General features: G+C 40.9%; 1 protein-coding gene across 9 annotated transcripts; it reads left to right on the forward strand.

The window, feature by feature from the left end:
- The first annotated feature begins 19030 nt into the window (after positions 1 to 19030).
- LOC124790314 (nucleolar transcription factor 1-A-like) lies at positions 19031 to 229063 on the forward strand. Of its 9 annotated transcripts, none has more exons than XM_047257773.1 (17): positions 19031 to 19159; positions 20590 to 20682; positions 57565 to 57766; positions 83521 to 83798; positions 118579 to 118697; positions 118802 to 118957; positions 119046 to 119147; positions 119235 to 119356; positions 137756 to 137867; positions 143072 to 143227; positions 163484 to 163578; positions 169151 to 169328; positions 188086 to 188214; positions 198897 to 198970; positions 205266 to 205449; positions 225569 to 225697; positions 226619 to 229063. In XM_047257773.1, the coding sequence occupies exons 3-17, from the start codon at positions 57762 to 57764 to the stop codon at positions 226760 to 226762; spliced, it is 1983 nt and encodes a 660-aa protein (XP_047113729.1). In that variant the 5' UTR covers positions 19031 to 19159; positions 20590 to 20682; positions 57565 to 57761; the 3' UTR covers positions 226763 to 229063. The 9 variants fall into 9 exon arrangements, with proteins under 9 accessions (XP_047113729.1, XP_047113732.1, XP_047113738.1 ...); XM_047257774.1 differs by lacking the exon at positions 19031 to 19159 and adding an exon at positions 19507 to 19629; XM_047257775.1 differs by lacking the exon at positions 19031 to 19159 and adding an exon at positions 19970 to 20420.
- The last annotated feature ends 59295 nt before the right edge of the window (positions 229064 to 288358 follow it).

Consider the following 288358-nt stretch of genomic DNA (forward strand, 5'->3'; position numbering starts at 1 on the left):
TGTACGGCCAGTGTAGGAGATCGCTCCCCACACCATGATGCCGGGTGTTGGCCCTGTGTGCCTCGGTCGTATGCAGTCCTGATTGTGGCGCTCACCTGCACGGCGCCAAACACGCATACGACCGTCTTTGGCACCAAGGCAGAAGCAACTCTCATCGCTGAAGACGACACGTCTCCATTCGTCCCTCCATTCACGCCTGTCGCGACACCACTGGAGGCGGGCTGCACGATGTTGGGGCGTGAGCGGAAGACGGCCTAACGGTGTGCGGGACCATAGCCCAGCTTCATGGAGACGGTTGTGAATGGTCCTCGCCGGTACCCCAGGAGCAACAGTGTCCCTAATTTGCTGGGAAGTGGCGGTGCGGTCCCCTACGGCACTGCGTAGGATCCTACGGTCTTGGCGTGCATCCGTGCGTCGCTGCGGTCCGGTCCCAGGTCGACGGGCACGTGCACCTTCCGCCGACCACTGGCGACAACATCGATGTACTGTGGAGACCTCGCGCCCCACGTGTTGAGCAATTCGGCGGTACGTCCACCCGGCCTCCCGCATGCCCACTATACGCCCTCGCTCAAAGTCCGTCAACTGCACATACAGTTCACGTCCATGCTGTCGCGGCATGCTACCAGTGTTAAAGACTGCGATGGAGCTCCGTATGCCACGGCAAACTGGCTGACACTGACGGCGGCGGTGCACAAATGCTGCGCAGCTAGCGCCATTCGACGGCCAACACCGCAGTTCCTGGTGTGTCCACTGTGCCGTGCGTGTGATCATTGCTTGTACAGCCCTCTCGCAGTGTCCGGAGCAAGTATGGTGGGTCTGACACACCGGTGTCCATGTGTTCTTTTTTCCATTTCCAGGAGTGTATATTTCACTCGATGGAATGAAAAAAAGGACAATTAAACGAGATACTTTAACTTTGATTCTCCAAAAACGTTACGAGAATTAGGCCTATAAACAAATGTATATAGGCAAGTTTCTGATATAAAGTTACGCTGTTTTTCTGAAATCTGTATTAAAACAATGAAGTTATACGCTATTTACGGTAGTTTACTTATTTGTTACCGAGAAAGTAGTTAAATTACCGTGAAACAAGAAACAAACACGTTTACAAAATTTAAGCTTAAGCGCGACTTCGCGAAGTTACGATCTTTTCGTGTTTTCTGAAAAAATACGCAAAGAAAAGTCAAACCTATAACGGCAAGACTAAACGATACACTAATGCACGTATTTAATTTGTTGTCGGCGTTAAACTAAATTATATTCCTGTCTAAATCACTTAACTTTCTGGAAATGGTTTCTGGCGTTACTTACTCGGCGGCCATCTTGGAACAGCTAGCCAGGTAATGATATCTTTTAAATCTACATGCCGCCCCACCCAGTGTCGACTGCTCTCCCCTCAACTGCTAGAGACCAACTCTACTCTCACACTGGGCGCCGCCTACGTCCTCCCAGATGGCTTTAAGACTTTGGCGTTGACACTATTTCCAGCTTGGCATCCACCTCATGCTCTACACTACCTGCGGGGAGGGGGGGGGGGGGGAGGACGCCTCTGTGGTGAGTGTCGACCACGTAAAGTATAATCGCTGGTTTTGTATTCTCGTCTATGCTGACTTCTTTGACTTGTCTATCTTCTCTGTCATTTTTCGCGCCATGCTTTGTAAAGTTTCGTGTTGTATTTTGTTTTCATATTGAATAAATCTACTCAAACCATTATGTGGTTGACTGTTACCAGTGTAGTCTACATTACTACCATTTGTAATATCTACAAGTAAAGCTAGTGTCCTACCCATTGTCCATTAGGATAGGTTGCATCCCTATCACATCTCTCTCCATCGAGAATTGCACTGAAATGATTACTAGAATCGCGTTAACTTTTGTACTTGGGCATTAAGAGAGGATACTCAAGATGTATCATATATTTTGTTTAGCGATGAAGCCACATTTACCAATCACAGACAGGTAAATAGCCGAAACATGCACTATTGGCCTTCTGACAATCCTTGTTGGCTTCATTAGTTGGAATGTCAGCGTTTGTGGTGTAGGATAGTGAAGCATCAACTCATAGGCCCATTTTTCATAGACAGAATACTGAATGAGCAGCTTCGAAAAAGATCATCTTCCACAGACGCTAGATGATGCTTGGAAGAATGTGTGGTACCAGCAAGATGGCTGTCCAGACTATAGCACACAAAGTACTACAACTGGTCTTCGCTAGTTGTTCCCTGGACTTCACGCCGGTAGTCTATTTTCTGTGGGGACTGCTCGGACAATGTTGCTGAAATGTTTGTACATGTGCAACAGTCGTTCATACCAGACCAGAAATGTGTATTGCTGCTGCCAGTTGTCATTTTGACCACAACCTATGATGGTCAGCTGCCTTGTTAAAGATCAGAATCCACATAACTAACATATGCACTTTTGTTGTTCTTTAGTGTATGTTATCACAAATATTGTACAAGTGTCAACGTGGGACCTTTTCAAAATACGATATCTCGTAAACGACTCGCACTAGAATCCTACATCAAATACCTCTGACATTCTAATTTACCTTACATTTAGTCTATTAATGTCAACAGACATTGTTCCATTTAAAGAAACTGCATGTTTGAACGAAAAATAAGCTTTCTAAGTCTTATTACAATCTGTTGATTGGCTAACAATACGAGTCCCTTACTACCAATCCATTCTGTGAAAACCATATGTGAATAGCACTTTCCATTTCCACAATATTTGCGGTGAAACTTTTAGGTGATTCATCATATATATATATATATATATATATATATATATATATATATATATATATATATATATATATATATATGTGTGTGTGTGTGTGTGTGTGTGTGTGTGTGTGTGTGTGTGTGTGTGTAAGAATGTTTGCTGGACCTCCTCCTAAATGCCTGGATCAATTTCAACCAAATCGGGCACACAAACAGCAAGCTTCATGAGTATCAGCAGTCTGAGATTTATATCTTAGCTCCAATAGGAGTGGAGACATGGGAAAGATGCGTTTTTCAGCCTCTGCTCTGCATCACATCTGTGTTGTATTGGCCTGCATTATCGCTTTGCTTTTTGGGGCAGCCTATATGTCACAAGAAAGAAACAGTTTTCCAACCCTCGACATGGAGGCTGCTTTGCATGAAAGGTGTGTTGTGTTAGAGCAGTACTAGCTTTCTTTGTCGACCTGCCTTGCAGAAACTACACATACAGATAGGCATGGTCAAACAAAGAGTTGGGGACAGAGATGTACAGTGAGAGAGAGAGGGAAGAGTGATGTGGGCAGAGAAAGGGGTAAGGAGGAGACTGACTGAGAGGGGAGATGAGGTAAGAGACAGAGGGAGGGGATGAAGGTGGGTGTAATGCAGGTAGTATTGGATGCCTTGCAGGGGCTACATCTGTATATGTGCATGGCTGAGCAGAGAGCTAGGGGAGGTAGGAGATAGATTGTGGGAGAGGGAGAGGGTGGAGATGAATAGTGAGAGAAGGGAGATTGATTTGAGCAGAGAAAGAGGGAGGAGGAAGTGGACATAGAGGCTATAGGATGTGATGCGTGCTCACAAGGGAGGAGCAGATGTACGGAGAGAAGATGGAGGAGAGGATGGGCAGAGAGAGGGGATGTGGAAATGTACAGAGAAAGGGTGGAGGGTACATGCAGGTGTAAGGTGTAGATGGGTAGTGTGCAAAGGTGGTCAAGGAAGAGGGGGAGGAGGCGATTGAGAGACATATGAGGACACGGACTAATGGAGGAGCAAGGTATGGTTGGAGAGGGTGCAGATGACATGGAGAAAGAGAGTGGGGGAGGAGGGTGTGGAGAGAGAGAGAGAGAGAGTGGGAAGGAATTTGACAGACAGAGGTGGGAGGACATAGGGACAGACAGAGGGGGAGAAAGAAGTTGACAAAAAAGGGGCTGAGGAAAAGAGAGGCAGAGAGAGGGTCAGAGACAATTGTGTGGAGAAGATGGTCAGACATGGGATGAGGAGGAGATGAACAGAGAGGGAGGACGAGGAGGAAATGAAAAGTGTCATGGAGAAGATGGTCAATAAGATGGAAGAAGAAACAGATGGGAAGAGAGATGGAGGAGGAGGTGATCAGAAGAGAGAAGGGCAGGATGAGATAGGCAAGTTGGGGTTAGGAGGTGGACCAAGAGGGAGTGAGAGAGATGTATGTGCAATATACATGTTGAACAAATATATGATGTAGCATGTGAAAGTTGCTGGATTTGGACGGGTTACTCCTGTAACTGAAATATCAGATCTGAAGATGGTTCTGAATGAACTGAAACCGGTGATATGAATAAAAAATTTGCAATCAAGACGGATTTTGATTAACATTATAAAATCACTGATTGCTGTTATCTCGTAAGACATTATGTCTGTTTTGCAAAGTATTTTTGTGTGGTGAACACATGGCTTGGTAAGTATGAGATGGAGAGAAGAGGAGGAAATGGGCAGAGATGGGAAGATGAGAAGGAGATAAGCAGAAATAGGAGCAATGGATATAAGAAGAAGGAGAGGAGAACATTCGTTGTAGAGGGGCAGATGGGTAGCGGAATGGACAGAGGGAGGCGAAGGAAGGTATTGTCAGAGAAGGGGGAGAGGGAATAAAGAGGATGGAGAGGAGCAAATGAAGACAGACAGGGGCAGAGAAGGAGATGTGTGCAATATATGACAAATGGTTACACAAGTGAAGCCACGAGAAAAAGCCTAATATAAAGTTTAGCTTAGGTATGTATATATAAGAACTGCTCCCAGGCCCATGCAACAAAGTGGGGAAAATTTGACACACAAACTCCTTGCACCAGGAAGATCAACATAGGTGTGTTTCTAATGTCCTAGCACTAATGTTTATAGAGACACAGACATGCATGTTTCTCAAGCCACAGCAATATAAGTTGCCTTGACGTCGTGTGTTGTGTGGGAATAATATCGAGGTGCCTTACTGAACTGCTTCACAAGGCAGCCTATATCTCAGGGAAAATAAATAGTTTTCCAGTCCATGGTGTGTAGCCGAGCCCAACACGCATGTTGTGTTGGAGTAGTACCAGCCTGTGTTATCAGCCATAACAGAAAAAAATGATTTCACCCCCCCCCCCCCTCAAAAAGAAAATATAGGCTGTGCTGCACACGAGAGAGGGGGAAGGAGTAGTTAGAGAGGGGAGGTAGGAGGGGATATAGAGAGGAGGAGGGGAGGGAGAGATGGTCAGAGATAGAGGTATAGACAGAGGGGGATGAGATGGACAAAGAGGAGAGGAGGAGATGGACAGCAAGGGGGAGGGAGAGAGAGAGAGAGAGAGAGAGAGAGAGAGAGAGAAAGAGTGGGGGTTGGAGGAGATGTAAAGACAAAGAGGGATGGTGAAGAGTAGATTGGACAGAGAGGTAGGATAGGGGATGAGATGGACATAGAGAGAGGAGGGGGTCGACAGAGAGGTGGTATGATGAGAGGGACAGATAATGAGAAGGAGAGGTGATGGGCACAGAGAGAGTGGTGGAGAAGATTGGCCAAGAGATGTGCACATTATACATGACATATCTGTATGCAGGTGATGCTGTGGGGAAAAGTATGTGATGTTAAAGAATGTGTGTATGTATATATGTATGTATGTGCAGGGTCTCCTCCCAAAACTCTGGGTAGATTTCAACCAAATTTGGCACACAAATAACAAACTTAATGAGTAGCTCCTAGCCCCTATAGGAAAAGATACAAAGCAAAAACGTATTTTTTCAGCCCCTGCCACATAGGCGACCGTGCAAGGCAAGTTTATTATGTGCAGATATCATTGACTTGTATTATGGACCCCTTCTTGCAGGGCAGCCTACATGTCAGAGGCAATAAATGTTTTCAAACCCCTGACATGCAGGCTGCCCTTCACAACAGACATGTAATGGAAGTAGTAACAGTCTGCTGTATCGACTTGTGCAGGGGCTACACATGCAGATGGGTGGGTTAAGGCCGAGATGGATAGGAAAGGAAATCGACAGAGAGAGGGGAGGCAGGAGGGGGTGGACAGAAAGGAGGGCGAGATTGAGACGGATAGAGAGAGAGAAGGAGAAGAGGAGGTAGACAGAGAGATTAGTAAGTAAGCGAGGAGATGTGGAAGGCAAATGGAATGTGTAAAGGGGTACTAGGCAGATGGAAAAGGAAGAGGGGTAGGAGGAAATGGATGGAGAGAGTGGGAAGAGAAGACTGAGAGGTGCTGGAGAATTCATGAGACAATGTCGAGCTTTTTGGAACAGCATGTGTAGTCATATGTCCAACATCTCCACCCAAATGCCTTTATCGATTTCAACCAAATACAGTACAGAAACAGAAAACTTCACAAGTATTGCTATTATGGGTGTGAGAACCTACCAGCTCCCTTAGTAGCGGAGATATGGAGAAAAACTTTATCTGTCCCTGTCATGGAGGCTGGCCTATACAACAGTTTGTTGTGTGGGTATGGTACTGAGCCGCCTTATTGACTTGCTTTGCAGGGTAGCCCATACATCCGAGTCAATAAACTTTTTCCAGCCCTCAACATGTAGACAGCCCTGCATAACAGGCATATTGTGAGACTAGTGTAGGCCTTTTTTTGTTTACCTGTTTTTCAGGGACTATACATTTTTTGTTGACCTGTTTTGCAGGGACTATACATGTGGTTGGGCACAGCTGTGGGAAGATTGTGATTGATAGAGTAGGGGATGGACAGAGAGAGAAGGCAGGGGGATGGACAGAAGTAGCTGGGGTGGAAGAGTTGGTGAGTGTGTGTGTGGTGGGGAGGGGGGGGGGGGGTAGAAGGATACAGAAAGAGTAATGGGGTAGGAGGAGACTGACAGAGTGTAAGGGGGAGCAGGGGACAAATAGAGGTAGATAGGGAGATGGAATGAAAGGTTTGAATGCAGAGAGGGGGAGCAGGAAATCTGTAAAACATGTGAGTCGAAATTGTGTGCAAGTGAAGCGGTGGGGAAAACTATGTGTGTGTATGTCCAACATCTCCTCCCAAACCCATTTATTGTTTTCAACCAAATTAGGCAAACAAACAGTACACTTCATGAGTATCAACACTGTTGGTGTTAGAGTCTACTAGATGCTAAAGGAGCATAGATGTGGGCGAAAATGAATTTTCAGACCCTGACATTTTAGCTGCCCTGCAAGACCCCCTTCTTGTGTGGGCCTTTGTTATCGATGTCCTTTGTGTAGCAGCCTACATCTCGGGGACAGAGAACTGATTCCAATACTTGATATGTATGCTGCCCTGTGTAATTTGTTGGTGTAGTATTGGCCTCCATTATCGACCTATTTTTCAGGGGTCAGACATGTGGATGATAGAGAAGGGAGTAGACAGAGAGATGGGGCAGGAGGTGATGGATGGGTAGAGTTGGGCAGAAGAGGATGGACATAGGGAGAGGGATGGAAACACAGTGTGTGGGTATTGTCAACATCTCTTGTAGGAGCGACATTTGCATGTATGGGCACAGCTGAGCGGTGAGAAGTGATGGATAATGAGAGATGGGGAGGACGAAGTGGACAAGACAGAGATGGGGATGGAGGGAATGGACAGAAAAAAGGGGAGGGTGTGATGGACACGGAGAATGTACAAATTAGGAGATGGACAGGAAGAGAGGGAAGAAGGCGACAGAAAGAGAGACTATAGAGGAGAATGAAATGGACAGGGAGAGTGTGGATGAGAATGAGATGAACAGAGAGAGAGAGAGAGAGAGAGAGAGATGGAGGAGGTGGATAGAGAGAGGGGATGGAGGAGATGGACAGAGGGAGAGTCAGCTAAGGGACAGTCAGAAAGGGGCAAGGAGGTGATGGACAGAGGGAGGAAGGAGAAGGTGGAGAGACAGAGTGAGTTTGGAGGAGGGGATGTACTGAGAGTGGGGGGGGGGGGGAGATGTGGATATGGGGGGGCAGGAGGAGATTTTATATTATATGTGTCAAACTTGTGCAAGAGAGAAGCTGTGGGGAAAAGCCTAGTAATCTAATAATTTTTGTGTACATCGGTCTAGTAATCAAATATCTGTCTTTAGACATTTTTGTGAACATCGGTCTTTACTGTCTTTTGCAGTTTAAATCCAATTATAATTATTATTTTCCTGTTTTACTAGTACTGAATATTCAAAAATAATTGCCATACTGCTTAACCGATCATATACTGTAGCTAACCACAATAATTTTACCATGACAAATAGCACTATCTTTTGCGGTACTTTTTTTTGGGAGATTTCAGCTACATTATTTGAGTAAAAGCTCATTCTGCAAATTTTTTGTTCATGCTGATAGCTGTGTTTGTGACAGTGGAGAGCAGAAAACTGACTTTCGCTTTTTTTAACTGATCTAGTTAAGAATTGTGATCAGACTCTTCAGCAACATCGACTACTGTACCAGTAAAACATACAGACACACAGTTAAGAATTGAGGCAATGGATATTGCCACCCAAGTGTTAATAGCATCACATGTTTATTTCCACCCTGTGTGCATCCTGGGCCATAGAATAGGGTTCGTTATATTCAGTAATTCAGAAATAATGATGGAGAAACTAAACTGTTTTGTGTATTCAGAAACTATCGGTATTGCATAGACTATATACGATGAGATTTTAAAAAAATCCTTCGAGAAACGATAATTATAAAATTATGAAAATGTGATGTCTCGCTTAATTTCTTGCTTCAGTTTTAACAGAAAACTTGTAAACGGCAATGTCACGAATTCAGAGTCCTTCAGAGTCCCATCAGAACCAAGATGTCAGGGCACTTAAAACATCAAACAGATTGTTTCCTTACACTGATCATGAATTTACAGATTTCACACCCTCTGCCTGCTGACACTGACCTGAGCCAAGAGATTTACTATTATTGCAACTTTCTAGTGATAATCAATGTAAGTCTTTAGTCCTCATTATTTGCGACTGATAAGCGTAAGGGGATGTTATTACACACACCACTGGCCACAGAACCAGAGCAGGATGTGAACCAGACACTCAGAAAAAAAGGACATGAATATGTTGCCATCTTACATCCTAGGGGCCTCTCATTTCTTTTGTGAGTGTGTGCTTGACCACCATTTGTCCTGCTTGAATTTGGTTTATTATCCTGAACACTCGTTTTCTTTCCTCTTCCGGCACATTATACAGCTTTTCGTTTTTCACTACATCGTCCACATTGTTGGTTTTGACCTACCATTCCTCTTCCAAAACTAACGTAAGTGCAGATCATGTGGGGAAGGTCACTAAGTGTGGTGTACATTCAGCCTTTTCTGCCTTTCTGCCTTCATACCCTTCCTTTCCACTAAAAGCAATGTACCCAAAACCCAACACGGTAGCCACCCCATTGTGGTGGAGAGGGAGGGGACTTGGCACTGTGGTAGCCCCCTGACCATGCAGGGATTTCACTATTGGTGCCTGAGCTGATATCTCTCCACCTACGCCAAGTATTATGTGTTCATTGTGGATGGGACACAGGGACTCTGGTCAACAGCTGACTGACCAGGATGCTGTTGCCACAGCTGGCTGGCACCCATGGGGGAAACACTGTTTGGAGTGGGTGACACAAAGGTAGATTTCTCACAAGTGAAGTGGCTCAAACTTTCTTCTGCTGGTGGCTGCACAGCCCCAGCAATTTATTCTGAAGGAAAGAGTTACTACAATGTGGTGAGATATGACCCTGCTTCCCTGGCTACATCATGAAGGGAACATAGGGATAAGAGACAAGAGGGGAAATACTTCTCATTATACTTAGCTTGCTCTAGAACTGATAGGGATTCCTTTTTAGCCACAAAGCCATTTCTCTTTATCTGGCGGCTTGAGGGCAGGTCTGAGGAAGTAGCAGTGATTTGCAAGATGAAAAATGGTTGATTTCTGTTTAAAATAGTATCCCAGCTCACCTGCGGGTCCTGCTTACCTGTGACAGGCTAGGTGATATTCCTTTGACTATCATCCTCCATAATAGTCTTAGTATAGTACAAGGTATCATCTTCCACTGTGCCCTCCTTTTACAGACAGGTCACAAGTTACATGCCAGTTTGGAGCGATGGGTGCACATTTTATCCATGGAGTCCATTGTGGACCAAATGATAGTAGGTTTGATACTGGGACCTTCATCTTGGCCTGTCCCTCCCTTAGCATCACTTGCCTGGATGTCCACCTGGATGGGCTCTCAACAATGCTGACTAGGATCCTTTTGCCTCTACCATCGCCCTTAGCGCCCTGCCACATGGAGATATTGATGTGGCTGTCCAGAGCACAACCACAGTTTTTCTATGGGCAGACTTAACATTCCCCAATTCCTCATGATACCTCCATCAGCATACAGCATCTTGGTGGACTTCAGAAATCTCCGTTGCCATTAGAGATCACTGACAGACTCTCAATGCCATAAGTGTCATCCATCAATGGAGCACCTCATTGCTTTAAAATGGCTCCATGCCCGGGTCTGCCAACAAATAAAAAGTCAGAAACAAGAGTGCTGGGAATGGTGTGTTACTACCATTGGACTGCGTACCTCTCCTTCACAGGTTTGGGCAAACGTTCTACACCTCTATGGATACCAGTCTCTCACAGTGTACCTGGCATCTCCCTGAATGATGTTGCCCACAATGACATGATGATGTCGCTGAACATTTCGCTCTGCATTACACTTGAGTCTTTGCCTCTGAAACCATCAGCCTGCATTCTGTGTCTTCATAACATATCGCCTAGAGCAATATAATGCTCCGTTCAGTGAGTGGGAACTCTTCAGTCCCGTAGCTCTTTGCCCTGACATGGCTCCAGTGCCAGACTGCATCCACAGCCAATGCTCAAACACCTATCGATGAACTGCCACCATCATGTCCCTGCCATTTTAACTGTATCTAGAGAGAGGGTGAGTTCCCATCTCAATGGCGAAAAAGTTCGATCGTTCCAGTACTGAAACTGGGTGAACACCCACTTTAGATGGACACCTATTGCCCAATTAGTTTCATTAATGTTTTCTGCAAGCTGCTCGAACTAGTGGTGAGCCTGCAGCTGTGTTGGTACCTTGAGTCATGGGATCTTTTGACTCCATCCCAGGTCAGTTTTTCTCATGGCCATTTTACCACTAACAATTTTGTTTCCCTGGAGTCTGCTATCTGCTCACCTTTTACCCAGCTTCAACACTTTATCACTGTCTTCTTCGACTTGCAAAGGCTTATGACACCACATGGCATCATCACATACTCCTTATCCTACATGGATGGGGTCCCTGGGACCCACTCCCTATTTTTGTCCAGAACTTCTTGTCGCACTGTACCTTCTGGGTTTAAATTGGTGCTTCCCACAGTACCCTGCATATACAAGAGAATGGGGTCCCACAGGACTCTGTATTGAGTTACTGAGCGTGTCCTCTTTTGAGTGGCTATAAATGGCCTAGCTGAAGCTGTGGGGTCTACAGTGCCACCCTCCCAAGACAATGACGATTTCTGCAATTATTATTGCTCCTCCACTGTGGGTGTTGCTGTACACCAGCTGCAGGGTGTGATAGAAAAGGTGCATTCTTGGGCTGTCACTCATGGCTTCCAGTTTTCTGCTCCCAAGGTATTCATCATGCACTTCTGTCACTGGTGTACTGTCCATTCACACCAGAACTCTACCTCAACGACCAGCTGCTCAATGTGGTGTAGTCTTATCAAAATTTGGCAGTGATGCCCAGTTGACGTGGTTTCTCTAACCTTCATATTCTTCATTGCCTCTGTATCACCTGCTGGGATGCAGAACACTCTATACTTCTGTGGCTATATAAAGCTCTGATACTATCCCATATTGCACAGCATCACCGTCAGTGTTGCAATGTTGGGTCTGGTAAACCATTGTGGGATTTAACTTGTGACAAGTGCCTTTTGGACCAGCCCCATGAACAACCTATTTGCAGAGGCTGGAGTCCATCCACTACAGCTCAGGTGCGAACAATTGCTGCTGAAGTATGCTACACACATTCACTGCTCCTCTGAAGATCTGAACTGCTGTATCCTTTTTCGTGGGAGGGAGATCACCTCCCACAACACCGACCCAAGACTGGAGTCACAGTCGCAGTTATCTTACCAGTGTCTGTGCTCTAAACTCCAACTTCCCTCAGAAACGCCTCTTGTCAGGAAGCAACAACATACTACCTGATGATATGTATCCCATCTTCAAATCTGTCTCGATCTATCTTTTCGACCGTAAGGCTCTTTTGGCCCTATGGTTTTTCGCCATTATTCGTCGCTGTTCTTCATGCAGTTCCAGGTTTTGATGTGGTATGCACTGACAACTGTATGGTCGACAGTCAAATCAGTTTTCCCCTCACACATAAGCAAGATGCAGTGAACTATACCTGCCAAACAGATGCATTGTATTTATAGCAGAATTCGTGGCCATCACTCAGGCTCTATGTCACTTTCGGTCTTGCAAAAGCGAGACGTTCTTAATTGGGAGTGATTCCCTGCATTGTCTTCAGGTTATCAAGCAGTGCTAACTTCGACACTCATTGTTGTGACTATCCAGGATCTCTTTCCTGAATTCCATCAAGCTGGACAGTCGATCATCTTTGTCTGGATACCAGGTCATCTTGGGATTCCAGGGCCAAGTTGGCTACAAGGACACTCGCTTTGGAGAAGGGGATACTGGAATGGGACCTTTGGTCAACTCTATACCATCAATTGTTGGTGTCTTGGAACGTGATTTTGATGTACCCTGCTTTCCCTGAACGAATTTTGAGGAATAAAGGTGACCACAATCATGTGACAGTCTTCCCTTAATGTTCCTCATCTACATCTACATCTACGTGATTATTCTGCTATTCACAATAAAGTGCCTGGCAGAGGGTTCAATGAACCACCTTCATGCTGTCTCTCTGTCATTCCACTCTCAAACATCACGCGGGAAAAACGAGCTCTTATTTTTTTCCGTGCGAGCCCTGATTTCTCTTATTTTATCATGATGATCATTTCTCCCTATGTAGGTGTGTGCCAAGAGAATGTTTTAGCAATCGGAGGATAAAACTGGTGATTGAAATTTCATGAGAAGATTCCGTCGCAACGAAAAACGCCTTTGTTTTAATGATTGCCACTCCAATTCACGTATCATGTCTGTGACACTATCTCCCCTATTTCGCGATAATACAAAACGAGCTGCCCTTCTTTGTACTTTTTCGATGTCATCCGTCAGTCCCACCTGATGCGGATCCCACACCGCACAGCAGTACTCCGGTGTAGGGCGGACAAGCGTAGTGTAAGCAGTCTCTTTCGTAGATCTGTTGCACCTTCTAAGTGTGCTGCCAATGAAAGGCAGTCTTTGGTTTGCTCTACCCACAATATTATCTATGTGATTGTTCCAATTTAGGTTATTTGTAATTGTAATCCGTAAGTATTTAGTTGAATTTACAGCCCTCAGATTTGAGTGACTTATCGCGTAATCGAAATTTAGCTGATTTCTTTTAGTACTCATCTGAATAACTTCGCACTTTTCTTTATTCAGGGTCAATTGCCACTTTTCTCACCATACAGATATCTTATCTAAATCATTTTGCAAGTCATTTTGATCATCTGATGACTTTACGAGACAGTAAATGACAGCATCATCTGCAAACAATCTAAGACGGCTACTCAGATTGTCTCCAATGTCGTTAATATAGATCAGAAATAATAGAGGGCCTATAACACTTCCTTGGGGAACGCCGGATATTACTTCTGTTTTACTCGATGACTTTCCGTCTATTACTACGAACTGTGACCTTTCAGGCAGGATATTACGAATCCAGTCGCACAACTGAAGCGATCCTCCGTAGACATGCAGTTTGATTAGAAGACGCTTGTGAGGAATGGTGTTGAAAGCCTTCTGGAAATCTAAAAATATGGAATCAATTTGACATCCCCTGTCGACACTTTATTTCATGAGTATAAAGAGCTAGTTGTGTTTCACAAGAACGATATTTTTCCGAATCCGTGCTGACTATATGTCAATAAATCGTTTTCTTCGAGGTACTTCATAATATTCGAATACAGTATATGTTCTAAAACCCTACTGAAAATCCTCATAGGGAATGTTCAGTTCTCTTCACATTGACCACACTTGGTTGACTCATGGCCACATCCTACAACATGAGGCTCCATCCCACTGTCAGTGTGGTGCCCATCTAACAGTGGCCCACGCCCTACTGGACTCCCCCAATTTGGCCACTTTACAGTGAAACCTTAAACTTGCAGTCACACTGCCCCTGGTGCTAGCAGATGACGCCAAAATGGCTGATCCAGTTTTAAATATTACCCATGAAGGTGGTTTCTCCTTCTCCCTGTGAGGTAGGGCACATTGGCCTCATCAACTACTTCAGGGATTGGAGGGATGCCCCTTCACCTGTTCCGATACAGGGTGCCCATGACAGCCCTTGCTCAGCTGTCTTGCTTGCCTCTTGCTCTTCCCACCTTTTAAATTCTTCTTATTCCTGTACATCTGTTGTTGGTTTACTGTCTTGACATCGTTGTTCTGTTTCTTGAGATTTTATCAGCTTGTCCATGTTGCTTTTTGTAAACAAATATAGCTGGAAAACAGTGACACACAAGTTGAACAAGAAATGTGAAAGTGATTCGTCTAAACAGGAAGACAAAAATGAATTTCTTGCAACTGGCGACTCCATATTGAAAAATGTAGTAGTTGCGAACTGTGACATCATGTTCGCCCTGGCATTCGACCACAACAAATTAATAAGCATTTTAAAAATATTATGAACACTGAAACAGACTAACTTTAGGAATAGTAGGGATACGACGACAAACTTCAGAGGTGTGATAATCCATGTTGGGACGAACTCTATTCGTAGCAGCAGCGAACAAGAAATCATAAACGATACAAGAAATGTAATTCATTCGGTGAAAAAATTGTTTACAAGATCTAGAATCGTAATCATTGGAATCTTACATAGAAGAGCGGTGAGTAACACTTATATAAACAATAGAAACTACACCGTCAGGGAACAGCACGAAGAACTGGGTACGATTTTCGTCGACCCTAACAAATTTCTGAGTGACAAATGTCAAATTCCAACAGCTAGAAGTCGAGCTGGAGACTATAAACTATATAAATAATTTTTGCAGCAGTATAGGTACAAAATTACAGCAAAAAGTCCCTCAGATCATACTGCTAAACAAAAATGTACCACATTCAATGGTACTACTGCCCACAACAAAGGAAGAAGTCTACAAAGTAGTTTGCAAACTGAAAAATAAAAATTCAGCTGGTTTAGATGAAGTTCCAATTTTTCTAATTAAAGACTGTATAGAGAGCCTGTTATCACCATTAGTTAATATTATAAACCAATCATTCAAGCAGGATTACTTTACTGACTACTCAAAATATGCTAAAGTACAGCCTCTCTTCAAAAAAGGAGACACAGGAAATATAGAAAATTGTAGGTCACACTCACTGCTCTCGTGCTTTGCAAAAATAATAGAAACTATTGTGAAAGATAGACTTATGAGCTACTTAAATAAACACAACCTCCTAACCAAAGAGTAGATTGGTTTCTGAAAAGGGAAAGGCACAGAAGCAGCAACAACATATCTCACTAAATATATTTTAGAAGCACTCGATAAGCTAGATGAACTGGGAATTAGGGGGATTGAAAAAAAATGGTTTCAATCATATCTAGAAAATAGAATACAGATGACTGAAATAACACATTTATTATCTAACTCCAACTGTATTGAAAAACATATTTCTGACACCAAACATAAATATAGGTGTACCACAGGGTAGTGTCCTAGGTCCAGTACTATTTTTAATTTATATTAATGATTTTCCACAAAGTATAAAGCATGGGCATACAATATTGTTTGCAGATGACTCTAATGTGCTAATAAATAACACATCACATGTAGATCCAAGAGAGAAAGCTGAAGAAACACTAAAAAGTGTATATGAGTGGGCAGCTAACAACAAAGTCACGCTTAATATTAAAAAAAAGTGCTATGAACCTTTACATAAACGAAAAACCATATTATAATAACCTGAAGTTAGGTAATGAAACCATGCAATGGGTGGAAAGCACAAAATTTCCTGGCGTGCAAGTTGATAGTCAGTTGAATTGGGAGACCATGTAAAAATACTTCGTAACAGAATCTCTACAGCATGCTATGCCCTCAGAGTTCTTACTTCAGCATGTGATATTTCATGTGTTAGATCAGTATACTTTGCGTATATCCATTCTGTTATTAGTTATGGGATAATATTTTGGGGAGTGAACAGGAAAAATATCGAAGCTATATTCAAATCACAGAAAAGAGCAGTGCGTAAAATGACCAAGAGTGGCAGCATGGCCCACTGCCTTGAACTTTTTAAAATGGTAGAAATCTTAACTGTCCCATGTGAATATATTTTTCAGAAAATATTGGACACTATGCTAACAATGGTTCTGTAGATGGTTACGAAACTAAGAACTGCAATAATTTGCATCTGGATAGAAAAAATAAAGTTAAAACACAACAGAGAGTATTGTACAATGTCATCAAATTATATAATAAATTACCGCTAACCATAAAAGACATAGAGACAGTCTCCTCCTTCAAAGGAAAACTAAAAAAAATTTATCGAAATAAAATTTACTATACAATAATGAATTACTTGAATTAAAAAAGGTTACTTAAAATCTGAAAGTTCTGTATTAAACTATATGGAGAAATAATAATTATATAAGACTGAGAAATGTAAATTAGATTATAAGAAAGTTTCACTGTCAACTATTGTGTAAGAAACAAATTTAAACTGTTAAATTGAATAATATTCAATGACGAAATCCATACAATGTAAATTGTTTCACGGATTAATAAAGAAATCAAATCAATCAGCTCGAATCTAGTTTTCTTGTCGTAATGGAGAGTGAGGACACACCAGTTGGATGCAGAGGGTGCATCTGCCGTTATATAACGTGCCTCCAGCTGGTATCTGTGCAGAGCAACTCATTCGCCTTTACCCTCTTACCGCTATCTCACTTCCACTTGCTTCTGTTCATTGGCTTTATTGACAATCGGCTACAATCAGATCCATCAGGAATTTATCATCTGTGCTCTCCCTCTCTGAGGACTGTTCCTGGCTTAATGCATGTAGGTTGGAGGGGCTGATGATCTCGTAGTTTCATACCTTTAACCCTATCAGTCCAATCCACTCATAAATACAGAATACATAGGCTGCAGCTTATTACCAGTTTCTCGCTCTGTGACAGTGGAAAAAAAACAACTGAACTGAAGTGCTGGAAGTTCAAGCTATTCAATCAAAATATTGTCTTGAGCTCCATTATTTCAACATTGATGTTTGTAGAAAGCTCATCATACATGAAACTTACTGGCAGATTAACACTGTGTGTCCGGACCGAGACTCGAGCTCGGGACCTTTGCCTTTCGCGGGCAAGTGCTGTACCAACTGAGCTACCCAAGCACGACTCACGCCCCGTCCTCACAGCTTTAATTCCGCCAGTACCTCGTCTCCTACCTTCATCGTACATGTGTGGGCATTTGTGACATGCATACACAGTAGATACTAGGTGCATTTTCTAGATGCATACCATTGCTGTTTATGGGTTTGGTGTTAAAACTGACTGAGAAACTAAGCAAAACGTCACATTTTCATAATTTTATAATTATCGTTTTTCGAACTATTATTTCTTTTCAAAATCACTACATCACATATAGCCTATGTAATACCTAGTGTTATTGAGTACACAAAACAGTTTAGTTTCTCCATGATTATGGCTGAGAATGTGATAAGAGTGGTATTATCCATGTGACCCTATTGCCTCTCGAGTGGCAGTATCCACGATTGTAAGATAGCTTACATGTCTAGGTTGCTGTGTAATTGTAAGTTATTGTCATCTTTTTCCTCATGGGACGCCGGCCGTTGTGACCGAGCGGTTCTAGGCGCTTGAGTCTGGAACCGCACGACCACTACGGTCGCAGGTTCGAATCCTGCCTCGGGCATGGATGTGTGTGATGTCTTTAGGTTAGTTAAGTTTAAGTAGTTCTAAGTTCTAGGGGACTGATGATCTTAAATGTTAAGTCCCATAGTGCTCAGAGCCATTTGAACCATTTCCTCATGGGAAATCTTTACTATGTAGAATGTTCTTTGAGTAAATGTGCTGTTAGATAGTTGCGTTCTTTGTGCACAACTTTACTAGTCCCAGATAGGGTACCATATCTTAGTTTAAATCAAAATTATTTGACCTCCAAGAAACGAGCATTTTGCATCCAGCTGCTACTTGTGTAGCCTGTCGAGGTTGTGGCACCTTTAAAGAAACTTGCAAATGTTCCCATTTAAGGTCTGAGCAGCGTGCCTGCATAGAGCCACCGACTGATGGAAAGCAAAGTTTGTTCAGTATTAAAATATTACAGCCCTTAGTCACTACTTAACTACACGAGCTTAGCAGCAGCAGCAGTAGTGGTAGTAGTAGTACTCATTTGTAGATCACTTTTACAAGATATTGGACATGTTGCGGTATTAGAATTTAAGAACAACAAAATTAACTTAAGTCATATGACAAACATTTACAAATTTACAGGTCTAGTTTGTCAAGTATTTTGTGAATGAAAGTATCGTATTTTAAACTAATGCGGAAAATGAAAACTGTTGGAATCCGTTGCTACCCTTGTTGCTGATTATGATGGTTCTATTTTTCAAATTACTAACATTTTCTTTCGCATTATGTGTGAAACTAGAACAAGTAGCTCATACTGAATGATTTACCGTTATTTAATTACTGATAGGCTCTTTGAGAAATTTTATTTATCATACTATACATCAAATGCTTGTTATGTTGGTTACACACTGTGCTTGTAATACCTTTAAATGTTGTTCAATATAGTTAGAAACAAGGTTTTTATGTGAAAATAACCTTTGACATTTTGGTTTTCTGTGGGCAGGGACAAATCAGAGATAACCCATTACAAATGTTTGCGATTATGTTCGCGATGTTCGCATATGTAGTTGTTTGAATGGACTCTAACCTCCTTGGTTGTTGTATATGTTGTCATGGTGATACCTCTGCTGCGAAGCCACCTGGTGTCAGATAGTGATACTACCAGTAGGAACGAGTGGAGAAAGAGCTGTTTGTTGTAAACATTGAGGTGTAAACATAAATACCAACGAAGCGATTTGGTTGATATAGTGTTCATTTTCATATTTAATTTTGATATTGTAATTAGGTAATTTACATTATTTTGTATTTCCTTCACTGTTTCCGGATTATCACAGCGCAATTAATATTTTTAAATTGTGCTTTTTGTGTTCTGAAAATCAATATCATTGTGAATTTGTTTAAAATTTTAGCACTGAATCTTTACTCATTGGGAATGTGTAGTTTATTAACGTGTGGCCGATGTTCAGTAATGTCGTTACCTACTTTCGATGAAGAGCAGGAATTAAATATAACTTAATTTTATCCTAGAGCATTGTCATGGTAATTTTTATCGACAATAGTTTCTACAGCATGAGCGCTTTTCTTAAGTGACGATCTTGCCGCATAACTTTACTGCGTGTAGTGCAGAACGGGAAAGTGAGGTTGCGGGCGAGGGCGGGTGGAGATCCCGGCCAGTGACGGGGGTCTGGCCGCCATGTCCTGCGTTGTCGTACTCGGACTCAACTGCAGCTGGAAACAGTGACGAAATACAGTAAGGTAGATGTGTACAGGCCTTGTAATTGCTAATTTTTCACTGTACATGATGTAGGTTATCATAATATTTCGCAAATAGATGAATGTACGTCACAGAGGAGACAGAGAACTGAAGGCTACTGTTTAGGGTCGATTAATGTGATCTTCGCCTCCAAAGTTTGCAAGGCAAACTCCAAGAATTTTGCACTTAATTTGGTTTTCTGTCGCGAGAAGTTACAATTTTCGGTGTTACAACAGCTTGTTCCTTGTTACTGAGCGATTAACGAGGCACGACGTGTCATGTAGAAGCTGGTGACGGGGTCATTGAGTAGCGGGCGAGGCCGGGGACGGATCCCGGGAAGCGCTGGGGGTCTGGCCGCCATATCCTTGCGGTGACTGCCCGTGATATTTCGGCAGTGTATTATTTGTCTTACAGGCTTCAAATGTGTGCGAATTTTGGTTCTATGGAATTTCTTAAAATTCTGTGTTTCTGTTACAATCAGGAGATAATTGATGGGCCGTTCGACTGCTCAGTAAATTTATCCAGAATGTAACTTAGGTGTTTGAGTGTGACAGCCAACACATTACATTTATTGTAAATGAAGTTAGCATTAATGAGGAAAATCTCCAGCTGAAGGGAAAATACGAACGAATTATTTGAAAATTTTGCATTGCGTTACGGACCTCGTAATGGGAATTCGTTTCAAATCAAGAGGCCTTTTTATAGTTATGATGGACTAATTGAGATTGTTTATCAACGCCCTGGCCCGATGACAGCGATCATTGTGCGTGTTTTGATGACAGTTGAATATTGTGTAAGGGATACAGCTTAGTAATACCGGCATTAAATGCTTGCATTCGTTCTGTCAGAGTTTAGTACACTTATAATTTGTTATTCAACATTTTGCTTTGCGTTTTCTGAAAACTGAAGTCGAACATGATTAGTGAGGTTTTCTAAAAGAGTGTTTCTTGTTCTGCTTACAGTGTTTTGCACAGAAATAAAATGCAAGTTTTCCTTCCAAGTGAACGGTGTATATTCCATTTTTTCAAGTATTAAGTGTGCTTCAGGAAAGAACCGTAAGTAGCATGTGCCCAGCACTAATACTGTAAAATAATTTTTTCCCGAAAGATGGGAGTTTAACTTGTTTAACTGTCGTTGCTGTTAACCTATTGATAAATGAACTTCAAATACTAGTTACTCAGGTTTCGAAATCGTTGCGTTAAATGTGTGATGTGATATTTAACACAATTTTGCATTCATAATGATTCATTGTGTCAAATGTTCAAAAATTGTACGTGTATTAACTAGTGGCAGAGTGAAAAATTCAGCTGGAAACAATAGGTGTGTGTGTGTGTGTGTGTGTGTGTGTAACTGCTTCTCAATGTATTTTAGTATATACCGCTGTTTTCCTTTTTTTCATATATTTCGATATTGCTGTATTTGGTTGTTTATTTTGCCAGTGTTTATTGCATTATATTTTCGTTTTCTAATTCCATGCTGTATTGATTTATTTTCCCAGTGCTTGTAATAGCCTATATGAATGAACATGTTATACGCAAAAATTCTGGAACTATTTTTCTTTTTCAGTTTGTCAAATGGTGTAATGCTATGATGAACTGTGAGCAGTCTTCATCCTGTTAGACATTTGAATTTAATTTCTTTTCTTTTTTTTTTTTCTTCTTCATGGTAGAACTACTGTTTTTATCTATTTGCGATTTCCTTAAGACACCAGAGAAGTTTCCAACGTTTGATGTGCAAGATGAGATTTTTTTTTCACCTCCCTTACTACCTTCGCTCAGCCACAGATTCTGGTTAGTGTATGGTTGTGATCGCTGTTGAAATCTTGGTTATGTCAGACTGATCAGTGCCATAGGCTGAGGTCGGTGTAAGGTTGACAGTTGATAATTTGGTTCTAAGGACCATGTTTAATAGGCTACTCTTTTCATTTAGAAATGGCAAACTGTAACATAAATCAGAGAAGCCAACTTTCATAATGGACAGATTTCTGACTAGTAAATGTGTATACAAAATTACGCGAATAAAAAGGAAATACTTAGGCTGCTTTCACACAAGTAATATGTGTTTGATCAGAAGTAATAGTCATGTTCGTAAGGTCAGGTTTTGTTTTTACAACCATCATTTTCTTCCTGGTGTTTAATTTCATAATAGGTTCAGAATCTATCATTTTCTTGAGATTTTCAACGTAACATCTACTGGCTGTACCTCATATTCTTGCTCCTTGCTATTTTGTTGTAGAACATGGCCTATCATTTTTGTTTTCCGTTGCTCCAGTACTTTGAGGGGTTGTTTTTTTTTTCATCTGCTGGTTTAAGAACTTCATTTCTTTTATGTCAGTTACTTCCCTCCATATCTACATTTCATTGGTCTCTTGTGACCTTTGTCTTTCCTGTGTATTATACAGCTTTCACATTCATATAGGATATTGCCCAGCAAAAACTTGTGTAAGAAGTATGCTTGCAACATAAGATTTGGTGAAACTCTTCCTTATTTTGGTATTCATGTGATATCTTGTTAACAACTTTGATTCATGAGGATGCATAGCAAGTGTTACTATTTTGATAGCTTTCTGAGCTATCAAACTTTTACATCCGTAGTAGCTGTTTGATGACTCTTGTTTACTATTAAACTCTCCAAACAACTGTTGTAAGTACGTTTTAAGATAAAAGATGTATGTACAGTACATACTGATTATAAAATAAAATACTGATAATGACAAATATGTATATCAATTCACATGGAGTAAAATAACAAGTGATGTATAATTCCATAAGGTGACCATGTAGTTGGCATTACTGTACTGCTCAAGGATGGATGTCCAGTCCTTTCAGCCAGGCAGTAGCTTCTCCCTTAAGCAAATGAAGGTCCTGGAAGGTGCCTTGGAATTTCCTGAAAGGGCATTCAGTGACGATGTGCTGTAGTGTCTGTTAGTTGTGTCCACAGTTACAGTCAGGTGTATCAACCATGCCCCATTTATGCCTCCAGTAGTGACAATTTCCATACCCTTTTTGGAACCGGTTGAGTGATGTCCAAGATCTCCTTGGTAGCTCAAATCTGACAGGGTGTTGGCTTGGATCTTTGATTAGATTATTTGGGTCTGGGCTGGAGGAAGACCATTCTCAGCACTAAGCATCATTGGTGTTAAAATTGTCTCTTACTAAACCCTCTCCCACCTTCCATGATGGTTTATGAGACCTTAGTCAAGATTAGGAGATGAGGTCTTGATGGATAGGAAGTTGACGATTGTCTAGGCATTTTTGCCACTCTTTTTTTCAGTGCTAACTGTCTTAGGAAGTGTGGAGTATGGATGTTGGGCGGAACAGAGTGTCACTGGGTTGGTGTTGACTTGATGGCTCCTGATATCAGCCTCATAGTATTATTAAGTTGAGTATCTACTGCTCGTGTATGGGTGCTATTTAACCATGTAGAGCTGCAGTATTCTGCTGTTGAATAGACAAGAGCAAGGGCCAATGTCCTGAGGGTTATCACATTCGTTCCCAAGCCATTTCCTGTCAGTTTTTGAATTATGTTATTTCTAGTTTTTATTTTGCAGGCTGTCTGCTCCAGGTGGGCTTTGAAGGTGAAACTGCGGTCAAATGTTACTCCCAGGTATTTTGGTTGAGGGTTGTATCTCACCATTTGGTTTCTGAAAGCGATTCTGGGTGCATAGTGTGCTTGCTTGTTGTTTAGGTGAAATTAGGTTGTCTCTGTCTTCATAGCGTTGGGTTTGCCATACTTGGAAATATTCATCCATCTTTTTCAGGTCATTTTCAAGAGTAATTTCTGATGTCTCGAAGTCAACAAATTGGCTAATTAAACGTATGTTGGCGGCGTAAATAAACATTTTAGAGTAGGTGTTTGGTAGGTCAGATATGTATATATTGAAGAGCAGAGGCAAAAGTACTGATCGCTGGGGAAGACCGTCATTGAGTTGGTAGTTACAGCTTTTCTTGTCATTAAGGTGTACTTCAATGTGTCTATTTGTCACCATGTTGTTAAGGAGTGTGGCCAGTTTTTTACAAGGTATGATGCACAAAAATTCAGCAGTATTCTTTGTCCTGTACTGTGTCATACGCAGATGATAGATCAATATATACAGCTGTGGATTTTTTTTTTCTTTTCTTCATAGCCCTTTTCAATATGTGTGGTTACTGCTAGTACCCAGTCGCTGCAGCTCCTTTTAGGTCTAAAGCCAGCCTGTTCCACTGGTATCTTCTCCTCAACAGTGGATTTTATTCTGTTAAGAATGAGTCTCTTGAGCAATTTATAGCAGACACTCAGGAGAGCTATGGGTGTGTAGTCTTCAGGGTGCTTTCCCGATTTTAGGATTGCTGTGATTTTGGTTCTCTTAAAAAGGGCTGGCAGCCTTCCCATTTGTAAAATGTTGTTGAAGAATTCTGTCATCCATCATAGAGCAATGGGGCCGCAATGCTTCAAAAATTCTAGGTATATGCTGTTGATGCCTGTGGCATTCCCTGTTTTTGTGTCCTTAATGGCCTTGGAGGTCTCGTATGTCTCAAAATTCTTTGAGACATCAGTTTCACGTGTTCTTCTTTTGATGCTGTTCAGTTCTGCTCTGATTTCACTGGTTTTCTTTTTGTCTACCTCTGGTGTTCTACGTGTAAGTTTCAAAATTCTGTTGGCAACATCATTGGGATTTATGTAATCACTGTTGTGTACTGTTTTAATTGAAGTTGCACCCTCTTGACAGTAAGTGCCATGCCTTTCTACTGAAATGTTCGAAACTCATTTCATTCATTAATGTGTGCCATTTTTTTCGGCGAGCTGAATCCAAACATTGCAAAAGCTCGTCAAGGTTGTCATTCTCTTGGTATTCGTTATAGAGGTCAGTGCATTCCCGGCCCCATCCAGGAATGTATATTTTTCCAATAGCGTCTGGGGGCATGCTTTGTGGCAATAGATAATAGCAGGCCCACAAATCGCCCATAATTTTCTGCTTTTGGAAGAATCCATTGAATGTTAAACTCTAGCTGAGAAGTATAGTTCTCCCAGTTAGATTTAGCAAAATTCCATCAGGGTTTAGTAATCAGTCTGATGATAGGAATGTGTGTCCCCATGTTGAGCAGAACAGGCCTATGTTGACTGCAAGTGAAATCTTAGAGGACTTTCTTGTTGCAATAAGGTGTAATTTGCACATCTTTTGTGATGAAGCACAAATCTGGACAGTAGTCTCTACCCCATTTAGCAGAATGGAATGTGCCCCTGTCTTTGGGGTCATACATTATAAACATATTCTGTCTCTCTGCCCATTTGGATTCTTGTTCGCAGTCTTGGTTGGTGTAGTTATATCCCCCATTGAGTGTTGTGACAGTTGAAGTCTCCCATTATGACTGCAGAGTGTTGGACATCTCAGATTATATTGTCATTCCAAGCTTGGTCTGGAGGCATATAGAGGTTTATAATTTCAATATTAGAAATTTTAATGCGTGTAACATCCATGTTTCCTTCTGTAGTGAATACCACGTTATTCATTCTCTCGATGTTATTCCTGACATAGGTGGCAGTGCCATACATTGTATGGTATGTGGCAACAGCTAGGGTGAAACTAGGTACTTTGCATCTGTTTCTTAGTTGTGTCTCATCAGAACAGTGTGTTTCCTGAAGTAAAACTACATCGACAGAGTGACTTCTATTTTCAGCTGTGATATTTTCAGAATATCTCCAGTATCCCTCGTCGGCTGGTTCTGATAAGAGCTTTAGGTTTTAGCATTTGATTTGGCATTCATTAGGATGTATTTCTAGAAAGCTGGGAAATCCACTTTAGGTCTAGCAGCGGGTATTGTAGACTATTTAGCCATGGCCTGGGATGAGCCATGTGGAGGCTAGTCTACTTTACACCCTATTAGGTAACTGAAAATTAAGAAGCATTATATTACAAAACATGAGTGTTGTCTAAGCTAATGACCATGAATTTCAACTTCACAAAAGAATTTACAGTTATATCTTTTATTGTAGACTATCACCAAACACTCGTTGTCTTTCAAGGGTTACACATGGAAAAAAGCTAGTTTATTTGTACTTCCGTAGGTGCTGTTATGCGATTTATGTACCCTACTATCATCTCAGGAAAACTCTGTAGGTGTCTGCAGATTGCTTCAGGTTCTCCATTGTAGAATATTTGTTGAAGTTTTGTAAATTTGTAATCATCTTTTTATGTATGTCTAGGTGTTCACCAAATTCAACAAATTAGGAAAAGGTAGATAGCTATTTATTGTAAAAAAGACATGTTAAGCTGCAGATAGGCACAATTAAAAGACACTTACATAGAGCTTTTGGCCACAGTCTTCATTGGCCAAAGAGGAATCATTCTGTTTTGTGTGTGTGTGTGTGCGTCTGTGCGCGCACGCGCGCGCACGTGTTTTGTGTCTGACTGTCTTTCTTTACTGACAGAGGCTGCAGCCAAAAGCTCTATGTAAGTGTCTTTCAATTGTGCCTGTCTGCAGCTTAACATGTCTTCTTTGCAGTAAGTAGCAATCTATCTTTTCCTACATTGTTGGTATTCTTACGTGGAGTTTCCACTGGTTAATTCATCAGATTCAATGTTACTTAACATTCTGACATTAGGTGACTGTCCATTAAAAAATATGTAAGAGCTTAAATGAGGGACAGTGCCATTACTAGCATGTTTTGCAGAGCATTGTTGTCAGCACTGGTTGTGAAGTGTGATGGTGACACAAAGATATCTGTTGACATCTACTGGTACTTCTAAATACACAAATGAGGTGTCAGCAGACAGGTTGTGTGTATTTTGTAGCAATAAAATGAAATGCCAAATCTTGACATGAATGTAACTGCAGAATGCTTAACATGTTCAGAAGAACAGTGGCTGTAGCCCCACAAATTTGAAAGAAATTTGCCATAACATAAAAGTACTTTCACAGTTCATGATATAGAGCGAAAATAGGTACTTGAACTGTGCAATAACAGAAAATAATATTTTTTTCTTTTCCCATTTTGCAAATTGTAGCAGATCTTCCTCCTGTGCATCACACTGACTCCCAGCCAAACTATCTCACTCCTGTCTGTGCTAATTAGTACAGTCAGTGAAGCAAATACAGTGTTAGAAGGGAGTACTAGAGCAACATACTAAAAATCCTGACTGGTAAGGTGTGTATGTGACAGTGGTGGGCCATTTAAAGGTCACTTTATAATGTTTTTTCTTGATTAACTCAAGAAATGCAGCTTCCAGAGGAAATGTTTCCTAGTACAAAATTAAACTACGTTAAATTTTTTCCAAAATGATCTTCACCTGACTCCATCAACCTCCTGACCCCACCGACACCCCGCACCCCTACCTTGTACCTTCTTCCTAAAATCCACAAACCCAATCATCCCGGCCGCCCCATTGTAGCTGGTTACCAAGCCCCCACAGAACGTATCTCTGCCTACGTAGATCAACACCTTCAACCCATTACATGCAGTCTCCCATTCTTCATCAAAGACACCAACCACTTTCTCAAATGCCTGGAATCCTCACCCAATGTGTTACACCCAGAAACCATCCTTGTAACCATTGATACCACTTCCTTATACACAAATATTCCGCACGTACAGGGCCTCGCTGCGATGGAGCATTTCCTTTCACGCCGATCACCTGCCACCCTACCTAAAACCTCTTTCCTCATCACCTTCCAGCTTCATCCTGACCCACAACTTCTTCACTTTTGAAGGCCAGACATACCAACAATTAAAGGGAACAGCCATGGATACCAGGATGGCGCCCTCGTACGCCAACCTATTCATGGGTCGCTTAGAGGAAGCCTTCTTGGTTACCCAGGCCTGCCAACCCAAAGTTTGGTACAGATTTATTGATGACATCTTAATGATCTGGACTCACAGTGAAGAAGAACTCCAGAATTTCCTCTCCAACCTCAACTCCTTTGGTTCCATCAGATTCACCTGGTCCTACTCCAAATCCCATGCCACTTTCCTTGACGTTGACCTCCACCTGTCCAATGGCCAGCTTCACACGTCCGTCCACATCAAACCCACCAACAAGCAACAGTACCTCCATTATGACAGCTGCCACCCATTCCACATCAAACGGTCCCTTCCCTAGAGCCTAGGTCTTCGTGGCAAACGAATCTGCTCCAGTCCGGAATCCCTGAACCATTACACCAACAACCTGACAACAGCTTTCGCATCCCGCAACTACCCTCCCGACCTGGTACAGAAGCAAATAACCAGAGCCACTTCCTCATCCCCTCTAACCCAGAATCCCCCACAGAAGAACCACAAAAGTGCCCCACTTGTGACAGGATACTTTCCGGGACTGGACCAGACTCTGAATGTGGCTCTCCAGCAGGGATACGACTTCCTCAAATCCTGCCCTGAAATGAGATCCATCCTTTATGAAATCCTCCCCACTCCACCAAGAGTGTCTTTCCGCCGTCCACCTAACCTTCATAACCTGTTAGTTCATCCCTATGAAATCCCCAAACCACCTTCCCTACTCTCTGGCTCCTATCCTTGTAACTGCCCCCGGTGTAAAACCTGTCCCATGCACCCTCCCACCACCACCTACTCCAGTCCTGTAACCCGGAAGGTGTACACGATCAAAGGCAGAGCCACATGTGAAAGCACCCACGTGATTTACCAACTGATCTGCCTACACTGTGATGCATTCTATGTGGGAATGACCAGCAACAAACTGTCCATTCGCATGAATGGACACAGGCAGACAGTGTTTGTTGGTAATGAGGATCACCCTGTGGCTAAACATGCCTTGGTGCACGGCCAGCACATCTTGGCACAGTGTTACACCATCCGGGTTATCTGGATACTTCCCACCAACACCAACCTATCCGAACTCCGGAGATGGGAACTTGCTCTTCAATATATCTTCTCTTCCCGTTACCCACCAGGCCTCAATCTCTGCTAATTTCAAGTTGCCGCCACTCATACCTCACCTGTCATTCAACATCATCTTTGCCTCTGCACTTCCGCCTCGACTGACATCTCTGCCCAAACTCTTTGTCTTTAAATATGTCTGCTTGTGTCTGTATATGTGTGGATGGATATGTGTGTGTGTGCGAGTGTATACCCGTCCTTTTTTCCCCCTGAGGTAAGTTTTTCCGCTCCCGGGATTGGAATGACTCCTTACCCTCTCCCTTAAAACCCAAATCCTTTCGTCTTCCCCTCTCCTTCCCTCTTTCCTGACGAGGCAACCGTTGGTTGCGAAAGCTAGAATTTTGTGTGTATGTATGTGTCTGTTTGTGTTTCTATTGACCTGCCAGCGCTTTCGTAGGGTAAGTCACATCATCTTTGTTTTTAAATATATTATTCATTTTTTCTGTAGGACTATCAGTTTCCAGGTTGCAGAGAATGGAAAAATTGTGCAAATTATTAAAAACTGTTTTAATGGTATAAAATGACTGCTTACTGTTAAATGAAGTGAGTGAAGAACAAGTATTAGATGTTTGTACCACATCTAAATGCAATGGAACCATATCAAGGGATAAATTGTGTTTTGGATGTGTAAAAAGATAGGTGGGATGAAGTGTTGAAGGGGCTGTAGGTATCAGCTGTCTACCACTCAGAAGAGCCTGCCCTAAGTGTAATATGCTGACAACGTGTTCAACACATGGATTTCGTTGCCTCAACTGTCAGACCCTAGACTCTGCTCTCCCAACACTTAAAATGGCACAGAGGCTTAAGTGTCTCCCTCTGCAACAGAAGTAGGTCATCTAGGTGTTACGGAACTTCAGTTATTTCAGGATAAATCAACCTATGTATTACAGCAGATTGATGTTCTAGACTTGTGCATGATCAGATCTGTTCCATCAGACATATTCACACCCGTCATGCAAGATGTACTAGGAAAGTGTAGTATGAGGGTTGTCCCATAAGTACTCGATCCAACAAAGAAAACACAAAAATTTTTAAGAAAAGTATTTATTTTTCAATGTTATCTCCTTTCAGCTCTATACACTTTTCCCATTGATGTTCAATAAGTTAGATACCCTTTTTGTAATGAGAAGTGTGTAACTCTTCAAAATAGCCATTAACTGCTGGCATCACGTCTTTATTTGTTGAAAATCTTCGACCACTGAGCCATTTTTTCAAGTTTGGGAACAGAAAATAATCTGACAGGGCTAAACCTGTCAAATAGGGTGTGTGAGGTAGCAAGTCAAACTTAAATTCATTAATTTTGGCCATTGCAATAACGGACTTGTGAACTGGTGCATTATCCTGAAGAAAAAACACTTTCTTCTTGACCAAATGCAGCCTATTTGCTTGATTTTTTTTGCCCAAATGTTGCAATAAGTTCACATAATACTTGCTGGTGATAGTTTTTCCTTTTTCTAGCTAGTCAGTGAAAATTATCCCACACACATCCCAAAAAACCTATGCCATGACCTTGCCTGCAGATGAAATGGTCTTTGCCTTCTTTGGAGTCAGTTCTCCAATTAGTGTCCATTGTTTTGACTGTTCTTTTGTCTTGGGATTGAAGTGGTGGACCCATGTTTCATCCATGGTTATGAAACAGCACACAAAAAAATCAGCTTTATTGCTGCAAAAATTCGCTAAACACTCGATTGAAACATCTTCACGACACTGTTTTTGCTTGAGCAAACGTGGCACAAACCTTGCCCTCGGTTCACTCGTGCAAATTTTCAGATAATATGTGATGTATTGCACTTAGTACCGCTTTGTGGATTTTCTTCGCCATTTCTGGAGTCGTCACCTCATTTGGCCGACCACTGCGATGCTCATTTTGGCAGCTTGTACAGCTTCATTTAAACTCAGCTACCCAGTATTTTACTGGTGTCAACGAAGAAGCAGACCCTCCCAAAGTAGAATCTAGCTCAGATTTAATATTGGTTGCACTGAGACCTTTCAGGAAAAAAAAAAAAAAAAAAAATTGTATTACATAACGATGACCAGTTTTCTCCACTTTCACAAGTTCACTCCCAACATTCACTAGTGATGGCTGCCAAACAAATACTAAACAATGTGACATCTTCAAATGTGAAATATATGCTTCAGAGATCGTATGCTTTGTAATCCAGAGATATTTTTCAACAATGACTGCCATCTCTCGGTCAAGCCTGGTGCTTACGGGACCACTCTCGTAAGCGGCTGCTCTCAGAGTAGCCAACTCTACAAGTGCCAGCAATCTCTGAATGGAAGAGGCTTATGCACACTACCAGCAATACAAGGCCAAGAGAAGTGCAGTAACTCTCTGGTCATTCATTACTTCTCCATCAAGTGATATAGCTTTACAGTATTCTGTCAACAATAGACAACAGCAGGATCCCACATTTACTAACTCAGTACCTTTCCGTCCAGCACTACAATGGTCACAGACAACATCACACAAATGGAAACACTTTGTACCATTGTGTATAGGATTGTATTATACATAAAAGCTTATTTAACTATTGCAGACATGTTCTCAATAAACTGAAAATGACTGCACAGGCCCAATGAAGTTATTTTGTCTACATACAAAGACATGTGAACGGGAAATGCTGGGAAGTATAGTCTGCGTGTAAACTGAAAAGTGAGCATCACTCATGGTGGGGGGAAGTCACCTTTCCCAGAAGGATGCTATCACCACCTTATAGAATGTCTCACACTCAGTTTCTCCTCTAGCAGAATAGAAGAATGTACAGTGATTTACATAGAATCTGCCCATATGTTTTTCTTGTGTTAGTGTTATTAGTAACTCATATCTGAACTCCATATACTGCTACTGAACTTTCTGGTATACAAATAACCCCCAGGTATGTTGATGCACTTCATTACCTATGATTCACTTTGTGAAATTCCCTGTAGTTGCTTCTTGTAATGTAGTGTGATAGAGAGGGGGGGGGGGGGGCGATGCACGTGCTCACTCATCAATTTGCGGACCTATGAAGAATGGAAGTGCATGACGACGATCTAGTGACCTATCTACCCTCGTGTCTCCACACTATCCCCTCTCCCTCTTTGGAACACAATTTACCCCTTCATGCGACTCGACTGCATGTAGATGTGATGCACATATTAAATGTTTGTTCTTAACCCACTTCATTTAACAATACACTAATCTTGTATTGAAACATTGTTTTTAAAAATGTAAGACTTTCCATCCTGTGCAATGTGGAAACTATTAGTCCTAGAGAAAAAATTAATAGGAACTTTTTTGTAAGAGGTTTAATGTAGTTTAATTTCATACTGGGAAACATTTTCTCCAGGTGCTGCAGTTTTCTAGATATTCAAGAAAAACTTAAAAACTTGACATTTAAATGCTCCACACACTCATGACCAACACCGACTCAAAGGACGTCACGTCAGCTAGGCACGGCGAACGCCAGGTCTGTTGCAAGCATACTCATAATGGTGGTGTCTCCCTCTCTGACACAGGAAAATGTGAAACTATTGGCGGTAGTTGACCAACACACATTGTTCTAAGAGATTTCTGCAATCAATTAATTGTGAAATTCATTACACTTCTTAACAATTAGTGTACTCCTGAACTTAAATTTCCAACTGTTTTAAGGATTGTCATACAAAAACAACTTCATGGTCCAGCAGCAACAGAATTCGTGCTTCTTTACCTTATTTGTAAATCTGAGGAAGTTACGTTTGTACTGGGTTGCTTTTACAAGAAACTGTGAATGTATTGGTGCTCTTCTTTAGGTATCTTGGGTGACTATGGGGTGAGGAGCACTGAATGTTAATGAAATATCTTGCGATTGTACGCGTTGGGGGGGGGGGGACAGAAGAATAGGCAAAAGAGAGAGACTTGTTTTATCAAATAAAATTTTTTTATCTTATAAAGTTTCTCCTTTCAGTTGCAAGAGGGGAATATTTATCTTTTCTAATGTGCATGTTTAAAAAAGTTTAAGCTCAGCAGTATTTTCGATGTATGAAGCTATTTTGTTTCCTGTTTAGAATTCCTTTTGTTGAAAATGACTATAACCTAATGACTGGCAACAGTTGGACATTTACACATGTAAATTAGTTCACATTTCCAGTGACGATGTCAAGCGAAAATAAATAAATAAAAGAAAGTAGTTCATTGTAAGGGAGTTGGGGTTAAGTTTTGATAACAAAGTGGATCAAATAAATATAGTTACTTGAATGTAAAATTTTAGAAGCTTGCCATGGGGCAAACCATCTGCTCATATTGATCTACGTTTGTTTCGACAGTATTCATTAATACAGAACTATGATCTTCATTTGTAGCTTCATGATAGTAAGAAAATCTTTCATCTAAATAAAACTGCAGAATCCAAAACAATACCAAACATTTTGTCCAAAAATAAGAGATTTATAGTGATAAGCACACCCAGACGTTTCTGCCTGCAACAGACCTGGCGTTCGCCATACCTAGCTGACATGACGTCACGAACAAGCACCGAGGCCTTCCTTTGAGTCGGTGTTGCTCATGACCGACTGGCATGTTGCTCATGGCTCTCCTTCTTACCACTGTACAAAAATTTGCGACTGTATGAATTTTTTCCCCTAGTCAACCATTTTTGGCCTTCGTTGACTGTGCTGAAGAACATAATGCTGCACAGATTAAATCTGTCACCATAGCAGTCACTCCATAAAATAGCTTCTTGTGGTGTCACATTTGTTGATTTTTGTCAATGCAAAATAAAACTCTCTCTTTCCTTTCTAACCAGGGCCTCGAGTTACGCTACAGACCAGCCTATTGTCACACCCTTCATTACAAAGAATAATAGAAAAGGAGTGTGATATCCATTTTGGCAGCAACTTATGACAACTTATGTCCAGAGTCTATGAAGGAGATTGCTTATAAAATATTTGTGCAAACCATTCCAGGCTATTGCACAAGTGTGTGGGACTCTACCACAAGGGACTAGCAGAAGACACTGAATATATGCGAATGGTTGCAAATTTGTTTTCTCCAAGAGAGAGCATCACTGAGATGCTGAAAAACCTGAACTGACAGAGATGTAATGGTAGACAGCAACTGTCCTGCAAGTGCATACTTACAAATTTTCAGGAAACAGTATTGAGTCAGAGATATAGAAATATCGTACAACCCCATATATATCTTTTGTGTCGTTTCGTTGTCACTGTAGTCTTGTACCATGGGAAGTAAGGAGAAGTTGTTGTTTGGTGGCCGGTATCCTCTTTCTATAACACAAACTGCACGTATGTATTAACAGGGTTCTTTATTCATAAAAACAAGAAGTTACTTAAGTTAAGATAGTCCATGTGTTGTGGTAAAAGCTCTTCTGTAATAGTCTACGTTAGCCTCACTGCTGGTTATTTATTTATTTAGCTTATGGCATGAGAAACTACATTGAAAACAGCATAAAAGAGAATATTCATTGTTAAAATATAGGGGGTAAACATAATAAAATAATGTAAATTGAACAGTGACACATAACAATAAATGTATAACTACATTACAAGACAAAAAGATTGCATAAAGTTCAGATTCCAGTATTTTCAGCAATCACAGTTCCACACTTAGATTCTGTTGCCACTCCACAGCTTGTGGTGTTGCACTCTGGAAGTCGTCGTCAGTGCCAGTGAACGCCCTCAGTGGACACTCGCTGGTGGATGGTTTGTTCTTTGACACCACAGTCACACCCTGGGTCAGGTCTCAAGTTCCATCTGTACATCGAGGATCTGCATCGGCCATGACCTGTCCTTATTCTGTTTAGTGTTACCCAGGTTTTCCTTGGGAGATGAAAGCCCAGTAGATGATTGTGAGTTTCACATAAAGTATGCCATTGTGGATTGGCTCTGTTTCTCCAGTCCGTCCGCCAGGTTTCAGCGCCATAGTAGTTTTGGCTCAGAAGTTGCTGTGGAGTCTTCACAGGAGGATTTCTGGATTTGAGTCTTCTAAATACAGTAAGGTCCTGGTGGATTACTGGAGATCTTTTTGAACTCTCTTATGAGTATGTTGCATCAGCGTATATAAGGCAGTTCGGTGTTACTGAGGACTATTAGCCAGTAGAGTGGAGTGGTTTTAATAGCTCCAGCAATTATTCTCATCATCTGATTTGGCACCACATCTACTTTTCCCATGTCCACGCTCTTTAGCTGCATTGATGTGCAGTATTCAGCTGTTGAGTAGACCAAGCTTAGAGCGGTGGTACGGAGTGTCTCTGCACCAGCTCCCCAGGTCGTTCCCACTAATTTGTGGAGGATGTTGTTTCGGCATTTCAGTTTTGGAACCAGGTTTGGGTGTTTTTTGTGAGAGAGAGTGCAATCCAAAGTTATGCCTAGATATTTTGGATGGGAATTGTAAGGAACACAGTACCATTCAGAGATATCTGTAGAGGTGTTCCAGCCAGCCTATTATTTAGGTGGAAGCATGAGATCTCTGTTTTAAGTGTGCTTGGGATTAGTCGCCATTTACTGAAGTATTCAGCCATCAATTCCAGATCTTGGGTAAGAGTCTGTTCAAGAGCAGTCATATTAGTATGTTGGCATGCAAGAGTGATGTCATCTGCGTAAATAAATTTTCTGGATGTGGTAGTTGGTAGGTCAGCTACATAGAGATTGAACAGCAGAGGTGCAAGCACTGATCCTTAGGGAAAACCATTACTCAGGAGTTTTGATATGCTGAAAGAGCCACCCATTGAGATTTGCAAGACTATTTGACAACATATTCTCTTAAAGAGACATCATCGTTTTACATAAAGTAGCTTTTAGGAACTTATATGTTAGACCCTCTTTCCAGACAGTATCATATGCTGCTGTCAGATCGACGAAACCGCACTAGTTTTCAGGCGTTGTTCATAGGCCCAATCAGTGAACATTGTTAATGCAGTTTCGAAGCCGTCTGAAGCCGGCTTGGTCGATAGGCAGAGATTACAGTATGATTGGATTTAATCTGTTGCGAAGGAGACGCTCAAGCAGTTTATATGCTACACTTAAGAGAGCGATGGGTCTATAGCTTTCTGGTTTATAATCTGGCTTTCCTAGTTTGATGATGGCAATGATCTTTGCCCCTTGAATTCTTTTGGCAAAACTTTTTTTTTTTTTTTTTTTTTTTTTTTTTTTTTTTTTTTTTTTTTTTTTTTTTTTTTTTCCACAGTGTGTTAGAACTCTGGGTGTATGTTGTCAAGACCAGGGGCCTTGCCATTTCTTATGTCTTGTAGGGCCTGTAGCATTTCTGTGACAGTAAATGTTTTTTTCAAGTCTTGTTGTTCACGACTGTTTTTCTTTAATGTGTTTAGTTCTTCCTTTGTTTTATGTGAGTGTTCTTTATCAACAGGTGCTCTAGATGTTTTGACTATATTGTTGGCAATTTGGTCTGGTGTAATACTTGGTTTAGTTTTGTGGTATATGTGAATTAGCTCCTAGTTTCTTCAGAAGGCTCCATGCTTTTCTGCTAGAGCATCTAAAATCCAGTTTTTCAATGGTGTTCCTCCATGTGACCCTCCTAGCTTTGTCCAGGCTATGCAGAAGGTCATCTGCGACTTCAGATCTTCTGCTCTTCTTGTAGTCCTCGTCAGCCGTTCACAAGCTTCACTCCATCCTGGTATATACTGCTTTCTAATACCCCCAGGAATGTGTTTTCAGCGGTCTTTAAAACAGTGTCAGTAAATTTTTGATAATGCTGAGGATGAGGGGGTATGAATTGTACGCTAGAGTCCAGGTCTCTAGAAAAGCCAGACCAGTCAGCTTTGGAGAAATTACACTGGGGCAGTGGAGGCATAAGGATCATGGAGATCTCTATGCCCACCTCAAGGAAGATTGTTCTCTGCTGACTGTGCAGAAGTGTTTAACGGTGTGACAGTTAACAGGGATTGGCTTAGCTCTCGGGTCGGTGGAAACAAAACATAGGTTGGGGTTTGTCTCCGATCCCCGTTTGGCTGATTTGAAGGTTGCCATGTCTTTATGGGTATAAATTAGGTGCATTTTCTGCATCTCAGCCCATTCCAGAATCCTGAGCCCGTTTGTGTTGCTTTCCCTGTACTTCCATTCAGTATGCTGGCTGTAAAAATCACCTGCAATTAGGGCAGGATGGCCGACGAGTGGAGGCTGATTTGCTGGCCAGGAAATAACGGGGGGTTTTAGGTGTTAAAGATAGTTAAATCTCCCACTTTTATAGTGGTGTTACGGATATTATCGCTGTCAGCTGTAGAGACAAGCTTCTTATTATCAATATTTGTCTATGCGTAGGTATCGGTGGCATAGTTTGGGTGGTACGTTGCGCCAATCAATCTGTACCCTGAGATTTTTCCTCTCCACTGGAGCTGTGCTGCATGTGTAGTGTGTGTTTCTTGTATTAAAATGATGTCAATGTCATTGTCTAAAGGAAGCTTTGATAAGCATTCACTCTTTGGTCTGCGTATGTTTTCCATATTAATCTGGCAGACGCGCAATATTGGTCCCACGGTCTTTGTCCTAGGGCCTTGGGAAAGGCCATTAGGGTGTTTCGCTTGCCTTGTGTCTGGTTATCCCGAAGGTCGTAAGACAGTCCGGATTACCTAGGTTTCTAACTCTTTAGCCGCTTGACAGCATTGCCCGGGGTGTACCACATGAAGGTGAGTTAGATATTACACCCCTCACTGCTGGTGATGTACACCAGTCATCAGTCGCAGCCCAGTGAGAGTCGAAGTTAGCTCAGCCTCTAGCTGTACCTAGCAACCAAAGTAGTGTCAATGCGGGACGTGTACTTCGTGGCTGGTAATCGAGAGGGTGTTGGCAGCACGTTGCCTACGAGTCTGTTTTCGGCCTCTCCCCAGATAGGCGCGTTGCTTGTGCCTACTATTGATCTCCTCGCAACCGGTAGGAGCTGCATGACATTTTTCCATTGGGTCTACTGTGTAGATTCCAAAGACCACCAGTAAAGCATTGCTTGGCATGGTGCCAAAGTCTCCTGTGAACCTAAGGAGAACATTCCTTTGCGCATATCACAAATTTGCCTGTTCCTCATGCCTGTGTGCTCAGACCCTTGCTGCATAGCCTGTGATGGAAGTGAAAATAGCATCATGACAGCTTCTCACTACATGCAGTGGTAGCTTGTAGTTAGCTGTTGACACACAGGCAGTTTTGTGCATACTGTTGCTTGCTTTGTTTACAGTTGTCTGTATGTGTTGTGTGCAGTTGTGCTTTTCATCCATTTGGACTTGAACATAACGTGTGATTGGTTGTCTGAGGATAGAGATGCTTTCTAATTTAACTGTAGAATTTCTACATGATGAAAATTGTTGTTTAAGGCGTATGCTTGTGGGTTTCTGTGTTGCTATGGTTAATTTATTGTTTATGGCCATCACAACATCCAGGGAAGAACACCATTCACCATTTCCTCCAACTCAGCACTTCAGTTTCCCAATACCACAGCCTAGACATCACAGGCATACACCACTACCCCACTACCCTATCAACACGGTTATCTTCTTCCCTGTTAGTTCTTTTTATTACTTTTTCTGTGCTGGCTGAACATCCTACACCTCTATCACTACAGTTATCTATAAAGCTGTAGTATAGACACTGGGGGACCCGTAGTTCACACATCCAGCTAAACAACACAGGCCACCATAAATGATCAAATGCTCCTGCGATGCCAGTTAATATTGCTATTGCATATTTTTGTTGTATAAGTCTGCTGTTTCTATTGCCTTAGTAGATGCATCTTCAATACATTTCCCTTTTCTTAAACAAAATGGGCATTGATTAAATCCATTAACCTCCCTGCGCGAATGTACCATGACCTAGAGAAATCTTTCCTCAGTCTTTGCAAGTATGTCAGACAGACAGATCGGTCTGTAGCTTTTGGGATTAGCTGGATTTTCAGCCTTGGACTTTTTCATTATTACAGCTTCTTCTAATTTCTTGCTGGCAAGTACCCTACCCAGTGTTAAGGAATCATTTAGTAGTCTGGTTGGTAATGGCATAATTTTTACTTCTATTTGTGTAGGGGGCTTGACATGAAAATCATCTGGTCCTGGAGCTTCTCAGTTTTTCAGTTTTGTTATGGCTTGGGCTGCTTCACTGGACAGCGCAATTATTAAAGTATTGATGTATTTATTGTTTAGGGCATATCTAAGTTGTCTGAGGAATTGGTTGTCATGTTGATCATCATCTGGGAGGAGATTTCCAAAAATGTATTCTGCTTGGCAGTCTCCATCCATGGTTCACTGATCAGTCTTCAGTTTACATTGTGAATAAAGTTTGTTTTCTCTGTAAATATTTTATACAGTTTGCACCACACATCAGTCTTCAGCTGCTTAACTTGGTTAGCTTTCTGATTTTACCTGTTGGTGCTGATCAAGCAGTTCTTGGTGTTGGGACTTAAGACTTCTGTATTGCACCAATTGGACTATGATGATCTTCACTAGCTCACCTTGTGTACCATCTAATATCCATCAGTTTAGGTGACCATTCCATCTTCCTTAATGATTTGACAGCACATCCAGGCACACATTTGAGTTGCGCATTTTGTAATATTTCATGCAATGCGTGACCCTTTAGATTTACACTGCCTTACAGTCTATTGACACTGTATACTATTTCAGATAGCTTGTTTAAGTTTGCTTGCTTAAGGTTAAACCTTTCTGCCATAATTAAGTTTATTATTTCTATTGTTAACTGTGAATGTAATTATATCGAAATCACTACTGATTACTCCAGAGTGAACTGTTGTTGCTGTTATTATGGTCTTCAAGTCCAGAGACTGGTTTGATGCATCTCTCCTTGCTACTCTATCCTGTGCAAGCTTCTTCATCTCCCAGTACTTACTGCTACCTACATCCTTCTGAATCTGCTTAGTGTATTCATCTCTTGGTCACCCTCTGTGATTTTTACCCACCACACTGCCCTGCAATACTGAATTGGTGATCCCTTGATTCCTCAGAACATGTCCTACGAGCCAATCCCTTCTTCTAGTCATTTGTGCCACAGATTTCTCTTCTCCCCAATTCTGTTCAGTACCTCCTTGTTAGATACTTGATCTACCCATCTATTTTTCAGCATTCTTCTGTAGCACCGCATTTCGGAAGCATCTATTCCCTTCTTGTCTAAACTATTTATCGCCCATGTTTCACATCCATACACGGCTACACTCCATACAAATAAGTTCAGAAAAGACTTCCTGACACTTAAATCTATACTTGATATTAACAAATTGCTCTTTTTCAGAAACACTTTTCTTGACATGGCCAGTCTACATTTTATATCCTCTCTACTTCGACCATCATCAGTTATTTTGCTCCCCAAATAGCAAAACTCCTTCACTACTTTAAGTGTCTCATTTCCTAATCTAATTCCCTCAGCATCACCTGATTTAATTTGACTATGTTCCATTATCCTCGTTTTGGTTTTGTTGATGTTCATATTATATCCTCCTTTCAAGACATTGTCCATTCTGTTCAACTGCTCTTCCGTTCTCCATGGATTTTAATTTCTACTCCAAATTTTTCTTCTGTTTCCTTTACTGCTTACTCTATATACAGATTGAGTAAAATTGGGGAGAGGCTACAACCCTCTCTCACTCCCTTATCAATCACTGCTTCCCTTTCATTCCTCTTGACTCTTATAACTGCCATCTGATTTCTGTACAAAATGTAAATAGTCTTTCGCTCCCTGTATTTTACCTCTGCCACCTTCAGAATTTGAAAGAGAGATTCTAGTCAACATTGTCAAAAGCTTTCTCTAAGTATACAAATGCTAGAAATGTAGATTTTCCTTTCTTTAATCTATCTTCTAAGATAAGTTGTAGGGTCAGTATTACCTCACATGTGCTGACATTTGTACGGAATCTCAACTGATCTCCCAGACGGTTGGCTACTACCAGGGTTTCCATTCATCTATATATAAATTAATCAGTATTGTGCAGCTGTGACTTATTAAGCTGATAGTTCAGTAATTTTCAAACCTGTCAACACCTGCTTTCTTTGGGATTGAAATTGTTATATTCTTTTTGAATTCTGAGGGTATTTCGCCTGTCTCGTATGTCTTGCTCACCAGATGGTGCAAGTACATCACTCTTGTATAGACCCTTTGTATACTCCAGCCACCTTTCTGCTTTGTGTTCTTTACTTAGGATTGGTTTTCGTCTGAGCTCTTGATATTCATATAAGTGGTTCTCTTTTCTCTAAAGGTCTCTTTAATTTTCCTGTAGCCAGTGATATATGCCTGTACATCCTTACATTTGTCCTCTAGCCATCCCTGCTTAGCCATTTTGCACTTCCTGTTGATCTCATTTTTGAGACGTTTGTTTTCCTTTTTGTGTGCTTCATTAACTGCATTTTTATATTTTCTCCTTTCATCAGATAAATTCAATATCTCCTCTGTTACGTAAGGATTTCTACCAGTCCTTGCCTTTTTACCTACTTGATCCTGTGCTGCCTTCATTATTTCATCTCTCAAGCTTACCACTCTTCTTGTACTGTATTTTGTTCCCCTGTTCCTGTCAGTCGTTCCATAATGCTCTCTCTGAAAATGTCTACACCCTCTGGTTCGTTCAGTTTATCCAGGTCCCATCTCGCTAAAAATTCCCACCTTTTAGCAGTTTTCTCAGTTTTAATCTACAGTTCATAACCAATAGATTGTGGTCAAGGTCCACATCTGCCCTTGCAAATGTATTATAATTTAAAACTTGGTCCCTAAATCTCTGTCTTACCATTATATAATCTTATTTGAAACCTTCCAATGTCTCCAGGCCTCTTCCACGTATACAACCTTCTTTCATGACTCTTAAACCAAGTGTTAGCTATTATTAAGTTATGCTCTGTGCAAAAATCTACCAGGCGGCTTCCTCTTTCATTCTGCCCCTATTTCATATTCACTTTTCCTACTATTGAGTTCCAGTCTCCCATGACTATCAAATTTTTGCCTCCCTTAACTATCTGAATAATTTCTTTTATCTCATCATATATTTCTTCGGTCTCTTTGCCATGTGCAGAGCTAGTTGGCATATAAACTTGTTATACTTTGGTAGGCGTGGGCTTCGTGTCTGTCTTGGGTACAATAATGTGTTCACTATGCTATTCGTAGTAGCTGATGCGCATTCCTATTTTTTTTATTCACTATTAAACCTACTCCTGCATTACCTTTATTTGATTTTTTTTATTTATATCCTGTATTCACCTGTCCAGAAGTCTTGTTCATGCTGCCACCAAACTTCACTGATTCCCACTATATCTAACTTTAACCTATCCATTTCCCCTTTTTAAATTTTCTAACCTATCTGCCCGATTAAGGGATCTTACATTCCACTCCCCGATCCGTAGAATGCCAGTTTTGTTTCTCCTGATAACGATGTTCTCCTGAGTAGTCCCCACCTGGAGATCCTAATAGGGGACTATTTTACCTTTGGAATATTTTACCCAAGAGGACGCCATTGTCATTTAACCATACAGCGAAGCTGCATGCCCTCGGGAAAAATTATGACTGTAGTTTCCCCCTTGCTTTCAGCCATTCGCAGTACCAGCACAGCAATGCCGTTTTGGTTAATGTTACAGTGCCAGATCAGTTGCCCCTGCAACTGCTGAAGAGGCTGCTGCTCCTCTTCAGGAACCACACGTTTGTCTGCTCTCTCAACAGATACCCCTCCGTTGTGGTTGCACGTACGGTACGGCTATCTGTATCACCGAGGCATGCGAGCCTCCCCACCAACGGCAAGATCATGGGGGGCCTGTGCACTTTTAAATTTTTTTTACAACTCTGCTGCTTGTTAGTGTAATGTCTGTGTAAGCGCCTGTGCTTGCTCTGTTTTTGTATGTCTCAGGTTGTCCCAGGTGATTCGCCACTAGCAGTTCAAGTTCTTGAATGATATCTAAAACCTTCTGGGATCTTTGATGTGTGTGTCTGCTGAACCAGAGGGCATTTTTCACATTAATATAAGTGGCATTCAAATGAAACCTGGTCACTAGTGTAAAGCAACTGATTTTATTAACTCAAAAATGTAGTTTTACATGGTATACTCAGAAATGGTCACCAAAACTGTTGGCACATTTATCCCATTGTGACACTAGCCAGTCGATTCCATCCTTGAAGAGGCTACTAGGCTGCTGTCAAATCCAGGCTTGAACCCAGTCACACACTTTGTCATCCGTTGCGAATTGATGTCTGCAAAAAGCTTGTTTTAGAGCTCCAAACTCATGAAAGTCACATGGTGAAAGGTCGAGACAGTATGTTGGAAGTTCCAGCGTTTCCCACTGAAACTGCTGCAATGTTGTCTTCATGGCATTGGCCGTGTGTGGGTGGGCATTATCGTGCAGTGGATAACGCCATTGGACAACATGCATTGGCGTTTCAACTTGATGGCTTGTCTAAGGTTCTGTAAAGTGGCTTGATAACGCTGGGTATTGATGGTGGTTCCCTATTCCAGGAACTCGACAAGCAGTGGGCCCTTGTGGTCAAAAAAGTAGGACATCAAGACCTTACCAGAAACGGTGTGCACGGCCTTTGATTTCTGTGGAGGTGGTGAAGTTGCACTGCTTGCTCTGACGCTTGCTTTCCAGTTCAAAATGGTGACACCATGTTTTGTCACCTGTGACAATGCGTGACAGAAAGCCATATTCATCTTCATGATAACATTGCAGATGATTCGAAGACAGCCCCATTCGAGTATTGCACTGTTCGGCAGTCTGTTGGTGGGGTACCCACTGCACGCAGATTTTTCGAAAGTTCAAGTGTTGATGTATTATGGCGCGGGCGGTGCCCACGCTGATACCCAGTAACCTATGGATCTTGTCCATGGTGATTCTGTGGTTGTCCAAAACTAAAGCATTCACTTCCACAGACATTACCGGTGTGATGACACGATGCTCCTGTCCAGGACGAACATCATCTCCAGTGACTCGCGCCTCTCAAGGAATCACTTGCGCCATTCCACAACAGTTGAAAGACTCAGACTGTACTCGCCGTACACAGCCTTCATCCGTCGATACATTTTGAGGCCTCCAACTCCCTCCGCCGCCAAAAATCGAATCACTCGTCGTTGTTCTTGCTTACTCCCTTGCATGTTTGGTAGTGGACGAAAACTCGTGTGATCACCTTCTCTTCAGCATGGAACCACACTGGCTGTGTGCAACATCAAACGGTGCACATGCATCAGTCTCTCTACTAATAGATGGTACCACAACACTTGCAGTTACGTGGTGCCACCTTACATGTCAGGCAAAGGTAGACACGCTGAGCAGGTTTCATTTGAATTAACCTCATATTGGATGTTAACAGTAAATTTTTAACAGTAAATTTTTACCGTTGTTGTTGTAGTCACTTCCTTGGCTTTTTCAGTATATGATTCTATGTGATGAGAGTATTGTACATAAATATTTGAGAGAATCCATTCATTATTTTGGTATCGAAATGCAATAGAAGCCAAATGTTTATTACACATCTCTGAAGTTTTGTTGATCACTATACCTTTGTTTCTAAGTACGGTAACTGCTTTTGCATTTGATGATTCAAGAATGTAACTGATATCTGGGGAATATGTGAGAGTTTATTTTTCAGATACACAACAGATCAGCTCCCATTTCTTTGTCCCTTTTTCTGAGTTCAACCATTACAAAAGAACTTCTCATTGCATTAATCTGTAGAAGTAGAATTTTTCAAGCCATTATGGAAAGTATGTTTGAATGTAGCACAAACCTAAAAAAGCCGGGGTAGCCATTGCTGCATATGAGAAGGCTGGTCTTGCAATCGGCACAGTAAATTTTTCATTTTAAGGTATCATCCTGTCATTTTTCTCTCCAGGCAGTTAGATTTTGGTCCCAGGGGGCTGGTATTGTCTTTATATCAAATCCTGCATCTGGTTTCCAAGTTTTTTGGTGGGCATCGTAAATTTGCCCTTTGACTCGCACCCGTTGATACCTCCACATATTTGACTTGCCTTTGCTCTCTTCCAGGGGATTAGATGTTTTTGACCAGCAAGTAGAAGTGAAATGCAGAATTCCGGCAAAAATCACAAGTCTGTTGACATATTAAGCCTAGTGAACTTTGAAGTCCGATTTCCAGTATAGCATTCAGATTCTAAGTCCAGAGCACAGCCGAATCAGCATCAAACACCAGGATCCTGGCATAGTACTTCTGTATTGTGGATGAGAACTGGGTTGTAGATGTATGGAGCGTCATTAAATAAGGCTCCATAGTTAATGGAGCTGGCCAACTGGGTTCCCTGTATACAGGGTGATTCAAAAAGAATACCACAACTTTAAAAATGTGTATTTAATGAAAGAAACATAATATAACCTTCTGTTATACATCATTACAAAGAGTATTTAAAAAGGTTTTTTTTCACTCAAAAACAAGTTCAGAGATGTTCAATATGGCCCCCTCCAGACACACGAGCAATATCAACCCGATACTCCAACTCGTTCCACACTCTTTGTAGCATATCAGGCGTAACAGTTTGGATAGCTGCTGTTATTTCTCGTTTCAAATCATCAATGGTGGCTGGGAGAGGTGGCCGAAACACCATATCCTTAACATACCCCCATAAGAAAAAATCGCAGGGGGTAAGATCAGGGCTTCTTGGAGACCAGTGATGAAGTGCTCTGTCACGGGCTGCCTGGCGGCCGATCCATCGCCTCGGGTAGTTGACGTTCAGGTAGTTACGGACAGGTAAGTGCCAATGTGGTGGCGCTCCATCCTGCTGAAATATGAATTGTTGTGCTTCTTGTTCGAGCTGAGGGAACAGCCAATTCTGTTGAGCAGTCACCATCTTAGCATCAACTGACGCTGACGCCTAGTCAACAGTGCCTCAAGCGAACAAATGTACAACTAAATGAAACTTTATAGCTCCCTTAATTCGCCGACAGATAGTGCTTAGCTCTGCCTTTTGTCGTTGCAGAGTTTTAAATTCCTAAAGTTGTGGTATTCTTTTTGAATCACCCTGTATTTTGGGCGGCCAATGACTGAGTGTTATGGGTGGCCAGTCACTGTGTTTTGAAGTGCACCCATGCAGAGGTGGCCTGTGATGTTAGCAGTGGGCTGCACACGGAGAAGTGCAACCAACGATGCATTTCTCGATTGCACGTAAAGGAGCGCGCAGATACTCTGTGCGGGGATTTAATAGTGGTGGATACAACACTCCTTCCCCCTTGGGGAAGCGGAGAAGCATCTGCTGCGAATGAATGCCACATCTTTGGGGGTCCTCCTCCAAGTCCTCAGCAGCGTTGGTGAATCGGGGCCAGGTGAATACAGATGAAAACGCCCTGGCCAGGGCCGAAGGTTGTATGATGTGGACATCGGCAGCAGAGCTGGTGGAGCAGGAGGAGCCAGCGGCGTGTGTTCGTCTTGTTGAGGAATTACTCGTGGTTGGTGACTTTCTCCATCTGAATTTTGAAAGTGCGGACCATACTCTTGGCTTTTTGATTTGATTGTGAATGGAAGGCTGGCATTGGAATGTGGTGAATGCAATGCTGGGCATAGAAACCACAAAACTCCTCGCTACAGAATTGTGGACAGTTGTCTGTTGTGACCACTTCCGGCAGACTTCAATCACAAAATTTTTTTGTAAAGCTGTTTTGGTGTTGATGGTTGATGTGGCATTGCATTGGAAAATATACGGAAATTGGGATAGTGCATCATCCACTATCAAGAACATGGCTTTAAAAATTTGCCTGGCAAAATCAATGTGCACCCACTCCCAAGGGCGAGCACACAGTGGACAAGAAGCAGATGAATTTCATGGGGCTGACTGTGGCAGGATAGACATGTTTGGGTGAGTAGTTCAGTATCCAGGTTAATGCCCGGCCAGTAAGTGAATGTGTGAGCCAGGAGTTTAGTTTGGGATACACCCCAGTGACCTTGGTGCAATAGTTGCAGGACGTGCTGACATAAAGAATAAGGAATGACTACCTGTGGGTGTCCCTCATCAGAAATGAGTAGATTACTCCATCCGTCAACATGAGCTGCGGACGGTCATTAAAAAAGTGATGGAATGCTGCGGAAGCCTTGGGAGGTTCGTCGTTCAGACCGTCCATGAAATATGTGACTCCAGACTTAGTTGCTACTGGTTGTATCTGCGACCTGGGAGATGATAATGGGAAAAGAATCTACGGTGGCTTCTGCTTCTTCATCGATGTGAAAAAACAAAATTTATTTTTTGTTGAACTCGGGATCAGATTCCCTAAAGAAGGTGTGAGAGGGCATCAACATTGGCATGCTCAGTCTTATTGTGGAAGTGAATCTCTTACTGGTAGTGTGCCAAAAATAAAGTCCAGTGCTGGAGGCAGTGAGCAGTCCTGCCTGGAATCTTCGCTGCTGACTTGAATAGAGAGATCAGCAGTTTGTGGTCTGTGATGAGGCAAAACTTTGTGCCATAAACAAAAACATGGAATTTCTTTAATGCAAAGATAATAGCCAGTGCTACTTTTTCTAATTGAGAGTACCTGCATTGAGTGTCAATCAATGTTTTCAATGCAAAGGCCAAAGGGTGCTCAGAGTCATTCACCTCCCTGTTTGCTAGGGCTGCTCAATCACCTATATCAGATGCGTCCATTGCGATAACTATCTGCTTTGTTGGATAAAAATATGTGAGGCCTGGAGCCATCAACAGCTGGGATTTCAGCCTGAGGAAGTTGTGCTCACAAGTTAGTGTCCAATGGAAAGGCACCCCTTTTCTGCATAACTGGGACCAGGGAGTGGTTTCTGTTGCTGCTGTGCGTAAGAACTTTCGGTGATACGATTTCTTCATCAGAAAGGAACGAAGTTGCTCAAGCATTGCTGGTCAGGGAAGTTTGATTATGGCTTCAACATGTTTATCCAGAGGACGAATGCCTGAGCTGGAAATGATGTGGCCGAGGTATTCAATCTCAGGCTGGAAAAAACAACTTTTCTTTTCTGCATTCTAGACCAGCCTCCCTTAAGATGCTGAATAAAGATTTCAGGTTGCGAAGGTGTACCTCCATGGTTCTCCCTGTTAACAATGATGCCATCTAAGTTGTTAATCCACTTTGAGAACTAATTGTTCCAAAGACCATTGAAAAATGGCAGGGGCACTTGCTATAACAAACACTAGGCATTTCAAATGATAAAGCTCGTGCAGCATGTTAAGTGTAAGAATCCGTTGAGATTCTGCATTAATGGGAAGTTGGAGATCTGCATCTGCTAGGTCTATGTCAGAGAAGATGTTTCCACCTTTTAATTTTGACAGTAACTCTTCTGGTTTTGGAGTAGGATGTATTTCAGTCTCTGATTGGGCATTGACAGTTACTTCAGAATTGTCACACAGGCGGATCTTCCCCAAAGGCTTTTGTGCCATGACAAATGAGGCAGCCCATAGACTAGAAGGAATACGTTTTAGAACTTAGTTGGAGTTAGGTGATCAAATTCTTCCTTTATTTGATCTCTGAGAGCTAAAGGAATGGTGTGGGCTCAAAAGTACAGAGGCCATGCATTGCATTTCAGTGTGATGTGTGCCTCAAATCCTTTGTGGTGTTGATTTCTGGGGTGAACATTTGATGACGTTCCCTGCTTTATCTCTTCGTTTATTGTCCTCGGTGTCGACGTACTGGCTGAAAAATGGGGTGTGGAAGTGCAGTATTGTCTACTTTCACTTTTCACAACCCCCCATATAAGCATTTATATGGCCAGTGCACTATTGTTTAACTTTTGATAAGCCTCATTAATAGGTTGCAGGCGAACATCCACATACAGCTACCATAGGTTACTATTGAACATCTACTAGCAGTACATACCTGATCACAAAGTTCACAGTTCTTGAATAGAAAGGTACATATGGAGCAGACACTGGCATTGTTTTTAACACACGGCCTAATTGTGTAACACTTATTTCACAGTTAAATTTAAGCATTGTTGTTGTTCTAATCAGCACATGTTTCTTATCTGAAACTCAGCTGTGAACTGACTGTCTCGTGACCAAAAATCGGGCCCTTATATATTCTCACAGTAATAGGTACTGAAACTACACATTGTTCGAAGTTAAATTTACAGAAATTATAATTAAAACTTAACTCATTAAATTAACTGAATACATCGAAAACTTGGTTCTTTTTAACAGTTTCTTCTACTACAAGGGTGAAGCCAAATTATTTGTTTAAATCATGAAATTAACATATATATAGTTATGCAAACAACACTTTTGAAAAACTGTTAAAGGTCCCGAGTTTGAGTCTCGGTCCGGCATACAGTTTTAATCTGCCAGGAATTTTCATATCAGCGCACACTCTGCTGCAGAGTGAAAATCTCATTCTGGAAACTGTTAATTACTTTGGAATTAATTAAGAGCTGGCTTTGCTAACCTGTTTTCAAATAGAGCCAAATAGATCCTTTAAGTATACAATTAGTTGTTCCTCCAAATGTTTATAATTATTATAGAATTTATATTTGTTTATAATTCAACAATAGAATTTAAGTTATGAAACAGTTACTGATTTCGCCCTTTCATGAAAGTATTAATTAGGAATAGTTGAAATAAATTAGAAAATAAATTACATACATAAAATTAAGCACAAAATTAGATCTGGTGTTATATTATTTAAAACTGAGGGCCAATATTTCTCTTTCATGAAAATGTAAATTGTACTCATGTATGTCAATAGTAGTTAGTCAAAAATGAAAAAACAAATTTAATGAGACACATGTCAAAACAAGAGGGGAGTTAAAAATATCCCAGCTTGCTTTGTCACAATCAGGTCCTGGTGAAGTGTCTCGAGGTCCAAGTATGGAGCATCTTCGGATACCAAATTCAGAGAATCATTTATTGAAAATCCAAATTTCTGGAAAGAGTAAAGTCCAAACAAGTTCTCAGCAGAATCAGTGTTAATGACTAAGAAGATAATGTGGTGGGTGACATTATGAATTGTTGTCAGCAGTTCGGCTTGACCACTTACTGGGATGATATGTTTATTAGATGGCGTTAGACATCTCTTTGTTTCTTACAAGGGAGGAGCTCCAAGTTTCAAATAGGTATCAAAATTGAGAATGCTCATGGGAATGCTGGTGTCTACGTGTAATTGAACTGGCTTCTCTGCTATTTGCTCTTCTACGAAAAGTTTATTGGAGGTCTCTTTATGGTGTGTAGTGGCTACCAGATTAACATCCATCTGTTGGGCAGGAAGCTGTCTTACCTGACAGGACTTACGTCATACAGAAACTAAATGGCCATTGGTAGAATAGTTTTGGCAATAGGCTGATCTGTCAGGACAGCCTTCACACAGATGTTTTTTGAAACAATCCGGACATGATGACAATCGTTTCGGTACCCAAGACCTATTTGATCGGCTCGAGCGGGGTGGGGGACATTGTTGACTAATGGTACGGTGTCTCGTTCGTACAGTTGCTACGTCCAAATTGCCTCTAGTGTGGCTATTGGCGGCTGGCTTGGATGTGTTTACATTAACGGCTACCATGTTGATTCATGACGTCCTTTGAAACTTTGTGCTCAGTCCAAAACTTTGTCTAACAACGGGTCTTTGAGTTGAAGTGTCTCGTGCTGGAAATCCCTGTTTGTAGTACCCCGAATGATCACTTTCCTGATCATATCTTCTACATATGACTCCTTACTTTTAGGGGTAACAAAATGACATTTTCGTCCTATTACTTGTGACTCTGCAGGCCATTCTCTATGAGTTTAGTTTGGCTGTTTCTTGCACTGTTAAAATGCTACCCAAGAGGAAATAACATGGATATGCTGCTGGTAATATTTAAGCTCTGAAGGCTTAGATAATGGGGCCAACTTGCACAGTAGCCAGTAAATCTCAGGTTTTGACCATGACAAAAACAAAGATTTCATGAGGCTGGAGTCAGTTACCTTGAATGCGTGGAAATGCTCCAGTAATCTTGATTCGTAGGCTCCCCAATGCTCTAAAGCCTCATCAAAGGAAGGAAAGTCTGGCACTTTCCGTGTTACTTGCACCTGCAGTAAGCTTTGAAGAAGTGGTTGGAGGGTATTCAGTAGCAACTTTTGGTTTTCATCCTGCTGATGAATAAGTTACTTCCAATTTAGATGGTTACTGGCTCATCGCCATTTTATTGTGTTATATCTAGGAATAACACAGTACAATTTATTGACACAATACTGATAACAATAATTCTGTTACCAAGTGCCAAGTTGTAGATGAACACTTTATGGGAAATTATATAAATTGATGGTGGTTATATTGATGTCCAGGAATTGCAAGTGATATGCAGAATTCCGGCGGAAGTCACAAGTCCATTGACATACTAAGCCTAGTGAATGTTGAAGTACAAGTTACAGCATAGCATTCGGGTTCTAAGTCCAGAACATGGCTGAATCAACATTGAATAGAGGTCCACTGCAGCGTAGTACTTCTGAGTTGTGGAGTAGAAACAAAGCATGATGAGAACTGGCTTGTAGATGTCGGGAGTTGTGTGAAATAAGGCTCCATAGTTAATGGAGCTGGCAGCTGGGGTCACTGTACTCGTATACTCTGGCCAGCCAATTGCTGAGTTTTATGGGTGGCTAATCACTGTGTTTTGAAGCGGGCATGCACAAAGGTGGCCTGTGGTGTCAGCAGTGGTCGGTGCACGAAGAAGTGAGCCAATGATGCATTTCTTCGCCCCACTTAATGGAGGATGCCGCTGCTCGGTGTGGAGATTTAATAGCCGTGGACCCCACAGTTCCCTTTGTTTTACTTATGTTGACGTTGATCTTATCACCCCTATCCAAGACACTATCCATTTCATTCAACTGCTCATCCAAGTCCTTTGCCATCTCCAACAGAATTACAGTATCATCATCAAATCGTAAAGTTTTTGTTTCCTCTCCCTGTACTTCAATTACTTTTTAAAAATGTCATGATTTCTTGATATTTTTTTCCTTTATTTCTTGGGAACACAATTTGCTCTCCCCGAGGTCAGTTGCTACCAGTTATTCCATTGTTCTCGACATACTTTTTGTTTGAATTTTGCAAACGTAACACGTTAAATTGATTTGATCAGTAATACTCAACCTGCCTTCTTTGGTGGTGGGATTACGGAATTTTTATTAGAGTCCTAGGGTATTTCACTACGTTAACTGAAGCTTTTGATATTTCTTCGCCAACTCTTAACCAGACTATAACCTTTCAACCTAACCTATGCCTCAGGCTATGCTACAGATCAATATTTCATAACAACTAAGATTTCACATTCACATTTGGTGGTTCGCCAACTCACAACCAAATTGTCACCTTTCAACCTAACTGTACCTCAGGCTACGGTCTACCACTGCAACTTCTGTTTAACAAATAATGTAAATGAAAGAAAAGAAACATTGTCAGTATTCTGCTCTTTACCTTTTTTGCACATGGATTACGTCACAGGACATTGTATAAGGGGCGCTCAAAAATTAAAGAGGCGGAGGCACAATTACAGAAACCAGTACCTGTATGTTAGAAGTACTGACCCTGGCTGATGAGACCCTTCTCCCACTGTGACACAAGCAGTGAATGGTTCTCTCATAAAATTCCTGGGGCTGCAATGTTAACCAGTTCCACACCTACATCTGGACGTCATCATCCGAGTTGAATTGTTTGTCCCTTCAGAGCCTTTTTAAGGGGGCCAAAAATGGCGTAGTCACAGGGAAGGAGGTCTGGACTATATAGAGGGGGCTAAGAACCTCCCATTTGAATTTCTGCAGGAGTGCTGCGACTGTGTTGGCCATATGAGGCTTTTCATTGCCATAAAGTAGAATGAACCCATGGGTGAGATTGCCTGTTTGTTTTGATTTGGTCTCTTGGCGAAGGGTGGTCAAGGTTTATGAGTAATGGTGGATATTCACTCTTGTCTCGTGCTGCAGGAAGTGAATCAGCAGGGGGCCATCTTGGTCAAAGAAGATCATACCTTTCCTGCACTTGTGTGAATGGCCTTGGCTTTTTTAGGTGGTGGTGACTCTGGATGCTGCCACTGGAGTCTTTGTCATTTTGATTCTGGTTTGAAGTGATGACACCGTGACTTATCTCCAGCCACCACTCGTGCCAGGAACGCATTCCCTTCCTGAGCATAGTGCAGCAGATGAGGAAGACAGTGGGCCATTCGACATGCTTCCTGTTGTGGTGCACCCATTGGGCATACACTTTGTGCATGTGCAGTTGTTCCTTCATGATGGTGTGAACACTTCCGATGCTCAGTCCGACCACAGCGGCTATGGTTTTCACTGTTCACTCAGGAGTCCTGAGTAATGAGTGCATCCACCTGCTGGATGATGTCATTGGTAATGCAGTGCGCTGCTCCAGACTGTGCATCATCGGCTAACGGCACCCGTCCTTCCCTGAAGCACTTGTGCCAGGCCTTGACCAATGCAAGGGATATGCAGTGTTTCCCGTACACTTGTGACATTCGTCGATGAATGTCCGTTCCTCCTACCCCTTTCGCTGTCAGAAAACAAACAACACCTCTTTGCTCTTCTGTTGATGCCTTCATGTCACCGTTTGCAATGTGACTGGCAGCATTGAACGATTGGTGCTTGCCGCTGCTAGCTCTTTATACTCATGTGACATGGACACGTGCCCTCTAGCGACGGGCTGTGAACTTCCACACTCTGGTCGGAACCACACCTCGTCACACATGCCATGATATTATCCTCCTGTCATTGGTTTGCACATTCCAGACTCCAGCTCGTTTCTTTTTGAACACCCCTTATAGTACAAAGCTGACATCTTGTATCTAGTTCCAGCTGACCCATTTTGCCTGGCTGATATATCTTGCACAGCAGATAGAATAATATTGTCATGGTTGGGTCTACTAAGGACATTAATTATTCTGATGGAATGTCATCTACCTTAGGTGCTTTGTTTCATCTTACTAGGGAATGGTCCAGTCTGACAAGTCGAAACCTACCGTGAAATTTTTCGTGCAGGTAGAATACACCAAAAGCAATGCACTTGCAAAAATTTAACTACTAAGGCTGACTGCATGTAGTTTTTTAAAGAAATGTTGAAGTTAATATTTTTTTCCGCACGAAGAACCACTTACAATAGTGGTTTGTATAGACCTCTCTGCCTAGTGCTCAAATCAGCGAATAAGCAGATGCAGCCGTAACAAGTTGACATATTGCCACACTGCATGAAGTCCAAAGTGAACACATATTTATTTTTAACACTTCAATCACACCAAAAATGCGTCAATTCATTACTTTTTTGAATAATTTGCAGTTCACATCAACAACTAAACTGTTCCAGATATAATTGTTACACAAGCAACTATCAGAGGAAAGAAAATCAAGACAGTGTCTGCTGTTACATTACAAATGACTTCCACCAGGCTGGACTTTAATTTGTTGACATTAAATATTTTTAACAATTCCTGTAGCACCATTCTTATGATGGTTGTTGAATAATGTATATTTTGCTAACAATGCAACAGTTCATTGTTTATTAGAAATGTTTATACCATGTTTGTTGTTGTTGTTACAAAAATGCAAAGGTCTATTGGGTGATGAAAACAAACATTTTCCTTACACCCAGGCATTCCCAATAAAAGAAAAGTTAATGCATTCAGGCACTTCACAGTAATTACTAGTTTTATTTAAACAGAACTGGAATGGAGTAAGAAATGGTTGTGGTCATTGTTCTGCATATTATACTGTGTACCAGGCATCCTTTAACAAATTCATAAAATGTGGTGATGCAAACTGACAATGCAGGAATGACTGAGGTCTAAGAATATTGTTCTGCTGATAAATCTGAAATTACAAAAAAACTATCAAAAATCTGAAAAATGCTTTACACTGTTGAAAATTTTTTTTATCGAGAGACTGAATTACACTATTACTTCTGGGTGAATCTGAATTATATTAACAGCTTTTTGTGGTCTGTGAAATATGGAGTTATTTTCACAACCAGGCCAAGACTACAGCGAAGCAATGAATTATTCTCTGCAGATGGTAAGAAGTAGTTTTCATTTTCCAAACTTTTGCTGGTAAACAGTCCTCTGTTTTTAATTTTTGGTCCCAGTTTGTCTTGATGTTGGTGAAAACAGAGAGAAAGTTGCGGAAACAGTAATTACCGATAATTATCACTGGCATTGTTGTATACAAATGTGTCATAGCATTTATTGACTGCACAAGTGACTCTTGTCTTTTTTTGTTTAAAATGATAAAGTGTGGTTGAATGAGGCCTGACTGACTGGCTGTGTGTGCAGCTTTTAGGGGATAACAATAAGCTTCCTCTTCATGTCAGTGACGAGTTTCTCTATAGTATGTATTACCTATTAATGATATCTTCTCTAAAAATTTACTTGAAGTAAACTTCCTCATTTTGTGATTTCCATTTCCTGAATCTGTTTAACCAGGTCGAAGAAGCCTGGAAATCAGTAACATTCATCTCACTTGCAGTTCAGAGTGCCAAGTCTCATAGATCTTGGTAACAGTGCATTGACTCTCACGAGCAGTTCTAAATCTTCCAAATTGTTTTTCTTTCATTCTTTTGCAAGTTCCGTTTTAGCGCATTTTTGAAACCAGCTTTGCAGACAACTGAAGTTGAAGTGTTTTCCCTTTCTTTTGTTTAACCAAAAAAGTTACAGCCCTTTTTGTGTCACTGAAGGCTATTATGAAACATGTTTTCTTTGGGCTCTGAAGGTGCTCTATTTTTGTTGTTGGCCTTTGTAATGCAACAATTATCATTCAAATCACAATTCATGGAATTGCCAGAGTTATTTCATGTGTCTTCTATGTTTCCATAGTTTCTAACTAAATGTTGATATCATTGGAATGAACGTCCAAGAAATTAACTAATAAATAACACACATGTAAGTCCTCTGAAGAAGCAGATGGCTACATTTGCATACCACATTATTGGTATTTTATCTTTGCAAAGTTGGAAATATTTATTGGATTCCACATTATTGTGAAACTCTTGAACCTGGACATAGACAGATGCTATTAGCAAGTGTATGCCATGAAATCACAAAGAAATTTAATTCAGTTTTATCTCTATTGTTAACACACAGTGTAATCACAAAGGTAACTGCTCATTATTATGGATATTAAATGGGTTGCAAATTTAAGTGAATAGTAACTGTGAACAATTATGTCAGAGAAACTATGAACAGAAACTTAAATCTGCTTTACAAGTTAAGATTGTGTCATGCCATATTATCTATTTACTTCTGTACCATCAGTCGAGGATATGTGCCCGATGTGTTGTGCATGTGCTGTCTGCTACAGCTACAGCATTAGTGTAAAAATTCTCCAACTGTTGATGAGTTAGGAATTCGGCCAATATCAACAGTTTTTTGACCCTTTCTGACATGAATTTTTTCTGGAGATGAACAATTTTAATTATGATTTAATGGTCTTAGTTGATTGTTTAAAATGATTTTCGAAGGAAGATTTACAGAAATATATTCATCCATTTTCAAAATAAACATTGTACATTCAGGTTCATTTTATTGACAAAAATAATTAATTTTGAAATATTCACTGCCGTAAAAAAAAAAAAAAAAAAAAAAAATTCCATGCAAAAAACAATAATATCATTCAGTTATACAGTGGAATGTAATTGAGAAACAAGCTCTGTCTATTCTGGCTGTCACAAGCAACAGCACACTGCTACATTCACATGTTGATAATTTTATAGTGGTATTGGGCAGGGGCAGCCTTGCACATGATGAAAAGATTGAACAGCCACAAATGTGTACATAAGGTTTCCATTGTGTAAAAAAAGTTTCTGTTGCAGCTAAGAGACGGTAAAAATTGTTGCCAGTGGATCTGAAAGGGTTAAAAAATACTTGCAGTGTGTCTCAGCAACAAGAATTTTGTTATTGGGTTTCTTTCAGTGTGTTCTTTCTGTATAAAAGAATTCAAGGCAGGTTTCAAAATGTCGAATTGGACGATTCCCATATTAGGTCTTTCAGTGCACTGCAAAATTTTTCTTACAGGTGTGCATTCCCTACATCATCTCCATTCACTCCCTCTCCTTTATGTAATATTGTCTTCAAATTTGTCATATATGTAGTGATTCTGTGTGCTCCTTCCATCTTTGAACCTCTTCTCCTTTGCTTAGAGCTGGCTTGCCATGTGAGCTCTTTTATGTTCATAAAAACGCTTCTTTTTTCCAAAGTCTTACTTAATTTGCCTATAAATGGGATCTGTCTTATCCCTGAGTTTGGCATGCATCTACAGCTTTGCATTTCTGTGTTAGCCGTTCCTGCTATTGACATGTTGTACTTGCTATCAGTCTAATTTTTTAATTGGATAGATAAAAAATCTAATCACCATGCGACTTCAGAACACACACATAAAAGAAGGATATAATTAGGCAAGTTTTTGGAGCCAGTGGCTCTTCCTTCAGGCAGAATAGCTAAAAGGGGAAGGAAGAAGGGTGAAGGAAGAGAATTGCAGAGGTTTAGGAAAAGGGGTAGATTCCAGAAAAGTCATCCAGAAATCTATTCCTTTTCCTAGACCTCTGCAGTCCTTTTCCTTCACCCCTCTTCATTTCCCTTTAACGCTTCTGCCTGAAGAAGGAGCCACTGGCTCCGAAAGCTCACCTTATTATAACCTTCGTTTATGTATGCCTTCTGCCGCCATGTGGTGAGTATATTTTTTATCTATTCAATTACATCATATTCTGAAAAATGGATTGTTTTCATTGTTGTAATTTTTTTTAATGTGTGTATTCCCTATGCCTGTTTCATTTACTCCTCTTTACTTTTCTGCATATGTATTATGTCACGCACCACAACATTAGTAGATTTTGATACGAAGCCAACATTTTGTGTCAGTTTGATGACAAAAAGAGAATTCTAGATTTTCTTCAAAAAGTATAATGTATAGGACATACATATAGTGCTTGGTTTTCAGAGTGGAGTACAGTAAATAATTGCAATACCTATAGGCAGTGATGAGAGAACACCAGATCACATAAGAATGTCAAACTGCTGACCTTGTCCAAATCTTAATCAAACATCTCATCGCTGTCTTTCTCTGAAATACGTGTTGTGGCCAGTCCCAGTTATTTCCACCTTTTCAGACACAGTTGTATTTGTGGTTAAGACATTTGCAACTGTATCGGACACTGATATAATTGAACTCTCAGTTAATGGGTTTTGAGTTCAAAAGGTCACTTGGTTTGCAGGTTGGTTTATTATATTTGTCACAATAGTAACTGCTTTGCTGGGAAAACAACAAATAGCTATCAAGTGACAGCTATATACACGTCCATCATGCTGCCCTTATCTGTATGCCAGCAAAATGTCAGATTACCAGATGTATTCAACCGATGATTACAGAGACATTAGTGTACTTCGAAAGTGACTCTAGCAATACTCAGCAATGAGGTATGTAGCTATTTTGATCTAGTACTGTTGTTGGTTATTTGAAACTATCAGTTAATTACTTCCTAGCTAATGATAGTATTTTATGGTTGTATATTCGAACAAAAAATATTGATTCTGACTCTGAAAAAATTAATAGAGCATCAGAGAATGCTCGTTAAAGATAAAAAGCATGGCCTGAAGAATTAATTATACTTATGTGTGATAGTCATAGCCAGTAATGTACATTATATGTACTGTGTATATGATGTGGTGGATAACATAAAAAGCTCCATGAAGCTCTTCAGAAATGATGCTATTACATGTAGGACTTTTGCAATGCCAGAAAACTCTAGTAAGATCCAAGAAGATCTACAGAGGATTAACACAGGAATAGACAGTTGGCGGTCAACATAAATATATTCATCACCATATCAAAAGCAAGTTATCATCATCTGCTGAACACAATCCTCTTCTGCTCTGCTACTGAACACAATCCTCATCTGCACTTCTGTGTATATTACAATCTTCATCTACTTGCATCCAAGTTTGTCTAGCCTGTTTCTTTATGCTGTCACTCCATCATCTGTTAGATCTCCCATTGCTTGTTTCTTATCATAAGGAGTTCAACACAGCATCTCCTTACTCCATCTCCCATTATTTTCTCTCTCTATGCCCAGCCTGTCTACATTTGTCACTATCACATTGTCCAACTTATACAGGAACTGACATACATTATATGGTCAGCCGTTCTTCTCCAACACACCATACAATAGAAGAGACTATTAGCATTCTTAATGAATGAATATCGCCTGATATATGTATACAGATGTGGTTATGTTTGTAGTCATCCTGTATCACCTGGTGTGTGAAGTATTATGAAAACACAGAACTATTGACAATGAAAGCCACCCTCTCTCTGAAAAAAATGTACACCTTTAATGTGTACTGCTTTAAGCACCATGCAGTTTCAGCCAAACTGTTGGCTGCGATATGTGAGTAACACAATAGTTTTTTGGTTACATCCAAAATTGTAAGTTCCATCATTATATTAACATTCTGCATAAGAACCACATCTTCAAGAATTTTCATATACACTAAAACAACTGACGGCACAGTTTGTTGCAGGTTGTGGAGGTCCACAGAACTGCCAGTGGCAACCTAGGACACACCAACCCGTACCTACATGTCAAATCACACAATCATTCAACTCAAAAGTGTTCTGTTCTGCACACTGGCCACCTGAGGCCATCACATCAGCAATGCAAACAGTATTAAGCATGTTCTGAGCTGATAGATATGCCAGAAAAAGAAAAACAAGAAGAACTGCAAAGTTCAACATGAAGCTAAACAAACAAAATTGAGAAATGTCAAAGGGATCAGTAATCAAATAGGCAAGGTGTTTCACTGAAGAGGCTTCAAACCAGTTTTCCGAAGGGGCTGCAGAATTTTATAGATGCCATTAAGGTTGAAGTAAAAAACCCTCTAACAGCAAATGTTTACTGGATACATTGTGAGTCAGTGCTATATACAGGGCTATTACAAATGATTGAAGCGATTTCATAAATTCACTGTAGCTCCATTCATTGACTTATGGTCACGACACACTACAGATACGTAGAAAAACTCATAAAGTTTTGTTCGGCGGAAGCCGCACTTCAGGTTTCTGCCACCAGAGCGCTCGAGAGTGCAGTGAGACAAAATGGCGACAGGAGCGAGAAAGCGTATGTCGTGCTTGAAATGCACTCACATCAGTCAGTCATAACAGTGCAACGACACTTCAGGACGAAGTTCAACAAAGATCCACCAACTGCTAACTCCATTCGGCGATGGTATGTGCAGTTTAAAGCTTCTGGATGCCTCTGTAAGGGGAAACAACGGGTCGGCCTGCAGTGAGCAAAGAAATGGTTGAACGCGTGCGGCCAAGTTTCACGCGTAACCCGCGGAAGTCGACGAATAAAGCAAGCAGGGAGCTAAACGTACCACAGCCGACGGTTTGGAAAATCTTACGGAAAAGGCTAAAGCAGAAGCCTTACCGTTTACAATTGCTACAAGCCCTGACACCCGATGACAAAGTCAAATGCTTTGAATTTTCGGTGCGGTTTCAACAGCTCATGGAAGAGTATGCATTCAGTGCGAAACTTGTTTTCAGTGATGAAGCAACATTTTTTCTTAATGGTGAAGTGAACAGACACAATGTGCGAATCTGGGCGGTAGAGAATCCTCACGCATTTGTGCAGCAAATTCGCAATTCACCAAAAGTTAACGTGTTTTGTGCAATCTCACGGTTTAAAGTTTACGGCCCCTTTTTCTTCTGCAAAAAAAATGTTACAGGACACGTGTATCTGGACATGCTGGAAAATTGGCTCATGCCACAACTGGGGACCGACAGCGCCGACTTCATCTTTCAACAGGATGGTGCTCCACCGCACTTCCATCATGATGTTCGGCATTTCTTAAACAGGAGATTGGAAAACCGATGGATCGGTCATGGTGGAGATCATGATCAGCAATTCATGTCATGGCCTCCACACTCTCCCGACTTAACCCCATGCGATTTCTTTCTGTGGGATTATGTGAAAGATTCAGTGTTTAAACCTCCTCTACCAAGAAACATGCCAGAACTGCAAGCTCGCATCAACGATGCTTTCGAACTCATTGATGGGGACATGCTGCGCCGAGTGTGGGAGGAACTTGATTATCGGCTTGATGTCTGCCGAATCACTAAAGGGGCACATATCGAACATTTGTGAATGCCTAAAAAAACTTTTTGAGTTTTTGTATGTGTGTGCAAAGCATTGTGAAAATATCTCAAATAATAAAGTTATTGTAGAGCTGTGAAATTGCTTCAGTCATTTGTAATAACCCTGTACATTGGGAAAACTGGAAGGCCCACATAGCAAAACATAAGCATTCTGTTCATTTTGGGCAACATGATCGATCAACGTTGCAGAATTAAATTGGGATTTTGAGTGGCCTATAGTTTCCTGAAGTCAGAAATTGAGAGACAGCCATTTGTGTGCTTGCACAAATTAAGATAGGCACTTGAAATACCAGTGCAGCTTAACAATCCCTACCGAGAGAACAGCTGCTGATTTCCAACCATCCTTTTACCATGTTCATTGTGCAATTGTATGTCAGTGGCTTCACTGACACTGTCGTGACCAACTAAATGGACAGCACATGCTGAACTGGTTTTGGTTTTCTGTATGTAAAAGCAGGAAAACAGGCCCCACAAGCTTGTCATTGATTTGCGGTGACTGCCAATTACCAGTAAGCCACCTGCCTCACAAATGGATTGCTGTCTTTCCTAACACCAACCACTAGTATTTTATGGCCAATAAAGTCTAAGAAATTTGATGGTTGTGGTCTTATGACATAGTTAGAAAAGAAATGTATTGAAGTATCCACTCCCCAGCTAAGCCATTCTATTCCTGAGAAGGACTGCTGCAACACAACAAAGTCTTCTGATGTTTTGGTATTTTAGCATCTTAAATACTTTATAAAATGACTTATGCTTTGGTATTTTAGCATTTTAAATACTTTATAAAATGACTTAGCAGAAGAATTTTAATCACAGTTGCTATAACATACTCAAATCCTGTTATTTCTCTTATCTTTTCTTTGTATGTATCCAACAAGCATCTTTCCATTGTTCGATGAGCAGCCCTAAATTTTTGAACTGTTTTTGCATGTTTCGTTTCCATAACCTAGTACTGGTTGAATGAACCTCAAACCACTTTTATCCAACTGTCTTTTTCTTTTTTTAAAGTCTCTGTCCATTTGTTATTTCCTCCCTCTAGTAGTGAAATTCTGGATCCATAGCAAACAAAATAATGTCATCTGCAAGTTGAGGGTGGTTCCGATAAGTTTGTTTTTGCATTTTGTCCTTTCTTCCAGTTTAAAATTCAAAGAACTGTTCCAAGGCTATGGAAAATACGAGTCACCTTGGCTAACTTCATTCTCAGTTGTGAACACCCCCCCCCCCCCCCTTGAGTGGAAGTTACAGCTTTGTTGTACATATTTTTCTACAAATTGACGTTGATATAGTCTATTTCATGATTCTTGAATATTGCCAGCACGTGTTTTATTATGATAATGAAACACTTTGCCATATTCTGTAATTTCCAAAGAAAATAGTAACAAACAATTATTGTTCCTTTGTTGAGGACCTGTAGGTGGGCCATTGTGCTATACCCACTTCAAAAGCCATCTTATACATTTCTCCTTGTAAATTCTAGAGGATTAGTAATGATTTTTGGAAAAATCTTCTGTACCACTGACAAAAAGCAAATGGGCTCAACATCCTCAAACCTTCCCTGCTCTCTTTCATGTGGATTGCAAGTACAACATCGTTCCCACCGTGTGCTATACTTTGTATAACTTTGCTAGTTTTGTTTTCACCATCTCTCTCCCTACTTTAATTATTGTTACTGTTAACCCATGACCCCCAACGGCTTTCCTTCTTTTCATTTGTTTCCCTCCTTCTTCTAGTAAAACTTTTGGAATGCACCCGTTCTCACAGCTTGTTGTCAACGTGTCCATTTTCTTAGGTGCGCTAAAACGATTTTTGAAGAAATCCTGAAATACCTCTAATGTGGTCTTCCAGTTTGCCATCGCAACACATTCTAACCAATATAAAACATTGGAAAATTCAGGATGGAATGTATCAGTGTTATGAAAAGGATAGCTGCTACTTACCACATAATGGAGATGCTGAGTCGCAGATGGACACAACAAACAGACTGTAAGAACTGTGGTTTTGTGTGTGTGTGTGTGTGTGTGTGTGTGTGTGTGTGTGTGTGTGTGTGTGTGTGTGTGTGTGTGTGTTTCCGACGACACAGGGTGAGTAGCAACTATCCTTTTCATAATATTGTTAAATTCCATCCTAACTAATATAATATGATGTCTACCCAGTGTGTTAGTTTTGTTTTCTTCATATTTGAGCTATTCTCAGCTGTCTCCTTATTATCTTCTCATTGTACAGTGACATCATCTCATAAACAGTGCTCTTAGTTTATTCTATCTGACTTGTGCTGTAATTTAATTTTACTTCTTTTCTCTCCTTCTTCAATATTCTTGTGGCTTCTCAAATTTTGTTTGGTTTCCCGTCTTCACTTCAGCAACATGTGTTTTTTTTTCCAGTATATTATTTATTAAAGTGTTATTTCTCGTACATAAGTCTCTTCATTCTTGAACACTGCAAGCTTTTCTGTTAGTTTTAACTGGTAGTCTTGTTACATGATTTTTTTTGTAATTAAACTGGCTTTGCACTTAACAATTTTATTATTATTATTATTATTATTACCTTTGGTGAATGATGCAACCAGCTGGTCATTAACAAACTTCCAGCATGCTGGAGTAGCCTGGGCCAGCAGCTTCTGTTAATCAGTAGAACAAAAAACCAGTCCAAGTTGCAAATTTTTACTTTTTATTCATTCAATGACTAGTTTTGAATGAAGACCCATTTTCAGATCATCTTAACAAAGCCGAAAATGGCATTTCCAAAGGTATAGAAAATGGGCAATGAACACTTACAGTGCTCTGTTATATGAGTGCATTGCACTTTTTCGAAATCTTTGGAAATGCAATTTTCGACAATTTTGAAAATGGGTCTCGGCCCAAAATTAGTCACTGAATGAATAAAAAGTGAAAATTTACATTGTGGACTGGTTTTTCTCACTAACTATCATTAACGGCTGTGGTATTCACAAGATCCAACATGGATAAAATATTAATAATAGTAATAATAATAATAATAATAATTGCTTCAACTTCTTACGTGGAGCAAAGGGCTGCAACAAAGGATCACCCTCTTGTTCTGTCTTCTGCTAGTATTTTCACTTCTTTCCATCCTATTCCCCGCTGTTGACGTTCCTATTCAGCTGATCGTCTCCGTGTCATTCTGGGCCTGCCTTGTCTCCGTCATCCCTGTGGGATCCAATAAAGTACTTCCTTTGCAATATGTTCATTTGGTCTCTGGAGTGTATGTCCTAGCCATCGCCACTTCCTGCTACTTATGCAGCTCAGTTGGCTTCTGGTTGGTTCTTCCCAGAGTGTTTAGTTAGAGATGACGTTTGGCCACTGTACCTCCAGGATGGTCTGCAGACATCTGTTGTTGAATGTCTGCTGCTTATGTAGTAGCTGCTTTATCACTTTCCGTGTTTCACATCCACGTAGAATCACAGATTTTACATTTTTCAAATATCCACAATTTGTTCCTCAATGTTATTTCCTTTGATCACCAGATGGAGCGGAGAGTTGTAAAAGTGCCTTTGGCTTTGTTGATGCGGTTATTAATTTCCTCTGATGCACCACCATATGGTGTAATTATGCTTCCAAGGTAGCAAAACTTATCCACCCTTTCGATTACCTGGCTCCCAAACCTAAGCTCTGTGATGTTGTTATCATTTGCCAGCATGTCTTTTGTTTTCGTGGGCATTAATTTTCAAACTGACATCTTTTGCTGAAGACTTCATATCTTTTGGTTTCTCTTTCATATTGTTGAGGCAGTGGGATAGCAGGCAAAAGTCAACTGCAAAATCTAGGTTTTCTGTGTGTGTTCCATTGCTCCATTTTATTCCTCTCACTTTATCCATTGCTTGCATCATTATGACATTCAGTACCATGTTAAATAGGGTCAGTGAGAGTATATGGCTGTGCTTAAACTCCTGGTTTCACTGTCATTGGATTTGAAAGCGTACGTTGATTTTGAACCTGACACGTGTAATTTTCAAACAAGCCCTTGACAAGAGCATTTATTTTCCTGGGAATTCCAGATTTTGCAGCAAGCCCCATATTTTTGTTCTAATTATACTGTTGAAGGGCTTTTCAAAGTCTACAAACAGCATGTGAAGTGAAGTGGTGATTGGTATTCATATGAATGATCTGCTATTATTCTCAAGGTGTTTATCTGGTCAGTGCAAGTGACATTCCCTAAATCCTGCTTGTTCTCTTCTTATTTTCTTGTCTACACACGCTTTTATCCTATTTGGGATTATTCATGAGAGGATCTTGCTTGAGATTGACAGCAGGGTGATGCCTCTACGATTATCACAAAACGATAGGTCTCCTTTCATGGGGAGCTTGATGATCATGCCTCTGTTCCAATCATTTGATACTTTTTTATTCTCCCATATGCCTGTCAGGAGCAGACGTAAAATTTTTGCTGTTATAGAGGAATTTACTTTCAGTAACTCTGGAGTGGAGATGTCCAGCCCTGAGTTTTTCCATGTTTTATTTGTTGGGCTGCTTTAGTGATATCTTCTTCAGATAATGATTCTACATAGTTGACATATCTTGTGGGAGTCCTTCCCCATCCACATTCTGCAGAGTTACAGTGTCATCTGTAGTTTAACAGTTCACAACTTTCTCACGATAATGTTTTCACCTCTGCACTTGGTCTTATTGATTTGTAAGTAGTTTTCCTTGCTTCTGTTTGATTGGCATATCACCCCAAAATTTCCTATTCGACAGTTTTCTTGGGATGTTGTAAAGGGTCTTGCTATCACCTCTGTTAGCTGCTACCTCCGCCTTAGCTGTGAGATTATTGATGAAAGTTCTCTTATATTTTCTGAAGCCCTTCTTCGCCATCCTATTTAGTGCGCATGGTTCCTGTTGGATTTCTTCTTTTACTTCCCTTGCTTGTGCACAATTTAGCCAGAGTTTTGCCTTCCTCCTCTGCTGTATTGCATCCCAAGTATGGTCAGAGAACCATCTTGGCTGCCGTGGCCCTTTGTTCCAAGAATTTCCTCAGCATTCTGTGTGTAGGTCATTTTCACTGCATCCCATTGACCATCAATGTCATTCTCTTCGATTCCTCTGCTAAGTACTTCAAAACGATTTCTCGGTTGGGTCAAGGACTCCTCTTGGGCTTGCGTATTGTCCAATTGTCCAACTTTCCAAAATTAAATCTGATCCCCTTCTGCCTACAATGTCCGTGTGTGCAGTTATTTTTAGACGGACTTGTTACAAACATCTGCTCTTCTTTTGTTCCTCACATCTAGAAGCGATCTTCGCCAGGTCCTGCTAATTGCAAAGTGGTCTATCTGGTTCTCTGTTTTGCCATTTGGTGAAACTCACAACACTTTGTGACACTGTTTATGGGGGTAAATGGAACCTCCAGTGATCAGGTTAGACATTGTGCACAAGTCTGTGAGACGTTCTCCATTGTCATTTCGGATGCCCAACCCATGTTGCCCAATAATCTGCTCTACCCCACAGTCATCATTCCCAATTTTTGCCTTAAGATAACCCATCAGCAGGAGGATATATCTTTTCCAACACTTTTGTAGCATTTCTTGGAGATTGCTGTAAAACTTGTCTTTCTCGTCGTCCTCAGACATTTCTGTTGGTGAATAATACTGTACACTGGTCACTGGTCTTACCTTCATTGCAAAGCGAGTGACTATGATTATCTCTGTAATGGGGTACCACTCTATTGAAGACTGCTTTGCTCTCCAGTCTAGTATTAATGCCCCTCCTTCACTATGGACTTCATCTTTTCTTCTAGAATAAAGGAGGATGCTCCTTTCTTTTATTCTTCTTTCTCTAAATCCAGTTATTCTTGTTTCACTTAATCGTAAAATTTCTGATCTGTGTCATTCCATTTCTTGTACCACTTCCATTTGTTTTCATGTTTGCCACATTGTTCTCAAGTTCCTGAATCCTGATCATGTCACCTTTTTCATTGCCAAGATTGTTATCTTTAAATATGGCTGATAATTGGTATTCTCTGCTGCAGTTTCTATTATATACTGGTTTCAGATTTAAATTTAATTCCAATTAATTTAGTGCCCAGTTTAATTTTGTTTCTTATTAACCTGTGGTTACCTGATATCCTGATCTGCTTTTTGACTGCCACATTGTTTACAGTTTATTTTCAGCAGATAATTGGTCTTAATTTCTAGTTATGTTAGCAATTCCTGTGTTCATTTCTGCTGTTTTTCTTGAAAGATGTGTTTAGGACGTACACTAGATTCCAGAAGAAGTCCTACTTTATCATCCATGATATTGAATTCAGAAAACTATCCTGTAATGCGAATTATTTTTGTTTAACAGTGCTTATTTCTCCTCATAAAAATTCCTAACTCTGGCAGAGTATGAAAGTATGAAATGTGTCAATAAAGAAACGGGACTGGTTGTTGTGTGCATTTCTGGCTTTGTGTGACAAAGTGAAGAAGGAGGGGAATAACCTTGAGACTCTCACTGACATGCGTGCAAAATTTCACGCCGCTGCTGTGGTTAGTCTGGCTGTGAGCCTTCTTAGGAAACGAGTCATGCGTCTGAGTTACGTCGGAATTATGCTATACTCTATAGTGGAACAACATGTTAACATCAAATTCCTCAGAAAACTTAGAAAATCTGCCACAGAAATGATTTGTTGAAACAAGTTTATGGTGATCAGTGTCTATCTTGTATGCAAGTTTTTGAGTGGGTTGAGAGGTTCAAGGATGGTAGGGTAGACCTCACCAAAATCAGGCTGTCCCTTCAGTTCAAAAACTGAAGAGAATGTGGAGAAGGTCAGTAGAATCGTTCGAGAAGACCGCCGCGTGAGCATTCAAGCAATTGCACAACTTGCCTGCATCCATAAGAGAACCATTAGACAGATTTTGCACAATAATCTGGACATGACAAAGCTTTATGCTAAAGTGGTACCAAGAATCCTCACAAACGAGCAAAAGCAACATTGAGTGGACTGCTATGCTGACACTCTTGAAAACATTGAAAATGACCCTGATTACATTGGTAAAATAATTGTGTGTGCTGAAACATCCATGTTCCAGTACAGTTAAGAGACTAAGTGACCCCTCAGTCCCCTAGGAAGAAGAAAGTGTCCATGAGAAAATCAAAATTCGAAGTAATGATGATTGCTTTCTTTGATATATGAGGGGTTACCTACATTGATACGTTGCCTGAAGGTCAGACTGTCAGTCAAGCTTATTATGTAACTGTTCTGAAGACCCGTTGTGAGCTCTGTGGAAGAATCGCTCATGGATTCCTCATCAGAACAGTGCATCTGCTGGCCTAGTTTGTGGAGAAAAACAACATTCCAGTGATGGAGCATCCACCATATTAACCTGATGTAGCACTTTGTGACTTCTTTCTCTTCCCAAAACTGAAGTCTGCGCTCAGAGGAACCAGGTTTGATTCTGTGGATGCAGTGAAGGAAAAAGCAATGAGCCTCTTCAACAGCATAACAGAAAAAGAAGTGTAACACAGCTTTTTTAATAAAGAGTTAGAGAATGAGTCTGGATTCTTTATTGCCACACCTAGTAATGAGGAGTAGCAGAAATTAGATTAACAGTACCCTTAACATCAAAGGTAGGGATCATGAAGTTGATGAAGTCAAGGAATTCTGCTGCATTGGAAACAAAATAACACACAATGGAATAAAAGAGGAGGATGTAATAAGAAAACTAGCACATACAATGAACTGTGGGGAAACAGGAAAAAAGGAGAGAATCAAAGCATGTGAGATGTAGTGCTACAGAAAGATATTGAAACTTAGGTGGAGTGAAAAGATAAGGAATGAGGAGGTTTCTGCAGAATCAATGAAGAAAGCAACATATAGAAAACACTGACAAGAAGAATGGATAAAGTGATAGGACACGTGTTGAAATGTCAGTGAACAACTCCCATGGTACTAGAAAGGAACTGTGTATAGTAAAAACTGTAGAGGACCACAGAGATTGGAATACATCCAACAAATATTTGAGGATATCACTGTAAGTGTTAAAATAAAAAAAGATGTATATTGGTACACAGCCCAACAAAGAGGGTCAAAGAGCATTTGAGCATTTTTCTATGAGAATGGGAGATCTATAGCAACAAGACACAGCTGTGACAAAATATATTCGTGGTTTCAAAAAGAGAAGAGGTAATATTGATATAATAAATATGGGAGAGAGTTATGAGTGTCATGAAATCTGTGGAGGGATATCAGTCTGGTAAATTTGTGATAAAAAATGCCACAGCTGAACAAGTGGCCAACTTATGAAGTTTAAAACAGTTTGTGTTTCTTTTATCTTTTATTGTTACTGAATGACAGTGTGTGGCTGTCTCGTGCAAGACTGTAGCTGTGGTGCAGAAAGATTTGGATTAAGAATTAGTTTCTAAAATGGAAAATACTGAGTGTATATGGAAATAACACAGCTGAATCTATTTTGCTATTCAGTTTCAATTTAAACTGGATCCATTGTGATGTTATGAGTGCAAAAATTTTTGCCATACTACATTCAAATATTGAAGTTGTGATGATTGCAGAAAATATGACTGGGTAGAACTCAGATCAGGAATAGATGGTTAACTGTATGGTTGGGAGCAGAGTGTATACAGTCTGAGGAGAAGAAATTTCCATAAATAAATGTCACAGCGCATATACAACTTGCTGAAGTTAAGATCTTTAAATCCACGCAGCTTGCCAACATTTATAACATGTTTTGCTTCAGTCATGCAATAGCATCAGTGAAAGTTTACCTTACACCCCCCCCCCCCCCCCCCACCTCCCACCCTCCACACACACACACACACACACACACACACACACACACACACACACACACACACACACACACACACGGACACGGACACACACTGTAGGAAGTATTATGACTATACTTTAAAAAGGAATGGGGGAAGGGGCTGTAGTAGCAATTTCACATCCACAGCTGGATAAAGGCATCATCAGGACTATTACATTCATTACGTTCTTTAGTTGTTCTCATCTATGTTGTTCCTGTATGTTCGCTAATCCTCTACCCCATTCCATTAGATCATCTTCCTAATCTTTACATATCTCCTGGAATGCAACCAAGTTCTACCTTGGTCCATCACATCATTCATTGATTTGACTATATGTCTTGTTCATGTCGGTTTTAGTCTCACTACTCTAATTGTTGCATCTTCCTGTCCTGTTTCTTTTTTTCCCCTTCTATCTTTCAGGAATCCCTATTGCATAACTTTTCATTTCTTCCAGAACAAACTGTGCATAAAAAGTCAGTGTATGGTAATATACATTCACTGTAAACTTTCCTTTCCAGACTCATCAGATACTTGGGTTTAAATACACTATCTAATTTACCAAAAGCACTACAAATAATTTTTACTCTGCTGTTCATTACTTTTGATGTCCATACAGTCACTGTTTTCAATTGCCTTGGCATAAAAACTCATCAATGTGATTTTGTTGTTAATTTGTATTAGTTTCTCTTTGCTGTATTTATTATACATTATGCTTTATTGGAATTGATTTTGAAGGCGTACTTCGTGAAGTTTGTACAGATGTTGTAGTTTACCTACACTAGATACAAACCGTATAATGTCATGGGCAAAATGAAAATGGTTCCAGTATGTTTAAATAAATTATTTTAAAAATATTGCTCTGGGACTACTGAAAGTAGTAGGCTGCAAGTTGAGGCTACAGTGTGAAGAAAAATTTGGGAGCTAAGATACTGATACATAATAAAAAGAAACTGGGCTAGCGGAGAAATTTTTAAGCTGTGTGTAGTTCATTTACAGTTTGTATGTTTACTTCTATGAGTAAAATGCAAAAAGATGAAAATTTTGCTTAAACAAAAAATGTGCCAAGCAAAACAGCTCCACTCTTGGAAGGATACGTGTATCAGGATATCCAGCTGGGTTGGCCAGTTCCTTTTTCATGCATAATGTTTCAACAATTGACCTTCTAGTCTTTGTCAGATGCAGCATACAATGGTCTGAAATGTGTTTGGTTCGTAGACTGAATATGTAGCAGCCCTTATCAACTGTACTTCACAAACTGGTAGGAGTTGAGTATCAAACCCATGTTGAACAGTTGCTTCCAGTTTTTGATGGAGACTGCTAGGACTATCACTGTGCATAAACATTTAATCATTTACAGCTCTCCATGCAAGTCTACCCTGTGCAAGTCTCTGCATCTCTGAATGAGTGTGGTAACCTACTTCATTTTTGAACTTGTTTACTGCCTGTCTTAAGAGGCAGCTAAAAGGAGTCTCACACTTTCCGGCCCTATGAGTTCATGTCCCATTCTATGGTTTGACCTGCCACTTTCAAAATTCTACAACAGGGCAGGCCATATGGGCAAGGATGCCTTATGTGGTGCACATGCCCTTAGATTCGATTCCTGAATCTCTTGTCACGGCTTTGCATCTCCACCTGCGATTCAACTATTTGGGCGAGGACACCTGCCGGGGTATGTTATCTTCTTCCATTGTCTCCTGTCCTCTTTTGCCCCCATGACAATATTGGATTTCTCTGCACCCAATATCCAGCACAGTAGCCAGTCTGTTGTGGTGGGGTGGTCATGTACCCATTTGGTGGTAGCCCCCTGTCAACACAGGGATCGCACTGCTGATGCCTGAGCTGTAAACTCCCCACATATGCCAAGGAGTAGATGCCTGTCTTCCTGGGGCATCAGGACTCCCGGTAATGGCCATCACGCCAATTGGCCTTTGCTGTGGCTGGGTGGCGCCCGTAGGGAGAGCCCCTGATCAGAGTGGGTGGCATCTGGGCGGATGATGCGCAATAAAGCGGACTAAGTCACCTCTTGCTGGTGACCGTATGGCACCGGCATTCTCATAAGAAGGGCAAGATAGAATACAATGCCGACAGGTATGACCCTAAATTGTTTCCCTCCCTTGCTGCACCATGGGAGGAATGTAGAGCTACAGAACGGAGAGAGCCATACTCGCTTCAGTTTTTAGTCTGTAGCAGAACTGATACGAATTCTTTTCTACTGTCGAAGCCTCAAGTTTTCATCGAACACCTTGAGGATAAGTTTGGAGAAGTGACAGCACTGTCCAAGATGCAAAACAGTGCAGTCTTGATTCAGACAGTATCTCCAGCCCAATCCTGAGTGTTACTCACTTGTGACAAGCTGGGTAATATTCCTGTTTCCATCACTCCCCATAAAAGCCTCAACATGGTCCAGGGGATCATTTTCCATCGTGACCTCCTCTTGCAGTCTGACAATGACCTCCGCACCAATTTAGAACAGCAGGGTGTTCATTTCATCCGACGCATTTACAGGGGACCCAAAGACAACAGGGTTTCTACTGGTGCCTTCATCTTGGCCTTTGAGGGCAATTCATTGCCTGAAAAGGTCAAGGTGATGGTTTACCACTATGATGTTAAACCAAACATCCCTCCCCCTATGTGTTGTTTTAAGTGCTGGAAGTTCAGGCGCATGTCTTCCCGCTGCACTTCCAGCACCACATGTCGAGACTGCGGACGTCCACTGCATCCAGATACTCCATGTGTGCCACCTCCCACTTGCGTCAGCTGTGGAGAGCACCACTCCCTCTGCTCGCCAGACTCCCCATTACTCCAAAAGGAGCAGAAAATTATGGAGTACAAGACCCTGCACCAGTTGACTTATACAGAGGCTAAATGTAAATTCGAAAGATTACATCCCATACGATTGACGACGACATATGCTGCAGCTACATCACCATCGCCGTCCCAAGTACCAGTGGTTCCTTATTTTGTGCCATGAACAGTGGGCCCTCTGGGCAACCAGAATACATGTGCCCCCTTGGTGGTAGGGGGCAAATTTTCCTCCATTGCACTCAAAGCACTTACTTAGGAAGCAAGGTCCCTCCAAACACAGGGGCCATTGGTCCCCTCCCCCCTGCCGGAGAAGCAACAGCCTCCTCTGACTCCTCTCATGTGGAAGGGGTCTCTTGGGGCCCTCTCTTCCAAGGTCTCCACTAATGCCATGGTGGACACTTGCCATTGGCTCAAGGAGCCAAAAGCTGCTGGACAATGAGCTTCATGATCCTCGTCCATGACTGAGCTGCTTCGGAGAAATCTTCCCAGCAAGCCCCTAAAGAGAAGTGAGAGAGCACACAAACTAAGTAGTAGTCTGCTAACAACAGGACCCTCTGGTGGGCCCAACACCACCACTCCCTATCAGTTCAGCATCTGAGGATGCAGTGGAGAGCTTAGCGTCCCCTGGGAACATGGATCTCACTGATGCCTCAGCCGCCATAGAAATGGCTACAAATAGTCAGAGGCAGCAGGTGACCCTGAGGCATAACCTGCCTCCTTGCACTGCTGAATCTCCCCACACGGTAACATCGATGTGGTGGTTGACCAGATAACTACAACAATCGTTTCTTTAGTGGAAAACACGATCCCTTGTTCCATAGGGTGCCAATGGCGAAAGATAGTCCCTTGATGGTCCCCGGAAGTTGCTGAGGCAATTATGGAGTGTTGGTGAACTCTACAGCAGCATAAGCAGCGCCCTTCCCTGGAGCACCTCGCAGCCTTTAAACTGCTCTGTGCCTGCATTCAACAGCTTATCAGAAGGCAGAAACAGGAGTGTTTGGAGAGGTATGTGTCAATCATTGGGTGTCATTCATCACCTTCCCAAGTCTGGGCAAAGATCAAACGAGTTTTTGGATACCAGACCCCAACAGGTGTTGCTGGTGTAACATAAATGGCGTATTATCTACTGACACAAAAGCGATTGCCGAGCACTTTCCTGAGCACTATGCTCGCGCCTCTGCATCAGAGAATTACCCCCCCAGCCTTTCGCACACTCAGATGGTGGATGGAAGAGAAAGTCCTCTCGTTCACTACACGCCATAGTGAACCCTATAATGCCCCATTTACAGAGTGCGAGCTCCTCGGTGCCCTTGCCATTGCCCCGACACAGCTCCTGGGCCCGATCGGATCCACAGTCAGGTGATGAAACATCTCGTCTGACTACAAACAACATCTCCTCGTGATCTTCTATCGGATTTGGTGCGATGGTGTCTTTCCATTTCACTGAAAGGGGAGCACCATCTTACCAGTGCTCAAACCCAGCACAAACTCGCTTGATGGGATAGCTATTGGTCCATCAGCCTCACCAATATTCTTTGTAAGCTGCTGGAACATATGGTGTGTCAGCGGTTGGGTTGGGTCCTGGCGTCACGTGACCTACTGGCTCCATGCCAGGGCAACTTCCACCTGGGTCGCTCTACCACTGATAATCTTGAGTCCCTTGAGTCTGCCATCTGAACAGCCTTTTCCAAACGCTATCTTGTTGCCATCATTTTTGATTTACGAAAAGCATATGATACCACCTGGTGACAACATATCCTTGGCATGTTATGCAAGTGGGGTATCCGAGGCCCGCTCCCGATTTTTATCCAGAATTTCCTGTTGCTTCATACTTTCCATGTCCAATTTTGTGCCTCCTATAGCGCCCCCCCCCCCCCCCCCCCCGTATCTAGGAGAATGGGGTCCCACAGGGCTCTGTATTGAGTGTATCTTTATTATTAGTGGCCATTAATGGTCTAGGAGCAGTTGTAGCGCTGTCCGTCTCTGTATGCAGACGACTTCTGCATTTCATACTGCTCCAACAGTACTGGTGTTGCTGAGTGGCGCCTACAGGGAGCTGTCCACAAGGCGCTGTCATGGGCTCTAGCCCACGGTTTCCAGTTTTTGGCTACAAAGTTGTGTTTTATGCACTTCTGTCGGTGTTGTACCGTTCATCCGGAACCAGAACTTTACCTCAATGACAAATCCACTCAGAGTAGTTGAGACATATCGATTCTTAGGCCTGGTTGTTGACGCCCAATTGGCTTGGCTTCCTCACCTCAGTCAGCTTAAGCGGAAGTGCTGGCAGCACCTCAATGACCTCCGCCGCCTGAGCAACACCAACTGAGGTGCAGATCGTTCTACGCTGCTGCAGCTCTACTGAGCACTTGTTCAAATCCCCCCCCTCCCCGTGGTTCATCTCCCACATCGGCGGCCCTGGTCAGGGCTTACAATTGCAATTCTCGTCCGGTCCCTTCTATCTGAACTGTAGTCCCTGCTTTTACCACCTGTACTTGAGGTCCAGTCGTGTACACCTCCATGGTGTACACTTAGGCCGCGGATTCGCCTGGTCCTTTCACTTGGCCCAAAGAACTCAGTTCAACCCGTGGCTCTCCACTGTCACTTCATCTTGATTCTTGACATGTACCGAGGCCATGAAGTGATTTACACCAATGGCTCAATGGTTGATTGTCACGTTGGCTTTGCCTATGTCCATGGAGGACATATTGAACAGCATTCCTTGCCCGATAGCTATAGTGTTTTCACTGCAGAGCTGGTGGCTATATCTCATGCTCTTGAGCACATCCTTTCATGCCCTGGGGAGTCGTTTCTTCTATGTACTGACTCCTTGAGCAGCCTACAAGCTATTGACCAGTGTACCCTCATCATCCTTCAGTAGCTACCATCCAGGAGTCCATATATGCCCTGGAACGGTCCAGTCATTCAGTGGTGTTTGGTTGGACCCCAGGGCACATCAGAATCCCAGGCAACGAACAGGCTGGCCAAACTGGACTCGCAGAAACCTCTTATGGAGATCAGCATTCCAATAACTGACCTGCGTTAATTTTTACGTCGCCAGTTTTTTCGGCTTTGGGAGACAGAATGGCATAGTCACAGTACGCACAACAACCTATGTGTGAATAAGGAGACTACAAATGTGTGGCAGTCCTCCATGCGTGCCTCTCGCAGTGTCTCTGTGGTTCTATGCTGGCTCTGAATTGGCCACACTTTTGCGACCCATGGCTACGTTCTGCGTCTGAAGATCCGCCTCAGTGTTGATGCATCACCAGGTTGACAGTGGCCCATATTCTGTTACACTGTCCGACTATGACGGCCCTACTACGAAATCTTTAGTTACCGGACTCGTTGCTGCTAATTTTATCTGACAATGCCTCATTGACTGGTTTAGTTTTATGTTTTATTCGTGAGGGTGGGTTTTATCATTTGATCTAAATTTTAGCACACCCTTTATCCCTCTGTGTCCTCCACCCTAGTGCTTTTAGGGTGGAGGTTTTAATGTGTTGCAGAGTGGTTGGCTTCTCTTCTCATGGTCAGTCAGCTATGGTAATCTGTTTTGTTGTTTTAATCTCTTCTACCTGTTTCTTACGTTTCTGTGGTTTTCTTCTCCCCCTTTTTTCCATTTAAGTGTTTGTTGTCCTTCTGTCGTTCATGTGGTTTTTCCTTTCCCTCCATTTTGTGTTGTCAGTCTTGCTTGTTTTATTCTCACTCTTGTGGCATTGTTTTATTTGGAATAAGGGACCGATGACCTAGCTATTTCGTCCCCTTCCCCCTCTTTTAAACCAGTCAACCAACTGTGGCAAACCTTTGGCTTTCCTCTACCATTTTCATTTCACTCAGTTACCAAATTAACTACTCCTTCATACACCAGGAGTTATCCTATCAAGCTATACCTTCCTGTAGTCATTTGCACCTTAAATGCCTTTTCTGCCTGATTCGGTTCAGTATCTATACATTAGTTACCCTATCTATCCATTTAACCTTCAATGTCATATAACATTACATATCAAAAGCTTCTATTTTCTTCTTGTCTGTATCGTTAACTGTCTGTGTTCCACTTACATATAAGACTATACTCCATACAGCTACCTCCAGGAGAGACTTCATAGGTCTTAATTTTTTTATATTGGGTTTTAACATATTTCTCATTATAAGAAACACAGTTCTTGCTATTGTCAGTCTGCATTACATATTCTCTTTAGTATGAAAAGGAAAGTTGCGAATAACCATATAATAGAGATGCTGTGTCACAGATAGGCACAACAAAACGATTGTCACAAATAAACCTTTCTCGGCCAACACACATGACTACAGTCTCAGGCACTGCTGAAGCAGTGTGGTTGTAGTTGCCTGAGACTGCAGTCATGTGCGAGTCATGTTTGCGTGAGAAAGAGAGAGAGAGAGAGAGAGAGAGAGAGTGTGTGTGTGTGTGTGTGTGTGTGTGTGTGTGTGTGTGTGTGTGTCATCTATTTTGACAGAGGCCTTACTGGCTGAAAGCTTCATTTGTGACAGTCTCTTTGTTGTACCTATCTGTAACTCAGCATCTCCACTGTATGGGAGTAGCAACTTTCCTTTTCATAATATTGTTACATTCCATCCTGCTCACTTCCTGTTCAAAATGTTTTGAAGTTTGTAAGTGCTTCAGTTCCTGTTGGTTCAACAGGAACGCATCACTCTATATCAAAGGAAGATACTGAAGCATTGGAACACATTTTTTAGTTCATTGACTGGCTAATTTCAGTACAAAACAGAGTGCTTAGAAGTTGTATAAATTGAAATCTTTAAGTCTTTGGACTTTTCACGTACATCTTGGAACGATTGAAAATGCTTGAAAACTGAATCTCTTTTTCATACTTCAAAACCAAAATTATATTAAATAACGCTAGGTTTTGATTTTTATGAGCCTGTTATGTGATAATGTGGTAATAAAACAGGTTTTATGTATGGCAAAAATTTCAATTGTTTATAAAACCTGTTCAACCTACAAGTGGAAGCTCTCCTTTTCAGGGAAAGTAGAACTATATGGTACTAATAAATAAATAAATAAATAAATAATAATAATAAATAAATAATTAAATAAATAAAAAAAGGTTTGGTATTTTTGAAAAAAAAAATTCTCTAAATTATAAAAAAAAGTTCAGAACACTATAGGAAAAGAATTTTGACAGATAAGTCCAAATGGAGGATTTCTTTGTAATCATAAAGCAGTTATCATTCATATTAAAAAAAAAACCTACAAAATATCTAGAACTGCTCCCAAAATACAGCATTTTAAAATTTTTTCCAAAATTCCTATCTTCAAAATGGTATGCGCAGTGTCATCTTTGGAGGGCTGTATCTCAGAGCAGAAATTTTTTTTGTAGAAAACAAAAAAATACTTGTTCCTTACCTAGTCCTTCATTTTAACATATGCTAAATTCAATAACATCAGAGACTATGAAGGAAAGATTTTTTTCCTAGCCTGCCTGAATTGATATGAACTATGCCTCATCTTTTAATTTCTTTTTAGAACACTGCCTATTTTGTTCTAGCAATTTTCAGGTTCCTCTGCAATCCTCACAGAATTAAAATCTCATCAGTAAACGTTAAAGTTTTTATTTCTTCTCCGTGGACATTAATTACTTTTCAAGATGTCTCCTTAGTTTCCTTCACTGCTTGCTGCACGCACAGATTGAATAATGGCTTCAACCTTGGCTCTCTTTCATATCATTGTACTCTTATAACTGCTGTCTGATTTCTGTACAATTTGTAGATAACCTATCACTCCATGCCTTTCATCCCTATTATTTTCAGAATTTCTAGATGTGTTGGAGCTGTCAGAAATTTTCTGTAAATCTACAAATACTGTGAACATAGTTTTTCTTTGGTGCTTAGCTACCACGGGGCCCCAGTCTTTGCAGCATTTTTTCCCTTCCATGCTGCATGTATACCCTCTTGCTATTCTTTTTCCCCTCACTTGGCAGGGAACATGTCTGGGGTGTTACTGGGAATGTTCTGCGTTGTCTGTCGATGACGTAAGAACAGTCTCACCATTGTTTTTGCTTCCTTTTCCTTTCATTGTTTCCTTTCTCCTCTCGTTCCCCCACTTCGGTGTTTGAGGTTCCTCTTTTTCTTCTTCCTCCCTGTTCACTCCTGAAGGCTAGCCCATGCGTCTGACGCTTAACAGGTGAGTGGGTAATGCGTAATTCTCAGCCTCGGGTCGACAGGTAGGGTTTGCATGTACCCCCTGGTACAGGTCAGGCCCAGGGAGGGGTGATTGCCCGAGCTGCAACCTTCCCAAATTGCTGATTGGTGCCTCTGTCAGGTATTTGGGAGGTGTGACCTGAAGCATGAACAATCACCCATGCGGGTGCACCCCCTTGTGAAGGGGTCGTCCCCCCCCCCCCCCCCCCCCCCCCCAGTTGGAAGAGGAGCGTGCCAGTGGAGACACTGGCAATCATTGGGCATTTTCTCACAATGAGTCAATCATCTTCACAATCAACATCTACGAAAAGTAAACATAATGAGGCTAACAATTCAAAGACTCTTCCCACTGCATGACAGTTACTCATGGTCTCACGTACTGAAGACGGTCAGTCTTTGACCATGGTAAGTCCGTTTATTATTCAGAAAGGTGTTGCTGCAATTGCCGGCCCTGTGAAATTCTGCTCTTGTTTACGGACTGGCACTTTGTGTTTGGAGACTACTTCCGATTCTGAAGCATAACAACTGCTTGCTGCCTCGCTTCTCCACCGCTACCCTGTTCGTGTTGAGGCCCATAGAACTTTGAATTCTTCCCATGGTGTTATTTACACTAGACTGCTCAGCGATCTAACTGAGCCTGAAACTCAATTTTATCTCTCTGATCAGGGTGTCATTGCCATCCATCGGGTAATGAAAAAGGTAGATTCCTCCTTAGTGCCCACCCGCGTTCTTTTTCTCACCTTTGATAGAATGGTGCTTCCATCCAAGATCAAAGCAGGCTATGAAATTATCACAGTCCAGCTGTACATTCCGAGCTGAATGCGCTGCTAGCAGTGTCATTGTTTCAACCACACTAGAATGTCTTGTTGACACCCAGCCAAATGTGTAACCATTGGTAGGGATGCACTCGAGGGCGATTGTCTGCTTCCTTCTCCCTGCTGCATCAACTGCAGTGGTGGCCTCCTCTCAGGATTGTCCCTCGTATCTGGAAGAGTGGGCTGTGCAAGAGATCCGGGTAAAGGAAAAAGTGCCTTACCCAGTCACTCACAAGTTATTGGCTAGTTGCAAACCCTGCGTTCTCCTGTCTGGCACATATAGTTCTGTTCTTGTTACCCCTCGCTCCATGGAGGACATGGCAAGGCCACACAGATATGCAACCTCTCAATTCAGCTCTGAGGTTGTTAAGTACTTCCATGAAGACTTTCTACGTTCCTCCAGCGAACCAACATCTGAGTCTTCCTCTAACCGAAAAGGCTCGTAGAAGTTCACCAAAGGCAAATGGTCTTCTCCTTCACCGACTCAAAGATCCTCTTCGACAGTGTTGCCACGTGACACCTTAGCCAAGCCAGCCTCCATGTCAACGGTGCACACCACCAACTGTTTTCCAGCGTTGGACTCCACAGACCAACAGTACAAGCAAGCCGATGCTTCTGTGGACCCAATGGAGCAGGATCCTCCTGCTTCTGTGCCCTGTGGTAGTGACTCTTCACAGGCTTTTACTTGGCAGCCGCTGAGGTGACACCTCTACATCTCTTCTTCAGGACTCTCCTCCGAAGGAATGTTCACAGCATTTGCCCCCAAAGAGGATTTATGGCTGCTTTTAGCATCACTGTATCCCCTTGTACTCTGCCTTCAGGAAACGAAGTTGTGCCCTCATGACCGCATTGAGCTTTCACATTTCTTCCCCCTTCATTTTCACCTTCACCCTGAGGTCGGCATCCCATCTCATGGGGGCATCATGCTGCTCGTACAGGATGATGTTCATAGTCAACCCATCTCCCTGACTACCCAATGCCAAGCTGTTGCAGTTCGCCTTTTCCTTCCCCACCTGACTTTTTCCCTCTGTGCCATTTATGTCCCTTCATCATTCGATGTCACCAGAGCAGACTTCCTTCAGGTCATTGGGCAGATACCCCTCCCCCCCCCCCCTCCCCACTCCCATTTTTGCTACTCAGTGACTTTAATGCCCATCATCTCCTTTGGGGTTCTCCCACGACCTGTCAGAGGTACCCTCTTGGCTGATCTTCTTAACCACCATAAGCTCTTCTGCCTTAAGACTGGAGCACCCACTTTCCTTTCCGACTTCTCGCACACCTATTCCCAGTTGGACCTATCCTTCTGCACTGCCCAGCTTGCCCATCATCTTGAGTGGTCCCTTCTTTCTGATTCCTACTTGAGTGACCATTCCCCCGTGTGCTATTCGTTGCTGACTCCTACCCCACCTGCATACACACCTACACTTTCCTGGTGGGTGTGAACCCTTCACCAACTTGGCTTTGTGAAGCGATTCATGTTAACCTTGGCCTTCCTTCGCTTCCTAAGGCTACTACTCCAGCCTTGCTCTATCGCCTTAAGTTTCACGACCTTCCCATGGAACTTTGCGATAGTACCTGTGTCTACACTGAAGGCTCTCGGACTGACAGTGGGATTGGTTGTGCCTTTGTCATTGGCACCCATGTCTTTCAATATCAGCTTCTGGCACACTGCTCGTATTTATAGCTGAACTCTTCCCCTGTATTGGTCCACTGAGTACATCCGGTGACACAGACTTTTCAGTTGTGTCCTCTGCTCAGACTCACTCGGCGCTCTTCAAAGTCTGTATGTGCTGTAGGTTGCCCATCCCCTAGTGCAACGGGTCCAGGAAAACTGTCACCTGCTCACTCTTGGTGGAGCCACTGTGATGATTATGTGGGTTCCTGGTCATGTCGGTCTGCCAGGAAACGAGGCAGCTGATGCTGCTGCCATGCTGCAGTCCTCATACCTCAGCCTGCTAGTAACTATATTCCCTCCAGTGATCTCTGTGTTGCCATCTGTCAGGAGGTGGTGTCCCTTTGGCATCACCAATATGGTCCTCTCTTTACAGGAATAAGCTCTGGCTTATTAGGCCTCTACCAGAGGCTTGGACGACCTCCTCTCGGCTGTCCCATCGGGACGAGGTAATTTTAACTAGGCTGCATATTGGGCACTGCCTTTTTAGCCATCGTCATTTGATAAGCGGCACTACCCCACCACTTTGTACACATTGCGCCCAAGTTTTAACTGCCCATCACTTCCTGATGGAATGCCCATTTTTTTAACTGTTTACGTTCCCACTTGGGTGTGCCGTCTGAGTTATTGGCCATTTTAGCAAATGACGTGTTTTACTTTTTATCTGCCAAAGCAATATGGCGAAGACCATTTAGTTTTTGGACCTCTGTTTCTCTACGGTGTCTTTTTTAGCCCTTTCTCCATGTGCCTATTTTTAGCTGTTTTTTCTTGTGTCAGTGGGGACTGATGTTTAGTTGTCTTTTAACTCTTCTCTGTCTTCGTGTTCTATAGTTTTTGACTTGGGTGTGTATGACCACAGTTGCTTTTTGCACCCTAAAACAAAACAAAATCAAACCAAACCTTCTTTGTCCCATCTTCTAAGATACGCCATTTGGACATCATTGCCCTGGGTGTTCCTCTCTCCAGAATGCAGATTGATCTTCCTGAGGTCAGATTCTTTCCATTCTTCTGTAAATGATATGTAGTAGTGTTTAGCAACCAGTGACTTTTTATCAGAATTCTTACTATTCGTTGCTCAGGAGGTGAGCCATTATATTTAAAAACATTCAATTTGATTGACAATAAGGCCATCTGATTACAGTCTTGGTCTAACGGAAGATAACTTATACCCAGCTTACACGCAGAGGCAGTGGGCTAATTTGTAGTGAAGACATATTCTGGATAAACAAGGGTATATTATTTTGTTGTTTGCACAATTGTTTGCTAAATCTGTGATTGTTGATACCTGTGAAATCACAGAGCCATTATGCAGAGATCATCCAGAAGCGACAATGCCAATTGGTACACACATGAAGCACTAGATGCAGCAAGTTTTCATGTATTGTCACAAAAAAAAGCTAAACTCCTCCCTTTTATTGGCAAGACACATGTTGAATTTAGACTAGACAGAGTATTTTTTATTCCAGATTACATTTCTAAGATTACTTTCTTGATATTTTAAACAAGATTCCCGATTTTAAAGTTATGTATGCTCATGTTCCTGAACAAGAACACCCTTACCTCAAACAATGTTTTTCCCAACATTCCCGCCATGAATCACCTCTTCAGTGATGCTGTAGTGTTCAACGCTTAGTTTTTTGATATGCTAGGAGCACTGTAGCAAATGATCAGGTATTGAAATTTTTAGTCTCCTCTTAATTCCCTGAGTGCTATGTCCACCATACAGCACTTCTTCATAGTGGGTAAACAGTCCACGATATCAAAGATGCCCTCCTTCATCTGAAATCCCAGAAGAGAGGTGTTGTTCTCCCATGTACCAAGCCATGCGAGAATCTGTGGTAATTAGCAAATATTATAGTCAAAGATACTTGTGGGTTACCCAGTATGACTCAATGAAATTTCCCTGGGAATGCTGTAAGTTAATTGTTGTGGACTGTCATGTGTCTGTGGGAAGAAGAGTGACTCAGGATTTCAAATAATGAGGTGTTTGTTGATAAAATGGACTGTACCACTGTGACGTGACTTCTAGCTGCTGAGATATAGTCAAGTCCTCCTCACCCACCATTGAGTAGGGCACTGTTCTAACACACAGCTTCTCCATTACACAACATTACCATGTATCCTATCTTACAGGTGGAACTCATTTTAATGTTTTTGCAGCCTAACATTGCACCTAAATTGTTAAGTAGGAGATTTCTGTGTGTTTTCGGAGGGTGGCATTCTCATTCATTTTTGTACGTGTTCAGTTAGCATTAGTGTACTTATTTTTAACTGTATAATGTTACTAATTACTAATCTTGTGTACCTGAGAGCAAGTCAGTGTGTGGATCTGTCTGCAGCTGCAAGTGAATGAGTGCCATTTTAATTAAGATTTTATGTTATCAATGTCTGAATTTGAAAATTTAAGTCACATTTGTCACAACATTTTAGTTAGAGCACTGATAACTGTGTTGTTAAGTTTCATGTTGTAACCGCAACCATCATTACCAAATTGTCAAAGCTTCTATGTGTTACAGGAATGTGCAAAATCATATAAAGAATTTGGTATGATTATTAATTGCTTTTTTATCAGGGACAATTCTTTTTATAAACTTACATGAATGTCACATGTGTGGACAAATTAGTTCCAGTTTCTCCAACTTTCAAATGTGTGTGTGTGTGTGTGTGTGTGTGTGTGTGTGTGTGTGTGTGTTAGAGAGAGAGAGAGAGAGAGAGAGAGAGAGAGAGAGAGAGAGAGAGAGACCAATCTTGACACTTCTAATTTTATTTTTTATGTACTTCAGTGAGCATTGCAGTATGGTTGCAAAAAAGAAGAGAGCTCAAACGGAAATTGATAATACCTCCACTTCAGAAATAACAGTAAGAAAAAGGGTACGGTCTAATGAAAATGCTGGGAGTAGTGCAGTTGTGCCAAAAACTAAAGAGTCGTCAAAAACTGTTACCAAATCTAAAAAAGGCACAGTGTCTAAAGATAAGGTGGAAGATCTAATTGAAAGGGCTGAGGAGGAGTACGTTGATGATGTACGGACTCACAACAACAACTCAGTTTTAGCTGATGATGGTAAGTAATGCTACTTTGCATAACAGTCTGCATACTTTCTTTCTAAAGACATGTAATTGCCTTTTCCAGTGTTGATTTGTTTGCCAGTTATACACTGATCGGCCAGAACATTATGACCACTTATCTAATAGCCAGTATGTCCACCTTTGGCATGGATAACAGCTGCAACGCATTGTGGCATGGAAGCAGTGAGGCATTGGCAGATCACTGGAGCCACCACATCTGTGCTCACAAGTTACCTAATTCCTGTGAATTCCAGGGAGGGGGCCAATTAGCTCTGATGCCATGTTCAATCAAATCTCAGATGCGTTCAATCAGGTTCAAACCTGGCAAGTTGGCTGGCCAGCACATAAATTGGAACTCACCACTGTGTTCCTCAACCTACTCCATCACACTGCTGGCCTTGTGACATGGTGCATTATCTTGAAAAATGCCACTGCTATCTGGAAAAATGATCTTCATGAAGGGGCTTACGTGGCCTGCAACCAGTGTATGATACTCCTTGGCTGTCATGGTGCTTTGCACAAGCTCCACTAGACCTATGGATGCCCACATGAATGTTCCCCAGAGCATAATGGAGCCACCACCATGTCCCACAGCACAGGTGTCAAGGAACGGTTCTCCTGGAAGATAACAAATTTGCATTGGCATGATGAAGAAGGTATCAGGATTCATCAGATCATGCAATGCTCTGCCACTGCACCAACGTCCAGTGCCGATGGTCACATGCCCATCTCAGTCATAGTTGCTGATGTCATGGTGTTAACATTGGAACATGCATAGGTCATCGACTTGGAGGCACATTGTTTGGAGTGTTCAGGAAACTGTGTGTTCAGACACATTTTCACTCCGCCCAGCATTAAAGTCTGATGTTAGTTTCGCCACAGTTTTCTGCCTGCTTTGTTTTACCAGTCTGCCCTGCCTACAGTGTCTGACATCTGTAATGAGGGGTGCTCACCCAGTCCCATGAAATCTGGGCATGGTCTCACCTGGGTTTCGCCAAGTGTTGAAGACACACACCACAGCACTCCTTGAACAGCCAACAAGTTGTACAGTTTCTGAAATGCTTATGCTGAGCCTCCAGGCCATCACGAACTGCCCTTGGTCAAACTCGGATAGATCGCATGCCTTCCCCTTTCTACACATAGACAGCACACTCTCTGATACTACGTGCATTGTGCATGTGTCTGAATAGCAGTCATTCCTTGCCAGGTGATGCTGCTATCGCTTGGACAGGTTCATGTTGATAGGAGGTCGGTGACCATAATGTTCTGGCTGATCAGTGTATTTCTCCCATTATTATTTATGTATTATTTTGATTAATATAATGCTATCAACATTATAGGCTCAGCACGACAACTCAAAAAAATCTTAATTTATGTGAAATGAAATTGGTAAATTGAACTTCAGAAATCCTAATTAAAATGTTACAAAACTGTGAAATATGGATATAATAGCTATTTTTAATGAAACAGTATCTCATTAAAACAGTAATATAAAGAAAAAGTGGCAACTTAACCATCAGTTAAGAGTGGGCAAGTTCACCTGTTCCATTGACATTACATTTTGTCTTTAATTTGTGTGTCTAGCATTATTGTACATTTTGTTCAAGATGCATTTCTGTTTTTTTGTATCTGATCTGTCCCTTTTTTCCCCCTGCAGACAAAATGGATGGCTCTGGATCCTTGTTGTAAATATTGGTGGTGCTATGGGCAATTTACACCATTTTGTCTTGATAAGAATTGCCTTGTTACTATCATAAAATGTTTAAACTTACTACAATTTTTTTTCAACTTCACATAAGAAAGGATGTAATATGGCCAGATCAACAATCATACTCTTATTAAGTTGTTCGCAGTGCAGCATTTTTCATAAGACAAATGAGTTGTATCTATGTGGGGGCTTTCAATAAGTAATGCAACATTATTTTTTCCTCAGAAAACTTTGGTTGAAAAAACTGTAATTTTGTTTGTGATGTCCTTGAACATTTGCACATTATCAAATATTTCCAGTAATTCCCAGATGATGATAGCTCTACAACTAGTCTTGAAAGTGGCATCTGCAAATGAGGTACGTTCCAAGCAAAGTGTCATAACCCGACGTAGGTCTCAACATATTTACTCGGATCACCATTAGATCAGAGGATTGTAGGTCATTTGTTGGTACATGAGTGGCTTCGTACAGGGGTGAAACAGCAACGGATTCAAGCTGAGGTCTCTGTGATTAGAGACGGTACAGAATGACTTGCATGTTAAGCTAAGGAAGTAGATATGGTGGTGATAAGGAAATGAGACTGTGTTGTGGTTTGGCTTACTGGTGTGCTTTTTATATTTTCTTCATGTATTTGCAGTGAACATGCATGAAAGCAATGACACTAGTTTATAAATTCAGTAAGTGCAGAACATAATAGTCTTACTAGTGTTTCCACACATTAACCAGAACAAATGGCCACCATGACTTATAACTTGCTTAAGCTTCGCATATACACAGTAGCATATGCTACTGCTGGCCATGAACCATGGAAGTGCCAGATTATGTTGTTCTGAATGAACCCTTAGGTTCAAGTGCTCGTCAAAATGAGAGTGACATACAGACAGTTACATGTCGACAACTGTATGAAGGAAACCAATAACCGTAGTACAGAGGTACATAAAAGGAAGCTGTGCAAGTCATTCTTAGTGTAAAAGCTTAACAGAGTTTAATCTCTCTCACATAGTATCTGCTGCAGACTTGTTTATCAAAGACTGTCCCCCCGCCCCCCATGGGTCCGGGGTTTAGAATGGGCCTGAGGTATTCCTGCCTGTCGTAAGAGGCAACTAAAAGGAGTCTCACATGTTTTGGCCTTTATGTGATGGTTCCTTGTAGGGTTTGATCTCCATTTTTCAAAATGTTCCCAAAGAGCGATCCAATTGGTGAAGGGTGCATTAAATGGTGCATAGTGTTCATTATACAGTGAGACATCTCACATTCTTCATCGACATGGCTCTGCACTTCCGCTCATTCTCCAGCTGTTGAGCGAGGTCGCGCTCCTGGGTGCGATTTCCTCCAACCTCTGTGCAGTATACCTTTCTGCACTGTCGATGATAATGGACTTCTTAGCTCGTTTGTGCCTGATATCCAGGACGGTAGCCAGTCCGTTGTGGTGGGGCCGCCATGTACCCTGTTGGTAGTAGCCCCCTGACCACACAGGGACCGCTCTGCTGATGCCTGCACCGTTAACTCCCCACGTATGCCAAGGATGCCCGTCACTCTGGGGCATCAGGACTCCCAGCAATGGCCATCCTGCCAGGTGACACCCATGGGGAAAGCCCCTGGTCGTAGTGGGTGGCATCAGGGCAGATGACACGCCATGAAGTGTAGTACGTCATCTCTTGTGGGTGGTCAAACACCAGCAGTCTCCAAGTGGTCAACGTCTAACTTCAATGCTAAGAAATATGACCCCAAATCGTTTGTGTCCCCTCTCCCCCCCCCCCCCACCCCTACCCCCACCCCTCCCGGCCACACCATGGGAGGAACGCCAGGCTATGGTTAGCAGCAAAGCTTATTCACCCTTGTACATTATATGTACGAGAGTTGATGGGGTCTTTCTTGTCGATGAAGCCTCAGTTTTTTGTGGAGCATTTAGAGGACAGGTTTGGGGAGATGGAGGGCTTGTCCAAAATGTCAGGGTTGGTCTTGGTCAAAACAGCATCCTCTGCCCAGTCATAGGCACTACTCGCATGTGACAAGCTGGGGGATGCTTCTGTTTCCATCACACCCCATAAGAGCTCAAATATGGTCCAGGATATCATATTTCATAGAGACCTTCTTTTGCAGTCTGATGATGAGGTGTACGCCAGTTTAGAGTGGTGGGGTGTCCATTTCATCCGGCACATCCACCGGGGTCTGAGGGATAATCAGGTTACCACCGATGTCTTCATCTTGGCCTTTGAGTGTGACACATTACCAAAGAAGGTCAAGGTGATGGTTTACGACTGTGATGTAAAGCCATATATCCCTTCCCCGATGCGGTGCTTTAAGTGCTGGAAGTTCAGCCATATGTATTCCCACCGTACTTCCAGTGTCACCTTTCAGGATTGTGGACATCCTTCACATCCCAAAACTCCCTGTGCCCGCCTCTGGTCTGTGTCAACTGCGGAGAGCACCATTTGCCTTGCTCACCAGACTGCAGGATTCTCCAGAAAGAAAGAAATTTAATGGAATATGAGACCCGGGACCGACTGACCTACACTGATGCTAAGAGAAAATATGAGAGGCTACATCCTGTGCATATGACGTCAACATACGCCACCACTTTGACAACGGTTCTACCATCTTCCTATCCGCCGCGTACAGTTGGCTCTCAGAGCTGTCAGACTCCATCTGCCCGCTTGATGGTGTGGGGCACTTCCCTCCCTGTTGCTCCTGCGCAACCTACTTCAGGAGCAACACCCCCTGAACCATTGGGCACGTCAGTCCCCACTTCTCAGCCAGAGAAGCGTAAGTCTTCTTCGGCTCCTCTCACCAGGAACGGATCCCTTGGGTCACTCCCTTCCCAGGTTCCTACCAGTGGCAAATTTGACACCCGCCAGTGGCTGAAGCAACCACAGGTAGCTGGTTGTAGAGCTTCACGGTCCTCATTAGTCCCTGAGACTAAATCAGTGAAGCCCTCTCAGCCGGACAAACCCAAGAAGCGTCTAAAAAGAAAAAGGCCCCCAAGAACCAAGGGAATGCGGTGGCACCCACACCACCACTACCTACAAGCTCTGTGTCTGAGGATGAGGTGGAGGCCCTCAGACACAATGGCTGTCATCCATACATGTACTCATCGGGTGGCAGCAGTTGACCCTGAGGTGTTGACTGCCTCATTGAGTGTTTCATGCCTTCCCAGTCTCACGATCACGTAATCCTCCTTTGGAATTGTGGCAGTTTTTTCCACCACCTGGCTGAGCTACGGCAACTGTTTAGCTTTACACCTGCTTTCTGAATTCCCCTCCAGGAAAACTGGTTCCCGGCAATGTGGACTCCTGCCCTTCATGACTATAAGGGATATTACAGGAACCATAGTGACTATAATAGTGTGTCAAGTGGAGTTTGCGTCTATGTCCTGAACTCGGTATGTAGTGAACCTGTGCCCCTTAAAGCCCCTCTTGAAGCTGTGGATGTCAGGATAAGGAATACACAGGAAATAACTGTCTGCAATGTATATCTTCCTCCAGATGGTGCAGTACCCCTGAACGTATTGGCTGCACTGTTTGATCAATTCCCTAAACCTTTCCTACTTTTGGGAGATTTTAACGTGCATAACCCCTTGTGGGGTGGCACCGTGCTTACTGGACAAGGTAAGGAGGTCGAAAATTTACTATCACAACTCGACCACTGCCTCTTAAATACAGGTGTCCCCACACATTTCAGTGCGGCACATATTCGGCCATTGATCTATAAGTTTGCAGTCCTGGCCTTCTCCCATCTATCCACTGGAGAGCACATGATGACTTGTGTGGCAGTGACCACTTCCCTATCTTCCTGTCACTCCCCAGGCATCATGCCCATGGATGCCTACCCAGGTGGGATTTAAACAAGGCAGACTGGGAAGCCTTCATCTCTGCTGTCACCGCTGAATCTTCCCCACATGGTGCCATCAATGTTATCATTGAGCAAGTCACTACAATGATCGTTTCTGCGATAGAAAACACGATCGCCGCTCATTCTTTATGGTGCCCGCGGCGAAAGAAAGTCCCTTGGTGGTTGCTGGAAGTCGCTGAGGCAATTAAAGAGTGTTGGTGAGCTCTATAGCGGCATAAAAGGCACCCTGCCCTAGAGCACCTAATAGCCTTTAAACGGCTTCGTGCCCGCATTCGCCAGCTTATAAAGTGACGGAAAATGTTGGGGGAGGTACGTGTCGACCATTGGCTGCCATACGTCACCTTCCCAAGTGTGGATGAAGATCAGACATCTTTTTGGGTACCAGACCCCAACAGGTGTCCCTGGAATTAACATCAGTGGTGTGTTATCTACCAACGCAAAAGCGATTGCCGAGCACTTTGCTGAGTACTGTGCTTGAGCCTCTGCGGTGGATAACTATCCCCCAACCTTCGCGCTCTCAAATGGCGAATGGAAGAGGAAGTCCTTTTGTTCACTACGAGCCACAGTCAACCCTACAATACCCCATTTACAGAGTGAGAGCTCCTCAGCGCCCTTGCACAATTCCCCGCACAGCTCCTGGCCAGATTGGATCCACAGTCAGATGATTAAACATCTCTTGTCTGACTAAAAGCGGCATCTCCTCATCATCTTCGATCAGATCTGGTGCAATGTCGTTTTTCCATTGTATGGTGGGAGCGCACCATCATTTCGGTGCCCAAACCCAGTCAAAACCTGCTTGATGTGGGTAGCTACCAGCCCATCAGCCTTACCAACTTTCTTTGTAAGCTGCCAGAACGTATGGTGTGTCGGCAGTTGGGTTGGGTCCTAGAGTCACGTGGCCTACTGGCTCCATGTCAGAGCAGTTTCCATCAGGTTCACTCTACCACTGATAATCTTGTCCACCTCAAGTCTGCCATCCAAACAGCCTTTTCCAGATGCTAACATCTGGTTGCAGTCTTTTTTGACTTACGTAAAGCAAACAACATGACCTGGCAACATCATATCTTTGCCACATTGTATGATTGGGGTCTCCAGCCCCCCGTCCGATTTTTATCCAAAACTTCCTGTCGCTCCGTACTTTCCATGTCCAAGTCGGTGCCTCCCATAGTTCCCCTGTATTCAGGAGAAGGACGTTCTGCAGGGCTCTGTATTGAGTGTGTGTCTATTTTTAGTGGCTATTAACGGTCTAGTAGCAGCTGTAGGGCCATCGGTCTCACTTCTGTATGCAAATGACTTCTACATTTCATACTGCTCCTCCAGTACTGGTGTTACTGAGCAGCGCCTACAGGGAGCCATTCACAAGGTGCAGTCATGGCTTCCAGTTTTCAGCTGCGAAGTCGTGTGTCATGCATTTCTGTCGGCATTGCACCGTTCCTCCAGAACTGGAACTTTACCTTAATGACAACCCACTCACTGTTGTGGAGACATATTGATTTTTAGGACTTGGCTACTTCACCTTCGTCAGCTTAAGCGGAAGTGCTCAGTGTCCTGGTGGAGGCCAGAGTGCCTCCATTGAAGATTAAGTGTGCCCAACTGCTCACCAGTTATGTTGCACACCTTGGTAGTTCTCCTGTGCATCCGAATTACCATCTCCTTCTCCCACTCACAGCGTTTCATCTCCCGCATCGGCAGCCCAGGTCAGGGCTTACACATGCGGTTCGTGTCCGGTCCCTTCTGTCTGAACTGGAGTCTTTCCCATTTACCGCCTCTCCTCGAGGTCCATTCACATACACCTCCTTGGTGTACACCTAAGCTGCAGATTCTTCTGGATCTTTCACATGGCCCTAAGGACTCTGTTAACCCTGTGGCTCTCCACTATCACTTCCTCTCGATTCTCGTCATGTACCAGGGCCATGAAGTGGTTTACACCAGTGGCTCGATGGCTGATGGTGATATAGGCTTTGCATATGTTCATGGAGGACATATTGAACAGCACTCCTTGCCATATGGCTGCAGTGTTTTCACTGCAGAGCTGGTGGCCATATCTCGTGCTCTTGAGCACATCCGCTCATGCTCTAGCAAGTCATTTCTTCTGTGTACTGACTCCTTAAGCAGCCTGCAAGCTATCGACCAGTGCTACCCTTGCCATCCTTTGGTAGCGTCCATTCAGGAATCCATCTATCCCCTGGAACGGTCCCGTCATTCAGTGATGTTTCTGTGGACCCCAGGACACGTCTGAATCACAGGCAATGAATTTTCCAACAGGCTGGCCAAACAGGGTACGTGGAAACCGCTTCTTGAGACTGGCATCTCCGAAACTGACCTGTGTTCTGTATTATGCTGCAGGGTTTTTTGGCTTTGGGGGTCGGAATGGCATAACAGTACGCACAACAAACTGTGTGTTCTTAAGGAGACTACGAATGTGTGGAAGTCTTCCATGTGATACTCTCGCAGGGAATCAGTTGTCCTTTGCTGGCTTTGAATTGGCCATACGTGGCTAACGCATGGTTACCTACTGTGCCATGAGGACCCACCTCAGTGTTGCTGTAGCTCACAAATGATGGTCGCCCACCTCTTGCTGAACTGCCCACTTTTAGCCACTCTGCGGCGGATTTTTAACTTTCCCAGCACCCTACCTGTGGTTTTGGGCAGCAATGCCTCAACAGCAGCTTTAGTTTTATGTTTTATTCATGAGGGTGGCTCTTATCATTTGATCTAAGTTTTAGCACATGTCCTTTTTCCCTCTGTGTCCTCCACCCTAGTGCTTTTAGGGTGGAGGTTTTAATGTGTTGCAGAGTGGCTGGCTTCTCCTTTTTGTTGTCAGGGTCAGCCAGCCATGGTAATCTGCTCTCTTGTTTTGATGTCTTCTACAAGTTTCTTGCATGTCTCTGTAGTTTTCTTGTCTGATTTTGCCCATTTTAGTGTTTGTTGCCCTTCTGTCATTCTTGTGGTTTTCTCCTTTCTTCCAGGTGTGTTTTGTAAGTTTCAATTATTTTGCTTCCACCTTTGTGGAGTTATTTTAATCGGAACGAGGGACCGATGATCTAGCAGTTTGGCCCCTCCCCTCCTCTTAAACCAACCAACCAAGACTGGCAGGAATTCTTCTGCTCACTGGAACTCTTCTGCTTGCTGGAACCCTTTGGCTTGCAGGAAGTCTCCCTTGCTTGACATTTAAGGGCTTCTACTTATGGCATTTTGGGCTGTTTGGTTACAGCTGATAGATTCCTGTGTCAGTTTTTTTACCTACATCTCGCAGTCAGTTATTTTGCCAAAGCATTTGAGCTCTTAATAAACTGACGAAAGCAGTTTGCACTTTATGTCTCTATCAAAGTTACAGTGCTTGCAGCGAATATTCATACTTAATTTTTTTGGTGTGTGTGTGAGTGTGTGTGTGTGTGTGTGGGGGGGGGGGGGGGGGGTCTGCCTTCAGCATTTGATCATTATGAAAAAACTTTTATTGAATGACCGTCGCAAATATTCACTGTTGTTGGCAGAATGTCTACAGACACCAGGTAGTGGATAAAAGCACAGTAAGTCACTGGCTGAAGCATCTGTCATCCACAGAAAAATGACGAGGAAATTTGTCTGATCTTCCATGTGTGGGGAGGCTGCACACAACTCCGATGCTTGCAATGTTGCAGTGCGTGGACATTCTTTATTTGAGGCGATCGATGAATAACAATCAAGCAACACGGTGCTTAACTTGACATCTCTATTGGTTCTGTAGTCACTTGGTACAGCAGTTAGTGTATGCAAAGGATTGCGTTTCCTTGAACCCTGACTGAAGAGCACAAACAGGAAAGAAGGAACAAATATATCATATTGCTTGCTCATTATAAGGCTGATGATGATGTTTTCTTGTCGAACCTTTTTCCGGAGTGCCATCACACGATGTCACCTTCGAAGAAGTAATGCAAAACTATACCTTAATCTGGTCAAGACATGGCTACAGTAAAAGGACTCATAATAAAATGAGCAACTCTGAAGTCTGTTGTGAGATTCTTAGGAAAGTGGAGGAAAATTACTGCATGGTCTTGGGCACAAAAATGTGACACACTTCTCCATCTCTACAATATCACAAGGACACAAACAAGTCTGTGCACCCAAGAGGAGATCACACAAATTCGGTGAACTGTTCTTCCTCATCTGTCCTACAGTCTAGATGTCGCATCTTTGGATTTCTATCTCTTTGAACTACTGAAGGATGGACTCTTTGGGAAGTACTAGAACAATTATGCAGCAAAAAGTTGGCTAAGATACAGACCAGTAGAGTGGTACCCTGATGATGCACAGACTCGCACATTATGGTGGCATAAAGCCATGGAATGCATTGGAAAATAAGGTTTAATAGTCAAAGAATGGGGGAACAGTCTTGTGCAGTGGTTCCCCACCTTTCTTAGACCATTAGCTAGTACACTCACTGCCCTACATCCCCCTCCCCACCCCCTTTCCCCCACACTATTACCAACTTTAGCACCTAACTAAGCTGTAGAATGAAAGACTTTTCCTGTAAAACTTTTATTTTTAATACAATGAAAGATGAATGGCATTTAGCTGTGTGTGTGTGTGTGTGTGTGTGTGTGTGTGTGTGTGTGTGTGTGTGTGTGTGCGTGTGCGTGCGCGTGCGTGCGTGCGTGCGTGCGTGTGTGTGTGCGCGCGCGGGGGGGGGGGGGGTTGACATTTGTTACATAATGTACTTCCCCTGCATTACTACTTTCCATTGCAGCATTTTCTTGGCCTGCACATTGCAATGCCATTTAAAATCAAGCACGTTAAAACCTGCGCACTATACTTACTGTTTATAAATCGCTTGATTGCTGCACTCGTTATTTCTGAACTGCAAGACTTCAGACTGTTGATGCTTTGTGTGGTCAGCAGCAACAACAATAATAATAATAATAATAATAATACTGTATACAGCATCCTTATGTAGTTATTGCTGTGTTGTGCTGTCAATTAATTCATTTATCTGTTTCAAAATGAGTAATGAAGCAATTTCTGGACTACTGCAGGTACTAACTACAACATAGAGAAGACATTTGCTTGAGATATTTAGCATTTGTTACATATATGTATTAGAGTCTTACGAATTGCGATAACAATAATAATTTAGTGTAACCCTTGGGGGGGAGGCGGCGGAGGGGTAATTACCCCAGGTTGGGAACCACTGGTATAGTGTATATAAATCACGAATAAAACCATACTGCTTTGAGAAAGTGTCATATTACTTATTGAAGGATCCTCATAGATAATGAAAACAAATGAGAAACCAATTTTGAAATATCTAAAGTAGAAATAACTCTTACAAATACATTGATTATCCATAAGAAATGTGGGTAAGGTGACAGAGTTTGAGCTTAACAATAGCAGAAGTAATTCTCTCCAATAGAAAATGATGCACTGTGAAGGAATTATGCGAATGGGACAAAAATTGGTAGATGTGATGTACAGACAAACAAATGAACACAATTTAAGAAAAGTGGATGATTTATTTAAGAGAAAGGGCTTCACAATTTGAGCAAGTCAGTGACTCATTGGTCCACCTCTGGCCCTTATGCAAGCAGTTATTCGGCTTGACATTGATTGATAGAGCTGTTGGATGTCCTCCAAAGGAATACTGTGCCAAATTCTGTCCATTGAAAGCGTTAGATGGTCAAAATCCTGAGCTGGTTGGATGCTCCAAATGTTCTCAACCGGGGAGAGATCTGGTGACCTTGCTGCCAAAGATAAGATGTGGCAAACACAAAGACTAGCAGTAAAAACTCTCGCCATGTGCGGGCAGGCATTATCTTGCTGAAATATAGGCCCAGAATCCGTTACCGTGAAGGGCAACAAAACAGAGCATGGAAAATCGTCAACACACTTCTGTGCTGTAAGGGTGTCATAGATTGACAATCAAAGGGTTCCTGCTATGAAAAGAAATGGCACCCCATCACTCCTGTTTTTCAGGCCTTACAGTGGGTGATGTTCATATTAGTATCCCACCACTGGTTAGGCCATCACCAGACACCTCTTCGGCCTGAAATCTCTGTGACTGGTGTAGAATTGTCTTCAGTGACATGTTCTGCTTTGAACTGAGCCCCAGTGACCGGCAAAGACTTGTCTGGAGACACCTCTGACAAGCAGTGGGATACCAACCTAAACGTCACTCGCCCTATGGCCTGACAACCAGGAGTGATAGTCTGGGGTTCCATTTATTTTCGTAGCAGACCCACTTGTTGTCATCTGCACCACCCTTACAGCGCAGTGATACATCAACTATATTCTACGCCCCATTTTGTTGCCCTTTATGGCAAGGCATTCTTGGCTTACATTTCAGCAAGATAATATTCACCTGCACATGGTGAAAGTTTCTACTGCTTGTCTTTGTGTTTTCCAAACCCTACCTTGACCAGCAAGGTCATGGATCTTTCCCCAGTTGAGAATGGTTGAAGCATTATGGGCAGGGCCCTCAAACTATCTCAAGATTTGGACAATCTAACATACCAATTGGACAGAATTTGGCACAATATCCCTCAGGAGGACACACAATAACTCTGTCAGTCAATACCAAGCCAAATAACTGCTTGCATAAGGGCCAGAGGTGGACCAATGCATTTTTGACTTGCTCAATTTGTGAAGCTCTTTTTCTTGTATAAATCATCCAATTTTCCTGAAATTGTAATCATTTGTTTGTCTGTACATGTACATCACATCTACCAATTTCTGTCCCATTCAGGTAATTACTTCATAGTACATCGCTTGTGTTGTTGTTGTTGCTACTATTTCTGTAGCACAATTGAAGCATTATGATTATGTCTGCTTGTTCTTCGTGTGGTGAAGATATGTTGTATTATAACATGGGGAAGGCACCTTTTCCTTGACAGCTTCATCATGGGGAAGGCACCTTTTCCTTGACAGCTTCATTCCCGTTTCATTCTTAGTCTGCTCACACTTTTCCAGTTTCTTTTTTTATATGTTCTAATTCTGTGAGTTAGTCTGGTGCGGTCTCCCTTCACAGTCAAGCAGTCACCAATGTCTGATTACTATATGTAACATCTGCTCTTGAGCCTCTGTACCACTAAGGATTTATTATGAGGCAGAAATAATGTTCTCAAAATGCACAGTAAGTTTTTGATTGCTGTCATGTAAGTGAAAACATGTGACATCTCTTTTTGGTTTGCTATAGTGAAGCTTGTAACAGTATTATGCAAGCGTGCTATAAATGCTACAATAATAGGACACACAAAATCTCATCAGTCTTTTGATAGGTTCGTTGCAGCCTACCATGAATTCTTCTATTGTGCCAAACTCTGCAATTCAGAGTAGCACTTGCACCATATGTTCTCAATTATTTGTTGGATATGTTCCAATCTCTGTCATCTCTTACAGTTTTTACTCCCTGAAGCTTGCCCTAGTATCACTGAAATTATTGCCTGATGTCTTAACAAATGTTCTGTCATCTTGTCTCTTCTTCTTGTCAATGTTTTCTGTGTGTTCGTATCTTTGCCTATTGTATGAAGAACCTCTGTATTCTCTATCTTTTCATTCCACTTAAGTTTAAACACCTTTCTATAGCAGTAAATCTCAAATGTTTTGATTCACTCTTTTTTCCCTATTTTCCCACCTCTGTAAATCTCAAATGTTTCGATTCTCTCTTTTTCCCTATTTTCCCACCACCCATGATTCACTACCGTCCAATGCTGTGCTCCAAATGTGTATTCTCAGAAACTTCTTCCTCAAATTAAACCTGACATCAGATACCAGCAGACTCCTCTTTACCAGTGTGCCCTCTTTTCTTGTGCTAGTCTGCCTTTTATGTTATATTTGCTTCATTTGTCATGTGTTGTTTTGCTTCCAAGGTAGCAAAATTCCTTATCTTTACCTACTTTGTAGTCTCCACTTTGATGATAAGCTTATTGCTTATCTATTTTCTGCTACTCCTCATTACTTTCATCTGTCTTCAGTTTACTCCGAATCCAGATTTTGTATTCAGACTGTTCATTGCATTCAACGAGTCCTTTAATTCTTCTTCACTTTGACTGAGGATAGCAACAGCATCATCAAATCAAACCATTTATATCCTTTTACCCTGAATTTTAATCCTACTCTTAAACCTTTATTTTATTTCCATCTTTGTTTCTTTGATGTTTAGATTGAACTGCAGGGAGACTACATCCCTGTCTTACAACCTTTTTAATCTGAGCACTTCATTTTTGTTCTTCTATTCTTATTGTTCCCTTTTGATTCTTTTACATATTGTATATTATTCATCTTTCTGTACAGCTTACTCCTAGTTTTCTCAAAATTTTGAACATCTAGCACCATTTATATTTTCAGGTTAATAAATCCTATGAACGTGTCTTGATTTTTTCTTAAGTCTAGCTTCCATTATCAATCACAAAGACATAACTGCTTCTGTGGTGCTCCTGCCTTCTAGAAAGCCAAACTGATCATCAGCTAGAGATCTTCAGTCTTGTTTTTTTTCTATTTTTCTGTATATTATTCTTGTGAGCAACTTAAATGCGTGAGTTATTAAGGTGATTACATGACAGGTCTTGCACTTATCTGTACTTGCTGTCTTTGGCATTGTGTGGATGACAGTTTTCTGAAAGTGTTGGGGAATGTCTCCAGGCTCACAGATTATATCTCCACACCTGTTTGAATAGTAACTCTGTTGCCACTTGCCACAGTGGTTTTATGAATTTCTGAGGAATGTTATCTACCCCTTCTGTCTTATTTCATCACAAGTCTTCCAGATATCTGTTAAAGTCTTCACTCTAAAGCTGAACCCCTATGTCTTCCATATTGACACCCATTTCATCCTTGCTCATGTCATCAGACAAGTGCTCCTCCTTGTAGAGTTCCTCAGTTTACTCTTTTCTTGATGTCCTTGCTTTTAATTTTACGACATTGTTGTTTTGACATTTCTGTATGCTGAATCAGTCCTTCCAATGACCATTTCTTTTTCAATTTTTTCACATTTTTCCTGCATTCATTCTGTCTTGGCTTCCCAGAATTAATATTTATTTCATTTGTAGCTAACTTATATTTCTGTACTCCTGAAATTCTGTGGCTTTTTTTTATTTTTATTTTTTTTAAATTGATCAATTAATTTATTTCTTCTGTTATCCAAGACTTATTCACAGTTGCCTTCCTTGTACCTATGTCTGTTTGTCCAACTTCTATGATTGCCCTTTTGGAGATGTCCATTACTCTTCAACTGAACACCTACTATGGTAGTCATCATCGTCATCATAGTGTCTTTGCTGTCCGTGGCTGGTAAAATTTTTGCTAGAATTCTGTTGAATTGCCTCCAGCGTCTTCCTGACACTGTTTTTCTGAATCTCATTCTGGATTTCACTTGCCCAGAGCTACTATTGATATGTTATTCTGTGTGCAGCAACTGCAGGAGAACTGCAGGGAACAGCATAAGACTTTGTTATTAATATTCTGTGACCCAGAAAAATTCTTTGTACTGTGCGCATAGAAGCCATGCAGAAGTTGGAAAATGTTTCGGCTGCCGTGAACGCTGTGTTGGAGTGATTCAAGCTCATCATGATGACATATCTGGACAAGTGCTATGCCAGAATGAAACAACTGGCAAATTCCCTATTACTAAGGGCTCAAATGAGAATGTTTTCTCAGCCAGCATTGTTCGCCATGTACCTCACATCCGGCTGTGTGTAGGCATCATCTGTAAACAGTGCAGGAGTAAAACTTAAATACAGATTCAGTGGAAGACCATTTGATCAGTGCAGACTCGATTCTAAAAATATCACAAGTCACGCACGCAACTGAACTGCAGTATGCTGATGTCAGTGCAAAACTCCAACTGTCTGATTGTTTCATTAGTGCAAATGAACAGTTTAGCCTGACAATCAACATCCCATAAGCCAAGGTAGCCACACAGGCTGCTCCTGGAACTGTCTTTCCAGATTTCAGTAACTCTATTTCCAGCTCACTTTTGGAACAAGTGTAATCACTTCCTCTATCTCGGAAGTATATTGTCAACTAATTGCTCAGTGGAGAAGAACATGGAGAACAGAATATATGCCACCTATGTTGCTTTTGGACATTTCATACATCAGGTGTTCCTGAATAAATATCTAACACTATGCATCAAACTGATGATGTATTGAGCGGTTTTTGTTTCTACCATGTAAAACCTGCACACTGCACCTGCATCAGCATGATTTTAAGAAACCAGAACGCTTCAGCTAACAGAAGCTTAGGTACATTATGTACATCAAATGGGATGACTTGTGTAAGCCATCATCATTGGTCAACATCTCAGAGGGATGGGCATCTCCAGCAGATGAAAAACAACAGACATCCTTGACAGTATCTGTGTAGCGAAGTGAGCATAGGTGGAAGACCCTGTGGCATTCCTCAGAAGTGCTATAAGGATCAGATCAAGAACAACATAAAAGAGTCTAAACATTGGCCCATGTAATTGGTGTACCAGAGCAGAAGATGCAGTGGTGCACAACTATTTCATCTGCTGTTTTACATTTTGAGCAGGAATGTTGGAAACTGGAAAATGAGAAATGTCAGTGATGGAAACTTCATCAGACCTGACCATGCCCTCCACCCTCTTATTATGTGTAATCAACATGGTCACGTTTCATGCCAGGATTGGTATGCTAAACCATCAAAGGCATCATTACACCTGAACTGCGATGCAGTAAAGTGAAAAATGGAAACTCAGATTTGAGTAGCAGCAGATGACAATCTATGCCTTAGAGAACTTTGAACCCATTTCATCATTTCTTAGTTCTTCAATACCCCACTACTTTGCATACTCATTCTTCTGGATTAGTCTCTTAAACTTCCACCTACTCTTCATCATTACTAAATTGTGATCAAAGTTTAAGTCTGCTCTTGGGTACACATTACAATTGAACATCAGACTGACCAAAAAGAAGTTGCTAAGATGAATGCCTGATGGAGCCCGTTGTTAATTTTGATAGCTTTGTTTCAGACTTTGTCATACACTGCTGTCAGGTTGATGAATGCAAGAGATATTTCAGTTGCTTCTGAAAGCTGCGGGCTGTCAAAATAACTACGTACCCTCTGACTCAACATTGCAATATTAAAAGTTTTGGCTGGTTTCGTTGTCTAGGGGCTGGGATACGTAGTTGCCGCATTACCAGCCAAATACTGCTGAGTCTACAGTAAGAATACATACATGAATCAAATGGTCTAAGTTACTATCACTTGGCAGTTGCGAATTTTGAATGTAACATAGACATTTACAAATGAAAGATTGCAATTAAATGTAATTTGGAGGTACTATCTTAACGACTTTAAATGATGAGTACGATAGTAGAAGTATTTCTGAGAATGCGGTATATTTCTGCAAAACTCTTATGGTGTCGATGGTCCAGTAATTAAATGAAATATAAGTTGAATAACAGGGAAACAATAGATTCCTACTACACATAATTAGTTATGAGCAGCAACATAGCTAGTGTGCTATTCACTTCTAAATGCACTACGAAATATTTCTATCTGCTGCGACTATGCGCAAACTGCTCCACTGTCCAAGTCTTTCCTCTGACCGTGCGTCCGCCGTGCCATCCAGCACTTTCCGTGTCCTGTCCCGACCTGTCTCTAACTGCCTCCTGCTTAGAACTCCCCATTCATGAGTGCTGTGATTGGCTAGAGCACTCGAGCATTGTTTTTAAACCAATGCACCCATATACATATTTAAGCACAAACGAAATACTGGATTTACATTTAAATAACTTGAAATTAAATAAATATTTCTACGGTTGGACCATAAACATGCTACCCCCTGCGGGTTCGGGGGTTAGAATAGGCCCGCGATATTCCTGCCTGTCGTAAGAGGCGACTAAAAGGAGTCTCAAATGTTTCGGCCTTATGTGATGGTCCCCTCTCGGGTTTGACCTCCATCTTTCTAAATTATTCCGAAGAGCGAGCCACTTGGGGAAGGGCGCCTTACATGGTGCATTGTATCCGTCGTGCAATTAGACCTTTAGCCGTCTTTCTCGTCGTTGCAATGGTGTCCCGCTCATTTTCAATCTCTTGGGCGATTACCACGCTGCACTCTGCAGTGTTTCTTTTAACTGCGATGACGACCTTGGCCATTTTTGCACCTAAGATCCAGCACGGTAGCCAGTCCGTTGTGGTGGGGCCGCCATGTACCCTCTTGGTTGTAGCCCCCTGACAACACAGGGATCGCTCTACTGATGCCTGCGCCGTTAACTCCCCACGTATGCCAAGGAGTAGATGCCCATCGCCCTGGGGCATCGGGACTCCCGGCAATGGCCATCCTGCCAGGTGGCCTTTGCTGTGGCTGGGTGGCGCCCGTGGGGAGGGCCCTTGGTCGGAGTAGGTGGCATCAGGGCGGATGACCCGCAATGAAGCGTGGTACATCATCTCTCGCTGGCGGCCAGCCGTCAGCAGTCTCTAAGCGTTCCAAAGCTCATTTTAAGGCTAATGTGTATGACCCCAAATCGTTCCCCTCCCTGGCCACACCATGGGAGGAACGAAAGGCTGTGAATGAGAGCGAAAGATACTCGCCCCGGTATCTCGTCTGTACCAGAGCTGACGGGGACTCGTTTGTGTCTGTGAAGCCTCAGTTCTTTGTCGAACATTTAGAGGACAAGTTCGGGGAGGTGGAGGGCTTGTCCAAGATGCGGTCTGGATCGGTGTTGATAAAAACGGCATCCTCTGCCCAGTCACGAGCCTTGCTGGCTTGTACGAAGTTGGGGGATGTGTCTGTTACTATCACCCCACATAACAGCTTAAATATGGTCCAGGGAATTATTTTTCACCGCGATTTCCTTTTACAGTCCGATGACGAGCTGCGCGCCAACTTGGAGCGCCGAGGTGTCCATTTCGTCCGGCGCGTCCACCGGGGTCCTAGGGATCGTCAAGTTGCCACCGGTGCCTTCATCTTGGCCTTCGAGGGTGACACGTTACCTGAGAAGGTCAAGGTGATGGTGTACCGTTGTGATGTCAAGCCGTATATCCCTCCCCCAATGCGGTGCTTCAAGTGTTGGAAGTTCGACCACATGTCTTCACGCTGTGCTTCCGACCTCGTCTGTCGCGATTGCGGTCGACCTTCCCATCCTGATCATCCCTGTGCGCCGCCTCCAATCTGTGTGAACTGTGGTGCGCACCATCCGCCTTGCTCGCCAGACTGTCTGATTCTGCAGAAGGAGCGGAAGATCATGGAAATCAAGACTCTCGACCGCCTGTCGTACACTGAGGCGAAGCGGAAATATGATCGGCTTCATCCAGTGCGTATGACAGCTTCTTATGCCGCAACTGTCACTCTTTCTACAATTCCATCCACTCCAGTCAGCTCTCAGAGTCGAAGTCCCACACCTGCCCCCTTGATGGTGGGGGGCACTAAACCTCCTGTTGCTCCTGCTCCATCTACTTCAGGAGCAACACCCCCCCAACCATCGGGGACATCAGTCCCCCCTTCCCAGCCGGAGAAGCGTAAGACTTCTTCGGCTACTCTCGTAAGGAAGGGGTCCCTTGGGGACCTCCCTTCGCACGTTCCGACCGGTTCCAAAGCCGACAGCCACAAGTGGCTCAAACAACCGCCAGTCCCTGGTCGTCGGGACACACGGTCATCGTCTGTCCCTGAGACTGACCCAGTGACGCCCTCCCAGCCTGAACCACCCAAGGCGCAGTGCGAGAAGCAGAAGAAGAAGAAACTCCCCAAGGCTACTGACATTGCGGTGGCACCCATTCCACCGCTTCCTACAAGCTCTGCCTCTGAGGATGAGGTGGAGATTCTGGCGTCCACTGAGGACATGGATCTCGCCAGTCCCTCGGATGCAATAGATAGCTGTTGTCCAGGTGGTGACTCAGTAGCAGCAGGGGCCCCGGAGGCGTAATCTGCCTCCCCAATCCCTTCACGCCTTTCCCATCCATGGCTAATACCATCCTCCAGTGGAACTGCAGCGGTTTCTTCCACCATCTAGCTGAGCTCCGCCAACTTATCAGCCGTCATCCTTTCCTTTGCATTGCTCTGCAGGAAACTTGGTTTCCAGAAATGCGAACCCCCGCCCTCCGTGGCTATCGGGGTTATTTTAAGAACCGGGCAGCTTATGAAAGGGTGTCTGGTGGCGTCTGCATATATGTCCTTAACTCTCTTCACAGCGAGTTTGTACCTCTACAAACAGCTTTAGAGGCTGTCGCTGTTCGGGTGTGGACGCCACAGGCTATTACCGTCTGCAGTATTTACCTTCCATCTGATGGTGCTGTCGCGCAGCATGTCCTGGCTGCTCTGATAGCCCAACTGCCGCCACCTTTTTTGCTGCTGGGCTATTTCAATGCCCACAACCTTCTATGGGGTGGGACTGTCTCCTATAACCGCGGTCGGGCCGTGGAGCATGTGTTGGCTCAGCTTGACCTTAGCCTCTTGAACACCGGTGCTCCCACGCATTTCAGTGTGGCCCATGGCTCGTTCTCGGCCATCGATCTCTCTATTTGCAGCCCTGGACTTGTCCCATCCCTCCACTGGAGAGTGCATCCTGACCTGTGTGGTAGTGACAATTTTCCCATCTATTTGTCACTGCCCCAGTGTCATTCTTCTGGGCGCTTGCCCCACCGGGCTCTCCACAGGGCTGACTGGCCAGCTTTTACTTCCGCTGCAACCATTGAGTCTCCCCCACAGGGTGACATTGACGAGGTGGTGCGTGTTTTAACCACGTCCATCATTTCAGCGGCCGAGGCTGCCATCCCCCGTTCTTCTGGCCACCCTCGGAGGAGGGCTGTACCCTGGTGGTCGCCGGAGGTTGCTGAGGCTATTCGCGACCGTCGGCGGGCTCTCCAGCGTCATAGGCGGCACCCGTCTCTTGAGACCCTCATTACCTTTAAGAGGCTCCGTGCCTTCGCCCGTCGTCTTATTGCACGGCGTAAGCAGGAGTGCTGGGAGAGGTATGTCTCATCCTTGGGCTCCCATGTCTCCCCCTCGCTCGTGTGGTCCCGGATCCGGCGGATTTACGGATACCAGACCCCTATGGTTGTCCCTGGGCTCTCCTTGAACGGCGCTGTCTGCACGGACGCTGCCGCCATTGCTGAACGGCTTGCCGCGCACTTTGCTCAGAGCTCTGCGACTGCATCCTATCCCCCCGCCTTTCGCTCTCTAAAGGAGCGAGCCGAGCGGACGCCGTTCTCATTCCACACGCGTCGTTCTGAAACATACAATGCTCCTTTCAGCGAGAGGGAGTTCCTCGCTGCCCTCGCCGATTGCCCTGATACAGCACCAGGCCCAGACTGCATCCACGCACAGATGCTGAAGCATCTCTCCAGGGACTGCCAGAGACACATTCTCGCGACAATTAATCGCATTTGGAGCGAAGGCGTGTTCCCGTTGCAATGGCGAGAGGGTGTTATTGTCCCCATCTTGAAGCCCGGTGCGGACCCACTGGCGGTGGACAGCTATCGTCACATTACCCTCACCAACGTTTTGTGCAAATTGCTCGAACGTATGGTGGGGCGGCGTTTGTGTTGGGTCCTTGAGTCGCGCGGTCTCCTCGCTCCATCCCAGGGTGGCTTCCGTCGAGGCCGGTCTGCCACGGACAATTTGGTGCGGCTGGAATCTGCAGTCCGTACGGCCTTTGCCCGACGTCAGCATCTCGTTGCTGTATTTTTCGATCTGCGGAAGGCGTATGACACCACATGGCGGCATCACATCCTCGCCACGTTGCATGAGTGGGGTCTTCGTGGTCGGCTCCCGGCTTTTCTTCAAACCTTTTTATTGCGCCGCTCTTTCCGGGTGCAAGTCGGTGCCACCTCTAGTTCATCTTATATACAGGAAAATGGGGTCCCGCAGGGCTCAGTGTTGAGCGTCTCCTTATTTCTAGTGGCCATTAATGGTCTGGCTGCAGCAGTGGGGTCGTCGGTGTCTCCTTCTTTGTATGCCGACGACTTCTGCATCTCATTTAGCTCCACGACTACGGGAGTCGCCGACCGCAGGCTGCAAGTCGCCGTTCGCAAGGCAGCATCATGGGCTCTGACTTTTGGTTTTCAGTTCTCTGCAGCCAAGACTCGAGTTATGCACTTCTGCAGGCGTCAGACGGTCCACCCTCATCCTGAACTTTACCTCGGCGGCCACCTGCTTGAAGTGGTGGACACTTGCCGCTTCTTGGGACTCGTGTTTGATGCCCGGCTCACATGGGTTCCTCATGTTACTCAGCTGAAGCAAAAATGCTGGCGGCACCTCAACGCCCTCCGCTGCCTTAGCCACACGTCTTGGGGTGCAGATCGCTGCACGCTGCTGCGATTGTACAGAGCCCTTGTGCAGTCCCGGCTTGATTATGGGTGCCTGGCCTATGGGTCTGCATCACCCTCAGTGTTGAAGTTGTTAGACGCCATACACCACTGTGGGGTTCGGCTTGCAACTGGCGCTTTTCGTACCAGCCCCGTAGATAGTCTACTGGTGGAGGCCGGGGTTCCCCCGCTGCGGATTCGCCGCCATCGACTGCTCACCGACTATGCTGTCCACGTGCATTGCTCGCCAGACAATCCCAATCGTCGCCTGCTTTTCCCTGCCGTGGTCCTCCATCTGCCCGAACGGCGACCTAGGTCTGGGCTTTCCGTAGCTGTCCGTGTCCAGTCCCTGCTGTCAGAACTGGGGTCATTCCCTCTTCTGCCTCCCTTCCGGGTCCGTACACCTACGCCTCCCTGGTGTTTGTCCCGGCCGTCCGTCCGTCTGGATTTGGCACAGGGACCTAAGGACTCGGTTCCGCCTGTGGCCCTCCGTCGCCGTTTTCTTGCGCTCCTCGAATCATTTCCGGGCTGTGAGCCTGTCTACACTGATGGTTCCCTGGTTGATGGTCGCACTGCCTACGCTTTTGCTCACGCTGCCCATGTTGAGCAACGCTCCTTGCTGGCTGGCTGCAGTATTTTTACTGCAGAGCTGGTGGCCATCTTGCGCGCTCTTGAGCATATGCGTTTCTGCTCAGGTAGGTCCATCGTCATCTGCAGTGACTCCCTGAGCAGCCTTCAGGCCATCGACCGCTGCTATCCCTCTTCTCCTCTGGTGTCCTCTATTCAGGAGTCTGTTTCCGCCATTGCCCGTTCTGGACGTTCGGTGGTCTTGGTCTGGACGCCAGGTCATGTTGGCATCCTGGGGAACGAACGTGTTGACAGGCTGGCCAAAGGGGCGCTCGACGCCCCAGCTTTGGAGATCGGCCTCACGGCTCCCGATCAGCAGCTGGTGTTGCGCCGTAAGGTGCTTGGGATGTGGTCTGCTGAGTGGCTAGGCTTGACAATGCCTAATAAACTGCGGGCTGTCAAGGAGACGACCGATGTGTGGCGCTCCTCCCTGCGGTCTTCTCGCAGGGACTCTGTTATCCTGTGTCGGCTCCGCATCGGCCATACATACCTGACGCACGGCCATCCTTTGCGTCAGGAGGATCCCCCCCTGTGTCGGTGTGGATCCCGGCTGACGGTCGCCCACATTTTATTGGAGTGTCCCCGACTGCGCACCCTTCGGCAGTCTTTTAATTTCCCGGGCACCTTGCCTTTGATTTTATGCGACGATGCCTCCATGGCTGATAATGTTTTACATTTTATCCATGCTAGTCCTTTTTATGGATCCATTTAGGGGGGTCCTGCACTTCTCCATTTCTGTGTCTTTTGTCCTCGCGTCTCTCCTTATTTGTTGCTGTTTTGGTGTCTCATCAGATGGTTGACTCTTTCCCTTTTTTGTTGTCGTGGTCAGTCAACCAGTCTCCGGCCATCTTCTTTTCTTCTATTTCTTTCTGTCTGGTGTTCGTCTGTACTCTTCTTTTCTGTAGTGTTCGTTGCCTAATTTGTGTTCTTTAGCACCTGGGGGGGGGGGGGGGGGGGGGCAGTCTCCTTCCCCTTGGGGTTTTATCTGCTCTGCGACTTTGTCTCGCTTGTTTTTGGAATGGGGGACTGATGACCTTAGCTGTTTAGTCCCCCCTTAAACATCCCAACAACCACCATAAACATGCTCTAACACACATTATTAAATACATAAGCAATTAAATAAACATATATCAAAAGAAAAGAAGAAAAAGGTAGGCCAGGAGCCCAATGTCTCTGTGCTTTCTAAAACACAGTAAATATTTAACCAGTTTCTTCATGAATAGTATATATCGGGTATAAACAAAGACATAGATGAATAAATATATTTATAGGCATGCTGCTACTGTTTCTTCGTGTAACTGTGGAGTACTTATGGCCTGACGCGATCGATAGTCATCGGCCACTTTGACCTCCAATAACTCATGTACTATTCAAGTTACATGCCTTTAATTCATACCAATTTAGGTTTACACTAATAGCTTTCTAAAGACTTGGCGATCGACAAAATCGAAAGAAGCGTTTAGATTTTAGAAATTCATTACTGGGTGTTACTTCTGTAATTTATCGTCAGATACTATACTTCAAACTAATAAATATATTGAAAATATGATTACACCATCAGAATCATTGCGCAAATAATAGTAATGTACATGTTTCTTTTTGAGGTATCTTAATTCATCTGGCTACTCTTAATTCATTTTTGGCACTCGCGGCATACAAGTCTCTTTCATCGACACAAAGCACCGTTCTCATCACAGCGGAATTCCCAGCCACGCGGCTGGACCATGCACTGGGGCTACCCCTCACGTTCGGCAGCGTCTGCCCCCACATGATCGGCCTGCCGAGCGGCCTGCGCCCGCCAAGCGGCCACTGCTTCCTCTGAACTTAGAATATTTTCAGGGCTCGATGACTCGCTCGTTACCTCACAAAGCCTTCCCCTATGTACAGTACTCAGCTCAGAAGGTCGAGGTGGGGAGCAGGGAAACACTCCTTCCCGTCCTTTCCTTCTCCTGCATATGGTCAGTGGTATTGGCTGTCTGAAAAACATTCCCCTATCAGTAAACTTCGGTGTCAGGCTTGCTGTAGCATGTTTAATTATTCAACATGTAAGCTCTCCAGTTTTCTTTCCTTAATGTGTTATATTTTCTAGTTATTTATGTCAGCGTTGCTTTGCTGTTGTTTTGTTGTTTCTTATTTGCACAGAAAATTGCTGGATTCAGTGACTGGCGAATAAGTAGAAAAGATTAGTCCTTCTGCCTCTACAATGTCTTCAGAGCCCAAGAAGGAACAGACAGTTCATAATGAGGGTAGGGAAATAATAATGAATATAATAAAGTCACGTTACCAAGGAGCTAGAGTGTGCAATTTTAAATATATGGTGAAGAAAAGTAGCCTGCAAGGTGCCAGATATAGTGGCATATCTGTAAGAACTATTACAAAAATTCAAAAAGAGAGAACTTTTATTCAATAACCCACTCTGTTATTCCTGGTAAAAAGATCAGGAGTATGGAAGCTCCTCGCAGGAATTGAGAAACTCAATGAATTTCCTTGGTCTTTCAACACATTAAAGAAATGGTTGCATTTGTTGTGGTTCAGAAGGAAAAAAATGTGCTACCAACAGGAAAATTTTCCAGAATGAGATTTTCACTCTGCAGCGGAGTATGCGCTGATATGAAACTTCCTGGCAGATTAAAACTGTGTGCCCGACCAAGACTCGAAATCGGGACCTTTGCCTTTTGCGGGCAAGTGCTCTACCATGTGAGCTACCGAAGCACAACTCATGCCCGGTCCTCACAGCTTTATTTCTGCCAGTATCTCGTCTCCTACCTTCCAAACTTTACAAAAGCTCTCCTGCGAACCTTGCAGAACTAGCACTCCTGAAAGAAAGGATATTGCGGAGACATGGCTTAGCAACAGCCTGGGAAATGTTTCCAGAATGAGATTTTCACTCTGTAGCGGAGTGTGCGCTGATATGAAACTTCCTGGCAGATTAAAACTGTGTGCCCGACCGAGACTCAAACTCGGGACCTTTGCCTTTCCTGCGGGCAAGTGCTCTACCATCTGAGCTACCGAAGCATGACTCATGCCCGGTCCTCACAGCTTTACTTTTGCCAGTATCTTGTCTCCTACCTTCCAAACTTTACAGAAGCTCTCCTGCGAACCTTGCAGAACTAGCACTCCTGAAAGAAAGGATATTGCAGAGACATGGCTTAGCCACAGCCTGGGGGATGTTTCCAGAATGAGATTTTCACTCTGCAGGAGAGTGTGCACTGATATTCAGGAAAATTTTGATTGAATGCCTGAACATTGTCACTTTTGAAATATTTCAGGAGCATCAGAACTTTCCATTCCGAGCACAGAAGCATTGTTTATGTTGATTAATCTGGAGTGGACAATAATCTTACATTTGGTAAATGCCGGTAGAGCATAAATATTATTCTGGATGAAATTTAACTACAAACACCAGGTCATCAAATTGACATACTTGTCATGCAGGTTCCAGGCGCAGATTTATCAGTGGAGTAGAACTGAGTTTTAGAGCTGAAAAAGCCAGCAGATACTGTCATGGACAAATGAATACTACCAATTTCAAGAAGTGGGTACAGGAAAAATTAATCTTCAAACTGTCCAGAGTTAGTAATATAAAGTAATGCACTTTATCGTAGTGTGCAAGAAAAGAAACCACCCTCACAATATGGTGTTAAAATTGATATGATTAATTGTTTGTGAAACAACATTTTATCCACATACTGAAAACCCTACCAATGTGGAAGACATATGGTTGGTGTTGAGGAATTCAGTGTTACAGAGTGCAAGAGAAGAACTCGCTTGCCATCCAAAACACAGAAGTAAACCTTGATTAAATGGAGAATGTCGAGAATCTGTTGGGATAAGATCAGCGAAGAGGATACAGTGGATAGAAAAACTCTCAGAAGCAGCAAGGGTAGGCTACTGTGAAGAGAGGCGTAACGTGGACAAACTCGTGAGAAAGGAGAAACAGGAACACCATAAAAGACTTTCAGAAGCAGTAGAAGAAGCAAAGTCATCATGATCATTTTTCCAGGCCTCAAGATTTGCCATAGGTGTCTACCGGCAACGTACATTAGTTCTAATGAATAAGACGGGTGAAGTGGTACTGTCAGAAGAGCAGGCAAACCTATTTAAAAAACATTTTGAGAAACTATTGAACTGGGGCTTTCCACCGGCAGTGACAACTCAGGCAGGAGCCCGTTTTGATAGAGTAGAAGTCCCTGAACCATCAGAGGAAGAAATCAGTGTTGTCCTAAAACTACTCATGAACAACAAGGCCCCGGATGTAGTGGTGTCACAGCTGAGATGCTTTGCTTGGGAGGCCAACTACCGATGGCTGCATTGAAATGATTAATATCCACCATCTGGGCAGTGGAAATAATTCCTGAAGAATGGAATGTCCCATCTTGAAGAATGATGATGCTACCCAAGTATCCAGCTGCTGAACCGAATGAAAGCACTGGCTGAAGGAATTGTAGGCACATATCAATGAGGGTTCATCCCCAGACGGTCTACCATTGACCACATATTTACTTCGAGGCAGCTGATAGAAAAATTCGATGAGTTTAATCATGAACTACACCTCATCCTCACTGATTTTTGGCAAGCTTATGACAGCATTGAGCGCGTCACATTACAGGAAATGTTAGAGGAACTTGGCATCCTATTGAAATACATTCTAAAGTACGGTTTGGCAACCAGCTATGCTCAACTTTCACTATCTAAAATGGATTGAGACAACGAGATCAATTGGTACCAATATTATTCAACTTGGCCTTGGAAAAAGTAAGCCGTGACACTTGGCAAACCAGGGAAATGGAGATGGTTCAAGCAGACACAATTCTGCATTTGCTGATGATATTGTGATCCTTGGTGACACTCTAGAGCAAATGTGTGCTGATACTTCCCAATTCCTCCAAACTGCACAGGATATTGGGCTAGAGGTGAACGAGGACAAAACTAAATATCTTGGAGTATCACGTCATTGAGTTCTCCCTCCTTCCATTGTTGTAGATGGGCATACCTTCGAACGAATTGAAGAGTTCAAGTACCCGGGCTCAGTATTAACCAACAAAAGTGAGTGACTAAAGAAGTATATCAGTGCATAACAAGTGCTAATTGCGTGTTCTTTAGTCTGAACAATCTTTTTAAATCTCACCTGATATCTCAGAAGAACAAAGTCCATCTGTACACAACACTGATGAGGCCAGTACTTTTATATGGTTGTGAAACTTGGGCAACATCAGCAATGACAGAAGATTCAATATGTGCATTTGAAAGAGAGGTACTTGTGAAGATCTATGGACCTGTCTACAATAACATGGAAGGTAAATGGGAAAGAAGAAAGAAAGAAGACCTGTACCAGAGGTTTGAAAAGCCACACGTTGTACGAATATTGGGACAGAGGCGACTATAATGGTTTGGCCACATCTTACGAGAAGATGGATCCCTCCCTTAGCGAGTCCTCTACTCTCAACCCACGGGAAAACGCCTGAGAGGACACCCAAGAACGCGATGGAAGGATCGAGTGACGATGATCCTTCAACAAGTGGAATCGGTGGCAGTGGAGGATGATGCTAGAGACTGGGAAAGATGGAGTGCCATCTGCAGCAAATACCTTCTCTCTTGTGGGTGACAGGCATTCCTTTTATTGGGGTTTTGTGTTTGTAAGTTTTTTTCCTATTGTTCTTCTGCTGTAGACCTCAAAGGCCTGTGATAATGATGATCACATAGTGAAAACATGAAGTTTGAATTTTTTGATTTGGTTCAAGAGTTTAAAAGGCCAGAAAAGAGGTACCACACAGTTCTCTCTTTACACCATGAACTGAGTACCATAGATGGCCTGGGCGAAAGTGAAAGGAAATGTACAGGAGCAGAACATAAAAGGGGACATTCCTCTAGAGATGCTGCAAGAAGTGACAGTGAAATTGCATCTGTAAATGCAGCTGACTGGGAAACTTTCAAAGAATATGAAATTAAAATAAAGACTATGTTTTGGGAAAAAGATGAATTAATAAATGATTCCATAGGTGGAATTATCATAAACTTAAATGAGATGAACTCCAAAGATAACAATGATGAAGATGATGACAGCATGAACTCTTAAAAAATCAGATCTGGGCATTGCTTGCTGAATAACAAGCAACTAAAACCCGGAAGATCAGCAGCTACTGATACCATAGCGATCCAAGTGAAAAATCTGACTGTTCTCGTTCTGGAACTATCACTATACTGAAAAGGCATGATTATTTGATAGATTTATGTCAGATGTGTGAAAACAAGGCAGTCACACAGTATTGATGCAATTACATTAACAAGACTTGTAGAATGGCACATACTATTCTAGTGCAAATATGCCATGACTTGCAGCACAGTCCTGTCATGCACATTCTCCTTTTAAAATGACTCCATAGGTGGAATTATCATAAACTTAAGTGAGATGAACTCCAAAGATAACAATGATGAAGATGATGACAGCATGAACTCTTAAAAAATCAGATCTGGGCATTGCTTGCTGAATAACAAGCAACTAAAACCCGGAAGATCAGCAGCTACTGATACCATAGCGATCCAAGTGAAAAATCTGACTGTTCTCGTTCTGGAACTATCATTATACTGAAAAGGCATGATTATTTGATAGATTTATGTCAGATGTGTGAAAACAAGGCAGTCACACAGTATTGATGCAATTACATTAACAAGACTTGTAGAATGGCACATACTATTCTAGTGCAAATATGCCATGACTTGCAGCACAGTCCTGTCATGCACATTCTCCTTTTATTTTCAGCTACAGACAGTAGATGGTCATTTTGAGTACCATGTCTGTATAACTTCTGTTTTTGTTGAAAACCAACTTTCTTGACGGGAGTTTATTCAACATGAGAGGGCCCATACCATAATAAATTGTCCTTTCCAGCAACTTATACTTCATGCTGTGCAGGGTAGATGGACAGTATCTGGTTGACATTTGTGACATTGGCTAGAAGTTTAAGCTGTAGGTTACATACTGCCATGAAACTTGGGGCTGGGAATTATCTTCTGCAAAAATTCTGTATTATGACAAGCCTATACTTTCCAAATCTAAGGTTAGATTCTGTAAACTGTGCTGTGGGATATAGTACGAGGGCGGTTCAGAAAGTAACCTCCGATTGGTCACAGTGCGGGTTGTGGGGGGAGTAGCGACGCCATCTGTGCGTTCACGCACTCAACAGGCCAGTCGGCATCAAACCGTGGTCGAGTGAACGTCGTACCTGCGCTAGTTTAGTTTTTGTGGCAGTTTGAAATGTGTGCTGCAATAGAAAACCCCGCCAAATGTGAAGTGCGTGCTGTCATAAGGTTTTTTACAGCCAAAGGATATTCTGCAGCAGCTATTCATCGTGAGCTTTGTGCCGTGTACGGACCAAGAGTTATGAGTTAAGGAGTTGTCCGTGAATGGGTACGTTTATTTAAAAGTGGACGAGAAAACGTTCATGATGAAGAGAGGAGTGGTAGACCATCATTGGTGACTGACGAACTCGTTCAGACAGTTGATGCAAAAGTTCGTGAAAATCGACGTTTCTCAATGTCGGAGTTGTCTACTGGTTTTCCACAGATTTCTAAGACTCTCTTGTACGAGATAGTGACAGCAAGATTGGGTTACCGTAAGTTCTGTGCACGATGGGTGCCCAAAATTCTTACCGACCACCACAAAACTCAAAGAATGGCCTCTGCATTAGACTTTCTGTCACGTTATGAGGACGAAGGAGAACCATTGTTAAACAGAATCATGACCGATGACGAAACCTGGATTAAGTACGTGAACCCTGAGACAAAAGAACAATCAAAGATGTGGGCACATTCAAATTCGCCTACCATACCAAGAAAAGCCTCGCAAGATTTTTCTGCCAGAAAACTGATGGCAACGGTGTTTTGGGATGCCAAAGGGGTGTTGTTGGTTGAATTCATGGAACGTGGTACGACCATTAATCAAGACGTGTACTGTGAAACAATAAAAAAGTTACGACGGGCTATACAGAAGAAACGCCGTGGTATGCTGACTTCCGGTATCGTTTTTTTGCACGATAACGCCCGTCCTCACTCTGCTCGCAGAACAACGGCCCTTGTTGAGTCCTTCAAGTGGGACGTTATCAACCATCCACCTTACAGCCCAGACCTGGCGCCAAGTGATTATCACCTCTTCATGCATTTGAAGAAATGGCTCGGGTCACAGCGGTTTGATGACGACGAAGAGCTCAAAGATGCGGTCACAGGCTGGCTCCAGGCACAAGCGGGTGATTTTTATGCAGAAGGAATTTCAAAGCTTGTGAAGAGATACGATAAGTGCCTCAATCGCTATGGAGACTATGTAGAAAAATAGTGCAAAGATGTAGTTGTAAGATGTATATATTAAAATATTTTTATTTAACTTGGTGTATTTTTTTAAATCAACCGGAGGTTACTTTCTGAACGGCCCTCGTAAATCAGTGTGTCTCAGTAGTGTCCATTTAAAGGAAGTCAACATAGAACTTAAACCACACCTAAGGTGTAATATCTGAGACAATAAAGTCTGAACCTGCCTATTGGCTCCCAGTGCATTCGTGCACTCCAGATGCGCTGGAATGATGCACTTGTCAGAGAATAGACAAAAATCCTTGGCTCCGAGTTCAAGAAGTGTGAAAATCGACAGACTAGGTTCTGTGTTCCGTGCCAGAAAAATACTTGCCAGCAATTTTACTATCACCAAAACATGGAAAAACAATGACAACAATCCTCTCGTAAAGGTGCCCTAAAATCTCTCTTGTGTCAAAGAAAAATTTCGGGTTTTGATTTGTACTGAAAAATATGGACCAGCCTCAACAGCATAAGAACAAAGGAAAGCAAATATGTTGATTTGTTACACCATTGGGTAAAGAGAACATCACTGGAATGACAATATGATGTCAATAGACAAAAGCATCTGCTACATTATAGCAAAATCCTTTATGATTCATTCTCTAGCCAGTGGCTTAACTCCTTCACAGTGACACAAGACAATTTAATACATGAAAAATGTGACTCCTTGTTTATGACTCTTATGCTTCATGTCCTTTTGATTTTTTAATCTTATATATAGTTTTGTTTTTAATTTATTGTTTTATCTGTGTTTGTATATAATCATGTGAGATTTGCTATGTTAGTTTCATGTTAACATTCATCATTCTCATGATAAATCTTAATGATGTGGAACAAATCATTTTACATTCTCAACACAAATTAAATAGTAAATATGACTGCATGCTTTACATTTAAAAGTTTGTTTTTTTAAATTTATGACATGTTGCAGTCCCTCTTTTTCATAGTACAGTGTGAGTTAGTAATTCCTACCTACCACCTTTTACACATTACAGTAATAGAAATTCTTTCACAGAATAGAAGAAGTTAAACTTTTTCAGTTCGTTTGTAAATTTTATTTTGCTGTCTGTCAGCCATTTTATATCACATGGTAAGTGATCAACAATTTTAGTTCGAACATTGTACACCCCTTTTTGTGCTGCAGACCACCTTAATGTGGAGTAATGAATGCCATTTTTTCTTCTGATATTGTAATTATGTACATTATTGTCCCTTTTGAACTGCACTGGATTGTTTACAACAAATTTCATGAGGCAATAAATATACTGTGAAGTGATTGTCAAAATTCTCAACTACTTAGATGTTTACACGATGATTGTGGTTGAGCACCACACATTATTCATACAGCATGTTTTTGAGCAATGAAAACTTTCTTTCTTAAAGATGAATTACCCCAGGACGTTATTCCATAAGACATTGTTGAATGAAAATATGCAAAATACATCAAACTACTGGTTTTTCTCTCCCTGAGATTTACAATGATTTTAAGTACAAATGTCTCAGAATTAAATTGTTGCAGAAGTTCCAAAATGTGCTTTTCCACTTTGAATTATCATTAACATTGACATTGAAAATTTTTGAAGTTTCCACCCTTTTTATTATTTTCTCAACATGTGTTACACTTATCATTGGTGCAGTACCTCTGGAACTGAATATGTTGTGTACTTTTAAAATTGAGAGTGAGATCATTCACAGAAAACTAGGTAATGACAGTTTTAAGAACCTTGTTTACCATTTCATCTGTTGCTGTGTGTTTGCTTAGTTTGATTACAGTACTATTGTCATCCACAAAAATAACTACATCTGCTTAATGTATATTAAATGGGATATTATTTACATGTATGAGGAACATTGTCAGACCTAAGATTGAGGCCTGGTGGAATCCCGTGAAACCCCACATGTGATTTTTTTCCCCAGTCAGAAGAACCTCCTCTGATGATGACATTGGTCGAATTATTAAGTACAACTTTCTGCATTTGATATGACGTCTTCCATTGGTTGGCTATACCGTCAGTTCAACAGAACCTCAGTTTATGTAAGAGAATACTGTGATTCATAGTCAAAAGCCACAGAAAATACCACCGAGTGCTATTTTGTTATTTAACACTTATAAAATTGGGTCAGTGAATGTGTAAATTGCATTCTGAGTAGAGCAACTCTTCTGAAATCCAGACTGTGGTTTACTGAGGCTGTTATTGTCACTCAGGTGGGATACTCTTCTAGAATACATCACCTTCTCAAAAATATTGGAAAATGACATCAGTGGTATGCTGCATGCTAAATAAATAAAAAAATATGTGCTGGAGGCAACGCATTGATTTGTTCTGTTCTTGAAAGATGACTACTCTTTCTAAATGTGTGTCATGATGGGCTTCATGTCTTATTCTAAATGTTGAGCAAGCATCGTAAATCATTTTGTTGTGATACAAATGTTTCTTTTGGTATGTGCCCCAATTTAACTGTACTTATCTTGGCAAGATCGATGTCACACCTAATTGTATTGTGCACTTGCAGTCAGCAGTCCTTAATAGACCTATTACAACATGAGATTTTAGAGAAAAAATGAAAACTTGTTTCCACTTCCTTTGGTAAAAGTGTGTGTGTGTGTGTGTGTGTGTGTGTGTGTGTGTGTGTGTGAAAATATTTTACCTTTTTGTTAGTTTTAAATTATAATAGTCCTTAACCACAGTACCACACTTGTCTTAATGAAGCAATCAATGTAAATGTTGTTGCACATTGTTTGTTGGTTCTTAGACACTTGTTCTGATTTGTTAAAGAAATTTAGTCTTCATTAAACCCCCATCTGTGGAATTAAATTTGCTCTATCCAAACTGATGCATGTCCATGGCTAGAGTCGTGCAGTCTGCAAATCTTATCTGAAATAATAATAATAATAATAATAATAATAATAAATTCTTAATCTATAGGATATTACACACAGAGTAATAGCACAGAAAAAAAAAGAAAAAGAAAAAAAAAATATAATGTCAGACATTTGAAACGAAGATGTAGTTTTATTGTGAGTTTTTGGTCACATTTTTTGCAATACCTAATGAATAAATTAAAATCAATATTAGCCAGTAACACCTTGTGGACATGCTAGAGGAGTAACTCAGCCATCTTTCAGAAAGGTATCTTTATTAGTGCGCCCGCAATCCATTCCATCAGCTTGAAATGCATCGATTTCAACTGACAGAATGAATTGCAGGCACACTAATAAAGATAGCTTCCTTAAATTTGGCTGAATGTCCGCAAGGAATAATGGGCTTCTTTATTTTAATTGATTGATTAGTTATTGCAAAAAATGTGACCAAAAACTCATGACAAATCTACATCTTTGTTTCAAATATCCGTTATTTTATTATTTTGCCAAATTTAAAAAAACTGTGCTATTGCTCCATGCGCAGTATCCTATAGATTTAAGTCTCCCATCCCTCCTCCCCTCTCCTGCAGATAAGAACTTCCATCATGGGCACACATCTCATTTTGGAGAGTGCAAATTTAGCTCCTAGTATGGGGGGTTTAATGATGACTAAATTTCTTTAAACAATCAGAAAATGTTGTCTAAGAATCAATAAATAATGTGCAAAAAGATTTACATTGATTGCTTTATTAGTTTGCCCCCCCCCAAAAAAAAATATATATTAATTTTGAAACTCACATATATTATAGGCTGACTGAGGAATTTGGGCCCTTAAGCAGTTTTAGTATAGACACTAAAGAACAATGTCAGACACCCACGAAACTGATCATCATCATTTTCTTCTTTTTTTCTCAGAACTCTTGTAGTGAATGACATGTATCTAGGGAAAGTACTGACTAATAATTGTATCAATGTCAAGTGCAAAATATGCCAAACATATGAGGAATGTGATATGCAAATGTAGACAGTGTTGGCATGGGAAGCATGTATTTTTTATAGTTGATGTGAATGTAACTCATTATCTCAATCTTGGGTTCTGCTAGTTTTTGTTGCTTGTTTTCAAGCACTTGTTCTTTGCTGTAGATATTCCCGATTGGCCAGAAGCAGATTTAATGGAATTAATGAAACGAATGGAAAATAACATCCCTGCTAAGGATAATTTGCGTTATGATTCCCGAGCAGAGAAACTAAACTGGGATGAGGTATGTAAATTAGATTCTGTTTTTATAGAAACAAATTTACTTTGATATCACTGTTAATAACTCTTTTTAATTAATGAGTAGATAATTCAAACATTTTATTTTAGATTAGCTTTGGTAATTATTCTGCTGGCGAATGTAAGGAAGTGTGGTTTAAAATTCAGAAACGCCTAAGAAGGTTTCGAATTTTGAAGGAATTGTTGGAAGATGCAAAATCATGGGTTTCAAAACCATGGACACATTTTTATCGAAGCCAACGACAGGTAAAAAGAAAGTATTCCTTACTCTTTTATCAGCCAGTGCTATGATCTTTATAACTGCAACCAATTCATTTACTGTTTTTGTTAACAGAATCGCCACCCAGACTTGCCTCGAAGACCTCTGTCGACGTACATGCTTTTCTATTTAGAAAAAAAAGACAAAGTTGCAAAAGATAACCCTGGTCTTGAAATGGTGTGTTTAATGCTAGGACCTTATGCTTTGCTCTTACAGAGTTTGCAATGAAAGTATTAGCTATGCTAATTGTTTTTTTGCTTTCAGACAAATGTTTCTAAATACATTGCTGAACTTTACAATAAGCTGCCAGCAAAGAAAAAGCAGAAATATATTGATATGGCGGCTGCCCAGAAGAAAGAATATGAAGAAAAAATGGAGCAGTTTTAGTAAGTATCATGTTTGTCAAAATTGTATAAGTAATTGCAATGAATGTTAAATTGTGTGAAACTTGAGTTCCTCCCAGTGTGTAAAATGTTCAAATAACTCACGCAAATGCATGTTGCACTATTGACTTCGTGTGAGTCAGGTGAGTGACAATAACAATAAGGTGGTACCAAAGTCTATGGCCCTTGAGTCTTATGCAGGAAGCATTTCCAAAGGGATTGGTTACATTCTGCAAAAATATTATGTAAAATGTGTTTCTCAACCATCGTCTAAGGTTATGACATTTAAAAGGTCCATGAAGGGTGATCTTTGTTTGTGTAATGATTGTGTTAGTCATACTCCGTAGAGCCGTGGCGTGTTGTATATTGGTCAGACCATCAGGACCAGGGAGGGATGGTGTACCAAGCAAAAGCATTACACACACTGACAGCTGCTCAGAAAAATCTACTATTGCCAAACAGCTTGAAGGTGCTGGGATGTTTTTCCAGCTATTGGGATAGTGTTATTGAGAAAGCATTTTGAGACTAAAATGGCAAGTGACCTCATAAATAGAGATGGACGTTTTTGCTGAAAAACTGTTTGGGTTCCTGCTATCTCCTTGGTCAACAGTAGAGGGACAGAGTTAACACTGTTTTACTTGTTAGTTATTATTATCACTTTCGGTAACTTGTGATGTTGGTCGACTTTGGTTATGTTGTAGAGATAGTGTGTGCGTCTATGCTGTAGAGCTAGTGTGAAGGCGCGCATGCGCGCGCACACGTGCGTGTGTGTGTGTGTGTTTCAGCATATGCTCTGGTACCAACATTTTAAATTTCATTGCACAGCACTCTCTAGTCACACTTACCACGAAGATGGCTTATTGAAATATCAGCGGTTGCCGAGGATGTCACTTGGCTGCATTCTTGTAAGGTACGTAACACAGCAGTTTCCAGTTAGGGTTTTGATGAGTGGAAGGTAAGAATTTAAGTAACTAACACAACAAATATGCCAGAAGCTTTAAATACTAGTCGCTTATTTTAGGCAACTTTGTCTGGACACGTGTAGGAAATATTTACTTGTCTGCATTTCATTATGTCCTGTACTATATGCTTATCTGTGTCCAAATGTTTGGGATACCTGCTCACATTTCACTGTTTCTGTCCCCTCCCTCCTCTTCCTATATTTGTGTTTTCTCATTTGCCTTTAAAATAAGACATTCCTCACTAAAGCGTGATGTGTATTTCTTTCATCCTTCATGCAACTGCTGCTCTCTTAGACACGGTGATCTTTTTTAGAAACACACTAAACAAATAGGAAGGGATCAAAAAGTCTCCGTTAAACGGTGTTGCCGCAGCATATGTGCAACATAGCACAACTCCAATACAGGTGTTCACTATGTGATCTAAAGTATCCGGACACCTGGCTGGAAATGACTTAAAAGTTCGTGGGGCCGTCTATCGGTAATGCTGGAATTCAGTATGGTGTTGGCCCACCCTTACCCATTGATGACAGCTTCCACTCTCTCAGGCATACGTTCAATCAGGTGGTGGAAGGTTTCTTGGGGAATGGCAGCCCATTCTTCACAGAGTGCTACACTGAGGAGAGGTATTGATGTCGGTCAGTGAGGCCTGGCACAAAGTCGGCATTCCAAAACATCCCATAGGTGTTCTATAGGATTCAGGTCAGGACCCTGTGCGGGCCCGTCCATTACAGGGGTGTTATTGTCATGTAACCACTCCACCACATGCCCTGCAGGCTTGATCTTGTTGAAAGATGCAATCACCATCCCTGAATTGCTCTTCAACAGTGAGAAGCAAGAAGGTGCTTAAAACATCAATGTAGGCCTGTGCTGCGACAGTGCCACACAAAACTACAAGGGGTGCAAGCCCCGTCCATGACAAACAAGACCACACCATGACACCACCACCTCCGAATTTTACTGTTGGCATTATACATACTGGCAGATGTCTTTCACCAGGCATTCGCCATATCCACAACCTGTCATCAGATCGCCACCTTGTGTACCGTGATTCGTCACTCGACACAACGTTTTTTCTACTGTTCAATCGTCCAAGTTTACGCTCCTTACACTAAGAAACGTGTCATTTGGCATTTACCGGCATGATGTGTGGCTTATGAGCAGCCGCTTGACCATGAAATCCAAGTTTTCTCACCTCCCGCAGTACTTGCAGTGGATCCTGATGCAGTTTGGAATTCCTGTATGATGGTCTGGATAGACGTCTGCGTATTACACATTATGACCACCTTCAACTGTCGACGATCTCTGTCAGTCAACATACAAGGTCAGCCTATATGCTTTTGTACTGTTTGTGTCCCTTCACTTTTCCATTTCACTATCACATTGGAAACAGTGGAATTGGGGATGCTTAGGAGTGTGGAAATCTCTCGTACAGACATATGACACAAGTGACACCCAATCACCTGTCCACATTCGAAGTCAGTGAGTTCCGCAGAGCGCCCCATTCTGCTCTCTCACAATGTCTAATGACCACTGAGGTTGCTGATATCGAGTACCCGGTTGTAGGTGGCAGCACAATACACCTAATATGAAAAACGTATGTTTTTGTCCGGGTACTTTTGATCACATATTGTATAAGAACCGACACATAAGCAAGGTATTAGTGTGGTGTTCATATCTTTCCAATGTGTATGTGGTAAATGTTGAAACATGAACTATGGTAACATTGTTACCAAATGCTTCCAAAAAGGACCAAAATGCTGTTATTCTCTTTTTGGCTGCCAAAAGACAAACACTGGTTGACATCTGTTGGAGAATGAAGAATGTTCATTTATGAAGAATGTGTTGCTGCTTCATGACAAGACACATTTCAATTTTACAAATGTCATAAGACAGAAGTTACGCCATCAAAAGTGAGAGAGACGTAAGCACCCGCCCTGTAGATCTCCTCCCATATGATTATCACGCCTTTAGTCCCTTGAGAAAGGTCTTGAAGGGTTGATGATTCCTATTGTACGAGAATGCACAGCAGGCAGTTATGGATTTCTTCATGTATCAGGCCTTGGTACGTTACCAAATGGGTAGCTTCAACCTGGTGTTGCATTGGTTGGATGGCATCTCAATGCTCACAATGATTTACCTGAGTGGCATACTGATTCTGGACTGCATGGCCTTCAAACGGGAACTTTTTGATCACCCCCTGTATTACAATATGCGTTGATATGATGAAGCTCTATAAAATCAGCTAGAATTTAAAGAAAATGCTTCAGATATTTAGCTGTCAGCAATATTATACACTTTTAGTTTAAAATGACATTAGTTTATGCAGAACGATTGTAATGCAAATCGTAGGAAAGGACAAGGCTTTAAACATACAATTGTTTGTAAGCGTCTCCAGGGTTTCAGCAGACAACTGCACAACAATTATGAGACATACAGAAATATGGCATGTATCAGTGGATACAGCATCTCTCCAAATTTCTATGTGTAATATGTGCCGTGGTGTAGTTTGTGTGCTACTAGGGAGCAGGCAAACCAGAACATGTAGACACATCATCTACTCCACATTATCACATTGAATTAATTCATACCTGCATACACATAACCCAACTGTTGTTGCACCTTCTGGGGCCACAGTAGTCGTGACTTCAATGATTTGCAAACACATATTGACATTTGCCTCATCACAAAAAGTGCCCACATTAAACTTCTGCAGTGTGAATTAAAAACTTGAAGAGATGCTCCATTCACTGATTGTGTCTATTCTCTGTTTATCTAGTAGTTCTCAGGCAGTCTTCTCCTAAAATCCTTGAGTACAAAATGAATAACGTTGTATATTTTCTTGAAAAGACATCGTTCTTTGAGATGATCATTCATTGTTTTCTCATTTACAATACAGGGTTATTACAAATGATTGAAGCGATTTCACAGCTCTACAATAACTTTATTATTTGAGATATTTTCACAATGCTTTGCACACACATACAAAAACTCAAAACGTTTTTTTTAGGCATTCACAAATGTTCGATATGTGCCCCTTTAGTGATTCGGCAGACATCAAGCCGATAATCAAGTTCCTCCCACACTCGGCGCAGCATGTCCCCATCAATGAGTTCGAAAGCATCGTTCATGCGAGCTCGCAGTTCTGTCACGTTTCTTGTTAGAGGAGGTTTAAACACTGAATCTTTCACATAACCCCACAGAAAGAAATCGCATGGGGTTAAGTCGGGAGAGTGTGGAGACCATGACATGAATTGCTGATCATGATCTCCACCACAACCGATCCATCGGTTTTCCAATCTCCTGTTTAAGAAATGCCGAACATCATGATGGAAGTGCGGTGGAGCACCATCCTGTTGAAAGATGAAGTTGGCGCTGTCGGTCTCCAGTTGTGGCATGAGCCAATTTTCCAGCATGTCCAGATACACGTGTCCTGTAACATTTTTTTTTTACAGAAGAAAAAGGGGCCGTAAACTTTAAACCGTGAGATTGCACAAAACACGTTAACTTTTGGTGAATTGCGAATTTGCTGCACGAATGCGTGAGGATTCTCTACCGCCCAGATTCGCACATTGTGTCTGTTCACTTCACCATTAAGAAAAAATGTTGCTTCATCACTGAAAACAAGTTTCGCACTGAATGCATACTCTTCCATGAGCTGTTGCAACCGCGCCAAAAATTCAAAGTGTTTGACTTTGTCATCGGGTGTCAGGGCTTGTAGCAATTGTAAACGGTAAGGCTTCTGCTTTAGTCTTTTCCGTAAGATTTTCCAAACCGTCGGCTGTGGTACATTTAGCTCCCTGCTTGCTTTATTCGTCGACTTCCGCGGGCTACGCGTGAAACTTGCCAGCACGCGTTCAACCGTTTCTTCGCTCCCTGCAGGCTGACCCATTGATTTCCTCTTACAGAGGCATCCAGAAGCTTTAAACTGTGCATACCATCGCCGAATGGAGTTAGTAGTTGGTGGATCTGTGTTGTACTTCGTCCTGAAGTGTCGTTGCACTGTTATGACTGACTGATGTGAGTGCATTTCAAGCACGACATACGTTTTCTCGGCTCCTGTCGCCATTTTGTCTCACTGCACTCTCGAGCGCTCTGGCGGCAGAAACCTGAAGTGCGGCTTCATCCGAACAAAACTTTATGAGTTTTTCTACATATCTGTAGTGTGTCGTGACCATATGTCAATGAATGGAGCTACAGTGAATTTATGAAATCGCTTCAATCATTTGTAATAGCCCTGTATGTAGAGATTTATTTCACCAAATGCATTCATGAATAGTTCATCTTCTTCTATCTCCAGAAGCTAAAATTCTCGTCAATATAATAGGGCTTTGTGTGTCTCATTTGCTATGTATCTCTATCAGGAAACAAATTTTTTTTTTTTTCCAATTTTGAAATTTGAATCATAGTATGTGAACACTGTTTCATAGTGGTTTATATGTTGAGTATAGTATAGTATCGCAGTTAAGTTTCCCATAGACCGCCCAATAACATATAAAATACTGCTATGGTTAAAGCTTGTAAAATAAAATTTTCTGGAAGTATAGCCATTTTACCAGTAATTTAAATTTATTGTACAACATTTTTGTTTTGCATAGTGTACGAGGTGCTATCCAAAATTTTCGAGACTGGTGCTGCCATCTGTTGAAAATCTTACCTTTGGACTAATGGTCACCAGCATGTACACACCAGTCCTAGTGCTTTTGCCACTGGTCAAACATTTTCTGGGAGTCCTGTTCTTTGAGGGTGTTTATCACTGCCAGTGATGCTTCTTGAATTCTCTCTAGAGTGTCGAACCAATGGCCTTTCACCTTGAGTTTCAGTTTTGGGAATAGTGCAAAGTCGCAAGTTGCCAAATCTGGCAAGTACGGTGGGTGGGGTACAACCGCCATGTTGTTTGTTGCCAAAAAGGTCCTGGTGAGCAAGGACGTGTAACAGGGCGTGTTGTGATGCAGCAGCCAGTTCGCTTGACGCCAAAGTTCGGCCCATCGTTGCCGCACATTTTCACGGAGTTGTCGCAAAACGTCACATTAGTACATGGAATTCACTGTTTGGTTGCGTGGGACGAGTTCTTTGTGCACAATTCCCTTGGTATCAAAGAAAACGATGATCATGCTCTTCATTTTACTCTTCACCTGTCTCACTTTTTTGGGTCTTGGAGAGCCTGGGCTCTTCCACTGGGATGACTGTTGCTTTGTCTCTAGGTCATAACCATAAATCCAGCTCTTGTCACTGGTGATAACGCGTGACAAGAGGGTTGGATCATCAGATGCAGTCTGACGAAGCTCCGCGCATCATTCAACACGCTGTGCCTTCTGATCGGCAGTCAAGATCCTTGGCACAAATTTTGCGGTGACACGATGCATGCCCAATTCATCAGTCAACATACATTGATATGTCCCATAACCAATACCCACTTCATCTGCACGGTCTTGAATGGTTCAGCGTTGATCCACACGAAGCAGTTGTTGAAGTTTGGCAACAATGTCTGGCGTTGTGCGGCTAACGGGCCTTCCAGTGTAAGCATCATCTTCGATGTCTGTACGGCCGGCCCTGAACCGAGCATGCCACTGAAACAAATGCATACAACTCATGCTCTGTCCCCTGAACCGAGCATGCCACTGAAACAAATGCATACAACTCATGCTCTGTCCCCCAAACACTTGTTGAATCATTGCAAGGGTCTCCGTAGCACTTTTCCTGAGATTTGCACAGAATTTGATACACACGAGCTGTTCTGTTCGCAGATCCATTGTAAAATCGCCACACACCAAACACAGAGTATTACGGAAATCAATGTGGACACACAACACGTCCTCCCAGCTGAATACCACTCCGCACACTGACTCGTCAAATATGCAGCTCTCACCACCTAGCTGTGCAAAGATCTACTACTTCTACTTTCCAGATGGCAGCACCAGTCCCGAAAATTTTGGATTCCATCTCGTATATGTATTGTTGTGTATCGTCTTTTCACTGAAGATGGATCTGGCCAAAATGAAATGTCTGTGTGTGTGTGTGTGTGTGTGTGTGTGTGTGTGTGCGTGCGTGCGTGCGTGCGTGCGTGCATGCGTGTTTCATCAATTTTTTCAGGTGTTACTGTAATAAATATGTAGAACCTCCAATTTCTTTGCTTTCCTTTCATACCTCTCTTACTCTGCTATGTATAATGACATCTGTGTTTTAACTTGTTCGCATGTAAGTTGCAGAACAGGAATGAAATTTTGCTTATACATATATGGAAAAAAAGTTTGAAATTATGAGTAGCACAAATCACCATCTATGAATTAAGTAGTGCCTGAACTTTTATGCAAAATTAAAATTGTAGAAACATAATGAAAACGATAGTTACTACTCACCAACAGGCTCCAACAGCCAGGCACTGTGGTCATGTGTGTGTGAGTTGCATTTGTATGCACGCACTGTGTGTGTGTGTGTGTGTGTGTGTGTGTGTGTGTGTGTACGACTCAGTATCTCGACTATATTCATTATATTGTTACATTGCCTCCTGGATTTTCTGTTGTTTTAAATTAAAATTGTAGGTAGACTAAACCTAGGATAATTGTAGAATTGGCTGCACCCATACCACATACTGCCATTAGGCACTGTAGTGTCACTAAAGTCTTCTACAGTTTCATTCACTAGCTACTGGCATAAAAACATTTGGTACCCTTGAAGATACGCATTATTTAGCAATTCTCCCACTTAAATTCTTGCATGTTAGGTATACAGCACATTGAGAACATGCGAAGTAAATGGCTGTCTAAAGTGGCAGAATTTTTGTTCAAAACCCAAAGAACTGTTTCCTTACCCTCTCATTTTATTCATACTTTTAAATTAGTCCCTGTTGCTTATTTAATTAGTCTTGAAGTATTCCTGCCCATCATTAACAGTTACAGTTGCTTTCAAATTTCCAGTTACAGTTAATCAAATAAAACGTACACTTGATGAACCATTGGATAAAAGGTACCATCAATATGGCATTTGTCACCTCCTTTTGCACCAAAGAAGGCAGCGACTTGTATTGGAATTTAATATACATGACACCTGATGTATCTTGGATCTGTACTTATCTACATCTATTCAAATAGCCCACACTTCTCTGAAACTGAGCCAGATGAATGGTAGTTAAGATGGGTTGATATAGACTGAGAGTGAGGTTCAGATCCCCAAATTGCTATTGAAGTTCCGGCATCAATAGTTCAGGTAAATGCCAAAATGGCTTCTTCATGTAGGCCATGGATGATATCCTGCCCCATTCTTGATCATCTGAGTTTATGTCCTTGTCTATAATGACCTTCAAGTTGGTGAGACATTAAACATGAAGCTCTCAGGGGCTCAGCATTCATTTGATGAGTACAGGTTTGGCGACCCCAGAGTTACTGAGCTGGGGACTGGTAAGCACCACCAGTCCTCTGTCACCATAAGCTGTGAACAAGCTTCAGTGACCACTGTATGGTGCAGCAGTGGAGCATTGTGTGTCACAGGGAACAGGGATCTTGGTGTGATCACCCGGAACATGACAATTGTAAAAATGTGTATAAAAAAAAAACCCTCAGTTCAAGGTGTACTGCACACTGATGAGTTGCATGGCTATTGTGTAACAGTTGTTAATGGGCTGCATCTGAGTTGTATAAGTGGCCCTGTCTAGGTGGGCTTGTATTTCCCAAGATGCTCGTGAGACTGAGATGGACCCCTTGAAATCTTCTTTTCCTCCTATTCCTCCTACCAGCAGAATGGGTCGGCCACTTTGGAAGTACCAACACCCAGTCGCACAAAAGACCTCGTGTGACCAACCCTCCAGATTCTGGAGTTGTTAAAAATAGTTTGAGATATAGTAACAGGATGCATTCTGCAGGACAGAATGTGTTTTTGGCAGCTAAGAGATGAGAGGGAACCATTTGAGAAAGTCTCCCATTTTTACATTAAAAATGGTTTAGAAGGCATCTCAGGGAATCAAAATCAGTCAGGTGGCTATAAAATGGGACAGTATTGGTCAAAACCTCTAATTCCCAGTAGCAGAAAGTGAAGTGCCTTAGAGAGTATGCCATTGAAATAGAGGCCCACAGTGCATTGAACAACAGCTAAAGTGTAGAGACATGTAAGGATCTGTTGGACATTCCCAAAAAAGAACCGACTTTCAGCAGCACGAAACTTCCAGATCATGTTAAGGCAAGTTTCCTATGCCTCAGAGTGTGGTGTTATGTCCCCAACCCAATGTACTGTTTCAAATACCAGCTCTTTGGACGGGTGGGGTATAAGGGAGAAGCCACTTGTGGCAAATGTGGTAAGGCTGCCCATGAAGAAGTCGCTTGTTCTTCTCTCTTGAAGTGTGTGAATAGCTGTGGGGCTTATCCTGTCTGGAACTGAGACTGCAGTGTATATCTTGACGAACAAAAGATATAACAAGCTTAAGACTGCAAAAGGCCTTGGTTTTTGACATTGTGGAGCTCCCTGCCCCTGCAAGGATTGAGTCCTGTCCACCATCCATCACAATCACTACCACTTCTGTGGCTGTGGATCCAAAGCAAAGAATAGCCCACTGAGAGACACAGGGAGTACACAGTCCAATGATGTCGACATCATCCTCTCTGATGTCTCTCTTGAATCTTCTTCAGAGGCGATTGACCTTGATGTTGGACTGGGTCACTCATCTCGCGCCAACACTGAGCCTGTACCCATTGCGAGCTCCCCTCGCCGGTAGAAAGCCAGGATGAAAGTGCAACCCCCGAGATAGATGGCTCCCATACTACAGTGGAACATTAATGTGTTCAGAACACACATGGAGGAAATGAAATTCCCAGCACAGGAACACCCCTGTGCTTGTGTTTGCAGGAAATGCATTTTAATGCATCTAATGTACCTGTACTATAGGGCTTTACACCACGCTTGGGTAGAAATGAAAACTCAAGCACAGGAATGCCTCCTGTGCTTGTGTTTGGAGGAAACACATTTTAAAGCATCTGATACCTTGTACTATGGAGCTATATGCCTTATCACAAGGATGACCTGACTGGGGAAATGGCCAAAGGGGGCGTCACTTTGTTTATCAATATGCACACCACTCCTTTGCTCTCCGCCTCGCTATCGACCTGCAATGTATTGCCATTGAAATTCACATGTGTCAGAGGATCGCTGTTTGCTCACTGTATCCGCCTCTGCAAGATACAGTTGACTCAGAGGCATACACAGATCTTATGGAACAACTCCCCCGACCATTTCTCCTATTGAGAGACTTCAATGCCCACCATGTCTTGTTGGGCTCAACCTCTACTTGCCCTTGGGCTCAGGTTTTGGAGAGCCTCATGATGTCTCACAAGATGTGCATCCTCAATGCAGGTGTTCCCACCCATTTCTCTGCTGCTACGGGGGTCATTCTGAGCCAACAACATCTGTTTCTGCTTCCCAGCCCTCATAGACTCTGTTCCATAGGAAGCCATTGCCGACCTTCATTCCAGTGACCATTTCAGACCCCGCATTCACCTGCTGGATGGAGTGTTACCTGAAGAGAAGCCACTAAAGTGGACGGTCAGTGGGACTATCTGAACACTGTTCAGCCAGCTGGCTATGTATGAACATTGTGACAGTGTCCAGGAGTGGATAGACAACATTACACAAGTGATTCATCATGGCAGTGACTTATCCATCCCAAAGTCCTCTGGTCATCTTAGGAGGCAACCTATAGCTTGGTAGACCAATGAGTGCCACTCAGCAATCTGTGCCAGGCATGAGGCTCTTCAGAGGTTTGAGTACCGCCCAACAGCAGACAGCTTCACAGCATTTCAGGTCGCAAGAGCCAAGGCTCGATGTGTAATTAAGGAGAGCAAGAAAAGGTCATGGCAAGTGTTCGTGGATTCCATCAACCATTCCATGTGTTCTGCCAAAGAATGAGAAGCCATCAGGAGGATTTATGATAAACACAGTTGTTAATCAATAGCGGCAGTGCTGAAGCAGGAGTGTCTCCAAACATCGCCCAGAGACAACGCTCAGGCACTGGCGGAGCATTTTTCATAAACTACTGTCAGTGCAAGACAGGATCCAGTTTTTCGTCGCTACAGTGCAGCTGTAGAGAGGAGCAAGTTAGACTTCAATTCCATCAGTTCTGATTCCTACAATGCCCCTTTCTCCATTTGGGAGGAATCGACCCTGTCTAAGGCTCGTGAAACTGGATCCACTCATGACCAAATCTGGTAGTACATGCTTCGACATTTGCCAGCATTGTCAAAGGAAATCCTCCTTGAATGTGTTTATTTGATATGGCAGACAGGTCACTTTCCCAGCTCATGGGGCAATTATGATACCTCTCCTCAAACCAGGAAAGAATCGCACATGTCCTGGTAGTTACTGAAGTATCTTTATAATGACCTTGGAGCAAACGGTTAACTGTCTTCTGGTCTGGTTTCTAGAGGCCAGGCAAGTTTTTAGCTGTTCTCAGTGTGGATTCTGGAAATTTCTGTCCACTGTCAACAACCTGACTCCATTAGAGGTGGCTGTTCAGCAGGCTTTCCTATGTAAACATCATTGTATCAGAATATTCTTTGATATCAGTAAGGTGTACGATACGACTTGGAGACACTGTATTTACGAATGCAGCAATGGAGCTTTTGTGGCCATCTCCCCATCTTCATGTGATCTTTCCTGTCTAAGCAGCTTTTTAGGTCCCCAGTTGGTGACATGCAGTCAGACTGATTTGAGCAGGAGAATGGTGTCCCTTAGGGCATTGTTTTAAGTATTACCATCTTTGCCGTAGACAGAGCGATAAGCAGAATATTGTCTACAGTAAGGAATCCCATACAATGCTCCTTATTTGTGGATGATTTTGCTGTTTTCTGTTCCTTCTCCAGTGTTGCAACAGCGACTCCTCAGTTACGAGTTAGAGTGAAGATTAGGGGAGTGAGTTGCTAAGACTCACTCCCACCCTCCCTCCCTCTCTCTCCCTCCCCCCTCCTCTCCCTCCCCCGCCCTCCCGCACTCCCTCCCACCCCCCCCCTCTCCCCCTATCCCTCTGAACAATTCTCAATTTTTAATTTACCTGACTTAATTATGATGGATACCAGTCTACATTTTAAAGACTCACTGAGGTTTCTGGGCCTCTTTTTTTTTTTACTTCAAACTGTTGTGGTTACCACATGTAAGATATCTGAAAACCAGAACCCAGAAGGCACTGAATATCTTAAGGTGCCTTAGCCGTAGGTCTATGGGAGCAGACAGGGCACATCTGCTCCAGTTGTACAGGGCTTTAATGCCTTCATGGCTAGATTGTGGGTGCATAGTGTATGAATCCCCCCCATGAACCATAGACCTTGCCATTGGTGGGGAGGCTTGTGTGCCTCAACGATACAGATAGCCGTACCGTAGGTGCAACCACAACGGTGGGGTATCTGTGGAGAGGCCAGACAAACGTGTGGTTCCTGAAGAGGGGCAGCAGCCTTTTCAGTAGTTGCAGGGGCAACAGTCTGGATGATTGACTGATCTGGCCTTGTAGCACTAACCAAAACGGCCTTGCTGTGCTGGTACTGCAAACGGCTGAAAGCAAGAGGAAACTACAGCCGTAATTTTTCCCGAGGGCATCAGCTTTACTGTATGGTTAAATGATGATGGTGTCCTCTTGGATAAAATATTCCTTAGGTAAAATAGTCCCCCATTCAGATCTCCGGGCGGGGACTACTCAAGAGGATGTCGTTATCAGGAGAAAGAAAACTGCATTCTACGGATCGAAGCGTGGAATGTCAGATCCCTTAATCTGGCAGGTAGGTTAGAAAATTTAAGAAGGGTAATGGATAGGTTAAAGTTAGATATAGTGGGAATTAGTGAAGTTCGGTGGCAGGAGGAACAAGACTTCTGGTCAGGTGAATACAGGGTTATAAATACAAAATCAAATAGGGGTAATGCAGGAGTAGGTTTAATAATGAATAAAAAAATAGGAGTGTGGGTAAGCTATTACAAACAGCATAGTGAACGTATTATTGTGGCCAAGATAGACACAAAGCCCATGCCTACTACAGTAGTACAAGTTTATATGCCAACTAGCTCTGCAGATGACGAAGAAATTGAAGAAATGTATGATGAGATAATAGAAATTATTCAGGTAGTGAAGGGAGATGAAAATTTAATAGTCATGGGTGACTGGAATTCGAGCGTAGGAAAAGGGAGAGAAGGAAATGTAGTAGGTGAATATGGATTGGGGGTAAGAAATGAAAGAGGAAGCCTGGTAGAATTTTGCACAGAGCATAACTTAATCATAGCTAACACTTGGTTCAAGAATCATAAAAGAAGGTTGTGTACATGGAAGAAGCCTGGAGATACTGACAGATTTCAGATAGATTATATAATGGTAAGACAGAGATTTAGGAACCAGGTTTTAAATTGTAAGACATTTCCAGGGGCAGATGTGGACTCTGACCACAATCTATTGGTTATGACCTGTAGATTAAAACTGAAGAAACTGCAAAAAGGTGGGAATTTAAGGAGATGGGACCTGGATAAACTGACTAAAGCAGAGGTTGTACAGAGTTTCAGGGAGAGCATAAGGGAACAATTGACAGGAATGGGGCAAAGAAATACAGTAGAAGAAGAATGGGTAGCTCTGAGGGATGAAGTAGTGAAGGCAGCAGTGGAACAAGTAGGTAAAAAGACGAGGGCTAGTAGAAATCCTTGGGTAACAGAAGAAATATTGAATTTAATTGATGAAAGCAGAAAATATAAAAATGCAGTAAATGAAGGCAGCAAAAAGGAATACAAACGTCTCAAAAATGAGATTGACAGGAAGTGCAAAATGGCTAAGCAGGGATGGCTAGAGGACAAATGTAAGGATGTAGAGGCTTATCTCACTAGGGGTAAGATAGATACTGCCTACAGGAAAATTAAAGAGACCTTTGGAGAAAAGAGAGCCACTTGTATGAATATCAAGAGCTTAGATGGAAACCCAGTTCTAAGCAAAGAAGGGAAAGCAGAAAGGTGGGAGGAGTGTATAGAAGGTCTATACAAGGGCGATGTACTTGAGGACAATATTATGGAAATGAAAGAGGATGTAGATGAAGATGAAATGGGAGATACGATACTGCGTGAAGAGTTTGACAGAGCACTGAAAGACCTGAGTCGAAACAAGGCCCCGGGAGTAGATAACATTCCATTAGAACTATTGACAACCTTGGGAGAGCCAGTCCTGACAAAACTCTACCATCTGGTGAGCAAGATGTATGAGACAGGCAAAATACCCTCAGACTTCAAGAAGAATATAATAATTCCCATCCCAAAGAAAGCAGGTGTTGACAGATGTGAAAATTACCGAACTATCAGTTTAATAAGTCACAGATGCAAAATACTAACGCGAATTCTTTACAGACGAATGGAAAAACTTGTAGAAGTCGACCTTGGAGAAGATCAGTTTGGATTCCGTAGAAATGTTGGAACACGTGAGGCGATACTGACCCTACGACTTATCTTAGAAGAAAGATTAAGGAAAGGCAAACCTACGTTTCTAGGATTTGTAGACTTAGAGAAAGCTTTTGACAATGTTGACTGGAATACTCTCTTTCAAATTCTGAAGGTGGCAGGGGTAAAATACAGAGAGCGAAAGGCTATTTACAATTTGTACAGAAACCAGATGGCAGTTATAAGAGTCGAGGGGCATGAAAGGGAAGCAGTGGTTGGGAAGGGAGTGAGACAGGGTTGTAGCCTCTCCCCGATGTTATTCAATCTGTATATTGAGCAAGCAGTAAAGGAAACAAAAGAAAAATTTGGAGTAGGTATAAAAATCCAGGGAGAAGAAATAAAAACTTTGAGGTTCGCCGATGACATTGTAATTCTGTCAGAGACGGCAAAGGACTTGGAAGAGCAGTTGAACGGAATGCACAGTGTCTTGAAAGGAGGATATAAGATGAACATCAACAAAAGCAAAACGAGGATAATGGAATGTAGTCGAATTAAGTCGGGTGATGCTGAGGGAATTAGATTAGGAAATGAGACACTTAAAGTAGTAAAGGAGTTTTGCTATTTGGGGAGCAAAATAACTGATGATGGTCGAAGTAGAGAGGATATAAAATGTAGACTGGCAATGACAAGGAAAGTGTTTCTGAAGAAGAGAAATTTGTTAACATCGAATATAGATTTAAGTGTCAGGAAGTCGTTTCTGAAAGTATTTGTATGGAGTGTAGCCATGTATGGAAGTGAAACAAGGACGATAAATAGTTTGGACAGGAAGAGAATAGAAGCTTTTGAAATGTGGTACTACAGAAGAATGTTGAAGATTAGGTGGGTAGATCGCATAACTAATGAGGAGGTGTTGAATAGGATTGGGGAGAAGTTTGTGGCACAACTTGACTAGAAGAAGGGATCGGTTGGTAGGACATGTTTTGAGGCATCAAGGGATCACAAATTTAGCATTGGAGGGCAGCGTGGAGGGTAAAAATCGTAGAGGGAGACCAAGAGATGGATACACTAAGCAGATTCAGAAGGATGTAGGCTGCAGTAGGTACTGGGAGATGAAGAAGCTTGCACAGGATAGAGTAGCCTGGAGAGCTACACCAAACCAGTCTCAGGACTGAAGACCACAACAACAACAGTGTATGAATTGGTGAGACCTTATTGTTTGAAAATAATTGATGCTGTCCACCATGAGGGGATTCGGCTGCCCTTGGTGCTTATAGGACCAGCACCATACCCAGTCTCTGTTCTGAGGCTGGTGAGCTGCCACTTGCAGTTCAATGGCAACTCTTCATGGTGTGTCAGGCATGTAAGTTCCATGCAGCCTGGAAGTCACCTGCAATTCATACTGTTGCTTGTCCATCTCTGGAATGTCTTTTCTCAAATTGTCCACGAGCAACAAGGCCGCTTGGGAGCTGTGTGCGGCATGTGCTGACGTCACTTGATGTGGAGAAAGTACAGCTCCAAATCCAGGATTTTAACCATATGCCACCCTGATTACTGCAAAAGCCCAGATTAATTTTAGATTTGGTGCAGTACAGGAAATATTGCTCTCCTGCATATGTTTTTAATACATTATTTTATGATATTTTATGTGAGCACCTTAACCCCACAGCTCTCTTTACAGGTGAGTCAAAACAGGGCGACTCTGTTGGTTGCTCTATTGTTTCTCCTGATCATTTTCTCAAGATCAAATACCTCGAGACTTTGATGTTTTAACACGGATTTATATGAGATCTTGCTGGCACTGGAACAGATGAGATGTTCCTAGGATGTTGCATTCCTTATATTTTCAGATTCTCTTATTGCCATTCACTCTCTCCAACATTTGTAGTCCACAATAACCAGGACGCCCTCCTCCAACTACAACAGCTGTGAAAAATGTCTTTCTACTGGGTACCGGGGCAAATGGGTATTGAGGGGTATGAAAAGGCAGATGTAGCAGTCAAGGAGGCTCATTGTGATTCTCAGTTATTTCTGTGTACCAACCCACTGCATGCTATCACCCTACTGTTGAAGGTGGAGAGTGAAGCGTTGATGGGAAGACGAGTGCCTGGAAGTGACAGATAATAAGCGGCATCTCATAAAGCCCAATACGCAGCTGTGGCATGCCTCGTTTCAGCCATGTAGACGGATGGAGGTCCTCCTCATTTGTCTTCTCATAGGCCCCAGTCCTTTTGTAGCTCAATGAATGTGGTGCAACTTTCACAGTTTTGTGATGTGTCCAACTTGATTCCGAAAATTTTAGAGGGATGTTTTTATGTGTTAGAGGGTGACTGGCTCATCCATGCTTTCTGTAAGTGATCAGCCAATTACATTCGCTATGTCTTTCCTTTAACTCTTCTGTGGTTTTACATTTGTTTTCATCCCATGTTTAGGACCTTCTACCCGTTCCCAGTTGTCTCCAGGCATATGAGATAGAGTGATTGTGTGGCTCAATGCAAGTTATGTGGGAGTGTGTGAATGAATGTCACTTTATAGGTTTCCTCCTCATTGTGTGCAACAATTTTAGTGATTTTATCCACATTCATTTGTTTTAATTTGTGTAAGAGTGCTGATGACCTCGCCATTGAGCACCCATAAGCTACACACACACACACACACACACACACACACACACACACACACACACACACTAACCTCCTTACTTCAACATCTCACAATGACTGGTTTGACCATGATTGAAGGTGGACACATTGGGGCATTAAACATAAACTCCCTTACTTCCACATCTCACAATATCTGATTTGGCTATGACTGAAAGTGAACACACTATCAATAAGCTGTCACGTGTGTCCAGTAACTAGGCAAAAAAGACTTGAACACCACCACGTATTTAATCAAACCAACTAGTTTAGTATGAATTGTGACAGCTTGCCATGATATGGAATGTGTCAATAGGTTTACAAACAGATCTTGTTCACTGTGCAAACATGGATAAATGCTGCCCATTACATAAATGATTGTTTTTTAATCACAATATACGTGACCGAAAACACAATATACGTGACCAATAGTAATCGCACCCAGTTAAAGACACTTGCAAAACTTTCTCACATGAAATGTTTGAAGTGCTGTTTTGCTTGTGTGTGGTTAAGTTGTACTCATAATTCTTAGACTCACCACCAGTGCATTACATTTTATTTCACAAAAGGTAATATTGGTAGGCGGCTCGCGTCATTATTTTTATTACTATGTTACATCAACGACATTGCATCAACTGTTTCAAGTGGTCAATTTAGTGTTAATTCCTGTAGGCTACTAAATAGATTCTACAATAGATCGATAGGAAGAAGTGGACCGCATCTGTAGCCTCCCATGTTCTCTGGACTTACATCCACAAAATTGTTAATTGCAGGAGCATTTGAATGTTCTTGTGTGTCAAACTTCTGTTCAAGCTGCAGTCAGCTTTTGTGCCGAGGTTGTGAAACCATATGCAATACTCCTGGATTACATAAATGTATCTGGGGTTCTCTGCAACTGTGGGTGAATGCATGTGTCATTGTTAACAAAAGGATTTTTGAACATGTTTTGTGCAAAGGAAAGCATAGTAGGATCGCAGTGCCCAAAGACAGTGGCCGTGTGTGTGTGTGTGTGTGTGTGTGTGTGTGTGTGTGTGTGTGTGCGCGCGCACATCAGTCTTGTGAAACACAAAGGAACATTACCTAATAGCATTGTGTGTGTGTGTGTGTGCGTGTGCATGTGTGCGTGTGCGCACACACGCACACACACACAATGCTATTAGGTAATGTTCCTTTGTGTTTCACAAGACTGATGTGCTGTAAATAGTTGTAAGAAATGAGTTCCATGTCCATATAACATATTTTTGTCTTATCTATGTGTATATTATATTCTGAAAAATCTGTTACACCCTTTGTGTTGTGGGGTGCTTTGGCTCTGGCAATTTGTTGGATTATGGTCACTGTAACTACCATTTAATTCTTCCATCACACTAGTCTGTATAAGGAGATACTTCAGTAGAAACTCCACATGTATTGATTCTGTGGTTTTATTGCAGCCAGGAACACCCTGAACTTGTGCCAAAAGCTGTTGCTCTTAAGGAAGCAAAAGCAGCCAATGCAGCCTCCAATCCAGAACCAGGGCCTAAAAAGCTTCAGACTCCTTTCAAGGTATTCTTGGGTTATTTAGTAACTGATTTTTTTGTGTTTTGAATTTCATTTGTGTGTCAGCACTATTTTAAGCTGCAAGGCATCTCCTTAGTTTCACATGATTGTATTCTTATTTTTCTGTTGACTGCACATCTTCTTTTAGTGACTATAATTTTGGCTAACATTAGTGCACCTCCGCCTCCCTTTTCGACTGATGAAAATACAAATGTTGTAAATGCCTTATCAGCTCCAGACAGGTTTATAGTATATTTACATGAAATTGTAAGATGTGAAGTGTGGGTGAGTAGGATTTTGATCACTATCTTCTTTGCTAGTAATTTGCTTACATTCCACATTCTGCGATTATATAGGATATCTTCTGTATTTCTTCCATTGAAATGGTGACATGCCAACATCATTTGTTGTTGAAATGAGGAAGATGTCTTCATGACAGGCAAGTTGTTAGTTTCTACCACTGATAGTTGCTTCTTTTCTTCTACAATCTTAATTACTGCCCTCAGGAAATATGCAGAGATTCATTAATAGCAACTAGTCATTGCCTGGTTGTACAATGTGTCGCATTCGCAATCGATACAACATTAGATTAATGCTTTTGTTCAGCATAAATATGCTTCCTGAATAAGCATTTTCTTTCTCGTGTTACACTATTAAAGGGAAATATGACACCGAAGTGCTTATGCAGGCTGCTCTGAAGTTTGTCAGTTTTCCCAGTTCACATGTTCCTTTTTTCTGCAACTGCCAATGAGAGCTGAAATGGAGAAGACTCAATTCCAAACTGCTTTCACATTGTGGGAAGCAATACAAACCACATATATAAAAATTCACGTTTTGTGTGCATTGCTGTGCAGTCAGCACATTATTACATGAATTACTTCCAATGATCGAAATAGATTGAGTAAGGATGTACCTAACATATAAAGTAGCTGGTAATAACATCGTCACAGACCCATATCATTCACATAAACTTGTTGTAGGATTTTTGGAACCTATACTATGTTCCAACATTAGGAAATGACTTGAAGAAAGTGGTCTATTGGCACATAATCAGCACAGATTCAGAAAATATCACTCTTGTGAAGCACAATTGGATCTTTGCTGACATGAAATAATGAGTGATATCAATATGTGATCTCATGTTTCTAGATTTTCAGGAGGGTTTGAACACTATTTCTCACAAGCAACTTCCAATCAAATTGTGCGCCTCCAGAGTATCATCTCAGTTGTCTGACTGATTCTGTGATTTCTTGTAGAAAGGTCACAGTTTGTAGTAATTGACAGAAAGTCATATAGTGAAACTGAAATGATATATGAGGTTCCCCGAGGAAGTGTTACAGGTCCTCTACTGTTCTCAATGCTCTTGTTTACCAGCAGATCAAAGTGAATTGTAAACTGATTCAGATAAGATTATTGCATGTTTGAAAATGACAATTTACCCTAACAAGAAAATATTGAGGTCCTTCACATGAGTGCTAAAAAAATTCCATTACTTTTTTGCCACACAATAAAACATGCAGATTTAAAGGTTTTGGGTTCAACTAAATACCTAGGGATAACAATTATGAACAACTGATGTTCGAACCATCACAATCACATAGAAAATACTGTGGAGAAGGTGAACAAAATACTGTGTTTTATTGGCAGAACACTTGGAAAAATGCAACAAATGTAGAAAAACTGCCTTCACTATGCTTGTCTGTCCTCATCTGGAGTATAGCTCTGTGCTATGGAATCCCTACTAGATTGAAAAAGTTCACAGATGGGTAGATCATTTTGTATTATCATAAAAAAATGGGGGCATCATGGATTGGAAAAAATAAGTGAGTAAGGTGGAAATCATAAAAACATTGAATTTTTTGCTGCAGAGTGACTTTTTTCACAAAATCGCAATTGTCAGATTCCTCCTTCAAATGCCAAAACATTTAGTTCACTCTCACCTACATAGGGAGAAATGACCATAGGGATAAAATGAGAAAAATCGGAGCACCCAAGGAAAGATGTAGATTTCATTTTTCCCATGTATCACCTGAGAGTGGAACAGTTGAGAAAGAATTTGAAAGTAGTTCAGTGGACACTCTGCCAAACAGTCGAAGTGCAAATTGCAGATAGTCATGTAGCTGTAACTGGCAATGGACAGTTATTTTAGATTATTAAGAAAAAAAACAAATTATAGTGAAAATACATTAATTTGTTGTGAAGCGAAATTGCAACACATCATCTGGTTTCATAATGGCTTCCATAATGAAAAGTTAAGCAACCTGTAGAAGTAAACTACGATCTGATTGTCCACAAGATGGTACAGAAGTTTTACAAGGAAATAGATGCTTAACAATGTGTGATATGTATAGATTTCAATCTCTTAATAGACACTTGATAATTTTATCAGTTGTATTTTCTCACTCAAGGGTAGGTGTAATACGATTTAAAAATTGACTTCTTTCCAGGTGTACATATTACTGCCTAAAATATTTTCATGGACTGATTTATTTGTTTTGTCATGGATCAGACCTAAAGATCAGCCCAAACCAAGGAAAGCAACTCTTCCCCCCCACCACCACCACTATCACTGAATTACGCTATTGCTACAACATGTTTGGGTAAATACCACTTGCTACATGTTCACTATATTCACACTTGCTCATCTGAGTTCCACTCTATGAATCTACACTACAGACCAAAAACATTGTGCATTGATTCTGTGGCAGTGCCCTCTTTGTAGCAAAATCACTGTGAAGCATTTTATTGTCTTATGTCAGATTGGTCCATCAGTGACCTTTAAATCTGAGCTGTAACAGAAATCCTCTTCAGAATTTGACATATATGTCTGTTGATTGGTTTGTACAGTGCATTTGGAGTTTGATTTATGCCTTTGATCAATTTCTTTATCGTGTCAGAGAGACAATTCATCAATAATTGGAATCTCTCAAAATTCTTGTTATCTTTGTTGATTCGTCTGATATAAACACACCTCTGATGGAGATACATTATGCCTGCACTTCTATGCCCTCAGTACGTGGCCTAATGACTAAGGCAGTGCCATTAAGTGGTGTGTCCCAAGACATTTGATCACATAATTGTTCTATATATTTACTGGGAAAATGTGATAAAAATTGAAGTATGAACACAATGCAAGGAAAGAAAGGCATATGGCCAAGTAAAAAATATTTAACAGTGGTCAACATGATTGATGATTCTCATTATATGTAACCAATCTGTGGTCTTTCCATCTGCCCTAGTTTGTATTGATTATCTATTTCCTATTCCCCTCCAGTTTTCATTCCTTCTTTTGTGTTGGTAGTCTATTTTCCACATTTTGCTGACATCATTTTAGCTTTTCTGAATTTCCTTGTTAATCTTGGGCTCTTCATCTTTTTTTTTTTTATAGCTGAAATTTGCAGCCTACTTCTGACAAACTGTTTCCTAATTGAGAAGATACTTGTCGTTTGCATAACTGTCACTTATCCCATTCTCTGTGGTCCACCATTCATTTTAGCACTACTCTCTCATGCTTGATGTAAGATTTGTCCTAGGCTTGTAAGTGTGTTTTATTTTTCTTTTAAAAAAGTCTTTTTACTTATGATCAAAGGTTTAGTTTTCTATTCCTCAACTATGCATTTAAATGAAGTGGAGCATACTGTACACACCAAATATTGATAATTGTATTTGTATGCGGGTCCACAGCCTCATTGTATTTCATAAAATAAAACAGTGTAGGCTGTAAATTTATTTATTTATTTATTGTGTATTTATCAAGCACATATGTGGTAGCATTATGCACTGTGGTGCAGATGTGATGTGGAAATCAATTTGTCAGTCCATAAGCAAGGCCACACTTCAGTGGTACCATTCTCCGTATCAAATACAATTGATAGAGCAGTAAAATAAGTGGAAGATCTGTGCATAGTAGAATGGGAGGGCAAGGTTAACATCTGTTCACTACAGAACCACGTTATGTCATGTGAAAACTTCAGATAATACATTGGTTGCGTCAACGTGAAAGATAAATTTAGAGCCTACAATAGACATTGTTTCCTTTAATGCACATGTACCCTATTTTATGGACTATAAGATGCACTTTGGTCTTTGAAAAATTGCCTCCAAAATTGAGGTGTGTTTTATCCTCAGAATTAATATAAAGATGTCCAGTGTTTGATTTAAAATTCCCTCCAATCTTAAAAATGCCCGTATATTCTATGCTGCAAGAAACGTATTTCTTGTCTGGCAACATTGGATTCAACTGGCAGCAGCAGTGCACTGATGCAACAGACATCAGTTGTGAGGACTCACAAGCTTGCTAACTTTGTCTCCCTCCTGCCCCACCATAACAAACACAGAACACTGTCTAGCCTATCATGCATCATTGCAGTCTGTGGTGCCAGTGAACTTGAATTGAAAGTGATTTGTGTTATCAGTAACACCACAATATTTTTGTTAGTAGCTAATTTCGTAAAGAAAATAAAATAATTGGTATTCATATGATGTGGGCTATAAATTAATTGAAGGTAACAGCATATGCAGAAAAACATGGAAACAGAGCAGCTGAGTGGCATTTCAGCCCTCCACCAACAGAAAAAACCATTCATGATTGGTGGGCTAGTAAAAAAAAAAAAAAAAAAAAAAAAAAAAAAAAAAAAAAAAAAAAAAAACTGAGAAAGACTAAATGTGCAAATAGGGGATAGAATGCAAAATGGTCAAAACTGGATGATCGGGATTTTACAGGTCCGTTTGACTTTATAAGCTATGAACTTCTTTAGTCTGGCTTTGCAATCTAATAATAGCATCTTATAGTTCATAAAATATAGTATGTACAGCAAAGTTGAGGCTCATATCTGTACAACTGAACATTACAATGTCATTTTGATGTACTATACTTTTCACTCTTGTTTCTCAGAAAGTGTACTCCGTGGCTTAAAAAGTAACTCTCCTCCCCCCCTTGACACCACCATCACCACCACCACCACCCACTGTCGAGCGCACACACACACACACACACACACACACACACACACACACACACACACAAAATATTTTGCATTTTAGCTGGTTATAGAGTTCGGTTGGTCTACTGAATTTTGTCATGATTGTGCCATTTGAAGGAGGTCTGTTATTGTGCATAATTCATTTCTTTGGAAGAAGCATGCTATAAATCCAGTTAAATTGTTTACAAAACAAGTAATTAATTAGCTTGATTGCAATGTTATTTGCAGCTTTTCTGTAATGAGAAGTTGAACCAGCATAAAAATGATCCTGGTTTTGATAGAACAGCTGTACTGGAAAGCTGCAAAGAGCAATGGCGTGACATGTCAGAGAAGAAAAAGATTGTTTGGATTGATTGGGCACTTGAAGAAGAGGCGAAGTATCAGGTAACTATTCATCATGGCCTGCTTTGTATTATAAGCAACTTAAAAATGGACGTCTGAAATTGTAACTAACATTTTCTTTGCAGAAATTAATTAAAGAGCTTTATGAGTAACAGACATTCTAGCCAATTACAAAATGACAGTGTGTAATTCTAGAGTGGAAGTCATTCCTTTACTTTTGCGGTAAGGGACTAGCGTTGTAGAACAGCTACCGTATGTGTCATGACTCCCGCAACTGCTTATCAATGTACGTGCTGGCATGTGTGGTAGTATAAGCTGTCACCTGGTAGTCCTGATGCAAGTGTTCCGTGCACGCATGTACAGTCATGTCACAAGTGCACATGAAAGTTTGGTACAGTCAGCTGCCCAAGGGAACAGTTCCAACATTCTTGATGTTCATAATCAGAAAAATACACAAAAGATCCTGCCTTGTGACTAATAGTGATCAGCTTTGGGCTGTAGCTTATAGGTAGTCTCAAAATAACTCTTTTATTATTACTAGTCAAAGTACTTTCTGCTTATGTAGTGTAGTGTTCCATTATTTCTAAAATGAGAAGTAAGACTAAAACAGTAGTTAATTTTAAATAATAAAATTGTTTTCACTCTCCTGGCATGAAGCATGGACCTTGCCATCCATGGAGTGTCTTGGGTGCCTCAGTAATACAGATAGCCATACCACAGATACAACCACAACCGGGGGGGGATCCTGTTGAAAGGCCAGACAAATGTGTGGTTACTGAAGAGGGCCAGCAGCCTTTTTAAGCAGTTGCAGGGGCATCAGTCTGGATGATGGACTGATCTTATCTAGTAACATGAGCGAAAATGGCATTATTGTGCTGGTACTGTGAATGGCTGAAAGCAAAGAAAATTATAAGTGTAAGTTTTCCAAAGGACATGCAGCTCTACTGTATGGTTAAATGATGATGACGTCCTCTTGGGTAAAATGTTCTGGAGCTAAAATAATCAGATCTCCAGGTGGGGACTACTCTGGAGGATGTTGCTGTCAGGAGAAATAAAACTGGCATTCTACGGATTGGAGTGTGGAATGTTAGATCCCTTAATCAGGCAGGTAGATTATAAAATTTAAAAAGGTAGGTAGCAGGAGGAACAGGACTTCAGGTCAGGTGAATACAAGGTTATAAATACAAAGTCAGATAATAGGGATAATGCAGTAGTGGATTTAATAATGAATAAGAATATAGAAATGCAGGTAAGCTTCTACGAACAGCATAGTTAATACATTATATTAGCCAAGATAGACGGAAAGCCCACACCTACCACAGTAGTACAAGTTTACATGCCAACTGGCTCTGCAGATGATGAAGAGACTGAAGAAATATATGATGAAGAAAAGAAATTATTCAAATGGTTAAAGAAGACAGAAATTTAAGATAATGATGGGAGACTGGAATTTGATAGGAAAAGGAAGAGAAGGAAAAATAGTACTGCAGTTACCCCAGCGAAGTCGGACTCAAATTTAAGCCATACCCAAAAAATGAGAGTCAAAATCCAAGAGGGAAAGAAGTTGTAGGCAGCATTCAAAATTGCAACAAAGTTGGTTATTTGTAATATGAGAGACAAATTAGATGGCATGGATGAAGATTCAGCTACAATAGCTGAGTTCAACTTGTAAGCTTAGCACGCGAGCTTAAGCAAGTTTATTTTGTAGATTAATGTAGTCTTTAAAATACACTCCTGGAAATTGAAATAAGAACACCGTGAATTCATTGTCCCAGGAAGGGGAAACTTTATTGACACATTCCTGGGGTCAGATACATCACATGATCACACTGACAGAACCACAGGCACATAGACACAGGCAACAGAGCATGCACAATGTCGGCACTAGTACAGTGTATATCCACCTTTCGCAGCAATGCAGGCTGCTATTCTCCCATGGAGACGATCGTAGAGATGCTGGATGTAGTCCTGTGGAACGGCTTGCCATGCCATTTCCACCTGGCGCCTCAGTTGGACCAGCGTTCGTGCTGGATGTGCAGACCGCGTGAGACGACGCTTCATCCAGTCCCAAACATGCTCAATGGGGGACAGATCCGGAGATCTTGCTGGCCAGGGTAGTTGACTTACACCTTCTAGAGCACGTTGGGTGGCACGGGATACATGCGGACGTGCATTGTCCTGTAGGAACAGCAAGTTCCCTTGCCGGTCTAGGAATGGTAGAACGATGGGTTCGATGACGGTTTGGATGTACCGTGCACTATTCAGTGTCCCTCGACGATCACCAGTGGTGTACGGCCAGTGTAGGAGATCGCTCCCCACACCATGATGCCGGGTGTTGGCCCTGTATGCCTCGGTCGTGTGCAGTCCTGATTGTGGCGCTCACCTGCACGGCGCCAAACACGCATACGACCATCATTGGCACCAAGGCAGAAGCGACTCTCATCGCTGAAGACGACACGTCTCCATTCGTCCCTCCATTCACGCCTGTCGCGACACCACTGGAGGCGGGCTGCACGATGTTGGGGCGTGAGCGGAAGACGGCCTAACGGTGTGCGGGACCGTAGCCCAGCTTCATGGAGACGGTTGCGAATGGTCCTCGCCGATACCCCAGGAGCAACAGTGTCCCTAATTTGCTGGGAAGTGGCGGTGCGGTCCCCTACGGCACTGCGTAGGATCCTACGGTCTTGTCGTGCATCCATGCGTCGCTGCGGTCCGGTCCCAGGTCGACGGGCATGTGCACCTTCCGCCGACCACTGGCGACAACATCGATGTACTGTGGAGACCTCACGCCCCACGTGTTGAGCAATTCAGCGGTACGTCCACCCGGCCTCCCGCATGCCCACTATACGCCCTCGCTCAAAGTCCGTCAACTGCACATACGGTTCACGTCCACGCTGTCGCGGCATGCTACCAGTGTTAAAGACTGCGATGGAGCTCCGTATGCCACGGCAAACTGGCTGACACTGACGGCGGCGGTGCACAAATGCTGCGCAGCTAGCGCGATTCGACGGCCAACACCGCGGTTCCTGGTGTGTCTGCTGTGCCGTGCGTGTGATCATTGCTTGTACAGCCCTCTCGCAGTGTCCGGAGCAAGTATGGTGGGTCTGACACACTGGTGTCAATGTGTTCTTTTTTCCATTTCCAGGAGTGTATTTAAAATGACATAACTTGTCTGCACAGAACTTATAGTCATAAATAATTTAAAAATCAATACCAAAGTCAGTTGTCATGCTTCATTTCTGACTGTATCACTATTTTGCTTAAGAAAAATACAAATGTAAACCTTACATGATATGTATATTCATCTGCATTTGCCGCTGTCTCACTCAAGTTTGTTAGGGGGACAGGATTTAAATGAGATAACAGCTAACACAGAAGAATACAAGGCGTCATGTTTAGATTTCTATTATCCTTATGATGAAGAGAGTATGTGATACTGACAAAGTGTCATCCATGTTCATGTAAGTTGTGAACACAGGTTTGCCAGTCAACTTTTCATTGTAGATTTGTAGTGAAGTGGCAGTGCTGTAAAAATGGTGGTACCAAACCGACCTCAGCTGGTGCCTTAGGCAAACCTGCAGTGCAATTAGCACTTTTCTCCCCAAAGGAAATAACTTCCTTCTTGAATTTGGCTTTATGGTGAAAGCACTTCATTATGGTACACTAACACCAGCACTTAACAAAGTAATATGTTATATGAAAAACTAACCACAGCTTACCAACTTGTGCAAGAATTCTACAGCCTTGCACGTTGTTGGTATTTAAGTAAAGAAATTTGTTAATGTGAATATTTCAAAGACTGCTGCATTCAAAGATCAGAAGGACTGAATTTCTGTATCCTTCATTGGAGGATATATTATGGCTCATTGGTAGAAACTTGGGGGGGAAAAGTAGATTTATCTTCTAACATTTTTGATATATTTTTACTAGTGCAGAAATTTTGGTGCCAGTATTTATCTTTGCATTTGCAAAGCATGCCCGTATAGCACTGCTTCTATTTGATGACAAAAGGTAGTTGTGGCAGTTCGTAGCACCATTTTTCAAATTTCTGTTTGCTGCACTTGATTCTAAGCAGCAAGCATTTTTTTGGATCCCAAAAACTAGAAAAAAAAGTGTGGCTTAGATTGGGGTATATACCATGAATATGGACTGGGGAAAAGGAATGAGAGAGGAAGCCGCTTGGCAGAATTTTGCACAGAGCAAAGTTTAATCATTGGTTACACTTACTTTATTGTGAAAGAAGGCTATATACATTGAAGAGAACTGGAGGCACTGGAAAGTTTCAGATTGATTGTATATTGATCAGACAGAGATTTAGGAACCATATTTTAAATTGTAAGACATCTCCAGTGGCAGATGAGGACTCTGAACACAGTTTATTGGTTATGAACTGTAGATTTAAACTAAAGAAATTGGAGAACAGTAGGAAATTAAGGAATGGCACCTGCATAAGTTGAAAGAACAAAGAAGCATTAGGCAACAGTTATAGAACAGGGGAAAGGAATACTGTAGAAAATGAATGGCTAGCTTTAAGAGGCAAAATATTGGAGGCAGCAGAGGACCATATAGGTTAAAAGATAAGGCCAAGTAGAAATTCTTGGATATTGCAAGAGATGTTGAGTTTAATCGATGAAAGGAGAACATTTAAAAATACAGTAAGTGAAGCAGGCGAAAGGGAATACAAACGTTTAAAAAATGAGATTGCTAGCAAGAGCAAAATGACTAAGCAGGAATGGCTCGAGGATAAATGTAAGGATTTAGAAGCATATTTCACTAGGGAAAAGATAGATACTGCCTACAGGAAAATTAAGAGAGACCTTTGGAGGAAAGAAAAGCAGCTCTATGAATGCTAAGAGCTCAGATGGTAAACCAGTACTAAGCAAAGAAGGGAGAGCTGAAAGGCAGAAGCAGTATGTAGAGGGTCTATACAAGGGAGATGAACTTGAAAGTAATAGTATAGAAAGGGAAGTGGTCGTAGATGAAGATGAGATGGGACATAGGATACTGTAAGAAGAATTTGTTAAAGCCCTGAAAGATCTAAGTTGAAACAAGACCCCAGGAGTAGACGATATTCTATCAGAACTAATGATGGCCTTGGGAGAGCCAGCCATGACAAAACTATTCCATACCATGTGCAAGATGTATGAAGCAGACGAAATACCCTCAGATTCAAGAAGAATGTAGTAATTCCAATTCCAAAAAAAGCAATTGCTGACATGTGTAAAAATTACCAAACTATCAGTTTAATAAGTAATGGTTGCAAAATACTAACACAAACTACAGAAGAATAGAAAACTGGTAGAAGCCATCCAGGAAAGATCAGTTTGGATTCCGGAGAAATGTAGGAACGTGCAAGACAATAATCTTAGAAGGCAGGTTGAGGAAAGGCAAACCTACATTTATAGCATCTGTAGACTTAGAGAAATCTTTTGACAATATTGACGGGAATACTCTCTTTACAATTCTTAAGGTAGCAAGGGTAAAATGCACAGAGCAAACAGCTATTTACATCTTGTACAGAAACCAGATAGCAGTCGTAAGTGTGGAAGAGTAGGAAAGGGAGGCATTGGTTGAAAAGGGAGTGAGACAGGGTTGTAGCCTACCCCAATGTTATTCAGTGTGAATGTTGAACAAGCAGTAAAGAAAACCAAAGAAAAATTTGGATTGAGAATTAAAGTTCAGGGAGAAGAAATAAAAAACTTTAAGCTTTGCTGATGACAGTGTATGTTTGTCAGAGACAGCAAAGGAATTGGAAGAAAAGTTGAAGGAGAATATAAGATGAACCGTCAGCATAACCAAAACAGGGATAATGGAACGTATTCGAATGAAATCAGGCAATGCTAAGGGAATTAGATTAGGAAACAAGACACTTAAAGTAGCAGAAGAGTTTTGCTATTTGTGCAGCAAAATAACTGATGATGGCCGAAGCAGAGACGATGTAAAATGTAGACTGGTAGTGGCAAAAAAGTGTTTCTGAAGAACAGAAATTTGTTAACATCGAATATAGGTTTAAATGTTAGGACGTCTTTCCTGGAGGTATTTGTCTGGAATATAGCCTTGTATGGAAGTGAAACATGGACAATAAACAGAAATTAGAAGCTTTTGCAATATGGTGCCAAAGAAGAATGTTGAACATTAGATGGATCGATCACTTAACTAATGAGGAGATACTGTATACAATTGGGGAGACACAATATTTGTGGCACCAGTTGACTAAAAGAAGATATGTAGTCCATCCAGTGGCCAGTTGGGTGCATATTGACACTGCTGTGGATACTGGTAGGACATGTTCTGTGACATCAAGGGATCACCTGTTTAGTATTGGAGTGTAGTATGGAAAAATCATAGAGGGAGACCAAGAGATGAATACAGTAAGCAGATTCGGAAGGATGTAGGTTGCAGTAGTTATTCGGAGAATAAGAGGCTCGCACCAAATACAGTAGCATGGAGAGGTGCATCAAACCAGTCTTCAAGCAACAACAAAAAAATTATCGTTATGTTGTGAGCAAACTGTTTTACTTAATAACTTCTGTTGTCTTTTCTGCAATGTTAGAATAGTGAATTGTGTACTGTGACAGTATAAGTTTTTTGCACTGGAGAAGGGAAAGGTGAGATTACTAACAGAATGCAAAAGATTAAGGATTTAAAATTGCAAGCAGAGAAGGAAAGACAAAGATAGCAACTGGAAAACAATGAAAAGGCAGAGGATGGGCAAGCGCTTGAATACAGTTTTGAGAGATTTTGGTGAGTTGTAAATAATAAACTGTATTATGTTGGCTCATTATATTCCTTAATTTTCTGCTGATCATGCTATAGGTAAGTTTGTTAGAGCCTGCCATAAAACTAGTTCTGCTTTGTACTTTGTTTTATTAATTCAAGTGTGACATCAGCAGGCTGCTTCTTCATAACTTAAAGGCTGTGGTATGATAGATTAAAGAGTCCTGTTTTTATGTGATAGAGACTAAATTATTCATTACAGGTAAGATATTATACTTTATAATTACTCCATTTGTGTTTTATAATGTTACATGTGGCAGTATGTAAAGATAAAACCACACTCGTGGGAACCACTAGCGTGTGCAATAATTGGTTTATGGTTCATAGAAAGGTAAAGGCAAGATTTTGGGCTCCAGTCTCTTTTAGGTTGGTAGCGTACACAATCTGCTGAAGAGAGACTACAAAATTGCACAGTAGGAACTTGAAGAAATAGTGGAATATGACTACTCAAGTTAAGTACTAAAATGAGTTGTGGGCAATCAGAGGTCAAAGTTTAGAGCTAAATGTCATAAAATAACCCGCAAATGGAATACATAGGTGATAACTATAAAGGTCAGTTTTGGTTGAACATATCCTCACAGCATCTTCTTTGTGATACTAAGAGAGATTTTCATACATGAAATTCCCTCTTCCAGCTTTATTTCCACTGCAACATGATCCTCAGTGACAAGTATGAAAGTCACTAAGAAGCACAATCAAGGTTGAAGTTGCTGTTGTGTTCATCAGTGTAATGAGGCAAAGAATTCTAGAACACATCAAACACTACAGCATGATTAAAACATAAATATATTTATTTGCAATATATATAGTATTAGGCATGCGTAACATTGTATCCTTGAGTCTCCTTGCAGTTCGTCTCTGTTCTACTGTAACTGAATTACACTATTCACTAGCAGTCAGAGTAGCAATAGCATGTGCCATGTTGGTAAAGTGTAATTGCACTGTCTTCCATAAGCGTGGCATGATCTGGGAGTAGTCTGCGGATAATTGATGGTGGAGCTCTGAGTGTAGCAGCTTAAAAAGAAACACAGTCCAATCACAGTTGCAGGCTGTGAAACAATGCAAATTTGGAGTCCCCTGGTGGTGGCTCCTGGCCGTGTGTGGCAAACCATCTATAACAGCTACTTGTCATGTCCAGTGTAAATGTCTCTTCTGTAGAGATACAATTGGCACATGACATGCTGTGCGTGGTCACCCACAGACACAATCGATATCACATTCCTCCCGTCCAAAATTGCACATCGTTGTCACTAATGTTGGAAGTCTGTGCCATTGTATTGCAGATGATGTTGGCTGTCGTGTGATGGCAGATGGCACCAACCAACTTGTGTCCTGACATTTGTCTCCACACTGTTGGCAACATCTGCCAAAGAAACCAGAGGTAGGAAGTCCATCCAGTGGTACAGGTGGGTGCACATTGGCACTGCTGTGGATACTGAAGTCTTGATGTCTGTGACTGATGTTGTGTACGGTGACAGAAGCTGCACTGGCAGGCAGGGATCAATCTCCATTGCAGAGATGTCTGATGACCCATGCGCACGAATGTGTCAGGCAATGTCAAGGGCTGATTGGTGTGTGTGTGTGGGGGGGGGGGGGGGGGCAGCAGTCTGGGATTCAAGCAGCATTTCTGGAACATGAAAATATATGGCAGGATCAGAATTATCACAATAACATACTGGATTTTGGTGCCATTGATGGGTGCCTATTTTGCTGTGAATGGTATAACAAGCTCGGTCAATCGTCTGAGTGAAGATGCCAGATTCCCAGTTGTGAGGCTTGTTAAAGACACAGTAGAAAAGGTAATCCTTCATGCAGAACTTAATTATGAAGCCAGTGAAGTGTCATGAAAAGGCAGAGTGCTGAGAAACTGCGATGACGACAGCAGCAGCAGCAGCAGCAACAACAACAACAACAACAACGCATTTTCCTTCATTGGTGAAGCAACAAGTTTGGACATCTGAGCCTTGAATGTACAGATGAAATGTTCGGAGAGAACAATGTGGGTTTGGATATGATGAATCTCATTTTGTTCGCAAAGGTATCAAAAATCCAATGGAGAAAACTGCGGACCATTGTCCAAAACAGTTGTTCATGACAAACCTTCTGAACAATAGACAGAAGTGAGAGCTTTTATAGTGCTAAGACTAGTTGTCGAATTCATTGTAATGACAAATTGATATCTGCTGTATACATCGATAATGATCAGACATTGTGTGTTCCAGAATGGATCAGCAAAATCAGTGTGGATGCATTGCCAAGGAGTGTCAGATCAAGGCCAATTGAAAAATTCCAGATTTGGCTCTGCTTGATTATCTGTGCATGCATGGCAGTGGGCAGTAATCTGTTGTATCTGCTTGCCAAACCAGAGCCATGTACAATGCTGACATGCTAGTTGCTTAGTTCTAATGATTCCCCAAAACATGGTGCAGCAATGATGTGGGAATCATGACTGGAGTCTGTTTATTAGGAGCATTCAGTAATACTACTTCCAGTCTTAAGAGAGATGCTGCAGCATTGTGCATAATGTAAGCACACTACTGCAATTGAAATTGATTTCGAATTATGAGGCCAACCCACAGAAATGTAATACCTCGGCAATTCTACTGATTGATCCTGTTCAGTAGCTTGTGTGATCCATCAACAATCAGTGAGAAAAGCTTACAGTGCTTGCAAACCATATTATCAATATCAACGTGATGATGATAATCCTTAGATGCATCGAATTCTGCATTATTACCCACAGGTAAGCGAGACAGTGTGACTGGTTTGTATGTTGTGCTGTAGGATGATAGGGGATTTTGTATTGGTGATTTGAAAGAAGTAGGAACAACATTACAGTGTCTGTGCCCTGCAATCAGGCACACCTTTCTTCAGTTGAAAAAGACTGGTCAGTGGCTTAAGATCCATCATGAGAAAAATGTTTTTACCATGGAGATATTGATAAAATTTTGTGCCACCATAGATGATGACTAAGGCTTCTTTCTCCAGTGAACTTGACTTGGACCATGATCAATGTCTTACGCATGAATGCTATGGGACAACCAGTGTTTCCCACCTAAAGTGCCCCTGTTCCATGTTATGAAGTACCAGCTGCAAGCATTACTGGTTTTTAGCAGATCAAAGTGGCTAGAGCATGGGTGACCAATCGATGCATTTTTTCAACTTTTGTAATGATTTTTCGCATCATCCAGTCCATTGAGAAGCAACATTTGTATGTGGAGATGATGCATAAGAGCAGCAATTTGCACTACATTCAGAATAAATTTGATATAGTAGGTCAGTTTGCCCGAAACTGCCTGTAGTTTTCACACATTTTTGTTGGCAGATAGCCTCTAAATGCTCGGTAGAGGGACAAGTGCCTTGGGTGCTAATGAGATGTCCCAAATAATCTATTTCAGTATTGAAAAAGAAACATTTTGTTAGTTACAATCAAGCTCTGCATAGTTTATAACTTGAGAAAGATATTCCAAATCGTTGAGATGCTGTTCCAGTGTTTGTCCGGACAGAATTATGTCATCCAAATAATTTGAACATAATAGAACTTTTGATATCACTTATTCAGGAGCAGATGCATTTCTGAAGGGATTGGTATTGATACAATCTGATGTGTGTATTGACCACTATAATTTTTTTTCATTTCCTCACCCAGGAGAAGTTGAAGGTAAGCATTTGCTAAATCAGTTTTTAAAAAGAATTGTCCAACTGCAATATGATAAATAAGCTCCTTAATATGTAAAAGTGGGAAAAAAGTAATAACCATCTGAACATTAACTGTTGATTTCAAGTCAGCACATAGTCTGATGTCCACATTTGATTTTCTGGTGATAACCAGAGGAGATGCCCATCGACTGGAAGAAATAGATTTCAAGACACCAGCTCGTTCCAATCTGTTGAGTTCAGAAGCCGTTTCATCACAAATAGTGTGAGGTACCAGACATGCACAGTAAAACTTTTGTTAAGCATTTACTTTGAGCATAATGGGCACTTGGAAAATTTCTTGCATATCTCAACATGCACTTGAATAAATGTCCATATTTTTCACACAATTGATGATGCTGGCATGGAAAATTTGTCTATTAATAATATGGACATTGTCCCAAACATCTAAACCAAACAAATCGAATGTACCCATGCCAAAAATATTGGAAGCCGAGTACGATTGAACTGCTGTTAGTGTCGCTGATCCTGCCATATTTTGCTTGCAAAGTGCAATTAGTTGGTTCACCCTACCTACCCGTGTGTCATGCAATCTGTTATTTAGAACTTTACAGTAGCTAACAGTTTTTGTAGGAAAAACAGAATCCATGGTGACTCCTGTATACTGGTTAACAACTCATTTGAATATAAAGACACAATTTTAATTTTCTGAACAAAGAACTTATATTTGCAACTTGATGTGTAGAGCTGGAACAACATAATAATATTGTCTCAATATAAAGGATTCCAGGCAATGATGTGACTAAATTAGTTTTAGAGAAATTCCAGTGTCTTCTACATAAACTCAGTAAAGAAAAGAGGGAAAAACTGTAATTTCTGCTGATTTTAACATAGATAAGGCAAGTGAAACGAGCTTGTCAACTAAGTTTATTGGCTTAATTCAAGAATGTGGCCTTAGACTAAATTTCACTGATTTCACTAGAGTAAATGAGTGAACTGCGACTTGTACAGACAATATTTTAACAAATTATACATTTAATGACACTGCCAAATTCTCTTTAGACCTGGGTTCTCAGATCATTCTGCTTTGTCTATTGAATTACTAATAATAAATAAAGAAAATGGAAGAAGATGTTTCCTGAAGAGACAGTTCAGTGAAGAAAACATGCACTTGTTCTGTTGCAGATTGAGCAAGGTAAATTGGTCATTACAACATGAAACCTCATGTTTCAGTGAAAGTTTTCCACCCATAGTCTGTCACAGAAAGACAAGTAATAAACTAAAATGGATTATTCCTGCCATAATAATGTCTAGTAATAGAAAGAGACAGCTACATGTTGAGCTGAAATCCAATAACAGTCCTGAGTTCATTAACTAAGTTAAATCATATAACAACATTTAATAAGGTTGTAAAAGCAGCAAAGGAAATGGCAAATACTAAATTTATCAAAAAGCACAGAAATAAATCCAAGACAGTATGGACAGTTATCAAATCTGAACTTGGAATAAACCCTAGCCACCAGGATATTTCTAAAATAAAGATACAAGACAAAATACCTGTAAATCCTGCTCAAATATCAGAAAATTTTTATAACTGTAGCAAAATCTGGTGTTGATGTAGATGAAAAAAACTAAATTAAACCTAAAAAATAAAAATTCTGTGGTATGGGATGAAATACCTGCCAAAGACATCAAAGCAGCTTCCAATACAATGGCACACCCATTCTCTGAAATAATTAACCAGTCACTTGAAGAAGACTACTTTTCAGATCTTACAAAGTATACGGAAGTGAAATCATCATTTAAGAAGGGCTCTATAGAAGATGTGGGGAAGTATCATCCAATTTCCCTACATCCTGTGTTTTCTAAAATATTTGAAATGATTAGATTCAAAATTTCTGTCACAAATTCAATAAAATCTCAAAAAAAATTTGGTTTCCAACAACACAAAATAACAATTTATTCTAATAATGAATTCATAAATAAAGTTAGTTCCATCTTAGATAAATCACAAAAAGCTGCGGGGATCTCTGTGACTTATCCAAAGCACCGACTGTTTGAACAGCTCACTATTATTATTATAAAATTGCAAAAATACAGAGTTATGTGCAGTGCCTTACAGTAGTGTAAGTCATATTTGACATAGAGACAGCAAAGGGTAGTCATAACATCAGACAAAGGAAAATACTCCTTGAAATGGAGAACTATCGCACAAGGGGTATCACAAGGATCAATTCTAGGCCCAATACTTTTTTCTTTTTTACATAAATGGCTTACCCATAGACATAAAATAAAAATGCAGTAGAAATTCCCGAAAATGCGATGAAAACTCTAGAAAATCTAGATGTGTGGCTACACGTAAAAGGCCTATAACTAAATATTTCGAAAACGCAGCTTATGCTGTTTAAGACAAAAGAGTCTAAAATAAATGATATTCAAATTATACATGGAAGTCTGGAACTACACGAAGCAGAATGTGTTAAATTCTAAGGAATTCAGTTGGACAGAAATCTGTCATGGTTCTCACATATAGAATATTTAAAAAATAAGCTGAAGAGCCTGGCCTAAGCTATGTCAATCTTAGCCAATGTCACTGCCATAGACACGAAAAAAGTAGTGTACCTTAGCTACTTTGAGGCAATAATGAGATATGGCATTGTCTTTTGAGGAAACACTAGCAATTTGACAAGAATATTAACTTTGACAAAAATATTAACTTTACACAAGAATATTAACTTAACAGAAAAAAATTATAAGGAACGTGTATAGTGCAAAGTCAAGAGAATCTTTTCAGCCTAAACAAGCAAAGTGTTCCCTCACTGTATTTATTATTATTGTTATTATTATTATTATTATTATTATTATTATACATTTTTGCTCTTAAGGCAGTGATTAAAGTTGAATGTTACATGAATATTCAATTTTCCTCTTTTTTCGTGTTTTCTTCTTTCTTTTCTCTCCCCAAAACCTCTTCATTCTTTGACTTTGTTCGTGTTTCCTTTGTTCTGTCCATATTTTCCCTGGTCACTTCAAATTTTGTATTCATAATTTTGTTTCTGAACTTCGTTCTTTCATCTATCACATCTTTATTGATTTCTACATGTTTTAGGTCTTCTTCTATTTCATGAAACCAGTTGGATTTTTTGATTGAACTGTTGACTACATCAAACATCCTCTTTATGAGTCTGGTGGTGTTCATTCTGTGTATGTGTCCAAAGAATGTTAATTGGCATTTTCTGGTTATGTCTGTGTGTTCGTATAGTTCTTTGGTTGGTCTCTTCATCCATATACCATCTCTTTGTACTGCTCAAAAATTTTTTTGAAGGATTTTACATTCTATCTTTTCTGTCTCTGTGATGCATGATGCTCCAGTTGTGGTCATTTCTGATGCATAGAGGGTTTCTGGTAGTACAATTGTATTGTAGTTCCTGAGTTTTGTCTGTCTTGAGATGCTTCCTTTATTGTAGTTTGTCCATGTGAGTTTGTACGCTTCCTGAAGTTTCTATGTTCATTCTGTATTTGATGCCTTGTTGGATCTTCCTATTTGTATGTATTCTCCAAGGTACTTGAATTTTTCCACTCTGTTAACCAATCTGTATTGTGTGCATGACTTGTGTATTGTTGTTCTTTTTTTCCACATACAGTGTTTTCTTGTACGATATCTGTAACCCCGTTTTAGCAGAGGGTTCATGTAAATATTCCAGGGCTTCTTGTGCTTCTTCTCTGTTGTTGCTGAGTATTGCCAAGTCATCTACAAATGCTAGGCATTTTATGATTGTCTTGTTTGCATGTGTTCTTCCTAATTGAATTCCTTTTACTTTTTCTTCCCACTGGTTGATAATTTTGTCCAGAACTGTGTTGAATAGAAGTGGTGAGAGACCACCTCCTTGTCTGACCCCTGTATGTACCTCAAATGGCTCTGAGATCTCTACCATAAATTTTATTTTGAATATAGTGTCTGTGAGTGTCTGTTCTATTAATGCTCTAGTTTTTCTGTCTATTCCATATTCTTCTAGTGTGTCAGTGGAGTGATGTGCCTTGTGTTGTTCTCCTGTCTGACCTTCAAGAGTGTTCACAGGTTCCAAATTTGTTCAATACGGGATCTTCCCTTTCTGAATCCTGCCAGGTATTTACCTACCTTTGTAGTCACTTGTGGTTCCAGTCTGTTCAGTAACACCTTGGACAGAATTTTGTAAGTGACCAGTAATAATGACGTCCCTCTGTAATTATTAGGGTCTGCTTTGTCTACCTTTTTGTGGAGTGATTGAATCAGTGTGCATTTCCTGTGGAATTTTCTGTGTGTTTCATATTTCCAAGAGAATTTTGTGAATTCTTGTTTTAAAATTTTATTCTGCGAGTTTCCACATCTCGGTCATAATGCGATCTTCCCCTGAGGTTCTGTTGTTCTTTAGTTGTTTTATAACCTCCTCTACTTCTGTGACTTCAGGCGGTTTCAAGTTGGGTTTGGTAGTGTTTTCGTGAAGTGTAATTTTTCTTTGGGCTTCTCACAGTTGAGGAGTTTATCAAAGAATCCCTTAAGAATTTTGCAATTTTCTTTAGTGTTTGTTTCTAGAGATCCATTTGTTCTTCTGAAGCAGATATTTGGAGGCTCATAACCCGTTATATTTTCCCTGAATATTCTGTAGAAATTTCTCGTATTATTTTTCTTGAAGTCTTCCTCGATTTCATTTAGTCTATTTTTGTCGTATGCCCTTTTCACTGCTGTAATATGTTCCGGGGATTGTTTTTGGACTTCAGGAAATCCTGCCATGTTTCTGTTGTTCTGTTCCTGCTAAACTTCTTTCATGCCATAACTCTTCGTTCAACTGCCTGAACACAAGTTGCATTTCACCATCTATGTTTATGTTTCCTGGGGGACTGACCCTCAACGCATTGCCTTCTGAATTGTCTTCACCAGGTCTGTCCAATTCTCTGTTGAATTCTGATTAATTTCTTCAGTAATTTTGTCTTTGTTTATCTTTACATATTCTGGATCCGGTCTTATAATTTTGCTCTGTGTTGTCTTTCTATTCCTTGGAATTTTTTACTTGTAGCAAGTGATGGTCGGACTCAAGGAATCCTTTGCAAGTTCTCACATTTAGAATTTCACTTGTATTTTTACTTGTTATAGCTATATGGCCTATTTGGAATTCTCTCCATATGTTTTTGGGCATTTTCACCTTGTGTGTTTTCGTCTTGGTTTCTGAAATTCTGTCAACATAACTTTTAACTTAAAATTTTTCAGTACTTTATGAAATGCCCCCCATTCTTGTTTGTGCATTTGTGTGTTGTATGTGGGCCTGTGATTTCCTTGCACTTCTTTTATTTGCCCAGTTGTGCATTGAAACGCCTAGTACAATTTTGACTTGTCTTTCTGGTATTTTGTTTGTCATTTCTTCCATGTTTCCCCAGAAGTCTCCAACTTCTTGTGGTCTCTTCCTGTTGTGATCTTTTGTAGGTGCATGTGCATTGATGATTGTATACCTTTTGTTTCCTTATTTGAAGTTTATTGTGGAGATTATGTCTGATACTGAATTGAAATCTGTGATGTTATCTATGATAGCTTTATGTACTGCAAATCCTGTGCCAAACATTTTTGGTGTTCCCTGCCTGACAGCAGGTTTCCCTTTGTATGTCCTGTAGTTTTCTGTGTTGAAATGGTTCTTGTCAGAAAAATGCGTCTCTTGTATTGTGAGGATTTTTATGTGAAATTTTTGTAGTGCATCAGTAAGCTGTTTAAGTGTGCCTATCTTAACCAGTCTATTGGTGTTGAGTGTGCCAATAAAATGTTTGCGAAGAGGTTTCGAGAAGCTCCAACTCTTCTCTGTTTCATGACATTCCTGGTCCCCCAGAATCCGATTATTAGGAAAATCCAGTAAATTCGCTGGGGCCTGGGGTAGTGGGTATCTTTCCGGTTGTTCCATCATGATTTTTTTCAAGTTGAAAGTAGTTCTGGTGAGCTGTGTTGGAGGTTAGAGTTGTTAAAGACTTGATTGTTGAGATCAAGATGTATCTGTAGCAGCCGCACCAAATAGGTGCAGATCCTTTATTGTATGATTATATGATAGCGGAACAAACACTGGTAGCAGTTACGTCTGTAAAATATCTGGGAGTGTGCGTACGGAACGATTTGAAGTGGAATGATCATATAAAATTAATTGCTGGTAAGGTAGGTGCCAGTATGAGATTCATTGGGAGAGTCCGTAGAAAATGTAGTCCATCAACAAAGGAGGTGGCTTACACAACACTCGTTCGACCTATACTTGAGTGTTGCTCATCAATGTAGGATCCGTACCAGGTCGGGTTGACAGAGGAGATAGAGAAGATCCAAAGAAGAGCTGCGTGTTTCATCACAGGGTTATTTGGTAAGCGTGATAGCGTTACGGAGATGTTTAGCAAACTCAAGTGGCAGACTCTGCAAGAGAGGCACACTGCATCGCGGTGTAGCTTGCTGTCCAGGTTTCGAGATGGTGCGCTTCTGGATGAGGTGTCGAATACATTGCTTCCCCCTACTTCTACCTCCCGAGGAGATCACGAATGTAAAATTAGAGAGATTCGAGCATGCATGAAGGCTTTCCGGCAGTCGTTCTTCCCGCGAACCATACGCGACTGGAACAGGAAAGGGAGGTAATGACAGTGGCACGTAAAGTGCCCTGCGCCACACACCGTTGGGTGGCTTGCAGAGTATAAATGTAGATGTAGGTGAACAGATGCTGACCACTAGCCACTGGATGCCAGAACAGACACTAATGGATTTAGGCTTGTGTTAGTATTTGGTCCACTCTGTGTATTTCGTGCCACCAGTACCACCTATATGGCTTTCCCCTATCCGCCACCTGGGGAGGCGCCCATAACAATCCCACATGGGTGCACACTGTATTTATAGGAAATAATTCTTTTCACGAATAATAACCCAGAATTGTTTGCTCCAAATAACTTCTGGCATGGATATGAAACTAGAAACAAAGAAAGTTTCTTGCTTCCTAACATACACTCAGTCTTTTCATGCAGACCCTACATTACCTGTATGTGTGGATGAAAATAGACAATAAGTTAAAAAAGACAAAGTTTCAAAAGATTGAAACTGGCTCAGTAAAAGGAAAATTGTATAGCACTCTGGTACAAAAAATGCTATTACGCAATTGATAAATTTTTTAACGATGATTTGACCATTTGAGAAGAATAAAAATTAATGGTATATATATCGAGATATTTTATAGTTCTAGTAAATGTTATAGTCCATGTTATATGATCTATTATAGTTATAAGCTTGAGTCTCCTGTAGACGAAATCAATGATTTAATTTGTGTGTTATGAGACAATAAAATTCTGATTCTAATAAGCCTACAAGCATTAATGCTGAAATAAGGAGCAGCTCCATTGTGCATATGTTCTAGTGGAACACGTATTCTCTTTTGAGTCCGTGTGGAAGAACTTCAGGCACTAACAAACAGTCACCAACAATTCCAGCCCAAGCATAGACAGAAACTGTTTGTTAGTGATTTAATTGCACACTTTTCATGAGGATTTGTCACAGTCCACACTCATTGATTTTGAATATTTACTGTCTGATCACACTGAAATGAAGGCTCATCTATAACAGCACATTTGCCCTAAAGTGAGGGTTGACACATTGTTGAATGAACAATTTATAGAAGTGTACCTGTACAAGAAAATCAGCTGCTGACAGTGCCTGCACACACTTTACGTGCTAGGGGTACAGGAGGTTCTCAAGTAGCACTCTCCAGTCAGACATGTGGTCAACATCATTTCCTGTAGCTGATTGTCTTATTCTGACACTAGGGTTGTCATCAATTGCACGAAGAATTTCCTCCTGTAGTTCAGGTGGCCTGAGTAGTAGGGTTAAACGTACCATGCCCTGTGACGATGATGATTTGCTTCAGACAGGGTGCAGTCATTCTGGAAATGTCTCCTGGTACAAATATCAAATGCCACAGTAATTATCACCTGTTAATGCAAACAGCAAATGGGCGTCTGTGAACTCTGCATGTTAGTACACTTCTGTTGCATTGTACCAGGAAATATATCCCCGACGAACACAAAACAGTGGATGCTACATATTGCACAGTTGTTGATGAGCACTAAACAGTTGATGCTAATGCTCAGTGATGGTAGAACAATGAGGTTAGTCGCATGTCAACACAAACAGTGAAGTGAGTCACAAATCAGCATTACCTTCATTCCATTGGAATAAGAAACACTGGTGGTGAACTGAGGAATCACAACTGTCTATGCATTCTAACCAAATGCAAACAAGAGGATATTTTGAACATTTCATGAAAGAAAAGTTTCATATCCTGCTGGTAGGTTCCGTTTGTGTATGCTTTCCTCCAAGCTGTGCAGATGGGAGTATCCTTACAGTACATTCCCCACTCCTATTATTATCCTGGACTCAACCTGCGGTAACATATCATCCCCACACCCTCCACCCAACAGTTTCCAATCCCTCTGTCCTATCATCTCCTCCCCATTCTTGTCTCCCACCCTGTATATTTGCCACCCTCTGGCAATGCACCTGCTTGTCATTCCCTGCTCTTTTCATTTTTCACTCCTTTTTTTCCCCCACCTCCCTGCTTCACAATCTCCTGATGCTATGCCTTTTTGCATTCTAGTCTCTGCACGCTCCACCAGATAGCTTTCATCTTTTTCCCCATCCATACACTACTATCCCTTCCCCTTCCCCACCCCCTCCAGACAGCTGCTTGCATCTCATTTGATAGTTGCGTTCCACCCAGAGATACTATAGCTGATGGTCACGTGTGTATGCGGTGCGCTTACTTGTGTGTATGAATGACATATGTTTTTCTTTTGCTGATGAAGGCTGTGGCTGAAAGCTTTGTGTAAGTGTCTTTTAATTATGCAACTTAACATGTCTTCTTTATGGTAAGTAGCAAGCTTTCCTTTCCTACATGGTTGACTAGAGGAGTAAAAAATGAGCTCTAACATAGAAATGAAGCAGTTCAGAACCCATGTCCATATAACACATTTTATTTTGCTATGTGTGAGGTATGTTCCTGAAAGTTTGGCTACACCTTTTTGTTTTTCCCTGTATGTGCGTTATTTAGCATACATAACTTTGTATCCTTACGTTTCTCTGTAGTCTTTCTCTGCTCCACTAGTACTGGACAAAAATATTCACTAGCAGTCAGCATGGCAGTAGCATTGTGCTAGGTTTGTAAAGTATCACTGCAGTGTCTTGTGTAAGCTCAGCTTCATCTGAGAGTAGTCTGAGGATAATTTGTGATGGAGCTCTGAGTGTGGGGGCTTAAAGGGTCACTCAGTCCAGTCACAACTACAGTCGGTGAGGTTATGTGAATGCAGCATCCTCTGGTGCTGTGTGTAGCACCACCTTGCGGCGTATGACGAGCCCTCTATAACAGCTGCTCATGGAGTCTGGTTTAAATGACTCTTTTGCAGAGGTGCAAGAGGCATGCAATGAGCTGTGTGCAGTCAATAGACTCATTGTTGATACCATAGTTAATCTAACCCATCTACATATAATGGAATCATGTTGACTGACTGCTTCAAATACACAGTGGTCTGCTCTCAATCAAGAAGAAACATTAGAAAAAGAAGTTTGTAATTGATTAGTCGATAGGGCAAAAGTTGAGATGGGGAAGCTTGAGATTTTAGTTACCCTTTGTAAATGGAATATGTATATAGGTGAAGGATGGAGGTTTAGTCTGTCTATTTTGAGCTTCACAATGCAGTACAACCCTAGTACTCTACTACCCTCTGGCTCCATTAATAATTGTTCATTATAGTAGCCTTTCTTCCCCTTCAATATGTAAGTGTTGCTGTTGTATACATAGTAAGTTAAGGAACGTTTCTTTGTTTTTGTAGGAAGAAATAAGAGCTTATGCTGCTGAAAATCCTGAATTTGTTCCACCACCTATAAAATCTGTGCTTACAAAGGAAGAGATTGCATTGAAAGAACGGTAAGCCTAGTACCTACTGACCAATAATAGTCATATTGCTACAGAATAAGAACTTTTTTTCACATTTGCTTATTGTTCAACATAGTTGTGTTCCCATTCATTTTGGATATACAAATGGGTCCACTAAATAAACCAAAGCAATGTTGGTTAGTGAGTTACCACATGGGAAATGATGACCTTAATCCTAATACTTAGCCAGTTGTAACAAATTTTTGTAACAAATGGTATCCTCATGGTCCAAGTGACGGCTTTTCAGTACTGAAGTATTACTGGTTGAAACAGTATTTCTTGTGTTGGTTGCATAATTTCTGACTGATATTGTTGTAATGCTATGTGAGAACTCCAGTGCTGAGTGACAGGGCTCTGCTCGGGCCATAGTCATCTTTTACTGTTGATGATCCGTGTCCCTTGAACATGATGCAGAGCATGCATTTTAGGATGCAAAACTCTCACAGAAGAAGCCATCACAAATTTTCATGTCGGTTAAGAAAACATTTCATTGAGAACAGACTGAGATTGTGTGCTCTGAGCTACCATCCCATGATGACGTCACCCTTATTAGTGACAACTGTCTCCTTATTTAAACCTTTCTACAGTTGGCCCTCAGGGCCACCCGTTTCCATCCCCCCTCCTGGTGGTTGGGGGCACATCTTCTTCTGTTGCTCTCAAAGCTTCCACTTTGGGAGCACTGACCCCATCAATGCCATGGACATTACTCCCCTCCCTCCCAGCCAGAGAAGCAACAGCCTCCTCTGACTCCTCTCGCATGGAGGGGATCCCTTGGGAATCTCCGTTCCAAACTCTCCTCAAGTGCTAAAGCAAACACCAGCCAGTGGCTGAAGGAACTACTGGCTGCTGATCAGTGGTATTCATTGTCTTTATCTGTACCTGAAGCTCCTTCCCAGAAGCCCTCTGTGCAAGCCCCTAAAGAGCGGCAAGAGGGCAAACAGTCCAAGAAGAAGACTGTTAAAGAAACGTGAGACTCTGCTGCCCCCCACACTACCATTCCCTAATAGTTCTGCATCTGAGGTCGAGGTGGAGAGTCTAGTGTCTCTTAAGGACCTAGATCTTGCCAACACTTCAGATGCAATGGTCCTGGATACTAGCACCCAACCACTGGCAGCAGGTGACCCTGAGGCGTAAACTGCCTCCTCGGTCCCTCCATGCCTTCCCGGATAACTGACAGCGTAATCCTCCAGTGGAACTGCAGTGGTTTTTTCCCGCCTGTCTGAGTTATGCCAACTTTTAAGCACTACATCTGCCTTTGCACTGCCCTTCAGGAAACCTGGTTTCCCCGCAATGCGGGCCCCCGCCCTACATGGCTATCGCGGGTACTATAAAAACCATACTGACTGTAACAGAATTTCATGCGGAGTCTGTATTTATGACCTTACCTCTGTCTGTAGCAAACCTTTGCCTCTTCAAACACCTATAGAGGCTGTGGCTGTCAGGGGGAGGGAAACATAAGAAATTACCATCTGTATGATCTACCTTCCTCCTAGTGGTGAAGTGCTGAGTTATGTATTGGTTTCACTAATTTCTGGGATATCCCCACCTTTTCTACTTCTGGGTGATTTTTAATGCCCATAACCCTTTGTTACGTGAAATGAAGGTTACTAGCCATTGTAAAGAAGTTGAGGATCTATTAACCCAACTCGACTTTCCCTCCTAAATACAGATGCCCCCACTGATTTCCATGTGGCACATGACACATACTTGGCCATTGATTGCTCAGTTTGCAGTCCTGGCCTTCTTCCGTGTATCCACACTCACAGCAACTTGTGTGATATGACCACTTTCCACTCTTCCTATTCCTCTCCCAGCATCACTCATCTGCACGCTTGACCAGATGGGCTCTTACCAAGGTTGACTGGGATGCTTCCACCTCCACTACCACGGTTGAACCTCTGTTGCATGGCACCATTGATGAGGTGATCCAGACCATCTCTACTGCCATTGTTGCCACAGCTGAATCGGCTATACCATGTTCCTCTGGTTGCCCCTGGTGGAAGACATAGCCTTGGTGGTTGCGGGAAATCGTTAAATTGTTACAATCATTAGAAACCGTCCCTCTAACATCATAAGCCATCTGTGCGTGGAGCACCTCATTGCCTTCAGACGACTCCGCACCCGGCTCCATCAGCTCATCAAAAAACAGAAGCATTAGTGTTGGGAATAATACATCTCCACCATTGAAACATGAACCTCTCCTTCCCAAGTTTGGACCAAGCTCAGACGCCTTTGTGGATATCAGAGCTCTGCAGGTATACCTTGAATTTCCACAGATGGAGCTGTATTTGCCTATCCAGATGTCATTACAGAGTATCTTGTCAAACATTATGTTTGCACCTCTGTGTCTGAGAATTACTGTCCCACCTTTCATCTCCTAAAATAGCGGATGCAACAAGAACACCTGTATTTTGCTCCCCGCCACCCTGAGGTATATAATGCTCCCTTCAGTGAGTGGGAATTCCTCAATATGCCTGATGAGTGTCCTTACAGAACCCCTGGACCAGACCACATCCATTCCCAAAGGATTAAACATCTTTCAGTGGATTATCAGTGCCACCTTTCTGCCATCTTCAACCGCATCTGGAGCAATGGCGAATTCCCGTTGCAGTGGCGGGAAAGTGTAATTGTTCCAGTGTTAAAGCCTGGTAAGAACCCCCTGGAAGTGGATAGCTGTCATCCTGTCAGCCTCACCAACGTTTTGTGCAAGGCGCTCAAACATATGGTGAGCCAGTGGATGTGTTGGCTCGTTGAGTCTCAAGGTCTTCTGGCCCCATCCCAGGGCGGTTTTTGATGGGGTTACTCCATCACTGACAACTTGGTCTATCCGGAGTCTGTCATCCGAACGGCCTTTTCCTAATGTCAACACCTCATCACTGTCTTTTTTGACATGACGAAAGCCTACGATGCCATGTGGTGACACCACATCCTCGCTGCTCTGCACAAGTGGTGTCTCCAGTGCCCCCTCCCAATTTTTGTTCAGATTTTTTGTCGCTCTCTACTTTCAGAGTTTGAGTCAGTGGTTCATACAGTTTACCCCACATCCAAGAGAATGGGGTCCTGAAGAGCTCCGTCCTGAGCATCCCACTTTTTTTAATTGCTGTTAATGGACTCACACTAGCAGTGGTGTCCTCAGTATCTCCCTTATTATATGCTGATGATTTTTGTATTTCCTTCTATTCATCTTCTATTGATGTGGCTAAATGTCGACTGCAGGGAGCCACACAAAAGGCATAGTTGTGGGTTTTCACTCGCGTCTTTCTGTTTTCAGCCACCAAGACTTGCATCATGCACTTCTGTCATTGTCATACTATCCACCCCCATCTGGAACTTTACCTCGATGACCAACTATTGAATGTAGTGGAGACTTACCGCTTTTTAGGACTAGTTTTTGATACTCGCTTAACTTGGCTTCCCCATCTTCGTCACCTTAAGGAAGAGTGCTGGTGGCATCTTAATATTATTTGGTGAATTAGCCACACCGACTGGGGTGCTGATCGTCCTGCACTGCTGCACCACCTGTACAAATCCCTTGTGCAGTCCCGTCTTGGCTATGGGAGCCTGGTGTATGGTTCAGCATCATCATCAGTGCTGCAGCTGCTGGACCCTATACACCACTGTGGAGTTCAGCTTGTGACAGGAGATTTCCGAACCAGTCCAGTGAACAGCCTCCTAGTAGAAGCTGGTGTTTCTCCATTGTGGATTAGGCGACAGCAACTGCTTGCGAATTATATCACCATCCAAATTACTATCTTCTCTTCCCTAACACATCAATCCATCTATCGCAACGGCGGCCCAGATGGGGATTCCAAGTGCACTCCATGTCGGGTCGCTTCTTACTGCACTCGACACTTTCCCTCTACCACCTGTCCTTCGGGTCCATTCACGAATGCCTCCATGGTCCATGCCTCGGCCTCAGCTTTGTCTGGATCTATCACAAGGCCCAAAAGGCTCAGTTCCACCTGAGGCCCTCTGCCGGCAGCTTTTCTCTATTCTCGGTGAGTTTCAGGGCTCAGAAATAGTCTACACCAATAGCTCTATAGTAGATCGTCATGTTGGCTACACTTACATTCACACTGGTCATACTGAACAGTGCTCCTTGCCAGATGGCTGCAGTGTTTTCATGGCAGAGTTGGTAGCCGTCTCTCACGCTCGTGAGCGTATTCGCTTCTGCGCAGGTGAGTCCTATTTCATCTATAATGACTCCATTAGCAGCCTAAAAGCTCTCGATCAGTGCTTCCCTCACCACCCTTTGGTAATGACTATCCAGGAGTCTCTTTATGCCATCATAAACAGTGGACTTTCAGTGTCCTACATTTGGAACCCAGGAGATGTCTGGATCCCGGCAATGAACTTGCTGGCAGACTGGTCAAAGAAGCTACCGGTCAACCAACTCCGGAGATCCGCCCACCGGAGACTTGTCTCCAGTTGGTCTTATGCAGCAAAGTTGTAGGATTTTGGATACTGAATGACGCACCCTCAATACACCAAATAAACAATGTGTTGTCAAGGAGACAACAAATGTATGGCAGTTATCCCTGCAAGCCACTCGGAGGGACTCCTTTATCCTTTGCTGGTTCTGCATACTTGACTGTCTCATAGTCACATCCTCTGTCGTGAGGATGCACCTCATGTCACTATGGTTCCCTCTTGACTATCATCCACATCTTGTTGGGCTGCCCAATTTTAGCTGCTCTGTGGCGGACTCTTAACCTTCCCGGCACCGTGCCTACGGTGTTGAACGACAGTGCTTCAACAGCTGATATCGTTTTATTCGTGAGGGGAGTTTTTATTACACGGTGTAAGGGTGAGCGTCTGACCTTCTCTCCCAGGCCTCCACCCTCCCTCCATTTTAACTCTTTCTCACTCTTTCTTTGCTTTTTGTTTGCCTTGGTGTGTGTCTTTTCCCTATCTATGTTCCTCTAGCTTTGTCTTTTAGGCTGGAGATTTTAGTGTTTTGCAGAGTGACTGGCTCATCCTTTTTAAATTTGTGATCAGCCAACACAGGCCATCTGCTATATTATTTTAATGCCTTCCACTACTTTTTCCTTTTAGTGTACATTTTCCCCTTTTGTTAGCTGCTTTCGTTTTCTTCTTCGGCGTGGTTCGGAGTTAGTTTTATGTCTTTTACTTTTCCTGACTCCTTTTAGGAGACCTGTTTGAATGTGGAAAAAGGGATTGATGACCACGTAGTGTCCCCTTTACTCCCCACACCAAACAGCCAACCAACCAACCTGACCTGGTTCCATGCAACTTTTTCTTATTTCCACACATGAAAAGGGGCATGAAAGGATGAAAGGACTCTGATTTAACAACATTGTCGAAGTCAAGAAAATTAAATATAGTTTATTTATTTATTTATTTATTTTTATTCCCACTTCCCTTCATACACAAACTATTAAGGCATATTAGTGTTGATGAGTTACTTGTTCCTATATTGTGTTCATGTGACTTTGGGGTTAATAGGTATATTTGGATGAGATGTATATACGCAGAATGCTTTTGATTCCTGTTCTTTATCATTCAGCTTATTAGATGCTCTTATTATTTATTTCCCATATAGTATTGCCGGGAAACCAGAGAAACCGCCAACGTCTGGTTACAGTTTATTTTCACGTTTGATGCTTGTCAGCCCCGATATGAAGAAAGTACCACCAAAAGAGCGCATGTCACAGGTTTCTAGAATGTGGAAGAGTCTTACAAATGATCAGAAGAAAAAATATAAAGAACAAGTATTACATGTAAGTAAACTTCATTTTGACAGTATTCCTAAACTATATTATTTTTAATTGCTGTATTTTTGTAACTGGTATCTTTTCAGCTGTTTATTCCTTCACACTTTTATTTAAAGAGAAAACCTTTTGTGCAGTTGATTGTTTCAAGAATAAAAAAAAAAACTGGAAATTATTTAATGGTGTTATTTGATTATGTATGGTTTGCCCCCAAAAATAGTTACAATAATTCTGGAAAAAATTATTTTAATGAAATCAAGCTTAAGCGTAGTAGCTTACAAAATAGCTCCTTGTTGAGAGAGTATACATTGCATCTAACATGACCGTCACTCTCCATAACAATACTGGAAATCTTGCCACAGTCACTCGGACATTGTGATTGTCTCAAAATGGCTTGGTTTCAGATCCTGTTTAATGTGATGACACACAAAGAATTTAATCAGGACATATCTGAGCTTTAGGTTGTAGGAAAGATCTGGGTATGCTTGATTTCGTAGCAGACACCTATGACAATCAAATACCTGAGTGTGGAATGCTCCATTTAGGCGTGATTGTAAAGAGTCGCTGACTGCAGAACAATTTTGACCTTAGTTCACAAAGTGAACTCAATTCAAGAATCCATTCTGATGTGTAAACTAAACTTGGATCAATTGAATGAGGTTCAGTGTGGATCTACATTAGCACAAAACACACTTAGCAGCACCACTAGAATCAGCTATTGACACAATGCGCTTTGACCGGAAGTATTAATTGCACATCATAGACACACATTATTATTTTCAAAGATGTCTTGTTGTAAAGATTGAGGAAAATGAGGAGGAAAAGATGTGTTCTTCAGACTTCTCCAAAGCTGAAAAAGAATTATTGCTTGAAATCGTATTGGGTCAGTATAATGACCCAACAGGAGACAACAAAACTGATAAAGTTACCACAACCAACAAAGAAAAGGTGTGGGAAGGAGGTGCTGTTGACTTAAATTAACTGAACATAGGGACAAACTGTGACTGGGAAAATCTGACTGTGTTGTCTATACTACTATATAAAGGCAAGTCACTGTTTAACATTGTTACCAAAAACCTCAAAAAGTTCTTGACCTATTTACTTCAAATATTTACATGCTCTGTACTGTGCAACTGTGTTTTTGTTTTGTCTCTCATAATCAGTTTTACCGAGCGAGGTGGCGCAGTGGTTAGACACTGGACTCGCATTCAGGAGGACGACGGTTCAATCCCACGTCCGGCCATCCTGATTTAGGTTTTCCGTGATTTCCCTAAATCACTCCAGACAAATGCCGGGATGGTTCCTCTGAAAGGGCACGGCCGACTTCCTTCCCCATCCTTCCCTAATTCGATGAGACCAATGACTACGCTGTCTGGTCTCCTTCCCCAAACAACCAACCAACCATAATCAGTTTAACTACGATAGCAGGACATTTAAATCATTACGCAAATTGTTTCTCATGTATCCTTTCTTCTTATACACAATTTGTATACACAAAATCTTCTGTTTTATTGTCTTTCTCACAGTCAGTTATAACAGGAAACAAGGAAGTAATATTTTATAGCTTATCAGCATATGATTAGAATACTACTACAGAATATGAATTGTCTGAAAATCTGCAATGCTATGCAAAATATTGTCATTGAAACAGATGGAGAGGTCTCTCAAACCACCTGTGCAATGATCCCAAGCAATTTACCCATTGATTTTAAGGAACTTCCATTCCTTATCAAGTTTTCATTTGCAATAATGGTAAACAAGACTCACATTCCGAGAGAGAGAGAGAGAGAGAGAGAGAGAGAGAGAGGGGGGGGGGGGGGGCATGAACAGAGATGGGGGTAGAGGAGATAAGAACACATAGCCAATTACTATACGTATTTAGCAATTGTAGACCATTGCTGAGTTTGTTAGTAACAATATAAAGTAAAGGACCAAGAAAGCATTCACCCACCACAAGATGTAATTTAAGACACACTTATTTCATCCCTCTGTAATTACCTGTGCTCTGTAAACTCAAGCAAAACCACTATCAAAACTTTTTGAGGTTGAAATGCATTATAGTGGAGGCAGTGATTTTCATAGGGCAATTGTTATGAAAAGTGGGCAGAAGGCAGTTGCAACCCTGAAGCCAAAATTTATTCCTATTTCCAACCATTGCCATGACATCATCTTATAGAAATATTCCCTATGATGACAATCCGAATCGTCATGCCAAAGTTATATATGTTGGATTGTATACATTTTATTATTCTCAGATTAAATTTCTGAAGAAGAGCTTGCTGCATAAAAGGTAGTTTATAATACAATCCATTATGTTCTTACTCATTTATTGTTCTGATACAAGTTTAAGTAACATTGAAGGTTGCAGTTCATTCATAACATTAGTAAACAAGGAGACAGGTGTAACTTCAATTGAAAATGTTGTTCCTCTCATTGGTGATGATGACGATGAAAGAGGGAATATTAATGTTGAGCTGGTAAGAATGACAGTGTAAGCTCACTCTGACAGATATACATTATGTGTTTTCAATTAAAAATAACCTCAGTTACAGGAAAATATATAACATACAACACAGTATTCTGTTATAGAATGTATGGTGTCAGACTCACATCTTAGAAATAAAAAAAATTAAATTTTCTCAATGTGAAATACCAATTTCACTAAAGAAAATTAAAAGTACCTCCAGCACAGACATAGATTAAAATACAGTGCCTGCTCACGGAATGTGAAGTAAGAGTCTTAGCACTAAAAGAAGATAGAAAAAATCAAAGAACTGCAGCAAGTGAATAATAATGACGTTTTTAAATGGACACTTTCTAAGTTTATTTCATTTTTAACTGTTTTTGTATAAATGAATTGTTAATAAGTGCCGCCTTCACATTGCCTTTTGACTTGTATAAGCTGCATTTTCTGTAGATGCAGAAATTTCTTTTTAGGCTGCTCTCTTAAAAAATACATTGTTATCTGATTCACGCTCCTTATCCAGCACACTGACAGCAATGTTGTGCACAAATACTGTGACTATAATCGTTGCTATGTGATTTAGTTTTATGCTGACAATGAGTCCTAAACTTAAACAACTCAGCATTTTGCACATTAACGAACTTAACCAAAGGCAAAGAAATAGTAAGAGGAAAAAGTTCAGAGAGTCGACTTGGATTTGGAAATGAGATAACTGGACAGCATTTTGGAATGCATCTGTGGAGCCACTAAAACCATTTTCAGTTGAACACTGGCTGGTTATTAAGTTATGTACATATTCCCCCCATGAACCAAGGACCTAGCCGCTGGTGGGGAGGCTTGCGTGCCTCAGCGATACAGATGGCCGTACCGTAGGTGCAACCACAACGGAGGGGTATCTGTTGAGAGGCCAGACAAATGTGTGGTTCCTGAAGAGGGGCAGCAGCCTTTTCAGTAGTTGTAGGGGCAACAGCCTGGATGATTGACTGATCTGGCCTTGTAACATTAATCAAAACGGCCTTGCTGTGCTGGTACTGCGAACGGCTGAAAGCAAGGGGAAACTACAGCCGTAATTTTTCCCGAGGGCATGCAGTTTTACTGTATGGTTAAATGATGATGGCGTCCTCTTGGGTAAAACATTGCGGAGGTAAAATAGTCCCCCATTCGGATCTCCGGGCGGGGACTATTCAAGAGGACGGCGTTATCAGGAGAAAGAAAACTGGCGTTCTGCGGATCGGAGAGTGGAATGTCAGATCCCGTAATTTGGCAGGTAGGTTAGAAAACTTAAAAAGGGAAATGGATAGGTTGAAGTTGGATATAGTGGGAATTAGTGAAGTTCAGTGGCAGGAGAAACAAACTTTTGGTCAGGTGAATACAGGGTTATAAGTACAAAATCAAGTAGGGGTAATGCAGGGGTAGGTTTAATAATGAATAAAAAAAACTGGGAATACGGGTAAGCTACTACAAACAGCATAGTGAACGCATTATTGTGGCCGAGATAGACACGAAGCCCACGCCTACCACAGTAGTACAAGTTTATATGCCAACTAGCTCCGCAGATGAAATGTATGATGAGATAAAAGAAATTATTCAGATAGTGAAGGGAGACGAAAATTTAATAGTCATGGGTGACTGGAATTCGAGAGTAGGAAAAGGGAGAGAAGGAAACATAATAGATGAATATGGATTGGGGAAAAAATGAAAGAGGAAGCCGTCTGGTAGAATTTTGCACAGAGCATAACTTAATCATAGCTAACACTTGGTTCAAGAATCATAAAAGAAGGTTGTATACATGGAAGAAGCCTGGAGATACTGACAGGTTTCAGATAGATTGTATAATGGTAAGACAGAGATTTAGGAACCAGGTATTAAATTGAAAGACATTTCCAGGGGCAGATGTGAACTCTGACCACAATCTGTTGGTTATGAGCTGTAGATTAAAACTGAAGAAACTGCAAAAAGGTGGGAATTTAAGGAGAGGGGACCTGGACAAACTGATAAAACCAGAGGTTGTACAGAGTTTCAGGGAGAGCATAAGGAAACAATTGACAGAAATGGGGGGAATGAAATACAGTAGAAGAAGAATGGGTAGCTCTGAGGGATGAAGTAGTGAAGGCAGCGGAGGATCAAGTAGGTAAAAAGACGATGGCTAGTAGAAATCCTTGGGTAACAGAAGAAATATTGAATTTAATTGATGAAAGGAGAAAATATAAAAATGCAGTAAATGAAGCAGGCAAAAACGAATACAAACGTCTCAAAAATGAGATCGACAGGAAGTGCAAAATGGCTAAGCAGGGATGGCTAGAGGACAAATGTAAGGATGTAGAGGCTTATCTCACTAGGGGTAAGATAGATACTGCCTACAGGAGACCTTTGGAGAAAAGAGAACCACTTCTATGAATATCAAGAGCTCAGATGGAAAATCAGTTCTAAGCAAAGAAGGGAAAGCAGAAAGGTGAAAGTAATATATAGAGGGTCTATACAAGGGCGACGTACTTGAGGACAATATTCTGGAAATGGAAGAGGATGTAGATGAAGACGAAATGGGAGATATAATACTGCATGAAGAGTTTGACAGAGCACTGAAAGACCTAAGTCGAAACAAGGCCCCAGGTGTAGACAACATTCCTTTAGAACACTGACAGCCTTGGGAGAACCAGTCCTGACAAAACTCTACCATCTGGTGAGCAAGATGCACGAGACAGGCGAAATACCCTCAGACTTCAAGAAGAATATAATAATTCCAATCCCAAAGCAAGCAGGTGTTGACAGTTGTGAAAATTACCGAACTATCAGTTTAATAAGCCACAATTGCAAAATACTAACGCGAATTCTTTACAGACGAATGGAAAAACTAGTAGAAGCCAACCTTGGGGAAGATCAGTTTGGATTCCGTAGAAATATTGGAACATGTGAGACAATACTGACCCTACGACTTATCTTAGAAGAAAGATTAAAGAAAGGCAAACCTATATTTCTAGCATTTGTAGACTTAGAGAAAGCTTTTGACAATGTTGACTGGAATACTCTCTTTCAAATTCTAAAGGTGCCAGGGGTAAAATACAGGGAGCGAAAGGCTATTTACAGTTTGTACAGAAACCAGATGGCAGTTATAAGAGTTGAGGGACATGAAAGGGAAGCAGTGGTTGGGAAGGGAGTGAGACAGGGTTGTAGCCTCTCCCCGATGTTAATCAATCTGTATATTGAGCAAGCAGTAAAGGAAACAAAAGAAAAATTTGGAGTAGGTGTTAAAATCCATGGAGAAGAAATAAAAACTTTGAGGTTTGCCGATGACATTGTAATTCTGTCAGCGACAGCAAAGGACTTGGAAGAGCAGTTGAATGGAATGGACAGTGTCTTGAAAGGAGGATATGAGATGAACATCAACAAAAGCAAAATGAGGATAATGGAATGTAGTCCAATGAAGTCGGGCGGTGCTGAGGGAATTAGATTAGGAAATGAGACACTTACAGTAGTAAAGGAGTTTTGCTATTTGGGGAGCAAAATAACTGATGATGGTCGAAGTAGAGAAGATATAAAATGTCGACTGGCAATGGCAAGGAAAGTGTTTCTGAAGAAGAGAAATTTGTTAACATTCAGTATAGATTTAAGCGTCAGGAAGTCTTTTCTGAAATCATTTGTATGGAGTGTAGCCATGTATGGATGTGAAACATGGGTGATAAATAGTTTAGACAAGAAGGGAATAGATGCTTCCGAAATGTGGTGCTACAGAAGAATGCTGAAGATTAGATGGGTAGATAAAGTATCTAATGAGGAGGTACTGAACAGAATTGGGGAGAAGAGAAATTTGTGGCCCAAATGACTAGAAGAAGGGATTGGCTGGTAGGACATGTTCTGAGGAATCAAGGGATCACCAATTCAGTTTTGCAGGGCAGTGCGGTGTGTAAAAATCACAGAGGGTGACCAAGAGATGAATACACTAAGCAGATTCAGAAGGATGTAGGTAGCAGTAAGTACTGGGAGATGAAGAAGCTTGCACAGGATAGAGTAGCATGGAGAGCTGCATCAAACCAGTCTCAGGACTGAAGACCACAACAACATATTCTTACTACTATTTTCGTTCAGCTATGCATGTGCAGTTGTGGTATCAGCTTAAACGAGTTTGGCACTTAAAAATTTAATATGACTCTGTAGTTACTACAATTAGAGTATAGAGAACATTTTGGAAGAGGGTTCAGTAGTTAGTGGTGGCTATCAAAATCCATGTCTTTACCTGTTCATCGAAAATATTTCAGATTTTCCTTTCTTACTCTGCCCCTATGAGTCTGCAGGGTGATTTTTCCACCAGGTACAAACTCTGGAGATTGATTGATTGGAGGCTACAGAACAAAAAATGTCTAATGAACTTATGTCCAGAAACACATTGTTTCCATGTTAGAGACAATTTATTCTGTCATACATTGTTACAATAAGCACAGTACTATGCAGCCATAGTTAAAATACGTGTTGAAAATGGTTTTCGTGTGCCTCAAGGCATGCAGGTACATGCCGTAGTATGTCCTGTAATTGGATAGATAAAAAAATCTGCTCACCAAATGGTGGCGGAACACACACATAAAATAATTATGCGAGCTTTCGGAGCCAGTGACTCCTTCTTCAGGCAGAAGTGTTGAAGTCCCAAGGAAGAGGGGTGAAAGAAAAGGACTGGAGAGATCTAGGAAAAGGGGTAGATTTTGGAAAAGTCATCCAGTACTATGGGTCAGGAGAGACTTGCCAGATGAGATGAGAAGGAAAGACTGATTGTTGGGGGCTGCACCAGATGAGATTTGAATACCTGGGAGCTTAAAGGTGGAAGACAGGGTAATATCAAGACAGAGATTACTGCCAAAACATTGTGTATGAGTTAATATGAATGAAAAGCTAAGCACATTGTAGGTAACAGAGGTGGGAAGTGGACAGCAAAAAAAAAGCCAGGTAAGAAAATGAAAGATGTAGAAAACTAAAACGGAGTGAAGAAAGGGGTAGTTACTGTGAAGAAATGCTGAGACAAAAGAAATGAACTTAAATTAAGGGAAGTTGAGACACGAGAACAAAGGACATATTGTAGCAGTAGTTCCCACCTGCAGAGTTCTGAGAAACTGGTGTCTGGAGGAAGAATCCAGATGGCATTGTGGTGAAACAGGCACCGAGGTTGTAATTGTCATGTTGTAGAGCATGCTCTGCAACAGGATATTGTGTGTTGCTAGTATACACCATCTTTGTATGCTCATTCATCCTAATTGGTAATTTGGTGGTAGTCATGCCGATGTAAAAGTCTGAACAGTGTTTACGTAACAGCTGGTATTGGGAGAAGGTATTCCGAGATTTCAGGAATTTTAATGGTGAGGCTGACCACTTACAACCCATAGAACCTCTGAATACCTTCTCGCAATTAAATTTCACATGATCCTATTCTGAATCCCGTGCCACTTTTCTTTATGTTGATCTTGTCCTCACTGAAGGCCAACTACATACTTCTGTCCACATCAGACCTACTAACAAACAACAGTACTTACATTTGTGCAGTTATCTCCCTTTCCATGTCAAACGTTCCCTCCCAGGCATCTTTGACATTCAAGGGGACTGTATTTGTTTGGCTGCATACTATTTACAACAATACATCACTGTTCTTACCTCAGCCATCACTGCATGTGATTACCCCACCAGCCTAGTTCAAATACAGATTTCCTGGGCCATCATATCCAATCCTGGTACTGCTGATCCCTCCAAAAAACAGCTTCGGAGCACACCACTGGTTGCTCAGTATTATCCTGGTCTGGATTGTATTAATCAGCTACTTCAACAAGGCCATGACTACCTGAAATCATGCCGTGAAATGAGATCCATTCTGTCTGATATTTTGCCCACCACACCTTGAACAGCTTTTCGTCACCCTCCCAATCTCAACAATATTCTTGTCAGACCCTATGCTCCTTCTGCACTGATCTCCCTACCCTATGACTCGTACCTCTGTGATCATCCCTGCTGGAAGACTTGCTCTATACATCCTCCAACTACCACCTATACCAGCCCTGTACTTGGTAAAACATATACTATCAAAGGGAGGTCTACCCGTGAAACGACACATCATATACCAGTTGTTGTGTAAACACCGTTCGGCGTGTTATGTCTGTGTGACTACCACCAAGTTATCCAGTCAGGATCAAAGGAAATAGGCAGAGGGTGTACACTGGCAAAACATATTATCCTGTTGCAGAGCATGCTCTACGACAATTGTGACCTCGGTGCCTGTTCTACCACATGCATCATCTTAATTCTTCCCCCAGACACCAGTTTCTCATAACTTTGCAGCTGGGAACTAGTGCTACAACATGTCCTTGGCTCTTGCCGCCCACCTGGCCTTAATTTACATTCATTTCTTTCGTCTCACCATTTCTTCACAGTAACTACTCCTTTCTTCACTCTGTTTTAGTTTTCCACATCTTTCATTTTCTTACCTGTCTATTTTTTCCATCCCCATCCCATCTCTGCTGCATATAAAGCACTTAGCTTTTTTCATCCTTAGTAACTTGTACACAATGTTTTAGCAGTTACCTATGTCTTGAATATTACCCACCTTCCACCATTAAGCTCTCAGGTTATCAAGTCTGATCTGGTGCAGTCCCCAACAATTAGTCTTTCTTTCTCATCCCATGCGGTAAGTCTCCCCTGACCTGCGACTGTGGGTGACTTTTCCAAAGTCTACCCCTTTTCTTAGGCTGCACCAGTCCTTTTCTTTTACCCCTCTTCCTTCCCCTTCAACTCTTCTGTGTGAAGAAGGAGCCACTGGCTTTGAAAGCTTGCCTAATTATAACCTTTAATATGTGTGTTCTGTCGCCACTTGGTGAGTAGATTTTTTATCTATCCAATTACATTACAGCCACATAACCCTTCGAATCATCAATGTCAATCCTTCCAACAAGTGAGGCAAAGTCACCCACAAAAAAACGCCAGTTGTTCTGGCCTGTTAGAAGACAGGTCCCAAAATGCGGTCGCCAATTGTCCCGGCCAACACATTCCGATTGCACTGATGCTGATGATTTGCTGTCACCATACCATGGGGGTCCTCAGCTCGTAGTCGTGCGGTAGCGTTCTCACTTCCCACGCCCGGGTTCCTGGGTTCGATTCCCGGCGGGGTTAGGGATTTTCTCTGCCTCGTGATGACTGGGTGTTGTGCGCTGTCCTTAGGTTAGTTAGGTTTAAGTAGTTCTAAGTTCCAGGGGACTGATGACCATAGATGTTAAGTCCCATAGTGCTCAGAGCCATTTGAACCGTTTGAACCATACCATGGGGGATTCTGCATACTGTCCTATAGATGACTGTTATGATAGTTGAAGATACCACTGCATGTAAAGGTGGCCTCATCTCTGAGTAGGGTGGATGGCACAAATCCTGTAATCGTGGTTGCCTGGTGAAGCAACAAGAGAGAAAACTGCTCCCAATGTGGAAAGTCTGTTATTAGTAATTCCTGCACACATTGTAAGCAATAAGGGTAGTAACAATTGTCATGGAAACTGTACCACACAGTCATCTGGCTTATCTTGTACTGGTGGGCCAACTGCCTTGTACTGACACTTCCACAGTGTTAATCGCATTTTTCTCCAAGTATGGTGTTTGAACATATGGCGTACATCCTTCATGATTTCCTGCTTCCTGAAATGGTCCTGTCTCAGACAAACAGCGAAACATATTGCAAAAATTGAATGCTGTGGTTGTCGGCAGGGATAGGTCTCCTGATACCGCCTTGCTGCCTGACGTCCGTTGCCATTTACTATTCCGTAAGTAAACACCTGCTGGCAGGTTCTCGATTTGAATACGGAACAATTGTGTACAACATTGTATCACATCCACCACAAGGTGAGTCAGCAAGAGAAGTGAATTGAACACAGCATTACCAATTACTACAGCAGGATAGAGCACTAGGGCATGATGTAGAGGAACAGTACCACCCTCTAGCAGGAAACCATGCATGCTGTAACTGTGGTCGCATGTTACAGTGCGTGGTAGACTGCAGTCTATGTGACAAAGTATGATTGAAGAAATGGTCTCTAGCATGGAAAGTTCATTAGACCTTTTTTGTTCTGTATCCTCTCATCGATCAATCCCTAGAGCTTGTTTATGGTGGAAAAAAATCACCATGCATAAAATGCTTTTAAACTAGCAATATTAATTGGGACTCATCTCCAGGAATAGTTATGCTATCTGTCTACATCTGCACCCATTCCTTACATCCCTTGTACTTTCTAGATCATATTCAAGCCTCAGCAATGTGGGAGTGGTGTAATCACGTTTACTTAACATTTCTTGTGTAAACAACAGCTGTGCTACTGATAAAATTTTCTCGAGTTTCCAGGGTCATCAAATGGTTTAAAATCTACTTGGATTCATATGTTCACTTCTTTTTATTATTTATGTCTTCTCAGCTTATAATTGCTCAAAATAAGAGGGGTATTTTGCAGTGTCGCTAGACTGTAAACGTTTCCAGCTATGTCAGATATCATTGTGACATGACATAGTGTGCACTTAATTAACAGTTCTTTCACATGTAACACATTTTGTTGGATGTCTCCATTTAGTGATGTAGATGTCTTCTTGTCCACAGTCAAGAACGTTATGCCTTGTCATTGAGTTTCATGCAGTGTATTGTGCAGTGATGATTAACACTACTACCAGTGTTGGCATGTAACACGCCATGGGAATAGTGACGTTCCTGTCTAGAACCCTGTGCATATTAAAAAACAACTAACTTAGGTGAGCTGTATATATGACACATCTTTCTCCCAAAGCTGCTGGTGTGCTGGTTGAGAAAGAAACCAGTTTCATTACTTTTGGCACAATCACCTGTTGCATCAAGTATCAAAACTCCTCTGTTGTCTTGAATTGCTTCTGAACTGATATTTTAAGTTGCTGGGCTTGTTGGGTACCTCATTGCCATCTAAATGAAATATGGTTTTGAAAAACGGTACTAAAAAGTAGTCATTTTGTGTATGTGATGCTCTCCCACTTTTTTTGAGAACACACCATTTGTGTGCTGTCTGGAGGTACTAGTTACAGGCATGAGAAGACACAGGCGCTGCATTGGGAAGCTATGGGGCAGGGGGATTGGGAGGGGAGTGTAAAAGGAAGAGAGGGGAGCGTAAATGGAAAGACACAGTGAAGGAGAAAGATGGGCAGGTGTGTAGTCAGTGAGCATCACACAATGAGGACCAGGGTATGTAAATGTGGAGGAAGTGATAGGACAGAGGGGGTGGAAACTGCTGGGTGGAGGGTGTGAGGACGATAAGTTACTATATGGTTGAGGCTGGAATAATTTCGAGAGCAGAAATGTGTTGTAAGGATAACTCCCATAAGTGCATTTCATAAAAGCTGATGGTGGAAGGTAGGATCCCAGATGGCCTGAAGCAGCCGTTCAAATTGAACATGTCATGTTCAGCTGCATTTTGTGCCACTGGGTGTTCTGCTAAGCTCTTGCCCGCAGTTTGGCAGTGACTATTTATCCTGGTGGACTGCTGGTTGGTAGTCATACCAATATACTCATACAAAGCTGAGAAATGATTGCAGCAGAGCTGATGTATGACATGGCTGCTTTCGAATGTGACCTGGCCTCTGATGGGGTAGGGTAAGTGTGTGACATGACTGTAATAGAAAGTGCTATGTGGATGGATTGTGCAGATATTACACCTGGTTCTTCCACAGAAATATGAACCCTATGACAAGGGGTTGGGATTGGGAGTGGCTTTTAGGAGGGGTGGATAGGATCTTGGGTGGGGTGTCCCTCATTTTAGGGTATGGTGATAGGTAATTAAAGCCCTGGTGAAGGATGTGGTGCAGATGTTCAAAGCCCTGGTGAAGGATGTGGTTCAGTTGTTCCAGTCTGGGATAGTACTGGGTGACAAAAGCGGGCAGTCCTTTGTAGCTTGTCCTTGGGAGAGTGTGAGGAAATGGCACAGGAGAACTATTTGCACACTAGGTGAGAGGTGATGGATAGTGCTTGTCTCTGAAGGCCTTAGTGAAACCGTCAGCATACTGGACAAGGGAATCCTTGTCACTGCAGGTACGCCATCTCCAGGTGGCCAGGTTGTATGGGAGGGATTCTTCGGCGTGGAAGGGATGGCAGCTGTCGAAATGCAAGTACTATTGTTGTTGCTGGGTTTAATGTGGACATAAGTGTGGACGGGGCCATCAGAGAGAAAGAAGTGTATGTCTGGGAAGGTGGCGTGTTGGATTGAGGAGGACCAGGTGAAGCTGGTGGGAGAGAATATTTTGATATTTAGAAGGAATGAGGATAGATTGTCTTAGCCCTGAGTCCAGGTCATGAAGATACATCACTGAACCTGAACCAGACTAGGAGTTTGGAATTTTTGGAGCCTATGGGGGTTTCCTTTAGATGACAAGCAAAAGAGTTGGCATAGGACAGTGCCATGTAGGTTCCCATGGGTGTGCAGTGGATTTGTTTGTATAGCTTCACTTCAAAGGAGAAGTAATTGTGTGTTAGCATAAAGTTAGGAAGGTGTATAAGGAATGTGGTATACGGTTTAACAACATTGGGAGAAGTAGTGCTCAGTGATGCCAAGGTCATGGGTGTCACGGATGTTGGTGTATAGGGAAGTGGCATCAACAGTGACAATTAGGGATCCGAGAGAGAAAATGGTGGGGATGGTGTAGAGTCAGTGAAAGAAGTGGTTGGTATCTTTGATGTGGGAGCCACATTTAGGGCAGTTGGTTAGGTGTTGGTTCAGTGAGGGGCGAAATTCCTTCAGTGGAGGCACAATAATCATCTACAATGGGGCATCAAGGATTGTTGGGTTTGTGGATTTTGAGGAACATGTAGAAGATGAGCGTGCAGGGTGCCACAGAGGTGAGGAGGGAAATGGATTCAGAGAAGATGTTCTGGGAAGGGCCTAAATGTTGGAGGTTATGTTGGACTTCTGGGATGGGGTCATTCTCCAGAGTTAATAGATGGAGGTGTCAGATAATTTGCAGAGGCTTCCTTCCGCCAGATTGTCATTCAACGTGGCAGTTGCATTCTGGTCCGAGCTGAAAAAGATGGCAGTTGTGTGTGTGTGGGCTGTGCTTGTGTGTGTGTGTGTGTGTGTTCTTTTCTGAAGAAGGCTTAGGCTGAAAGCTAAATGGGTAACAGTCTTTTTATTGTGCCTGTCTGCTGCTCGGCAAGTCATCTTATGGTAAATAGTAGTTTATCTCTGTCCTAACATTGATGATATTTCAACCTGGAGTTTCAATTGTTTGGTTTTGCTGGGTTAAGTGTTGCATTGATCTTGTTGTATACAGACTTCAGAACTTTTCAAAACTGACTTTAATGACCTCTCTCTTGCACTTGATTTTCCGCACTTACAAAAAGTTGCACTTGATTTTCTGGTAAATTTCAAGAAAATTCATTATTTGAAAATCATCAATGCTTGTAAATCACAGCATGTGAAGTTGAACCTGCGTGGACAGTATACCAATGTTTCTTATTCTCATATTCCTTTGCATCTGGTCTATCAGCTTTTGTATGTTAATTTGGGTTGAAAATCATTAACATTGATTTGTGAGCTTCATCTCAATTGATCTGCAATTCTTTTCTTTTATTAAAGGGCAAAAACAGTAATTATTGATACATATGCAGGCACAGGCAACATGTTACCTATGTCTTGTTTAATTATCTGATGGTGAAAGTTTTTTTTGTTGTCATTTTCTGAAGGTGCAACAAATTTGGCTATCCCTGTAATTTCAGTCTCTCCTGAAGTCCCGTCAAAAAATCACCTTTCATTAGAAAATTATTATTAACAGAATATGTAGCTAACTAATAACATTTATGCAGGGTAGTCAGAAACTGTATGAAAAGTTTATGAAGATACTGATCATAGATGTTGTGTGCACCATTGCGAATGACAGTGTGGGAATGTTTTGGCACTCTAAAAGTTCTCCTTGTCATGCTATAATTATGGAGAAGGAGCAGTGGATCTTAAAACTCAAAGCTGATCTGCAGTAGCACAGTCAGAATTAGTGTCATTGTCTCGTGGAAGTGTGATTTACCTATTGCTACTATTGCATAACATGATTACTGTAACTGAATTTTGTTCAGAATTATACCCATGGAAATATGTATGCAAGGATGTATCATAAATTCCTGATTATTATTTCATGTCATTTGGTTCATTTTTAAAGATGTTTTCTCTTCATTCTCACAAGTACACTTATCCCAACGACTATGTTTACCCCAACGAATTCGTTTATCCCGACGAATTCGTTTATCCCGACGACTACGGTTATCCCGACGACTACGGTTATCCCGACGACTACGGTTATCCCGACGACTACGGTTATCCCGACGACTACGGTTATCCCGTCGACTACGGTTATCCCGACGACTACGGTTATCCCGACGACCACGCTAAGCCCGACGACCACGCTAAGCCCGACGACCACGCTAAGCCCGACGACCACGCTTAGCCCGACGACCACGCTTAGCCCGACGACCACGCTTATTCCAAATACTGTCATTACTTACAACTAAAAAAGTGCGAAAGTTTCATAAGGTTAACCTGTTTACAATTAATGATCAACTGATTGACACTGGGAAAACTGTTGGAATACCACAGAAAAACTTAACACCATCTGATCCAAGCATGCCTTTTTCAGTTAACAAGAAGACAGTTGCCTATTAAAATTACATTTGCAATGACAATAAACAAGTTGCAGGGGCAAATACTTAAAAAAGCAGGATTGTAGTTACCAAATCCTGTCATTACTCACTGACATTTTTATGTAGCCTTTCAAAGGGTAACTGAATCAATTAACGTTTTTGTATCCCTTAAAGAAAACTAAAAACAAAAAGGAAATGAAGATTAAATTCTTACATCAAATATCGTTTACACTGAGGTATTGCAATGCTCTGCAAAGAATATTGTTCAAAATTATTTCCACGGAAATGTGTATACAAGGATGTATCATAAATTAATGATTATTATTTCATATCATTCAGTTCATTTGTGAAGATGTTTTGCCTTCATTCCCACAATACACTTATCCCAGTGACTACACTTATTCCAAATGTGTCGTTATTTAAAACTATAAAAGTGCGAAAGTTTTGCGCGAGTCCTAGTGATGGTATAAAAGGAAATACAAAGGTATGAAAACCCATTATAGGAAAATTAAACAATTACTGCTGCTATATTTATTACAAAATTTGTCATATATGGTCAAAAGAAGTTGTATTTGAGATGTTGGCATGTGCAAATACCATGTGACTAAGAGCGAGTATGAAATCAGCTTGTTTTCTCTTATGAGATATATACGTTTTTCAGTGAGGAAATTCAACCACTATCTGGAATATATGGCCTGATGATGGTGTATTGTAACGCTGAAACTGGTAGCCAATAAATTGGAGAAGAAATTACAGCTGACGGTGTTCTTGACATTTCTGATCGTAATTGGTTGGTCGTATACTTTACAGAAGTAACATGCCTGTTACTGTGTAACCTGCTTTATTGACATCCCTGAATGCTCTCCTTCATGATGGTATTTGCAGAGTACATTGTGTTAATGAGTGAAAATGAGTGGCTCAAAATAAGATGTGGCTTAAAAGTCAATATTTGTCTGATAAATAAAAGAAGTTATTTTTCATCTGTAAAATTTTATTTTATGTCAGACATGGTGGATAGTAGGAAAACAAAGAGAAAGAAAGGAGAAACACGCAGAATGTGGGAAGGACATAAAAGGGGAAGCTGCTTGATATACCGTATTTACTCGAATCTAAGCCGCACTCGAATCTAAGCCGCACATGAAAAATGAGACTCGAAATAAAGTAAAAAAGAATTTCCCGAATCTAAGCCGCACATGAAATTTGAGACTCGAAATTCAAGGGGAGAGATAAGTTTTAGGCCGCACCTCCAAATCGAAACGAAGTTGGTCCATTGTAATATGAGACACAATTTAGGTCGAATGAATGACTACACAGCTAGTAGTTTGGTTCGAGTCGTAAGCTTAGCAGTTAAGCTTTACCAGGTAGCCATTGCTATGCGCCACGCGCTCCGTCTGTATTTATACGGGTACCCTTCCTTTTTCACGTGCTTCATCTGGTTTGAATTGATTGCTTATTTTTCTTTGATCTGATAAGCGCCGTTTTCTTTGTTATAGGTGTTTACGTCACTTTAAGCTGAAAATGCATTACTGTACTGTGTCATGCATTGTTTGTCGCATTCTAATAGTGCGTGTTTACGGCCTGTCGCCGCTTGCGGCATGGCTTGCTTCTGTGCGCGCTACTGCTGCTTAAAAGTTAAAAAAAAAGAAGAGAGGAATCGTCTCATTAGCGAAACAATGGCAAGAGACTGCTATTTGTTGTTACTTACACTGCTGCTTTCTTTGATAATGATCAACAAGAACCAAATAATAGACTGCGTATGATAGAAGATGTTCTGAACGAGAGTTTAGCGAAAATTTTTCTCCGTTTGAAACTCTTTGCAGATGCCTCTTTAGTACGTTACATTCTGCACAGAAATTAGTCATCTTAGATTTAAAAATCTAGTCAATTGCCATGCTTCATTTCTGACTGTATCACTATTAGGCATAAGAATAATACGAATATAAACATGGCATGATATGTATATTCTTCCGCGTTTGCTGTTGTCTCACTCTAGTGTCGTAGTTTATTAGGCAGACAGGATTTAAATGAAATAGCAGCAAACACAATACAATACATGGCAGAATGTTTATATTCATATTATTCCTATGGTGAAGAGAATACTGGATGTGATTCACAATTCATAAAAGTTCCTATTAGCAACCATCTCTTCTCACTGGTAGGAAAAAATTCAGAATGTAGAGTTGGCCATATTGACAAACATCCCAAACAGTCTTGCCAGTAGGATTTTCGTAGTACATTGAAATGCTGCTACATTCGAAGATGAACAATATGGAATTTGTATTTACTTCGTTGGATAATGTATGAAAATGCAATGGTCGAAACTCAGGGGCGGAGAAAAAAGCTCGTCTTTTACCTTTTTTTTTTTTTTTTTAATTTATTTTCTGACGCAGAGGTTTTGGTGCCAGTATTTACCTTTGTGCCTACAAAGCATGCCTGTGTAGCGCTACATATATTCGACAGCAGAAGTTAGTTGTGGCGGCACCCACCAACATTTTTCAGAACTTCCGCTTGCTTTGCACTCGATTCTAAGCCGCAGGCGGTTTTTTGGATTACAAAAACCGGAAAGAAAAGGTGCGGCTTAGATTCGAGTAAATACGGTAAGCATAATTTAGTCTTTTCAAACACTTGGCTTAAGAATCCAGAAAGAAGACTATATGTGGAAGAGACTTGAACACTGTAAGGTTTCAAATGGCATATATTATTATAAGATAGAGATTTTGAAACACGATTTTTAACTGCAGAACTGTTCAAGCATAATTTAGTTTTTCCAAACACTTGGCGTAAGAATCCTGAAAGGAGACTGTATCTGTGGAAGAGATTTGAAGACACTGGAAACTTTCAGATGGCTTATATTACTGTGAGACAGAGATTTTGAAACATGATTTTTAACTGCAGAACACTTCCAGGGACAGATGTGGACTCTGACCGTAATTATTGGTAATGAAATGTAGATTAAAACTGAAGCAATTGCAAAAAAGATGGAAAATTATGGACATAGGATCTGAATAAATTGGAAGAAGCAGACAATGGAATAATGACGTGCGTGATTATAGAAGCAATCTGGGTGGTGAGGGTAAGGAGAAGGCTGGGTCAGGGAGGGGAGGGATAGCAGGGTAGGGGTGGGGTCCTCTTAAAAGTACTGCTTGCGGCAGCATACAGGGACTTGGTGGGGAGAGGGTAGGGCAGGGCAGGTGCAGACTGGAAGTTACAGGGCAGGGGAGGGAGTGGAAAAGGAGAGAAGTAAATAGATGGTGGGTGCTTTGGTGGAATAGAAGCCTGTGTAGTGCTGGAGTGGGAACAGAGAAGGATATATATGGGTGGAGGATAGTGACTAATGATGGTTTAGGCCAGGGGGTCTACAGGAACGTAGAATATATTGTAGGGAGAGTTCCCACCAGAAGGATCTGGATTGCACAGACTGTGAAACAGTCATTTATGTTGCCTTATTCTTTTGATCTGCATTTGCTTGACTATGTATTGTTCACTTTCTGTTTCTTTATTTATTACTTTATCATCTCTACTGACTTCAACCCTTCTATGTGAAGTTGACATCATTTGAAAGGCAGTAATCCTTACTTATGTAATATGTTGTATAAATGATACAATTTTCAGATTTTCTTGATTGAATATGTGACAAACTAACCAATATTTCATTTCAGATGCTAGATCAGTACAAGCTGGAGTACGCAAGTTACTTAGAGTCGCTTTCTGATGAGAAACGGCAAGAAGAACTTTCTAACTGTGCACCAAAGAAAAAGTTACCTCCAAAAAATAAAATAGGAAAGAAGGTAAGCTACTATGGAATAGTCTCATCCCCCCCCCCCCCCTTCACCCACCCTCCCTCTTGTATCTACCAGTAGTGAAATTTTACTTTGCCTGTAGCAAATGCTAGTGTAGCTTAGCTGCGTAAGTGACAGTGTCATTTATTACACTCAAAAAATAAATAACTAGTTTTGCTAACAACTGTTTTTCTTTCAAGTGAAGATGACTTCAAGGGTTAATTTGAAACATATATGTTTTCTTCTGTTCCAAAAACTATAATTGACAAATCTGTACATAGTCATTATCTATAATATTTATAACAATGTAAAAAGTCTTTAAAAAGTGTTGAAATGTTGAAACAATGTGGATTCATGTTATTATTTTATTTATTACTGTATGACAGAATGTATATCATTATGAAGTCAGATCTGAATTAGCAGTTCTTGAATTATGGTCATAGTTCCAGAGATGCTACAGCATTTTGCCTTGATACATATTGGTCCTAACATCCCTAGGGCATACTCTTGTAATGTAATGGTTTAATAAACAGATCTTTGTTTAAATGTGGTATAATATTATAAAATAGTCAAGCATTGGTAATAGATGATTACTTTTCCCAGGCTCAGTTTGCAAATTCCATTCATGTTGTTAAGTACCCCAATGTTCAGTCTCAATAATGGCAGAGGACATACTGAAGAAAAGCTAATTTTGTGTCATATGGCCAATTATTTTTACATGATTACTGTGTGAGACTGGGATAAGTGTGCATTATTATATTGTAATTTCAATAATGTTCTTTTTGTTCTGATGCACTGTTCATGTGCTGGAAGAAGCAAGATGATTGCTGCATCTGGCTTATAACAACAATATACAGGAGGTCAAGCAGTCAGAACTTGTGAGTGGGATTCCAGGGAAGACATTAAATGACAAAACTGGAAATTTGGTCAAAGAAAGAGAATATATTTTTGTGTGTGGAATACAAGGGGCACATCTAGGAAGGAAGTTACCAGGTTTAGGCCAGTCTCGGAGGATGAATAACTAAATAACTGGGTAGCAGAAGGGGAAGTGGTTCATGTTATGATGGTGGCTGGTCATGGGTGCAGAGCCTCCGGCTCTGTCTCCCAAGAAAGACATCTGTTCTGCTCGAGGTCTGAACCACGAGAGAACTGTATCTACAGAGCGCTCGAGAGTCCACACACATTACTTGCATCCTATGGACGCTATTGGCTAAAACTGATGGCATGGATTCATAAGTAATTTCAGCAGAGGGCTGAGGGCTCTCTTGTCAGCAGCTTTAACTGGACAGAACCACCTCGGTTCTGAAAGGCAGGCAACTTGTGCTACAGAGGCACAGTGGAAGGTGCTACGGGAAAAAACTTGTAAAGATTTGACTTGGGCCTTTGAAATAATATTTTGTAAACCAATTCACTAAGATATTCCTTAACTGGCTGCCAACATGTACATTCCTTCCCCATTTCAGAGGTGTGGTGACTCATATTGTCCACAAAAGGGTGTCAATCACTTCTGGGAAAGGCAGTTTGCTCAAATAGGAGCCTTAATGATATGGGAGGGATGTGTTACAATATTTCATTCAGTGTAAGTGGGAGTGGGAGATGAAGAAGCTTGCACAGGATAGAGTGGCATGGAGAGCTGCATCAAACCAGTCTCAGGACTGAAGACCACAACAACAACAAGTGGGAATGGACTTACATGTAGTCAAATTAAGCAAATTTTCTGTAGATATACAACATCTCTTGTAATAATTGAAGTCATCATCACCCAGATAATCAGTTCTTAAATGAAGTTACACTATTGCCAGAAAACTTCACAAAAGAAGAATGAATTGTTAAGGTTTCTGTTAGGTTGAGGAGAAAAGAATCTGTTATTAATTTGCTGCCGCAGTACTAAGGTCAGAGTCATAGAAAGTAGATGCTGGCCAAACTGGATAGCACAGCACTGGTCTTGTAAGGGTTTACAGTGCCCCTAGAAATTTTAATTGTTTGTAATGTCTGGCAAATATTAATATCATTGCTACAAAATGGAACTAATATCAAAATGTAAAATGCATCAACAACATGACAGAATGCTTAATTATATAGTAATCAAAGTATTTGGGTCGAAAACCTAATAAAGCAGCTTATTGCAGAAGATTAAAACCTGGTGTGAGTTAGCACTGGATTAAGTAAATTTGAAAAAGACTAATAACCTAAATAAAATATTGCTATGTCTTCTGAATATTTATGCGGGTAATAGTTACACAAAGTTGCACAGGCTACAAAGTATTAAGATAATTTCAATAAAATGTAGAATGCAGTTAGCAAGTTGAAGAAATGATGTATCTTGAATCACATGAAACTTGTATCTGCATTAACCTATGTTAAAATACAAAGTACAAAGCCTTTTCTTAAACCAACAAAATAGTGGAATTATACATGAAATCAGGGGATAACAAAGGCTACACGTCGAAACTCATGAATATCTAATATTAACATTCTACCTACTGAATTTAAATGCCTTATATCACCTCACAGAGTAACAGTCCTACAAAACATGACACACTATTATAATGTCACAATTTAATATGAACATTTTTATTAGTGAAATGACAGTCTGACACTGTGCGATATATGTAGGAATCCAAGACACTATAATCTTGCAGAGAGTACAAACAAGACTATCCTCTCTTATTTATATATAATTTTTTGTTATTAGGAATGATATATATTCCGGCACTGTTCTTCACACCATTGTTCTTGTTGAGATTATCTTGGAACTACTAAACCTCTATAGATATATTACATTGTATCAGAAGAAATAAAAGAGTTCATCTCAACTGAATAATAGGTGAGACTCAAAATTAATTATTATTCTACAATTACATTCTCATAAGTTCTCATAAATATCTAGAGAATTCCAGATATCTATGTTGAGGTGCATTCGGAAAGACGCTGTAGACATAGCAAATGAACCTGTGATCACACGGCGAATCTTTACAGCCTCAAGAATGTGCAATTAAATAGCATTGACAGTGCTATACCAAGATTTCGTCACTCAACATATTACGCAAATTATGAGTTTAGTTAACAGCATGTCACTTGAAAGCCAACAGTACAAATCAAATTCTTGTCAAAATAATATTCCAGCACAACATAAAACACCACAACAAATAAAATAACAATTGTTGACCGTGACAGGCAACACAAGAAAACAATGATTCTATATATGTAGAGATTATAAATTCTATGCTATACGAGATGTGTCTAATAAATGAGAGAGAGGTGAGGAAAAGTTCAGTGAAATCTAGTCATCAAACACAATTTATGTGTAAAGACATCTAGACCCATTCATGTATCATTGATATAGAGTGACACATTCGTTGCAATTCTCAACACTGAAGACCTCGATGTTGTTTTTCCTGGTTTTTATGGTCATCCATGCTCAAATGAGGAGGCAAGGGTACTCTTTTCCAGTGTTGAGAACTGTAATGAAACATAGTTAACATTACACATTAACTACAAAACGAGACACACTATGGCATACTTAGGAGTACACAGTAAGAGGAGGGAGTGAGAGAGAGAGAGAGAGAGAGAGAGAGACAGTGAAATATAATACCTAAGTCAAAATTACTTAGTAGTGACAACTGGAAAAATTGTAGCATAAACTAGCTAGAGCAGCTGATGAGCTATCACTGCTTCAATTTGGATACATTATTGGAAATGGCCATTGCAGCCAAATAATAGTGAAAATTGCAGAAAAGCAAAAGAAAAGATATGCCTGTTCATTTAAAAACAATTTTAAATTTCTTCATGGGATAGTAATCCTTATGCATATTTTTCATGTAAATAAATTTGTCATAGCTGAGGCAAATGAAAATTAACAAGGTTGAAATGTACCCAAGTTGTGGTCTGGACAGTTAAGAACTTTCCAGTCACTACACAGTCATGACTTATACTCATTAACAGTAGAAAACACATTCTCCTTTGAATTTGTATCAAATTCCCAGAATCACAAAATCAAATCATCAGCACGTATCACCTCATTACATCACAATTATATATATAAAAAAAAGAGAAGGCGAAAGTACTTGAGGGGACAGATCTTTAGTAAATCATTAATATCCATTATCTTATGTAAGAACATTGCCCGTTATCTCATCATAACCATCATACCACTCTATGTCCCTTTTGCAGGAAACACATGAAAAATTACTAATTCTCATTATCTAATGAGGTAAAGTGTAAAAATACATCAGGAATTTTAAGATCTCATCACAATGCACTGTATATTTGCACGAGATCTAGTACTCACGATAACACACAGACTTAATATTTTCTCAGTAGCGTCACTCAGCCACAGTGTTCTATAAACCACTTACAATAACTATTAACAAACTAATCTCTATGACTAAAATTAAAACTAGAAAAACTGAAGGACAAGACTACAGACGGCACTTGTTGGATTATCAGTTGCTAATGAGGATCAGTTACAAACTTATATTTTTCTCTAAAATGACAAAGTTCAAGAAAAATATTGGTCTTGTCAACTGCTCTTAGAGTTTACAGTTCTCAGAGTATTTGGGTGCCATCATTGGCATAACATAAGCTTGTAAAACAAAGTTATAGGCAAAGTGAAACACACAGGCAAAACTTTAGAAAAGGTAAATAAAATGTGTTCCACCATGACAAAAAACTAACAGTATCGATGTCCTGTTTGTAAAACTTTGCACAAAGGAAGGAAGAGACTGTACTGAGTTTATAATCAGTTCATAACACAGGAAAAGATACGCAACTAGACTGTGGTTCTGTGTGACAAAAGCACATGTACTGTTTGTAAAAAAGTAGTTCCGACTGACGAGAAGATCTGAGGCTTGCACGGCGGGGAAGAAGAAACGCTTGAGGGGTAGGAGGGGAAGAGCACTGCAGGGCACGGGTGTGATGGGTGCAAAAGACAACAGGTGAGGGGGTAGGGGATGAAGGAGTGTAGATGCAGTAATGGTGCAGAAGAGGGGAAATCAATGACGAATCTAAAAAGAGCTTGAAGTAAGCTTATGTATTTTAAAGCACAACTGGTGATATGTTCCAACGGAATGATGCTAAATGCGCGTAAAAACAGAGGAAGACAATACTGTCTGACAGCAAGTTAAACACCAATAACAACCAGTATAGAGCAGTGCCAAACTTGTATGTAGTCTGCAGTTTAAACTACTCCAAAATCATTGATTCAGCTGGAAACTCACTGCATGGTAAAATGAATCTTGATTAACAGTTCTGCTGTGACCTCTTGGGGCAGCAGCATAAATCAGACCACTTAACATCACTAAGTCATCTTCTCTCACACAGTTAATAACATAATTAGTATTCATTGTATCCTCCTCAGCTTCTTCAACAAAACATTATCTGTACAACAGAAACAACATCACTTAAAACAACTGACACAAGAATTCTTGCCTGCACATAATTACCTTCAACCACTTTAACAACAGGACCTCTTGCCTGCTCACAAATAATCTCAGTAAAACAACCACATACATTTCTTTATATCAACAAAACTTCACTGCCCTCTGGGGGATAACAGCCAGAAGTCATCATATGCTCTCTTGTCAGCTTAACAGGTATACAATGCATCTATTCTTTTTCATCATTATTATTGTTATTACAATAGATCACTTAATACAGCATTGATTCTCACACTGAGTTAACCAGTCGAGCAACTACTGCTTACAAAAAACAGAAAAAGAATCAAAGATTGGGAAAAACAATGTAGAGAGACGAGAAAGAAGAGAGAGGGAAGGCAGAAAAAATTCAGTCCTTTCATTCCGCAGTCTGGTGTGTCACACAGCATCCGATTGGTTTCGACAACACAAGTGCTAATTGTGTAATTACGACTCTGTATGTGCTTGGTAGTAGTAGTAGCAGCAGCAGCAGCAGCTTTATTCATCTGTAGATCTCTTTTTACAAGGATATAATATAAACTCCCCCCCATGAACCATGGACCTTGCTGTTGGTGGGGAGGCTTGCATGCCGCAGCGATACAGATAGCCGTACAGTAGGTGCAACCACAACGGAGGGGTATCTGTTGAGAGGCCAGACGAACGTGTGGTTCCTGAAGAGGGGCAGCAGCCTTTTCAGTAGTTGCAGGGGCAACAGTCTGGATGACCGACTGATCTGGCCTTCTAACACTAACCAAAACGGCCTTGCTGTGCTGGTACTGTGAGGGGGTGAAAGCAAGGGGAAACTACAGCTGTAATTTTTCCCGAGGGCATGCAGCTTTACTCTATGGTTAAATGATGATGGTGTCCTCTTGGATAAAATATTCCGTAGGTAAAATAGTCCCCCATTCAGATCTCCGGGCGGGGACTACTCAAGAGGATGTCGTTATCAGGAGAAAGAAAACCGGCGTTCTACGGATCGGAGCGTGGAATGTCAGATCCCTTAATCAGGCAGGTAGGTTAGAAAATTTAAAAAGGGAAATGGATAGGTTAAAGTTAGATATAGTGGGAATTAGTGAAGTTCGGTGGCAGGAGGAACAAGACTTCTGGTCAGGTGACTACAGGGTTATAAACACAAAATCAAATAGGGGTAATGCAGGAGTAGGTTTAATAATGAATAGGAAAATAGGAATGCGGGTAAGCTACTACAAACAGCATAGTGAATGCATTATTGTGGCCGAGATAGATACGAAGCCTACGCCTACCACAGTAGTACAAGTTTATATGCCGACTAGCTCTGCAGATGACGAAGAAATTGACGAAATGTATGATGAAATAAAAGAAATTATTCAGATAGTAAGGGAGACGAAAATTTAATAGTCATGGGTGACTGGAATTCGTCAGTAGGAAAAGGGAGAGAAGGAAACATAGTAGGTGAATATGGATTGGGGGTAAGAAATGAAAGAGGAAGCCTGGTAGAATTTTGCACAGAGCATAACTTAATCATAGCTAACACTTGGTTCAAGAATAATAAAAGAAGGTTGTTACATGGAAGAAGCCTGGAGATACTGACAGGTTTCAGATAGATTATATAATGGTAAGACAGAGATTTAGGAACCAGGTTTTAAATTGTAAGACATTTCCAGGGGCAGATGTGGACTCTGACCACAATCTATTGGTTATGAACTGTAGATTGAAACTGAAGAAACTGCAAAAAGGTGGGAATTTAAGGAGATGGGACCTGGATAAACTGACTAAAGCAGAGGTTGTACAGAATTTCATGGAGAGCATAAGGGAACAATTGACAAGGAGGGGGGAATGAAATACAGTAGAAGAAGAATGGGCAGCTTTGTGGGATGAAGTAGTGAAGGCAGCAGAGGATCAAATAGGTAAAAAGACAAGGGCTAGTAGAAATCCTTGGGTAACAGAAGAAATATATAATTTAATTGATGAAAGGAGAAAATATAAAAATGCAGTAAATGAAGCAGGCAAAAACAAATACAAGCGTCTCAAAAATGAGATCAACAGGAAGTGCAAAATGGCTAAGCATGGATGGGTAGAGGACAGATGTAAGGATGTAGAGGCTTATATTACTAGAGGTAAGATAGATACTGCCTACAGGAAAATTAAAGAGACCTTTGGAGAAAAGAGAACCACTTGTATAAATATCAAGAGCTCAGATGGAAACCCAGTTCTAAGCAAAGAAGGGAAAGCAGAAAGGTGGAAGGAGTATATAGAGGGTCTATACAAGGGCGATGTACTTGAGGACAATATTATGGAAATGGAAGAGGGTGTAGATGAAGATGACACGGGAGATATGATACTGCGTGAAGAATTTGACAGAGCACTGAAAGACCTGAGTCGAAACAAGGCCCCGGGAGTAGACAACATTCCATTAGAACTACTGACAGCCTTGGGAGAGCCAGTCCTGACTAAACTCTACCATCTGGTGAACAAGATGTATGAGCCAGGCGAAATATCCTCAGACTTCAAGAAGAATATAATAATTCCAATCCCAAAGAAAGCAGGTGTTGACAGATGTGAAAATTACCGAACTATCAGTTTAATAAGTCACGGCTGCAAAATACTAACGCGAATTCTTTACAGACGAATGGAAAAACTAGTAGAAGCTGACCTCGGGGAAGATCAGTTGAGCTTTTGACAATGTTGACTGGAATACTCTCTTTCAAATTCTGAAGGTGGCAGGGGTAAAATACTGGGAGCGAAAAGCTATTTACAATTTGTACAGAAACCAGATGGCAGTTATAAGAGTCAAGGGACACGAAAGGGAAGCAGTGGTTGGGAAGGGAATGAGACAGGGTTGTAGCCTATCCCTGATGTTATTCTATCTGTATATTGAGCAAGCAATGAAAGAAACAAAAGAAAAATTTGGAATAGGTATTAAAATCCATGTAGAAGAAATAAAAACTTTGAGGTTCCCCAATGGCATTGTAATTCTGTCAGGGACAGCAAAGGACTTGGAAGAGCAGTTGAACAGAATGGAGAGTGTCCTGAAAGGAGGGTATAAGATGAACATCAACAAAAGCAAAACAAGGATAATGGAATGTAGTCGAATTAAGTCGGGTGATGCTGAAGGAATTAGATTAGGAAATGAGACACTTACAGTAGTAAAGTAGTTTTGCTATTTGGGGAGCAAAATAACTGATGATGGTCGAAGTAGAGAGGATATAAAATGTAGACTGACAATGGCAAGGAAAGCATTTCTGCAGAAGAGAAATTTGTTAATATCGAGTATAGATTTAAGTGTCAGGAAGTCGTTTCTGAAAGTATTTGTATGGAGTGTAGCCATGTATGGATATGAAACATGGGCGATAAGTAGTTTGGACAAGAAGACAATTGAAGCTTTCGAAATGTGGTGCTACAGAAGAATGCTTAAGATTAGATGGGTAGATTACATAACTAATGAGGAAGTACTGAATAGGATTGGGGAGAAGAGAAGTTTGTGGCACAACTTGACTAGAAGAAGGGATCGGTTGGTAGGACAAGTTCTGAGACATGGAGGGATCACCAATTGAGTATTGGAGGGCAGTGTGGAGGGTAAAAATCATAGAGGGGGACCAAGAGATGAATACACTAAGCAGATTCAGAAGGATGTAGGTTGCAGAAGGTACTGGGAGATGAAGAAGCTTGCACAGGATAGAGTAGCATGGAGGGCTGCATCAAATCAGTCTCAGGACAGTTCCAGGATCATCAGAATCCAATGGTTAGTCAGTTTTCTTACAAGGTCTAGATGCTGATTTTGCATCTTTGCCTGGCCTTGCAATAAAAACACAATTCCATCAAAGTACAAGGATTTATTGCACCAACGATTTTGGAAACCTTGCAGATTTAGTATGGGTGCACAGGGGGTTACAAAGCCCTTAAGGTGCTCACATATGTGGAGCAAGGAGCAGAAACTTACTTTCATCAGAGGACACAGAAATGATGTTCACAGGAAAAAGGAAAGAAAGTAGAGTGGATCAAGACACAAAAACAAAATAAAATTTCATGAACGGCTGGGAGACTGTGTTGTCAAACACATTTTACAAGCTGCAGATACCTGTAGATTAATTGAAAGCTCTCAAGGATGTACCTTAAGAAACTTTTCGTCACAACAAATAAGCATGACATACTTCAACAACAGAGTTTAAAACAAGTATAAGAAATCCACTACAGTACATAGGTTCTGTGGAAGTATGTTTTAAAATTAAACAGGCATTAACTACCCAGCCAACATACATCTGAAGTGCTTCTCTAGGTACATGTTACACCTTCATCATACCTCCCAATAACTATACTCACAAAAGTCTAAAATTCGAACCCTTCTTGTAATTAAAGACACATCCATTCAAAAGGCAATACTAAATTTATACTTAAATCACTCTCTACATTCTTTTTGGAACAAATGGCTGCAGTGCCTCAGTACATGTAAACACTTACAGTACAGTCATCACATCGCAATGCTCAGAATGCGGCGACAATGACGGAGTGGTGGCTGAGGGCCGTACATATCTGGTACCCACATAGCAGAGGCATGGGCAGCGTGGTGGCTGGTTGCGTGGTGCCAAAAGTATGTGCCCCGGGCATTTAGGTCAGGACCCTGATGCAGGTGGCAGCAGGAGATTGACTGGTGGTGAGTGTGGGGTGGCACATAGCTAGTTGGCAGCAACAGCAGATATCTCGACCTGTGGATGGTGGCGAGGCTTCATGGCCTGTCACATTGCATTCAGTGAACGGGCAGCATCAGTGGGTGACACAGGTGGTGGGCGGTGACAGCAGCAGTATAGCCATGAGTAACGCACCCGAGCTCTCAGTTCCCATGCACGCTATTGGCTAAAACTGATGGCATGGATTCACAAGTAATTTCAACAGAGCCCTGAGGGGCTCTCTTGTCAGCAGTGTTAACTGGACAGAGCTGCTTCGATTCTGAAAGGCAGGCAGCTTGTGTCACATTGACACAGCAAAGTTTCTGTGGACGAAAACTTGTAAAGATTTGACTTGGGCCTTTGAAATAAAATGTTTTAAACCAATCCCTTAAATTATTCCTTGACTTACTGCCACTCTGCAAATGCCGTTCAGTGTATGTTTTCCCATGGTTACCAATACTTTCTGCCTCTTTTAATTAATTTATCTCTGAAAGGAGCTGCACTTCACTCAGTATGTTCTTACATGGCAATGAATATGTTACAGCAGAAAGCCTGTCTCATATATTAGATAATAGATGTATGCAATATAACTAAAATACATTGATAGTTCATGTTTGTTGTTTTGTTTTTGCAGGTAGTAAAGAAAAAACCCAAACCAGAAGAAGAAAATAGCAAGTTGTTCAAAGGGGAACCAGAACCACCTCCACTGTATGTTAACTTATTTCCTCTGGTCAACTATAACAAAAAAAAACTTCTTTTTAGAATAAAAATTTTGTTTTGCTTGGTGCATTCTCAACTGTTTCGGTGAGATAAATTTCTGTAATAGAATGGATCGTAGATCAAAGATTAAAAGCATTACAGTTTTAGAAGGGATAGAAAACAGCAGATCTCATATTTTTTCTGTAAGAATGATCATACAGAATCATCAAGAAAAAGGAAAATACTTTATCCTCATTTCCTTAGTTGTGATGGGGTACAGACATATGAAATCCGAGAATAGATCTGTGCCATATGCCACAATTAATCATGTGAAAAAGCTATATGAACACTACAAGAATAGTATTGAAAGAGATTATGGGTATTTGGAATGGTTTCAGTTGCAGGACGTGCAGTATACTTCTACTAATTTCATTCATCATTATAATGGTAAAGTAATTAAGATAATCAAGAGATCTGCTAATAACAGTGAGGTTAATACATTTTGCCTTAACAACTGCAGTTGTAATATAGGATGAAAATGAAGCTGAGTTAAACTGAACTCAAATGCAAGCTATTTGCTCTCAAAATAATCAATTCCAAAATAGTAGTTTCCCTGTTAGTTGCTGAACATCTGTATTAATATCACTTTGAAACATGGAACAAGTATATCAGTTCTGTTATCTTGACAGTATAGTAACTGCAGTTTACTGACCATCTGCAGTGTAGAAAATATGAGAACCACCTCCCTTTAAACCCTTTGTGTGTTAATTTTAATTGCTTTACAAACTAATGAGTATTTTAAGCACAAAATAATAGGCATCACAATTATCGTTTACAAATATTGGTTAAAGCCAAGGAATTAAACATAAGCTCTAGAGATGCAGTTCCCCTACTCAACTTTTATTTGAATTGGACTCTTTCAAATTAGTACCCAAACGAATTTAACCAACAATATATCATCAAGATATGATGCTGTATCCTGTTGTGTTACTGATTGCCCATTGCTTTATGGAATTACTATTTTTATGGTGTTTTTGAGCAAACTCTAAATCTGGCCATTGATTTGTTTTGTAGAGCTGTGTCAGATAGCACGTATACAAATGGGGGTTCTGCAAGAGCTCTTTTGTGTGGTGCCCAGTGTTGATGTAAAATGTTGGCTTCTAGCCTGTTACAAACAAAACTACTTTTAAAGCAAAATTTTGCATGCCCTTTCAATAGAGTGCTCCTAAATTAGTCTAATGCTACATTCATTTTACCAGTTAGTATTAACAGGTTCAGTAAAACATGAAGAATAACAAGTACTCCACCAGCAATAAGACTGCTGTTGTCCATGTTGAATGCTACCACCATTCAGCTGCACTTCTCAGTTGCTGCTAGAATATGGGTTAACTGTCCCTGTTAATAAACATTGATAATGCAAATGTCACACGAGACTTATTTTTGAGACCGTTCTATCAAATGGGCATGTAAAATTCTGCTTTAAAAGTAATTTTGTTTGCAGCATAAACAAATGGAAGCTTTATGTCAGCACTGGACATCACATGAAGACATGATGAGCTGTATTTGTGTGGTCTCTCTCCAGCTACACATTGCAAAAATGAAATTGCAAATATCTACGAAAACACCAGAGAACATGTGCCTGGCAGCTCTAACGAGGGATGCCTTGTGTGTGTCTGGGTGGGGGGGTGGGGGGGGGGGGGGGGGGGGGGGGGAGTGTGCGGGCACACTGCAGCAAATGAATCATTCAACATTATAACTAACAAAAAGCAAATTTTACAGCAATACAAAAAGAATTGTTTGCTTATCTGGCTGGGCTTCCTTGATGCAGGCACTATATGTCTGTTAAAATCCAATTTTTGTAACAGTTGATATATACGGGTGCTTACAATAAGCTTGAAAAATAACACTATTTCCTGTATGAATAACTTTGCATCATTGCAGTTCCAATGTTGTATTGCTGAAACACACTGGTTTTGCTGTGTTACTCATTGAAGAAATAGGAGCTTCATTTTGTTTGGCAAAAGTTTATCATACAAGGTAGGAAAACCTGAAATTTTAAATGGGAGCAGATTCCTTTTCCCTGTAATTGTCAGCTCTTTGTATTGCTTTGATAAATCCACGGTTGCAGAATGTTATATTTTTTTCTTCCCCATAGTGTAGTAGAGTCATCAGAACAAATTTGTAGCCAGATGTACTCTGTATTTCCGAATAAACCTCTGTTGAACCCTTGGTCTAATGTGCTAAGATCCCTGATATCCTCTGGTTCCATCCTTGCAGACAAGGTATCCATTGTCCTTGGTGTTTGCAATATTGGAATCCAATCTCCTACTGATATAAATGAAAGGATTTTATTCCTCTCTACAGTGACAAAATTTCTATCTCATATTTGGGGACTATGCCCTGTTGTAAGAAATTTCTGGTCTACGGCAGTGAAATGTTTATCGATGATCAGATTTTGGAAAAGGAAATTATCCACTAGTTGTTCTGTGTAAAACAGTCAAACTAGGTTATAAGATTCCAAACCTCACTATCATTGAGCTGATAAATGTGTAAGATTGTACTTCAGAGTGTACAGAGATATCTCTGCTGACCCTCAACTGGCAGGGCTTTCATGCCAAAAATTTATGAAAACACTGTTACTACCAGTATTATGTATTGCCATGTTATAGTAAGCATATTGTCATTAATAAAATATGGAAAAGTTATTCCACTGTGGACAGAAAAGTATTTGCCGAAGATTACCATGCAAAGGCACAAATTTACCCATTGTTTAGCTTATTCCAGTGTCAGCAGCAAGCATTTTGTATGCTGCATCAGCCCAAGCGTGATGAAGTTCACGTTCTTTTTTGGCAGAATCTGTCCTAAACATCTGAATGTATAGTTTGTCCCAGTATGAACATACAGCTGACCTCACCACACAAAATTTCAATAAAACTCACTCTGTACATATTTTGTTCATATTTAGTTCAGGGTACTTTTGGAAGAGGGCATACATTTTGTGCATGCACAGACCTGAACTTTAATAACAACCAACTACAGGTGGTCAGAACACACATCAAACTTGCTTGTTACTTGCGACCGTAGCAGTTCCCCAGGATTTGGGTTACTAGTAACTCATGGCTCAAGTACAAGAGGCATACTCATAGCGGAAGGAAAATAGATGAAATGTGACAATGAATAGTGTGTAATGGAAACAGCACATATTAAATGTACTCATTTAAAGAGAACAATATTTCATTGTCATAATATTTTGATCTTTCCATTGTCTTCCCCTCTTGCTTACAAACATCTGTATGTCTGCTACAGTACATTATTTCATTGTCATAATATTTTGATCTTTCAATTGTCTTCCCCTCGTGCTTACAAACATCTGTTTGTCTGCTACAGTCATATTCAATTTATGAAGTTATTTTATGACTGATCACTGAATATTCTTAAAGACGTGATTTGGAAATAATGTGTCATATCCTCTCTTGGGCACTAAATGTACTCTAAAAGACTGCAAGAATGACTTCAGTCGTTTGTTCTGTTGAGTATAGCTCCCCACCATGTTTGCTTACCACTTCAAAATAATGGCACAAATTTTTCAGAACTAGAGGACAGAAAAAAACAAAGGTGGTAACAATATGCTTATTATTCCCGTAGTGGTTCTAAGTTGACACTTGGTGGGCAGTTACATCAGTAAGTAAGAAATAACATTTAAATTTTCTGAGGAAATCAAAGTAAGCCTTTTCTAAACACAGTATCAAAATCTCTTTTATGTTCCAGTTTCCATTTTACCTTTTCATTTAAATTGACTTATGGCATTATCCCTGAATATTTGTAATAAAGTTTTTAGCTTTACATGGAACTGAGATGACTTAAGGATGATGAACCAGAGAACTGTATCAGCATTGTAGCATGTGAATGTTCAGAAACTTCGAGATATGAAAATAACCTTAGGCTCCGTCATTCCAGGTGTTAGTAAGGGTGCACAAGGGAAATTAAATGGTAGCATATTTTGAATAAAATTAAACAACTAGTAGTTTGAAATTATCCCAGCTGGAACAATCCTTGCTTATTGTGAGCGATCAGAAGAATACATCACGTCTGTTAACTTCCATAGAATGTCCATGATTGTAGCACTGAGATGCTTCTTTATTGTGATAGCACTGTGACAAACGCCACTCTAGTGTCAACGATTCTTATGAGCACAGTGGGATCTCACAGGCTCGTTGTGCCAGGTACCTATCACTGGCTCCTGTCACATTCCATTTCATGGCAACGAGTATGCGACATTGCACAATGAGCTTGTGAGTTAGTCTGAAGGCTGAGATGAGATGACTGGCTCTATGAATTAACATTTTTATTCCTGGAGCACTGATTTTCTTGCTTTGGAAATGGTTCAGTGCGTGTATAAGGCCTGTGTGAATGTTTTGCTCTTCTGTCTTCAAGGGACAAATTCTCCTTAATTTGCAGATCAAAATTTGTGACTCTATGAAGTGTAATATTAAAAATAATATAAATTGTCTTTTGCCAAATGTGTACCTTACCTATTTTGTATTAGAAAGCCAAAGTCTTGTCTGCTGTCATAGTCAAGTGGGTCAAATCTCCGAAAGAGCTTCACATTATCGTTTCTTGATAAATTTCATCATGAAAACTAACAGTGGCGAGCTCTTTTCATAGAAAAGAATGAAATTCCAATTCTAATATTTTGAACGTTTTTCACAAAATCTGCAGTATTTAAGCTTACATTGGAATGAAAATCATAAGAAGACCCTGAATTATGTTCAAAATTTCCAGTTCCAGTTAGGTGTTAAATTACTATATTAGAACATTGCAAATATTCAGCACACACAACTTTTTGGCTGCACAAATTACGAGAAACTTTATTATGCCTTTTACAAAATACACCAATTGCAACGCATGCTCATGCTGAATGAAAGCACTAGAACTATAACCAATTTCAAATTCTTGTAGTAAGGAGATAAGATTATAATTTTAACTTCAAAAATGTCTAATCAGATTTCATATTCCAATAATTTTTGATGTGGTACTAACTGCTCATGCATTATCTTTCTTTCAGAGACACCACTCCGTAAAAAATTGTGATAAAGAAATACTTTTATTATTTCTCTGAGAGAACATATAAGCACTTTGATTTATACTGTAAGACTTTTTTTGTATCACTGGCGCTTGAATGATTTTGGTTAACCTCTTTATCATTTTAATCTTTGCCACATTAGAAGAAATATTTTGACATTAAAATTGCATTTGTGGTAAGAAATATAAGATTTTTTTTCTATTTTCTAAAACTGGACACAGAATCCTGAACCATTTTATGTATTTATTTATTTATTTATTTATTTATAATATTAATGGCCTTCAAATGTAGTGGCCAGCTCAATGTCAAGTGATGGCTTTGTCATCAGACAACATCTGTGGTCCATGTTCTCTGCTGTTATCCCAGTTATCTCAAGTGGTGTAATAGGTGTGGTACATAATATTACAATCTCCTTAATATACATTACAAAATACAAATTATGTGATAAAAATACCTGGTGAGATCTGTAGACCGAGGTGATATCTCACTCTCACCTGGCACTGACCTTTAGTTTTCAAGGAGAAGATTTGTTGACTTTAGGGACTGTGATGAGGGGAACACACTGGTTCCATAGATATTCATCACTGTCTGTGGTGGAACTTTCCAGGTTTCTCTGTGGCCACTAAGTTTTCTTCATGAGATGAGCATTGGGTTATCAGTATGCATCAAACAAATAAGTGTGATCTCAGATAAAGCCCCAAGGATGTCTGCACGGGCTGCGAATAAAATACCAGTATCTGGTATGTTTCTTGGACCACAGGCATAGAACTTAGAAAATATTTTACATTCTTCAGAAATTAAGAGGTTATCTTGCATAAGTCAGAAAATGCTGCATGATTGGAGAGAAGCAAATACTGACATTATAAATGGAATGTTCTAATTTTAATGAAAGTGTTACCGTGTGTGTTCCAGAAGAACAATATCAACTGTAAATTGCAAGGAACTAACAAAAAGATAGTTGATCTAAGCCATATTACAATTGTAATAAACAAAAATTATGTTTGCTTTACTACTACTATTAATAATGATGATGATAATAATAATAGTAATAAGTTATTATGTAGGTGATTTCATATGTCTATGGGCTAGGAATTATATTGCATGACATTGAAAACAAATTTTCTTGATCATTTCTTGTGCACCCAGTGTTGTGTAGCAATGTTTCACTTTGCACAGTTGGTTGCTACTGACTTATTTATACTAATACTTTTTACCCCAAAGGAATGCATACCAGTTATTCCTAAAGGGCTTTATGGCTGATGCTTCTCACATCCCTTTGGAAAATCGTGAGAAAGAAGCTCCTCGGTATTGGCAGATGCTCCCAGCAGCTGACAAGGAAAAACATCGAAAGAAGCTCAATGATATCAAGCAGAAATACATAAAAGATTATGAAAAATTTCTTAAGGTAATAATCCATGTTCTCTTTAACAGTATGCGACCACAGAAATTATTGTATAATATTGCCTCAGGATGCTCTGCGTGAATGTTGTTATAATTTTCTGTTATGCATTAGAGACTGTATGCTATAAAGATAATCTAATACATAATTAGACTAAAGTTTGAAGTTAAAGAAGAAAGGGGGGAAATATTTTTAACTATATATCTTAAAAGGAATCAATCAGTCTTCAGGAACAATTAGAAGGATACAACATTGACACGTCAGTAAAATAACCTCTGTAGCATTGATTTAAGAATGTTCTCTATTATATGGTATTATTTGTGACACTTTCTCACAAACTACAGGCTTTAAGGATCAATAAAGAGCAAATGAACTCTTGTGTCATCCTATAATTCAGCTTGTTAATGGCCGAAATGTGTGGTATGGAGTTTCTGTACAAGAAGTGCACATTACCTCTCTATAATTCAAAACGTCATTGACAGTTTGAAAATGTTTCTGTTCAGAATTGTTGAGGCTCTGGTGGTCATTTGCTGACATATTACCTGTTGGCTTTCATCTCAGTATCTTCAGCTGATGTTTATTGATGTTTCTGACATTTCACCAGCACAAGTGGCTGGTTTTGTCAGAGGTTCCCCCCATTGCTGATGGCGGACTTGGCATCAAGCAATACATCAGTATTTCTGTTGTTTATAGTCATCATCATTCATAAAGGCTAGAGTGATTTTTGAAAGATTTTTAATTATTTAAAAAGTAGCTCTTGTGTATTGGGGGTTCATTTTCATCAAGTTTCTGAATACCTATTAAGTCTCCGTGTGCCTACAAACAATTTTCAATTTCTTACTATAATCTCTCTTCCAGTAGTGAACAGATGGAGCATCTGTAACATCAGGACAGGCAATATTAATCTACCTTCAAGCTGCTTTTATTTAATAAATTAAAAAAGACTGATTCTTTAAGATGTCTTACCTTCAGAACCTTCAGTTTTGAAAACCATCCAAGCTTCCCATCAAATGTAAATGCCAACAAACTTGAGGCTTTAAATTGAGAATAATATCCTACAGCTGTAACTGTAATTCAGATTAAACAGAATTAAAAACAGAATGAACCAACACAGTTTTGCTCATAACTGGTAACTTACGAATACCTCTGACAGCTCCTGCAGTGTGACTTATCCCTGTATTGGAAGACACTACACCCTATCTATACAACAGATTACTTAGTTAATACAGAACTCGTGAAAAGACTGAAAAAAAGTAAATATGAAACTTACAGATTTAATAGACCATCATTGTTTAGTGACAAACACTTGTAAATTTTTTTTTTTTTTTAATTACATGTATTGATTATTTTGTGTGATGCTGCTCAAATGATGACTCGATGTATGAGTTTGGATTTTCTGACCAAGTCATTTTATTGTCTCTCTTGTTTGCTTCTTATTACTTCACACTACGTAGTTTTGTTTTCACAAGAGTTTTTTTCCTCAACTTGCATTACAATTTTTGGTATAGAACTTTATTTCCTCTCAAAAATAATGAAAAAAAAAGAGAGCCCAAAAATGTTTATAGTCTTGTATTGTAACACACAATTATCTGATGTTTTTTGAATTTGCAGTACAAAGTGACATTTTAAGATGTAGCAACTTCTTATATTTCCTAAAATACACACTGAACAGCAGTTTACATCATATACATTAATGTTGACAGAAGTTAATAATTTGTGAAGGATAATGTCCTTTAAGACCCGGTTTTTCGGCACACTCTTTGTCCCTCTGTGTGAAGTTTGTCATCACTCTCTCCAACATGTTTTGGCATGTAACACAAGTGTCTCTCTCAGTAGCATCCTTTAACTGAAGCACAGTACATGGCTTATTGATATACACTTTGTTCTTGAGGAAACCTCAGAGTGGGGCAACCAGTCAACAACTCTTCTGTTGGATATGACTTTCCATGGAAACAAATTCCTTACTTTGGCCGTACACATATTCAAACTTGGAGCTGTTACAGCATCTTACTGAAACCAAACATTTATAAGATTTATTCCAAGGTGATGAAGTTCCAGAACCAGAAATTCATGCAACATAGTCAAAAACCACTCAGACTTACAGTGATGGCTCTCCCATTTTCTTCATAGAAATAATGCACTATGACACCAGATTTCCCTAATCTAGCCCACACTGTAACTTGTGTCGCAGTGCAGTGAGTGCTGGTGCAGTTGGTGAGGGTTGTTCCAGAACCAATAACGGCAGTTTTGTTTGATACCTCTACCATGTAGGAAAAAATGAGCTTCATCTGATGTTAAAATCACAATCCCACATTCTTCGGCTCAATATAAAACAGGTCTCACGAAAGTTCTCAACCCATAGCGGAATGGTATTGCAGGCTGGAGCTGCATCATTACATGGAATGTAATAATAATTCATATTATTGAGGAAAAAGACCTTTTTTCACAAAGTGCCTGGCATCCAGTGCAATTTGGTCTATCAGTTACTCATATGATTTTGAACGCATCCCTGTTGGTTTTTGAACAAATTCTAAGTTGATTTCTGAATGAATTATAAGTTGATTTTTGAACGCGTTCATAGTGTACATGATGTCTCTACCAGGGGAATCCCCGTCGCATCTAGAATTAACTTTCCTGCAGACAAAAGGGGACGGGTCTATACGGGCTGAGTGGAATAAAGTCAAACGGGTGAATGCCAATCGCTTTTTATGCGGTTGACTAGGTTTGTAAATTATCAGCGTTGTTATAATTACTAGCGAATTCCATAGATTCAGACTACCAGAGTGGAAATAAACGACTAACAGGAATAACAGGCAACAAAGATTACGTATTGTCTTCTCCGTGTATCCAAGAAAGTTAAATTTTGACAGAAAATCTTTGGCCAGACCACTACACTACTAAGGGCCAGTTATACAGTCCCCAGCTAGCAGCCGCTAAAGTTCTATTCTGGGAGTACCGCGGAAAACGCATTGTACGAACACGTTATAACGCCTAACCGGAGAATAAATGCGGGATAACTAAAGCGGTGATTGTGGCAGGGTTAGTGAAGTTAACCAGAGAATAAGTTTTGACACTAGCAGGAATAGTTACAGAATTAGTGATGACAAGATTGTTTGTTAGAATGAGGAAGGAGAAGAAATGGACTCTCACAAATTACGAAAGAATATGACGATTCCAAATCTATATAAAAATTTCGTACTCCTACTTTTCCATCTCAAGCTTCAGAAGCTAGAGAATATGAGTGAAATGTGGAACTATTTCCTAACATAAAACTTTTTGCTCTTAGTAGGCCTAATATCATTTGATATTGTTACTTCGTGAATTATATTCCATCGTGTTATAAAAATGACCATTTGTGTCAAAACAGTCTCGTTTATTTGGTGTGTGTAACAATTGCTCAAATATTAGGCAGGACTCTTTCATTTTATCTAGCAGACAGTGACAAAATACACGTAACCAGATCGAGGAACCACACCAGTCTTGGGTACAATTTTATTAACAGCTTTTGTAGTAGTAGACAACGACATTTCATTTTTTCATGTAGCAAAACGTTGACAAACTTCGATGAGGTAATAGAGTCTTTCCCAGAAAAGAAAGTACGCCACATAAAGTGGTGGCAAGATTACATAGGAAAAAAGCTAGGACTCATGGATTGAAGAAATGTGTACTGCCTTGCTTGTCTCTTGTCTTTACTCGTTTTATGTATCCTATATTTAATTTTATGTCACACATAACAGCAAGTTACTAGCTAATTGGCAGTAAAGACTGCAGATTTCTGAAGAGTTCTTATTTTGCCGGTTACAAATAATCCCATCCAGTATTAATTGCGAGATTCTTTTTAAGAGGGGCAGGCTGTCAAACCGGCCAACTGGGAGCAGGAGAGACACCACAGGACATTTCAATTTCCACTGTCCTGAATATAGTTCGATGGCCCCTTTACAAAATATGGCACGTTTCAGTTCCACAGAGCGAAATACAGAGACGTGCGATAGAAGAATGCTGTGTGAAGAGGCGCAGCACTGCACTTGGCACACTTGAGACCAAATAACATGTCTTACGTTCCCTCTCCAGAAAGATGTGCGCTACAAAATTAAGGTATTTTTGAAAAGTCGATTTTTTAAAATTTTGGCGTCCTACCTCAAACGCTCGAAGGTGGGTAGCACCATTGTCTAATATTACCCCAGTTCGGAAATATCGTAGATGCGGACCTGATGCACACAGCAGTCTGAGTTGTAGTCAGGAGGTGGGTGGCCTCCACGTGACCCGTGTTTACGTTAAGTGATTTTGCTGTTTCCTCTTCGTTTATTGCTCTCACGTCAAACGAAAACAAAACGGATTTCTGTGGCCGGGAGCTAACAAGTGAATTAAAATACATTCACATAATTACGGAAGGCTGAAATGCCAGCCGAAGTGGCCCAGCGGTTCTAGGCGCTTCAGTCTGGAACCGCGCGACCACTATGGTCGCAGGTTCAAAACCTGCTTCGGGCATGGATGTATGTGATGTCCTTAGGTTAGTTAGGTTTCAGTAGTTCTAAGTTCTAGGGGACTGATGACCACAGAAGTTAAGTCCCATAGTACTCAGAGCCATTTGAACCATTTTTGTAGGCTTCTTGCATCATCGTAGCTGCGCAAGCATGGCAACGCCTGTTGTCTGGTGCTCTCTGGCAACTGCTGAAACGAATCTATTTCTAACAGGTCGCGGGAAAATATTCTGAATGGTTGTTTGAAAAGCGTTACTTTCAAACAGAATTTCCTGTTACGCAAGATGAATGTCCGATGAATTTCTTAAATCGCAGAGCGTTTGACTGTCATTCAAAAATCAAATCTTTGAGGACGACCGTTTAGAATATTTTTGAGCTCAGAAGATCAGACATTTATGTCGTTGTTAAAAATTTTACTGACACATTTGTGTGATGTATCTTAAAGTGTAACATGCGCAAAAAAGATCAATATTATGTGTGAAAGCTTAGCTTCTCTTGCAGCTTATTAATCTTAGAGACCAATATTATACGTAAAAGCTTTTCTTTTTTTGTAGCAACACTATATATATTAATTTAAACCATTACCTTTTCCTATTTGTGTGTTCGCGCCACTTAACAGTGATGTTGCTGTTGGCTGACTACATCACGTATCCTATGCTCTGAATATCCTCTGTCATTGGCTGGCGAGATCTCTTGACATGAGCTACGACTGGTTTACAAAAGCGCATCACAGTCTTTATTTCAATCCTTCGGAAACTAACATGCGGTGTTTGGTGGAATTCGAATTTATACTTTCGTGCAATACGAAAACATGCCGTGTACATTTTGCTGCACATCAGACATTTTTCCAAAACGTGGTTTTTCCTCTGAGTTTCATTTTCTAAAGTGCCAGGAAATTCTAAAATTCTACGCCGGTGTATAAAACCACAACCATTTAAAGGATTGATAAGTTTTACAATTCCGAGGAAAAGTATACTGTTACTTACCACGGAAAAAGCGTATTTTCATCCGGGAGAAAGTGTATTTTTAACCGGGAAATCCGGGAATTTTTTTTCCTCGTCCACGTATACACCCTGGTTTACTGACAAAGGCTGTGGCCAGTGCTATATGTGAGTATTTTTTAATCGTGCCTGTCTGCAACTTAATGTGCCTTCTTTACTGTAAGTAGCAATCTATCTTCTCCTACATTGTTGTTTTCCACAATCATCATAAATAGATTTATTTGCTCTCACTTCCCATGAAAAGTCAGAGAAATTCATCAGTCAGCATAGTAATTTTGTACAGTGTTACTAAACTTCATATCTGTACAGACACATATATCCTCCAAAGACCTTAAGCTCAGTAATAAGTGAATAAAACTTCATAAACCAAAACGAGGGAAAATGTATCAAATGTCCATCCTACAGCTGCGATACTGATAGCAGCAGAGATGAATTTTCACAGGTAAAGCATTTGTCAGCATATACTGTTTTGCAAGCTGCATCTAGTGCAGAACAGAGGGTAACATACTTACCACACATGGAAGGGTAAACCTCATCTGTAGTTCATCAGGTACATATTAGCCAAGTCAGTGATGACAAAAAAAGTCGAGTATTGCAAATTTTTGTGCAGTGTAAGGCAGAGTGTTACGAACAATATACTAAAAATTCTCACCGGTGGGACGTGAGCATGGCTGTGGAGGGGCATTTAAAGGTCACTTTTTTATGTTTTTCTGTAATAACTTGAAAACTTTGGCTTCTGGCAAAAATGTTTCCCAGTACAAAATTGAACTACATTAAATTTCCTAAAAAAAATTTATTATTATTGAGTTGGTGCATAAGTTTGTAGCATTTTCCACAAGTTAGATAAACACAACATATATACATAAGAAACTTCAGTCATCAATAATACATTCTCCTTCACTATTTGCAACAGTCTGCCAATGGTGGCATGACTGTTCGATTCTGCAACTGGAAAAATCACGTGATTCTGAGGTGAAGGAGATGAAGAACTCATCAAGTCATGTTTGGAGTGCATTTTGTTCAAGAAAGGAAGTTCCTTGAAGGTAATTCAATATAGAACAGAAAAGGCGAAAATCTGATGGGGCTAAATCAGATGAATAAGGAGGGTGCAGAATGAGTTCCCAACCCAACTCCTGCATCATGTTTTTTGTCAGTTTAGAGGAATATGGGCTGGTCTTGTTGTGGAGTAGCATAATTTCACACAGTTTCCTGGTTATTGTCCATGGATTGCATCTTCAGGATGCCTCAGTTGTTGACAATAAATGTCGGCAGTGATGGTTATACCTCAGGGAAGGAATTCACAGTACACCACACCATCAGTGTTCCATCGGATGCATATCTTTTGTGGATACATGCAGATCTGTGTACTGGGAGTTGCTGCTTTGTTTGGACTAAACCATTCCTTTCTTTTCCTTATGTTAACATTAAGGCACCATTTATTGAGACCAGTAATGATACAGGATATGAATGGTCAGTGTTGTTGATGAGTCAGTTGATGACGAGCAAGCAGAGATGCACATATTGGCCACCCACTGAGTTTTGTGATTTTGACTTAGAGCTTCACTTAGAGCACGAGTACTCATACAGTCAATTTTTGAATCTTCCCCTTTGCAAGCAGATGTTGCACGATGTTGGAATGATCAATAGTTCATCATGTTTGCCAGTTCTTGAGTACACTGGCGTAGATCATTGTGGATTAGTGTGTTCAAACGATCTTCGTCAAATTCCAAAAGTCTTCCTGAATGTGGAGAGTCACTAATGTCAAAATGATCCTCATTATCTAGCGTCCACAGCTCCACTTACTATCTCCATATGACAAAATGACAGTATGTAAACTCAAATAGTAACAATAAAATACAAATAAATGACAGTCTATAAATAAATCCATGGTAGCCGGAATATCAACTCAACTTGCAAAACAAAAACACTACAAACTTATGCAACACAGTAATAAAAGTAGTGTTTTAATGGTATAAAATTAATGTTTACTATTACGTGGAATGAATCGAGAACAAATATTAAATTGTGTACCACATCTAAGTGCAGGGTATTAGGAGAGGTATGTATGAGAGGTCAGAAAAGGGGAGGGAGTGGGTGGGGGCGAGGTGTTGGAAAACAGACAAGTAAGGGAAGTCAGGTTGCCAGAATGTTGTCATTCATTACTCTCCTTTGTAGATGTGCGAACCGGAGAATGAGCGGGTGAGACCTCACTCACTCTATTCCCTACTATGTCACAAAAAGCAACTACAGGGATTTCACAAAGCTATACTGACTCTTTCTCAACTCCCCTTATGAAATAGTGGTGGACAGACACTCTAGAGGGGGGGGGGGGGGGGGGGTATTTTCCACAAAGTGTGTTAGAGGGGTTGTATATTCCATGCAGTGTGTTGAATAAATATATGAGTTACTAAAAATAATGGGGAAATTGAGTCTTTGTCATCCTGTACGGCAATTGGAGTGTTCTTTCGTGAAAGTCATCTACCATCATGAGTGCTGCTTGCTTTTCAGTTTAAAAAAGAACTAACCTCCCCAACATTTCCTGTGCACAACTCCATCTAAGTAGACACTTAACTGAGCTCGTGTTTATATAGCAGAGTTATTTTTGTTTTATTATGTGAGTACTTATTTGCAGTTGTTAAGTGAGCATTTATGTAAAATACATTCCAATTAACAGTGGGTGACAAGTTCTTGTAGCGGTTCACCTCCATTATTTATTTCATTTGTTATCCTCGGTGTCGACATACTGCATTGCTGTGCTGGCTGAAAAATGGGGTTTGTAATTCCGACAGTGACTACTGTAAATAATGTAGCCGACAGGTGCACAGTTGTGTTTCACAGTACTTTAATTTCACGGTTCACGACCCCTCAGTAACATACAGTTATTTGGCCATTGCACTACTGTTTATCTTTCGATACGCCTCATTAATAGGTTGCAGGCGAACATCCACATACTGCTACAATAGTTTCCTGATGTACATCTACGAGGAGTAAAAACCTAACCACAAAGTTCACAGTTCTTGAATAATAAACAGGCAGATGTGGAAACAGACAATGTCATTGTTTTTACACACACGGCCTATTGGTGTAACACTTATTTCACTGTTAAGTCGATGTATTGTTGTTGTTCTAACCAAAACAGGTTACTCGTCTGAAACTCGACCGTGGAATGACTGTCTCATGACCAAAAATCAGGCCCTTACGTATCATCACAATAATAGGTACCGAAATTTCACGTTTTTTGATGTTTAATTTACAGAAATTACAATTAAAACTTAACTCATTTGATTAACTAAATGTGGTGTCACCGCCAGACACCACATTTGCTAGGTGGTAGCTCTAAATCGGCCGCGGTCCATTAGTACATGTCGGACCCGCGTGTCGCCACTTTCAGTGATAGCAGACCGAGCGCCACCACACGGCAGGTCTAGAGAGACTGACTAGCACTCGCCCCAGTTGTACGGACGACGTAGCTAGCGATGCACACTGACGAAGCCTCGCTCATTTGCAGAGCAGATAGTTAGAATAGCCTTCAGCTAAGTCAATGGCTACGACCTAGCAAGGCGCCATTAGCCTTACATAGCTTGTATCTAATGAGTCTCACTTGTCTCATCAAGAGCGATGTACCACAAGGATGGATTAAAGTTAAGCATTCCAGAAGCTACGTACTTTTCTTTATAGCATTCATTACGTATCCTGTTTCAGACCTCACGCCCATCTGCGTGAGCTTAGCGCGTGCCTTTCGGCTTCCTCGCATTGTGTCTAGGCTGTCTTGCCTAGACCCAACACTAAATACATCGAAAAATTGGTTCTTTTTAACAGTTTCTTCTACTGCACGAGTTAGGTCGAATTATTTGTCTAAATCATGAAATTAACATACACAGTTACGCAAACAATACTTTTGACGAAACTGTTAACTACTTTGGAATTGCCGGCCAGAGTGGCCGAGCGGTTCTAGACGCTACAGTCTGGAACCGCGCAACCACTATGGTCGCAGGTTCGAATCCTGCCTCGGACATGGATGTGTGCGATGTCCTTAGGTTAGTTAGGTTTAAGTAGTTCTAAGTTCTAGGGGACTGATGACTTGAGAAGTTATAGTGCTCAGAGCCATTTGAACTATTTTTATTTTGGAATTAATTAAGGGCTGGCTTTGCTAACATGTTTTCGAATAGAGCCAGATAGATCCTTTAAGATTACTGTTAGTTGTTCCTCCAAATGTTTATAATTAGTACAGGATTTATATTTGTTTGTAAGTCAACAATAGAATTTAAGTTATGAAACAATTATTGATTTTGCCCTATAATAAAAGATACTAACTCGGAATAGTCAAAATAAATTAGAAAAACAATTACATACATAAAACTAATCACGAAATTAGATCTAGTGTTATATTCTTTAAAACTGGGGGCCAGCCTTTCTCTTTTATGGAAATGCAAATAATATTCACCTATGTTAATGGTAATTAGTTAAAATTGAAAAAATGAATTTTAAGGAGGCAGATGGCAAAATAAGAGGGGAAGTAAAAATATCCCAGCCTGCTTCGTTACATGCGTAACTTTTAAGTGTGATGTTGTCAGTGATCTATTGCTGTTGGTGGAAAACAGATTGGCTCTGTTAAGGTCATTTACAGTGTATTGTAAAGTCTTGTAATTGTGCGATAGTCACTTAGTGGTCAATTAATGACGGACCAGAAAATTGCTGCACTTCCATCACCATTAATTGTGTTCGTTTATTTTATTTACTTCTTCATCCATAGTACAGTAGTTTCAGACATGTTAGAAATGTTATAGAAATAATATATAAAACATTAACAAAGTAGCATAGGACTAGGCGAGGATAGGGCAGGAAATTGGTCATGGTCTAATCAAGGGTATCATCCCAGCATTCACGTTAGCAACTTGAGGAAACTATGGAAAACCCAAGTCAGGCTGGCCGAATGGGTAATAAACCCCAGTCCTCCTGAATACAAATCCGTTACACTAAGACTGGTGTAGCCGCATCACACAGTACGTGATTAGTAAAGGAATCACATAATCTGCATTGTGAGTGCCACATGCACAAGAACTAAATCAATAAACTAGAAATTTTGAAAATACAAACACTACTGGAAATGTTTAAAAACATGAAAACATTACATAAGGCTGCTGGAAAGTACAGTATGCGTATTAAAAAAATCGGACTTTGTACTGCTCCTCGGTGGTGGTGTGTCTGCTAAATTATATTTGCTGCGCTAGCCAACAACACCTGCTAAAGTGACTACTATTTATCAGTTTGTCAAACCTGGGTGGGATGGCGCTGATACACAGAGATGACAAGTGTATTAAAACGCGTAGCGACACCATAGAGTTCCGCAACACCGTGTACTATATCAGCTATCTGCAAGTAGTTGTGAGGATGGAAAGTTTAACCAAATGCTTACCACTCGCACAATAGCTACCGGCGAAGATGCAACTGGACCACCACTAGTACAAATAGTTTCTGGTTTTATCGGCTAGTGTTAGCTCCCGATTGGAACTTTTAGTTAACGCATCTCAATATCACAAGATTTTACAGGTTCGACCAGCAAGCTAACACCAAAAGTAATCTACTAGTCAATGGAATCAAACAGAAACTACTAGTCTGATTAGGATGCGCTACTTAAGTCAATTAAACTCAACTCACATTCACAGCAGCGTGATCGGAAACCTCACTTATATAAACCAACACTCCAACACTGATACCTTGGATTTATCTTATCTTTTTCCCAGCTTGAAAACTATCCAACGTGGAGTTTAAGCGTTCCTTTTAATAGAACCCCACTGAAGCAATCAATCTAGACTGAACTTTCTTAGCTACCAGTTTCAGTTAGTTTCATTTTCGTAAGAGCATGCCAGCGATATAATTACACTGAATCGTTGCTAGTCGGAGATTATTAATCTTATACAGTCACTGCACTGCAGCTCTATGCTTGCTTATTTCTTTTTATGAACACACACAATGGATAATGCTATTTGCACTCTATCAATGATAATGGTTTATGCTACAACCTTTATAGTTTATTAATTCCCCATAACTTAACTTTTCCACTTTTTATCGCGTAAACCATCAGACCAAAACCTCTTTCATATACTTTAAGCTGAACTTTACGCAATTATCGTAACAAACTCTCAGTGTGATTTATCTTTCACTTTAATATTTAACTTTTTTATTATTTATTTATTTATTTATTTACTTAACTATTTTATTATTATTGTATAATTTTTTTTTTTAGATTCCAAGATTCTGTTATATTTTCAAGATATGGGGAGAAATGATAACATGAGACACCAATTTTTACTTTATCAAGTATTACTTAATTTTCAATGTCCCCACAAAGTTTCGTCAGGCGTGAGTGCTGGTGGTAAACTACTTCCCCACTAAGCGGAAGCTAGTAAAAAAAAAAGAAACAAAATACCTAAGCGTCACCGCCACTTTAAAGTAGCATTAATATTCACTCACATCAAAGCAAATCTCTCCCTCTTCAGGCATTGACATACGCGGACCCTCTATACCAAATTTAAAACACTCAGCACTCACAATTTCAAAGAGACAATTATCGTGCTCTACTCATTTAATAGGTCTTCTGTCAGTTTTGTCAGATGGAAAATTACTATTACACCAATTCGCGCGCGTCGCAAAGTATCTGACACAGATTGGTTCTCCCGTTTACATTAATCAAACTAGGATGTCCGATCTCACAATAATTACACGACAATCACAGGCCGCACTTCAATTTGAGATTTCTTTAAGCCGGGGATTCTATTGCCTTAGGACTTCCCCCACAATTACAACCAATACAGTCGCACACTCACGCCAAAGCTTTAGCAAATCCTTATTATAGAAGCGGCAACGGCACATGTACCTTTGTGCTTACTCTAGTACCTCCCGCTGCGAAAGTCAAACACACGCCAGAACAAATGGACGTGGTCAGCCCATAGAGGGCTCCGCGTCCATGGTGGCTATTCCGCGCAGCGGCTCTCGCGCAGCGAGGGCGCCACAGCTACGCCACGTGCAGACAGCGGCCAATAGCCACTCCCTCCAGTTTCGTATATAGGGACCCGCTCTGCCCTAGTCCAGTCAGTCTGGTACTCGCTCTGGATTGCGTCTATATCTCGGCGGTACTGCGTTCTGGTCGTTGCTCGTTGTTGACGTTTGGCTGGCTCTGGTTACGAGTGGATTTACTGTTGGTGTTTGGTGTTGTGGTTTCTATAAGCCTCCGTTGTTTATCTCTTCCTTGTTGTGTCGGTCTTTGTCGGTTGTTGTCGGTTGTCGTTGGTCTGTCGTTGGTCTGTCGTCCGACTCGTCCTTGTGTTTACCCGGTGGTGTGTGCTCCACCGCCGGCGGCTTCCCCGCCTGGCATCTCCAATCCGCAGCCCAAGGTGTTCCCGCGATTGGTTTTGGTTACTACATTTACCCTTATTAAACCAATCACTCACAAAGTCTTTGCGTGAAGGCGATACCAAATACACACAATCAAGATTGAAAAGAACCTCCCCTTAGCATGAGGTACGGAACGCCTGATTGCAAGTAACCCTAAGGTTAGCTTGACCAAACTTTACACTATCACTAATCACATGAAAATGCGAGAAAAACCCATCTCTTAGCATGTCTCACAATGAGTTACTCTTTTAAAGCAAACTCCAAATATCATCGCACGTCCCACTACCGATTGCGAACAATACAGCTCGCGCAATAATTACATATAACTTCCCATATAGGCCATAACCCCATCACGGGTTCAACTAATAACTTTAGAAGCCCAAATCCAACATTAAATCACTTGAGCGCCAACTCCAAATTGGCTTACACTTCCCAAGTGTCACGAACTGACTGATGTTACCCCGTGACCTCAATAGTGACTAACTCCCTGATGCCGCAAATGTAACTTTCTACACGAGATCTCAATGGTAACTCCTCTTGAAACAAGGGACAAAACCAAGAACCAGAATTTTTGAACAAATGAACATGTGATGTTAATTGTCTCTTTATCACAACTTTCATTATTAGATGCTTTCATTCCTCTTTAATAGCGGCCAGCTGCGCATCAGTCGGTATCTTTGCCGCGCTCCACACTGCTGCTATCGTCATGGTCGCGTGACATCTCTGGCTGCAACAGGCTCCACTGCATATGCTCTTTCTACAACATAATTTTGACAACATTTTCAGAAGCAAATACAAATAAAATTAACACCCCCCCCCTTTTTTTTTAAGTCGAAATTGACACTTCGATAATAAGTTGAGGCGACTTACATATGTAATGCCACATACGTATACCACTCACACTACTTTTCAATTTTGGGGCACTACAACTTATGTTGATATATATGAAGTTTCATAACACATGGATGACATACTTCTATTGCAGAGGGAGCCAATTTAAGCTCCTGTTAGAAATAGGGAAGTCTTAGGCGGAGGCTGGGACAGTGCATTTGATATCCATCATGTTGTGAAAAATGTTCCAGCCATTGATAGTCCAGACTGTGAAATGAACTTCGTTGAATACAAGGTCTGTTCAGAAAATTCCAGAACTTTGTCCACAAAATTTGTCTATGCTTACCTTTTACTTATTGTACATAGTCTCCTAAATACTCTCCTCCACAATTGGTACAATATTCCCAGTGCTATTACCACTTTCTAAAGCAGTCTTGGTATATCTCGCACTGGATGACGTGAAGTGCTGTCAACAAATTTTCCTTTATCTCATCTGTCATTGCAAATCTTCATCCTTTCAAAGGGGTTTCAACTTTGGAAATAAAAAAAAGTCTACAGGGGCCAGATCTGGAGTACAGAGGAGGAGGCGGCATCACAGTGATTTCATTTTTTTGTACAGTAGTCATGCACAAACAGAGATACGAGTGTGGTGTCAACAATGAATTGTCTGGTCACATTTGAAGTTGTTTCCTTCTCACATTTTCTCGCAGACATCGCAACATGTCCTGAGAGTATCATCGATTGACAGTTTGTCCCTATGGCTTGAATTCATGATGAACAAATCCTTCAGAGTTAAAGAAAACTATCGGCATTGTTTTGACATTTTACCTGACCTGAAGAGCTTTTTTGGTCTTGGTGAACCTTTCCCAACCTATTGTGAAACCTGAACCTTGCTTTCAACATTGTAATTGTAGACCCATGTCTCATCACCAGTTGTGATTCTCTTAAGGATCATCTCATCCTCATTTGCCAATCCAAAAGCTCTTCATAAATTATGAGGCGAAGGTCTTTCTGGTCTTGATTCATTAGCCGTGGGATGAGATTGGTACAACATGATGCATTCCGAGATTCTGTCTCAGGCTTTCATGACACAGTCCAACTGAAATGTTACATTCATCTACAACCCTCTCAGATGGTCAGTCATCAATAGGCAAGCAAAGTTTCATTGACATTCCTGATGTGAGTGTTGCCGGGAGACATTGAAGGGCTTTCTGGATGAGGTTCATCTTTAACTTCCATCTGGCCATTTTTAAACCATGTGAAACATTCGTAACACATAGTATGGCTTAAGCACTCATCACTGTAAGCTTCCTGCATCATTTGGTGAGTCTCTGTAAAGGTTTTCTTCGGTTTCATGCAAAATTTAATGCAGATGCTTTTCTACTCCAACTCTGCCATCTTGAAATTTGGAAACTGTGTGACACAACATTCTACTCAATACAGCACTGAACAATAAGTAACAGCTTTGTTTACCTAATAGCTAATTTGACAACAATGAAACTTCTGGAAGTTACACATTAAACACAGATGTGTGCAGCTATGCCAACTTCATCTCGCTCCAACACGCCATTGGCGTGAAATCACGAATGTTCCAGAATTTTTTGAACAGACCTCGTTGACAGTGTTATCATGTTACACTTGGGACAGACCGTTCCATATAGTAGACAGTCGACAGCTCCAGCTGTGGACCTTTTTTTATATAATAGCTAACTTAACAACTGCAAATAAGTACTCGCCCAATAAACTGAAAATGATTCCACTACATAAAAATTATCTCATTGAATTTATTTTGAGTACTTGTATGAGAAAACTGGATAGGAAATGCTGATGAAGTATAGTCTGCTTGCAGACTAAAAATCTAGCTACGTTCTTGGTGAGGGAAGTTGCCTTTCCTAGAAGAATTCTATAGCTGCAGTATGACTAAGGATCAGTGTCTCTCTTACTAGTGTAGAACACCATGCAGAGATTTATGCAGATTCTGTCTGTATGTGTTACTTGTGTTAGTGTTTCCTTTTTTCCATGTAACGTTAACACAATTAGTGGAAAATAAACACCTCTGCACAATGTGTTGCCAGTAGTTCATAAGGCCAGCTGTAGAGGGGTCAGTATAGCTTTTTGAAACACCCCATAGTTGCTTTTTGAGAAATTGTGAGCTAGGGAGAGTGAAGGCTCACCTGCTCATTCTTTTGTTTGCGGACCTACAAAGGAGGGAATTGCATGACCTCAATCCAGTGACCTGCCTTCCCTCATGCATCTCCCCCTACACCACCTGCCCATGCAACGATCCATCGCACACCCAGAACACAATTTGTCTCTTAATAGGGTTCTACCACACGTAAATGGGATAGATACATTTAATACTTCCAGAAAGGCAAAGGTCCCGAGTTCGAATCTCGGTCCAGCACACAGTTTTAATCTGCCAGGAAGCTACATTCAATTTTTGTTCTTAACACACTTCATTTGACAATAAACATTCACTTTACACTATTAAAGCACTATTTTAATACTCTGTGATTTTTCAATCCCCTGCAGCATGGAAACTATTAGTCATAGAGAAAAAATGAAAGAGAAGTTTTTTTTTACCAAATTTAATTTAGTTTAATTTTGTACTGATAAACGTTTCTGTAGAAGCCGCAGTTTTTGAGTTGTTCAGGAAAAGCATAAAAAGGTGACCTTTAAATGCTTCCACCTTCACACACACACACACACACACACACACACACACACACACACACACACACTCAGGATTTTTGATATCAGCAACTACACAATATTTCTCCCAGATTTTCTTTATTGACTGGACGGTATGCAAGGCTAGAAAATAATCAGAAAATTGCAAAGCCTTATACAAACGTTAAGTACTTCAGACGAGTTCTCATGTAGATGATGTGATACTTAGTGGCTTTTAGAACAGTATTATCTAGGGAAATTTCACATTGATTCCAAGTGTGTTTGTAAAATAATGGTGTGGCAGTGTGTTTTAAAAAAGATTCATTCAATTTCACAAGAATATGTTTTCTACAAGACTGGAGATAGAAACTCGAAATATATATTAACAAACACATCAGTATTAAAAGTTCTCCTCAGTGCCAGCTGCAAGCCAGCAGTTCATGTGGTTGCTGGCAGGAGTCTTCCTGGTGCAGCCAGCTTAGTCCCTAGTGCAGCCAGCTCAGTCCCTTGTTCCACTATTATTCATTGTGCACTGAGTTGACATGGTGACAACACAGCAACAAAGGTTTTTCACATTCTCAGTTCCAGCAGATCCAGATCTCTTATGACTGAGCGACTGATATAATATGGCACTGTATCTCCTACAGCTCAAAGAATTCAGTGATGTTGCGAGCAGTTATAGGACACTTGTTGTTTTGTAAGAGGAAATCCACAAGTTCTTATTCAAGGTGGAAATGCTTTCAACAGAGCTATGTAAGTAGTGCACTGACACTTGTGTTCCAAACTGAAATGCTGTGAACCCTTCACGATAGCAGTAAACAGCAACATTTAGTTTTCTTAATTCATTCTGGATATGGAAGGAAGATAATTTTTTTTCACATTTAGTGTTCAGTGATTTTTCCGTTTAAGTGGAAAAATGAACAATCACAACATGAGAATATGGAGAACAGAGCAGCTATAGACCATAGTCTAGCATGAGAGAGGCTTGCGTGTTTTGTACCATTTCCCAAGAAAAGGTTTACAGCCCTTATTTTTTTTGGAGGAGACACACTTACAGGAATTGTTTGGCTTTTTACACAGTTACAAAAACACATTGAAAAATCTCATTTTTCAGCAGGCCAGAGCACCTTTGCTCACTCATTCCTAGTAACAGCATTTTTAACAATGAGCTGTCTCAACAGTGGACTGGCTGGAAGTAGCATATGGATCTTGCATTGTACCATTGGTTCCCAAGGTCACCATCTCATGGGGATATTTTAAAAGGAAGCTATGTCTTTGCACCTCCCCTTTCAACAGCTTCGGGTAAACTGTGACACTGCATAGCAACAGTAGTGAATGCAGTAACACCCGGACATTCTCAGAAATGTATGAGACAACTTTGACTGATGTCAGGACATTTCTTGTGCATCTGGTGAAGGACGCATTGAATATTTATGATCAGTAAATGAAAACTTTGCTTCCTAACGTAATTGTAAAAAGTGCCCCAAGTTTGTAGGTGCAAGCATATAAACAATAAAGCCTAGTAAAATTAGATTTTTTCAATATATATTTCATACCCTAAGTGTGTGCTAAAATATGCCCCAAGTTTCTGTGTTCATTCATGTAGTGTTATGGAAGTGGATGGAGTTTTTTGAAATATTCTGTTACCAGGAAGATGGTGATTTGGCTGCCAGAGTCTTATTTAAATAATTGATGGATGTTATAGTACACTTTGAATATCATAAAAAAGATTCCAGTGTGATTTTTTTTCCACTGAATGGTCCAGTATTGCCATTCCTAAAGGGAAGCCATTAGGTAGAATGGCACATGAATGTCAACAGTGACTCTTGAATTGGTTTGCTAAAGGAAACATTTGGGTATTGGTTTATATTGCTGAGAAGCACTGCCGCTTTGGCATTTTGGTAATTCTTTCTGAAAGGTAGCCATTTCATGGTCAGAAGACCAAGTAGACCTCATGTACCAATGGATAGGGACTGTTGAGCACTGTGGAGAGTGGTTGTAAGAAACTACATGAGATCAGGGGAAGGAATCACTCAAGAGTTTTTAGAGTCCAGCTAACACAATGACTGTGCATTGTGAGTTAAAATGAATGGGGAGTCCAATGTTCGAGCAGCCCCTCATGAACCACAAATTTCTGTAGTCAGTGATAAATGACGCTTGAGGTGATGTAAAAAGTGACACCACTGAACAGTGGATGACTGGAAACTAGTGATTTGGAGCAATGAGTCACACTTTCCTCAGTTGCAATCCAATCAAAAGTTTCAGCGAATGGAAAAAGTTACCTGCCATCATGTGGTAGTACCAACTGTGATGCTCAATGGTGATGGTGTTACAATATGGGGTGTTTTTCATGATTAGGAAGCAGTTCTCCTAATAGCGTTTAAGAAAGTGCTGAATGCAGAAGAATATGAACACATTTTACAGCATTCTGTGCTGTGTACAGCATAAGAACAATCCAGAGACAATGATTGTATCAGCATGATAATGCACCATATAATAAAGTGGTAAATGGAAGGCAGTGAGGCACAACGTGAACCCAGTGGAACACCTCTGGGATGAGTTAGAACATCGACTTTGTTCCAGGCCCCATCATGCAACTTCAATCTAGTTTCAGCTCTTGAAGAAACGTGGGTCCCACAGACATTGAGACACCTCATTGAAAGTGTCCCCAGCAGAGTTCAAACTTTCATAAAGGTCAAGGGTGAACACATCCCATACTGTTGTACTCTGATAGTTGTATGTGTACTTTTTATCAGACAGTGTAAATTGTGAGAATATTAGTGACACAATTATCAAAATAAATGTCCAGTATTGACCCATTTCATAAGATTTTTGTACCGATACTTTATTGTTGTCAAGTTGCTGTGAAATTCCATAACAAGCAAGTACCCTCAAGGATCTTCACTTCTGAACAGTTTTGGCTGGCTGACTTGGAAATAATTTAAGTCAATAATCGAAAATTCAACAGTGAAACCTCGTTACTACACCCCCCCCCCCCCCCCCCAATCCCCAATTTCCTATATAAATGCAAAATTGATGTAACTCGCAGCTCTGTTTTGCCCTTATTTTATTTTCAAGCACGGTTGCCATTTGTGACTCAGTCTGTGTAGACCTTTTCTTTTATATATTTAGGTGTCATTATGCATTTGTGTGGAGAAACAAATTTCTTTACTTTATTTTTAATGACCACTGAAGCTCAGAAGTTTACCTTTGCTCATTTTCGTTCTAATTTTTATTCTGCGTGCTAAATCATCAGATGTCTTATTTAAGTTTTTGAAGATACATTGTGCTATGTTGACTGTCGATATAATTGTCTTTTAAGATGCCTGGGAACATAACTAGTAAAGATCTTTCGTGATTTTGTAGCTCATATCATGAGCTGATAGAGAAATATAGCATGCCTAAGTGTAAATTAAAAGGTATTAGGCAAGCAAATAACATTAGGCTCAACTACTTAGCAGAGCTGTGATATGGACAAATAAGTACCTCTCATATTCTCTCTCTCTCTCTCTCTCTCTCTCTCTCTCTCTCTCTCTCTGTGTGTGTGTGTGTGTGTGTGTGTGTGTGTGTGTGTGTGTGTGTGTGTTAAAAAAAAACAACCTAGGTTATTGAGTAATATTTTTTCATGTGTTGTAACTATTTAGCTACCTCATTTGTGGACGTTATCAACAGTGCTCATATAGTAATAGACATCTCTGCTAACATACAAAAAACTTAACACATTTATTACCATTCTGCTTCTTATAGGGTTTGTCTCAAGAGGAGCTGAAAGAGTACTCTATGCAGAAGGCAAAGTTAAAACAGACTGAAGATGCCCAGTCATCAGAAGATTCTGACACAGATGATGGCAGCAAAGAAAGTGATGGTTCAGAAAAAGTTTGTAAATTTACTCTTCTTCAAAATTCATTTATGAAGGGGCAGCTATTCTCTCTCTCTCTCTCTCTCTCTCTCTCTCTCTCTCTCTCTCAGGCTTAAAACTCTTTCTCTTGCCAATATAACTTAAATGATAATTTAGTCTCACTGACAGTTTTTCATGTGATAGTTGAAACTAGTGTGCAACATGTTTCAGTGGATGGTGACATACTAAGTACTAGTGACTTTTGAGGTAACTGCTAGTAAACTTATATGTGAATTAATTAGCAGCTAAATGTGGGTACACGGAAATGTGAGCAGGTGAGGGAAGAAAATAACATGGGCAGAACTGGCTTTTGTAACTTGAGGCAGCTGTATGACTATCAGAAAAATTTGACATAAGCTGACAGCTGCATTTTATTTGTTGCAGCTTTCATTTGCATTAATCAGTATCTCATTAATGTTTCTTTTGTCAAAACACACACTGTCCTGTAGCTAATTGATGTGTGGCACATACAAACATGCAAAAGTGCAGAGACATTACTGGATTTCAAGCTATCACTCTTTTTCTAGTTATAGTTTACACTGTACCCCACACAGTGTAACAGACATCCAAATGCGTTCATCTTGACCATGAGTGTCTATGTGTGGAGAGATTATGCTTTTGTAGAAAAAGGGAGCTAGTAAAAAAGCTGGTACAGTATCTCTATTGTTACGCGTATGTCTGCGCCATGTGTCAGTCTGTTGTAGGTTAGTGGCTGCCTTCCCTCATTGTTATTTGTTGTTTCCATTCTTTTGTTATGTAGTTTTAAGCAGTCCTGCCGTGCTTATAGAGAATCTGCTAAAATACCTGTTATGTTTAGGAGATGCCAAGTAAGAACACACGTCACTTAATTGATTTTGCTGTAAGCCATGGCCATTTATTTTGTTTTGCATTTCTTCTAGGACTCAGACTCTGATGCAAATTCATCATCGGACAGTGATAGTGACTCTGATGATTCAAGTGACTCAGATAGTGATGCTGAAAAGACAAAGGGAAGTGATGATTCATCTTCTATGACTTCTTCGAGTGATAGTGATTCAGAGTGATCTCTTGACTTCATCACTGTGTGTATATGAAGATTTGAGACTGAAAGGGGTTTTATTAAAAGAAAGGAAGAGAAAAATTTCTTTATGGACCAGAATGGTGCTGTGGGGCAGATTTATGTCCCAGCTACAGCATGTTTAACAAGAAATATATTACATTGCTTGAAAGCGCAGCAATGTCAAACTTAGAATTATATTTTGTAACTAGACTGGTTGCTTGCTGTCAGTTTAGTCTCGCTAACCATGTAACTTCCTACCATGGCACATTCCACAGCAGAGAAATGAAAACATGGAATTTTATGAAAAAGTGTGTAGATATAACTTTTTTTAAATATTTGTGAAGCAAAAAGAAAATTTAACTGTTCTGTAAATGGAAATATGTACAGTGCACCAACTTTATAAATGGCACACAGGACAGGATTTTCGCTACCTGTACTCAATTGTCATTAATGACTTGCACTAACACAACCTAGCTCACTCAGGCTAATGTTATATACCTTGAGAAGGAACAGTGATGTGTTCTGTAAATGTTCACAAAAATTATGTGAGAGACTGTGGAACTTTGTAGGTGGAAGCTCTTCTTGACAATGTATATTGTCTGTTTTTTCCATCTATCTGCAAATTCTTAGTCAAACTTTTGTGACCCTTCTTTTATCCCATCTCTCCTCTGTTCTGCTTTTTATCCATTTCCTCCTGTCTCACTTTTTTTCTGTTTTTTGTTACCAGTAACTGATTATCTTGCCTGCATCTAGTTTCTCCCTCTTTAAACCCCCTTGTCATGTCAGAATCTGTAGGATGCCTCTACCTACAAGAAATTTTTGTTAATTAGGTGATTGCCTTGTCCCATTAATTACTACTATTATTTTGCCTCTGTTACTTAGAATAAAATTTATTCTACATCATTCTCCATCCCACGGTGGTCTTCACCCTTATATTATCCTTTGATTAGGTTACAATTATTTAAAGGATCTTTGGCTTTTAAATGTTGCTGTCAGTCATCAACTTTTTTTATAAATATTGTCGTTTCATATATTTTTAAACATTTTTATTGCTTTATATTTTCCTATTTCTTCTGTGTATCTTCTTGTAAGACTCTAATTTTATATTTTGTAAACATTTAATCCACATGGCTATTTTAAGGTGTATAGTAAGACTGATGCGTACAAATCTGACCGAGATGTGCATCAGTGTCTTTACCTGGAGTGAAGGCTGAATATCTCGGATGCTCCATTACCCAATAAGTAAATGGAAATTTGTGTATATTGTCTGTCATAAAAGAATATTCTCTAAGTCAGTGACCTATTTTTATTTACCAATTTTGTAATTGTCTTGTGTAAATTATTGTATGTTAGATGTAAATATTTAATGGTACACTTCTGAAGTGCATTGTAATAGTTGGTAACTGATATGCTGAATTTAAGTACAAATCACTTTATGTCTAATTTCTGTATATTACTTCTGTTTACTTTCATGTCATAAAAATATTTCTAAGATTTATGTGTTGTATAAGGAATCACAAGCTTTTGTCTTAAAGCAGCTGTAAAAAGGAGATATAATTTAACGTTCATCAGACATAGTTTCTTTTATTTATTATATTAGGGGCACAATTTTTTTCTATAATAAAGTGTTTGTGTTTTAGCTGACCTCCTTTACTATTCATTTTGGAATTTTTAAGTGATTTAATGGATATGCTATAAGAATGGATCAAGTGAGGCACAAAACAGGACTGTTCTAAAAAACATTCATGACTTCAAAATGTTAATTTTTTTGTCAGGGAATTGTATTTACAATCTCATATATCTTCATAAGTCGAAACACTGTGCTAAGCATTTTAGTAAGCGGCGTTCTAGCTACAACAAAAACAGGATTATTCTAAAACAAAAAGTTTTCATTAAAATACATTTTTATGTGGTTGTGTGTTGTATTATGATGTGAGTTCATCTCTCTTACATGTTTGACAGCACTGTGGCCTAAATACTGTAAGCTTATTTCTGCAGTCTCTGTTGGAATATGCTGAAAAAGCATCATAATAATTCCAAATCTGAATTTAAATATTCTTACCAGGTGTTGTATAGCTCTAGTTGTCTCAACAAATTGCTTCAGAGACAAAACAAGAGACAGCTGGAGTTGCACAGTTCTGGGAAAAAAAGGATATGTGAACACTGCAAATGTCTGTATTTTTGCCCCATTGCTGGTATTAAAAAAATATTTTTTGCTGGGCTATTAATTGATTTTCAGAAGAATAATGTTCATTTACTGTAATGTTTTGAACATGGTGATGAAATTACAGCATATTAGCTCTGAGATTTGAAATAATTTTTACCAGCCCTCCAGAAAGCAGAGAGGAATTACTTATTTTGTAGGCTGCCGCCTCCCTCACCCCCCCCCCCCCCTCTCTCTCTCTCTCTCTCTCTCTCTCTCTCTGTGTGTGTGTGTGTGTGTGTGTGTGTGTGTGTGTGTGTGTGTGTGTGTGTGTGTACATCAAATGGTTTGAAATATTCAGTTCCCATTAATTACGTATTTTCTCCACCCATCCTTTTTTCATGCGATTAAGAATTAGTTTTGTGTACCTGCTTGCATCTTAAATGGCAGTTGGTGTGAAACTAGCACTGCTTCCGCAAGTGTTTTCAGTTACCATTTTGTTCCTAGAATTGTACATGTACTTTCAAAACACTCCTGTTGCCAGCAGAAATAATAATAAGGTAGTTTCTTGGTGTATAATGTATGTAATGTGGCATTTCATAAATGCAGCATACTCAGGGTTATTAAAATATAAATTGTTTATTTTCTGCTACCTGATTCTCCTTCTCCATAATTGTCATTGCAGAAAAGAGCTTTTCAGCCCCCAAAAACATTTGTTTAGGAGTCAGATCCGTCCATTCCAAAGTAGGCAGCAATTAAAAGATTTATGCTGATACTTATTTGAATATTGTTCGTACTTTTTATATAACTAATCATTTCTGCTATTTTCATCATTGAATTTTTCTAAATACACTTAATGTAATCATTTGACATCACTTCTACTTTTGGACTGTAACATTTCCACTGTTTCTAATAAACTATAAACCAGAATATTTTCGTAAGTCACTGTTTTGATGATTAGATTATGTAAAAAGAATGAAGTTTACCCATTTTACATGTACTGACATTAATTGTTATTGCAAAAGACTTTCACTTGGGAATCACTGTGGCAATTAGCTGCATTATACTTTGTATCATTTGTTAATGCAGATAACATAATCTTCATTGTCTTTGGATTAATGTTTACATCCACAGATCACCATAATCATATCCCTGGATTTACATCTAGGCAACATCATTGGGAAAAAATACATTAGTGACAATGCTTAAGTGAACAGAAATAGATACTGCCACCATTGAAAGATCATATATGGTAGGTTCTTTTATACACAGTGAAACAAGTTGTAATAACAGTTATGCTTCAGTAACTTTACAGTCACCCATTTTCTTCTCTGTATAGGTTGGGGAAAAATTAACAAACCTTCAATAACATATTAATTATGAGAATTGTCCATGTGTACTAAATGTGTGTTCAATACTCTTAGCCTTTGTTTCAACTTTCTCTATATTCAGCTTCTCCTTTCTGGCAAATCGACACTTTCATTACAGCGTTAATAGACCAGCCCATGTGGTTGTTAAAAATGTACCAAATTGTGAAAGACCCACTAAAGAAATCCGTGGAGTGGTGCACTGCCTATTGCAACTGAGTTAGAGTATTTTGAACTGACTGTTTATTACAGATTGCTTTGTGAACGTATTTTATGAAAATAAAATCTCATGAATAAAGATTATTGATTATAAAAACAAAAAGAGATTACTTTGTATTTGTGGCAATATTAATAATGCTCACATGGTATTGCACAGCTCTCTGTGCTACAATTTTGTGATTGTAAATAATGATTAATGAAGATGGCTGGGGGGAAATCCTTCTTGGTATTAGGTAACATGCCAAATCCCATATGGTGACAAGCAACATTTGGTAATGGATGTCAAATGTGATTGTGCCCTGTTCTAAATCTATGGTTTTAGAAGTTACAGCCAAATGTATCGTTCCTCATCACTTCTGTAGTATCTAAATTTGTTGAGTGAAATTAACATCTTGGTGTTTTAAGGGAAAGTGGAAAGGTTTGCAAGAATTATGTGAATGACTTGATGTAGGTACATTATATCACATAAGTAATAATTAAATTATTAAAGACTTACAGAAATTTAACTGAGCCTAGCTGAAAAAGTTTACCTTCTGGAATTAAATACATATTGTAAAAGCACTTAAAAATCTAAAATCTGTTAATAACAGCAGCATGAAATGGCAGAGTGCTACTCACTACATAGGGGAGTTGTTGAATGGCAGGTAGGCACATTGTAAAAGACTAAGTTTCATTGTACTTGTCTGTGACTTGCCTCCTCTATGTACTGAGCAGCATCCTATCCTTTCATATTATTGGGAATCTGTTATATATGTGTTACAATAGCACATTTCTGTACAACTGTTGAGTATCATTTGGATTTAAAGTTTCAGTTCTTGCACTTAACGCAGAGCTGCCATAAAATTCTCACGAACTTGTGTTTTTCCGTCAGTTGCTGTGACATGCTGCTTAGTTTTATGGGGTGTGGGTGTAAGTAGCAAACAGTATTTTTTCTGGATTTTTGGAACTGATAGTCAGCTTTGGCCTATAGACACATTATTATTTATGTTTACAACTGGAAGGGGAATGGAATTAGAATTTTTATGTTCTTGACTCAGTACCACCCAGGACTGGAGCAACTAAATTACATTCTCCACCAGGGTTTTGACTACCTCTCATCGTGCCCTGAAATGAGAAATGTCCTGCGCACTATCCTTCCCACCCCTCCCACAGTGGTATTCTGCTGTCCACCAAACCTACACAATATACTCATCAATATTTACACAACCTCTGCTTCCAACCTAATACCTCATGGCTCATATCCCTGTAATATACCTAGATGCAAGACCTGTCCCATACATTCTCCCGCCACCACCTACTCCAGGTTCGGTCACAGACATTGCCTACCCCAACATAGGTAGGGCTACCTGTGAAACCAGCCATGTGATCTGCAAATTAAGCTGCAACCTCTGTGCTGCATTCTATATGGGCATGACAACCAACCGTATGTCTTCATGAATGGCCACCAACAAACTGTAGCCAAGAAACTAGTGGACTACCCTGTTGCTGAGCTACCAAACATGACATTGATTTCAATGACTGCTTCACAATCTGTGCCATATGGATCCTTCCCACAAACACCAGGTTTTCTGAGTTTCACAGGTGGAAACTTTCCCTGCAATACATCCTAGATTCCCGAACCCTCCTGGCCTCAACCTTCGTTAGTCACTGTCCTCACTCATCCAGTCCCTTCCCTGTTCCCATTCCAGTGCTACACAGCTGTCATTCCACCATCATACCCGGTCTTGTTACTTCTCTCCTTTTTCACTATTCCCCCTCCCGCTCCCCTCTGCACCCCTCCCCTGCCCTCCGTCTAACCTGCAGCACTTCACTGTCCGTCACCCCTACCAAATACCCCTGCCCCAGCCTCCTCCTTACCCCCACCCAGTTGCCTTCCCATCATGCACTGGTGCTGCTGCTCACAGTGTGGTTTCAGCTGCCCGAGACTGCAGTCATGTGTGCGAGTTGCATTTTTGTGTGTGTGTGTGTGTGTGTGTGTGTGTGTGTGTGTGTGTGTGTCATCTGTTGTTGACAAAGGCCTTACTGGCCGAAAGCTTTATTTGTCATTTTGTTGTGCCTGTCTGCAGCTCAGCATCTCTGCTATATGGTGAGTAGCATCTTTCGTTTTCATAATATTGTTACTTTTCTGTTCCTCAGAAATATTAATGGGGAACTAATGTCGAAAAAGAGTTAACTGTTACCCTGTGCCATAAAAATGAGCTGTGTCTGAACATGTGTAGTACTACAGGGGAAATGCAGAGGGAAGGTGAGGATATTTGTGTTTGCGTCATTGTGAACAAGAACATTAAAAACAGTGCAGACATTGAAGGGTACTCAGGCAATAGCAAGACATGGTACAAAAATAAAAGATGTTATGTTAAAATAATTTGTGACTTTGCATCGGTGTGCTCACATTCTGATGAGGAGGTGGAATAAGTCCAGAAGCTGATAAATGACAGCAGTTCCCAAAAGAAGATGGTAATGTGGGAATCTTTGTGTAAAAGACCAGACATAACTGATGCTGGACATCAGGAGAATTTATTGAGGAGAACATGTTTATCCTCCATCACTGCCAGAAGAAAGGAAATAAAAAATGGAACTGGCAAAAACCAACTGGAATTAATGAGTGAAATTGACTACAATTTATCAAATAATGAGAAGGTGCACTAGACAGGCTTAAAAATATGTTCGAAGCTAAAAATAAACAAACTCTTCAGTTAGGAAGATAGAAATTATTTTAAAATATGTATGGATGGATGACAACAGACAGTTTCCGTATTCCAAGATTTCCACAAAGCATTTGACCAGGTCTCCAACTGCAGACTTGACAAAGGTCTGAGCATACAGTTTAGGTTCCCAAATACATGAGTGGCTCGAAGACTTTTTAAATAATAGAATATGATATGTTGTCCTCGATGGCAGGTGTTCAGGCAGAATTTCTAGTTGGTCTGATGAATGGCAGCTTGCTTTAAATACAGAAAAATGTAAGGTAAAGCGGGTGAGTAGGAAAAACAATCCTGTAATGTCTGAATACAGCACTAGTAGTGTGCCGCTTGATACAGTCTCGTCAATTAAATATGTGGGTGTAATGTTGCAAAGCAATATGAAATGGAATGAGCATGTCAGGTTAGAAGTCGGGAAGGAGAATACCAACTTCTTTTCACTGGGATAATTTTGGGAAAGTGTAGCTTATCTATAAAAGAGATGGCATTATATGCTGGTGTGACCCATTCTTGAGTACTGTTCAAGTTTTGGTATCCTCACCAGGTTGGATTAAAGGAAGACCTCAAAGCAATCAGAGGGATGCTGCTAGCTTTCTTATTGGTTACCATCAGCATGCAAGTATTACAGAAATGCTTCATGAACTCAAATGGGAATCCCTGGAGGCAAGACAACATTCTTTTCATACGGCAGTATTGCAGAAATTTAGAGAACCAGCATTTGAAGGTGACTGCAGATTGATTCTTCTGTCGCCAGTGTACATACTGCATAAGGACTATGAACATAAGAGAAATTAGGGCTCATAAGGAGGCATACAGACAATCGTTTCTGCCTTCATCTATTTGCAAGTGGAACAGGAAAGAAAATTACTAGTAGCGGTAAGCGGTACCCTTCACCAGTCTTGCTGAATATGTTTTGTGTAACGGGTATAAATGCAGACATTTTTATGTGTGGTACCTTAATAGGTACACATGTCAGTGTGTTGTTCTTTTTTCTCTTCCCACAAACTTTACAACTTGACGTTTTCTGCATGGCTGTAGATGGGCCGCGAAGTGTGCAACACCTGGCAGAATAGACCATAAGTTTTGCTTCTTCACGTCCACATCTCAGTAAAGACCCATTGCCACATAGTTGCTTGCAGAAAGTATGCAAAGGCAGCTCCAACACAATGGAGATATACACCTCTACGCAATTAACTGATGTGCACCTGTTTTAAGGAGAAACTAGGCAATCTGCGGCAAGTGTAAGGTAGATCTGTCATCTCAGATTTCCAACTTGTTGCATTCCGAACGCAGGAACTTTTGTTGCAGTGCACCACTGACTATGAGAAGGAAATCCCACGTACAGTTGAAGAACAACCCACCGTCAAGTGCAAGAAGCTTGGCACATCGGGTGGGACATCTTATATGACTGTTCATCCCACATTGTGTGAAGTGTTACTGCATCCTTGTCATCAATAGAGAGTTCAGCACCTTCACGAAGCAGACTACCCACAGAGAGCTACATTCTGCACTTAGCTCATGGAAGAGTGTGGAAACAACGCAAAGCTTCTTTGGAAAGTACTGGTGACAGGTGAAACCACATTCACTCATGAAGATTGTGTGAACACACATAATTTGCATGCCTGGGCAGATGAAAACCCTCACACCATTCAAGCGGGCAGATTTAAAGCCAGATTTGCTCTAAATGTGTGGGCCAGTATTATCTGAGATACGCTGCTTGTTCCATTAGAACTGCCTGCAAGGCTGTCTGTTGCTCGTTATCTTCACCCATTATAGTCTTCGTTGCCAGCATTTCTGGATGAAATTCAAGAACGTCTTGAAATGTGATTTATGCATGCCAGTAGAACGGTTCATTGGTATTTCCTGGGTTGGCCTTGGAAGCCACGTGTGTTGGCAGCCCAGGTCCTCCCATTTAAATTCATTATAACAAAGAAAATAATCAGTTATTGATAATTTAGTTAAATGGACAGATAAAAATATCTACTCACCAAGTGGTGGCAGGGGGACACACACAAAAGGATTGAGCTTTCACAAGCTTTCGGAGCCAGCGGCTCCTTCTTCTGGTGGAAGAGTTGAATGGGAAGGAAGATGGGTGAAGGAAAAGGACTGGAGAGGTTTAAGGAAAGGGATACAGTTTAGAAAAGTCACCCAGAATCCTGGGTCAGGGGAGACTTACTGTCCAGTAAAGTCATCCAGAAACTGGAGATCTGGCTGACTTATCTAAACTGTATCCCTTTCCCTAAACCTCTCCAGTCCTTTCCCTTCACCCCTCTTCCTTCCCATTCAACTCTTCTGCCAGAAGAAGCTTGTGAAAGTTATATCCTTTTGTGTGAGTGTGTGTGTGTGTGTGTGTGTGTGTGTGTGTGTGTGTGTGTGTGTGTGTGTTCCCCTGGTACCACTTGGTGAGTAGATATTTTTATCTGTCCATTTACATTTCATTTAAATTCATTGGTTTTTTATTTCTGGGGGCACTTCAAAGAGGTCATATAGAGAGATGTCATCAGTAATGAAGCCGCTGTTAAGATAATGAATCCAGGAAGCTGTCACAACAATCAGAGCTGAGAAAGGAAGATGGGGGACTGGTCAGAGCACAGTGGTCAATTGTGTTGTCACTTATGAGCCTGCCTGCAGCTGACAGAGGCCATTTTGAATATTTGCTTTGAAGGACATGGCGGAAATCTGGGCTGTTATTCTCTTGTGGAAGCTCATAAGAGCTTTATTTTCATGTGTTCTAATTATCTTGCAAGCCACAGATTGTCGAATATTTTTTTTGTTTTGGGTTGTATATAAAGTTCTGTATTATGTACCATGTCTTCCTATTTTCTGTTTGTTTTATTGTTTAGCATAATGCATCAGTCTTATGCACATTGAAATAAACAATGCAAGGACAAGAAGGATAAGCATTGGCAATGCTAGGATAAGCTTTAAATCCTCCGTTAAACATTTTTATATCTTCATACTCAGTTTTGCCTGTGTTTTTGGTAATGGAAGCCATATATATCACAAATAATGATTGACAAATGATAGTTATTTCACACTAAGCAAGTGTGTACAGGAAATAATTCTTATTGGGGTACATATGAACCCTGATGTATTCCTCCATTTGTTGTTAGTTGTAGGAGATTAACCTCCACATTTGTTTGCATGCCACATCACTTTGTCCCTGTCAATAGCCCCTCCTCTGATCTTGGGGAAAATAATAATGGTAGCATGTGCCACACATATGTAGGACTACTACCCAAGCCTAAAACATATGACTTGTAATTGCTATAGTTATTAGTCTGCAAGTGATGCAAATACTGATGTAATGTTATTCAGCTCACTCCCCTCAGTCACCAAAGGAAATATCTGCATTTATACCCATGACTGGCTCTGAGCACTATGGGACTCAACTACTGTGGTCATCAGTCATACCCATGACTCCCTGTATGTGTAGATGTAGTTATACCAGATAAATTAAGCAACAAATTAAACATCTTAGAAAGACATATACAAAGCAGCAGTTTTTTTAACACAGATGTTGTTGTTGTTGTTGTGGTCTTCAGTCCTGAGACTGGTTTGATGCAGCTCTCCATGCTACCCTATCCTGTGCAAGCGTCTTCATCTCCCAGTACTTACTGCAACCTACATCATTCTGGATCTGCTTAGTGTATTCATCTCTTGGTCTCCCTCTACGATTTTTACCCTCCACACTGCCCTCCAATGCTAAATTTGTGATCCCTTGATGCCTCAGAACATGTCCTACCAACCGGTCCCTTCTTCTTGTCAAGTTGTGCCACAAACTCCTCCCCTATTCTATTCAATACCTCCTCATTAGTTACGTGATCTACCCATCTAATCTTCAGCATTCTTCGGTAGCACCACATTTCGAAAGCTTCTATTCTCTTCCTGTCCAAACTATTTATCGTCCACATTTCACTTCCATACATGGCTACACAAATACTTTCAGAAACGACTTCCTGACACTGAAATCTATACTCGATGTTAACAAATTTCTCTTCTTCAGAAACGTTTTCCTTGCCATTGCCAGTTTACATTTTATATCTTCTCTACTTCGACCAACATCAGTTATTTTGCTCCCCAAACAGCAAAACTCCTTTACTACTTTAAGTGTCTCATTTCCTAATCTAATTCCCTCAGCATCACCCAACTTGATTCGACTACATTCCATTATACTCATTTTGCTTTTGTTGATGTTCATCTTATATCCTTCTCTCAAGACACTGTCCATTCCGTTCAGCTGCTCTTTCAAGAGCTTTGCTGTCTCTGACCGAATTACAATGTCATCGGCGAACCTCAAAGTTTTAATTTCTTCTCCATGGATTTTAATAACTACTCCAAACTTTTCTTTTGTTTCCTTTACTGCTTGCTCAATATACAGATTGAATAACATCAGGGATAGGCTACAACCCTGTCTCACTCCCTTTCCAACCACTGCTTCCCTTCTAGGCCCCTCGACTCTTATAACTGCCATCTGGTGTCTGTACAAATTGTAAATAGCCTTCCGCTCCCTGTATTTTACCCCTGCCACCTTTAGAATTTGAAAGAGAGTATTCCAGTCAACATTGTCAAAAGCTTTCTCTAAGTCTACAAATGCTAGAAACGTAGGTTTGCCTTTCCTTAATCTTTCTTCTAACACAGATACTTACGCAAAAAGGAAAAAAAGGTTGCAGATATTAAGAAAGAAAAGAAAATCTAAATAGAACAAGGCCACTATTAAAATTAATAGTGATTGCTTGGATGTGTAGCCTTAAGAACATAACAGAATATGATGCATTAATCATAACAATTTTTAAATGATATGAAAAGATAGAATTAAAATTGGTGACACAAACAACTGGGTGCAGTAAGGGTAGCCATCACCTTTCCGTCAGCTAAGATGGCACAGAAATACCAACTGAGTTAAAATTATTCAAGCATTTGAAATTTTTTCAATTATTTGTTATTTCAAGTGACAACACAGATAGCTAATAATGAAAGAAATAACATTCCAAATGGAAGGATTCAGGACCTGATGATTTTTGAAAAAGATACCAATTATTAAAACTGAAGAAGCATTTGTATAAAAAAAGTTTACACTAAAATCAAAACCGGGCAAGGAGTTTGAATTAACATTATAACTGGGTTTCTTGATTTAGAGAAAGCTTTTGCCTGTTTCAACCAAATCTGATGACCAGCTCTGAGAAACAAGGCACTGATTCAATCTATGCTAGTGTACCAAAGAATATACACAGTCCAGTCACATTACCGTGACAGCTGCCTATGTTCGATATCAGCATGCAATAACCACTCATAGATAGCAAGTGGCAGTATAAGCAGTGGAGGGTACATAAAGCGTGTCGAGTGATGCAGAAAACAGTGCAGTCATTGTTGTAATGCAGAAACAGAGCAGTTTATCTGATATCCAAAAGGGTGTGATCATTGGCTTTTAGGCCAAGGCTAGAAGTTTTCTGAAATGGCTAAATTTGAAAACTGTTTGCATTCTGCTGTGGTTAAAGTAAGCCGTGCGTGGCAAGATGGTGTTAAACAAAACTGGTGCCAAGGCAGTTCTGGTGCTCCATGGGCCATAGTTGACAGAACTGACTGACAGCTGCAGAGATGTGTATGGGCGAACAGACATGCAACTGTTTAGCAACTGACCACCCAATGAACCAAGGGGCTACCAACTGTGTCCTCTGCCAGCAGGACAATGCAACATGTCACTCAGCTTGCAGTGTATATGTGTTCGAGGAGCACCAGGATGAGTTTACCATACTCCTCTGCCCATGGGCCATTGTTGACAGAACTGACTGACAGCTGCAGAGATGTGTATGGGCGAACAGACATGCAACTGTTTAGCAACTGACCACCCAATGAACCAAGGGGCTACCAACTGTGTCCTCTGCCAGCAGGACAATGCAACATGTCACTCAGCTTGCAGTGTATATGTGTTCGAGGAGCACCAGGATGAGTTTACCATACTCCTCTGCCCACCAAACCCCCTGGACTTCAACCCAAATAATCTGTGGGACCACCTTGATAGGGCTGTTTGCACCATTGATCCTCAACCATGAAACCTAGAGCAGCTGTCCATCTGGTTGGTCATGTAAACACTCCAAAATTTATTCTGGAAGTACATTTCTAGCTGCCAGTTTTCCACTTCAACAATTGCTTTTTGCTCCCATGTTAATGCACAACCGTTGTTGAGATGTGCTTGGACTGTATGGTTGTGTCTTGTTTTCAAAATATTCAACTAATGTGGACAGAATGTGCAAGGAAGAAGAAGCAGAAATATAAGACTAAGCATGAAGCTGTCTACCTCTAATATTTAAGTGAAGGGATATTGTGACTGTGCTCCCTAAACCAGAAACTGAAGCATCTGTTTTTCAGACATCATATTTAACTGGGTTAGCAAATCTGCTTCACTTCTTAACATGTAAACACAACCATGAAAAATGGTTTCTGAAATTTGGTTTTAGTCTTTCAGAAGATGTGACACATATAGATGCTGTGAATAGTTCTTTGAACCTCTTCCTGAATGTCCGCACTGCAAAATGTTGTTATTCAGGCTTTTGACAGGTAGTCCATTAATGTGACTGGGCTGTGTATATTCCAGTGCTACAGTTTCATTAGACTTTGTCAGGACAGCAAGAAATTCAGAAGTGACAAAATATTCCATCTCACCTCAACTATTCTCAGCAGCCATAGTAGTAGTACTCAAATCCTTAAACCAGAAAAACATGTTCATATAACAAGTCTGTGCCATGCTCTTTTTGTTGTTGATATTTTACTTTTTGTTTGCAATGTAAATAAACTGCAAATATGAATCAAAAAGCTTAATTGAACAAATTTGAAGTAGACCTGGATAGCAATGACAATAATCCTGAAATAAATGTATGAACATAAAAAAGTAGAATTTAACAATGAAGTCATAGTACCATTTGAAATTTTTGTATTTAGGGCAGTTGAATAAAGGACCTGATGGACAGCAAAGAAAATAAACAGAAGTGTAAAAATGGCAAAGAAAATAAACAGAAGTGTAAAAATGGCCTAGAGCAGTTGTCATCAAAATTTTTTGCTTAAGAGCCAACAGTAACTCTGTGGAGCAGCACCTGGGGCCACATATGTACCAATTTTATTATCAGTTGGCAACCTACATAAATTAGTATGTTATGTGCACCCGACAGACTAGCTATAGCAAGGTCACAATAAGTTGGTTGCCGGACCTCTAACTACTGATGATTAAAAGCTGGAACACTTTGTGTCAACTATTAGGTGTTTCAGATAGCTGCCATCCTCAACCACAAAGTTGACTGTAATGACCGGATGAAGTGTTGTGTTGGCTGTGAAAGTGGATGATTAATTGAATAATAACAGTAATTGTACTCATATTTAAACACATTATGCGATATGAGATATGATCACAAATGTTTGCTAAATGTTTTGAACATGATTTTTTTTCTACTCATTATGTTGTATTAAAATGCTTATTTAATTTTTTATTCCCTGCTACGTGTAATTAGTACTGTGTTTGAATGTGCAATTCAAAATCCATGTTACTTCTATGTCAAAATTTATAACACAGCAGCTGATCGATATGAGTTGCACATGTCTGTGAGTTGTCAGTACTGAAAAATACACAATAAAATGTTCCCCTTCACACATCTTCTAAACCCGTATTGGCTGTGCTACTTACTCTCTGCACCTGAGGTAAGCAGCCAACCTTACTTAACTCATGGCCAAGATCACCAAACTTAATTGGAAGTAAGCACATCTTAAAATATTACTGTCTCTCTATTTTTGTTTGTTACCAAGCAGGAAAACAACACTCTTAAAAAGCTCTTAATGTTAGTTGATGTTTTGGGATTCGGCTACTAGTTGCTAGATGTGCATATTACGTATTATGGAACACAGCTGAGAACTGTGGGCTGTATGAATACTTGAGGCTGCAGTTTGATGACCCCTGGTCTAAAGTCTTTTGGTAGAGTAAATACTGTGTCTGAAAATAAATGTTTACAATAAATTTGTTTAACCAGTTTGGGCTTTTGGCAGTTACACATGATCTTTTAACATGAGAAACCATTTAAAAACAGGCTTGTTCAATGGGCAATGGCGAGATCCATGATGAGATTGACTAGGAGAGTCAGGATAACAGTTGAAAGTATCATGGCAGGGAATGGAGTGTAAGATATAATTATGATTCTAATGAAAATAAAATGAAGATCGATGCTACATTTAGCAAGATGAGTAGGTGGCAGATGGATGAAGGTTGTTTGCTGGGTTCTAAGAGATAAGAAAAGACCCAGACAACAACTTAATGGAATGTGAATGGAAACATTCAAGATCTGCACAGATGTGTGTCACTGCAGACCACAGTTTAATATATATGATGATTGTTCCAAAAGTAATGCTTCCCATTTTTTTGTGGTGACTTCGGATGTCCGCGCCAGATGTTGGTGTAGACATACTGGCCCTCGTCGTTAATCCGCTGGCCGGATTTGATCTGGGGCTGGCATGCTTACCCAAGTCCAAGAAACAGTGCATTAATGCTCTCGGCTACCCTGGTGAGTCTAAGGAGCATTCAAAAAGTAATTGCTGCTATTTTCATTCATGGAAACTGAAGTATGTCTACACCTTATCAAGGTGGTGAAAAAAGTGTGCTTGACTAGCCATGACCCAGTTAATACTGCACAGCTGTCATCCCTTGCAATGAAGAGCGTCTTGATCAACTCATTTGTCCTGATTGGTGGATAATGACTAGAGAATTGTGTACAAAGCTGAATGTCAGCTGTAATGCCTTGGAAACAACGTTGGAACGTCTTGGTTATCACAAAGTCTATGCGAGATATGCCCCCACAGGTGCGTACAGAAGAACGAAAAACTTATCAAATGGAAATTTGTCGGGACCTGCTGGACCAATACGAAGCTGAAGGTGATAATTTTGTTAACAGCATTGTCACCAGAGATGAGATGAGGTGTGACCACTGTGAGCCAGAATCCGAAAGACAGTCCATGGAATGGCGACATGCGAATTCTCCCTCAATGAAGAAATTCAAGACACAGCTATCTGCAGGCAAAGTGATGTGCGCAGTCTTCTGCGATAGCCAGAGTGTGGTTCTTTTTGATGTCCTGCAGCCTGGACAAATTGTCAATTCAGGATGCTACAAGATGACACTGACTAAGCTGAAAGCCCGAAATTCCAGGATTAGGTTGAAGAAGAACAACTTTCACCTGCAACTTGATAATGCCAGGCCCCACACCAGTTTTGTGACTTTGCAGCTCATTGCGAAATTCGGCTGGACTGTCTTACCACATCCGCTGTACAGTCCCGATTTAGCAGCTTCAGTCTTCCATCTCTTTGGGCCTCTGAAAGATGGACTACGTGGCGAACATTTTCAAGACTCAGATGCTGTTGTCAAAGCTGTAAGGAAGTGGTTAGCCACAGGTGGTTCCAATTTTTACAAGCGTGGCACACAGACTCTGTTTCATTGCTGGCAAAAGTGTATAATGAATGGTGGTGACTATGTGGAAAAGCGACAGTCTGTATGTGAAATATTGCTCTATTTAGCTGTGCTGTTGTGGTTTTTGTATCTCCTTCAGTTTTCAGGCCCTTTTCCCCATCCTGCTAGGTGAATACCAGGCTGGTCCCCACGTTTTGCCTCAGCTACACGACTTGCAGACATTTGAAAATGTTCACACTATTTCATGGCTTACACTAGACTCAGACAGCTGGGGTACACTATTTACATCCCGGGGGGTTTGGGGTAATGGCAGGAAGGGCACCTGGTCACCCTCTGCAACTAACACTGCCAAATCTATAATAGCATGGCCGACCTCATGTGCGTAGCGGGACAAAGCCCAAAGAAAGAAAGAACTTTCGGAATGATCCTTGTAACTTAAGAAGGTAATACATGGAAAAGTCTTGGAAATGGTTAATGCTGATGAAGGATGAACTATTACAGTAATCAAACTGACAAAGGTATTATTCTCATTGTTTGTTCAATATTTCTGTGAAAGCAGTACAATATTTGCACAGCACTGCCTTGAATTCTCATCTTTAGGAAAGGAATTGTGGAACTGTTGATGTTATTATTCTTGAATTTGACAATAGTTATTAACAGAGAACATGAGAAACCTCAGTCATGATGCCAGGTTGTAAATGAAACTTGGCTCTGTGTAAAACAGAGTTCAATATTTCACCACAAAGTGGCCATTATTCCAGATGCTGGACTCGTGTTCAGAAGTAGTTGGGTTCAAACCTTCATTTAGAAATACACATTTAGATTTTTGATGTGTTTCCTAAATTATTGTGAATGCAGGAAGGTTACTCTGGCAAGGCCATAGCCATCTCCATTTCCTGCCTTTCTTCAATTTGAGCAAATTCTCTGTTTCTGTTGAACCATGGACAAATAAACACTATTCACGAATTAAGCACTAGGCCTCTTCTCACTGTTGGCTACAAGCTGTAGAAGGAACAATCTCTGCTCATGGGCACGTTGTCAGCACATGGCTGAAAGCATTTCAGTGTATCACCACATACAACAGGTGGAATGACATGATGTGCTAGCTAACGTCTATTTTTATTTTGGCATTATGGCCTAACAGAGTTTGGGAATAATGAGAAAAAGCTCAACAGCTGGAACAGTTTCAGGTGGATTTAACAAAATATTTGGCAATACCAAGCAACAGGTCCACATATCTGAAGAACACCATGGGGAAATGACACATGCTCATATGCAGGGTGTTTTGGTCCTGTGTCAGACAGTGAACACATGATCGAAGCTGACAGTATTTTGCAGTTAATGAAGGAAAGAGCAGAAAATGTCCATCAGGCATTCCTTTACAAGGATCTGACCACAACACAGAACTCATCAAGTGGTTTCAGCAAACTGAAGCAATGCAGGAGAGAAGAGTAAGTTGTAAGACATTCAATAAACTTCCTAATACAGTACTGGCAGCCTCATGGAATACCATCATAAATGCACATCGTTAATACAGCAAACAGTACGGGAAGCAATGTGAGGGTTTTATGACATCTGTAAATGTCAAAACATTATGCCTGGAAAAACCAGTATTGACTGTAGAATCTGACCAGGAGGATTTTTCATCACTAATCCAAGAAGAGATTCATCAGTCATTGGCACTAATCTCTACTAGGCAGCCTGACATTGAGGAATGGAATTCAAAACCTCAGACTTGAGCTGCAACTGGCAGAAAACATAAAAGGTTCTCAACAACACAGATACTACTTGCTTCCTCTCCAATTTGATTGATGTCTAGAAAAGTTTATAGTCAATTCCACAAGAAAGTATAAGCCATAATTTTAAATGTAACATCCGCAGCAACATCTCTGGTAGTGGTCTCAAATCTGTAGTCCATGTGCTATTGCACAGTGTATAAATAAACAGTGTGAGAGCTGAATGTTTTGTTTTGTTGGTTGCACTTCAAAATGAATGCAAAATATCTGAAGTGTCAAAAGGCAGTATTACTTGTAAATCATCAAAAGGGACCAAAGCTTTCATATGGAGCTGCTGCAAAAGTCAAAGATGTCAGTTGCGAAATGGGTCAAACTATTTAGAGGTTGGAAACATTTATGATTTACCGGAGAAAGGGCTAAGGTGCCACGCTATAGTCAATAATGGCAGTGATTGGATTAACTATTAGGTAACTGTGCAATTAGTAATAGCACATATTTTCACATAAACATCTATTTATAATAGTGTCTTTTATTTCATACAGATAATGGCGTAAACTTTCTTGTAGAACAGGCTGTACATTTGGAGAACAGAGGCCTACTTTTCTGTAAGTTTCTCATGTGGATGCCCTGGACATGTCATATGATACTGCACAGAAAGAAAAAGTGTTTTTTATAATTATTATGACCACTACAGATGAAAATCCTCCATATATTTCATATGCCAAGTTGGGAAAACATAACAATGTTTGAGTAATCTAGGCATTAGTCAAATTAAGGGTATCTTCTCCATGACATGTGATACTTGTCATCACTAGCTGAAGAATACTTTGTTCCAAGATTCAAATAGAAAATACATCCAACTGACATGAACCTGTCTTATGAAGGTAACTATCAGTGACAGCTCTTTGAATTAGTTGTTGTACCAAAATGCAGCCATAATGTTATCCTTATATGGGCCATCATGCAGGCATCACAAACTGTTAAATATTGTGGAAAATTGGAGCTCAAGATAGACAAAGCTGCTCCAGATTCACACAACAATTATTGCTCTGGCTTGTTGTTTTCTGTTAAAGACACACTAACTCCGCTGTCACCAACAAGATTAGCTCTACTCAACAGCCTGGATGTTCAATTTAATTGTGGAAGTCTAGTCAAAAGCAAAACAGTATTCAGCGTCACTAAAAATGGAGCTGGTAGCTGAGTACTGTGCTACCTTGGTCTCAGTTAAAAAGCAGTTTTATAATAACTCTCCCTGTGAAGAACACAAAAAACAAGAGATAAAAGGAATCTTGTGTGTGAAGTGCAACTTCTGGTTGCATGAAAGGTGTGCAGACATGAATCTGAAGTTCATAAATGATGAAATAAGTTAGTCATATCATCATGACAAATGTAAAGATCTCCTGAACATAGTAGATACAAACAACACCACTATCAAGTTACTAAATAGTGACATCAAAACTCTCGAAAGTGAAAAAGTGTTCTTCAGACAAGAAAACATGTGACTCTTACATGAAAAAGAAATATGAATTTGTTAAAACAGTGATGCAGAGTAGCCACAAAAAAGTTGATTTCAAATTGCAAAGTAACTTGCAGACCAAAAGGTCTGATACTGATGATGAATTAGGCATAATGAGAAATTAAAAATATGGTGAACCTACAAATAAATATAAGTGGATTCCAGTAAATTGTAGACATAAAGCAAGAAACCAACAACAAAGTGACAAAGAAAGCACTGGAAATGGCACACCAATGTCACCAGATAATTTTGAAGCACTTGATTCAGTCAGTGCAAAAATGAACAGTGTAAGTGAAAGTAAACACAATGAATCTTCTGATAAAGGTCAAAAGAAAAAGTTTCTTACACATACAAAGAAAAGTTTTTCACCACAGGAAAAGCATATCTGCTCCTTCATTATACTTTACATACAGAATATTCTGTTTTGCAATAAGTTCAGTGCAGAGCTACATTGAGTGATTTAGTTGGAATCTAATAACAGAAACAAAAAATCTGAAAAAGATGATCACATAGTGTATTTATTGCAGAAAGAGAGAAACAGATTCTATGGTGGGTGTGGGGAACTTCACCTGCTGACTCCCAGCACTTTGGCTGCCAAAAGGTGAGGGCAATGTGAGGGGAACAACTCATGCTTACATCATGCAGTGCTGGCCATGGCCAACTAGAGATACTTGTCGGCCATGGTGTTGCTACTACATTTGTGCGCACTTATCAATTTATTCTTCAGCTGTGGTGACATTGCAATCTACTGGCCACTGTATCAGCTTTCAACTCCTGAGTATTGTGCATCTATGAAAAGGAAAACATGAGATGTACATAATAAAAGTGTAAATCATGAAATCAAAATTTATGGTTTAATGTTGAATGATGGTGCTTGTGCTACTAATACAGTATCAGTTCTCATATATAATTCAAAATTAAAAAGAGCAAGTAGAAAACTTATGATGTAATAGAAAGAACATGGCACAACAATCACTTCACAATAGCCACATACACATGTTCACTGAGGTTGTCAACAGCTGGACACAAAACACAAGCAGGCCAAAGTCAGCCGACTTTACTAACTTCTGCTGATATGGAACTAGGGAGCTCTCATTCATCACTTTGTGAACAGACTATAACCATAGGCATGCCAATGACATTTACAAAACTGAGAACAAGTCAGCATTTAGAGGGTATTGGAAATTACTGCCAAAACTTTACAACACAAATATCACCGTAATAAATGTACCAGTGTGACATGATCTCCCTTAGTGGTCATGTGTTCATAGAGAAACAACAGAAACTGTGTAAAAATTAAATCACGTGCACCTACTAGTGACAAACAAAATAAAATGTGGAGAACATACTGCACTCAGTACTTCACTTAAATGGAAATGGCAAGCGTAAGTTAGTGAACAGTGGGACTTTGTGAAGAGCTGCGTAAAACCATGGACACAATCATTCTAGACTCTAATCAGCAGGTATTGTAGGCACAAGAAGAAACAAAAAACTGTTGAGCTAAACATTCAGAATGTGATAGAACTCTGTTCATGTGGAGCAGGTGCCAGGCTAAGAAGTGAGTAAATTATCACAGTAGTGCAGTGCAAATGACCTGTGTCATAAAATTTATTCATCTTTGAACATTTTACACTTATTGGTGTAACTATTGACGTATAAAGCTAAGAGATGTGAAGTAGGCCCACATAAAAATTTCGCGATATTTACTTCAGTGACCCATTGTTACATATAACATGAAAATTATGTATGCAGGAACCTTTTAACCAGTGATTTATTATAACATTAGTCAGAACTTTATGGCACTTAAATATGATTCTTCATACTCTTTTATGGAGTAGTATGCTTCCCTCTTAAACCACTGTGCTAGAACAATCTTAAGTGTGTCATAGTGAACAGACTGGGCAGCTTTTTGGAGTCTACTGAAAAATCTGGGGCCTAGATGTTTGTGGCTACTGTGGACCTTAGCTAGCCTGCTGTAGGGTATATCAACTGATTGTCCAGTTCTTGTGTTGTCATCACACAAAGGCATTCTAAGGCTAAAATTATTTAAATCTAACACCGAGAAGGCAACTGTACATATAGAGGCTAGGGATTGAGCTCTTTGAAGCAACCTTTCCAAGATTCTCTTGGAGTAAGTGCTGCTATAGATTTGGTAGCCTTTCTATAGATCTGATAGCCTTTTTTCCCCAATTGAATACAATTTTTGAGCTAGGGCAGTTACCCCATAGAGAAGTTTCATAGGTAAAGTGGGAGTGGAAAAATGCAAAATATGCATATACTAATTACTCTCTGTTTGTACAGCAGATAAATCAGTTTCGAGTATGATTTTTCTGTGTGACTCACCCAGTTGAGTTTCTGATCTATGTGGAAACCTAAAAGTTTGATTATTTTTTTATCTTCTCATTGGAGACACTAAAATTGAAAACAATGTCTTCAGTTTTATTGTTATTAACTTGTAAATAATTTGCCTGGAACCAGTTAGTGCATAGGTCCGGTACCATATTTACACTATGTCGCAGCTCCTCTAGATCATCAACTTGTCTGATTAGAGTTGTATCATCTATGTACAATACTGCCTGACACGGCAAGAATGAGGATAAGTTGTTTGGTATATAATGAACAGGAATGGACCCAGTACTGAGCCCTGTGGAACACCTTTGTAATGCATAACGAGTCTGACCTTTTCTCGTTTGTAGTTACCATATGCTTTCTGTTTCTTAGGCAGAACTCAATAAGCCAAAGAACATTTTCTCCTGCTCTGTAGTACTGGAGCTTTCTCATTAAATGTACTATGAGAGACAGTATCAAAAGCTTTCCTCAAATCTAGAAGAGCCACACAGGTTGTTTTGTTAGCCTCAAATCAAACGTATATTCCTATGATGATAATCTCAACATATTTGACAATGGGCAGATGAGTTCTGAAACCATATTGTGAGGAGCTAAGTAGATTATTTTCCTTGAAGTGCTGGTTCATCTGTTTGTTCATACAATAGTCTATAATTTTTGATATGATCAGTACGAGTGAGATGGGATGATAGTTAACAGGGGATCTCTATCACCTTTCTTATGGACAGGTGTTACAATAGTAACTTTTAAGCAATCTAGGAGGATTCCTTCATGCAGCATTTGGTTGATGATTTTGGTTAGTGGTAGTAGAATTTGTTTCTGTATATTTTTTATTAGGTGACTTGAAAGTTCATTGAAGTCTTCTGCTTTTGAGTTGCTAAGTTCCACTAATTCAAAATTCCTTATCCCAAGGTGCTGCAAACAATACACATCAAAAAACCCTTGCAGAATACTAAATTAATTTATTAATTATTAGCATTATTAAATTTGTTGATATAAAAAATACTTAATCAAAAAAAATTACGCTTCAGTAAAAACAAAAGCTATGAGCAACTAATCAGATATGTTAGAAACAACTGTACTCATGACTGTACTTCACTACATTAGAACCTGTCTGCTTTCAGTGCTGCCATATCGACTCACTGTTGTCCGCCACCATCCTCAGGTTAGATTAGATTAGATGCAGATTTCACTCCATAGACACAAAAATGTGATGTTTATCTTGGGTGTGGAGCAAGTCAGAAAATAACATAAAAAAGCATAAAACATTTGGATATGATATTCACTACCCTGATCATTTGTCAGAAGGTTGTGAAAATACATGAATGCATTACAGTAAACTGAAACTTCTAATATTTACAGAATTAACACACTGTCAGAATAAAACATAGTTATGCTTCACTGTGTGATAGTTGCATTCCAGCGTGAGATGCTGGAGATGGCAGGTGTGTGTGTGTGTGTGTGTGTGTGTGTGTGTGTGTGTGTGTGTGTGTGTGTGTGTGTGTGGCGCGCGCTCTTGCTTGTGTATGTGCGTGCTTGCTTGTATGTGTGAATGGTGTGTGTCTCTCATTAACTATGTAAGTGTCTTTTAATTGTGCCTATCTGCAACTTGACATGTCTTCTTTACGTTAAGTAGCAGTCACTCTTTTCCTACATAGGTATGCACTGTGAATAAACTTATTACACACAACATACCTCACCTAATTTTGACTGTTGTGACCAAGTGCTGCCAAAACTGAAATCTAACGGACATTTTATTTAACCTGGTCTAACGGTCCCTGTTAAGATATTCATCTATAGAGTAGAAGGAGCTGCTTATCAAAAAGTCCTCAAATTCTGTTTAAACTGTGATTTATCTGAAACCAAGTTTTTATTGGTTGCTGGTAATTTATTGAAATTTTTTTCCTGAATATTGAACCTATTTTTGGACCAAGGTAAGTTATTTTAGGTCTTTATGTAAATGGTTCTTATTCTAGTACTTATAACATGTATTGATCTACTGGTTGGAACTATAGACACATATTATTTGCAACAAATTTCATTGAGGAATAAATATACTGAGAAGCAGGGGTTAGAACACAAAGTTCCTGGAACAGGTTTCTACATGAAGTTCTTGAATTTATACCAAAAATGAGTCAAGAACGTGCAAAGCATCAATGATATATGAAGATTTAAAGCACATTTGATATCCTGTTTGGGCTGGCTTCTCTCTCTCTCTCTCTCTTTCTATTGAACCCATTATGGATTTCGATTATAGCATGTTTCTATTGCATGTTTGTCTCCATGTAATATCTTGTAAGGCCCCAAATGTGGTGGTTTGATAACATCTGATTAGAGTTCAATGTGGGTACACCATTTTAAATACTTGTGGACAAAAAGTTCCATGTTTGGTGCCTGGATATATGCCCAGTTGAGACATTTGTTGTCATAACTGAGTGCTAAACATTGGCAGTGTATCAGTTCCCATTGTTGTAGAGATAAAGTCACCAATTAATTGGCTTGGACACGGATATTCTTGCTCTATGGCATTTCTGCAACAGTTGCATATATGTCTGACTAGTATGCAGTGCATAAGCACAGTAAAACCAGGTCCTTTGGTCCTGCCTTCAAGATCCTGTGTCATCTTTTCCACCATTCCATTGCTTTGTGTATCATAGCTGGTGGTTCATCCCACTCAACTTGCCTAGCTGTTGGAGTAGAAGTAACTGAAATTTTCTGTCTACATTAGCTGTTAAATATACTGAGCAACCAAAACATGCTAACCATGTGCTCAGGGAGGTCTCTGCATAGTACTGGCCAAGGCGTCAATGATAGGAATGGCCTTTCTCCAATGTGTAAATTGATGAAAACCTGTAAATAATGGAATCCGTCTGGTTGTGGTAGTGGTCCCACCAAGTCATTATGTGTGTAAACTGATAAAAAACAAATCTGTAAATAAGTAATGGAATCCATCTGCTTGTAATAGTGGTCCCACCGAGTCATTATGTACAGATGCAAATTTTTCTCAATTTCTGGGGGATATTGGGGGAGTGGATGCGATGTGCTAATTCACTCTGACGCCCTACATTACTCCTTCAGCAGGCCAAACATTCCTGTGCCCATCTTTTAGTGTCTGTTTATAGTAAGCCACACAAAATGATTTGCCATTAGACATTCCATGTTTGTATAGCCAGAGGTGACAATTTTTAACCGACCTGTGCTTACCTGCACAATTATTCTCTGTAATAGCATCTCTATCGAAACTGGCTGAAAGTTGATGGCAAGTATAACCCACTGTCAGTAGTGCAGCCCACTCCAACAATTGAAGTTTAAACACTTTAATTGCATTCGGATGGTGAATAAACTACTATTTATGTCTGTTTGAACCTCATCTACTTAAATAATGCAGAGATTAATGGATAGCTGCATACCTGCACTTTGTTGAGGCCTTGCAAAGTTCTTTGAGAGAATAAGTTAACCATGGTGTAATTAAGAGAAATTATTCATGTGTGGCAAATAAATTGTTAACATGGTCACTGTATAAGTCACTCTTTACCCTGTCCTTTCATACAGGTAATCATATCAGAATGAATAAAATATCCACTATAAGTATCAGTTTTGGAAATAACAATGTGCATGATCTGAACCTACTGTCACAGTTTATGCTAGCCATTACTGAACTTTAACGCTGTCAATGAAAATAATTACAAGTTCACCGTCAATAATTAAAAAAGTCACTGAATCATTAAGTAAACTAAACTCCTGGATCTGAATTTTGGAAAGTACATGGAAAATTTTCCAGCTTGTAATCTAGTCTGTGGTACATTATCCTGTATTTGCCAAGATAGATTGTGCTGATTTCAAAACTCACTCCTAACTGGCTTGGCCTCAAACAAGCTTCTTTTATAAGTTTACGATAATTACAACTGAATGAGATTTTCACTCTGCAGCGGAGTGTGCGCTGATATGAAACTTCCTGGCAGATTAAAACTGTGTGCCCGACCGAGACTCAAACACGGGACCTTTGCCTTTCGTGGGCAAGTGCTCTACCATCTGAGCTACCGAAGCACGACTCACGCCCAGTACTCACAGCTTTACTTCTGCCAGTATCTCGTCTCCTATCTTCCAAACTTTACAGAAGCTCTCCTGCGAACCTTGCAGAACTAGCACTCCTGAAAGAAAGGATACTGTGGAGACATGGCTTAAGGTTCACAGGAGAGCTTCTGTAAAGTTTGGAAGGTAGGAGATGAGATACTGGCAGAAGTAAAGCTGTGAGTACCGGGCGTGAGTTGTGCTTCGGTAGCTCAGATGGTAGAGCACTTGCCCACGAAAGGCAAAGCTCCCGAGTTCGAGTCTCGGTCGGGCACACAGTTTTAATCTGCCAGGAAGTTTCAATTACAACTGAATCTATATATTGTTGTTTACCAGATTTTCACAAATTACAATTAAGGATTTACATTCCTAAGTAATTGAATAGTGGATGGATATTCATTTGAACATGAACTTTCAGATACAGTAATTATCTTATCCATTTTTAATGGTTAGTTTGTGCAAATATGTGATTATATTTCAGTAACAGTGCTTTACCTAAAATTATTGATTATTTCAGAATTAATTAAATGTAGGTGTTGCTAACAAACTTGCCTTTGATTGCCTGAATACTTTACTTACTTCTACAGCTTTTTTTATCTGCTTTATCAGGAAGCCAGTCACTGTGTATATGTTTACAGACAGACAATGATAAAAAACTTTAAATTACTGATGTTTTGTAATTAGCAAGATTTTCAGCCACACTAATTATAATAATGGATTCAGAATTATAAAAAGAAGGTAAAAGATAGTAAATTCTAACTGAATTTGGCCTGGGTCAAAATTTGAGATTTTTAGGTACTGCACTCATGTTACATAAATGACAACACCAAAGATTTAAAAAACAGTTGAGGGAGAAAAACACAACACATGGACAATAATACACCTGCTTTGTCACACATGCATGAACACTATGAAATGATTGCCTGAGGTGGGTCGCCAATATAAAACGGCAGTGTCTGCATGTAGAAATGTCACACCAGACTTTCATAATTGAATTAGGCAGTAAGGTGTGCTAAAAGTGTCAAGCTGACTACACAGTTTTACACGGCGCTGAAAGCCTGTTGTGTTTCTGTTGACAAAATGATGATGCGCTTACTTATGGCATTGGTGTCTGCGAGTGCTGCTGTGTGAGGTCCCTATAGTTCCAATGTCTGTAGTAGGTGTTGGCAATAATAGTTTACCATTCTCAAGAATCTCCATAATTCTTGGTATGCAGTAGGAAGTTGCATTTGCCATACAATCTGTATCTTTTCTGATAATGGAGAAATACTTAATGCTGTGGCACAAATATCTCGAAAAAGTAGCTTGTTTTTTCTTACCATGTGTTCTTGTTATTGATGTTTGCACCATAGTCACTGAGGCATCGGAAAACCTGCCTCAAATGCTCTCTATGTTAATTTACTGTTTTGGAAAAAAAATTATCAATATATGCAAAATAGAAATTTAGCCCACTTAAAGCTTCATCAATACATTGTTGCCACTTCTGAACAACAACTGTAAGTCCAAAAACATGTAAACATGTTCAAAAGGATAAAAAAGGCTAATTATGGCAGTCTTGGGTATGTCTTCTGCTGCTAATGTAATATGCCATTCAGCTCTTGCAGATTCAGCTTTGGGTACTTATCTAGTATTGTCATTACATTTAGTGCCTGGAAGTCACCACTTGGTCTCCATATTTTATCTTTCTTGGGTACCAAATGCAATGGATGCACCCAAGACCTGCTAGAGAGATGAATTATGCTATCTTTCAGTAGCTTATCAAACACCTCTTTGGTTACTGCTGGGCCATCTGGAACAGTCTTCACAAAATATTTCACATCATGTTTCAAAGTTTTCTTCTCACTATATGGTGTAGTGATTGATGAAAACATTGAAGCAGCTGGATAAAAACGTTTGTAGCTGATGATTCTTGTACCTTTCTTGTCAGGAAATATAGCTGGGACCCTTTAGTGATGCTGCTTGAAATGTCATCAATTAGACAACTGTTCTTGACATCAAGTAACAAACTGAAATGGGGCAGGAAACCTGCTCCTATTATTTGCTCTTATACATCTGCTACAACACATATCCATTGATCTCCTTGCTTTGTTTGAAGTATAGTTGCAGAGTTTTCTCACCAAACAGCTTAATTGCTGAGCCATTTGCAGCAGAGAACTGAAGTGGTGTCGGTTGTCTTCGAACTTGCAGCACTGTACATCTACTTTGGGGTGTAATTAGAACTGTAAAATGGTCTAGGCTTGTATTTCATATATGGTACTCGGAAGGGGGGGGGGGATTACATGGTGTTGATCGGCAGGTTTTGGAGGGGGGGGGGGGGGATGATAGAAGGTAGCTCTACTAGCACCAGGCTTATTTTTGAGGAGTGGGGAAATGTGAAAGTAAAGAACAGTAAGTCATTTAGCATCTGCTCTGGTGGCAGCTTGGAACTGAGGAGACAGATGTTTTTCTGCTGTGGTTCTGTGAACCCTTCGTCTCACGAGTCAACTGATCATGTGACATAATTTGATTGTCATGTCACCTTTGCTGATGATGATTTGGCCTGTTGCAACGTTAATCAGTCAGTTGTTGTTGCATCAGCAGGAAGGCTGCACATGAAGAAGACAGCCCCTTTGTACAATTTAAATAAAAAAAGATTATCATGTTCAGGGCCTGGAGACACCTTCTACACCTCTCCTCTCCATGAAAGAATTCATCACAGGTGAATTCAGAAACCTCAATGGGGCCTCATATCTAACAGTAACAACATTTTAAATTCATTTAACAATTCGAGCAATTGTTATGTCATTGTTTAGTGACTACAGTTGGCAACACAGGACTATTGCAGCAGTGGCATTATAAAAGTAGCCGAAGCTGGTTTCAGAGACAGTTTTAAGGAGTAAAAAAAAAACACTTGGATAATAAGGGTTAGAATATAATGCGAGAATAATCTACACACGTTTACAGATCAGATTTAAAATTAATGGAGCAAGTGAATGATTGACTTCTAGCTCCATAAGTAGAGGTAATGGACATGGTGTGATTTGCAGTAGAGTAGGTACCACATAACACTGAAAAGTGCCTCGCCAGTCTACAGTAAGATTTTTTTTCACGTTCTGCTTTAACTTCAGGGTCACTGGATCCCACACTTTTTATTTTTATGGCCTCTTTTATTGCAGAGCCCCAGAAGCCATTAGTGTGAGCCACAAAAGAAGTTTTGTCAAATTTGATCCAGTGACCATTTTCTGAAACATACTCAGCTAAAGCAGATTTTTTGGGGTAGCATAAATGATAAAACCTCTCACACTCCCTTCTTGCATTGTTCTGCAGTGTGTACCATTTGTCCAGTGAAAGAATGGCCACACTCACAAGGTATCTTGTAGACCACAGGACTTTGATACCTGCTACATCTTTAACTGGTCTCAGTAAGTGCCAGATTTTTCTCAGAGGCCTGAAGATCGATTTTATCAGGTGGCTTATCTCGCACATTACAAAGCCACAGAATAGCAAATAAGCTAGTTTCTTTTCCTTCTCCTTGTCAGTGGCCCTATTGTGATTCTTGCTTGAGATCACATTATTTATTTGGTGAGTGTCAAAGATAGTTCCTAGCCAAGCACTGAAATTAGTATATTATGGAACACTTTACCCCTTTCTCAATTATGGAATTGAACTATGGGGCTGTGCAGCTGATGTACATTTAAAAAGAATACTACTACTACAGAAAAGAGCAATAAGACATATACATGGGATGGGACATAGAGATTCATGTCGTGAAGTGTTTGTGCAGCACAAATATCTGACAATATATTCTCTGTATATCTTCAAAATAGTTGTATTTTTCATAAATCATCCAACAGAAGCTATCAAGGGCAGTGATGTACATGATCACAACACTAGAACAAAGCGTAACTATTTCCGTAACAGAACAACATTAAAAATGACAGATAGAAGTCCATATATCAGTGGTTTGATTTGGTAAAACAAGCTACCAAATGCTCTAAAAATGTACACAGGAAATGTTTTTAAAACAAAATTAAAATCTTTACTAATAGAAAAATGGTTATATTCTTTCAACGAATTTTAAGATAGTGATTGTAACATGAAGCATTAGCATATCAGTTGTTGTGTGATAAATGTAAAAAATAGACATAAGAAGCAACAGCTACAGAATATAGTGTATTTTATAAGTGTAAATATAACCATAGCATTAAGTCTGACGTTTGCAAAAGCCATCATTATGATGGCTCCACGCAAAGAAAATGTAAATAAATAAATAAATAAACATCACAGCTATCAGCTAGATAGAGTATGTAAGGGCAGTCCAGCAGCCCACTGGCAATCATACCACTTGACAAAGGCTAAGGAGAGCTTGATGTGGCTTAAAGTCTGAGAACTTTTCATTAACGTTACTGCTGTGAGACTCTTGTATTCTTACATGATCATAGGCATATTGAAATCATGGAACTGAATTTTGAAACACAAAAGGAATGAAGCACTGTAAGCAAATTAACTTAGAGTTCATTAGCACTGCTGATTATATACTCTAAGTAACATAGTTACTATTTAATTGACCAAAGAAATGTTGACCAAAGAAATGTTGCAAAATTGAAAACGTATTAATGTGCACGAATCGCCAAATCTACTACTTGATCAAATCTTTCTTAGCATCAACCAGAATGGCCTAAAAAATTAAACAGATTTAATTAACAAAAGTATAAAATTACACATGTGTAAAAGATGACTCTTCTCATTGCATTGATGCATCTAATTAATAAACAATTAATAAATCATTTACAACATACACCAGAAGAGTGATTTCTTTGACCCAAATTTATATGATCACAACAGCAAAATAATGAAGTTCAGTTAAACTGAACAGAAATATTGTAAAAATAAATCATGACAATAAAACATGACATGAACATACAAGCAAAATAATTCAGGACCACTGTTCGAAACAGTCACAAAATAAGCAATTCATAAGACAAATACAAAATAATAGTTTTAACTAAAGAAAGTAATCCTAGGTGGGATTACAAAATTACTGTTCATGACAATAGAAAAATAACAGTTGATGTTAATGCTGCACTTCACCTCAGTATAACCTACTAGAACATAGGAAAAAGACGTGATCAGCTCGAGTGGCTATACGCATTCTAATACATAGCTAGCAGGTGTAACAATGTATGGTCAACCTAATATACTTCCTTGGGCACGAACAAAGTTTGTGTTTTAAAATACAATTTACAGTACATGGTGTTGTGCTAAAATCACAATTATGTTACTAATATAACATAGATAAAAAGATCTACTCACCAAGCAGTGGCAGGAGAATGCGCACACACAAAAAGGTTTAACTTATGCAAGTTTTCGGAGCCAGTGGCTCCTTCTTCTGGCAGAAAGTTGAAGGGGAAGGAAGAGGGGTGAAGGGAAAGGATTGTTCTAAACCTCTCCAGTACTTTTCCGTCATCCCTCTTCCTTCACCTTCAATTCTTCTGCTGGAAGAAGGAGCCATGGCTCCAAAAGCTTGCATAAATTAAATCTTTGTGTGTGTGTGTTTCCTGCTGCTGCTTAATTGTGTTACTAAGTTAGTTTTGAATAGCATCCATATCTTGGTTTGTTATGCCATGAAGGATTCTGTAATGAGGTAGCAACTGGGAGGCATCTAGTCAAATTTGTTGTGTATGAGACAATAAAATCCTTTCATTACGTTCCATGGAAATTTTGGAAATTTGTGGTGAATACCTATGAGACCAAACTGCTGGGGTCATCAGTCCCTAGGTTTACATACTATTTAAACTAACTTATGCTAAGGCCAACAGCACACCCATACCCAAGGGAGGACTCAATCCTCCGATGGTGGGAGCCGTGCGAACTGTGGCAAGGTACCTCAGATTGTGCACCTACCTTGCACAGTTATGTTCCATGGAGAAACGATGTTTGCAAAAGACAATGAATCTTATCACTCACATGTAAATAAAGAGCCTGAATTGCATCATCAATGTCTACTTGAAAACTAATCACATGGAGCGGTGCTGGGTTATGCTTATTCAGTGGTGGTTGAACGAAGGTGGTCCAGTCCACCAGAGAGTGGACCCTTATTTCTGCAGATTCCTTCCGAACAATGCAGCAGCCTTCTCCATGATGGTACCTTGAGATCTATGTTATTGTAGCACAAGTTTTCAAAATTTCATAAACTTTGAACATAACTTCGCCATACCAGACAATGATAAAAACTGTGTAGTGACAAAGCCTCAACTTAGCTAATTAAGCAAACAACAAAAAACCATTCAGTAATAGAGTGGCTGATGAAATATAGAGGAGTTAGTAAAACAGCATAACAAACTATATGCTGCATTAACTGTATACTTGTTAATTTTAGGATAAAGGAGAGTGTGTAACATACAAATGTAAAAGTAATGACACATTAGTAGCACAGATGCCTACCAGTCATAAGGAACCACCGGTAATATTTATACTACGTTGACACACAATATGATCTCTGAGTATAGAATTGTAGCATCCCTGTTCATTTCTGTGCTTTGCATCATCCACCATGATGAACTTTGCCAAAACATTTCAGTCAATCTGTATGTGATTAAGGATTATTTACCCATTTAAGATTATAAACCTTATGTCATGGGCAATAACAGTGACTGATCTGACATGTAATGTAATAGTCTTTTATGGGTGTAGAATCCGAATGTCTTTTCTTCCACATGCTAGTGTTACTTCATGGCCCCCATATTGTTGCTGGACATAAAGTTTGTCCCTTGGTCCTCTGGACTCCCAAGTGGTAGTATTAGATGAGTGACAAATGGTTTTACTACCATCTCAGTAGTCATGTCTTCAATCAGTATTATAATAAAATAGGAATTGGTCAGTGATAGACAAAACCATATCTGTTGCTCTGAGCCATTACGGGGAACAGTCTCATGATATCGAGTGCTATGATTACAAAAGACCCTGCTGCCTCAGGTAAAGTTTGAAGAGAGATATTTTGTCTTCCATCCTTGCACTCTCTTAGCATAAGGGAGAAAATTTTGAATGTAATCTTCTACATCTTTCTTTCACTGTGGCCATGTGCACTTCCATAGAGCTTTTCCCATTATGAGTATGACTTGCCTGATTGCTATCATGACATTGCTGGGTAGCATTTGGACAACTATCAATTCTTGAAAAGGCATTTTCTTATATAAAATGATGTTTCTTGTTATAAAATCTGGAAAACTAGCCAATTTCTTACACTCTGTATTGGATTCTTGTGTCCTTTTAATTCCTCAATAAGCATGTTTTCTACTTGCCGGATCTTAATTTTCCTACACAAAGCATTTGCATTGTCATTTAACTTGACAAGCTTGTATTTGACTGTGTAGTCATATGTACTGACTTTTGAGGCCCATCTAACAAGTCACAACAATCATTGTAAAGCTGTACAATCAATAATTACTTTGAGCTAACATCCATATAGATAACAACAAAAGTAGAGTGCCAAAAACGAGTGCCAGAAATTCCTTTTCTGTGGTTCTCCAATTTTGATCAGCTGTATTTGGCTGATGAATGCATAACCAATTGGCTTTTGTTTGTCATATTGCATTTGACTCAATATAGATCCTATAGCAATGTTTCTAGCAGCACACAAGAGGATAAAAGGAACAAAAACAGACACACACACACACACACACACACACACACACAGCAACTCCACTATATGGTAGCAACTTTCATAATATTCAAAATATACGGTAGTTATAGAATGAAAAAGTGAGAAAGCATGCTCTGGTTGGAAGTGAATACAAGCAGGCTTACCCAAGGATCCAAACTACCTCAATTACTGTTTCTGTATTAAATAAACGACAACATTTAAGGTAACTTCAGAAACAATTCTGCAGATGACTCAACAGCAGTAGTTTACTGTAAAAACATTGAAAATCTAGCATATAATTCAAAACAAACCCTTCAAGAATATGAAAATTTACATTTCAGGACCAAACAAACTGCTGAATGAATATCACTGGTAAATTAAGAGTGCAGAGTACTGATCAATTAAGATTCTGTTAAATTTCTTGGCATTACTGTTAACAAAAACTAGTCGTGGTCTGATCATGTGGATTGCTTAATAAAGGAATTAAATAGTTTTGTTTATGCAGTGATGGTTGAAAATAAAGTGACTTAGCTGTTAAAAAAATTGTTTATCATGCATACTTTATGTCACCTGTAATATGTGACATAATTTTTTGGGGATGTTGAAAAAGTGAGCTTTCCTCATAGTGTTAAAGCTACAGAAAAAAAATCAGAGCTATGATGGGAACAATAGGAAATTGTGCATCCTTTGTTCATAAGACTTGACTTAATGACAATTCCTTCTATTTTTATATATGAAATACTCCTATTTGAGCTAAAAAACCCAAATCTTTTCAAACAAAATTCTTTTATACAGCCTTATGAAACAAGACATAGTTCAGACTACATGTTACCTTGTCACAGACTTAGTTTATTTCAAAATACCCTGTTTACTTGGCTTTTAAGCTCAGCAATAAAATATAATACAAGTTCAATGACTGCAATGACTGAAAGCAAGAAACCTCAGAAGCAAACGTTGAAAAATACTTACAAAGCAAATGTTATTACAGTGTCGAAGATTTTATAAATGAAGAAGACAAGAAGATATTAATTCTTTTCTACATTATGATCTCTCTCTCTCTCTCTCTCTCTCTCTCTCTCTCTCTCTCTCTCTCTCTCTGTATGTGTGTTCTCTTTTAATGGACGTGTGCATTCTTTTCATATATGTCCATATTTATAAACTGTAGAAACAAACACTAAACAACAATAAAAAGTAAATATTATGACGGCATGTAAAAATCTAAGAAAGAGGAAAGAATATGAACCTACTACCTTTCAAGGGGAAGTTCGGGTAGGTTACACCAAACAACACTCCCATTTTGCAGTAGTTCATTTATTCACCTAAACTCAAGCAAGGCTCACAAAGAACTGAATATGGTGGAAGAGGCCAAAGATAATCTTAGCTTAGTTCAAAGATGGATGCATCGATGTTGGTGTTGATTTCATTGTCGTCACATAGCCGCCCCCCCCCCCCCTCCCTGCAGTACAGACTACTCTTGAGAGGCCGGGGGGGGGGGGGGGGTGACTGTGGCGTCGGCAGAAGTGGTCTGCGGGAGCCGGACCATGGTCAGCTCGACAGCGTCTTCGAGGAGCTGTGTAGGTAGATGTCGTGTAGAAAGGTTTGGCCACCAAACCTGGAAGTCATTGAAGCGAGCCGGGCTTGACTGGGCGTGCTGGTCATACGGCGACAGGTAGGCCGGCGGTTTGGGGGTGGAACGGAGTGACGACGACGATGTCTCCGGTGGGCATGGCGAACACATGAAGCATGTCCAGGTCGACGTCAGGCAGGAGGGAAACACATTTCACCAGGTGGCAGGGAATGGCGAAGGTTGTGTCATGAGCACTGGATGAAGAGAAACACACGAAAAACAGTGTATCATCACGCAGTATTATTGAGATGTCATGGATTATGTTTGGGGGGACAAGCACAAACACCTTGAGCGAGGGCACGTTCAAGATGGGGGGGCATGAGAAACCCCGACAGGATGAGGCAGGCGACAGTGGAGAGGTCGAAGGGACCGGCGAAGGGCCCGGCGGCGAGGGTGTGATCGTAGGTAAGCTCAACATAGGGAGCATGTGGTCACTTGACGGAGTGTGTGACACTGGAATAGAGGGCAAGGTCAAAGGAGAAGTTGGCGTTTGGAGGTGGAAGTCACTCGACCGGGTGTGTAAGTCTGACATGGAGGGAATGGTCGGAGCATCGCATGGCCTGAAGGGGGGTACAAGAAGGCTCAATAGGAGCATGCTTAAGTCTGTTGAGAGAGACTATGACAGCTGAATCTTTCATCTGGATGTCATAGGTGTTGGCTGAGCGCCGGGGAACTCGGTATGGGCCCGTATATGGTGGTTGGAGGGGAGCAGGGACAGTGTCATCTCGGAGCATGACGTACTCGCAATTGTCCAGGGATTTCGGGACGTGAACCTTAGGTTGGGAGTGGCTGGTGGGCGGAGGGATATGGAGGTTGACCAAGTGGCATCTGACGCGGTCCACAAAGGAAGGTAAGTCAGACTGAGGGAGAGAAGCGGAAGGGCTCACAAGTTCACCAGGGAGAACAATGTTCTGGCCGTATACGAACTCGGCTATTGTGCCTTTGAGGTCTTCCTTATAGATCGCACGAATGCCGAGTAGCACAAGGGGAAGGGCCTCTGTCCATTGAGAGTCGTGGCATCGAAGAGTCACTTTGAAAGTGCGGTGCCAGCCCCAACTAGCCCATTACTTTGCGGGTGATATGCTGTGGTATGGATGTGCCGGATGTTGCAAATGTTACAAATCTCGCTGAACAGGGTCAACTCAAATTGTCTGCCCTGGACAGTCGTGATGATAGGTGAACATCCGAAACACGATACCCATGACTCGATGAAAGCTCAAGCAACAGTTTCTGCTGTAATATTGGGGAGGGGGACAGTCTCAACCCAGCAAGTTGTTTGGTTGATAGACGAGAAAAGATAACAAAAGCCGTTAGAGGGGGGGAGAGGGCTGATATGTCAATATGAATATGCTGGAAATGCCCAGGAGAGATCAAAAAGCCGCTGAGGGGGGTGAAGTGTGCTTGTGTACTTTGCAGCGTTGGCACATGACGCAGGAGCGTACCTATTTCTGGCACTCCTTGTTGATATTTCTCCACACAAAGCGCTCTGCTACAAGGCGGGCGGACGCACGAACACCGGGGTGGGCTAAATTATGCAATGCATTGAAGACAGCTCGATGGAGTGTGGTTAGGATGAGGGGGCTTAACGTGCCTGTACTGTCATCTCACCAGAAATGACAGGGAGGTGGTGCAGACGAAGTGTAGTGATGAGGTAGAGTCTAAAATCAGGTTTTTGTGTTTCCTCGTCGGAGGGTTGGAGGTTAGGCAGTTCAGAGAGGTCTAACAGCGAATGGATGGCGTTGACTCGTGAAAGGAAATCAGCAACTATATTGTCAGCACCCTTTATGTGTCTGACATCGGTGGTGAACTGAGATATGAAGTCCATGTATCTGAAGCGGCAAGGAGGCGGGTCAGCTGGCGGGTTTGTAATAGCCGCAGCCAGGGGTTTGTGGTCCGTTAAAACATAGAAAGGGCGTCCCTCAACATCAGTCTTAAAATGCTTGATCGCTTCTTAGACTGTGAGCAACTCCCTGTCAAACATGGAATATTTCCGTTGTGCATGGGTGAGCTTGTGTGAGAAGAATTGCAGAGGCGAAGTTTGGCTGTCAATTGTCTGGCTAAGGACAGCGCCGATGGCAGTATCACTCACGTCTGTGGTGATGAAAAGCTGCGCATTGGGATGAGGATGTGCAATGGTGCAGGCCTTGGCGAGGAGATTTTTGAGGGCAGTGAAAGAGTCAGTCATAGCAGGGGTCCATGGAACGGGCCGAGATCCAGAAGTGTTGGTGCCTGCCAAGGCGTCTGTCAGTGGAGCCTGAATCTCCGCAGCCCAGGGTAGATGTCGGCGATAATAATTAACCATCCCCAGAAAGCGCCAGAGCTCTTTGAATGATGAAGGTCTGGGTAGGTTTAGTATTGTTTGTACTTTCTCAAGGGGTGGTGAAATACCATTGGCAGAGACCCAAAAACCAAGAAAAATGACAGTGCATTGATGTAGCTGCAATTTGTCCTGGTTGGTCGCGATACCTGCTGCCGCGAGTGTTCATAACAGTTTGCACATGTCGAATGTTGTCCTCGACAGAGGAGCTGAACACAAGAATGTCATCAAGATATGCAAAGCAGAATTTTAGGTCGAATAGCACTTCGTTGATGAAGCGTTGCCAAGTCTGAGTTGCGTTTTTCAGACCGAAGGGCATGAATCGAAACTGAAATAACCCAATCGGAGTGGTGATTGCTGTCTTCTTGATGTCTTCAGGTGCCATGGGGATCTGGTGGTAGGCCCATTTGTAATCAATGACAGAGAACGTGGTCGCACCTACGAGGGAACTGATGAAGTCGGCAATGTTGGGTATGGGGTAAGTGTCCATAATTGTTCATGCATTTAGTCAACGGTAGTCTCCACACATTCACCAGGACCCATCTTTCTTGGGTGTCATATGTATGGGTGTAGACCAGCTACTGGCAGAGGGTTCAATGACACCAGAGCTTAGTAGTTCAGAAATCTGATTTTTAAGGTCAGAGAAGCGCTTGGGACAAAGTCGACATGGTATACTGGAGATCGAGGGACCTGGCGTGAGGCAAAGCTTGTGAACCATGCCATTGGTGACGACGGAAATGTTGCTGGCGGTGCGGGAGGCGGTTTGTTTACAATGTGTGGCGGGCAGGGCAGGCGAGGCGTGGTCGTGGTGTTCGGAGCCACTCAACGGATCCGACGGGAGCCGAGGCGGCAAAGTGTCCCAGGAGTCAACGCGACAAGATGGCCGCTGGCCCGAAGCAGTGGCACTGTGGTCGGGTGAGCTCGGTAGAGCTGGGGAGCCGTTAGTGAGTCCATTGTCCGAGGGAGCAGCCTGTGGCAGCACGGTTGCGGGCGAGACGGTTGGCTTGAGTGCACTGTTTGTGTTGTCAGTGGCGGTCGCACAGCGGCGTGCAGGAGCCGAAGTTGCATAGTTTGAGGTGCTGTCCGCGAGTGGTGGGGTAAGAGCCATCAGTTCGGCAACACGTGACGCTTGTCGCGCATGCGCACTTGTGTCCGTAAGAGTGTCAAACGCTACCATGTTAGGAGGGAGCCAGTCCATGTTTTGGCAGTCTTGATAGCACAGTTGCGAGGGGTAGCGGGAGGTACACACACGGAGGCTCGATTGCTGGGACTGCAAGCGGATTCGGCGCACTTACTGACCTTGCTTTGTACTTGCTGTAGTGTCTGTAATTCCATTGCTGCATCGGAGAACTAGAGTTGAGTTTCGTGGAGCTGGAGGGAGAGCTCGAAGTTTCCCTTGTGTAGGTGAGCGATGTTTTCAAGCTCGACAAGGCACTTGTGCATTGTTTCTTGTAACTTCGTCGACAGAGACGAGCATGTATGGATGAGATGAACCCGGACCGATGTTTGCTCGACAGAGCACAGGGGAAGTGAGTCTTGGAAGGCTGATGAAACACGGTGTTTCGCACTAGGTCCAGTGAAACTTTGTGGTGTCGCAAGAAGTCAATGCCTAGTATAGGTTCGTGAATTTCACACACTAAAAGAGTCCACTCGAGTTTGCAGTTTGCGGAGAGTGATACGACGTGGGAAGTTGAACCCGAGCATTGTAGTTTAGTTGAATTCACGGCCTGCAGTGACGTATGATGAGGGCGGATATACATCGATGCTCAGGACGCAGGCAGCAGCGAAACATTGGCTGGCACCTGCGTCCACTAGGAAACGATATCCTGACGAAATGTCTTTAATGTAAAGTCGTCCGCCATTATCCGGTCATTCCCAGACAGAATGGAGCACTGGGGGGGGGGGGGGGGGGGTGCCTGTAATGTTGTGTGCAGGAAGCGGCACCCGGACCTACCTGCGATTGGCGTTTGTGAAGTAGCAGGGTGGTCTGCATTTCCGTGCTGCCTCGCCAAACCGTGTGTGGAAGTAACAGTATGGGTAGTGCGGTTGCATTTCCTGCGGAAAGTTCGTTGCCAGTGGTGGTGGCCGAGGTTCGGTGGCCACAGCAGTTTTGGTTGCAGGAGGGGGCGTGACCATGAGCGGAGCCGGTGACGTCCCAGTTGCTTGTTTGCTGCTTCCCGGAGCGAGCAGAACAGTCGGCACAGTACTGCCCTGACCGCGTCCGGCTGTAGGGCGATTAGCCTGAACCTGAGACTTGTCAGGTAGGCAGTGGCTGGCGAAATAGAGCAGTAATGCATTGTGTTGCTTGTCAGCAATTGTCATTCTTTGCTCGACAGGTTCAGGAGACCTTTTGAGCCAGAGCAAAGTGGATGTGAGGAGATAGTTTATCTGACCAGATGGCGAGCAGAGCTGTGTCAGAGAATAGATCAGCAGTGACCTGGGCACGTAGCCATCTCCAGAGCTGGGAAGGTTTGTCGTTGCTTAGTTGCTCAACGTGGAGCACTTGCCATATTGCTGCCTCAGTTGAGCATGCAAGCCGACGTAGAACTGTCTTTTTGGCTAGAGTGTACCGGGTAGATGAGTCTGGGACGTTGCCAGGTCAGCAATCAAGTCCTCTTGGTCGTGCAGGTGGGTGATGGGGCACAGAAACCTGGTTGACTCATCAAGTTTGTAATGGTCGAACACTTCGTCCACAATTTTGAACCAGGTTGTTGCTCTGTCGGGATTAAATGGCGGCAGCATCGGTAAGCGTTGTAGAATGTTTGGAAGAACAGGTTGAGTTGAGTTTGTCGGGGCGCAGTCTGAATCGAGCTGTTGTTGCTGTAGTATTCCAGGAGAGTGCTCCTCCAGCGGATGAGGCAACGCCAGCTGTTCGGGTGGCAGTGTGAAGGTGACACATTGTGGTTGAGTGTGATCTGTCGTGAAGCGGAAGGCCGACGCAGGTGAGACACCAGAATGTGTCGATTGCAGTTGCAGAAGCTCAACACGTGGGTGTGTCCCAATTGACGCATCATGGAAGACCGACATGGATGAGGCACCGAGATGTTCCGAGAACGGTAGCGGAAGCTCGACTGGAGCCAGCGCGGGGACGACAGGTGAGAAAAAGTTCAAAGTTTGAGAATGCATGCTAGTCCGCGGAAAGCTTGATGTATGATCAGAGCCGGGGCCACCTGTGTTGCAGGGAGGCTGCGGAGGTGCGGGCTGCCCGGAAGCACAGTGTGGGAAATGATGTCGAACATGGGACGGAATGTGTGAATGTTCACTGTTCATAGTCACTCCACTCAAAATGGTGTGCAGATAAGGTGAATGTCATGGCGCAAAACACTGAGGCGTATCAGTGGGATGGAGGTGGAGGTCAGGCACAGATAACAAGTTATTGTTCCTGTTGCAGGCCGAGTTATCAAAGTAGGAAGGCAAGTGCTGATGCTGAGCCGAGGCAGGTGCAGGTGTGGTCAGATGCTGAGGAGGTTGACCGGAGAACGAAGCAGTTCCGGCCACTTCGCAGGTATCTTTGTGGTATTGCATGGATTGCGGTGTGGCAAATCGTTGTCCTGGCGGTGGTAGGTTGTCCAACGAAGCATTTGCAGAAATCGGCATTGGTCCTGCACTGCAAGGAGATCCGTAAGAGGTAACTGCACAGTCTATGAGGGAGGGCACATGTGGTGGGATCAAAGGCATTTGATAGCCGGAGTCATGCACACTCCTAACCTCACTTATTGTTGCAGGCTCGAAAATGTCCAGCGAAGTCAGCGTAATCATCAAGTGAGAGGTATTGTGTTGCAGTCCTGGCGCATGTACATCGCCCGCAACATGATGCATGTCGATCACAAAATCCGGCGTTAGGTGATGGGCCGAAGTCATTGTTTGAATGCTGTGTCAATGTAATACACGCGAAAATAACCGACGCGGAGGTTTCGGACACAGTAAAACGGCGAAAATGGAAAACGTTACAACTCAGGGTCACCAGTGAGGGGGAAGTTTGGTTCGGTTACGCCAAACAACACTCCCATTTTGCAGTAGTTCATTTATTCACCTAAACACAAGCAACACTCACAAAGAACTGAACATGGCGGAAGAGGCCAAAGATAAGATGGAAAACGTTCAAGTTGGGGTCACCAGTGAGGGGGGAAGTTCGGGTCGGTTACACCAAACAACACTCCCATTTTGGAGTAGTTCATCTATTCACCGAAACACAAGCAAGGCTCACAAAGAACTGAACATGGTGGAAGAGGCCAAAGATAATCTTAGCTTAGTTCATAGATGGACGCATCAATGTTGGTGTCGATTTCATCGGCGCCACACCTTTTTATGTAGAAATGTGCCTGCTTGTGTGTGCATATTCTTTCTTTTAACATATGTGTGTATTGTTTTTATACAGGTGTTAAGGTAAGAGTGTGCAAAAACGTAACAGGACACAGAGAATGCTCCACTGAACAATTAGAGGCAGGGAATCTGAGGTCAGAGAAGCCAGCTTAAGGAGATATGGAAGTAAACTTGTCAATCACTTTGTCTAGCATTACTATTATTATTTACAACTAAAATGCATACAAGTTTACATGTATGTGCTGTTTATTTACATGTACATTATTTATTTCCTGCAAGGAAACAAGGAGGATGAGCCTGATTTCTAGGAAGTTATGATGCAGGGTTTGTTTACTTTACTTGTCCATAAGGTGGCTCTTTTGCGGTGTATTCACATAGTTCCATGACAGAACATGCTTTGAATGAACGACAGACCCATTCATTACTCAGTTCTATTCAGAGATGTACTGTACAGTATGATGGAACAGTACTGGTACAGTTTTGCAGAACTCACTGAATGCACCCTGTGTATGGGGAAGTACATCGCAATGCTTGCAGCTGAAAGGTTGTACAGGGAACAGGCATTATCCATCATGACAAGTGTTTATTTCTCTCAATTGATGAATGCGGGAGACTGGGTCATTGGAAAGAAGAAACGAGGGACCTGGCAACATGAGGACCACTGACACAATTGATTTTGAAGAGGAGGTGCTGGAATGTGTTGCAGCGGACCCCACTACAAGTATTGCACATGAAATGGTTGATGCACATACAGGTACTCCATGAACAACAATTACACCTATATCACCCACAACAAGTCCATGCGATGCTTATGACTGACTTTGCACTGATGGTCGTATTGTGTCAATGATTGCTTCAACAATGGATTGATCAACCAGATTTCCTCCAAATCATGCTGTTTATTGATGAGACCTCATCTGATTGTGACAGTATTTTGAACAGCAGGAATATTCATTGCGTTGTAGTAGAGTCACACCATCAAGTACATTTTGCAGTGAATATCTGGGCCAGCACTGTGAATAACAATCTCATGGGGCCTTATCTTCTACCTGACCATCTGAATGGCCACCTGTACTTGAAGTTTGTGCAAAGAGTTCTACCTGAGTTGCTGGAGAATGTACCTTGGCTGTTCATGAGAGGATGTGGATTCAACATGACAGTGCACCACCTTACTTCAATGTGGATATCCGCAACCATCTCAATGCTGTATTTCCTGGTTGCTGCATTGGAAGAGAAGTTCCTATCCCATGGCCTGTGAGGTCACCTAACCTGAATTCCCTTGATTATTCCCTATGGCAATATCTAAAATCATTTACGTAAAAGGCCCCTCTGAATACAGAAATAGAATTAGTTACCAGAATTGTAGCTGTCTGTGATGTGATTTGAAACACACCAAGGATATTTGTCAGGGTGCATCAGAATCTTGTTCACCGATGTTATGCTTGCATTGTGGTTGATGGCCATCAGTTTCAGCACATTTTGTAAGATGCAGTAAAAATGGCATGTTCATTGTGTCAATGATGGTATTTGCAGTTAACTGTAATTAATGTAAATAAAAAAGTGCACAGTAATGTGATTTTATTCCTATTATCTCCTTAACCTTGCAGCAGAAACACCTGTTCTTGTCACACTAACAGGTGTGCATTGTAAAATTTACAACATCGACATTTGTCAATAAAAACAAGCATGTGTTGAACAAATTATAGTATTTACTGAGGAAAGCATTTCACATTCACTATCTTCAACATTTATAACAAAAGCTTTTGCTCTTTTAGTTCTTTCAGTAACAATTTAGCTAGTTACTCTGACAAATATTTACTTTCATAACACTTATTGTCCCCATCCGTAGCGTAGCAGTAGCGTTACTGCCTACCACGTAGGGGGCCCGGGTTCGATTCCCAACGGGGGACTGGGTGTTGTGTGTCCTTCATGATCATTTTTAACGTAATTGACTTACAAGTCACCGATGTGGTGTCAACTAAAGAGGACTTGCAATATGGCGGCTGAGCTCCCCCGCATGGGGCCTCCCGGCCAACAATGCCATACGATCATTTCATTTCATAACACTTATTACATCTATCATATTTAATTGATGTGGGCCAATTGCTTTGACATCCACAATGGGTACACATCCTGTGTATTTTTGCTGGAGGTTCAGGATGCTGATCTTCAGAAGTCGATGCTTCAACACGAAACTGCATAACAAATACGTTGAGACCAGCTGGCTATGATTTGAGTGGAACTCTGGATATGAGTTGTTCCTTCATAAGACCTTCTGCTAGCTTCTTGAGATAAATATGTCTTCCTGAAGTTATTTCTCACTGTTTGAAGGAAAGCAATATTTGTGAATTAATTCCAGCAACATAAAAAAAATAAAATAAAATTAAAAAAAATTTGAAAAATAGCCAAAGGCCATCTCCCTGTAATTCTTGAAACTGAGTAACAGGCACACATTTTATCAAAAACATCAGCTCCACCTTTTGTCACATTGTAGTCAGGTGTTATTTCAAGTTTGTTTCTTTGTTAATTACACCATGTTATTTAAAGCAGACAAAGTATGACAACACAGTTTTTACGAGGAACTAATGGTGTTATCATGTTGAAATCAAAATGCTCCACATCTAGTTCCTTGTCTTGTTTTGGAGAATTTCTGGAGGAATTTCATGTCTCTTCTTCCTCATTATACCAATTCCTTCTGCAGCAAATATTGAGATAGAACATAGCTTGTGTACTAGTTGACACTTATGAGGTTCCAGTAGAGCACCATAAGTATCTTTACTATATCTTCAGTACTATTGGGTGATACCCAATATTGCCCTTCTGGTTGCATGATGCAGTAAACCTCCAGATTACTGCAATAAAATGTTTTTGCTTCACATAGTGCAAACATTGTTATCCAATATTTAGCTAGTTTGATGGGTACACTCTGAATACATCCAGAGCAGTCTCTGAAAGGGTGAAACATTTAATCTATTGTGGTGAATTCACTCAGGCTGAAGTACTTTGACAGTTAGCAACAAAAGCATCCAATACTGTACAAACTGCAGCCTCTTATCAGTTCTTCTCCTGTTGTTCCTAGTTTCCATGTCATCAAATCGCTTACAATGTAGGAGAAACAAAAACATTTGTAACTCATTGCAGCCCTAAGCAGTTGCATTCCTATTCCATATGCTGCCCAGAATACCAGTAAATTAGGATGATGACCTTTTCTTGTACCATTCAAAAAAAGAATCTCAAATACAGACAGTATTTCATGTCTTTATGTCACTTTATTATCTCTTTTGCGCAACAATTGATTAGTTTTTCACTGTTTATTTAATAAGTGTTTGTATGGTTTACAATTTCATCAGTAATGTAAAGGACAATCATTTTCAGAAAAGAACTAACTTCATTAATTATATCCATCACATTTCTCTTTGGATCTGCTAGAATTTTCACAATGTTTTTCTCTTGCTTTTTGACGTTTAGCACATTTGCTTTTACAACAACTGTTTCTTTCCCAATGAAAAGCTCCTGCATATCTGCCATTTCTTCTAAATCATTACCATCGTCACATTCAGATTCATAGCATCAGTCACCATATTCAATGTTTTCATCATTCAAATCCACCTCACTTTCCTCCAAATCTCAAAATTCTGTATCGACTTCATCATCACTTTCTTTGAGTATTTTGTGAATTTCCTCATCTAATACAATTTCTGAACTGAAATAAAACATCAAAATAAATGAAATAAATAAATTCAGATGCAGTATAACCAAATTAACATTTAATGTGCAGCTATAAAAAAAATAAAAAACAATGCATAAGTACAGTTAACTTTTTTTTTTACACTTACCTCTATATATTGACTGCTGAAACAAACCTTGCAACTATCACACCAGTAGGCACACATTGTATTTTTTACAACATTCGACACCTCGTTGCTTACAATTCAGAAAACAAATTGAGAAAGCCAACCTCATGAACTGAAGCCTTCTTAACATTATCGAGAAATCATCAGCAGTGGAATACATGGAAGTGGTGAAATGTGTTTTATTCATAAAGTACACAATTTCAGAACATATGTCTGATGTACAGGAGACATGTTGAGATTACAATTAGCTTATTTGAAATTACGTCACACTTACAGTAATACTTTGTGGAGAATTTACTTATTTAAAATTAGTCAAACTTACAGTATTTACATACATAATTTTGTATTCCATTTTAGGGATCCAGTTCAAAGTATCATTTCATCAGAATGAGATTTTCACTCTGCAGCAGAGTGTGCGCTGATATGAAACTTCCTGGCAGATTAAAACTGTGTGCCTGACCGAGACTCGAACTCGGGACCTTTGCCTTTCGCGAGCAAGTTCTGCAAGGTTCGCAGGAGAGTTTCTGTAAAGTTTGGAAGGTAGGAGATGAGGTACTGGCAGAAGTAAAGCTGTGAGTACCGGGCGTGAGTCGTGCTTCGGTAGCTCAGTTGGTAGAGCACTTGCCCGCGAAAGGCAAAGGTCCCGAGTTCGAGTCTCAGTCGGGCACACAGTTTTAATCTGCCAGGAAGTTTCATCATTTCATCCTTCGTGAAATTTTCCACAGAGTAGTAGCATTTTTCAATTAGAAAATCATGTAACTTCCTTTTTAAAATATTTATCTTCATATTCATTATGTCACACCCTTTTATTGTGTTGTGAGTTTTCATGGCTATGTATTGAGGAGTCTGAGCATGCAGTTTTAAGCAATGTGAGGTGAGCATAAAGTTTTCTTTATGCCTTGTATTGTTGTATTGTATAAGTGTTCAAAATGATTTTTTTAACAGATCAAATCTGCTGCATAGGAAAAGAGCAACCTCAAAGATGTATAAAGAGGGGAAAGTTAATATTTTTTGGTCTTTAAATAATGTTCGACATGATGCCCTCGGCTGTTCAGAGCACGTGTTGCTAATGATTCTTGTTTGGAACTTTAAAATTCGTCTAATATTTTCCTGAGTTTCCCAAAAAATTATGCCATATCAGATAACAGATGCGAAGTAGCTTTTGTATGCTATTTTCCTGGTGGCCATATCAGTGGCACCGGCTAAAATTTCCATTGAAAATGCAAGGCTGTTTAATTTATTTGCTAGATATTCTATATGAGAATTCCAACTCAAAGTTCTGTCTAAGTTTATTCCCAAGAACCTGACTGAGTCAAGTTCTTCCATTCTTTTGGTTGTTGTGAATTCTTCAGTTTTTGACAGTTTGGTTTTAAAACTCATCATGTGGGTTTTTGAAATGTTTAGCCTTAAGCCATTTAGACTAAACCAAGTTTACAAGTTACTTAACGTATGTGTGACACTCTGTGGTATATCATCAGAATTTTCATTTTCAATTAGGGCAGAAGTATTGTCTGCAAACAAAATTAAATAAGTATTTATATTGAGAGGCAAGTCTTGTACTTAGAACAGGAATAAAATGGGTCCAAGGACTGAGCCTTGAGGAACACCTTGTGTGTGAGTTTTCCATTCTGAGAAGTAATCTGTTTCATTTGAGTTGATTACTACCCTTTGTTTCCTCTCCAATAGATATGATTCAAACCATTTCAAAGCAATATCCCTTATTCCATACCTGTTGAGTTTGAAAAGCATCAGGGCATGGTCTCCAGAGTTGAATGCTTTTGTAAGATCACAGAATATTCCTTTTATGTTAGCTTTCCTATCTAGTGATGAGGTAATTTTTTCAATAAATTCATTTATCACATTGGCTCAAGAAAAAGGCATCGATTTGGCGTAAAAACCACTGGTGTTGTACTTTTTACAACAGTGTGCCCGCTCATGGGTTGAACTGGCTTCTCCAACCACAGGTTCCCTACCCCAAATTTTTCAGCGGGGCATTCTCTGTGTCTTAAATTTTTGCATGCTCTTATGGAAACACCCTGTATATAGATATATAGACACACAATTGTTTTCACTGATGAGTCACCACTGTTTCACTCAAATCATTTCAATCATATGTAATGTGACAACACATTTTCTATTTTATTCTAGAAGGCAGGACTCAAAATAATGGAATGGCTTGCACCATCTGCTCACGTGAGCTTGCCTAAGCATCCTGGAGACCAGCTGAAACTTGTAGTGTGTTGTTGTAAAGGTGCGTTTACACTGCGATTTGTATCGGCAAATGTATGAGATACATGTATATGCGACTTTGCGACATGTATCGCGACTTGTATGAGTTGACAAGTATCAACCTCATACATGTATGAGCATGCGTTTACACTGGTTGATATGTATCACTGTGCGATAGCTTCCGACGACGATTTGGAAGATTTCACATTTTTATGTGCTGATACACTTGCTCTTTTGGAAGATGATAGGAAGAAAAGGCGGAGGAAGCGTAGATGGTGGCACAGAGAGTTTCTCGCAAATTAACGCTAGAGGATGGCGCATATTTTAGAAATTATGTTAGGATGAGTATGGAGGATTTCCGCGGTTTGTTATCACTTGTGGCTCCTCTTGTGTCCAAAACCAACACAAACTTTCGGGAAGCGATTCCACCAGAGGATCAGTTGGCAGTAACACTCCGTTTTTTAGCCACTGGGGATTCCTCGTAAAACGAAGATTTCATGACAAAACATTTGCATTGTCACGCGATTGCTAATGCCAACGTCTCACACACGATTGTCAGCATCCGTTGTCAACATTATCACGCGAGGCCGCCGGAATAATAGCAAAACATTGATATACGTGCCAGATGCATGAAAAAATTATATAATGTATTACATACTCTGATATATATATATAAAACTTTTACCTTCACTTCTTGGGATAAAGCTTGCACAATGGCCTCGCAAACACGAAGAATAATGTTGCATATGGCACTTTTTGATATTCTATGCAGATACATTAACGTCGAAACAACAGTCGGCACCTTCAAAACTCAAACAGCCGTCAAAGAGCCTGGTACTACGCATGCGCTAATCGTCGAAATAAGCGGCAGTCGACAAGACGACAGGAAATGATAGTACTGCGCATGTGCGAGTTCTTCAAATGTTGCTCATACATGTCGCGTGTATGGCCAAAAAGCGATATACAAAATGTATACGCGACATGTATGAGCTCGAGGGTCCGCATACAAGTTCCGTGAATTTTTGTATGAGGTGATGTATTGCGACATGTCAAATTGACATGTCGCTCATACATGTCGCGATACATGTATCCCAGTGTAAACGTACCTTAAGATATCTTGAAACATGTTATATGACCTCATGAGGACTGCCTTTGAATAACGGGACAGGATAATGCAGCAACATCTTGACCCCTCTGTGAACAGCATATCTTTGAGGATCCAAGCATGCTACAATTGTCGAGTGAAGATACACAACATAATAGTTAACTACAATGAGTAATCATAATCTTAAGACTGCTAAGAACCTCTATATCAGTACTTTCTTTTTAGTTCAGAGGCGGCCTGAAGAATCACAGTTTACCCTGCAGAGATGAACCATGCAACAGTCAATATCATTGTCCACTTGACTTCCCCACAAGTGTCAATGGTATTTGGAGCTGAAACATATGTGGCACCTGCAGCAAATTGTGACTTGCAGCTCACCTTGAGGCACAAGTGGTTGTGGTGAAAGACTAGATATGTTCAGTGGCCACATAGACCTACATGTAGGTAGTGTCTTGGTGTTAGCTGGGTGAAAGCTGACTTGAGTCTGTCAACAGATATTTGGGTGGAAGAGCCACTGATATCGACATCGGACATACTATTGTAGCATGCTAATACTATGTATGGACCATCATGTGGTGGGTGGAGAGGTTTTTGAATAGCATCATATTGGACAAAAACCTGTTTGCACAATTTTAAGTCACAGAAAACAAATGGTCACTGGATAGAACGTTCTTTGGAAATTGTATGACAGAGCTACAAAGATGATGTGCAAAATTCGAGGCTTCAGTAATACTGTTTGATGAGTCAGTAAACAACTCTCCTGGTAGTCAAAGTGTCTGCCCATACATATATTCAGCCATTGTTGCATTGAGATCGTCTCTGAAAGCTCTCTCATGGCCTAGTAGAACAATAGATAGGCTGTCAGTCTAATACTCTGTGGCAGGGCTTCCCAACCTGTGGTCAGCAGACCCCTTAGGGGTCTGCTGGCTCTTTCTAGGGCAGGTGCGGGCAAACATTGCACGCGGCTCATGAGCGCACAGCGCTGCACATGTGCTGCTCGCGTGCAATCATTGACCGGGGCAGTGGCGACAGCCGGCAGGTTGCGGCAGTATAGTACCAGGCTCAGCTGCGGACATTGATGCGAAGCGACCACTACGTAGTGAACGTTATATTTCAAGAACCGGTAAATGCAGAGTGAAACAAGGAAACTGAGAAGTGAAGATATGCTTTCTTTTAAAAAGGAATGGGAGAATTATTTTTTCTTTGTGCAAAAACGTGAAAATTCGAATTGTTTAATATGTGGCAGTATTCTCGCTGGTCAGCGGAAGTTTAGTATTGAAGGCCATTATAATAAATTTCACAAGGACGAATACAATTTATTGTCGGATTCTGAGTGGATGAGGAAGTTGACTGAGCTTAAGAAGAGCGATTTGAAGATACTAGATGAATCTGTCGTAGTTGCTGTTGTCACGAGAGATCTGCGACTTTCTTTTGTCATGTCTCTCATGTAACTGATTTAACATTTTATGGAGCACTGTTTTCAATTTTTCAGGACGACAACAATAATAGCCCAGCGATACGTTCTAGTTATAACATTACGCTTAATATAGCGAGAGCTGGAAAACCATTTGCTGAATTAATAAGTTTTGGTTAAGAGCAAACATCAGTGATGAAAATTTACGTAACTCTTTGTGTTTGTCTGTATGTAGAAATTTTGTTCCATATATTAAACGTATTGTAAACTCCGCCTGTGATAATTAAATAAAATGTATCATAGGTAATAGATACTCTTTCAAACCATGATTTCTTTCAAGCACTCCTACTAACCTTATTCCTTCATTCAATAAAGCAAGCTAGGAAACAACGCGTTACAGAGGAAGGAGCGGACAGAAGGTATGGCGGGGAAGGGAGATAAGCGGGTGGCCAGCTTGCCCCTATGTGCACGCAGAACACCTGTTAACTGCACGCGTGCAAGTGCACCGCACACATGCAGGATTCCTGCCCGCCCCTGTTCTAGGGGGTCCACAGCCACCCTTCACCAAATCGTGTAAAATAATGAGTAAAATTATTGAACAAAAATGTGAAAATCAAATTCATCACTTTTTTTGTGTGTGAAAAAAATGTGTACTTTTACTTCAGGTCATATTCTCAAGCAGCCTTTGCGGTTCCTAAGTGAGAACACATACACAGTTTAGTGCCGGAGAATGCAGAGGCGGGGGGGGGGGGGGGGGGGGTGGGGGGGTAGGGGGGGGGGATCATTGGGAACAGACTAGGGGTCCGCCATGCATTTTCGACTGAAGAAGGGATCCACCAGCTAAAAAGGCTGGGAAGCCCTGCTCTGTGGCATGGCATCTGAGGGGGCTCTTTAATTGCTGATTAAGCCAGTCCACAAGACCATTAGCAGTGGGATGGTAGACAAAAGTTTGAATACAGTATACCGCGCAATGCTGAGAGTGCTTTAAAAACATATGACTCGAATTGCTTCCCATGAATGTCAAACCATAGGACCCACTCACAGATGAAGGTTGTGGTTACAGTTGCTCATTATCCAAACAGAATGGTGGGGGATTCATTGCAATCAGACTAAGGACCACATTTGTTGCAGATAAGTTAGTGTTTGTGGGCACTGGTTACATGACATAGTTGTTCACGAGAGATTCTGCATGGCACATTTTATTATTCTGGTATAAGACTCAGTTTTTTGTGTGTGAGGGGATTGTTCTGACATGATTTGTGAACTCAGGGTTCAGAGCTGGCCGGTGTGGCCAAGCAGTTCTATGCGCTTCAGTCTGGAACCGCGCGACCGCTACGGTCACAGGTTCGAATCCTGCCTCGTGCATGGATGTGTGTGATGTCCTTAGGTTAGTTAGGTTTAAGTAGTTCTAAGTTCTAGGGGACTGATGACCTCAGGTGTTGAGTCCCGTAGTGCTCAGAGCCATTTGAACCATTTTTTTAGTTCAGAGGCAGCACTGAGAATCAAAGAGTTTATACTATACACATGAATAATGTAGCACACAATTCTCTATTCACATTCCTGTCCATATAATGCACAGGGTAAACCAACACATTATTGAATGTTAACCAGCAACAGCTTTCAGTTTTACAGACAAATAAAGATGTTTAGTTTCGAACAGGCTACTTTCATTCTGGTTATTGTTTTGTTTTTAATTTGCAGTAGATTTTTTTTAATTTTTGAAGGACTTTTACTTTCATTTCCTGCTCCCCTCAAATCTATCCCCATACATGCTTGAAGATATGCAGTTGGCATAAAATTTTTTTGAGCAGTTTGTGTGTTCAACAGAGTTATTTTATAGTACTCACCATTTTTAATTCACAGTTTTGGTAATTTCCTCTATCAATACTGAAGCAAGAACAAATATCATCATTTGTCTTCCATCTCTTTGTGCCCTGTGATGTAACAAAGCCAGGCAGTTTCCTGTGTCACTGGTGGAATACAGCAACCTTGATCATATGAGAAAATGATTTAAAAGCCAAGCAAAAATGAGGATAATCAGTGATATACCAAATTTAATAATTATGGTCACCAACATGGGAGACATAGGGACACAACAAATTCTTGCACCATTATCTTGACTTAAATACCAAACCTCTCCACAGTGCTCCATGGAACGAGATTGCTGATGCAGCCTTTAAGCTTGGCAGGCTGTTTGATATTATTCTAGAGGAACAAATTGAGTAGTGATACCAAGCTTCTCCCTCCCCTCTTCCTTCTGTCCAATCATTCCATTCTTATCCATAACAAGACAAACGTAACACTACACAAGCACTTATCACATTCATCCATATAGACTTGACATTCCATAAATGGTCAGAGGAAGGCAAAGAAAGACAATCCACTTATATCACTAGGACCTAGCCAATGCCAGCACATGAGGTGACGTGAGATCGGGGAAAGAGCTACTTCATTTGCTCATCCAGGAAAATGTTGCTGAAATAAATATCTATATACTGCTGTTCTTAGGAGTGCAAAATATGGTCCTTGGTACCATTATGCAGTTAAATCATTCAACACTCCATTTACGATTAAACAGAAGTTATGTCATTAGGAGTAGTACAATATCAAAAGGGATAAAAGGGACATTGGTAGCTCGTCAACCAAGAGACTTCATATAGGGCTGGTCATAGGCATCTGTGGCCAGTCTTATCTCCCCATGGTATAGAGGACATAGTGATAGACAGCCCTGGGGTTGTGAAGCAGCTGAATGGGTTGAAAATAAATAAATCGCCAGGTCCTGATGGTATTCCAATTAGGTTTTACAGAGAGTACTCTACTGCATTGGCTCCTTACTTAGCTTGCATTTATTGTGAATCTCTTGCCCAACGTAAAGTCCTGAGCGACTAGAAAATAGTGCAGGTGACATCTGTATATAAGAAGGGTAGAAGGACGGATCCTCAAAATTACAGACTAATATCCTTAACATCGGTTTGTTGCAGGATTCTTGAACATATTCTCAGTTCGAATATAATGAATTTCCTTGAGACAGAGAAATTGCTGTCCATGCATCAGCACGGCTTTAGAAAGCATCGCTCCTGCAAAACGCAACTTGCCCTTTTTTCACATGATATCTTGGAAACCATGGGTGAAGGGTATCAGACAGATGCCATATTCCTTGACTTCTGGAAAGCGTTTGACTCAGTGCTCCACTGCAGACTCCTAACTAAGGTACGAGCATATGGGATTGGTTCCCAAATATGTGAGTGGCTTGAAGACTTCTTAAGTAATAGAACCCAGTACGTTGTCCTCGATGGTGAGTGTTCATCGGAGGTGAGGGTATCATCCGGAGTGCCCCAGGGAACAGTGGTGGGTCCGCTGTTGTTTTCTATCTACATAAATAATCTTTTGGATAGGGTGGATAGCAATGTGGGGCTGTTTGCTGATGATGCTGTGGTGTACGGGAAGGTGTCGTCATTGAGTGACTGTAGGAGGATACAAGATGACTTGGACAGGATTTGTGATTGGTGTAAAGAACGACAGCTAACACTAAATATAGATAAATGTAAATTAATGCAGATGAATAGGAAAAAGAATCCCATAATGTTTGAATACTCCATTAGTAGTGTAGCACTTGACACAGTCACGTCGATTAAATATTTTGGCATAGCATTGCAGAGCAATATGAAGTGGGACAAGCATGTAATGGCAGTTGTGGGGAAGGCAGATAGTCGTCTTCGGTTCATTGGTAGAATTTTGGGAAGATGTGGTTCATCTGTAAACGAGATCGCTTATAAATACTAATACGACCTATTCTTGAGTACTGCTCAAGTGTTTGGGATCCCAATCAGGTCAGATTGGGGGAGGACATAGAAGCAATTCAGAGGCAGGCTACTAGATTTGTTACTGGTAGGTTTGATCATCATGCGGGTGTTACGGAAATGCTTCAGGAACTCGGATGGGAGCCTCTAGAGGAAAGGAGGCATTCTTTTCATGAATCGCTACTGAGGAAATTTAGAGAACCAGCATTTGAGGCTGACTGCAGTACAATTTTACTGCCGCCAACTTATATTTTGCGGAATGACCACAAAGATAAGATAAGAGAGATTAGGGCTCGTACAGAGACATATAGGCAGTCATTTTTCCCTTGTTCTGTTTGGGAGTGGAACAGGGAGAGAAGATGCTAGTTGTGGTACGAGGTACCCTCCGCCCTGCACCACATGGTGGATTGCGGAGTATTTACGTAGATGTAGATGGTGAACAGTGAACATTTCCAGACACACAAGGCTTGCTGATCCATACACTTGCACCAATAATAACAATGGAACTGGGGGAAAGTTTTATAAACCTGGAATAAATGAACTCTCTCTTCCCTCTTGAATCAATGGCTAAACCAATTCAGTATGTGTAGGGCCTTAACGGAGATTATTTTGAAGTGTCTAAGGTGTGATACCAATGTCAATGTACACATTAGGTTAGACTAGATTAGATGTACCATTGATACCGATACACCTTCCAGGATGTAGAATGTGTCAGAAAAAGAAGGATACACAATAAATATTTACAAAGAAAAAGAAATATGTTAATGTACCTGCCACAGATCCCAAGTGAAACAGTCATCATGGATGTGATATAAGTAAGAAAAATCTTAATCATATTTTCTTTTAAAAGGTAAAAAATAACTTGTTACAAAACATGTAAATGTTCAATACACTCAGATGACTATGACAATGCTTAGGCTATGGTAGCCATACCTCATCAAATAGAAGAAATCTTTATTGCACTTATTTACATTGACTGCATCACTGTACTGAATTTCTACAGAAGTCAGATAGCACAATCATTCACATTATTTGATATTACTAGTAAAATTTGCACATGAGTTGGTTCTACTAAGAAAGTCATCAATGAAGTAGGAGCTGGTCACCAACAAATCCTTTAGGCTCCTCTTAAACAGAACTTTCTTAGTAGTCAAACTTTTTACAACTACTGGCAAGCTATTAAAAATGTGTGTTCCTGAATAATGGACATTTTTCTGGACCAAAGCAAGTGACTAATCCTTTGTGAAGATCATTCTTATTTCTAGTATTGATTACAACAACTGAGATGTTGGTTTGAAATAGATATGTATTTTAATGACAAATTTCATTAAGGAATAAACATATTTGGAAGTCATAGTCAGTATCCCTAGTTCGCTAAACAGGCCACTGCTGGATATTCTTGAGTTCAAACCACAAATAATTCTCATTACAGGGTTTTGGACTCTGAAAACTTTAGCTTGGTTTGATCAACTATTAGGCAAAATAATGCTGTATGACATTATGGAATAAAAATAAACATTTTATGTCAGCATTTATATTTTTATATCATCTATGTGTGACAACATCAGCATTGCAAATAGAGATTTGTTTAAGCACTTCAGTATTTCCGTAGTGCGCTCCTCCCAGTTGAATTTATTACAAAGCTGTAATCCCAAGAATTTAACACTGTCCACTTCTTCTATCTGTTTGTCATCATACTTAGGCATATACTGCTAGGAAATGCCTTGCAAGTTCTGAACTGCATGTAGTGTATTTTTCTCAAAGTTTAGTGACAAAGAATTAGCTAAGGACAAATTATTTAATCTCCATACTTGATTTGCCATTTATTGTAATGTTAGTATCATATGCAAATAAAACAAATTTGGCATCTGGTAATGCTACAGATGAAAGGCCATAATAAACACAAAAAAGTAAGGGTTCTAAGATGGAACCTTCTAGGGCATCACATGTAGTTAGTTGCCCGTTGGATGATGCCCAACAGTTTAATAAATCTCCCTTTCCAAATGACAACCTTCGTTTCCTGTCAGAGATATAGGATTCAAACCATTTTGCAGCATTTCCTGTTAGACTGTATTATTCTGATATTGTGATTTATACAGTTAAATGCCTTTGACAGATCAAAAAATATACCAGCAGCCTACCTATATCAGCAGTACTGTATAATGAATGAAGTACATTTTTACAGTATGAGTGGATAGCCTTCTCAACTTTAGAACCCTTTCGATATCCAAACTGTGACTTTGACAATATTATGAAAAGAATAGTGGAGCTGCTGAGTCACAGATAGGCACAACAAAAAGACTATAAGCGAGAAGCTTTCGACCAAAAAGGCCTCAAAAGAAAAACACACACACACACACACACACACACACACACACACACACACATACACACACAATGACCACAGTCTAGCAACCAGAGACTGTGTTTATGACTGTGTGAGTTGCATTTGCATGTGTTTGTGTGTGTGTGCGTTTTGTCTATTTCTAATGAAGGCCTTTTTTGCTGAAAGCTACTTGCTAACAGTCTTTTGTTGTGCCTATCTGTGATTCAGCATCTCCACTACATGGTGAGTAGCAACTATCATTTTCATAATATTGTCATTATTCCATACTGGATTTTTCATTATAACTGAGGCTTTGACAATATATTATTTACTGTGAGGTGGTTAAAAAGCCAGTTGTAGATTACCTTTCCTATAATTTTTGAGAATTCTGACAGAAGTGAAATTTGATGGTATTTCTTTGTTTTTTGTCTTAATCGAAGGCTTAACTTCAGCATATTTCAACCATCCAGGAAATGTTCCGCTGATAAATGACTGGTTACACAGATAATGTAATGTGTTACCAGAATCAGAAGCACACTCTTTAATTAACTTTGTTGACATTTTATCATAAGCACTTGAATTATTATTTTAAGATTTTATAATGGACATTACTTGTACAGATAGAGTGAGTGTTGTATACATGTTTGTGCAGGTACTTGCAATGACTGGTGTGAGGTATTTCAGGGCAGCATCTACTGAACATGAAATTCCCATATTCTCAGTAATGGCTATGAAATGCTTATTAAAAAGTTTTGAAACACAGCACACACCAGTTACCGTTGCATCATTTACTCTTCATGCTATCTGCCCTTCTTCATTTTGGTTTTCTTTTGCCTTAGGGAGCAAAAAAACAACTGGGGTCATACACATCCATGTCAAAACTGTAGAACACGAAGACAGAGAGGAGTTAAAAGACACTATACGTCAGTCCCAATTGACAGAACAGAAGACAGCTAAAAAAAAGCACAGGGAAAAGGCATTACAAAAGACACCATACAGAAACAGAGGTCCACAACTAAAAATTAAATGGCCTTCGCCATATTGCTTTGGAGGATAAAAAGTAAAATGCAGTTGGCTGCCCGCGTGTCGTTTGCTAAAACAGCCAATAACGCAGACGGTAAACCCAAGTGGGAACGTAAATGGTTAAAAAAAATGGGCATTCCATCAGGAAGTGGCGGACAGTTAAAACTTGGGTGCAATATGTACAAAGTGGTGGGGTAGTGCCACTTAGCAAATGACGATGGCTAAAAAGGCATTGCCCAATAAGCAGCCTAGTTATAATGACCTCCTCCCAGTGGGAGGGCCGAGAGGAGGTCATCCAAGCTGTTGGGAGAGGCTTAATAAGCCAGAGCTTATTCCTGTGAAGGGAGGACCATTGGCAATACCAAAGGGACACCACCTCCTGACAGACAGCAACACAGAGATCATCGAAGTGAATATAGGTACTCGGGGGGCTGAGATACGAGGACAGCAGCCTCGGCAGCAACGTTAGCAGCCTTGTTTCATGGCAGACCGACATGACCAGGAACCCACAGAAACATCACACTGGTTCCACCAAGAGTGAGCAAGTGACTGTTTTCCTGGACCCGCTGCACTAAGGGATGGGTGATGTACAACGCACATAGACTTTGAAGGGCGCTGAGTGAGTCTGAACAGAGGACACTATTGAAGAGGCTATGTTGCCGGATGTACTCTGTGACATGATACAGAGGGAAGAGCTCAGTTGTAAATACTGAGCAGTGTGCTGGAAGCCAATATCGAAAGACACGAGTGCCAATGACAAAGTCACACCCAACCCCACAGTCAGTCCAAGAGCCATCTGTGTATACAAAGGTACTATTGCAAAGTTCCATGCGAAGGTCGCGAAATTGAAGGCGATAGACCGAGGCTGGAGTAGCGTCCTCAGGAAGCAAATGAAGGCCAAAGTTAACATGGGCTGAACGGCACCCCAGGAAGTACCATTGAGGACAGATAGGACATTGAGGAAATGCGTACAGCAGGCTGCCAGGTAAGACACATGGGAAGACCAAGAGAGTTTCCTATTGAGCATGAGCCCCAGGAATTTTGTAGTTTCCACGAAAAGAAGGGCAACAGGCCCAAGATGTAAAGATGGTGGGAGAAACCACTTGTGTCACCAGAAATTCATACAAACGGTTCTATCAATCGAAAAGTGAAAGCCACTGTCGGTGCCCCAGGAGTAAGGCAATCAAAGGGGAGCCGGAGATGCCCGGCAGGAGACAGGCCATGATAGGGTTAATGGTGATAGCAAAGAGGATGACACTCAGGCCGAAACCCTGAGGCACACTGTTTTCATGCATAAAGGTGTCCGACAAGGCAGAACCCACATGCACCTTGAAAACTTGATCTTTTAAAAATGCCTGAAGGAAAAAGGGCAGGTGGCCACACAAGCCCCACATGTAAAGAGTACGGAGAATACCAGTTCTCCAGCAGATTCCACAGAAAACCATTCATGACATGGGTGGACAAAGTAACAAGATGGTCAACTGCAGAATGCCGTGCTCAAAATCCACATTGTGCATTCTTCAGTTAATTGCAAGACTCGAGCCACCATACCAGCCGGAAATGAATCATACGTTCCATCACCTTGCAAACACAACTGGTAAAAGAGATGGGGTGGTAGCTAGAAGGAAGGTTTCTGTCCTTACCAGGCTTAGGTATGGGTATGATTGTAGATTAATGCCAGCATCCGGGAAATGCGCCCTCTGCCCAGGTGCGGTTGTACATGTTAAGCACAGAGTGCTTGCCCACAAGAGAAAAGTGGTGCAACATCTGAATGTGGACGGCGTCTGGCCCTGGGATGGAGGATCAGGATATACTGGGAGCACGATCTAGCCCCTTCATAGTAAAGGCGGCATTGTAGCACTCATGATTCGGAGAAGAGAAGGGTATCGCCTGAGCCTCCTCTGCACATTTCCGATGGAGTAAGGCAGGGTGATAGTGGGAAGAGCTCAAAACTTCCACAAAATGGTGGCCTGAGGTGTTGGTGATAGCAATAATGTCCACAATAACATAGTCTTCTACTGTCAGGCCAAAAATTGGGGAATGGATCTTTGTCCCAGAGAGCCATCGGAGGTTGGCCTACACAACGGAGGAAGGGGTGGAACTGTTAAAAGAACTAGTGAATGAAATCCAGCTAGTTCTTTTGCTATCCCGAAGAACATGACGACACTTTGCATGCATCTGTTTATAATGAATGCAGTTTTCCATCAGAGGATGAAGGTTAAAAATGAGGAGAGCACGTCTCTGTGCACAAATTGTGTCACGGCATGCCTCAGTCCACCAAAAGACTGGGACACAATGCAGTAAAGAGGCAGCGTGAGGAATGGAACATTCTGCAGCAGTAAGAATAATGTTTGTGAGATATTCCATCTGGTCATCACAACTGAGGAAATCTTGTTCTTCTAAGGTCGCCAGGGAGGAGTAAAGCTGCCAGTCAAACTTAGTAAGCTGCCATTTGGGTGTGTACGGGGATGAGGTAGGAGTCAGCAAACGGATAGAACACGGGAAATGGTTGCTCGAGTAGGTGTCATAAAGAACAGACCACTCAATATCATGGGCAACCTGGCAGTGCAGAAGGATAGGTCCAAATGGGAATAGTTGTACAAGGAGTCGGAAAGGAGAGTGGGTGCTCCAGTGTTAAGGCAGAAAGGGTTAAGTTGATTAAGAAGGTCAGCCAAAAGGGCACCTTTCTGACAGGTCCTTGGAGAACCCCAAAGCGGATTATGTTATCGAGTAGCAAAAGTGGGGGAGGTAGCTGCCCAATAAGCGAAGGAAGTCTGCCCTCGTGACATAAGTGGCACAGAGGGAAAAAGTCAGGTGGGGAAGGAAAAGGCGAACTGCAACAGCTTGAAGATGGGTAGTCAGGGAGATGGATTGACTATGAATGTCATCCTGTATGAGCAGCATGATGCCCTCATGAGATGGAAGGCCAATTTCAGCGGGAAGATCAAAACAAATCACTAAGTAATGTGAAAGCTCAAAGCAGTTGTGAGGGCATAATTTCATTTCCCGAAGGTAGAGTACAAGGGGATGCGGCAATGCTAAAAGCAACCGTAAATCCTCTTTGTGGGACCAAAGGCCATGAATGTTCCATTGGAGGACAGTCTTGATGAGGAAGAGACGTACGGGTAGCAACTCGCCGTCTGGAGAGTGACAGCCAGTATAGAGTCACTACAACAGGGCACAGAAGCAGGATGATCATGCTATATGGGGTCCACAGAAGCATTGGCTTGCTTGTGCGGTCGGTCCGTAGAGTCCAACGCTGAAAAATGGTTGGTGGTGTGCCCTGGCGATATGGAGGCTGGCCGGGTTAAGGTACCATGTGGCGACAATGTCAAAGAGGACCGTCAAGTTGGCGATGGAGAAGATCATTTGCCTTTGGTGGACTTCTTCGAGCCTTTCCAGTTAGAGGAAGACTCGAGTGTTGTTTGGCTGAAGGGATCGAGGAAGTCTACATGGGAGTACTCCTGTCCTGTCCGGCCTACCGGTTGTGTAGGTGGTGGCTTCGGCCCTTGAGGCAAGAGTTTGATGTTTTGTTGCACAGCTGGATGGGGGGATGGTGAGGCTGTCTTCACAACCTCAGAGCTGAATCTGATGTTGTGTGTCTGTGTGGCCATGTCCTTCATGGAGTGAGGGGTAACAACATCTACATCTACATTTACATCTACATGGATACTCTGCAAATCACATTTAAGTGCCTGGCAAAGGGTTCATCAAACTACCGTCACAATTCTCTATTATCCCAATCTCGTATCGCGCACAGAAAGAACGAACACCTATATCTTTCCGTACGAGCTCTGATTTCCCTTATTTTATCGTGTTGATCATTTCTCCCTATATAGGTCAGTGTCAACAAATTATTTTCGCATTCAGAGGAGAAAGTTGGTGATTAGAATTTCGTGAGAAGATTCTGTCGCACCTAAGATTGCCTTTCTTTTAATGATGTCCAGCCCAAACCCTGTATCATTTCTGTGACACTCTCTCCCTTATTTCGTGGTAATACGAAACGTGCTGCCCTTCTTTGAACTTTTTTGATGTACTCCACCAGTCCTATCTGGTAAGGAACACACACCGCGCAGCAGTATTCTAAAAAGAGGACGGACAAATGTAGTGTAGGCAGTCTCCTTAGTAGACCTGTTACATTTTCTAAGTGTCCTGCCAATAAAACGCAGTCTCTGGTTAGCCTTCCCCACAACATTTTCTGTGTGTTTCTTCCAATTTAAGTTGTTCGTAATTGAAACACCTAGGTATTTAGTTGAATTTATGGCTTTTAGATTAGACTGATTTATCGTGTAACCAAAGCTTAATGAATTTGTTTTAGCACTCAGGTGGATGACCTCACACTTTTCATTATTTAGGGTCAACTGCCAATTTTTGCACCATTCAGATATCTTTTCTAAGTCATTTTGTAATTTGTTTTGATC

Source organism: Schistocerca piceifrons, chromosome 1 (genome assembly GCF_021461385.2).
Source record: "Schistocerca piceifrons isolate TAMUIC-IGC-003096 chromosome 1, iqSchPice1.1, whole genome shotgun sequence".
NCBI classification, from domain to species: Eukaryota; Metazoa; Arthropoda; class Insecta; order Orthoptera; family Acrididae; genus Schistocerca; species Schistocerca piceifrons.

Bases quoted from the DNA above. Each gene is read 5' to 3' on its own strand.
- LOC124790314 (XM_047257773.1), top strand. The intron at 137,868-143,071 runs GTATTCTTGGGT...TGTTATTTGCAG, and splicing joins AGCTTCAGACTCCTTTCAAG to CTTTTCTGTAATGAGAAGTT. The intron at 163,579-169,150 runs GTAAGCCTAGTA...TTTCCCATATAG, and splicing joins GAGATTGCATTGAAAGAACG to TATTGCCGGGAAACCAGAGA.